Genomic DNA, 288,358 nt, shown 5'->3' on the forward strand with positions numbered 1-288,358 from the left:
ATCCTGCTCTAAGACATCATTTTGGAACATTTGACCTTGATTTTGATAGACTTTTAGGGACTTTATTTCTAAAGATTCTATATAGAGGCCTTTGACATTCTTGGATTTAATGCTTACCATCTCCTCATATTGCAGACTTTTTTTGGCTTGAGAGCCTCTGAATTTCTTTCCTGTGTTTGTGAAATTGGTGGGAAACAGAATTCACCTCCTATAGAAGCTGAAAAAGGGCTAATATTCACTCTTGCAGCCTTGCTTGCAGCTGGAGCCTAAGCACTCAAACTCGGTGTGGCCCATCAGATACACGCATCTGGAACTTAGAATCAGAAGCTAATTAGGCAAAGAAGTGGGGATCATGGATTATCCATTCTGGTGATGGCAGTAAAGACAGCAACAACATCCAGTCTGTAGGGGCAGCCATGGCCTTGGTGCCTCCAGCAGGGTCCTGTGCCCAGCAGCAGGGCAGCAGTGTCCACAGTAGACAACTGCTGTGGCATTGATCTTGGCTGAGGACTGGCTGCCCAGCTCTACGTTGCCCCAGCTGATTTTCTCAACCTGGTTCTCCAGCCTTCTCCGAGTATTCAGTAATGTCCCTGGTGCCCTTTTTTATTTAAGTTGCACACAGTTGGAAACCATGAATGATGCACCCTCAAAGTGTTCATGATGGGCAGCAATTTATTTTTTTCTTGCAGCACAAATTTAAAATTTGTAATCTGGAAGGCTAACATGTAAGATCTAATTGCTTCACTGGTGAGTGAGCCTAACTGACTCCCAGTATCCACGACTCAACACAACTGTAATCTTTCCTTGTGAAATGGTAACACACGACTTGTTTTTTTGGGGGGGAAGCCAGGAGTGGTGGCACAGCTGGTCAACTGAAGTTGTGATAGAAGTGTGGAGAAAGGAAGAGATGGTTCCTACCCAGAAAATAGCTTTATAAATGACTTAACTCCTGTGCATAAAATATAACCATAGACCTGATGGGATCACTTATATCAATGTTTCTCCTATCGTCTAGAGGAAATTATATTCTTAGTGATCATGTGACTATTTGGTTTATCATAATGCCAGGATGGTATTGACAGTGAAAGGAGATGCTATTAATGGGAATGCTGAGACAACAGACGCAATGGTCACCCTAAGTAGTAGAGTGGAGACTTAGAGATTCTAGAAGGTCTTGGGGTCCAACAGGCACTGAGATATCTGTGGTGGTGCCTACCCTACAGCACTCCTTCTGTCTTCCTCAACCACATTCTAATTCTTTTTCTCCAGGTCCAAAGCTGGAGACTGACAAGTGTCAACATGCCTGCCACTTGCACACACATCCTGCCATGCATGCATCTGGCAATACCTTTTGCATCTGCACATGTTCTTACAGGGGTGATTTCCATAGCAACAGTAGGAATGTAAAAAAGGCACCCGAGGATGCTTTAAAGATAAATCACCCTCTTTAAGACGTCCTCCATCTAGGGAATTACAGGCTATTGCCGCTTAGAGTTTCTTAGCTTCCTGTCACATACATACATTTCTAACTCAGCTCACTGTCTTCCAGTTTAACTAATTACAAACATTTTAGCCTCCCTTTTAGGCCAGAAGATTAAGAGAGATCCTTGCTGGACAGCTGGGGTTCAAGAGTGTTTTATGAACCAAGAAGGACAGAGGAAAAAAAACTTGCATGTTTTGAGTGCCTACTAGGCACATAGCACTTTTACTTGTTTTATCTCATTTTCATAGAAACCCAGGCAAAACAAGGACACTTCCGCAGCGCAGGCTGAGCCTCGTGCGAAAGTGGGCAAATTTTACATCCAACATTCTATTTCTATGTCTCATCACCAAGAATGCCAGCGAAGAAAGAGCGGGAAGTGGTTAAAAAGGGTGGGTCTGCATGTGATGTGGGTGGAAGTGTGAGGGGTGGGGGACACTGAGGTCAGTGGGAGAGCCAAAAACACAGGGCTCCCACTGGCTGTCCTGTTTCCAAATCCTTCGCCTCGTTAGAGCAGGGGGACAGAGCGGGGAAGGAATGCTATTGATTTATTTTCAGATCTGAGGGGTGCTGCCCTGCAAGCAAAGGGTATTATCTAACTGGGATTTGCTCTCTTGAAACCTACCTGTGAACCTCAATGAGTTCTCTTCTTCTTTTTTAATATAAAGAAATTTGTACACAGTGCTATATTTTTAAATAAAACCTCAGTAATTTTTCAGTTTCCTACAAGAATCTTTCCATTTTCTTGAGAATGTGCCACCATTTCTTTTTTCTTTTTTTTTTACTTTTGCCCTTTGGAAGAGATATGAAAAAGGTTTGTCTCACCTGTACTTGAAAATTCCATTCATTCATTTGTTCATTCATTCATTCACACAAGTATTTCTGTCTCCTCCTTTGTATCAGTCATGGTGCTTTAGTTTGGGAAATGCAAATAGACATGGGCCTTACCCTCTCAGAGCTTGTCATCTAATTGAAAGAAAGAAATTAATCAGTTAATTATACAATTATGTAATTACATATTGTGATAAGGGCAATTAGAAAAGAGTACATGATAACGTTAGAAGTGCTAGGGCATGGCCCTTGTTCCTCCAACATCCTACCATTAATAAGATTTACCCATTTGAAGAGTGGATGAGTTAACACGTTAAGTCATCCACCCCATAGCATGAATAAGTTCAATCACACTGTTTTCCTCTAAACAGATGCATGAGATCAGTGTTCTGATGAAGTAGGAGGATTCATGGAGTCAATGGAGAATAAAGGAATAATTGGGAACACTGGACATTGTTTGGTGGGCAAACCTGGTCAGGGAGCTCCAGAAACCCTATTTGCAGCACAAAGGCACCAGATGCCAGAGAGACAGGGAGAAGGATGTAGAATGAGAAGCTAAGAGCACAGAAAACAGATCTGTCCTAAGGAGGGCCTTACCCAACATTGCGCATATCTAGAGAAAGGATGAATATCAGGTAAAGGTAGCGATATTAAATTCACTTGTCATTAGTACCTGAGCTATTCAAAGCTGATTTTCAATGACTTCATGATTAATAACAGACACAGGTGTCTGGCATTCTCTCTGAAACCAAGTGGCATCTTTTTATTAGAGGTTTTCCAGATGGTTGCATTTGATTCTGCCAACTGTGCCAGATGGGAAGTGTTCCCTTACCTGGACTGGATCTGCACATCCCTCTAGTTGTTACCTGTCAAGCTTGGGCTCCTGAATGAGATAACACAGGACATGGTTGTGTTAAATGAACATTCTTTATTCCTAGTTACCGACTTTATCCCTCGTTATGATTTATTCCTGGTTATGTCCTTAATCCCTCTTTGCTTCCTTATCTTAGTGAATTAGATCAAACAACATATCAACTCAAAGTCTCTCCTCCTTTTCCTTCATTTTAGTCTGAAGCCTAAGCCAGAACTAATTATGAGAAATCAGCCCCTGTTAAGCTTTCCCCTGGGCTTCCCCCTGGCCCTGCACATCCCTCTGCATAAAACACCTCCTAAAATGAAGGCTCAGCCAACACTGTTTTCCCATTCTGAAGGCAGAAATGAAAAGAGAGAGTTTCCCCAGGGTTATTTGTCATTCATTCACCCTTTCCACCAGGGTCTCCATTGCCAAGTCTTGAGAAGGGTGTGTGGACCCTCTGCTGAGCCCGTGTAAAACTCCTCCCTGAGTGTGGAGTTTGGGGAGAGATCATGCAAACACTTTTCCAATTTAGGGTCAGTTGGATCAGTTCATGCAAGGGCTGTTATCTTCCAGAAAGAGCTAATGTGGGTTTCCTCTGGTATTTCCTCTTCTCTTAACTCAAGCGAGATTCTGAACTTCTCTTAGAGTCTGAATCTCAATGGGATTTTGTTTTATGTAGTTTGGAACCTTTATATGTTTTTCAACTTCGTTTTAATTTAAGACATGTCAATGAGCTCGTTCTAGGTGCCTAGGATTGAGTGATCTTGGGAGTGTGTCTTATAACATTTCTTCTACCGTGTGGCTTGCTGATAGCCTTTGCAAAATAAAAGTTGAATTAATTATCATTTATGGATAAGGCAACTTCTTTGCTTTCAAGAAATTTATAATCTAGTGAGAGAGATAAAGGCATGCACACATAAAAAAGATATATAAAGTAGTGTGGTACAATGGGAAGTGTTCTAAGCTAGAAATCAAGAGCCTATGTCAGGGTGGTGGTTCTGCCCTTTATAGATGGTGATCTGACATTACTTCTCTGAAGCCCAATTTCCTCATCTGGAATGTGAAGGAGTTGGACTAAATGAGATCAGATGACTCCCTATAAACTCTATCCGTAGACCATATTCCAAATCTATTCTCTTGCCTCCATGTCCACTACTCCGGTCCAAACTACTACCATCTTGTTCCTCTACAATTGTAAAAGCTCCTGGTCTCCCTGCTTCCAGTCTTGTCAGCCTAGAATTCATCGTCACAGCCAGAGTAATCTTCTGAAAACACAAATCATATCTTGTCACGTGTCCCTCTCTTACTACTTAAAATCCTCCAACGGCTCCCAACTGCATTTAGAATAAAACATAAACCACATAGCACGTCTTCCATGACTTCCGTAGCCTGACCTCTGATTATCTCTCTGAACTTACCTTCTTGTGGTCTCCTCCTCATCCACTATGCCGTTACCACCTTCTTTGCCCAAACCAGGCCCATACTAATTCTGTCTTATACTTCCATCTAGAACCGGGAATTCCCTGTTCCCAATGGACTCATTGCTTTTGGGCTTTTTGCCCCATGCAGACCTTTTTTTCTCTCTCTCCTTCAAAGTAGAACCAGGGGCCAATGAGATAAGCAGCAGAAATCAAGATTGGATTCTAATTCAATTGAGAAATTAAGTGGAGAATAACATCAAGCTTTCTAATTTGGAAGACTAGTGGACGCAGGAGAAAAGAAGAGGAAGCACAGGGTTGGGACATGTTAAAGGAACCTCCAGTGGATAGTTGATTAAACGCTTGCCCTTCTTTAGATCCCTTTCCCTTACCTAGGATACAGAAGCTTCTTTTTCATGAAGAAGATGCTAAGCATAGTCAGGCTAAGCTGGGTGCCATGTTTAGTGTCTGGTCAGTGCCTGGTTCTGATTGGTCAGTGCCCAGCTGATCCAGTGTTAGCATTTTTTAATACCATAACTGCTAGTGATCTCTCAAGTGCCCCACTCCCTTCTCTGAACCATTCCTGTTCTATAGTAGAATGCCATCCCCAGTCAGAGCTTCTCAAAGTCTTCCTCTCAGGGACCCCTAAAAGCAGAAATTCCTAGATTTGAGGCTGTGGGGCCACTCAAGAAACAGGCCAAATTTATGTGCAGACTCTTCTCTTTAAGTCTCACACTTCATCAAATTTTGCATTGTGCTTCATAAGAAATCTGTGTTTGTTTTAATATAAAAATAATGTTTCAAAGTACTATCAGGCTTCGCAGTTTAGAGAATGGGCTTTGAAGTCAAACTCTAAGAGTCTGGATCACTGTTCTGCCACTCACTAGTTGTATGACCTTGAGCGAGTTACTTGACCTCTCTGAGCCTCCATACTCCTCACAGTGTTGTTGAGCACACAGTAAATATTCTATGGATCGTGAGCACTCTGAGGGCCAGAGTCTGTGTTTTCTTCACCTTTGTATTCCTCACAGAGACTAGAAGAGTGTCCTATCCACAGAAGTCACTTTATATGTGTTCATTCCTCTACATCAGACATATGTGCACTTATGGTTATCCTGTTTTTACCACTAGGTGGAGAACATGTATCCTAGGATTTTTAATCCATTAGTAAGTGAGAGAGCAAACATTTGTCTGTAGCATCTTTACCAAATTAACTTATTTATTAATGACAATATCATTATAACTAACCCTCAAAAATGCAATTGTAAGATAACCTTCAGAATTATTTATTCTTAAAATAATTAAAAGGCAAAAGCAAGGAAGAAATACTAACATCAGGATAGTGGTTACCTCTGGGGGTGGATAATTTGAAATTGGGTGGGAGTGGGGAGCTCTAAATGCATCTAACCGCTGATTTGTTCTTTAAAAATAGATATGAAGCAAATATGTCCAAAAAGGTTAACCTTGGATGAATTCTGGGTGGTAGTGGTGAATACTTAGCGGTATTTGTGTTTGAAATTTTTCACAATTGCAAATTTTTTCAAAAAGTGGGGACAAAGACTCAAAGGTGACATTTATGCATACTGTTTTCATCTCTATACATACTGCCTAACAAGCTTTTTAATGTTCTCCTCAGAGAGCTGCAATTTGCAACTAAAACTATGACAGAGGAAAAACCATACAGTGCCTCTCCCTTGGGCTATTGCACTGCCATCCTGCTACTGAACCTTACGTTTTACCCTGAAGCTAAGTCCTTTAGGGCCAGCTAAGTCCTTTAAGGGCTGTAGCTTAAACTCAGTTGGCTAATTTGTTCTTGCCTCAGAATTGGATGGTTTTCAACTAATCTGAAAGATGAAGAAAAACTGCTTCAACACATCTGTTCTGGTTACTATTGCTACATAACAAACAACCCCAAACTTTAGTGTCATAAAAAAATCGTTTTATTTAATGCTCATGGATTCTGTGGAACAAGTGGTTAGGCAGGGCACAGTGGATGTACCGTGTCTCTGCTCCATGATATCTGAGGCTGATACTGAACCAAGTGGGCTCGCCTCTTGGTGAGTTAAATAAGACTACACTAGTGGAAGTTGTCTCACCAAGTACAGTGTATTTGCAGCAAATAGGAGGCCATGAGGAATCACTTCCAAAGTTGTGGCGTCCCCGAACAAAGGAAAGCAGGAACTTTTATTTGGTTGGGGAATGAATATTCAAAAGGGAGAGGCGGGTATTCGCTTGCACAGGCTCAGTTGGAGAACATGCTTCCACATAATGGGGGCTAAGCTCCTCCTGGAGAGATATTTGCATAAATAAGTCAGAGGGAGAAGGTCAAATACCGTATGATTTCCTCCATTAAGTAGTAGATAATAACAACAATAAACAAACACATAGGGACAGAGATTGGATTGGTGGTTACCCAGAGGGGAAGGGGGGAGGGAGGAGGGTGAAAGGGATAATTCGATACATGTGTGTGGTGATGGGTTGTAATTAGTATTTTGGTGGTGAACATGATGTAATCTATGCAGAAATAGAAGTATAATGATGTACACCTGAAATTTTTACAATGTTATAAACCAATGTTACTTCAATAAACAAAAAATTTTTTAAAAAAAGTAAGGCAAAGTAAGACATAGCTTGTGTGGTGAGGCTTGGTCAGTTTCAGGATGGCTGGTTGTTACATCTCCTTAACATACAAAAGGAAAAGAAACAACTTGGTAAAACAGTTAATTGCTTCCAAACCCACCTTTCAGTTTCTCGAGGCCCCTAGTCGGTGACAAGGCCTCAAATTGGAAGAATCAAGCTGGCGGTGACCTGACAATTGGCAGTGACTTGATGATTGGGGGCAGAAATCGTTGGGAGGTGTCTTCACTCCTGCTTCTGGTAGTTGCTAGTGGCTATTGGCTGAGACTTCAGCTGGGACTATCAACCGGGCCATCTACTGATTATAAGCAATTCACTGTGATTGGCCCAGATTCCACGGGAGGGGACTCCCCACACTTGATGGGAAGGGTGTCAAAGAATTTGTAGGCATACTGTAAAACATCACAATATCCCCTTAACTCTGCTACTGCAATGAAGTGGAATTAATAAACTTAGACTCTCACTTCCTCTTTGCCCACTCCAGTGATCCAAATGGAGGAGCATTTGAGTGTGTCCACTAAGCTGTCTAGGAACATGTCTGGTCAAGTTCAGGCAGCTTAAGTATAAACTAATATGGTAATTTATTTTATCAGCCCTATTCCTTTTGAAAGCTGACTAGTTATTTTTTATGACCATTAAACACAAAGATATACATCATAAATAACACATATAATAAAATTTTCACTACAAATGAAATATTCTCCAAGGGAGACTTTATTAATTACCTATTGTTGCATAACAAATTACTCTTAAAGTTAGTGGCTTAAAACAACAAGCATTTGCTATCTCACAGCTTCTGTGGGTCAAGAATTTGCGAACAGCTCAGCTCAGCGGCTCTGGCTTAGGGTCTCTCAGGGGGTTGCAGTCAAGACGTTGCCCAGGGCTATGTCCCTGAAGACTTAACTGGGGCTGAAGAATCTGTTTCCAGCATGGCTCACTCACATGGCTGTTGGCAAGAGGCCACAGTTTCCCATTGGCTGTTGGCAGATGACCTCATCTCCTCAACATGTGGGCCCCTCCGTAGGACTGTTGAAGTGTTCTCATGACGTGACAGCTGGCTTCTTCCAGAGTGAGTGACCCGAGAGAGAGCGAGGAGGAAGCCACAGTACCTTTTATGCTCAAGTCTCTGTAAGTGACACAAGGTCACATCTGCCATAGTCTATTCATGAGAAGTGAGTTACTAAGTCCAGCTCACACTCAAGGGGAGGAGAACTAAGCCCCACCTCTTGAAGGGAGACATATCAAAAAACTTGTGATTATATATTAAGGTTACCACAGGGACTCTTTATTTTTTTGCTGAGGAAGATTTGCCCTGAGCTAACATCCACTGCCAATCTTCCTCTTTTTTTGCTTAAGGAAGATTAGCCCTGAGCAGACATCTGTGCCAGTCTTCCTCTATTTTGTATGTGGGTTGCCCCCACAGCATGGCTGATGAGTGGTGTAGGTCTGCACTCTGGATCTGAACCTGCGAACCTGGGCCCCCGAAGTAGAGCATGCTGAACTTAACCACTACACCACGAGGCGGGATTTTGAAGGAGAGTTTTCTCTCACTGTATCCTGAAGGGATCTGCCTCAGGATGCCTGTCCTTATTTATGCATACGACCTGGGGAAACAAGTAGTTTCTATATGGAAAATTAGAAATCAACTTCCACTTTGTCATTCTGATGGAAAATTACCGAAATGCCTCTCTTCTACTCTGCTCCTATCTTTAGAGGATGGGAACTAGGATTCTTGCCAGTAAAAGCTTGGGGGATTCTTTAAAACATTGTGTATTTTATCTTTACACATAATTGTGGTACTATTAGGGAGGTGTGGGCATTCCAGTGCCTGTCCCAACCACCTCATTGACACTAGGGGTAATTTGGCCACCCAACTTGCCTGGACAGGTGTGTACTTCCTTGTACTCCATTCTATTACATATCTTCCAAAACCCCAAACTTGAATGGTCAGGATGATAGATGAGGCTGTGTTTCAGACCAAGATAGATCATAAGATACAGAAAAATTGCCATGTTCAAAAAGCAAAACCCAGTGAAGTAAAGTGCAATCCTAAGTAACTGTTTCTCATCCTCAGTAAGATATAGCAGAAAAGAGGCAATGACTCATTTATCTGAGAAAAGGGAACTTTAATGGCACCCAATTCAGATATCTAAAAGGAAGATCTGCTATGATTCCTAACTTGAGAAATGCCAGTCCTTAGGATGGGGTAACCAGGTCCCTGATGGGGAGGTGGGGGTAACTCCCTTCAAAGAAAAAGAGTCGAATTGTATCTGCTTCTGGATCTAGTTCGACTTGACTACTTAGCAGTAAAGATAAATCGAACCCACAGAGAAAACGGAAAATAGCATTTTCCTGGCATGTCCTTCAATGGACTTAGTGTGTTTAGATTTATGAGGGGGTGAACGACCTTCTCTGCCTTGGTTTTTCACATTTTCGTTTTTTCAGGACTGATTTTCCATCTGGCTTAACCAGAGTCTGAAGTTGCTGAATCAAACAGAGCCAATAGGTCTGACTCGAGCTGGCTGGAACATGCACAGAACTGGGAAAGACAAATAGGCTCCTTTCTGAAAGGCCTATCAAGCAGAAGCCTACTCCTCCCTCCACCCTCCCTGTCTCAGATGACAGCCCCGAAAGAGAACACATCCTGTTCTTCCAACTCCAGAGACAACACTGCCGATGGAGCAATAGCAGGCCTGGGGGTATTTCCACCCCAGAAGCTGGCTGTGTAGAGAGGAAGGATGGGTTTATCAAGTGCAAGGACATTGTCATACAGACCTGTTCCCATGCTAGCATCCTGAGACGCAAAGGCCAGAGAAGGCTGGGGTGGTCTACTCATCTCCAGCAGCTGCAGCGAAAATGTGGGAGAGCAGTGGGAGTTTCCACTAATTTGAGAAGGATTCAGGAGTAGTGGAGCGCTGATTGACCCTTGGGAGTATCTGGCAGAAGTGACAGAGGGACACTGAGGCAGAAAGCAGCAGGACCAAGTGGGATCCCTCAAGTGGGACACTCCTGGAACGTCAGTAACCAGAGGTGAGATACAGCTCAGGAGAGGCAGCCCTTGCCAGGATCCCATGTAGGTTCCCATACGAGGGGGGAAGGAAGACAATAGAGAAAATCCAGAATTGACTGGACTTTAAGATGAAAAAACTGAGAAAACACAGAGGTTTGGTAGAAATGATTACGATTGTATGTTCTGACATTAAGCGCGTTGTTTCATTACAGAAAATAACGTTATATTTCTCGCACACCCAAGTTTGCGGCTTAAGAAAATACAAACCTGCTTATAAATGTGCCGTTCTCTGTCTCTTCCTATACCTTTCCCTGTTCTGCACGCCACACAGAGGGAAGCTGGGGTTAGCGCGTCTCTCGGCAAGTTGAGAGACGACTACAGCCATGCAGTGTGAAGTGACAGCACCAAAAAATCTTCCAGACCAGACGTCAGAAAATATTTTCTTTAAAAGGCCAGGTAATAAATATTTCAGGCTTTGCAGACTATACAGTCTCTGTTGCAACCCTCCAACTCTGCCACTGTAGCACAAAAGCAGCCGCAGACAATATGGAAATGAAGGGGCGTGGCTGTGTGACAATAAAACTTTATTATGGACACTGAAAACGGAATTTCATATAGTTATCGCGTGTCACAATATATTGTTCTTTTGATTCCTTTCAAGCATTTAAAAATGTGAAAACTATTCTTAGCTCACAAGCCATACAAACACAGGCTATGGCCTGGATTTGGCCCACCGGTAGTAATTCACCAACCCTTATTTTAGACTAGCCACTGCTCTCCACACCATAGAAAGGATTAATTTATTCAAGTTCATGGCTCTGGGTAAAAAAAATCCCTGGGTAAAAAGATTCAACTCCTTAGGAAAATATCCAAGAGATAAAGTCTCCTTGGGAATCACAGAATCTTTTCCCAGGGATTTCCCTGGGAATCACCCTTTTTACATGGCTTCAAGGCAAGTGACAAGCTTTACACCTGACTTAGAAAGGCCACAACTCACATTCAAATTGCTACTGTGTTAGCAGAAGGTATCAGCTGGGTTCTAAGCTGGGAGACAGGGCCTGCCTCTGTTTTCCCCATGACGACATTGCTAGGGTCTAATGTAGTATCGGATACAGAGTAGGTATTAAATAAATGTTTTTTAATTGAATGATTGAGTGATTGAAAACCTCTTTTCAGCACTTTTCAAAGCTGTTTTTTTGCTCTGTCTTACATGAGTTCCACAACTCTCACTTTAAAAATGCCTGTAACAGTGATTTAGCATTCAGAAGAATCATCATGCATAAATAAAAGATTTTCTTCAAAAGTTGGACCAAAATTCCATGTCAGTGGAACCTGCAAAACCGTCAACTCTGTTTACGTGGGGACATGTTGGCACCAAACAGCTAAGGAAAAGTAACTGCAAATATCAGAGACTGTCCTTGGTAAGGAAGGTGCCACCCTGGGCCTCTCTCCTGACACTAATTTTGACCTATGGAGGTGGCCTCCACTGTCACGCCCATGACATGGAAAAGCTACCTGGGTAACTTACCAGAGACCGTGACATGGGAGGAGCCAACACTGAAAATCCCTCTGCTCTGTGCTAAATTGGCAGTTCTCTTCCCATTAAGCCACACAACATCTAGGCAAAAGAGAACAAACTCAGAGAAAACCACACAGCTTTTGGCTACCGTAATTCAGCATTGAATATGAATAAGCTTCTTAGCTCTCCTTTTAAAGTTTTCTTTTTTAAATCCCAAGTAAATTTGCAAAGGGAATCCTGAGAATGTGGGAGACTTTGGGATGATAACTAACGTGTGGTACCAAGAAGAGGCAAAGAAAAAGATCAAAGATTAGTTTCTCTAAGCTGGGTGGCACCTTGGCACCAAATCCTGGGAACAGATGCTGGCTGATTTGAATAAAAAAAGAGCAGAAGTAGCCAAAGATGAGAAATAATTGGCTAAAAGATACAAAGCTGTACTTTTGATTGGGGACAATAAAGTTTTCCAAGCTGACATTAGAATAACTGACTTTAAAAACAACCTCAGGGAGAACTAGGAAAAGAGAAGGAAGCATTGCTAAATATTTTTCCCCAAAGTTTGAATTAAGACATGGTCAGAGAAGAGACCCTTTCCAAAGCCTCAGCAGGATAAATCAATCTAGTGGAAGCCTTTGTGTTCCTGAAGAATGATGTCAGAACCCATCCCAGGAAGAAGAAAGAAATGTTTGCACTAAAGGTCACTTGAGAACTCTAAAGATAAATGCTATTTGTAATGACTTAAAAAGCCTCCCAGGAAGGAGAGGAGTCAACTCACTGTTTTAGAATCAATGGAAAAGGAAAAACTCTCCTGACTGAAAACTCTCAGAGAGTCTTTTAGACATTCTAGAAAGTCTGTGAAACTTTGAAGGGAAAGAACCCAAGAATATGACTATAGAAAAACTATGTTGTATTGTTTAACTGTTAAAAGTACGTTGTGCATTTACGTGTGTATTGGTCGTAAAAAAAATAATTGAAAAGGTTTCTGACAGCAAGCAGAAGGCGGGGACTAACAATCCCTCCACGCTGTTAATTGACCCTGAGAATCCTTAGGTTAACCAGACATTCATGGCACATGTACGTATTCAGGGTAAAGAAGAAAGAAGACTAGCCTGTGATTCAGAAGACCTGGGTTCACAGTTCAGCTCCATCACCTTCTAACCTGAGAAGTGCTACTCATCATTTAACCTCTCAAAGCCTTAGTCTCCTTATCAGTTAAGTGAAGACAATGAGTGTTCCTTGTAAGGTTATTATAAATGAAGTCCCTACATAGAGTGGCACATAGTAGGGCTCAGTGATGGCCTTGAGTCTGTTGCATTTGAGTCAACTTAGTAGCTAACTACATCAAGCACTTGCTCTGTGTAAGTACTTTATTCACACTGTCTTGATCTTTCCAAAAGCCCTATGACCAGCAGAGAATTGTTATTCCCTTTATACAGATGAGGAACCTGAGGCTCAGAAAGGTTAAGAAAGTTGCTCATGGGGGGCTGGCCCGGTGGCATAGCGGTTAAGTGCTCACACTCTGCTTCGGCGGCCCGGGGTTCCCAGGTTCGGATCCTGGGCACGCACCGACGCATCGCTTGTCAAGCCATGCCGTGGTGGCATCCCATATAAACAAAAAACGTAGAGGAAGATGGGCACAGATGTTAACCCAGGGCCAATCTTCCTCAGCAAAAAGAGGAGGACTGGCACTGGGTGTTAGCTCAGAGCTAACCTGCCTCACAAAAAAAGAAGAAACTTACTCATGGTACAAGCTCATGAGTAGTCAAGTCCGGCAGCCTGGCTCCAAGCTGCTGCTCTGACCCGACCTAATGTGGGCGGGAGAGAAGGTGACTGAACTTATATCATCTTCTTCCTCTTCATTCCTATTATGACACACGGAACAAGATGAGGAGGTTTTCCTCTCTCAGTAGCATAAATAGCTGCCGAGCTCATTCCAATAACAAAAGTTAAAGACCTTGACTATAAAAGATACAGCAGTAGCTAACACTCTATGGTCCAGACAGTTGCTTTATTATATGGATTCATTAATTTTTCAACAACCTTATGAGTAGGTGCCGCCATCTTCTCCACTCTGTGAAAGCTCTAAGCAAACATGTTGGAGAGCTTGGCTTTGGACCAGCCATTGGTGCTCCAAGGCCACACTCAGCCATTTCTCTGTACATAGCCTCTCAACTTCGGGTTCACAGCAGCAAGCCAACAAGCAATTATTGGTACTGCCCTGACTAGGTATTGGGAGTGGGAGGAGTACTGTAGCTTCAGAGAGAACTGTAAATTGGAGTTTGAAGAAATATAATATTTATTGACAGCTTATAATTTAAGTGAGAAGGGACACTTTAAGTTAATAACGTCCTACCTAGGGTTTCAAGTCCTTTGGACTTCACCAAAGATAATAACAGGGGTCTGTGAGCTATTTTTAATATTTCAAAATGCTTATTAGTATGTCACTAATCATATAAAACATAGTCTTTGTTTACGGTAACAAAGGCTTAAACAAGAAAACTTTCAGGGAAAAATTTCATTTCTAGACTGAGCAAGATTTCAAGGATTCCTGACTCTGGAAATGAGTGAATTTTTATCCTGTTAGAGATGAAATAACCCTTATAGATGTCAGATTTTCCCTAATAGAGAAGATACCCCCTTATCAAAAACAATTCAACAAGACTTAAAAACTTCAAGAAAGAAGTTGCCAACAGACATGAAAGGCAATTTTAGCCATTTACTTCCAATTGCCAGTCACTGTAGGAGCAGAAGAGGCATTTTTCTGCCAACTGGTTGAAGCTTGTGCCAGAATAATCCTGCTGTTTCTTAATTGTCCTAAAAGCTTGTAGCCAGCAATTTCCCTGCCAAGCCTGACCTCACTTTTGTGTTTTTATAATATGCGGATCACGAAGTGTCCCGTTCAGAGTGGGAAAACAAGAAATTACTTCCTTGCCCTTATTCTCTTTGTAACTCATCACCTCATCTGTATAATGTCTTTCTGTAAAATAATACATCAGCGGCCATCTCAAAACCTTGGGTACCATTTTTCTTAATCCTTGAGTGCTTTTTAGTGTATGATTAATTTTTATGGCAAAATTATAAGATACGTGAGGGAAAAGCAGTGTTGCTCCCATTTTTGAGTGATAAGCTAACAGAATTATGACTGATGGGCATAAAAACCTACAGGTGAAGTATAAAGTTGCAAATTGCAAGTGAAATATAGAGTATGCTCTCACTTTTATAAAAAAGAAAAGCCACATAACTGTGTGGGCACACACATCTATATCTGTGTGTGTGTGTGGCTGTAAAAGCGTAGCAAAAAATCTTGCAGCATACATTCTAGTATCACGAATGGTTATCTCTTCAGGTGGGAGTGAGCGAAAGGGTCTGAATGACAATGTTCACTTCTATATCTATGTGCATTTGTATTGTTTTAATGTTTTACAATAAACAAATATTATTTTTGTAAACTCAAAAACAATTTTAAAAAAGAAAAAACGTGTGAAGTAGATGATAAATGTCCCACACAATGGACAGCATTATCTAGTTTATTTTGTTGGATTCATATTTTCAGAGTGATTTCCAAGAGACGTTAGAAAAACCTGTCCCATCTCTGCAAGAATATAGTTGTGTGACATCTGAGTCTTGTGAAAAAGTGATCTTCTGCTCCATCCTTCTTGGAGGCCTTTGCTTCTGAATGGAATGGAAACTGAGTTGGGATGACCAAAAGCTTCCATTGACCATTTCTATGGCTCCATGGAGTTCTTTGAGGAGCAAAATAAAGATTTCTAAAAGTGGAATATAGTCTTCATGATTTATTTAGATTTTTGTAAAAGCCTTTGATAGGATTCCATAATAAAGACAATTTGGGGATGAATAGTTCACATGGCAAAGTTCTTCCATCCCAGAAGGAATGTGACCAAGGAACTGTGGTTTAGTAGAAAGAGCAAAAATTTGGACTTTGACAGACTTGCATTCAAATCCTAGCTGCTGCTTAAGATCAGTTTGACCTTGAACAACCTGCTAAACTTCTGTGAAACTCTATTTCCTCTACTACAAAATGGAATAATACAGGGGTGAGGGGTTACATGTAAAGGGCATTGCACACGACCTGGGTCATAGTAGGTGTTCAAGAAATTCTAAACTCTCTAATAATAACAATAATAAAAGTATAAATGGGCTTTAATCTATATTGATACTTACAGTGAACAAATAAAGGAACTTAGAATGTGAAGACCATTTTGACAGCCCCTAGGAAGATTGGCAGGAAATGGCAATGATTCTGTCCATGGTCTAGTTTCCTGTCTGTCCATTATGTTTCCTATCTCACCCAATTAATCCATCACACTGTGCAAAAACTACTTGGAACATATGTCTTACCAAGGAAGGGTCAACAGTGTCAACTCTGATATGAAACCACCAACATGCAAAAAGCAGAAAGTGACCCATTTGTAGACTTATTTGCAATTGGGTTCTGTTTGCAGTTGGAGGTATCTAGCTCTGCCATCTTCTCCAACATTCTGCATCAAATAGAGATGGCAAAGCCCATTAAATTTCTCAGGGACATTTCTCCGATGACTAGACTTGGCCTTGGAGGGTGAAAACCAAGCAAAGGAAAATCTGTTGGTACTTACTGGATAAGAGGCAAATAGATGACTGAGGTGTTTCAACATGATAAATCCAAAGAAAGCACTTGGGAAGAGCTACACCAAACTGTATCTGTAGGATAATTGGTTGTAGGTTCTCCAATACAACCTTGGAAAGGCACCTGATTGTCACTCATTCAACTCATATTTGTAAGCAAGATGCCACATTAGGCCCTATGGGAGATTCAAAGACGGATAAGCATGGGTCTTGCCCTCTAAGAACTCATAGTCTTGTAAAATTGCAGAAGATAATGACTCACTAGATCGTCTAAGATTAAAATGTACTGATTTTTATCTTCTTCAGATAGCTTCCTTGGAGAGTGTTCTCTGCGATGCTTCTACCGTTAGCTGACATGTGGTGCTTTCACGTGGAAGAAAGCTCCAAATCTTGTGACAAACAACCAGAAAGATGCAAAAGAAGAACATAATGACCCTCTGTGAGACCACTATCCTGGGGCTGCAGCCCTTGCTTATTTTCCATCTCCCATCCTACAAGTTGACTGCTTGAAGCATTACACTCAGGTCATTGATTTGAGGAAGAAGTGACTTTACAACAGTGTGAGGAGTATTGGCACATTTTTCAAGGAAGCTTGGGTGAAGACAAAGGGAGTTTTAGAGTCCAGCCCTTTCTAGCCCAAATCTTTTTTTTTGGTCTGGCTCCTTGAGTGTGAATTTCTCTTCCTAATCTCACTTGCTGCTACACCTCTCCAAAAGCTGAAGACTTTCTCTCAGCTCTCCTTGCCTGAGGTGGTAACACCATCTGATCTGCCCTTCAGAAACCACTCCTACATCCTGGGAAAGTGGGGATCCTGGGTACCTTGGGAGCCACTGGGTGGATGTCGACGCTTCCTAGTCAGCACACCCCCAAATTCTCCCCTGACCCAGCTTCTCGCAGGCATCATCTTCCATCCTTTCTCTTGCTTTTCATAACTCTCTTTTCTCTTGTAACAGCTGCCAGCACCCAAAGCCTGCACTCTATCTCAAAGCTTTTGCCTGCCCAGTTTGAGTTTAGATTACAATTTATTTACGTGGACTGATAATCAGGTTGTTTGTGTTCTAATGCTGTCTCTGTGGCCACAGGTGAGTCACTTCACCTCTGCAAGCTTCAGGTGACTGGACAGGGAAAATTCCATCATTGGCCAAGGCGTGTTCACCAGGCACTCACATGCAAACACACACATTTACACATATTTTCTGAATGAGTTCTGAAGGTGGTTTGAATTCCATCTTCACCGTTTACTAGCGTGTATAATCTTGGGCAAGGTAGTTCTTTGAGTCTCAGTGTCCTTATCTGTGAAGTGGAGAAAATAACTCCTCCCTGAAGGGGTTCTGTAAAGAATGAATGGCATCATCTAGGCAAAGCCCTTAGGCAGAGGAGCCTGGTAGAGGAAGAACTTAGTAAATGTCAGAGCCTCTCATGGCCCCTCTCTCATTCCCAGGATCTTGCGAGTGTGCACACATGCTCTCCCAAGGCTCCCTCCCCCTGCTCTTCTTTCCTTCTTCTTTTCTATCATCTTAACTGAATGTTTCTTCAGTTTTCCCTTCTTTTTTTCCAATTGCACTGAAAGTGGTAGAGAACTGGGAATAGAGTGGATTTGCATCCTTTAAAAGTGCCAACTTGCACTAATTAAGGAATGACAGCAGCTGTACTTACAGTTTTCCAGCCTTGGTGGCCAAAAGGGACGATATGATTAAACTGCAGAACTGGTCCTGAGGTTAACTGAGACTAACCATTGAAATCACAGCTTCATGAAAATGTTTTATTGCCATCATATCATATTCTTGGAAGGAAAAGCCAATATCAACATTAGATGATTTCCTAAAAGTATTTTCTCAAACATTTTTCTTAAATGAAAATTACACTATAGGAAAAAATGTGGAGTAGCATAATTTTAATATTCCTTTTATTTATTTTTTCTTAAAATTTATTTTTATTTGGTTTTCCTGACTATATATTTATTCTAGAAAATTAGAAATTACAGAAAAATATTTGGAGGAAATTAAAATTAAAATTATCCATAATTACACCACCTCAAAACAAATACTATTGGTTTTTTGTATTGTCCTCTTTGTAAATGCTTTTATTTTTAAATTTAAGAACATATTTGTGTATGTAGTTTTGTGTCCTGTGAACATTTTATGATGCCAACAAAAAATTTTTTGTAAACAGAAATTTTCTAGATATGCCATTGCCTCCAGATTTAACCAATTACCAATTGTGAGACATTTTGGTTGTTTGCAATTTTGTTGGTTTTGTCTGCCCTTCATTGCCCTATATTTGTCTGTTCCTTGTCCTTTTACCTCTGATTATTAGTGATGCTAAATATTTTTACATGTTTATTCACCATCAATATTTGTGACTTGTCAGTTCTGACCATTTTTCTCGTGATGGTGGTGTTCACCATCATGGTCCTCATCGTAGCATTTGTGGCCAAGAATGGTCCAGGCCAAGTCAGCTCAGAAACTTGGGTAGAGAAGAGAACTGCAAACTAGAACAGACTTTGTCTCATTCCCAGCATTTGTCTTCCTGATACCGGCATTCCCTGGGACCAGGTAGTATTGAAAAGGGTTATTTTTATTGCCAAGAAATCTATCAGAAGGTGGGTTTGCAAGGACATCCTGGCCTGGTGGGGGCCTGAAGCTGAACGGGAAGCTACCAAGTCATGGGATCTCTCAAGATAGCTTCATGCTCAGGTAAGGGAATGAAATCCTAGGAAGAATAATGAATGGAAAAAAAAAACAACCATGGAATCATTCTTATCTGTAAACAGAAAAACTGTTCCTCCAGGGAGGAATTAATTCTCTCCTAAATAGTTCCCTTTTTGACTGAACCTTTACCTCTAGGCTCAGCTCAACTCTACTTGGAAATCTACAGAAGGCAGAGAATGGGAAATAGACACCCATGCTCCAAATCTGGGATTGTACACATACCAGGGCCTTTCCAAGGCCACCTACGTGCCAAGCTCACTGATTACCAGAAGGGGCAGGTCAGGGAAGGCAATTGTAGCTCTAAGACAATTAAGAATGTTTGTTCCTTTTCCAGGGATAAAAACCAGTTATTTCGCCTGTCACCCTAGGAAGACTGGGCTTTCCTCCAGCATGCTTCCTGGCCTTGATGCTTGATGACCTCCACGACTTTGGAGCGTAAGAATACAGTCTCATCCGCTCAATCCACCTCTTGAAGTCAGAGGTGAAATCTTCAACTTCTTTGGAATTCTTATCACACAGAAGCTGCCCAAAGCTGTCAGACTAGGAGGAGTCATCCAGAAGGTGTATTGCTTTGCTAGATGCCAGGTCCTTGGAGGGCTGGATGTCATTGCCTGAAGGGGATGAAGTGGACTGGAGCACAGTCAGGGGCTAAGGATACCATCCAACATAAATCAGCTCATACCACTCCCCACTCAACACCTTCATCCCGCCCCAAATCACTTTGAGTGGAAGCCAGTGTTCTCACGATGGCCACCAAGGCCCTCCATGATTTGGCCCACAATCCCTCCCTGACCTCTTTCTTCTCCTTTTCCTGTTACTGTTCAATCCACACTATGCATAGTCCCATAGAAGGGGGACAATGCTGTCACCTTGCCTAGACGAGCAAGCTTAAAATCTTAAAAGCGAGGGCAAATCCTGACGGCACTAACAGCTGGATGCTCTCAGATAACTGCACTCCAGGAGCTGAACAGCAAGTTCTTTCTTAAGGGGAAATCCAAGTGGTTTATTCCATGGCTGCCACTCTCCCCAAAGTAATTTTTTTCAGGAGGGTTTCCCCATCACCACCTCCCAAGCTTCCAACCATGTCTGGACGGGATGTCCCAAAGACGTGCTCTCACAGCATCCTGTACTCCTGCATCACCGCACATTCACACAGCGCAATTGCTTGCTCACTGGTCTCTATCTCCCACTGGACTGAGAACAGGGGCTGTGTAATTTTATTCACCATTGTATCCTCAACCCTAACCAGAGCTTGGCACATGGAAGACATGCAGCAGATGGCTGTTGAATGAAAATATAAATGAATAAATGATTACCAGCTGCCTCCATTCCCTTAACCTGCTACAGAATTAATAAAATAATCTTGAACCTAGTGAATATATGAAAATAAAAGTATCATTGAGGACTATCAGGCCAGCCTTTCTGTACTGGTTGCTACATTCTGCTTTTTGATTTATGCTAATAATTACTGCCACTTTTCCTTTGGATTTGGGGTGTTAGTTGGAAATTTCTCAAATTTCTAAGCATGGTGACTCTGCTGAGGATATGAAACTTCAAAGGACTCAGAAGAAATTTGTCACATGTACACACACACACGCACCACTTTGTAAACATCTAGCAGACTGCATCTAGTAGAAAAATTCCATACTGAAATTTTTATCTCAAACTGATCAGCCCCAGACCTTCCAACCCGATGGCTGAGCCCAAGACGATACAACATCTTTGTAAATATCTGAAGGAAAATATGAGAAGGACTCATAGTTTCCCTCTAGACTAGGGTGTGTTTCTAAACCTTGGCTGCGCAATAGAATCACCCGGTAGGCTTTTAAAATTGCCACTGCTCAGGCCATACCTAAGACCAATTACCTCAGAATTTCTGGGGGTTGGGAGCCAGAGAATGACATTTTTCAAATGCCCCACGTGCTTCCAATGTGCAGCCAGAGTTAAGAACCACGGTTCTGAATTCTTCCTTTCGTTGAACTCCCTCACTGAGCCCTACCGTGTCAGGCATTGTGTGAGGCACTATCTTTTCCCTTAATTTGTTGATATAAAAAGGTATGTCAGGGGCCAGCCCCGGGGCGTAGCGGTTAAGGGTGTGCTCTCCGCTGCTGGCGGCCCGGGTTCGGATCCTGGGTGCACACTGATGCACCGCTTGTCGAGCCATGCTGTGGCGGTGTCCTATATAAAGTAGAGGAAGATGGGCATGGATATTAGCTCAAGGCCAGTCTTCCTCAGCAAAAAGAGGAGGATTGGCATGGATGTTAGCTCAGGGCTGATCTTCCTCACACACACACACACACACACAAAAAAAAAAAACACTAAAAAGAAAAAAATGGTATGTCATCCATTTTACGTGGACTGACTTGCACCCTGGAAGGGAACAAATTTTTTAAGCTCTCATTATTTGTTCTGTACTGTCAGAGCACAGAAAGACTAAGAAACAAATTTGTGTATACTTGCTTAAGCTAGCCCCTTAATATCTAGAGAATCCTTTAGCTCAATTCTTTAAAAGAACATTGGGGGGCCAGCCCCGTGGCTTAGCGGTTAAGTGCGTGAACTCCGCTACTGGCGGGCCAGGCTCCGATCCTGGGCGCGCACCGACGCACCGCTTGTCCGGCCATGCTGAGGCCGCATCCCACATACAGCAACTAGAAGGATGTGCAACTATGACATACAACTATCTACTGGGGCTTTGGGGAGAAAAAGGGGGAAAAAAAGGTGGAGGATTGTCAATAGATGTTAGCTCAGGGCCCGTCCTCCTCAGCAAAAAGAGGAGGATTGGCATGGATGTTAGCTCAGGGCTGATCTTCCTCAAAAAAAGAAGAAAAAAGAACATTGGAACTAAAGCCATCCTATAGACGAACGCTATAGTGTTTAATTTATACACTTCAGTTTACATGTGATGGGATAAAAATTATTAATGTTTGGGAGTTCATAGCATTCTCTCTCCACCTTTGCCCACTCAGCTCTTTATTCTTCCCTCACTTTCTATGAAAAAAAAGAAAAAATCAGACTCATGAGAAAAGTGATTAGTATAGAACATCCCTCAACCCTCAGGGTGCGTTGTGGGACTAGGGGGCGTCACTCATCTGGAGACTGTGTAGAACTACATGTGGATAGAGAAGAGAGGGGACCAAGGGACCAGGGTGGCAGAGACAGGGTAGAAGAAAGAAACTCCACAGAATTTAGGAGTGCTAAAGAGAGAAGAAGACAAGAGATTTTAATGAATTTCTAAGGACTACATTTTTGGATCTGCTTAAATCCTTGTGAGAGAGCAAAGTGTAAAAACGAAAACTTCCATGTGGGCCGTGCAACCAAACTCTAACCTCCATCTGGGCAGGACGGCAGGGGTCACGCCTTTATGCGAGTTACGTGGATATGCTGTGCGTGCAGGTCCACAACGCGGACTCCGACTCCTCACTGCCATCTCTTCACTGGACATCGAGGACACATATCAGGAGCGACTGCGGATAATCTCTGCTCTGCTTCCCAGGGAATTCTCTTCTTTACCTGTCATTCTGATTTTCCATCTTCTTATCTTCCCCTTCCTGACCCTCACTGTTCGCTTCTGCTTCTCATGCACACTGGCTGCCCCCTGGAATCAGCATCACGTACACACAGAGCTGCCCCAACATATATTGTAGCTATAGGTGCAGCTTCATATACTCCCATCTTCTAAGCTATGAGCAAACCCGGCATTTATTTCTCCAACACTACGTCACTAAGTGCCAGCTGCATGTCTGGTGCTGGAGAAATGAAGCAGGATAGACATAGTCACACATCTCTGGCCTCACAGAGCCTACACTGTAGCAGGGAATTGGCAAGCAATAGTTTTTTCAAGTATTACTTTCAATATAGGGCAAGAATAGGGTACACACTGCAGGGCCTCCCAGTCAGGGAGGACTTCTTGAGGAAGTGACATTTAAGCTGAGAACAGGAGACAGGTGACAAGAAGGGAGGAAAGGGTATTCTAGCAAGGGGGAAGGGTATGCTGGAAACCTGGAAAGGCGAGTGAAGAATATTCAAGGAACTAAAAGAAGTTCAGCATGTTTGGAGAATAGTGCTCGAGGGGAGGCACAGCAAGAGACGAGGACAGCGGTCAGGAGGGGCCAGGTCTGGATCTTGTAAGCTGTAGTAAAGAATCTGGGCTGCAGCCTGAGGGAAAAAGAAGCCCCTGCAGCAGTGCTATCCAGCAGAATTTTGGGGGATAGTGGAAATGTTCTGTATCTGCTCTGTTTAATATGGTAGCCACTAGCCTCATGTGGCCATTGAGCAGTTACAATGTGGCTAGTTCAACGGAGGTACTAAAGTTTTTATCTTATTTAATTTTAAGTTAATTTGAAAAGGCAATTGTGGGTAATGGCTACCATATTGGACAGTGCAGCCCTACAGTGTTGTAATCACAGGACGCTTACACACATGTCCATTTCTTGACACATGCATGGACACCTAACTACATAAATGGTTTTGTATTTGCACATAATTATATGCTCTCATACCTCAAGAATGTACATATAGATACAACTAGACACAATTGCATTAAACAGACCCTTACCAATCCCCATAGAAGGATAAGAACAACGAAAATTGAAACTGGAAATAGTGCATGGATCAGTATAGGGAGATTTGACACAAGAGAATTGGAGCAAGAAGGATATGGATGTGTTGGAAAACAAAGTGAATTTGGGGTAATACCTTTTTTTTTTTTTTTTTTTTTTTGCTGAGAAAGATTCGCCCTGAGCTAACAACCATTACCAATCTTCCTCTTTACTTTTTGCTTAAGGAAGATAGCCCTGAGCTAACATCTGTGCCAATCTTCCTCTACTTTTTATGTGGGTCACCACTACAGCATGGCTGATGAATGGGGTAGGTCCGCGAGAGTAGGTCCATGCCCGGGATCCGAACCTGAGAACCAGGGCCACCAAAGTGGAGCACGCAGAACTTTAACCACTCGGCCGCAGGGCTGGGCCCTGGGGTGATACTTTTTATCTGAAAAAAAAAAAAGGAAAGAAAATCCAATGAGACCACCAGTGGTTTGGAAATCCAAACTTTGTTTCCTTTGATGTTTTAATCTCTCAGCAAAACACTTTCACAGATGACACACATCCTTCTAACGCAGACTCCAACTGTAAGGATGGCCCTGACAACAGGGAAGAATTCCGACAGACATAGACAGAAAAGGGGAAGAAAGCACTTCTTAACGAGGATGACCTAATTCTCTAACTGACATTCATCCACCAAGAAAATTTTAGGCACTCTGGTTTGCAGAAGTATTTATTTCAAAGTTATTAAAATTGCATTAGATGGAATAGATGGAGTTGCAGCTATCAGAATTATTAGTTTACTAAAAGCTTTACTATCCCATGGACTAGAATATTGACTTTTCCATTGTTGAAAAGGTAATTATATACATGAACTCAATAATAACTCCTCCATCCAGTATGCAGTATAATTGTTACCAGCTAGGAATGTGATGATTTGCTTTCCAGTGCTCATTTCACCCATCTAAGCCTCTTGATGGATGCTGTTTACCTATACCAGCCTTGCAGTTCTCTCAATATGCTGTGTTCCTGCCTGCCTCTGAGTCTTTGCACATGCTGTTCCCTCTACATGCAACACTCTTCCCAATCTCTTGCCAAGTTAGCTCATGCACATCCTTCAGGTTTCAACTTATACACCACTTCCTTGGGAATGTCGTCTCCAACCCACCCCACTTATCCCAGATTAGATCGATTCTTCTTGTTTCGTGTTTTCATAGCAGCCTGTTCCTCTCTTTCACAGCACTTTTCACGGTTATAATTACTTAATTATTTGTGTCGTTGTTTAATTTTATCGTGTCCTCTGGTTTGTTAGCTCCTTGAGGTTAGATATCGTCATCTGCCTGTTCATCATTTACTTTGTCTGCAGGATTTAGTACAGGTCCCGGCAAATAGTAGATACTCAATAAATATTAATTAAATGTTCAATAAGCGAATGAAGGTATTTAATTTTTTTCACTTTAGATTTATTTATTTAATTCCTCCCTTCCTTCCATCTTGCTGTGTCGTAAGCTACACTATTACACAGTTCTATACAATGGTAAACAGCTCAAAAGAAACCCTAAGCCCTGTACATAGTTGATTAACTCTACTTGTTCAGTTCCCCTTAAGAGCTGAAAGACCGTCTGGTGGTAAATCATTAAGTCACAGCAGCTATAAACATGTTCAGACCCAGCATGAACCTGGCCTGACATCTAACCGGTCTTCTGGCTGTTGCAGAAATGCCTCCATCCATTGCAGAAATGTGCTTACTACAGAAATATGATGCTCAGTCTGCTATATTTATGAGATACTGAATTTCCAGGATGCCTTCAATCAATAGAAAACAGACATCATATTCTTACTTGAAGGCAATGGTGATGTGCCTGGCTGTGAATTTGGGAGTGAAGAAATAAGATGGCTCTCAGAGAATTATTTTAATACAGAGATGTGCTAATTTAATTTAGAGAAAATGGCTTGCAGAACAATTAGGCTCAATTATAACAAGAATTATGGAAAAACTTGAAATATATGTTGTCTAAAGGGGATTAATCAGCAATGGAGAAATAGAAGGGAAGCAACAAACACCAGCGAAGGAGGTCACAGACAAGGGACCTTGGGGAGCGATGGGCACGTTGGTAGACCCTTTTCTCCCTTGTGAGAGAGTTGAGGGGGCCATCTGCCTCTATTGAGATTTAACATCCATTTCATTAACCCCCTGTTTTGACTCTATGCTCACCAATCTACCTTTGATTATAATTTGGTCTCTTACATGAGTCTGTCTACTGGAGAGAGTATGTTAATCTTGCCAATATGCACATCCTTTTTGGCCTAATGGTTCTGTTTCTCATTGGAAAGACATACATTGGCACATCAGTCTTGGGAATTTGGTTAACCCTGGTCCTCCCCCCGACTCCAAGAGGTCACCCACCACCCCCCCAGGCAGGTGTGGAGAATCAGGTGACAGCACGGGTCCGGCTGAGGGCAGCCCTGAAGCCGGGTGCATCCACCCAGCAGGCTGCCCCGGTCAGCTTCCCCAGGAGTCTCCTGCCCTCCCCCTTCTCCCGGCAAAGTCCCAGCCTTGCTCGACAGTTTCTTTCCAAATTTAAAATGAAGACCGAGGGAGGTGAAATGTCTGTTAAAACTAGTCACACTCTCCTAGAGATCCTTCAGAAGATCTCTGTTATGAGACTTGAAATTCAAGTCATATTGTGGTGATGAAAATTAACGCCTCAGGAAAGACAACGGAAATTGGGAGGAGGACAATTCCTGGAAGGAAGGAGTAAGGGGCTAATTCTGGGAGGACCTGAGGAGACAGAAGATATTGTATTGAAGAATCAGATATAAATGTGGTAGACTATAACTAAGTTACATGAATAATCAATAAAGGAACTAAAAATAGTTATAGTAACTACATTGTAACAGATAGATACATGGATGAAGAAAGAACTAAAAATAGTAAGTAACTATATTGTAAAAGATAGATACATGGATGAAGAAAAGTGGCACTGCGGCTGGATCCCATCCAGCTCTATCATTGCTGGGGGGGGGGGGGGACGGCGGGGGGTCAAAAGATAATGTGGGTAGAAGCATGTTATTTAGAGATCTAGCTGTAAACTAACAGAAACCATAACTGAAAAAGTTCTAAGTGGTGACCTCTGGAAGTGTGACTGAGTAAGAAGGGTTGGGGCAAAGAAGATTTTTTTATAAGTTCTTTATTATTATTATTATTATTTGATTTTTGATCATGTGCATTTTGATTCATTCATTCATTCCACAAATATTTATTAAGTGCCAACCATGTGCAAAGCAGAGCCCAGGCCCTGGAGACATAGCACTGATCGTAACAGATAAAAATCCTGCCCTCAAGAAGATAGTAGAGGAGACAGAAAAACTAGTAAAATATACAATAAGCCAGACTGCGTGAGGTGCAATCGAGAAAAATAAAGCTCTTTTATATCAAGTGAGAGATTTGAACAGTCTTGAAGGAGGTGAGGGAAGGAGCCATGTGGATTCCTGAGGGAAGAGTATTCCAGGCAGAGGAAACAGCTAGTGCAAATGCCCTGTGGTGGGAGTGCCTAGTGAGTTTGAGGAACAGCAAGAGGCCAATGTGGCTGGAATGGAGTGAGTTGAGGAGATACAATCGGAGATGGTAGTGGTGGTGGGAGGAGTGGGAACAGATTGTATAAGGCTTTGTAACTAGAGCTAGATTTTGGCTTTTACTCTGAGTGAGGTGGGAGGTCCATTGACGGTAACATCTAACAAGTTTTTTTTTTTTTTTTAATATTCTGAGTTTTTTGAGAATAGACTTTTTCTGAGATGGTCAGGAGAAGGAGCAGAGAGACCAACCAGGAGGGAGAACAGTTGATAAAATTTTTTAAATTATAAAGAAAGTAAAAGAAAATGGACTCTCCTCCTAATTTATCATGAAATAAAAGGGTATGCTTTCTTGTTTTAACATCTAAATATCTGTGTGCTACCTATCTTTCATGGCAGAGTGGAGGAAATTTCTACAGTTGCCCTTGGAGTTTCTTTTAACATGATTGTTCTCAATGATAGTCTATCTGCCAACTAGCATGACTGGGAATGGCATTTCTAGAATTTGGAGGCTTGAGCAGCTCCTCAGATATCCCAGCTTCCTCCCTTGATTCTGAGTCATAGGTATTTCTGTCTCCATTGTTCCCGTATCAGTAGGTTCCCAAACCTGGCTGATCATTGGAATCACATGGGAGAGCTTTCTATAAATATAGACTCTGGGCCCCTCCCCCCAAGAGATTCTGAATATTTTGATTTGAGCTGGGATCTGGGCAGTGACGTGCCAAGGCAGGTGCAAGCAGTAAGTGGGTGCATTGTCTTTAGAGAATTTAAAGAACAATAATAGTACCAACTAAAAGTCAGCCAGCTTTGTATTATGACCACATGCTGGCAGTTCTAAACATGTCAGGGATAAAATACTGCTTCTCCTCCCAAAAGGTCTAAGTTCTAAGCAGTGCTGAGTTTAAGTTTATTTATATATGTACAAGCAAGCTTCAAATTGCACATTTTTGTTACTTAGTTTTTATTAGACGTTATAGTCTACATGGAAGTTAATTTGGCAAACTCTCAGTAATACAGTCAGTCCCCAACACACAGTCTCACCTACACATGGCCATTTCCAGAAAAAGTTTTTAACAGTTGGAGTCTGAGGCTTTCTTTGGGCTCAATGTGTGTCTTCACCACCTGTAGTACTACATTTTCCTGCATTCTAAACAAATAAGAATAAAACGGTAACAGTCTTAGTAAAGACTAGGAAACAGAACTTGTTACATCAATTTTGTCATTCTACGTAATCACCTGGCATTTTTATTAGTGTTTCACATTTAAAAGGTAAAATGGAATCTAAATTATGAAGCGTAACATTATATTTTGGAAAGGGCAAATTTTATTCCATGTATGAACTATTTTCTGAATAATATTTTTAACTGAAAGTTGTTCTTTCATTTTAATTAACAATTTATAAAATAAAAATGAGTCAAGAAAATAATGTTATTACATATAACATTATTTGTTATTTTATTATATGTATGATGTATAACATATTATACATATATTACATATAACATGATTTTAATATATTTTATATAATATAATCAGTTATTACTGGTTACTGAATAACGACTATTATAACAATTTTGTCACATAGAAGAGGAAGATGTTTGTCTGCTGCAAGTGTCAAATGTGCTAGGTGCTTCACTGGATCTAGAAGTCTTTATCCTTTTTGAAGTTCCCCAGGTAACTCTCATGGGCAGCCAGAAGCAGGAGTCACTGTCTGTAGAATCTTTACCATTTGCTCTAACTCTATTTCTATATTCCAGTCTTCCCTCCCTACACCCACTCTACACCCAGTTTTCACATTAGGTCTACCAAGGTCCCTGGAGTGGGTGAAGAGGTGCTAATTAAAACCCTTGTTACTTCTAGGCAGTGGTGTGCCGGGAAATACTTAACAACCACTCTCTGGGGGATTGATAGCGTTTACAGATTTCCGTAGTGTAAAATACTCCCAGCCACCAACGTGATGTCAACCTGCTTGAGAAGTTCTTGCCAATTGAACAATAGCTCTCACAAGCTTGTAGAGTCAGCTCAGCACCCCACTGCTCCCAGGGGTTCCCAAGACATTCTGCTAAAGAATAATGGATTCCCGTGGAAGAGTTTTGCTCATTTTCTAGAAACAAAAGTTCAGTTTTCTGGATTATTTCTTAAATTTGTGAGTTTATCTTTAAAATTTAGACTACTCTTACATACACTCTCCCAACAAGGGACAGGAAAAACAACCCTCCACGTTTCTTTCTTTATCCACTTTATATAACACACACGAGCCCCATATTCAGAAATGTTTTTGGATGAAAAGTTGACTTGCTAACAAACCATGTATAAACACACACCTACAAACTCTTCTTTCTCCTCTTAAGTTTGTTGGTGGAATGTACTGGAGAGAATTTATGCTGCTTCCTCCAGTCTCCAGCAAACCTGCTCCCCCATTTAACTCAAGTCTTTCTTCGTTCTTTCCTCTCAGAAGGAGGTGCTAAGTGATGAGGCAGGTTCCCATCCTAACATTGAAGCTTGAGCCGTAAGCCAAACAGACCTAGGTTCAAGTCCCAGCTCTTACCCATGGGAGACCATTTGCCCGCTTTGAGCCCCAGGAATGGTTGCCGCCTCACAAAGTTGTTGTGACGTTTAAATGGGAAAATACTAGCAAAGTGTGTTGCCTGTGCTTGAAACATGGTTAGCCTCAGCATGTGCTATTACTATTCTAATGACCTTGGTAAGTATTAAGGTGATTACTCCCCTAGACTTTCCAGTTACCGTGCAGTGAATAGCTGAGGTGCTGATGTTCACTGAGATACGCTCAGCAGGACTGAAAACAATTGAAGGATCTTTTCATATTGCTCGGTCCTTTCTCTTATAATTACTTGCAAAGCATTGTTTAAAAGCAAACCTAATATATAATTTCTCCGTATTGCTTTGTATAAACAAAGCCTCAATACTTAAGAAGGATCTTATTACTTAACTGTTCACTTATTGTGCTTTGTTTTCTTAACTATTGTGTGAAAACACAGGAGCCATGTCTTATTCATCAGTGAGTTCTTTCACAGCACTGAGCAGAAAGCCTGGTATGAAGCGGGTGTTCAGTAAATGTTTGATTGATTACATTGTTTACAGAAAAGGTTTGCACTCTACTTTTGTTTGCTTGCTTTGGTGCTGTAAATCTGTAATATTTTCTTATTCTTGATTCCCAGGGATTAAAGACTGTGGACAAAGCAAAGCACCTCTTTCCCCTCCCCCAACAGAAATGTACATTATTTATATTAATACAAAGTAGATATGGATATGGATATGTTCAGTTAATAAAAATGACACAGATAATATCGTTTATCATCAAAATGATAATAATACATTAAGGCTCCTCAGACCAGTTGCATTTCTCTGCACCTCTGTTAGAAACTCCGTAGCCCTCAAAGGGCACTTTGGGAGCCGACCATGGCTGTGCCCATGACTGTGCCCTGCCTGCCTCAAGACAGATCTTGCCATACTGTTTTATAGTGGAACCAGGGGGCAAGAAGCCTAAAGAAATTCTGGAACCTTGGCACCAGCTGCATGGACATGACTAGACATAAGAGACAGCACTTGTTAAACTTTTAGTTGTAGAGGGCAAAGGATAAGGAGAGTCAGGTGTCTGACTTGAACCATGGGGAGAATGCAATGCACTGAGTTGGAAAACTCCAGCAGAGAAATAAGTTTCAGAGGGAAGAAAATAGTCTGGTTTTGGAAACAGCAAGTTAGAGATGCAAATAAGTCATCTAAGTGCAGATGTCAGGGAGGAAATTAGACCTAAGAGATGAGAGCCCTAAAGAGTAGTCTGGGCAGAATACATAATTCAGGGGGTCATGAACACATGGGTGGCATTGAAAACAGGAATGGATAAATTCACCTGGGAAGAGAAATGAGAAACTTCTATTTAGAAAAGGCAGAGAGAAGAGTAGAAGCCTGAAAAGAAGCAGATATGCACCGACAGAGAAGTGGGAGAAAGATCAGGAAAAAGTCGACTCACAGAAGCCAAAGGAGGAGCATTTGAAGAGCGAGGTGTCTCAGGCTGGTTTCCTCAGGAAGCAGACTCTGAGACAAAATTCAGCATCTAAGGGGTCTCTTTGGGTTCACATCCATGGAGAGGAAAGGAAGGAGACAGGAGTGGATAGAAAGGGAAGTTGACCTGCAGTGCAGGACCAGAGGCACCTTGGCACCTCCCCCCCCAGGTTGCTCCAGAGCTCGAATGGCTGTCCAGGGTTCGGCTGGGGTAGCCGGGCCTTTATCCTCCCCCACACTGGGCGTATTAGACACAGGCCATCTAAGAACAACTGCGATCGTGGCTGAGGGGCCGTCTGCAGCTGAGCTTGTCCTTGAACAGGCTCACAGCTGAAGGCTCTGCCTTCATCACTCCCAGCAGCTGGGGCAACAAGTCCCTCCCGGAAGGAGGTTCTGGGTGGAGCATCATCAGCAGTGCTGGAGGTTCAGGTAGGTTAAGGCTGGGAAAATGTACATTGCAGTTGACAATGTTTTAGTTTGGTGGCATTATGGGTTAGAATTTGGTTTTCAAAGGGTTAGAGAATTACTGAAAGTGAGTTAATGCAGAATTACTGAAAGTGAGTTAATGCTGGAAAATGTGCAGACAATTCAAGCATTTGAAAGAGAGCTCAAAAATGGGGTAGAGACTAAAGAATGGAATATGAGATAAGAGAACGATTTTCGTGTTGTTGGTCCTTTTAATATGGAAGATTTTCTCACTCCCAATGACCCGACTGTTTTCCCATCCTTGGATTCCATGAGACACTCCAATCTCCTTAAAATAAATTACCATTTATATTCTTAGGCTATGTGAAGGTGATTTCTTACTACTTGCAACCAAAGTGTCAGGATTTGATCAGAGAAGTACTACTATGGGTGCTGCAGGATAAAGGATTTATTAAAGGATTTAGACCTTATATAATGGTGGGCTGTGTTGGAGAAGTCTATGTAAGGCTGTTGCCTCTGCCTCTGACATTGGACCTGAGCCACTGCAGATCAGCCAGGCTGGTGGGAAGGAAGGAAGCAAGAGGGGAGGGGAGGGAAGGAGGGAGGGAGGAAGGAAGGGAGGGTGGAAGGAAGGAAGGAAGGAAGGAAGAAAGAGGAAGGGAGGAAGGGAAGGAGGGAGGAAGAGAGGAGGGAAAGCTGTATAGGAAATGCGGGAGAGCAAGGACAAGGTAGAACCCCTGAAGACAAATGGAACCCATGAGGACAAACTGTCTCAACCTTGATGACATGAATGACCTTCGAGAAAAGCTGGTATTCTTCACCATGGAGCAGCACACACACCTGACCCAGGCCTCAGAGCAGCTGAAGGAGAAAATCCAGGGGGAGGTGGAGGAGCTGGGAGGCTGGGTGCTGCCCCATGCCGACAAGCGAAGCCAGCAGAGCAGTGACAACGTGCAGGAGCTGCCACCTTGCTTGGTGTAGCAATGGCGGCTGCTTCACTTGTCTTCGAAATCTCATCCAAATTTCTCTTGGGGTCAACCCTAATCCTAAATCCTACAGAGAAGTAATTTCACTTCTCTAAATGTACACAGTGAAAAACGACCACAGAGCCCCGGATAACACAAGGGCTATCATTTCCTCGCAGAATAATTGTAAAGGACTGGAGATAACACATGTAAACCTGACAGAGTGACAGGCACATAACTGGTCCTCAATAATGAGAGGGGAATGGTATGCTGTTGATGAAGATAATGAGATAATTTGTTAAAATGTTAATTTATGGTTTCTTTTCCTTATATTTTCCCTTATATTTTAAGTGGATAGCCCTAATTGTTCGTGATATATATTCTCTCCTTCTCCTTGGTACTAGAATTCCCTCCAGTACTGCATTTCTTTTGCAGCCAGGTGTGGTCTGATGAATTAGTTCAGTCAATGGTTTGGGAATAAAAGTGATATGAGGACTTCTAGATCATCTTCCTAACGACAAGTTACAGATTCTGGGCTTCCTCTCTTTCCTCTTTTTGTGGACTGTGTCACAGACATGAGGTGACCCAGCTTTGGCCATGCAGAGGACAACACCCTGGGGACTAGTGGAAGGAGAAGATGGAAGGAGCCTCCATTCCCGCAAGACCACATGGAGGAGATAAGCGCTAGCTGCCCTGACTGCTCACCTCCAGGCTGCTATTCAAGTCATTGTACTTTTGGGTCTCTTGTCATAGCAACTGAGTCCGTGCCCTAACTAAAACACATGCTATTTCCTGGCATCCAGGCTTTTTTTCTGATGACCTAAAGCAGAAACTGCTTGAAGTCTCTACTAGTTTTAAGTACCTAAACTCATTGAATAAATGTTCCTGGGAGAGGAAGAGTGAGTGACAAATGACTTGAGCACAAGAGGAAAGAGAGCTTCCTTCCAGACAGAGAAGAGGATTATGGTCTTCAGGACCCATGGACAATGGGAACCCTCACTTGACTCTCTGGCAGAGTCCCAGGAGGTGTCAAGTATTAGGGAGGACAACAGCACTGTGCTCCAGGCAGTCTGGATCTTGGCACACTGGCTCCAAGTCTCATCACAGACTACCATGGCTGAGGCAACAGAGATGCCAGACACGAAGGACCATTTGGACTGGGACAAAGAAAGTCTCAGCAGTAACTAGTCAATCAATTAGCAAAGGGGTCATGCTAATGCTCAGCCATTGGAAGACTCAGGAACATTTTACCCAACAGCAATCAGGATGGAGCCTCAGTAATATCTAAGATGGATTCCCAATTAGCTTGGCAGGATGGGGACTCTGAGATAGATTTAATATTATTTTAAAGAAGATACAGAAATGTGATATTTCTGACACTTCTGAGTTTGTGGATGTGGATTCAATTGGCTACATCATCGTTTTTAATTATTATCCGAGAGTCACACTAGATTTTGTATCTACACCAGGGTAATCCCTGCCTTGGCTCAGGGACTAACTAAGGCTGATCCGCAGAGTGAAGGTGTTAGTATCCACCGTGAGAAGGACGAGGGTGGGCAGGGCTGGAGGCACCCTCATGGTCTTATTAAAAACAAGATAACAGGCCCCAAATGGAGTTGCCTTTGCTGAGCCTCACTTCACCAAACCAAAATGTAAATACAATTTCAGCTCTCCTAGCAATGGAATCTTAAACCACCCAATCAGGAATCTTCTGATCCGCATGAGTTAGGTAATTAGCCTGATATTACTGATCCCCTAAAGGAAAGTAACCTTGCGATAACCAATCCACTTTTTTCCTAGTACAACGTCCTTGTTCCTGCTCCCTTCTGTCTATAAAATCTCTTCCCTTGTATAGCTTTTCAAAGCTCTTTTCTAGCTTCTAAATTAGATGCTACTCAATTCATGAATGAGTGGACAAAGCCAATGAGATCTTTGAAATTCATTCAGTTGAATTTTGTTTTTTAACAGCCTCAATGGACTGTGGCTCTAGGGCTGTGTAGTCTATTCCTTAGTTCTTGTGCCTCTGACATCCACCAGGTTATCCTTCTCTCTCTCCAAAATGTTGAGCTTGACCAAAACAAATGGGCCACTTGGGGACAGTGGTTACTCAGAGTGTCCTCCATCTCAAGATCTTCTTGGAGCAGTGAGTTCCTGGGTATCAGCATAACCGGGGGGTAGGGGTGATCAGAGCCCTCCTTAGAATTACAGAAGAGCAACAGCCAGGAAAGAATCTAGAGATCCTACAGCACCACCTTTCTGTTACCCAGATGAGCAAACCAGGGCCCAGAGAAGAGAGACTTGACCACCTCTACACAGCTGGTTGGAGGCAGAAATAAGACAGGGACCAAGCTCTTGATTCTCAGACTAGTCCCTAGTGTACTACAGATAGGAAGATCCTAGAGAGATTTTTTTCCATTGATTTCGTTGTGGGCAATTTAAAAGGGGATGAAATGCCCATATTCCCCTTCCATAATCCTGCCGAGGTGCTGCAAACTTTCGGTATTCATTTCAACCCTTGAAGCCTTAAGCCCATAAGCTCTTATGTTGACGTAAGTAGGAACAGAGCTCCATGTGAATGTAGAAGGGGATGTGGAAGCCAAAAATGCTGACAAGTGAGCTTCCAGAGGACTCGCAGGGGAGCTGTCTTCCAGTGCCTCACTCTCTCTCTCTCTCTCTCACCCTCATACACATACACACCATGCCCAGCTAGGGAAAGGTACAAGAGGGGCTAGGAGTGACAAGGATCAGAAGGCCAGCTCAGAGGGTAGAGGTCCCTTCCAAGGTAAAATACTGATTTTTTCTAGCAGCCAGTGCCACCTGGAAACCTTTGAGATGCGTTGTAAGTTACAAACAGTTAACATATTTGGAGATGCTCACCATAAGGGCCTGAGATTTTATAGCCTCAAAGCAGATGCAACAAACAGCTGGAGAAGACAAACAAAGCTGCTTCTTGGCAGCCAGGTGCTCTGGTCATGGGAAGCGGGATGGCCAGCCCAGTTGTCTGTTCTCAAACCCCTTCTTTCTTTCCTTCCCTCTTTCCTTCCTTCCTTCCTTGCTTCCTTCCTTCCTTCCTTCCTTCCATCCATTACTCATTAATTCAAAAAATGTATTTGAGTTCCTTCTATGTGCCAGGAACCATGCTTAGACACTATGGTTACAAGGACAACCTTTAGTCTCTACCCTAGAGGACATTGCACAATTTTTATACATTATTCATTCATTTATTCATCCATTCAACAAAAAAGAGTTGCTGGGTTAGGAAAAATACAGTCCCCTGGGCCTGGAGCTTACATGGCTACATGCCCTATACAACTAGCAACTCCCTTCTACGGAACATGCAGAGGAAAGACACAGTTCTTCTAGACACTGATTACAGAATCATCTATCTTTCCCTTTCTCTATCCCTTTCTCAACTCCTAAATGTACTCTTCTAGGCCTGCCTCCACTAATTTTTCTTCCCAAAAAGGAAAATAGTTTGTGCCTGAAACTCTAAACTCCCTGATTTCAGACAAGGCCTGGGAGAGTATAAATAAGCATATGAATATTTAGCAAAAATGACTGCTATGCAAAGCTCGAAGCCCTGTTGTCATAATGCTGAGCCGCTTTAATCGCAGCCACAGGGAAAGCATTTGTCGCTGTCTTATCACACAGGAATGATTTTTCCCATTGGCAATGGCAGCCTGCCAGCTGGCTGTGGAGCCAGTGCCTTCTTGGTCCTTCAGGTCACGATATCAGTTGGCATGCTCCACCACCGCCAGGCACTCACATTTCTATTTTTGCAGGAGGCGCCAGGTCAGGAAATAAAACTGCAGAATCACAGACTACTTCTTATTTACATTGAACGTGAATTTCATTTTGGCTCAGAAGCCTATGAATTTCCAACCCTTGTAGTTCAATATATCAGAGATGACTTGGAGCGTTGCTGATCAAAGTCGGCTGATAATCTTTGGATCTTATCGTTTCCTTTAAATTCCCAAGGTGGGTGGTAGAGAGTGTCCCTGTAAATCTACAGTAATTTGTGATTTCTATATAAAATGGAAGCTCAGGTGGGGTACCACTTTCATCCAAACCCAGCTCAGGATGAGTACAACAGAGTAATGGCTTGTATGGAGAAACTGAGACCTCTGGGAGAAGGGTTTGGAACCATCATTAATTGTCTCCCCCAAAGAATGCTGCCAAGGGCTCCTTCAGGCCTTTACCTGAGACTGTTCATAACCACATAGACTCCATGATAACAGTGTCTCAGAAATATTTTAACATTAGATTGACATTTCTGATTCTAGCCAAGATGGAGTATCAGGGACCTGATTTGCTCTCTCATATAAAACAAAAACTAGACAAAATATATGAAATAATAGTTTTCAAGACATTGAACACCAGGCAGTAAAGGATCCCTGACGGTTGGGAAACAAACAAGATGAATGCTATGATTGTCTCAGCTTACTGATTTGAGAGATATCACAGGTTGCAGTTCAGGGGTGAGGAAAAGACAGGTAGTGTGCAATGGACTCCCTGAGTTGAGGGATGGGGCTGAGAGTCTGAGAGACCAAGGCAGTTAGAGTTTGCAGGACAGAATACTGGGGAGGAGAAAGCAGCATGCAGAGAGTACTCTGAACATCTCAAGAGTACTCAGCAGAGTAATGACCAATGCATGCATGTGAAAAAGCTACATGATGCTGGGGAAAGAAACACCCAAAACATTAGAGAGAACAGTTCCCAACAATCACATACAGCTAGGAATAGTACCTGTTTCCATGAGCCAGACTGGAAAACCTCATGATTTATGGAGCATTGGGTAAGGTACACAAAATAGTCTTACTTCTGTAGTGGGGGGAAATTAACCTTCAACTGAGCACAGCTCCAGTCCTGCCAAATCTTAAAAGCAAGACCCAAAAAGATCAAAGTATTTCTAAATAACTTAACTGGATCCCAGGAAAAAAAGCACAAGAATATGTATAGGAATACAAAAATATCCAGCACTCAACAAAGTAAAATTCAGTGTCTGGCCTCCAATCAAAAATTACCAAGCATGAAAAGAAGCAAGAAAATACAACTCATAATGAGGAGAAAAACCAATCAATTAAAATCAACCTAGAGCTCACACAGGTGTTAGAATTAGCAGACAAGGACATTAAAATAGCTATTATAACTACATGGCATATGTTCAAAGAGTTAAGTAGAGACACACAAGTTTTTTTTCAAAAACCTCAATTCAACTTCTAGAGATGAAAACTACAATATGTGAGATGAAAAATACTTTGGATGGGATTAGTGGCAGAACAAGATTGCAGAAGAAAAGATTAGTGAGTTTGAAGACAGAACAATGGAAACTATTTAAAATGAAACACAGAGAAAAAAGAGAATTTTAAAAATTAACAGAGGGGCCGCCCCAGTGGCGTAGTGGCTGGGTGCACGTGCTCCGCTGCTGGCGGCCCGGGTTCGGATCCCGGGCGTGCACCGATGTGCCGCTTGTCAGGCCATGCTGTGGCGGCATCCCACATGGGGTGGAGGAGGATGGGCACAGATGCTGGCTCAGGGCTGGTCTACCTCAGCAAGAGGAGGAGGATTGGCATGGATGTTAGCTCAGGACTGATCTTCTTCACACACACAAAAAAATAATAATAATAATAAAATAAAATAAAATACCTTTCTTCAACAAATAAAAAAATAAAATAAAAAAATAAAGTAGGTTTCTAAAAAAAAAATTAACAGAGCATCAGTGACCTGTGAGGCACTTCAAATAGCTTAATATAAGTGTAATTGGAATCCCCAAAGGAGGGGAGGGACAGAAAAATATTTAAACAAATAATGACCAAATTTTTTTAAATTTGATGAAACTATAAACTCACAAATTCAAGGAGGTCAACAAACCCTAAGCACAAGAAATATTTTTTAAAAGTCCACCAAGGGTCACCATGATCAAATTGCTCAAAATTAGTGATTCAGAGAAAATCAGGGGAACAAAGAAAAGGGTAAAAGCAGATTGCTCATCAGAAACAATGTGAGTGAGAAGACAATGGAGCAACATCTTTAAATTACAGAGAAAACTTTTGAACTAAAATTCTATACCCAGAGAAAATATCTTTCAAAAACAAAGGTGAACTAAAACCTTTTTCAGAAATAGACAAGCTGAAAGAATTAATCACCTGCACATGCACACTGCAAGAAAAATTAAGGAAAATATATCAGATCAAAATATGGATGTACACAAAGGAGAGCTTCAAAAATGGTAACTATGTGGCCAAATACATAAGACTTTTTTCTTATTATTTAAGTCTTTTTTAATTTATTTTTTATTTTAGTTTTTTTTTTTTTTGGTGAGGAATATTGACCCTGAGCTAACATCCATTGCCAATCTTCCTCTTTTTGCTTGAGGAAGATTGTCCTTGACCTAACATCTGCGCTAATCTTCCTCTATTTTGTATGTGAGATGGCACCACAGCACGGCTTGATGAGCAGTGTGTAGGTCCGCACCTGGGATCCGAACCCACACGCCACCAAAACGGAGTGCGCGAACTTAACCACTACACCACCAGGCTGGCCTGTTATTTAAATCTCTTTTAAAGGATAATTGTTTAAGCAAAAAGTATAACAATGTCGTATGGGATTTATAATGTGTGTATATGTGTGTGGAAGCAGGTGGGTAAAATGTTTGACAACTATATCATAAAGTCTGGGAGGGGGGAAATAAAAGTATATTATTGTAAGGTTCTTATACCACACATGAAGTGGCATAATGTCACTTGAATGTAGACTGTGATGAGTTAAAGATGAATTCTATAAACCCTAAAACAATCACTAAAATAATGAAACAAAAGTCTATAACTAATAAGCCAATGAAGAAGATAAAACAAAACCATAAAAAATTCAATTACTCTCCAAAAATATTGTCTAAGATACTAAAAACAAATCCTGTTGAAATTTGAGGCAGCAATTTGCCAAACATAAGAAGTGGCAGAGGAGTGGAGGATGAGAAGGAGTGGAATTAACTGAGAGAGGGGAGTGGATGCTGGAGAGAATGGGAGGGTAAAGAAGGGTTGTAGGAAGAAAGCAAGAGAAATTGGGGGGACAGAGGTCAAGAATGAGGGAGTTACTGGAGACATCTACACCAGCATTTAAAGTGATAAAGCCTTTCATCTTTCCCCACCCTTGGATTCTACAAAAAAAAACCAAATTAGTCTCTACATCTTTCCTCACTTCTCAATACTCCTCCACTCCTATATTCAGCTGATGACTTTATCTCATTCTACATTGAGAAAAAAGAAAATATTGAGTGGGAACTCTCTGATTTTCCCAAGATCAATTCTACCATCCCACTGCCTCTGCCCCTAACTGCTGTTTCCTGCCTGCTGGTTCAAATGAAAAAATATCCACTCTCTTTCCCCTTCTTCTCTTCTTACCTACAACTTGGCTCTTGCTTTTGCATCACTGTCTCTGCCTGACTACCAGATCATTCTTTGTGGTATAGATGTCTGCTCTACTATCCCTGTGAACCCTGCTTCCCACAATATGACCACTGGGTTAAACCTCCTCCTCACTCCTGCCGGGATGACCTAAGTTTGTGGCCAATCTTGGGTCTTGGTTTCTTGCTGTGAGCTTCAGTTCTGCACCTTAACCACTGGCAATTTTGACTATAGCTCTGAATCTTGTCTATATCACACACATTCTCTCCACAACCAAGCTCCTCTTCCTTGTCCCCTATAATATGTAATTATATTAAAATGATCCTATGATATATGCAAATAAAATAATAATATCCAATTTATAGATAACAAAACTGAGTGAGATTGGATGATTTACCCAAGGTCACATAGTAAGTGGAAGAGCTGGGACTTAAGCACAAGTGTTCTGATTACAAATCATTACACCAAAGCAGTTGAGATAATGGGAATCAATGGCCACTGTTTTGGGTGAGCTTTGAAATTTTGACCCCTCTTCAGACTGTACCTGATCTGGGAAATTTCTGGAAGGCTGATTCCCTTTAACAATTAGGACAGTTCTCCTGTACCCTCTGCTATTCTTCTGACCCTCCAACTCTCAGAAGTCAAACCCATGGGTAAGGAGAAATCCCTCTTGTCTTTGGCTGTAGGTTATTTTGATCAGGAATAGGGAAGTGACGTACAAAAATCAATAGAGACAAAGTTCCTGCAAAATGTCTTAATCTACATGAACTCACAGAACCATTACACCAATCTTGTGAGAAGGGGCTCAGGATACCTCTTATGTATGTATGTATGTATCTATCTATCTACCTACCTATCACTTGAACTAGGATGTCATTCACCAGATATTTAATAAAAAAATTAAAAGAATACAGCAAGTTGAAGGACTTACATTACCAGACATCAAAACTTATTAAGTTAATCAAAACCAATTGGAAATAACACAAAGATAGACAAATAGAGCAAAACAAAGAAAACACAAATCATACAGTGCAAGATTTTATTTAAGCTCTAAAAACAAAAAGCATATGGTTATTATTATTCCTACCACATATAATATAAAACAATATGAAGGATCTAATTTCTAACATATCAGTCATATCAACAATTGTAAATGGGTTAAAATCATCTACTAAAAGATAAGACTATATTCAGTTTTACAAAATGAAAAGAGCTATGGAGATGGATGGTGGTGACGGCTGCACAACATTATGAATGTATTTAATACCACCAAATGGTACACTTGAAAATGGTTAAGATTGTAAATTTTACGTTATATGTATTTTACCATAATAAAAAATAATTTAATAAAAGATAAGTCTAACTATATATTGTTTTTAAGAAATATATTATGGAGCACACAAAGGAAGACTTGCACAAATGGAGAAGCATGCTTTGTTCTCTGGTAGGAAACCTCAGGTCATAAAAATGTCAATTCTCCCAAAGTTGACCTATATTTTGAAACACTATCCAATAAAATGGTCAATAGGAATTATCTTAAACTACATAAACTAGTTCTAAAGTTTATACTGGAAAAAAAAATCAAAAATAGCCAAATATATTCTGAAAAAAGCAAAGTAATAGGAGTGAATATTGATACATACTATGAAACTGCAATAATTTAGGCAGTATAGTACATGAATTAATAGATAAGTGGATCAGAATAGAAGGCCAGATAGAGATCCAAATAAATTGGGAAATTTAGTAAATTGTTGAAGGGACACTTCAAATTTGTAGTAAAAAAATATTATTCAACAAATAATGTTCAGACAAATGAGTGGCCAGCTGGTAAAAAATAAAATTGAATCCATGGATCTCATATCATAAACCAAAATAAATTCCAGATAGATCAAAGATTTAAATGAGAAAGTGAACCCATGAAACTACTAGAAAAAGAGACCTCTCTAAGTTTGACACAAAATTCAGCCATAAAAGAGTAGGTTGATAAATTTAACTCTTTAGAAACATGCATGTGCACACATACATGTGCATTTACATGTCAAGAGACATCACCATAAAGCCAAAATATAAATGACAAAGAGGGGGAGGAATATCATATTTCAACAAAGGCTTAATGTAATAATAGCAAGTACAAATCAAAAAAGGGCCAACAATAGAAAAATGGGCAAAGTTTTATTTTTTAGACATACGTTTTTAAATCTTCCGATGAAAGGTAGTTTTCTTTCATTTCACAGTCTTCTATCCTTCTAACACCTCTAAAATAATCATTGTTATGCTTTATTGAAACTTTGCTCATTTTCCAGATGATGTTTCTTTTGTATCTTCTCTGTTTATTCATTTAGCCATCCTGAAATACCAAGTACTCCATATAAATTTACCATCACTGGCTTCCCTGATAATCCTCATCTTAGTCCATTTGGGATGCTATAACAAAATACCACAGACCAGGTGGCTTATAAACAACAGACATTAATTGCTCATAGTTCTGGTGGCTGGGAAGTCCAAGACCAAGGCACCAGCATAGTTGAATTCTGATGAGGGCTTTCTTCCTGGTGCATGGCCAGCACCTTCTCACTGTGTCCTCACTTGGTGGAGGGGGCAAGCATGCTTTCTGGGGCCTCTTTTATAAGGGCACTAATCCCATTCATGAGAGCTCCAACCTCATGACCTAAGCACCTCCCAAAGGCCCACCTTCTAATAATACCATCACGTCGAGCATTAGGATATTGACATATGAATTTTGAAAGGAACACAGACATTTAGACCACAGCATTGTTTAAGGACAAGTCTAGAGTTGAGCAGTAAATTCAAGTCGACTTTCTGCTACCTTTACAGGCTACCCAGGGACACCATATTTCTTGAACCCAGGTCTTTTTAACACCTCAACCTGGGTTCATCTCATTTCCTATCAGTGGGTCTGGTGGATGCGTCATAAGTACCTGCCACATCTCCTAATATATCTCTTTGGTAGACATCACTAATTGATCACATCTCCTTTTCATGTTGAGCCCATAAAGCTTCACTCTTCTTCCAGACAGACTGCAGGCACTTCAAAGAGATGGCGTCATTCACGATCCCAGCCCTGGGTGGATCTAGGTTGGCTTCCACCCTGGGTGGGTGGCATTTACCATGGAGTTCAAGGCTTTCGTTCACCCCTCCCCTGAACGTTCCAGTTGCACTGACAATGCCAGTGCTCCAACTGGTGACCTTCTGAGTTCACTGCTCTTCCAGTGTTGATGGAAAGCAGCAAGTGACATATTTTTATTTTATTTTATTTTTGTTTGACTTCTAACCCAGAGAAATCCCTAAACTCTCCTACTTACAGGACCCCCATTAGGTTTCCATGTTTGTAGGTATTTCTCCTGAGCCAAAGTCAGCCTGGATTTATATTTGAAATTTTCTAAAATGTCGAGAAGAGGAAGAGGAAGGAAAAGGATTTTATTGTTGTTGAATGCCTATCCACTGAGAACAGCAAAAGGATCATTTTTGGTTTTGCCAAAATTAGCATTGCTAGATAAATTGAGAGGCTTATATCCTCCCAGTTGCCAGGGGAGCATGCCAGCTAATTTTAGCCCGCTGTGTAAATATAACCAGCACTGGTATGCGCTGGCCTTTAACACTAACAGGGGCCAAGACATCCCGTAGCAGCCAAAGAGGTGCCCGTGCTGCCCTGGTATTGACCAGACTTCCTGGGCCCTTAGGACACTGTTCCTCCCAAACACATTGATTTTCCACTTGGAAATGATCTTGGAGATCTCTTGGCCTGACTCCCTGCGCCAAGAGTGGCCTCCTCCACTTCTCTGAGCAGAAAATTGTCCCAGCAAAGGCAATTTTAATAAGGCAAAATCCTTAATGAGTTAATAGTTAAATAAATTAATATGTGTAAAGTCTATAGAAGAGTTCCTGGAAGATGATAAATGCTTAACAAATGTTAACTGTTGTTTTATTGTTGTTGTATGGATTGAAATCACAGCTCTTGGTTTACCAGTTGGATGACCTTAGGCAAGACAACCTAAGCCTTGATTTCCTCATCTGTAAAATGGGCATAAGAAAAAGCTCTACCCGATAGGGTTGCTGTTAGCATCAAATGAGTTGAAACATACAAAGATCCTGGCCTCTGCCTGGCACCGCGTGTGCCCAGGATTTGGAAGCTGCTTTTGTTGTTTCTTCCAGCACTCGAGAGTCTTTTCAGTCAGCAGTCACACTGATTCAACTAGATCGTTCCAGAAACAATTTCCAAGTGGCTAAAGAAGTTTAGCAGAAGATGTATATGTGTTCATTTTCTATATTTTTTTTCTTTGTGGCTGCTGATATTAAGATAATGATAAAGACAAAATGGTTTTAAATTATGTCAATATATAAAATATGTAAAAATAATCATAGAACAGGATTCAGGGTTCAAGAAAGAAAACATTTCTGGGTTGTTTTTTTTTCTTTATCTTGTTGTTTCTAGGTGGGTTTTGTTTTGTTTTGCTGGTTTTTGCCTCAAAGTTAATTACAAGAATAAGAGTACGATAGAGTTGTTAATCACAGTGGACCAGCCACGCTGCTATTCTACTCCAAAGATCCTTGACAGACACAGATGATTTCTGAGATGAGTCAAAATGGCCTATTACTTCCCGGTAGATTATGTGTACCTGGAGAAAGCCCTGAAGGGGCTAATATAAACTGGCAGATAATCCTCCAAGTTTTCCTCATTCATTTAGTATGCATCATGTTATTTCTTTTTAGCAACCAGTTAATCCTGCTAGCTACGTTTTTGCTTAGGCTAATATTAGTTAGTTTGTCTTTCCTGAGCCAGCCAAGCGATTGGTGTAAGACAGTGACACCGGGAGGGAGTTGGCTTCGAGTTTGAAAACTGGCAGCAAAACAACTGTAAAGCAAGTAATTCGGTATTGCCATGTGGACTATTGCTAGGTCCTTTTCTTTTCATGGAGAAGCTTTTCTTTTAGGTACAACTATTTCTAGTATTAAAAAAAGTGTACTCCCAAGAGTTTTCCCTCATTTGTAGTTTCTTTTAGAGGTAGAGATTTAATTGTCGTGATAGAATTCCTATGCATGGTCCTTGGCAAACACCTCTCACTGTCGCTCTCTCCCCCCTGCCAGTGATGCTCAGGGGAGCTGTGGTCAAACGGCACTCCTGTGTAATAACAGGTTGTGACAAGTAGGGAGACATTTCTCCTCTCCACCTGGAACCCCAGTAAGACGAGACTTATCTTGATGGCTCTTTGAAAAGAGCACAGGCCCAGAAATTACACAGACTGTGTTTAAAACCCCACTCTAAAATTAGCAAGCTGTGTGACCTACAGCGAGTTACTTCACCTCTCGGAACCTCTAAACAGGAACAGTGGTCCCTGCTTTGTATGTTTGCTTTCAGCTCAACAAATGTTAGTGCTTTGCATGCATAGTTCTGTGTAAGACTCACAACACCTCTGTGAGGTGGGTATTTTATTATTAGTCATATTTTATAGATGAAAAAACCAAAGCTAGTAAGTGATTCAAGAGTCATGCCATGCAACTTACTTGCATAGTGCCACTAGTGAACAGTGCACGTGGCAGAGTGAATTGCCCTCACTGAGAGGATAGTGACATGCGTGGAAGTCTGGTTCAAATACTCCAAACACTGCACCCGTTACTTGCCACTAGTGGGAGGTAGAAGGGAGAAGATGAACGAACACAGCATCCCAGCCTTTGTCCTTCTTTCTGTCTGTCTCCCTCCCTTTTTCCCACTCTGTCGACAACAGTTTTTCTGAACTGCAGGCAACTTAGTTGACTAGAGTAGCTATTTCTTTTAAAATAACAAGAGTTTCATCTCATTTCTGCTGTTGACAGACCTTGCTGCTCACTCCCACCACCCCGCCGCCCCACATGCACTCACGTGCACACAGGCAGGCACACGCACGCACTACTCATCACTCAGTTCTGTCTCCCCGCATTCACACTCTGCCATGGCCACAGGGGTGGGCACAAGGCTTTTCTTTGAATGATGCTAAATTGAGCCTTCTGTGGGCCCGGCTCGACAGCTTGGAATAGGCCTGTCTGCAGTGGGAGATTAAAGACCAACACGAAAAGATGCAGAGACCAGCAGAAATGAAAGATGCACAGATGGCAACTCAGGCCAAGTCAGCCAACGGCACCTGCTAAGGGAAAGGCCATCAAGTCCCTGGGTCTGAGATCTCTGGCATCTCTGGGTCCTGCCCTCATGAAACCTGGTTGTTCATCTCTTTCTTCAATTCTGTGGGCTTCTCAGTATCTCTTCCTCCCAGCTGCCTGAGCCAGTCTGAGAAAGCAAATTTGAGTTGGGTATTTGCAGCCAAACGAGCTCTATTTTAGTATACCCAAGTCATCCATCAGAAAATTGAAGAAAAAGAGAATCCTAAATGTAAATATACTTTTCATTTTTCTGAGGATGACTCTATACTCTTTTATTCGAAAAACTTTTATTGAATGCCAACTACATGCCAGGCACTGTGCTGAGGGCTGGCAATCCAAGGATGAATAAGACATGGTCCCTGCCCTAAAGGAGCTTACAGTCTAGAAGGGGAAGACAGACACTGAGTTAAAATGCAATAATATGTCACCAGTGTTTTGATAAAGGTCATTGGCAACCGTAGGTACAGAAATAAAAAGTAGTCAATTTTTCCTGGAAGGCTCAGGAAAGGCTTAAGAGAGATGATAATTCTTTGCTGACATTTGAAAGGCAAGTGTGGTCCAGGCCTTTGCTATTCAAAGTGTGGTCCATGGACCAGCAGCCTCAGCCCTGAGAAATACAGAATCTGGGGCCCTGCTCCAGACCTAACAAATCAGCATCTGAATTTTAACACAATCCTCAGGTGATTGATGCCACATGAATGTTTGAGACGTGCTGGTCTAGGCAACAGGAAGGGTAGAGGACAAGTAATTTCAGGGAGAGGGACCAGTTAGAACAAAGACTGGCAAATATGACAGAGTGTGATGTGTTCATGAGACTAAGCCACAGCAGAGAGTGTGAGGGAGAATATGGCATGAATGAAGGCAGGTCCAGCCCACAAAGGGCTTTGTAATCCATACAGACAGAGCTGGACTTCATCCTATCTCCAATGGGGAGTCAATAAAGTATGTAAAGTAAGAGTTTACATCATCAGATTGCACACTTAAAAGCAGAATCAGAAACCTTTCTGGCAAGCAGAGTAATAGATGAAGTTTGGACATGATCCCAAAAGGAGGGGAGCCACTGAGAGATTTAAGGAAAGAGAATAACATGAGTTGATTGATTTGATGTGATGCAATTTATTTTAAAGTCTTAAAGCTAAATGCCTGACAGTAGTGGAAGATGGATCGGAGAGAGGGTAACACCAAAGGCGAGGAGGCCAACTCCCATACATTTATCCTGGTGGGAGAGGATGAAGATCTAAACCACAAAAGGAGCAGAGCGGATGGAAAGGAAGAGATGGCTTTCAGAGAGAAAAGCAGGTGGAAGCTGCAAAACTTACTCAATGGTTGGAAACTGCATACCAGAGTTGGGTGAGGTAGGATTTCTGGCTTATATGATAGAGACACGGTGGAAGAGTCAGTACTGGAATGAAAGATACTAAGTTTTGTTCAATGTCTGTTAAGTTTGGGTCCTCCTTGGGACATATAAATGGAGATAGACATGACACATTAGCGCCAAATACCAACCTTCATCTACAAGGTCTCTCTTGAATTTCCTCAATTAGAACTTCCCTTACTTACTTAGAAAGCGTTTAATTAATTCCATAAATAATTAGCTTCAATGTAGAATTCAGTGGCTGTGAACTCAGACTCTACAGCTTCAAGCCGATCTTCCACCTGTTACCTCTGTTTGCTGCACACACAGCATGGAAAGCCATTGAAGGGTCAGCTGAACTCAGAGTGCGATTCTGGGGACAGAACAAGAGGACTTCTCTCTGTCCTCCCTAAATGCCCTCAGATCCCTGAAGCCTTAAGTACAATTCAATTGAACAGGGAATAAGCATCTACCATGAACCAAGCACAGCGTTTGGCACTGAGGATACAATAACCGGGGGGATGGTTTTCTCACCTTCACAGGCTTCCATCTAGCAAGGGAGACAACAATTAAGCTGAAAAGAAAGGTGGCAGGTGCAGAGGTCTTCTGCACAGTTCTCCCTTCAAGAAAGGACTTGCTGCCCAGCTGTCAGGAGTGTGGTTAGCTGACAGCCTCCAGCACTTAGCACCTTCGGGTCTACCTCACCTTTCAAGCCAAGATCACACTATTCTCCAGGCAGCTCCCAGATAATGGCTAAGCAAAGTGGTAGCAGCTGAGAGCATGCACTTCTTGGGGTGACCCCCAGCTAGAGTTGCCAGATTTTGCAAATAAAAACACAGAACACCCAGCTAAATTTGCATTTCAGATATACAATGAACATTTTTTAGTGTGTGTCCCATATATTGCATGAGATATACTTCTATTTTAAAAAAATTGTTTATCTGCAATGCAAATTTAACTGAACATCCTACATTTGCTCTGGCAGTCTTATTCCCCAGCCAATGACTAAGCAAGGCATTGGTACAAAGGCTTTCCCATTTCCACTCAACCTCAGACTGTATTAACAGGCAATCTTTGCCCCAGAGCTTTATTGAGTTGGCAAAGACTTTGTCATGTCTTTATCCTAGTCTGATAGCTCTCTACACAATCCTAATTTGTCCCCCTTTCTTTTCACAAGTATTACTCCCCAATAAATATTTTGCATTTCTAACTCCATTTCAGCATCTACTTCCCAGAGAACTCAACTTGCAAGAGTTGGTGCCAAGAATGATCAGAGAAAGTAAGTGGCAAGATAAAAGTTTGGGGACTGAATCACTTACCGCCCAGCTGGTTATGAGGACTCCCCCATCCTTGGTGGTAGGTGGTATGCAGACAGCCGTTAGCAAGAGATGGTGGTCTAGTTGTTAAAAGTTTCACCAATGGTGAGCTGGGATGGCATGTAGGCAGAAGAGAAGGCACTGATTTAAGCATTTGAAATGTACATTGGGATTTGTAAGTATAAAGATAATGGAATTGGATGAGTATCACTAAGTTGCATTGATGCCCTTGAGGAGGACAGTGAAAAGCTGAGAACAGTTAACAATTGAAACTAAGTGTGGAAGGAGTCTCTACACAGAAGCCCTCTCTCTTACTGTGGGTGAGCACAAAAGCTGAAGATGAAGCCCAGGATTGAATAAAGTTACTGGACTTCAAAGACAAATGCTCAACCAAAGCAGGGCTGTTATGCCAAAGGCAGGGACCTGGGACCATGACATATGGGACTGGAACATTTGGGTGGGTGTTCCCTAGACTCCTCTGAGCCTTCTGAGCATGCAGGGTGGCTCACCACTCTCAGTTAAGAGCTAGCACATTCTTTGTGCAGGAAGACAGTACAGAGGGCTTCCACCCAAAAGGCAACAGGTGGCTCCCTCTTCTTCCCCTGGACATCATGCTTATAATCAGGGTTAAGTCATAACATAACCCAGCCAGGGATATGCTGGGCCTGATAAGAGAAGAAAGTGGCCATAACCCTAGAGGAGCTGCGAGGTAGGAACAGGGTGATTGATCAAGGGGGCTGGAGCATAAATATGGATCAGGGAGAGTTTTGAGATATAGAAAACAATACAAACTTGCTGCTAGGGTGGTTTCTAGAAGCTTGGAGAAAGCAATGGCCTATGCTGAAAGGTTAAAATGCCTGATTGCCATAGCAGATATAAGGGAAGAAATTAAAAGGCTCAGGGAAGTGGGCTTGCAGGAATGGGTGTATTAGTGAGGCCAGAAGACCAATTTGAGGACACACCATTTCCCAAGGCCACTGAGGATGTGCTGGCAAAAGGAGCATGACCAGTGTCACTAAGTGGTTCAGTAGTGGCTCTCCTCTGGAGCCAGGGTGGACAACAGAAAAGTCTATCACAGCACTTGGCTCACTGATGGCAATGAGGATGTTTCCTCCCTCTAGTGGGCTGAACAGTGGCCCCCAAGTATATATGTCCACCCCCTAATTCCTGGACTCTGTGAATATTACCTTATTTGGAAAAAGAGTCTTTGCCGATGTGAATAAGCTAAGGATCTTGAGATGAGGCAACCATTCTGGATTATCTGGATGGGCCCCAAATGTGATCACATGTATCCTGATAAGAGAGACACACAGAGGAGAGAGACACAGAGAAGGCAGTGTGAACATGGAGGCAGAGATTGGAGTTATGCAGCCACAAGCCCAGGATGTCTGGAGCCCCCAGAAGCTGGAAGAGGAAAGGAACGGATTCTCCCCTAGGACCTTCAGAGGGAATGCAGCCCTGCTGACACTTTGATTTTGGACTTCTGTCCTCTAGAACTATGAGAGAAAAAATTTCTGTTGTTTTAAGGCACCCAGTTTGTGGTGATTTGTTATGGCAGCCCTAGGAAACCAATACACTCCCTTTTTGGTTTCATAGATGTCACTCTCCAATCTTTTCCACTCCTAACTACAATTCTGTATCTGCTTCCTGGAGAAGCCAACCTGCAACAGCATGATATAATACAATTAAATTGTATGATGGGGAAGAGTACATAGGAAGGGTACTTGGCCCAGGCTTGGGGGAGTGGGAGGGGAGAGGAGCAGGGAGGGCTTTCTAGAGGAAGTGACATCTCAAGTGGCCTGAAGGATGAATAGAAGTCAGCCAAATAAAGACATGCCATAGAGAGTGTAACAAACTCAAGGAACCAAAAAATATTCAGTATGGAGGAAAGGACTAGCTGAGAGAGATATGGGCTGTGAGGCAAGCATAGGCCAGATCACTCTGGGCTTTGTAAGTGATCTTAGGTCTTTGTACTCAATCCTAAAAGGATTTTAAACAGAGGGTGCCATGATCAGCATGTCACTAATAAAGATTAATTCTTTTGGCTTAAAAGAATTGCCAGAATACCACTATTCCTGAGAAAGATACTGCAATAAAACCTTGCGTGTTGATGCCTTCGTGTGACCAGCTGTATCCAATCCTATCCCAAGAATGTTTCCACTGGGGAGATGGAGACATTATGATGGCTTCAGGCAGCCCTCTCTTCAAAATTTGATAAGGACAATTTATAGTCTTTTCTCAGTCTTGATATAAAGTGCTATGCAAAGGCAGTTTCAAGTCCCACCTTCCCTCCACCCTGATGGGCAACCCTAAATCCCTTCTAAATAGACATTCTGAAGCTGTTTTTGGCCATGGCCTTCAGGACAAGAAGGATTTTCAACCCACGGAGGAGTAGAAGTAACGCAGAAAACGTCACAGCCATCTGCAACCTTGGAACACTCCCCGGGGACTGACTGCCTGGGGACCGCGTGGGGTCGTTATCTCAGGAGCAAGCAAGCTGTGAGATATGACTGGCCCCAGGAGGCAGAGAGGTCAGCACCCACTCTAGGAAGGCCCAGCCTCCACAGGAAATTGTTATCTTACCTCCCTTGCGGAACAAAGAGGAAGCTTTATTTGATGCAGACATCAAAAACAAGTGGCCTTAGGGCCACATGTGTATTTTCTCTGGTCCTCCGGTGCTGCTGTTGTTGTTGTGTGTAACTGAACCAATATTCAAATATAAGAAGAGGTTCTCTTGTCAAATCAGGATCCCGGGCTTCAATTCACCCTCATTCCTGCAGCGACCAGAGTCCAGTGGGGGTCAATGGCCACCCCCTTCGCAAGGGACAAGCCTGCTTCCGTCTACACTGCCCTGCACTCTCCTGACTTTCTCCTTAACACAGAAACCAAGTGTTTTGTTTTTCTAACATGAGTACAGGAAATATTTATCTGTAGCCTTATTCCTACCAAAAGTGGGAACATGAATGACTGGTTGAGAGGGCCGGAAAATCCAGGCAAGCAGGAAAGACTACACAGTATTTTTCCTCTGATACTAGCCAATCTCCTTCATTTAATTTACATGCCCTGATTTAAATGTTGTTAGGGCCTCAGCCCCTCACCCTCTTGGTCCAGTGGTCTGTTCTGCCTACAGCATCTCCTCTCCTCCTCCAGAACTGAGCCTCCAGGCCTTGCTGCCATCCCAGTAGCCGAGCTTCACTGCCAAGTGTAACCATGCCAGACATACCACGAAGTCAGAGACCGTTCCTGGGAACCTGGGGAACTCCAAACTTCTGGGAAGAAGCCACAGACGGAAATACCGGGGAAACTACAAGGAGAACTTTGGCAGAAAGGCTCTGATCAAAAAGGAGATTATTTTGTTTCAGGTACCTCTTCCTTCCCCTTCCCTAACTGGTTAACACACCTGCACACCCGATCTAGACCAAGTCTCACTGTTAAAGATACTAAGAAATGGAACTGGAGTCTGCTCATGAATTACTCTTCCTTCTTGTTCAAAATCACCGGGTGAAAATGATAATCCACCGGAGGAGTTTTGCAGGGACGGACGGCCCAGTGGTGGGAGAGGTGGTTTCCTCTCTACACTCCAAAGAGCAAGCAGCAGATCTATAGGGTAGAGGCGAGGAGCTGGGGGTGGCAGTTTGCTTTGCTAATTCTCCAGGCCAGAGTATACTACTGGGTAGGGTGGGGGCAGGACACGGTGTGGAGGCAGAGCAGATCTCCCTAGCAGGGAAGAGTATTTTATCACTGATACTGTTTAGAATTGCCGGCACAATTCAGTACTTGCTAATTCAGTGCTGGCAACAATGCTTTTCATTTTGTTTTATTATTGCTTTGAAATTCCCCGTAGAAAGGGCACTTTCTTATTGCCTGCACCCAGAGCAGCCACACCCACGGCCCAGGCCCCCTTGATGTGCCATTGCTCAGGTCCCTCCACTGCCATTCAGCTCCAAGGCCAGCCCAGAGGTATACAGAGCCTATTAAACGTGACCTCACTAATTTGCATGTCTTATCTGATTGAATCCTCCCAACAACCCTATGAGGTTGTGTAATCCTGCTCATTTTTCAATTGTGGGATTGAGGTTTAGGGATGGGAGTTGCCTTTCCCAAAGTCACAACTAGGAAGTGCTAAAGGACATGAATCCACATTCACAGGACTTCAAGTTCTTGGGCTGTGCTGATCTGCACACCCACTTAGTTTCTGCCTGGGCAGGCTCCTAATCTTGCCCACTTCTGGGCTGGCCTCTACAGTCTCTGTTTCAGCCTCAGCTCGCCCATTGGACAGAGCATCCAGGTACCTCTTCTCCAACTCAGACCTTTGCTTTGCTTCTCAACCAAATTTAGGATTCTACCTCTTTCCATACTGCCGCTAGATTTCCCAAGGAAAATCCCCCACTGAATCCCACCTGGCCAGAAGGAGGTCTCATATCTTGATACATTTGAACGTCTTCTATGAATAGGATTTGAACAACATGGATATGCGTGTGTGTGTGTGTGTGTGTGTGTGTACACGTGGAGGTCGTGGAGGTGTGGAGTGGCATGGAGATGATGGGGTGAGCCTGTCCTTTTGGGACAGAGTAGGTAGGTAGAGATACAGGGAGAAACGTAGGAATGACAGACCTGATGGCTGCCCCTGCACAGATTATAAAGACTGCTTCCACATAGATGTCCTGCCTGGAAGACCATTCCTGTGTTTGCCTCTCCTTTTCCTGCCTGACACTCTTCAGGAACAATTCCTTGGTTTTGCTTCTTGAGCGTTCTGTCAGTGCTCAAGCCAGCAATGCAATTAGAGTAATAAAGATGCACTCCTCCTTGGTCCTTCACTAGATCCTCTCTCCCTTGTCTCTCAGACCCAGCACCTTAGGAGATGGGCCTGGGCACCTGCCAATCCTGTGCTGTCATGGAGGGAGGACGGCTGCTAGGGCACCAGGAGCGCCAATGTGCTAATGTGACAGAAGGAACTAGAATAAAGGTGTATTTTAAATGAACAATGTCATTTAAGTGCTACAGAATGGTTTTAGAAATGAATTTTAATTTCATAAGTAATACGTATTTGTCAAAGAAAAATTAGAAAATCTATTTATGCAAAGTGATAAAATCTCACCACACATATGGGGAACCACTGATAATCTCTGATTGCACATTCTCTAAAACTTCCTATTAATGTGAATGTGTATGTGTATGTGTGTGTTTTTATAACAAGCATGAGAAGTACGTGCAGTTTTATCACCTGCTTTTCTAAGGAATTGATTATTATGGCTTTGATATAGTTCAATAATTTTCCATAAATGCAGGTTTCCCTATATTACATTATCTAACTTTTTGTAATTTAATGCACCATTTACCAAACAAGTGACTATCAGTGAGCCAGGGGCAAGAAGAATTAATTTTTTTTAATCATGTTTCTGACCTAAAGTCAGCCTATTATGTGCTGGATGCTTACATTAAGTTGATTTTATCACTTTTATTGTATAGATAAGGAAACCTGGGCTTAGAGAGGTTAATTAACCCTCCCGAGGTCACACAGCTGGGAATCAGCAGATCCACTCAGGTCTCTGTGACATCAAAATCAAGCTCTTTCCAAATTACTGATCTGTCAATGAATTAGAACTCGACTTGGTGCTGGCAGAAGTGCATAGCAATACCGATCACGTGACATAGACTGTAAGAGAAAGCATCCACCAGCACTATGGGGCCCATTACCAGTATTTAGTGTGAAAGTCTTTGATGGAGACCCACACAGAAGGTCAATCTCAGTCTCTACTGATGAACCTTCTTTTAAGCATACCAGGGAAACTGAGGCAGCTGGGCAGGCTAACCAAGAGGTGGACCATCTCTTGGTATAGAGAAAAGTAGGCAGTTGTTGCCATCAACTGGGGCTCAGCTGACTGGAGTTGACTGGAACCTGTGCCAGCCCTAAAGTGGGCTCTGGGGAATCCTGGCCAAGCACACTCAGGGTTTATTAAATTCAACTTCTCTTTTGGAAAAGGATCGCCAAAGGATCCTGTTCCTTGTGAAAATCCAGGATAAAACAGGTGAATTTCCCAGTGGTTGCCCCTAGAAATTGGCTGACTGCATTCTGAAAGAGCAGGGCAAACAATTACTCCATATTAGCAATCCTTTTTCTTCAAGAGATGAAACCCAAGAATATACATGCCCACTTACAGATTTTGGTATTTCTGCTATAAAGGTGGAGGATTAACACTCTATAGCTTTACCTTTTGCTTGCAAGGGAAGTAGTTATTTGCTAGAACAACAGTCATTCGTTTCCTTCAATGCTACAGTCATAACTCTAAACTATTTTAACTTCTTTGAAGAGAATTAATTAGCTCTTCCGTTGATACTTCTAAAGCACTTTAATGCAGGTCTGGTTTTTACTCAGCCTTTAAAAGAATTTCTGTGGCAGCCATTTAACAGATAACAGTCTTTTCTGGAAATTCCCAGTGCTTTGGAGCATTTGAAAGGAATCATGTTTGATGGACATGTGTGCAATTAAGAAATATAATTACTCATTGACAAAAGTGTACTGTTGATGAAAATTCCTTTAAAAATGAAAGATATGTCTTATAATTGATTTTTTTCTTAGTTGGAAAATAATGCCATGACCAATTTCTTTAATTACAAGGAAACTTTAAAGTATAGGGCAGTATTGCCAGGAAAATCATAAATTATTTAAAATCTCCAGAGTGAAATTCATTATTTCTCCTGGTGGCATGTCCTATGCCTGACAGACATTTTCATTCCAAATGAAAATCTTCTTAGTTTATCCTTAAATCAGATTTATTGAAAGTCATTGAGCACCTGCTGTGTGCCAGGTTAATTTGGCAATCGTTATTTTAAATAATACTCAAAATCAATTCCACACAACAGATAATAGTAAAGTAGCAAAACACCCCCATTTTCCAGATGATAAAATTAAGATTTAGGAAAATCAATTGACATGGTTAAAGTCACATAACTCTCAGGGCCAGAACCAGACTTTGAATACAGATCTTCTGCCTTCAGTGCCCATCAAGCCACACTTGCTTTGCTAAGTGGCTGCTGTGGAAATGTAATCCACTGCAGTCACCTGCACGCCTGTCCCTTCTCTTGTCCTTGTCCCCAGGCCAGGGCTCAGGGGCCAGTTCCCACACATACTGATTGGGACCCTTGGCTTGGACTCTGAGCATCTGTATTTTTTTCAGCTTTCCAAGTCATTTTCAGAAACCAAGTCATTTGAGAAACCTGCTTAAAATCTAGGAATCCAACTCCTTTGGCCTCTGCTCACAGATCTCGTTTTCTGCCAGCCTTCTTCATTTTTCCGTGGCTCCCTTTGGGACTCATCCCTCATAATTAACGTGGAGTAGCCCTGTAAGAGACTGCCAGCTCCAGGAGACAGAGTGATAGAACTTGTGGCCTGTTTCCTTCCTGTCAAACCTCCTCAAGATCTTCTCACTCATTCAACATTTAGGTAAAAAATTCAATGACTTTTTTCAAAAGCTAAGAGAGGTCTGTAGGTGTGGATGTGGAGGCAAAACTTATCAGAATAATTGAAAGAACATGAAAATTCCACAGACTTTCCTTCAAATCCTTGTGATGTGATTTTGGTGAAGTCATTTACTCTCTCAGAACCTATGAGATAGGGATAATCATAGGTACCTCTTGGAGCTGCTGTGAGACCCTCCGTGGGTCTCGAATAAAACTGGTCCTTCTTCTTCCCACCCTGCCTAGCCAGGGCGTCATGCTCAAAGGAGATGGAAATCAATTCCAAAATATCTTGAAAGCAGTGCATATCTGTAGGGAAGTCTCTTTAAAGATGACAGTTGGGTTTACAAACAGCAGTACATGTATGATTAGGCCGTGGACTTGAAAGCCGGACTGCCTAAATTCCAATTCTGACTCTCTCACTTCTTGGTTTTGTGTCCTTGGGCAGGTTATTGAGGTCATCTCTACGCTCCAGTCTCTTCAACTGTAGCATGGAGGTAATAATAGCATCTACCAACAGGACTAGAAACTACAAGAGGTAGAACAGCTGAGATAGAATGAATCTTTTTGAGGCCTGCTGCCTTGTTTCTTGGAAACCCATCTTGATTATGAGTAGGCTAGAAGTTGCAGAATCTAGACGCAGGGCTTGCGTCTGTCCCCTTCCTCGTTCCTACCATCCTGACTACCACCTTCACCTCTGCCCTAGTACCCAGTTCCAATGGTCTTGAACCTCCAGGGGCAGCTTCTCCTGCAACCAAGGCCTAGAGGCTCAGGATGAAAGTATTACTACATGTAAAGAACAGTGCCTGGGAGATAGTCTAGAAAGTGTTTGCCGTGATCCTTATTATTGCAGCATGTAATAGAGCAAAACATCCTCAAAATCCTTGACCCAAGTAAGTCCCCAAGGTCCCACGTTGTGTGGCAGCTGCCCCAGTCTCTAGTCTCTTTCTCTCCCTGATGGTCCTGAGTCCCTTGCTAGTGCCTTCCACCTGCTTCCCAGACATCCTCTCACATTCCCTGTCCACGGAGGCTCAAGCTCTTGCGTAGGTAATGTGGTGTACTCCTTCCTCTACTTCTCTTGTTTCTTCAATCCAGCATCCCCAACCTTTACTCCTATCAGCCTAACATGTTGTCAAGGGCCTAGGGAGGCAGAAGGTTGCAGGATGTTTTTGTCACACACACACGTAATATATTCATGATGCTTGGCACCTGGTAGGCACTGAATAAATAAGAGTTTCCTTCTCACTTTAATGTTAATTACAGAACAACAAAGGCAAAGCAACCCATTTCAGATGTTTGTGGAAAATCTGATAACACCAATTCCTTCTGGTTCACGGTGTGTTAATACACCTAATTGATGACTTTGCTTCTGAAAACCAGGAACATAAACTGATCCACAGGCTTGAGGCATATGCAATCTGAGCATCTAGAGTCATGCTGACTAACGTGGTAGCCACCAGCCACGTGAGCCTATTTCAACTTAATTGCAATTAAATAAAAGTAAAAATTCAGCTCCTCAGCCACTCTAGCCACCTTTTAAGCACTCAATCATGAGATATGACTAGTAGCTACTACATTGGACAGCAGGGCCATGGAACATTTCCAACACAGCAGGCACTTCTATTGGACAGCCCTGGTCTCTAGAGACACAAGCAGAGCATGACTTGGGTACTCACAGAACCTCATTTCAGCCCCTCCTGAGCCTGTAGGCCTCAGCTATAGGAGAAGCTGAGCCCCCAGAGGTTCAAGATACTTGGGACTGGATGTTAGGGCAGAAACAAGGGTGGTGGTCGGATGGTAGGAAGCGGGAAGGGGACAGGCACAGGCCCTGCATCTAAATTCTGCAACCTCTAGTCTGCTGAAGATCAAGACAGGTTTCCATGAAGCAAGGCAGCAGTCCTTGGAAGGATTCATTCTACCTCAACCAGTCCATCTCTTGTAACTGAACAGCTTGGCAAAGGAACTCTTTAAAGTGAAGTGGAAATTAGGAGCAATTATCAGGACACTTCAAAGAGAAATATGTCTGAAATGAGTTATCAGCAAGATTGATGCAAAAGTAAGTTTTCTGCCCTGAATTATCCAGATTATTGCTTTGATTCTTGTGTAGACACAGTCTGAGAATTTGTTGCCCACACTTGATTGTGATTTCTTCCCACTGTGAAGTGAGAGTCATAGGAGGTGCGAATGGCAAAGACAGTAAGGAAAATGGGCTGGCATATGTGGCTCAGGCGGTGACAGAGCATGCTGAAGAGGATCCTGGTTATCCATCGGTTGTTTAGAGGTTTGCAAGGCTGTGGAAACTCTGATTCTGAAGGCATACTTTCCTTTCCAGGAAAGGCCCCTGCCTATGGGCCTTTCCTTGCTGCTGTCTCTGGGAGGTTTCCACATGTAGAGTTGATGAGTGGGGATTTCCAGCCTTTTTTACAAGGTGTTTTTCATCAAAGACTTGTACTCAGGGAGGATCAGAGCTCATGCTCGATGGGCATAGGAGATATCTCAGGGCACTTCTAAGTTGAGATAGCAGCTGTCAAAATTAGTCCTGTGTCTGAGAAAGGGTAGTGCCTACAACCTCCAGGCAGGACTGTGAGTGCACACAGCAGGCCAGCAGCCTTGTTGGCACCTGGCAGCTTAGGGAGACTTCTAAAGCACCCTGCCTTAGTCTCCCTCCTTTTTCTGTCCCTTTTCCAACTGCCCCACAGGACCACACATGGAGACACATGCTGACACTTATACGATATGTGAGGCCTTCTTTAGGAAAAAGGGTAAAAAATTGTGAACACAAATTAGGTAGAAAAGCAAATATTTATTTAGACTTCAAATTCCTGGAATCAAAGAAATTCAGGGGCCTTTCCTCTGAGATCTCTTCAGGCAATTTACCAGAAATGCTGACGTAGAAATGCTTCCTGATGGCAATCTGGCTTTTCCTCTCTTAGAACATTCTATAGTGCCCTGCAACATCATCACTCACAGGAGACAGACAGATGGGGTCTCTGAAGCCCAGGCTTTCTTAACATCACAGTAAAGCCACCTCTGACCATAGATCATATGATTGCGGATGTGGGTATAGTGTGACCTCAGGTATTCGAGCCTACCATTTTTTCTTTTACAAATAAGAAAATGATCACAGAAAAGTAAACTAGTTTCCCCACTATCTCATTGTTTTTAACATTAGGAGTGAGTACCAAGTCTCCTGCTTCCCAGCCTGTGTCCTGGCCTCTAAACCACTTTGTCTGATAAGATGTTGCATCATGAAGCAGTTAGAGCTTAGAGCTTAGTCAGAAGATTGGACTTAAAAATCCTTGACCTGCATCTCACTAGCAGTGAGATCTTGGGCAAATCGCACAGCTTCTCTGAATCTTAGTTTCTTCATCTATATGAGCCTCTTGAGTTTGTTGTGTGCATTAAGTGAAATAATGTGTTGAAAATGTATAAAACGTGGTAGGTACTTAATAAACATTGATTGCCTCATTGTCTCTAATGCCACTCCTTGGATTCTGTCTTTCTACAGGACGTTGTGTGTTTGGAGCAAGAGAATGTGAAATTAAATGATGTAACTAAAATTTTTTAAATTGTTTTTTGCAAGTCTAAATGAAAAGCAACCCAACATCCTTATATCATTTTTGCAATTTAAACAACCCAGGTGTCGGGTTCCCAGAGTAAAAACTGGCTATAAAATTAGCTCTAACCATCTAGGAAAATAAAGTACAGAAGTAATTTACAATTAATATATTCTCCATTCTGCTTATGGTATTTTCATGGCTAGTTTAATGCATTTAAAAATATGAATTCAAACCAATATTTAAAACATGGGGTATTGATTCTCTTCCCTATTTTACCTCATGACAAAAGAGATTTCATGCTGTCATATACACATTCAAGCAGAAAGCCATTTTGCTTTTTCCATTTGTTTTCATTACTTTTTTTCTATATTTGTTCTTTGACACTGTTTGTATTGAAACCAGGGTTTGCCTTCTTTTCACTTTATCTCTCCATGGCAACAGATAGATTGCAATGCCACACACAAAAATGCAGAATTACAACCTCCCTGCCAGATCAAGCAGAAAGAACTGTATACAGTATAACCAGCAATGGAAATTTGGGATTGTTAATGAGTAAGCCAAATCTTTCTTTTTCAGATAGAATATAAATGACAATTCCTTTATGTATCTTCTCTTTTATCCCTAGGCAAGGTTTCTACAAGGCACTCAAATATTTGAGGAATGAACGACTGACTATCACCATTTTCTTTTCCAAGTGCTTACCAGTCATCTGATTAATAATATATTTGAGAAATTTTAATTATAATTATTATACTTTATTAAATGCTTTCCATCCACTGTACACTGTACTGAGCGCTTTACATACATGAATTCATGACCTCATCACCACAGGCCTATGAAGTGGTCATTATCGTCTCCTGTTTGCAGGTGAAGAATGTGAGGTTCAGAGAGGTTAAGTGACGTGTTCACAACTAGAAAGTAGAGGAACTGAGATTTGCTCCTCTAGAGTCTGTCTGATGCTAGAGTTTGGGTTCTTAACCTCTCTGCTGACATGCTCGCCCAGGATTTTGCTCGGAGATCAATGTCAATCCTATAGATCTATTATTTCCATGAGCTACTGCCCTCACCTCTATTTTAAAAGGGGGTACATTCACTCATCTTTGTGTTCCCCGTGCTTTCTCAGGGGTTTCTGACAGTGGCTCTTCATTACAAATGCAGTCTCCTTCAGCGTCTAGGATTTGTTCAATACAGACACCTGAACTGATCTGAAAATAGCTACCTGCCCTCTTTCTTTATAATGTTTGCTATAGTCTTTCCAGTTTCAATTCCAAGTTCTTTGCAGATTATTCTGTTTGATGATTCTTTCTCCTTGGAGTACTTACAAGATATTGGCATGAGCACATGCTTTGAGCTCCTGGGGTTGAATCCTGTGTGAATTTAGTCAGGTTGTTTAGCCTCCCTAGCCTCAGTTTTCCTCTTCTGTAAAATGGGAATTAGTAATATAGTATAAACCTCCTGGTATTCTTCAGTGCTCAACAAATGTTACCTCCCTCTTTTTCCTCTTAGGACAGAAAATAAGAAATTAGGCTCATCCTTCATTCTCATTTTATATATCACCTAAATGGAAAGTGTCACCTCCCCACTTGCTCTAAGTAAAAACCTGGCCCCTTGTTATTCTCTGTCACTCCACATTATTTTTCCCTTGACAGTGCTTGGCTGCAACTTGTCTATTTGTGTTACTTATTATCTTTCTCTTTTCCTGGACCAAGCTCCATGAGGATGGGAAACAAAATCCGTTTTATTCACCACCTAGTAGAGTGACTAGCGCGTAGTATTTGCCAGTTAAATACTTGTCAAATGGATTTAAAAGTGAATGAATGAATGAATATTCTTGACTTTCCACCAGTTCCTTATCAAAGTCAGCACAATGCCACCGTGATCTTAAGTCACCAAGCTCAGAACTCAGGTGTCATATTTGCTCTTCCTTCAGTACTTACTCCAAAGTCCTGTTGATTTCTTCTCTGCACCCTCGCTCAGACCTGCTCGCTCTTTTCCAATTCTACAGCCTCTCTCAAGTCAAGACACATTTACATCACCCCTAAATTATTGCAATAGCCCCTTGAACATCTTGCTTTAAGATCTCTACCCCACCCAGTTCTCCTGCTAAAGCATTTGGGATTCCTCTGTGTAGGTATTTACTGCAGTTTTATATCTCTTCAAGGATAGGTTCCAAATCCCTGCACTGGCCTTGAACTAACTCATTTTCTCATTCTTCCCAAGATCAGACCTAGACTAGCAAATCTATAGGTCTCTAACCTAGGGCTTACTCTTTTCTGCCTCTACACTTCCCCTGCACCACTCTGCCAACTGAGACTTCCTCTCCACTCCTTTCTGTCAAAATGTACCCTTTCCCCATAAATCCCTGGTTTGAAGTTTATGTCCATGATTACAGAGACCTAGTTTCTCTCTCAGCTCTCTGTCATTAACTAGTTATGGATCACGCATAAACCACTTAAATTTCTGTCTTTTTAGGCAATTAACTAGAAATGCTTACATAGAAATGCTCCCCAAAAGATTGGCTGTCCTGGGCTTCATGGTGCCCTCATTAATTAAGGCTTCCCTTTGGCTTGGTGCCCAGGAGGTTTTATGCCTTGGGGCAGGGCACCAAAGTAAGATTTTAGATGAACAAGGACCATGTCTTCCTTCTGTAAAGTGGGAAAATGAGCCAATTCTCAGGGAGATCAAATTTAATAAAAAGATCAAGTTTAATAATAATAATATAGAAGTTAAGGATCTGAAAATAGATTCTCTTCAAATATCTATACTTAAGTACCCCTTGAAAAATCTTGCCATTCTCGTAGAAATACAACTACTCCAGACAGAAAATTGCTGGGACTAGAGGATATTTGAAGTATTTTCCAATGATGATGTTCCGTATAATTTGCATTTAAGCTTCTATCTGAGCACCCTGTGAAGTGCAGACCCTGGAGCCAGTTGATTGACATTCAGATCCCAGTGTATTCTATCACTTACTACCTATGTGACCTTGGCCATGTTACACATCCATTCCTTGACTAAATCAAAATAATAATAGTACCTCTCTCATAGAGATGTTCTGAAGAGTAAATGATTTAGTGCCAGAAAAGCACTTAGAACAGTGTCTGGCACGTGCATTAAGTGTTTAATAATGAATATTAACTACTACTACTACTATAACTAGAGGGATGCCCTAGCAAGAGTTGGAGAAGTCAGTCTTATCCGTATGGTTGAGGAGGTATCTGCACATAGGTCGTAATGTAAACTATGTGCAATGATGATTCTAAGGAAATTCTTTCGTTCAACAAATGCCTACTGATCACCGACCAGCTCTGTGCTAGCTATTGAAGAACAGATAAGTCAAAGCCCTTGCCCTCTGGGAGCTAACAGCTTGGAAGAGAAAGCTAAGTCCAATGCATGCCGTCATGCAATTACGGGGCAAAATGATTGGTAGATCACACTTGCGACAGGAAGTCTGAAAAGGGGACAACAGCCCTATGGAACTGACTATGATCTCAAGGAGGATTTGGTTTAGACAAATATGGAGGGATTTGAGCATTTCACCCATGGCCAGAGCATCAGAGGAAGAAGAAGAGTTAGTACGGGAGACTAGGTTGGTGAGAGAGAAGAAAGGAGCTCAGTCAGCCAACACTGAATCTTAATGAGAAAGGGACAATGGTCCCAAGCCAACAAGATGGCAATGGATGGTGATAAAGGCAAAATCCTGTGTTCATGTCCAAAATGTCACTGCACAAGTTCAGGAGTAGGTAACTCTAAACTGACAGTAGTTCGTGTGAAGAATCCAACAAGAGAAAAATTAGGGACCAATTGATTGATTGTAAGCTCAATGTGAATGAGAACTTTTCAGCTTGGGCTGAATTCCTAACCAGTCCAGGGGGTGATGACAACATCAGAGGAGATCTTTATTCAATGTGAGGTTTTCTTTTTGCCCTTGAAGTGACTTTTGAAAAGACTCTTAGGGGGTTGATTTTGGTTTTAAATTTTAATATACAATGCTTTAAGACACATATTTTTAAAATCTAGTTCTTAAGCTTTTAAGTTAAACTTACAAAACCTATCATTCCATTCTAGTAAATTTAACAATCATTTTTAAAGGGGCTTTGAATAACACTTGGCCCTAATTATAAATTTAAAGATCTTAAACCATTTAAACTATGTTTATAAATTGAATATGGTCTGTTGTATTTTTAAAAATTTCTTTAATTTCTGACCTAGTAGAAGACGAAACTTTCCAAGTAATTAAGTAATTATTATAAAAACAATAAACTATGTTTATAAATATGATGACTTAATGTTCCAATACTATATGTTCCAATACTATATACACACTTAGTAAGATATTCACTTAAAATCATAAGTCTAAATCACATCCTCGATTACACATTTTAAATTGTAGTAATAAGGTTGCCCCTCAAAAATATTCTAATTATTTTAAATATACAAAATACTAAATATATGTCAATTCCTTGATATAAAAATATTAATATCCTGAGTTTGATTTTCTTAAAACGTGTTACTCAATTCTAAAAGTTGAATTGAGTTCCAAGGTTGGAATGGGTTTAACCCTTAACTTAACTATTTTATTATTCTGCACAATTTTGGGGGTTACCTTCTCTTGTAATGCGGGGAATGGCCTTCTCTGCATGAGATTAGAAAATGATCAGAGATTTTAGTGGGAGGCTGTCCACATTTTCTTCTTTGGAAAATTTGATGGAATGCTTTGAACCCAATTAGTTTTTATAGAAATGACTCCATAACTTCAAAATGTTTATAGGATAGCAGAAGGGGCAGAAGGGAGGATAAGTAACCCATTTCCATGAACTCAAGTTTTATACATTACCTAGTTTTTATTCTTCTCACAGATGTCTGCAATTCCTACCCAAATTGATCATTTGACTGGATTTTGCATTTGTTTGGTTCTTAAGAGAAGTGGTTTTTTCTTCTAACTCTAAAAACCCTTGTACCTAATGGAATATTCCAATTTTTTTCATGTATTTGTGATTGCTTTAGGATCACACAACTCTTGCAAGTAGTAATAAGATATGTGATTTGATTCTGGATGTCTCTCTAGGTTTTACTTTATTTTTTATCCCAACCTGCAAGGCCATGCTGACAGTCCAAATCCACCATATTCGGTGCTGGGCAGACCATGTCAGGTGTCTTCTGTCTAGTGCTGCTCCAGGCGATAAAAAAGATCACAACCATGTAATGAGTGCCTTCCAAGGACAGCCATCTGGATTGCAATGGGAACTGGAATCCAACATTCATGCAGAAGAGTGGAAGGGAGGGTTTAGGGAGACATGATGACTATCTGCAAATATCTGAATGACCATCCCATGGAAGGAATCGACTTCTTTTATTTGACTCCTGCCCCCACTGAATAGATGAAACAGAATAGCAAACTCAATTCAGCATACGGAAGTACTTTCTAACAATAGAGTTTCTCACAAGGGAATAATTGCCTTGGGAGATAGTTAGCCCCTAGTCACTGAAATTATCCAAGTGAACCTGGGTACCCATCTGTCAAGGATGTACTAGGAGAGATTCGAACCATAGTCACAGGTTGGCTTAAATGATTTATAATCTCTCTTCCACCTTTAAGAATCTCTGATTATAGAAAACAGAGTTCACAAAGCTAGATGGCTCATAAAAGGCATCTAAATGTCAAAAACTTAATGGTGTCATGATATTGCCCCACTTACTGCAGCATGGGCAAGTCAAAACTCCTGATGCTGAAAGCCTTCCTTTTTCCTGGACAGAAAGCCTTTTGAGTTTTACAGAAAGGTTAGAAATGAGATGGATCAGGGAAGGGATGGAAGGAGGTGGGAGAGAAGGAGTTGCAGCAACAGCTAGAAGAAATTAGATCCACAATAGAAATCAAAAGGAACAAATACCCATAAAGGAGAGAGCAAACAGTACCACTCTGTAGTTTGGGAGGGGGAAATGGCGGAAAAAGCTTTACCTCAAGATAAAGCCCTTGAATATATAGATACACATATAGCCCTTGAAGATATAGGTACGCATATTTATCTATATGTTTGTGTGTGTGTGTGTGTGTGAAACAGGCAATGAGAATTTGACCTAAGGATAAGTAACAAATTACAGTTTATCAGGTGTGGGACAAAATAAGTCATTCGGACACTTCGTTACTAATCATTATATTTTTAGAATAATGTTAGCTAGGGTTTATTGAACGGCTGCTAGGTGATAGGGGCTATCCCAGGCATTTTTCATGTTCTTTCCTGTTCTACACCAGCTGCCAGTTTAGCATGATACCATGATCAGAGAAGACAAGGAAGCCTCAAGAACGTTGTAGAAAGATGTCTGTTGACCACTCTTCAGATCACACAATTAAACTTTCGGATTCTCTGCTCTGATACTTTGGCTTTGAAACTCAGCTCTACCATTTTACCAGGTACGGAAAACTTAACTTCTTAAAACCTCAGTTTTCCTAGATGTAAAATGTGGATAAACGATATATCCACTATTTCATAGTGTTAAAAACGACAGGCCTAAAATGGAGTCACTTATGCTGGACCCCACATGACCAAACCAAGACTTAACTTAATTACAGTTTCGCCTCTCTCAGAAATGGAATCTTAAACCAATCAATCAGAAATTGCCTGATGAGCACTAGTTAGATAATCTGCATGATAGACCTCTGCCATCCCTTAGAGGAAGTAACCTTACAATAACCAACCCGCTTTTTGCCTAGTATAATTTCCTTGTTTCTGTTCTCTCTGCCTATAAAAGTCTTTCATTTTGTACGGCTCCTCAGAGCTCCTTTCTATCTGTTAGATTGGATCCTGCCCAGCTCGAAGCAATTTTTGCTCAAATAAACTCTTAACAATTTTAAATATGCCTCAGTTTATCCTTTAACAATAAGAGTTGTGAAAATCAAATGAGAAAATGCATGTAAAATTATTTCTATAGTACTTGGCACATAGTACGTGTTCCAGAAATGGAAGCTACTCTTCTCTCTCAGGGGTAGGCAAACTTTTTCTGTGAAGGGCCGGATAATAAATATTTTAGGCTTCGTGGGCCATACGGTCTCTGTCACAACTACTCAACTGCGCAATTACTTTATTTACAGATGCTGAAATTTGAATGTCATAAAACTTTCACATATCATGGAATAATCTTCTTCTCCTATTTTTTCGACTATTTAAAAATACAAAAACCATTCTTCGCTCACAGTGTGTGGGCCGTAGTTTGCAGACCTCTGGTCCAGCATTCAGAAAACCTTTGCTTCCATTCCACAGTAGCCATGAGCGAGGCTGCTCAGGCCTCAGACTGCGTCACCAAAAGAATACTCTTCCCTCTCAAATATCACATCATTTCTTCTCCTCAGCTACAAAATGAAAAAAAAAAAAAACTTTGCTAAGTATCCCCACTGTGCTAAATGTTGCAAGGGAAACGGACTGCCCTTTGGTCCTTCCAACTCTGATAGAGAGGCAAAGAGTAAATTCATGGAAAGCTGATGACCGCTGCCTCCTTACTCTCCCAATGTATCCATCAAAACCTGTCTGCCTCCTTGCAGGGGCATCTTCACACTCCATTTCTTTCTTCCTAGTGCCACAGATTCCCTCCCCAACCTAGATCCCATGGCAACTACTTGAAGCTGATCTTTCAAGCCACTTGGTCTCCATTAAAGTTTTTAAAAAATGTACACAGATCAATATAGGGAAACACACAGCCTGACCAAGCCCCTTTTGTGGGCTCTCATTACCACCTTTTTATCAGAATCATGTTAACGAATGCCCTCTTAAATAAATTAACATTTCTATCCTAATGCAAATTGAAAGGGGCTGTCAGCAAGGCATTTTACAATGCATGAAGATGCACATAAAGCTTTCCTGGAGAGTAACTTGGCAATATCTGTCAAGATATTTAATGTTGCCCATCCTTTTGACTAGGTAATTGACCTTCTTGGAATGTGCCCTAAGGAAATAATCATATACATACACGAAAATTTATGAAGAAGATGTTCATCACAGCATGTGTCTCTCAGACTAAATTCTTGAGAGAGACTAATTAATTGCTGTAGTTGGACCTATGGCTTTCCCCCTTGTGTCAGATGCCTACCTCTGGTCCAATCAGCTATGACTAAAACGGTTGAGAGGTGAGCAGGGTCAGGTGGTAATCAGGGCTGTCCCTTCCAGGGACTGTGGATAGGAAGACAGTACTTCTCACACAAGATTTAACGACAGGAAAACAGTCACATGTAATGGCAAGTGAAAAGAGCAGGATATAAATTGCACATATGATAGATCTTAATTTTTAAAATGCAAAATTATTCAAAAAGAAATGGGTACTTACAAAAATGAATTATTCAATAACTAAGTTATATATGAACATATAATCAAAACCTATGTGTGAAGAAACTCTTAAAGTCATTTCTCTACTCTTACAAATGTTTAATGTGTGCCCCTCATGCCACACTGCACCCATCAATTCTACAGTCTAATTCATTGTAGCAAATCACCATCGACAGGTAAAGTGACAATCGGGATTTGTCCCTTCATTTCCTTAAGGCTACCAAGAAAAGTGGTACAAACATAAGATTTTTGACCTATGCCTACAAGTTGCATGGTATAATGAATATTGTAATTTGTTCAATTATTTTTAATCAATCTGCAGATATATAACACATACACACTTTTGCACATGCACACACATACACACACTCAGAAAACAACACTAGAAGGATGTACACCAAAATGCAAATGGTTATTATCTCTGGGTGATAGGATTACCACTGTGGTTTGTTTCCTTCTTTATATCTTTCCGTATTTGGTAGATTTTCTGCAACAAGCATGTATTTCTTTTATAACAATGAACGAGAAACATTATTTTTTAAAAGATAAAAAAAAAACAACTATTGAAGGGTGGCACAATATACAACCCCAAAATATGACTGTGGGAGTTCAGGACATGCTACCCCAAAATATGATGCTTTGGTATAATGATTATTTTAAGCTGTAGGCACTTAAAAAATAGCAAATTCGGGGAAAGGCTTTCTCTGAACTCACCTTATCTACCTAAAGACAGATCCTCCAAAAGGAACTCAATTGTCTGTCATAAATTCTCTCCCCAGGAGTTTTATCGACCAGGGAAGATTGACTCTTATCACAGGAGAGGAGATTAGAAGTGGACACCATACCCACACAAAATTTGCCACAAACTATCATCCCTCCCATCTAGTCTAAGGGCCCATTCATCTTTCCTAAAAATCATTTACTCTCCAAGAGGCCTACATTCCCCCCGCTCCTTTCTCTATTAAGATGGTATTTAAGACTGAATTCTAAGCCACCTCAAGGAGTTAACTCTTTTTTCTCTATCTCTCATGTATACATGAGGTATACATGTTAATAAACTTCTATTTGTTTTTCTCTTGTTAATTTGTCTTTTATCACAAGGGTCACACCTAAGCACTCAGAAGGGTAGAGGGAAATTTAGTTTTCCTCCACTACAGTATTCTTTTACAAAAAAATAAATGATGACCACACCAGGCACCTGAGCCACAACCCCCCATCTTTCCTCTGTTCGTATATGGGAGAGGTGGAGCCCCACTGTTGGAGGAAGATGCAAAGCCATATTGATCAGCCTAGAAATGTACTCTGTGCTGGTATCTCTGTTTGCTTCTCCAGATCCACTCTCTTCTCTTCTCCACTCTGCTCTGTGCCCCTGTAGCCTAATCTGTGCAGATCTGCATTAACCAGACTCCTTTGCCCTCCAGCATCAGTTGGATTGGGCCAACCCCAAGGCAAAGTGTGTACTAACAGGGAAATTGAGGGCCACAGTGTCTGCCAAAACCTACATCCCCCCAGCTGCTGTCCGGCAGCCCTCTCTGTTACTTCTCTCTCTGTAAGTTCTGGTAATTGGTTTCTCACCCTGTCCCTTCAGGCCTGGTAATGATAAACGCTCACCACTATTAAGGCTCCAGAGTCCTGCACCATTCCTTGTCACATTCCCTAAAAGGTTGAAATCAATCTTTTATTAAACTCTCCTTAATTACCCAACTTGAGTGTGCCCTCTGTTTCCTGCTGAGTCGCTGACTGACAAATACTCGCATTGCTCTACACATCCTACACATGCCCCATAGTACCCAGCACCTGTTTACATTCATCCTACTGACTGTCCAGGGCTCTCCCACAGTGAGGTCCTCACCACGTTCATAGCTGGATCCTGGGATTCCTCAGGCCTCACAGACTCACTTCCCCCTCACTTCTCTCCCCCAGAGATCAGGAATCAGCGGATGAGGCATCTCACAGTTCACGGAAATAATGCTTCTGGGCAGTCTGTCCCTTAGTGCTGCCCTGCTATGGGCCCACTGTCCAGACTGCTGTGACACCCCAGATATTCCACCATGCACTTGTCTCCCTTTCATTTCATGATATATTGTCCGCCTTTACTTTTAATCCTCAAATCCAACCTTTGCCACACACACACACATACAAACACACACATACACACACAGGCTTTGCATATGGTATTCAGCTATCAGTGAAACTAAAAAGAAAAGAAAAATAATTATATACGTACTCCAGATACTGTCCTTTGTTAGTTAAATATATTGAAAATACCTCCCAGTTAACTCATCTTTTTACACTTGCCATCTTAAGTTTCCTTAAAATCACCCTGGTATACCTCTATCTATATTCAAAATGAATACAAATTTGACCTCAATCTCTTTTCCTTGAACCCAGTGTGTCCACCTCAACTCTTTCTTGAGAAAAATTCCTTTCCATCTTACTAGAAACACTCATGTAAATAGATTCCCGGTAGGCTCACCCATTCCCAAACACGCATGGAAAGATAAGAATCCTAGTTCTTAGACAAGACCCTTAATTCCAAGTTGTGCCGCCATGAATGGGCCAAATAAGCCACTCATGGAGTTAGCGAATAGTCAGCCAACAGGGTGAGAGGCCTTCCGACTTCACAGATGGGGTAATTAGAAGATACACAAGCTGCAGAGAGCTGGCAGGATGGAGTAAAAGTTTGGATTCCATTTTGGTTTTGTACATACACTGGAAAACCACCTCTCTCTTTCACACTCAGCCTCAGTCGCTTTTCCTGCTTTCTCGTCCTCCTCCCTCTCTACTTCTGCCCTCATATCCTTTCTTCTCTTCCCATTAGGGTGGTCCTGTTTACAGTCCATGGGAAACTCAGGACAGCCTCCCAGGGCAGCCTGCCTAAGACATTTTATCATCACATTGACAAATCAACCAAGTGCTCAACTAAAACTTTGGTGAGAACTTTTAATCAGATTTTGACATACTTGCTGTTCCACAGCATGAAGATCTGCCCTGACTTAGACCTTTTCAAAGCATTCCACTTGCAAAAGTACCTGTCTGTAAACTTGTTTTATTTATTTTCTCCTTTGTCTTCAAGACTAGGAGCATTAGACTATATATCCTCTGAACCTTCCCAGTTGAGCTTCAGGGTCCCCTTAGAGTAATCTTGGGTTCTTTGCCTCTAACTCTAAAAGCTCATCAACTCTTTGTGAACCTAAGATATTTTAGAAAGCAATATGGGGATTGCCATCTAGGTAGAGGACATAGTATAGGCACTGTGGAGTATGCAGAGTATTAAAAGAGAGCTTTCCAGCTAGTTGTAATAAAAAAAAAAAAAAAAAAAAAGACATGCATAGTGAGAAAGTTAAATAACAGAATTTAGAAACAGTTCAAGAAGGTCCTTGGAGCAAGAACTATGCCCTTGTTGCTAGGGCTCTCTCTACACAGTGCCTGGCACATAGTGGTAGCTACATAAATGTTAGTCACTTAAAAGCACAAGGAAGCCTCCTGAGGTGCCCCACAGCAGCCCGCTTGGAGTCCTACCACTTCCCTGGCTCTTCCTCACCCACTTTAGCCCCATCTCCATCTTCAGTAATCACTTCCTCTCACCTGCTTTGGCTTCTTCCTTCCCCACCAGTCTTAGTCCATTTGGGCTGCTACAACAGATACCATAGGCTGGGTGGCTTAAAAAGCAAACACCTATTTCTTATATTCTGGAGGCTAAGAAGTCCAAGATCAAGGTACCAGCAGATTCAGTGTCTGGTGAGAGCCTGCATTCCTGTTCATAGATATTATCTTTCCACTGCGTCCTCACATGCCAGAATAGAGCTCTGCCAAGGGAGCTCTCTGGGATACCTTTTATAAGGGCACTAATCCCATTCAAGAGGGCTCCACCCTCATGACCTAATCACCTCCCAAAGGCTCCACCTCCAAATGCTATCACATTGGGATTAAGTTTCCATATATAAATTTTAGGGAGACACAGACATTCAATCTATAGCACCATCCATGCCATTGGCATAATCCTCTCAATTTAAATGTTCAGGCTTTCACCAGAGCAAGGAAAAGAATGTCACCTCAAGCAGCTTATGAAATACAGCCTGCAAATACCCTAGAGTCTGAGAACATCAAAGAAAACAGCAGGAACAAATGCTATTTAAGAGCTCCATAAAGTACTCTGCCGTACCAGTCAAGAAAAGCTCCTTCCATCCAGCTGGACTGAGATCTCACTGGTGGCAGGACTGGGGGAGTGGGGCTGGGGGTGGGCTTTTGGTGGTAGGACAGTGGGATACAGCTCAATGCTAGGACTGATGAGATACACCCAACACTTCAGAGCCATGACCATTTGCCCATTTAGCTTTGCATCACATGTTACCTCGTGGTGATTCTGATATTATTGTCCTGTATCTCCATTTAGTTCTTGAATTCTCATTTCCCTTATTACGGTTATATATCCTGCCTTGTCAAGTACACTTTAGTTCTTATAAGAGCAGGGACCTGGATATACACCTCTTTATATGACACATAGAACTCTATAGGTGCTTGATAAATGCCAATCAAATTAAATCAGGCCTTTTAAAACTTTAGACAAATCCCCTCTCTTTCCAAAGTAAGATCCTAATTATTTTAGTCTTTCTTCTCTTATAGGTGGTTCCTCCAATCCTGAATAATTATAGTTACTAGTCTCCACATAATCTTCCTTGTGTGCAAAGAAAAGTGTTTCAGCTACAGAAGTCACATTTTTAGAGAAGCAGATATTTAATTTTTTATGAGATATTTTGTATTTAATTTCCAATACTAGGCTGATGAGACAGAGCATTTTCTTAGCTATCTAAGGCGAGGCAATGTATTCAGGGATCAGCCTAAGAATGGGGTTCTCAAAGTGTGGTCCACAAGCCCTGGTGTCCCTGAGACCCTCTCAGAGGGTCAGCAAAGTAAAAACTATTTTCATAATAATACTGAGAAATTATTCGCATGTGTTACTTTGCTGGATTAGCATTGACGATGCAAAAGCAATGGTGGTAAAATTGCTGGCCCCTTAACTCTAGTGATCATTGTATTCTTCACCACCATACACTCATAGTTTAAAAAAAAGCCAATTTCACTTAAGAATGTCCTAGATGAAGCAGTAAAAATTATTAATCTTATTAAGTTTTAATCCTTGAGAACACATCTTTTTAATATCCTGTATGACAAAATGAGAACTACATAAATAACTTCTGCTACATGATAAATATGAAGGCTGTCATGAGGAAAAGCACTCATGTAATTGAGTTATGAGCTACACTCTCTGCTTTTTTCACGGAACACCAGTTTCACTTGAAAGAATACCTGACAGAATATGGCTATAGTATTTGGCAAGAATTTTCTCCAAAATGAATGAAGTGAGCCTGTCACTTCAAAGAAATAAAACTGACGGTATTTGTTGCCAATGATAAAATTTTCATCTTCAAGCAAAAATTAGAACTTTGGAAAACTTGTATCACTCACTGTGAACTGGACAGCTTCTCAATGCCTAAAGACTTTTCTGATGAGATCCATGGTGATATTAATAAATACATATTTTTATATTGTAGAAGGAAACATCAACATTTGAAAGATCTGCAGAACTCAGTCAATCAATAATTTCCAAATGAATAATTCACTATGTTACACAAATTATGCACAGGTTTAAATTTTTAAGAAAATTCAAAGTGCAAGGTAAACCAATGGACTTTAATGTAACAGAACATGAAAAGATAATTAATGTAGTTTCAGATAATTAATATGGTTCCACGTTGCAAGTAACCTCTAGAAAAAGCCACCACTTGATGAGTTTTAGTGTAGTATCAGAGAAGAGTATCCACAATTATCTAAAAAAGGCTATGAAAATATATGCCTTGTCCAACTATAGATCTGTGTGAGGCCAGATTTTCTTCATCTGCTTCTATCAAAACAGCACTGTAACAGCTTGAATGCAGAAGCAACAATAATCATCCACTCTTTTCTCCTAGGTCATACATTAAAGAGACTTGCAAAAATAAAACAATTCCATTCTTCTCACTAATTTTTTTTTGTGTGTGTGTGAGGAAGATCAGCCCTGAGCTAACATCCATGCTAATCCTCCTCTTTTTGCTGAGGAAGACCGGCTCTGAGCTAACATCTATTGCCAATCCTCATCCCTTTTTTTTTTTCCCCAAAGCCCCAGTAGATAGTTGTATGTCATAGCTGCACATCCTGCTAGTTGCTGTATGTGGGATGCGGCCTCAGCACGGCTGGAGAAGCGGTGCGTCAGTGCGTGCCCGGGATTCGAACCCAGGGCGCCAGTAGTGGAGTGTGCGCACTTAACCGCTAAGCCACGGGGCCGGCCCCTTCACTAATTTTTTAATTTGGAAAGTATAGTTAACTGAAATTGTTTTATTTATAGTAACATGTAATGGGTTTACTGTAATTTTTAAATGAACTAATAAATAGCTCTTTGGAATCTTCAATAAATTTTAATTTTTTGGTTCTGGGACCAAAAGATTTGAGAACCGCTGGTCTAGGATAATTCAATTTGTAGGTCTTTTTCTTTGATCATATCTTACTAGCAGTGAGTAACGTCTTTAAAGCCTAAACCCAACATCTTTAAAGTATAAACCAGATTATTTTTTATCCGTGTGTCTTATCTGACCCTTGCCTACACTGAGGCTCCTGGGTGGTGTTTATGGTGGCTCACATGGCATGATTGAAGAGCATCTTGTATTTCACTGCTCAGAGGAGCTTAGTGTTATTTGAAATTTTGGAGGTTTTGCCTTTCCAGGTCATTCTCAAAGATGTTGAATAGGATTTCCCTATGTACTTATTACCCATAAAAGGCACCCATTTAGCTTTGCATGTTTTCTGTCTCAAAGACAACTATCCGCCCTTGATGAAACGTTGTCCTCAGTTTCACGAAATGTCAACATTAGGATCGTCTGTGGTGTTCAATCTAGTAAAAGGCTAATAATCAATATCGACCAAACCCATATATTCCCTTCTCTGTAGATACATGGAACCCCACGAAGATTCCTAGGGCATTTTTCAGGTGTGATTTCTCCTTACAGAACGATTTCCAAGTAGTTTATGCTGGATTCAGTATTCCTTGATCTTGCAGCTTGAGTGACTTATTCCATAGAGTCCTAGTCACTCAGAGATGGTTCATATTAAAATGGCATTCCCTGTTCTATTGGATCCTTGAATTTCTGCCTCATTTCTGAAATGAATTTGATCTGACAGAAGTTCTATGCTTTCTTGTTTCTGTCGTTTGTGGAATGTTTCCCTACTCCCATGAAACCCCTTTTCCTCCAGTGATTTCGTTTACTGCTCTAGTGAACAACACATGATTTTTCCTCCAAGGTCTAATTTGTAAAATTGGTGACATTCGTTTCTAAAGAAGGTATTTTTAAAGTCTTTGTATTATTTTTTTAAATGAACTACAGGTATTTATTTCAGTCTAGCAATTTAGTGTTATTTCCTTTTTAAAATTAAGCATCTTAATGGATTTTTTTCTTATTTTTCCTCTCCCTCTGGATTCCGAATTCAATCACGTTGTCACTGTCATGTAACAGTTCACCCACAGCTACTTTCCGTAGCTATTCCTAATCACCACTCAGGACAAAATACAATATATTTCTTTCCCCGTGGATTTGAAGACTAACTTTTTAAAGAAATAATTTGTATTATCCCAAACTCCTTATTTCTATATCTGGTCCTGATTCAAGTAGAACTGCTACGATTTGTATAAATCCTTGTTTGGGGGTAAGTCTAGTTTTGGTCTAATTTTGTAGCTTCTGTCGTTACAAAACATCAGTTCAGGCTCATCGTTCAATTCAATAAACGTGTTGAACACACACTGGAATAAGTGCGATGGGGACACAAATATGAAAGAATACAAAAGACTAGACACACTATGGTCTCCAACCTCCCAGGACTCCTTTCTAATGGAGGAGACAGAGGCTGACATGAGCAACTCCGATTGGCACTAACAAAGTGCTTTGGGAGTACAAAGGAGGGCGCAGGAATTCCTGTTACAATAACTGCATTGTTGATGGTGATTGTGCCTTAAGGTTCTCCACCACCCTAGTTCTTGTTCCTCTGAGCTATACTAGTCTTGGCATCTATGAGGCTCGGGTCATAAGTACAAGGGCATTAGTGTCCATCCACTAGTGTCAAATTTGACACCCTCTACTTCCCAGTGTACGCCCTTCTGGTGGGTTCTTTGGCTATTGTCATTCTGCACTGCTTCTTTTAACGTGTGCCTGGAACTCCACTGCACCCCAACACCGTGGCCATGCCTTCCAGTGCCTTTGGTGCTGGGCCTTACTACCCTTATTGCCATCACTGAAGAAGTTCTAGAAGCTTGGACAATATTTTTATCCAGTCTTTGAGGCCTGAGAAAGTGGTCACTTATAGTAATTTTTAAGCTGTTAGGATGGCCTGTCTCTTTAGCCTAGCCCCTTCAGAGGAGGGACTTGGTAAAAGCTGTGTAGAGTCGGGATGGAGGTGGAAGAGACGACTTAAGATTCACCACAATCCATGTATCAAGCACTTATAAATATATTTTTTCTCCTCAGAGTACATGCTCCACCTTCCTGGAGGCATACTGATCCCAGAGGTTGGGAAACTATTTATCTCCTCTCTGTTGAGCTATGACTCAAGTATCCTAGCATCTGACTATCAGCTTCAAAGTCCCTTCACAATTTATCCCAAGAATAGAGTCCTCCATGCAAATAAGAGTCTTGACGGATTGCCCGACTATCCCAGTATTTCTGAGGTGGGCATTGGGATTAGGCCCCCATCCTAATCACCGATCCTCTCGCTAGTGCTGTTCTAATAAGACTTTTCAATTATCAAAGCAATACATGTTCTTTTTCAAAAATCAAAATTGTACACAAAATATATATAAAGTAAAAAAGGTCCCATCATATCCTCCCACTCATCTCACTTCTCAGAGACAGTTACCATTTCAAATCTGGTGTTTTTTCCATATTCACACATGCACACACAATATATGTTCACATATAGATTTTTAACAAAATAATATACTACATATATTCTTATAAAACTTACTTTTTTCTGATAACAATATGTTACTGTCTTACCACATCAATCCATATCATTCTACTTTTTTCTTTTCATCTGATTCATGGTATTCCATAATATGGATGTATCATAACTTATATAATCATTTCCCTACTCACATATACTTATACTGTTTCCAATGTTTTGTTTTTTTCAAACAATACTATACTACAATTAATGTCTTATATGACCAATCGTGTAGATGCACTTTTTTTATAGATAATGCCAAAATAACAAGATTTTAAAATTCTTACTAATTATGTAGCTTCTCACATACAAAGCTTCACCCTCTTCTATATGTCCACCCCTGTCCTTCATCAAGAGTTTTTTCTAGCCTGTAGTTCTCTGTCCCTTTGTTTGCCCCAAATCTTAACTATGTATCCTCACTTTATCCCGAATTCCTAGCATAATGCCTGGCACATAATAGGTACCCTATAAGCACTCAGAAAGTAAGAAAGGAAGGAAAGATAGATGCCAAGCACTACAGTACATTTATTGTTTTATTAACTGCTATCTGCGTATCTTTGATAAAACTTTCCTGCCACTCTCCATACCAGTAGCTGCTTAAAGAGGTCTTAGTTTGGTCTAGTAGTCAGGCTATGGAGTGATGGAAAGTGATTGTAGGAAATTCTCAGTCCTTGGTGTTGGAAGCCCTAGAACCATCTCAGAATTAGGGAAGAGTCAAGATGTTAAAAGGGCCACCATAATTCCCATCCTTTGTGTTATCCTCTCATGTGTCTTTAGGCTTGGCCATGTAATTTGCTTTGGCCAACGGGACAATAGTAAATGTGACACAATCAGAGACTTGACAGTGTCTGTATATTTGGACTTCGTTTTTTTTGCTGCTCTTGGGAACCCTGAGACCACCATGTGAAAAAGTTTCAATTTGGGCTAGACTCTTGGAGGTTTAGAGACCACACGGAGCAGAGACAAGCCTTCCGAACTGAGGCTTCCTAAATCAACCATCCTGCCAAGCATCAGACATGTCAGTGTCACTATCTGAGATCATCCAGCTCCAGCCAAGCTGCCACCTGACTGAGCTCTGACCAGAAAAACCACCGACAGCTGACATAGACTCAAGTAAAATAAATTTTTGTATTTTAAGCAGTTAAGTTTTCAAGTGGGTTTTTTTTTTTAATGCAGCAAAAGCTAATTGATACACAAGAATCTACTGGAAAAGGACAGCATCAGCAAGAATAATTCAGCTTAATCTCATACCTTAACAAAAATGCAAAACCCTACATAAAACGTTAGCAAACTGAGCCCAACAATGTGCGTGCACATACATGGTATCACAGACAACTTGCGTTATTCCAAGAATATGTGGAATTTGTCACGTAAATCATCTTATTAACAGAATAAAGGGAAAGTGTTTCTAATTGTCTTAATGCAGAAAAAATACTCAATAAAATTCAACAGCAATTTCTAATAAAACTTTTAGCAAATAAGAACAGAAGGAAAATTTAACCTTATAATGGTTATCTTCCAAAAAACACATCAAATATCATAGTGATAAAATGTAGAATTTTCCCTTTAAAGTGAGGAAAAAGATTAGGCTGTCCACTGTCACTGCTTCTATTCAATAGCATTCTGGAAGTCCTAGTCAGTGCAATAAGATAAGAAAAATAAGATACAAAAGAATTAAAAAAAAAAAAATTGTCACAGACAATACAACCGTGTAATATAGAAAATCTAAGAGCATCTAAAATATATTACAAGTTTTAGAGAGTTAAACACATTGGCAGGATACAAAATCAATATATAGAAATCAATAGGACTTTCCTGCATAACAGCAGTAACCAATTAGAAAACAAAATTTTTAAAAATAGTAATCACCACCGTCAAAGCCAGGTCTACCCCACCTGCTCACTCACCTTGTTGTACTTCCATGTGATATGAATGGACTAGTTGCATGTTTCTAAGTTCCATGCAGGTAGGGACAGTGTGTGTTCTGCTCACCACTGAAACTCTAATGCCTGGCACACAGTGGGTACTCAATAAATATTTTTGCCTAACAAACATGATAGAGTGACCAATTGTCCTGGTTTGTCCAGGGCTGAGGGGCTTCCAAGGACATGGAACTTTCAGTGCTAAAACCAGACAGTCCTGAGCAAACTGGGACAGTTGGTCACCCTACCTGTCAGTAAACCCAAATGGAAGAGAAAATTTGAGTGTCCATGTGTATTGAAAAATTCAGTTCAGTCTACTTTCTTTGTAGGAAAAAACCCAGTTCTTCCTTACTGTGTGTTTCTTCCCTGTGAGTCTCCTTTACTACTCACACAGAATATTTCACTTCTGGCCACCAAATATGTGGAGGTTTTTCCCCACACCAAGAAATTCTCTCCATCCCTAGGTGGGTGTCCTACAATTTAACTTAATTCTGACACTATCTACCAGCTGATAACCCAGATCCCACAGGTTAATGGCTCAGTCCCGCAAGACAGCCCCCCCAACATACACACTTCGGATGCCAATCACAAGCACAGGTGATAACTTGAGCTTCTGACCCAACAGATATAGATGGGAGGTTCCAATGACCCATCTTTGGGTTCAATTAATTTGCTACAGTAGCTCACAGAACTCAGGGAAACATTTACTTAAGTTTACCAGTTTATTAAAGGATATGATAGAGGATACAGATGAACAGCCAGATGAAGAGATACATAGGGCAAGGTCTGGGAGGGTCCTGAGCACAGCAGCTTCTGTCCCCATAGAATTGGGGTGCATCACCCTTCCATGGTGGATATGTTCACCTACCTGGAAGCTCCCTGAACCCCATACTGTTGGGATTTCATGGAGGCTTCCTCACATAGGCATGATCAATTATTAACTCCATTTCCAGCCCCTCTCTCTTCTCTGGAGGATAGGAGGTGGAGCTGAAAATTCCAAGCTTCTAATCATGGCTTGGTCTTTCTGATAACCAGCCACCATTCAAGTGCCATCCAGGAACCCACCTAGAGTCATCTCAAACAAAAGATGCTTCTAGTGCTCTTATCACTTAGGAAATTACAAGGGTTTTATGAGCTCTGTACCAAGAACTGGGGGCAGAGACCAATATGTATTTCCTATTATCTCACACCGTGGTTAACCAAGGAATAAGCTGTTGCTTTCAGGGTTAAAAAAGAAAGTGAAAGAGTTTTCACTGAGTTTGTTTTGGTAGGTTATTAACTAAGTCAGGCTAAGTTAATGAAACAGTGCCTCTCCATAATACAAAGTATACAGTGATATTTTAGAATCTATGACAACATTAAAACCAAGAGTTTGTAGAACTTATAAATATAATATTCTCCTTACATCATGCCAACACAATCTAACAGCATCCCAAAGTGAGAAGCTATAAAAGAATTTTCTTCATTAAATTGCAAGTAACTGCAATGTCTTTTCTCTCAAAAGTAATCTGAAAAAATCAAAAGGCCTCATTGCTTTGGAAGTGAAATAATAGTGAGAGAATACTTGTCTGATGAGATAACTAGTTCTGGTGAGAAATACAAGTAATGCATTTGCGTTGCATTCAACACTTGACAATTAATTTTTCTAAAATACCCTGAACAGCCACACAGATTTTTTATTTCAAATTAATATTCATTACATTCAAAACGCAGGGGAGGGGAACAGCAGCATAGATATTCAATAAGTAAATAATATCATTTACCAAAAAGTATCCTATCATTTTCCACGATTTACCTGTCCACAAACGAACACAAATTCCTTCAGCATTCCTGTGTAACTTATCACTTCCAACAGAAATCCTAGTCTCATGTGTGGCTTCCATCTCATTCTTCCTCCACGTCAGACAAGTCTTGATGATTCTGCCTTGATGATACTTTTTGTTGTTGTTGTTGTTGTTTTGGTAAGGAAGATTGTCCCTGAGCTAACATCTGTTGACAATCTTCCTCTTTCTGCTTGAGGAAGATTGTCTCTGAGCTAACATCTGTGCCAATCTTCCTCTATTTTGTGTGTGGGATGCCACCACAGCATGGCTTGATGAGCGGTGTAGGTCCGTGCCTGGGATCTGAACCCATAAACCCAGGCTGCCATAGTGGAGCACGCGTACTTAACCACTACGCCACCGGGTTAGCCCTTGATGATACTTTTTTAGTTCTTTTCTTCTTCCCACATTGATCCTAGGTCTAACATAATGGGAATAAAAATGGGAAGTAGATCAATTTACGGTACTTTTGGATTGATTAGCCAAGCAGTGATGAAAAAAGGGAAAATAACATATACTGACTACCTACAATGTGCCAATAAATAAGTTGCCTCATTTAATCCTTAAAATAACACTGAGAGGTAAGTAATGTTATCCATTTACTGATAAGGAAACTGAGGCTCAGAAAGTTTGAATATACTGAACAAAGTCATTCAGCTACTGAGCTGTAGAATTCAGATTCCATTCCACTCTGTCTATTTCTTAAGGCTGTGCTCTCCCACTATATCTCATCTGGGTGAACATGCCCAGGTGGCTTGGGTAGTCTATGATAACTGAATAATTCAGACCCAGATAATTACAAAGTAAATTTTCCTGGTTTTAACTAATAAGAAATGTAAAAAAATTAACTTGTATAAATGTGTAATCCTACTTTCAAATTTTATTGTGGACATGATATTACAACTTCAAATTTGGTTAAGCTCAACTAATAAGCCATATATATAATAAATGTTTCCTGCCCCCCTCCCCAAATAATGAAACTCACCACTTTGTGGATAAACCTGTTCTCTTTTTTAAGCTTCAATGTATATTAGTAGTTTAAGTTGGAATTTTATATTATTTCAAAAGTTCATCTAATTTAGGATATCTCATTTTGGATCAAATTATCTGATACATGATGCAATGGATCATCCATAAAGCCATAATTGCTAAATATTATTTTTTTCATTCAAAACAAATTTAGCCTCAAATGCTTAGCTTTATTAAAACTTACTTTACCCTGTTCAAGCGGTATTGTATTCTTTGTTAGATTATTTAATAACACTAGTTTTATTTACTTTAACTTATTTTTAGATTATGAAATCTAAAATACATGTCATTATAACAAATTAAACAAGTAAGTTGCACATAAAGAGAAATGTAATAGAACAGCTGAGGTTAGAGAAACAGGCAGAAGTCAGCTTATGTAGGGTCTAGTTTATGTATAGGTCAGATAAAGAGTTTGGACTTTACTTACATTCAATAGGAAGCCAACGGAAGATTTTAAGCAAGAGAATAACATGATCTGATTTATGTTATAAGAAAAGCGCTCTGGTTGTTGTATGAAGAGTGGATCATAAAAGAGGGCAAGAGTGGAATCTGGAAGGCCAGTTGAGAGGTGTGGCCAACCAACGTTTGTGGGAAAGATAGTGGTAACTGGGAATGATGGGGAAACAATGGAAGTAGAAGGGTCATGTTTGGTATCTTACTGGTTGATTGGATTGGGGGTGGACTGGCTAGAGAAAGCAAAGAGTCAAAGATATCTCCTAGGTTTATGGACTGAGCTATGGATGGCAGCATCCTTTGAAATGGAGAATAAGAGAGAAGCAGGATCCTTCCCTTGTTGCAAGGTTTATACGTGCGTGTGTTTTGAGGATGGGTTGGCTCCTAGAATTTCACCCAACTCTACTGCTCACATACATTTTGTAATTTTCCAATTGTGGAAGATAGACTCTAGGGTGGTCCCCATGATCTCAACTTCCCGGTGCTCAAGCTTTGTATGGTCCCCTCCCCTTGAGTATTGCTGGGACCTATGATTTGCTTCTAACCAAAGGAATACAGCAAATGTGACAGGATGTACATGAATATATTATATAACATTGTAATCCAATTTGCTAGGAAACAGTCTTGCTGGCTTTGGAGAAGCCAACTGCCATATTGTGAGCTGGCCTGTGAAGAGAGCCAAGTGGCGAGCAAATGAGGGCACCCTCTGGTTAACAGCTAACAAGAAACTGCGGTTCTCGGTGTAACAACCTGAAATGAATTGAATGCTGCCAACAACCACATGATCTTGGAAGCAGATCCTTCCCCAGCCAAGCTTCAGATAAGACAGCAGCCCCAGTCAGCACCTTGATTGTAGCCTTTTTAATACCCTAAAGCAGCTAAGCTGTGCTTAGACTCCTGATCCACAGAAACTATGACATAATAAATGTGTTGTTTTAAGCCATATATCTATTTGCTAAGTAGAAATAGATAACTAACACACCAATTTTCTTAAACTATTTTCTGAAAAGAAATTATAGTTATAACAGGATTCAGGTTTGTCTCATACATAAATCTTTATTCTTGTTTCAAAAAAGTTGCTTTTTGTAAAGGTATAATATTTATGAATGTGTAAGTCTATATACTCTCTCCGGGAACATACGTATAAAAGTATTGCACATATCTGTCAATTTAACACATAGAATTTACAAGCTACAGGGAAATTTGGAGAGGTGAAGCAACTTGCCCAAGTTCCTACAGCTAGTTAGTGACAAATCCAGGAGCAAAGCTTACCACATTGAAATGTGATTTTAGCATACACATAACATATAACCACGAGGAAAGTCTTGACAATCTTTCATTTTGAAAGTGTATAGTATCAAAACCTTTCAAGAACTCCCAAAAGGCAAAAATTTTCTCACCTAGAAAGTGTACTGCCATATGAAAACTTCAGCATTATAAAACTCATCAGGGCTGAATAAAATGGTTTTTATTTGTATTTGACTCCTTACTTCACTCTAAATTATTAAATGATAAAGGAGAAAATGTTTTTTAGCTTTTATATTTAATTCAGGATCTTATTAAATACATATTCAGCCACAGTAGATGCTGAAAAAGAAGGAAAGCATAGCCTCTACTCTCATGAAGCTGCTAGTTTGAAGTGGCATAGATAGATTTGTCTTGGCTTAATGAAAGCCTGTCTTAAAATGTTTCATTTAGTCCTAATAAGAAAGCATTAAAGATAATGCATGCCCAGTGCCTGGCACAGAGTCAATGTACCTGTTACTGTTATTACTAGACAGAAAGAAAAAGGGAGGTACACAGGGACAGTGTGTACCAAACTGTAAGCAAGTGATGAAGCAAATCTCACCACCTTGTTACTTTGTAACTCCCCATAATTTTACTTTCAACAGTTTGTCATCCTATTTGATCAAGACCCTGGTAAAAAGAAAAGAGTGGGGCTGCCCCATAGCTTAGCGGTTAAGTGCGCGTGCTCTGCTACTGGTGGCCCGGGTTCGGGTCCCAGGCGCACACCGATGCACCGCTTCTCCAGCCATGCTGAGGCCGTGTCCCACATACAGCAACTAGAAGGATGTGCAGCTATGACATACAACTATCTACTGGGGCTTTGGGGGAAAAAAGGAGGAGGATTGGCAATAGATGTTAGCTCAGAGCCTGTCTTCCTCAGCAAAAAAGAGGAAGATTAGCATGGATGTTAGCTCAGGGCTGATCTTCCTCACAAAAAAAAAAAAAAGAGCATGTTGAGCAGCATGCTGAGAGGGATTGGAAATGATTCATCAAAGTGAACAATTGCCTAACCATTGCCAGGTGTAGAAAGTGGCAGAAAGTTGCACCAATGCAAACAAATACTTTTGGACTTATGCTATAAGCCTGAGAAATGTTAATAGGTAAACTGCAGGATTGAGCAGGCAAAACCTGATATTTCTTCCATTCGTTTTGGCAGACGTCTTTAGAGCACCTACGGTGGATCAGACAGTACTAGACACTGTAAACATGAATACAATACAGTCTTTGGCTTCAAGAGAAATAAATTGTAATAGGGGTCTAGAACACAAAAATATACAAGGCCACACAGAGGGATAAAGGATTAACTCTTGGAAGTCAGTGAAAGCTTCTTGGAGAAGGTACAGAGTTTCTTTGTGGGGTGATGGAAATGTTCTAAAAGTCATTGTGGTGATGGTTGCACAATGTTGTGAATATAGTAAAAACCATTGAATTGTACACTTTAAATAGGTGAACTGTATGGTGTGTGAATTACATCTCAATAAAACTGTTAGGGGAAAAAAGGCACAATAGATATAGGATTATTCAGTGCTCGAATGGCCTCAATTGTTCACACCTCTCTGTATCCATGCCCTTTGCCATGTGACTTTTCACTTCCTCTCACTAAAGAAGTAGTGTCATTTCCCCACCCATCAAATCTGGGTTGACCTTATGACTTGCTTTTTCTAATAGAATGCAGGGAAATGAGTTGGTGCCAGTTCTGGGACTCAAGAACATTTGCATGTTTCCGTTTGACCTTTGCTCCTCTGCCATTGCCATGAGAACATGACTGGATCAGCCTGATAGAGGATGAGAGACATGTGGTGCAGAGCAGATTCTCTTCGATTATCCCATCTGAGGTCATCCTAGATTAGCGAGAAGCCAGCCAATTCCCAGACACGAGCCCAGTCATGACCAGAAAAACCACCAAGTCAAACCCAGCCCTAATTGTCAACCTTCAAACTTATAAACTAGATGTTTTTTGTTTTAAGCCACTGTGTTTTGAGATTGTTTGCAGGATTTTTTTTTTTTTTTTTTTTTGGTGGAAATAGGTAACTGATACAGTGGGATAACAAAGCATTCAAGTGTCATCTCAAGAACTTGAAGGAAGAGGATAAAAAGAATAGTGAATGAAATTCAGAGCTTCCTGGTCACCTTCTCTTACAGAGAAGGGGTGCGAGGGTTAGAATACATATATTCAATTGTTTGTGTGTGTGTACGTGTGCACGTACATGCATAAAGATATAAAAATGCTGGTCCAGTACTACAAGATGGTTGGAAATTCCACAGTGCCATTTTAAAATATAGCATATACTATTTACTATCTAGCAGTGATTACACTGAAAAATTTGCCTTTATTTTTACAATATAAAAGCTTAGCCAAACAACATCACGTCTGTGGTATTTGTGCCGAAAGTATTTAAACTCAATCTATTCATGCAAAAATGTCAGAGTAATCCAAATTGTGGGATATTCTAGTAAAAAAAAACTGTCCAGTACCTTGAAAAGTGTCAAGATCATGAAAGATAAAAGAAAAAAAAAATTGAGACAGTTTCCCCGATTGGAGGAAATAAAGGAGACATGGTAATTAAATGAAATGTAGACCCCTTGGATTCTAGAAAAAGGACATTAGTGGAATGATTAGCAAATTTTAAATAAGACCTGTAGATTAGTTAATAGTAAAAAGTATTAAATCAATGTTAATTTTCAGGTTTCCATAATTGTACTATGTAAATAAGTTCTCAACATTTGTGGAAGCTGGGTGAAGGATTACATGGGAACTCTGTGTACTATTTTTGCAACTTTTTTGTAAGTCTAAAATTTATTTCAAGATAAAAGTTTTTAAATAAGAAAGTTAGGCCAAGGGTAATGTGATCACATTTATAATTTTTTTTAAAAAGAGAGAAGAGTATATAGAAAACTGTTAATAGCAGCAAATAATGCGCTGATGTGGCAGACACTATTCTAGATACTGGGGGTAGAGCAGTCCACAAGACAGAAAAATCCCTAGACTCTCTTGTAAGTAGACAGAAATATACAGGATAACTTCAGCTGGTGCTAAATACTATGCAGAAAATAAAACAGGGTAAGAGAGTAGAAACGGATTGTGGCATGTGGGGGGTGCTATTTTAGATTAGGTGGCCAGGAAAACTCTCTTCAAGGAAGTGTTATTTGAATGAGACCTGACTGATTTAAGGAGCTGACTTTGTGAAGATATGAAAGGGACATCCTAGGCGGGGAAGAGCAAAGCAAAGGCCCTGGGGCAGAAGTAAATATGAAGCATGGCAGGAAGAGAAAGGCTAGATTAGCCCAGGGTGGAATGTGACCAGCTCAGACTTGAGTGTAGGCATCGTCAAGAACAGGTAGGCCTGGGTAAGGAGTTTGTGTTTTATTTTATGTAAAAAAGGAAACTACTAGATGGTTTTAAGAGGGATGGGATATGATGTGACTGACATTCTTAAAAATGTCATTTCATTTTTTGTGGAAAATGACTTTCAGTAGAAGAAGAGTGGAAGGAGGGAGGCCTGTTAGGAGACAACTGCAATAGTCTAGAGAAGGAGGGAAGCCAGCCCTGGTGGTCTAGTGGTTAAGATCTGGTGCTATCACCAGCTGAGGCCTGGGTTCGCCTCCCAGTCAGGGAACCACACCTCCTGTCTGTTGGTTGTCACACTGTGGTAGCTATATGTTGCTGTGATGCTGAAAGCTATGCCACTGGTATTCCAAACACCAGCAAGGTCACCCATGGTGGACAGGTTTCAGCGGAGCTTCCAGACTAAGACGGACTAGGAAGAAGGACCTGGCCACCCACTTCCAAAAAAATTGGCCATGAAAATCCTATGAAGAGCAGCAGAGCATTGTCTGATACAGTGCCAGAAGATGAGAGGATGGCATAAAGACTGGGCAGGGTTCCACTCTGCCCTACACAGGATCGCTAGGAGTTGGAATCAACTGGACAGCACTAATAACAAAGAAAATGAGGGATGGTGGCTTGATTAGGATGGTCAGTGAAGGAAAGCAGTGAAAGATTCTGGATACATTTTGTTGGAGGTTGAGCTGACTGAATTTTGCAGACGGATTGGATGTGCGAGGTGAGGGAAAGCAAAGAATCTAGGATATTTCCTTGTTTTCTTGTGCAACTTGGGTGGATTTTGCTGACAATTACCAGGGAAGAGTGATGGAGGAACAGTTTTCTTGGAGAAAAAAATCAAGAATTCTGTTTTGGATATATTAAATTTGAGACGTTAGACTTTCATAATTTCCAGTTTTTGCAATGATTATGTTGTGTGTTTGTGTGTGTGTGTGTGTGTGTGTGTGTGTGTGTGTGTGTATAAGTATATTTTTTTAGGAGCTTACATTTTGAAAAAAATAATGAAGTAGGGTTAGGAACATTCAAAATATGTTAGGCCAACCAGGTACCTTAATTATTCAAATAAAGACAGGGAGCACATCTTACCTGGAAAAGTTAGTGAGATGACACTAATATATAGGACAAACGGCTCCATCCTAAAAAACAAGCAGTTAGAGAATTCACGAAGAAAAGCGATGTATTAAATTTGTTTCTGAGCATGAACAACGATGGGCACCCATGGGTGAACTTTTTACAATTATCACCCTTATAAATACAATGTCTTTCAAGAGAAAAACAAATGAAACAAGGCACGTGTCCTTTAGGTTTAGAAAAGGCAACTCTGACCAAATGTGCATATCGGAAGAGACATAATAGTAATTTCTTTTTCTTTCTTTTTGAAAGCAGCAGTACACAGGGAACCTGGAGACTATAGGAGGACAACTATCAGAGGGACTACGGTATAGTGGTCAAGGGGGTGGACTATGGAGGCCAACAGTCTGTGTTCTAATCCCGCCTCCCCCACTTACTGGTTGTATAACTTGGTTCAGTTATATCATCTGTAATACAGAGATAATACGTGGTAGACCCTGTAATGCCTGCCCCTGAGACCCTTTCCAAGATTCCCCTTCCCAGCTACCGGGAGTGTTACCAGAAGACGGCCTTCAGCTGTCAGCCATCTTTGGGGATTGCCTTGGCTGAGGAAATTGTCTCTCCCAAGGTCACATCTCTTTCCTGGGGCAGCCCACATCTGATGAATGGTCAACAAGGGGTATAAAGGCCTGAACCCCTCACTCCAATTCAGGGCAGCTAGAAGGGCCTTCCTAGCTCCAGAGCCCCATATGGGGTTGGCTGAGGACTTCACTGGGCTTCAACCTCAATGTCTCACTCTACCCATTCCGGCTTCCTTCTCCTCCCTTGCCCAGAAGGTGATCCCAAGACCACTGCCTGAGAAACATCTTATATGCTAATCTCCCTCTCAGAGGCTGCTTCCCAGGGAGCGCAACCTGTGACATAAGAGTACCCTCCCCATAGGGTGATGCTTAGGAATAAATAAGTCACTATATATTAAGCACTTAAAAGAGCGTGTGCACATAGTAAATGGAATGTAAGTGTTAGCTATTATTTTTGAAGTGTTTTCTTGCAAGGTTATCAATGCCTGCAACAGTCTTTTTTTCTCCCAGCCATAAAAGGCTCATGCAGTGGTTTGAGTTACTTTTCCATACATTGTATTACATACAAATAAAGTTAATTGGCTTGTTTTAGGTTATACGAAAGGAAAGAAATATATTTCTGGCCTATTTGTTGGTACTGGAAGCCCCTCATTCTTGATTCTCAGGGGGCCATCTCTGTGTTTGCAAACTGCCTATAAATACCTTCTCTATTTATATATTTGTTTTCGTTTAACTGAGAAAAGATAGGTGTGAATTGTATTTTTATTAGGCTGGGATTACATACATCTCCTTATAAAGACTTCTTCCTGACAGAAATTCACATTTGTAGGGTCTTCTGAGATGAGGGTCTCATCTTCTGAGATGAGAGGAAACAAATGTCGTGAGCTTAGTCCATTCTGTTCAGACAGAAACAGTTCTGATAACCAAAGAGTTGGATATTAAGCTCATTTTGTCACTGCATTTTTTTTCTGGTTCATAAGTACTTGATCCTTATGGACTAAAATAGAGATGGAACTTTTCCCATAAAACTGAAGGTTCTAAAAAATAAGAATAACCAGAGAGCTTCTGTACTTGAAAGCAATGAATACAAAACTATATAAAGCTAAATTTGAAAAACAAATGTTATCTAAAAAATCAGATTACACATTAGATAAGACCACAATCTAACATATCAGGAGAAAGAAAGAATTGACTAATGCAAGCTGGCTGAAAAATAGAGGCTATGGTTGGTAAGAAATTATCTTTGCTTTACTAACAATTATTCAAGGGCATTAATTGTATAATTTGGTTAAAGCCATGTATACAGCATATACAATAAGTGACTATATTCCTCTTCTTCTAATTGGAAAGCAAAAAAGTTTGTAATTCCGTTCCTCCATATTTGTCTACTGTTATTCCCTGATACAAAGCCTTCATACCGTGAACAGTTTTGAAAATAATCACCAAAAGAAGTAACCTCCCTGTCCAGTTCAGTGGGAGTTCTGAGCTATTTGCTTCTTATCTACCTCTGTTCATTTGAAGGCCTTTAGCTTACATAAGACTCCAAGCCACTATCCATGGCAATCAAGGTATGTGTCCTCACTGCAGTGGGCACATCGTTTCTCAGCCACAAGTTGAATAAATTGGGAGTGGCTGGCAGAAAGCTTGACTTTATCATTAATGTCCACCCATTTCTCTTTCTTCGCATCATTGCCAGCTTCCAGAGGAAGCTGTACACACTGGTCCATTACCTCACCTGTTTCACCTTGGTAGTTCATAGCCTCTGTCTCCATCCACGCATTATCTGTGTTCCAAGGATCATCCATGTAGCCTTGATAGACCACAAAATATTCCTGGGTGAATAGTTTGTGCAATTGTTTCTCCAACTTCTGTATTTGTGCTCTGGATTTCTGTAAGGAGTTCACGGTTTCCTCACCTCTCTTCACAGTACTAATCTCTCTTGGATCCACACCAGCCCTCCTGGGATGGCCCATTTTCAACAGCCCTTCCTTTTGATTGAAGGACGTTTCTCCCAGAAACAGGGAAGGTAACTTTATTTTCCTTGCTACCCTTGTCCCACCTGGTTAAAATGGGATCTGCAGCAAGACTGGGGATCCAATGCCCCCAAAGCCCTCAGGCAAACAGCCCTGTCCGACCTGCAGGATTTCTCGGTTTACTGTTTTCAACTTCATACAAACCATTCTGGCTCCTTCTCTCAACATTCCCATCCTTTTCGTTAAATTTAGGAGAGAAGTTCCTTTCGTGCAGCTGGGTGTCTGCCCACATGGGTCGGGCCAGGACAGAGCCAGCAGTGTACTAGACAGGCTTGAACTCTGGCCACTCAACCAGCCAGCTCACTTTCTCACTGGGGACCTGGTTTCACTCCACTTTAGAGCCAGGATGCAGAGATGTCATGGTCTTCTTGAGGGGTTCTCAGCAGAGCCATTCGACTCTGGCACGGTGAAGACTGGAGGAAACCCATTTGAGAAAAACAGGCTCCAGCAGGCCGAGCTGTTGGGGCAGCCGCTGGGCTTGACTGCCACAGAGGCCAGGGTCACTGAGAAAGACACTGTGGCTAAAACCTTGGCCGGGCAGTGTCCAGCCGTCCACTGCCCAGTAGCCAGCAGGGATCTCAGGCAGGGCGCTTCCAACCGCTACCTCGGGGCGCCAGGACGCACCTGGAGCCAACTGGTGCAGCGGGCTGCAAGGGGAGCACCACGATCCTGTCCAGTGCCCTCTCGGGGCCGTTGTTGCATTTTTATTTTACATTGAAAGATTTCAACGTCTGGAAGGGCTTCTAAACGCCGAGTGCTGGGGTTGAGAACATCATCCAAACACCACCAACAAAATTAGCACACAACAACACGAGTGCTTTCTTGCTTACTGGGGTATTAGCTATTACAGGCAGATTTAGTTCACTGGGTCTAAGACCGCTGCCTGTTTGTGAGAGGGCAAAATGAATGTGTTGGGGGTGAGAGGAGACAAAATTCCTTGTTAGGGATGCTCAAGAGCCCAGTGAAGGTGGCCTCAGAGGGGAAGGAGAGCTCACGCGGTATACTGAGCATAGTTCTGGTGAGAAATCCTTGAGGTGTGATGCGTGTGGTGTGGGAGACCGTTTTAAATCTTGGATTCATCATTTAGTGGCTGAATGGCTTGGGTAAATTGCTTACTCTGTCTTTTCAAAGGAGTATTGGCTACAGCATGCCACGTGCTATGTCAAGCACAGAAGATTGTACTGAGGTCTGGACCAGGTGGCCTCTCCTCTCAAAGGATTCTGGTTGGGGAGGCAGAACATACATTAAAAACTAGAACTAACACGAGAAGGACAGTGCTCGGTAATCCTTAAGAGTTGAACACAATCAGGTTCAATCCCAGCTTCCCTTCCTTAGCTGGGACCTTCTTGGGCAAAGTTACTTAAGCTGACTTTAGTTTCCCATGTGTCAACTGGAAATGGTAAATATCTACCTCATAGGGTTGTGGTGACAATTAAGTGAGATTTTACAATGTAAAGCTGTTAGCACAATATCTGGCCCACCACACACATTCAAAATGTTAGTTGTCATGACTATAGTTATTACTAACTTTTTGACCCCGCACCTCGAAAACCGTGTTAGAACAGGACAGTTGAAATGATTATGGGAATTGAGCAGCTCACATATGAGGTCAGAGTTAAACAACCTATGGTTTCTCTGTCTAGAGAAACTCAGGCTGAGAAATAACATCATCTAGGTCCTGAAATGATAAATAATGAGAAGAAGCACAGGCTAAGTCATTACATCTAAGAAAACAAACCCTAGGGAAAAGTATCTTAACATTTGAAATAGTTTTAGAACAAATGGGGTACTGTATACTCTAACTGAAACCCAAAGAATATTTAACATTTCCCAAAGTTTGTTCCATGTTTCACCATTCTCATGAGAAAGATGTTGAGGGAATAAATGATATTTGACGGTCAAATGTGTTTGGGAAATTCTACATATTTCACCAACCGTCCCTTAGAAATTCAGGATTCACATTAGTGTTTTAAAAATTCTGTGAATTCCAGTAAAAACAAAACAAATCAACCCTAAACTGTTTAATTCTGTTTCATGCAGCATTTTCCAAACACCTGACCAGAGAATGCTTCTTTTATGCAATAGCTGGTATTATTTTAGGAACACATTTCCTCAAGTTTAGAAAAGTTTTACAATGTGTGTGTGTGCTTGGGGGCAGATCTCTAAACATTTTGAGCTATCACCATCATCACTATGGAAGGCAGCTACTGAATACCCACCATCACCCTCATAAAGAACTCCACACTAAATGAGCCAGGCTTCCACAAGTCCTGAAACTCAGAAATGGCTGGGACTATATGGAACAAAATAGTAGAAAAGGACTGAGAGCAAAGGAATATGAGACCTGGTCATCATTAACCATCAACATCATCAACATTGTTGAGAATTTGCTGTGTGCACTGTGCAAAGTAGATAAGTACCACTAGAAAAGAAAGATGATCATTAAGGGACACAGTCCCAGCTCTGTAACTCGTGTATTATGGCTGCATTTTTTCAATCATGGAATTCCTATTCCTCTGAGCCTCCTTGAAATGTATTGGGGGAAACCACTGATATGAAAACTTAAACATTTTGGGAGAAGACACTTGTAAATTCCTCATATAAATGTTTTCAGGTATCATAATCTAACAAGAAGCAAATGAAGCAGAAGTCTTGGGTCTGTGTGTGTGTGTGTGTGTGTGTGTGTGTGTGTGTTCTAGCTTCCCCCATCATAGGCTGTGTAGCTTTCCTTCTGACACTTGACTTCTCTGCATCTTGGTTCCTCACTATAAAAGGAATTGGTTGGCCTCTGTCATCTACAAAAGTCCTTCTGGCTTTAACATTTTATGATTCTAGGATCTATGAAAATCTCATTATTGGAAGGCCAAGGTCATTTTTGCTATGAATCAAAAAGACCAGATGTTCAAATATAAACAACCAGATGCTCGGGCGACAACAGACACTTGAGGAAAGCAAAGAGGCAGGGAAGGCCTGGTGTGTCAAGCATGATGCAGAAACACAGTGGGCCAAAGAAGCTTCATGGAACACCTGGAAAGGGACATCAAAACCAGTAATGAAGGGTTTTGTTTTGTTTTTAGCATCATCAAAGGGAAGAGGACAGTTAAAACAGACCATTTGATGATCATAGTGCAAAAGGTGCCCTAAGGGAAGGAAATTAAATACTACAGTAGAGACCAAAAGAATTACTTGCTGGGAAGCCACTGGGGAGATTCTTTTTCCTAAATGATCATCTGAGGCAGAAATGTCTGAGGAAGAAAAATAAACAGAGCGAGGTGCAGAGAATGTTCTGGTCCCATCCATGAGAAAGCCCTAAAGGAACTGCAAGCACAATCAGAGAGCAAATCTTTGGCTTGTCACTACGAACGCTTCCTGGGTTAGAGATTGCCTGGGTGATTCCCATTCATCAAGAATATTATGGAGGGCAGAGTGGGGATGGGGAGGACCAGGGTGATTACAGAGCCCCAGCAGTGCAAGAACCCCTAACCATCCTTCCAGTCTCTCTTTGGGAAGCAGCAACAAGTGGTACCCAGCACGTTAGACTATCATGAATAATCTATCTCTTCCTAAGGTGACACTAAGGTTCAACTTCTGAAAGAAATCTGGAAGGAAAGCAGAGTAAAGGTTTTCTCCTCTCTTTAAGGTGATAATACTGATTATAAATAACAACAATAAAATAACTACCATTTACTAAGTGCTTTCTATGTACCAGTCTGTGGCATACAGGTTTGCTCAGGTTTGACTGGCCAATTTTGAATCCTGGTTCAGCCACTTCTTGGCTTGTTGATCTTAGGAAATTTTCTTAACTCCTTTAGTCTTCAGTTTTCTCATCTAGAAATAATAAGAAATCTATGTTACAGAGTTGATACGAGATAACTCATTTAAAGAGCTTAGAATAATGCCTGGTCCACAGTGAGACCTCAGCAAATATTAGCTATTACAGCTATTATTATTAATCATTTCACGTTTATTATTCCATCTAATTCTCAAACGACCCTATGAGTTAGGTACTTATGCTAATAATACTGCCAATTAACAGACTGAAGACATTGCAATTCACAGAAGTTAAATAACTTGCCCAAGGTCAGGCACTACTTACTGGTATATGTTTCAGAATTGGAAAGGCTTGACAATAATAAATTTGTATTTTATTGTTAGTCTAAATGCATGTTGAATTTGATTTCATATGGCAAAATGTCACCGTTTTATTACAACTTAAAAAATTTTGAGTTATATTAAGATGTTTCTGCTAGGTTCATTCTGTGTAAGAGGAAAAGGTTGGAGACAGACAATGAAACCATAAGCAACCTATTGTAGTAACACAGTCATAAAGAGAAAATGCACTAAACCCTGGGCCAGTTCAGACTAGAAAGACAAGTCAGAGAGACATCCTGAAGTGAAAGAGGAGGGTTGAAGAGAAGGAAGAGTCAAAGATCGCCCATTTTAATCCTAAAGACCCAAAAGATGGTGGTGACAGGCAGAAATAGGGGTCAGGAGGGCAGCTGACAATGGGGAGTTCACTGGTAGGTGGACAGAAGCATGGGATGGGTGCTTTGGGAACTCGAGAGTCTGTCACTGGCATCTCTGTGCCTCAGTTTCCCCTTCTATAAAATGAAGAGTTGGTCTAGAATTAATCCTTTGGATTCCTTCCAGCTTCCTAGAGCAAGCATGTAAACGAAATAGAGGAAGCAGAAGGAAGATTTCAGAGATTAAAGAGTCAGTGAATGATCAAGCTATTAGGTCATTAGTCTGGCTTTGAAGTAGAAGAGGAAAATGGAAAAATGATTGACTTTTTTAAGATTAAACAAAACTGTGCCTTTTAAGAAATGACTTAGGCAGGATAATTAATACAGCCATATGTAGAATGGAGGCCATTTACAAATTAATCTAAGAAATCTAAAGTAAAATGTGTAAAAATGAAAGTCAGCCTTTTTTTAAAGGAGAGAGAAGCTTCAGTTTGTATGGCGTGATGTGAAGGTGTTAGGAAAGTCCAGCTGCCCCCAAAATCTCTTCTTGACCCTCTTAAAATACCACCTGGATTTATACCACTAAAAGAAACCCCTTTGAATGTAGTTTGTATTGCACAACGCACGTTTACTTCACATTCAGCTGTTGTTCTGTTTTCCAGTGAATTAGTGTAGCAGGCTGACATCTAGCTAAAGACAGTCAACTGAGGAGACAAAGATTTAGAGGAGGAGGAGGAAGGGATCTTTCTGGCATGTATGGCATTGTTCAAGTAAGTCAGTTCAACATGTGGGCACCTGTTGTTCCCCAGATACTGAGCTAGGTGCTAGAAATAAAATGTAAGTAAATTGTGGCTCATTGCCTCCAGATGTTTACAGTCCAGAGAGTGGACTGCACGACGATCATGGGGCTGGAGGAGTTTTGAAAGTGGGACCAGGGACTCAGAAAGGAAAGGTGGAGGGACAAAGAAGATTCTCTTCCATCACAATTTTGTTGAAGGACTGGATACTCAATTAAACAACGGCTTTTTCTTGGTCCCAGTGAGTTCCCCTAAGGAACTACCAAAATTTAAGCTGGTAGGTTTGATACTCTGTAGGTTACAGAATGACAGATAATTCAAACCCCTTTAATTCAACGATTTTTTGGTCCTTTGAAATTTAAATTAGTAACATTTGACTATATTGGAACTTCTAAACCATATTGTTGACGATGAAATACACGTCCATTGCTCATTTTTCATGTCCCCTTCTTCGCCTGAAACTTCACATCATGCAGTACTGAATACTCAGTAGGATTGCTGAGGCTGGTGGCAGAGCAGGCAGCATGAAACGTAGAGGAATGGGAGCTAGAAGGATAACTGAGAACTTCTTTAAACAGCAGACCAGAGGAGCACCATATTTTCACAGATGGCATTCAACAAGCACCTTAAGACCTAACTTCTAGTAATGGAAAGGACACTCAATTATGGCTTAAAGACTCGGAGGATCAGTTCTGACTTTGGTATTTACTAGCTGAATAGCCATGGGAAATCATAATAATATTCACTTATATTTCCTGAAGACCGACTATATGCCAAGCACTGTGCTGCGTGTTTTACCTCTAAAAACATTCAATTCTCACAACAACCCACTGAGGTAGATTCTATCACTTTTCCTATTTTATAGATGAGGAAACTTAAACACAGATAAGTTCGAGGTCATATAATCTAACATTTGTCAAAGCAGGCATTTGAATACAGCTAGTCAAACTCTGATGCCCATGATAAACTACCGTGATACTCCAGTTACCTAAGTCTTTTAGCCTCAGTCTCCTGACTTAAAAATGGACATGTTGGACAAGACAACGTCTAGATTTCTTTCTGGCTTTAAAATGTTATGACTCTAATTATATGAATTATACCTACACTTAATATACCTAGGGTTAACCTGTGTTTCTGAGTAGACTGTCTTAGACAACTGAGATCTAAAGACAAATTTCTGAAATCTGGTCTTATTTCCTAGCCGTCCCTTGTGTTTCAGTCAAGTTGGATCATATTGTTCACTATTCCACCAAGAATGCCCTGCCTTGATCTCCATCTATTGAAATTCGACCCATCCTTCAATAGCCAGCTGAAATGCCACCCTCTGCCAAGTAGCCGTTCTCAGTCTTTGGAGATTTAGAGTGGCGATGTATTAGACTATTAGGGGTTGGGGTTTGGGAGAAATATCTGTGCTAATGAAAGGAAAAGATGTAGGATAAGAAGAAGAAAGGGTAGAGGGAGACACTTATAGATGAGGACTGTCAGCAGTGTTGATAGTAAGCTGCACTAGCCAAGCCTTCCCTGTGATGGGCAGTAGTGAAGCCACCAAAGTTACATTCAATGGTGCCCCACTAGTAGGTGTGAGGTGAAGACAAAATGAGATAACATATGTGAAATATCTAGCACAGTGTCTAGAGGGACAACAATATGATCATTCTGAATCCCAATACCTACCACAGGAAACTTGGTCACTCCTTCATGCTGAAGAAGGCTGCCAGCCTGCCCAGGAAGGAGTAGGATGAGCAGAGGTGAGAAGAGATTCAGTGGGGAAAAGAGAAGTCAGGAGGAGGTATATGGGAACACAAAGAGAAAATGAGAGCCAGAGATACAGAAGTAAGAGAGGAAAAGGGAACAAAAGGGAATCACGATAGAGACGAGGGCAGAAGGAGAAATGGAAGCAAAAGGGCAAAGAGGAAAAAGGAAGAGGAAGGGAGCTCTGGCACTCAGAAAGAAAAAGTCTGTGCTGCAGAATCTGACCTGGAGGAAGAGTCCCAGAGGTAACCAGGTGTAGCACCCAAGCCCCAGTGCCAGTCACAAGCCATAAAGCCAGGCTTTATGGCTCTCTCTGCTGTGGGAGGCATCTCCAGCATCTCCAGTGCTCCATCTGAGCACTTCCATCACTGCTCCAGCTCCCACTGGACTAGCCCTTCCTGGTTCTGGTAGCCTCCTCCCTTTGTCCCTGCAGCCCCAGGGGAGGAGATGCATCCAGCAACTGCTAATCCCAGGACTGCCTCACCTTCCCCTGGTTGCATGTCCAGTTCTTTCAACACCTTTGTAACTAATTCACTGCATGAAATTATCACTGTTGAATTATCTGGGAAAGAAAATACTTTCACTTGGACTCACCCTCAGAATTCAAAGACAGATTTCCTAGTGGGACCAGAAGCAGTGCATCTAGAGAGAGAAAGAAATCCAGCCATCCCAAGAGTCAGCAAGGGTCAGTGTCCACTTCTCCAGAGTTTGATTGGAGAGTGACAAATCCACACTAGCTGTCAGAGATGAGAGACTCTCAGCCTAGGAATTATCTGTAAAATGACTGGGTTCATGCAGAGGGAACTGTCTGGTGGTTACCAGGGGCAAGAGGGGTGGGGGGTGAGCACAAGGGGTGAAGGGATGCATTTATATGGTGACTGACAAATAATGTACAACAAAAATTTCACAATGAAGAAAAAAATTGACTGGGTTCATGGCCATTCGTGTCTATTCCTTCATGATTTACTATATTCACTTTGATTACCTTGAGCCTTAGCTTAAGGATCATCTGTTTTATTCCTCCAAGGGTTATTAAGTGCCCATTATGAGTACACAGGGCACTTAGCTAGGTGTGGTGGGGAGGAGACACAGGAGAAATGGAGGGCATTCTCAGTTTTGGAAAGTGTTTGCTTTTTGCAAGATGGGGTTTGTGGACCGTCTATCAGGAGACCCTCTTAGAGACTCTCTCGAGTTCTTCCAGTCCCAGCAGAGCTGCAGACACTCAGAGACAATTTTATTCTTACAGCGTTCATCTCTTCCATCCCCAGAGCCCTGTTAAAGCCAAGCTCCTGTTCTTAAGGAATCCACAGACGAGAGGGGTGGGAGCACAGAGTAGGCACACGACGCATCCTCAAGCCAGACTGATGCCAGACACAAGGGGGGATTCTGCAGAGGGTCGGGGAAGCTGCACAGAGACAGTGGGAGATGGTAGACAAGCTGAGTCTATGAGGGTTTGACAGGTGGAGGGAGCTATGGGGTTTTCTAGTTTTCTGACAGATAACAGAGCAGGATCTAAAACAATCGTTAAAGAACAGAGGCATCTGAGGTGTTGTCTACAGACAAGGGTTTTGGGGGTGAGCGTTGGGCGATGGAGACTGAAAGGTGGAGGCCCAGCTGTGGAGGACTGTGCGACTAAGGAATTGGGGCTTGAGGCCACGAGCCTCGGAGGATCTTCAGCATCCTGTGGCAAGGTCACTTCTGGGATGGCAACTTCAAATGCTGCGCGGAGAAGGATTACAAGCAGAGAAGCTGGAGGCAGGGGAAGGAACTGCGAGCTCCCAGTAGAGCTTATACAGCAAGCCTCGGCTTGACCATCGCCAAAGGGGCATATTACATTCGAGCTGCTTTTCTATCCATTCAAAGGCAGGCTTCCTCCCTCTGTGGGGGGTGGAAAAAGTGCCCCTTCTATGGCTGAATGATACGGAGTCTCCAGCCTCAGAAGTTTCGATTCTCCTTGCCAAGGTCGAGCCACTACAGGTGGGCGATTGCGAGCCCTGAGCCAACGTGTGGCTCCACGCCCGCCCCCGGCAGCCGCCGCGGCTCGTCCCCTCCAGGCCCGGGCGCCGCCGCGGGCCGTGCCGGGCAGAGCGCTCCGCGAGCTGCGCGGCGGCTGCTCGAGGAGGCCTGGCGGGCGGCGGCGAGAGGCTGTGCCCCAGTTTGTGTCCAATCAGGGAGTGCGGGCTGTGCCCCGAGCCGGGCAGCAATGCGTAAACAAACCCACGGCAACTCCTCCGCCCCCTCGGCGCGCTCGCCCCGCGCCCGCCGCCGCCGCCGCCGCCGGCTCCGCTCTCCTCGCGCCCGCCCGCCGGGCCGGCCCAGCCCCCAGCCCCACGCCGCCCGCACCCCCCGCTGCCCCGCCCCGCCCCCGCCGGCGCGGGCTCCCTCACCTACCGCCCCACGCGCGCGCGCTCGCGCACCACGCGCCCCGCGCGGCCCGCCCGGATCGTGGCCTCTCGAGAGCAAGGTAAGGGCGATGCGCCGGGACCCAGGCGGCGTCCCCGCCCGGCGTGGCCCGGGGAAGTTTCTGGCGTCGCTGTTTTCCGCTGGGCCGGGGGAAGGCCCCCGGCGCCGGGCGAGCCGGGCGGGCGGGAGGGGCGGCCCGGCGCCCGGGGGTCGCAAGTTGCCCAACCTGACAGTGGCGCGGGCTGGCGGGCTGCGCGGCGGGGCGGACGGCGCGCGGAGAGGGGCTGGAGCGCGGCGGGGCTGGGCGCGGTGCGGCCGAGGGGAGGGCCCTGAGGAACTTTCTCCTCCCCGGAGGGGCTCCTTCCAGCCCCGGCCGCGGCCCCGCCACGGGAGCAGCCGGCTCCCTGGCTGGAGGGAGACCATGAAATGTGTTTGAAGAAGCTGACGCAGTTTGTGACGCTCGCGGCTTCCTGACGGGGACCCGCCACAGCAGCGCCTTCTCCGAGGAGGGCCGAGCCGAGTCGGCGCTCGGGCCCTTCCCCCGCCCGGGAGCCGCGCGCCCCGGCGCCTAGTTCGGGGGCTGTGGGCTCGGGGCGCGAGCATCGAGTCCGGGCCGGGAGACGGGCCCCGGCAGCGCGCGTCGCTTCCGTTTTGATTAGCTCGGGTTATTATATAAGATGTCACGGAGAGGAAAGGGGCGAGCGGGAGGCGCGTTGGCGAGGGCGCGTCGGCCTGCCGCGAGGGGCGGGGAGGGGCAGGAGGCAGGGCCACGCGGGGACCCACCTGTGCGCCCTCCGCGCCCCCTGCGGGCGCCGCCCGCGCGCGTGCCAGGGGCAGGGGTGGGCGGGGGGGCGGACGGACTTGCCCGCCGCTCCCCTCCCGGCCCAGGGAACACCCGGGCAGCGGCCGAAACGGGCAGTTTCCTCCCCGCCGCCTCGCCTGGGTCTCCACGTTTCTGGCTCTAGGCGTTTGTACTTTGAAACATTTGTTTAATATTAAGGAAGCTGCGTGTGCGGCCGTGAGCTGCAGGGCGGTGAATGAATCATCGCCCCGCGGACCGGGCGCTGATGATTCACGCGGGGTACACACGCGCGCGTACTCGCCGTGTGCCTCTGACCCAGGGACAGCGGCCCTTCTGCAGCGATGATGCCTGGAGGGGTGGGGGAGAGTAATGCAAAGGGTGGTAGTTTATTTATTTTTTTACCACCTCCACAATTTAGGGGAATCCTGGGGGTGTCAGGTTCCCCAGATTTCCCAAGGCTTGTTTCACGTTCTTGGAAAGGTTACAAGATTTCACCTGGCTGCATTAATGAGTCGGTGGAGGAGCGCTGATTCGCTGCAGGGCTGGATCCTGTCTCATTCAGAATTTGGATGGTGTCAAGTGAGGTATTGGGCTCTGAAGGAATCCTTCTAGTAATTGCCTCTACTTAAATACCGCTAAAGTAATTAGCAAAAACTTTAAAAGTTAGTGGATCTTAAAAAAGAGAGTAAGTGGCTCCTAAGTAGAGGAGTCCTACTTAAAGATTTAGGTTTTATTTTTTTAAAGCCAAATCCTAAAAGGAATCTAGTTTGCCATTAATACAGTACTTTTGACCACTGTGACCACCCTTACAGACTAATTTGACTCATTCCCACCCCACCCTACACTTGTAGGTTTAAGAGTAAAGTTTTCTCATCATTTAGGGCTCACCTCCAATGGCATCTACTCAGCGAGGCCCTCTTGATCACCTTAAGTAGCTTTCCACCCCTAAACCCAGGAACCACCTCCTAGTCCTATTTTCTCATAGCACTTAATCACTATCTGAAATGATTTTGTTTAGGTCTTAACTCCTGTCTCTTGGCAGTAGAATGTAAGCTCCATTGTGGCAGGGACTTTTGCCTGTTTTGTCCACTGCTGTAACTCTAGCATCTAGAACAGTGCCTGGCATGTATAAGGAGGCACTCTGTTCACTAGTGAATAAATAAATTCCTTTTTCCTGATTTCTTGGTAGGACTATCTTTGACAGTTGAAATTCAGTGCCTTTTGTGAGCAAGGCACTAAGACGGTACAGTTCTCATTTTCTTTTTTTTTTCTTCCAATTATCTTTTGATTGATTCATTTCCTCCTCTGTGCTGTTAACTTATAGCACAAGATGAGTTTGAGCATCATATCCTAAGATGCTGAGTATGAAGAAAGATAAGGCATGTGGAGCCTTGTCAAAAGAAAGTGTGTTACTGTATAAGTCAGTGGATGATTAAAGATATTATGTCTGTACTAGTTGGAAAAAAAAGTGCAAGATGTTGAAATGGAATCAGCAAAGTCAAGTTCCCACAGTACTGTATATTTCCACTCACATTTGAAATACTACTGATATTTCTGTATTCCCCCCTCCCCACTGCCTGTGCACCAAGCTCAAATTTAGCTGTACTTTGGGAAGGTGCATAGTAGATAGCACTTAATAGGAAGTATTAATTTTAACTAAATGAATACAAGATTTACATCTCTGCAGGGGCCTTAACTCTGCTTTTTTGTTGTTAATGTCAATAACTTAATTCCACAAAGAGTAGAGTCAAGGAGTTATTTAAAGTTATATTTTAAACATCTTAAATGTATTGTAAAGAACTAAATTAAAGCTATAATAAGTCAATGAATAATAGAAGGATCTGAATGTAGTGCTTAACACTATCGCCTTAGAAGGTAAACTTTAATAAACTTTACATTATTATAAATAATAAACTTTGGAGGCCCGTTAGTCAGCTTTAATCTTGTAGCAGTGTTTTTAGAACTCAGTACTTCTGAAGCCACTGCTGAAGAAGAGGGGGCATCCAGCAGTTCCCTTTCCATGACAGTAGCTGTGATCGCTTTCAGAAGCATAATCTCAAGAGTGAGCTCAGAGATAATAAAAATTTAAAGCTAAAAGGGACTTGAAATTGCTTGGCACAGTTCATTTGTTTTTACCCATCTCTTTACCGGGGGAACTAAGGCACGGTGAGATGACCTGCCCAAGATGCGGGGCCAGGATTAGATCCAGGCATCCTGACTTCTTGTTGGAAGTCCCTGAATTAGCCAGAGCTCCTATAGGTGGGGGAGGAGTGGTTCCTACCGTTAGTCAATTGTCTGCCTCTTGCTGTGAACTCGCAGAGAGTAAAACTATGTCCTAGTCAACTCTGTACCCTCCCATGTGCCCTGGACATCCAGGAGCTCAACAAGTACTTGTTGAATGTGGTTGGGCAAATGTATTTTAAATTGAAAATATACTTGAGAATTGAAATGGTAGGAAAACACGTCTCTTTTCCAGATTGAAGAAGTTTTCTGACAAGAAAGTCAGAATGCTGGTGGTAATTAACTTTAAAACTTGTACAGTAACGAAGCTACTGTTTAATTTTAGTGCCTCCAAGGTTTCAAATAAAATGGCTTACAATTTATAAGTGTGCATGCTTGCTTAGTTGAGATAATTATTCACTGGAGAAACAGTAGGAGACAGGAGTCAGGGCATCTGGTAGGTCTTGCCTCTGCCATAGTGTCCAATTAGAAAAGCCTAGACTTTACAGCCAGGCAGAATTGGGGCTGAAGCTTATCTCTGTCCCTAACAGGGAGGGCTCTCTGTAGCAAGTCACTTAACGTTTTTGAGCACTCTCTCATCTCTAAAGTGGGGGTAATACCGCTGACCTTGAAGGATTATTGTGGGACTAGGATAATGTATGTAAAATGCCCGGTGTACACTAGGCCCTTAATAAATGATAATGGCTATAGTTACGACTTCTGGTTTGTGTGACCATGGGAGCAGCTTAATCTCTCAAACTTTCAGTTTTCTCAACTGGGAATTGGTGATTGGGATGGAAGGAGAAGAGTTAAATGGTCTCTAAGATCTTGTCCAACTCTATACTTTAAGGAATCGATCAAGAATGCACAATTCTTGGGCCGGCGCTGTGGCGTAGCAGTTAAGTGCGCGCGCTCCGCTGCTGGTGGCCCGGGTTTGCATCCCGGGCGCGCACCGATGCACTGCTTGACAGGCCATGCTATGGCGGTGTCCCATATAAAGTAGAGGAAGATGGGCACGGATGTTAGCCCAGGGCCAGTCTTCCTCAGCAAAAAGAGGAGGATTGGCATGGATGTTAGCTCAGGGCCAATCCTCCTCACAAAAAAAAAAAAGAATGCACAATTCTCCTGCAATTTTAGTTTAAATAAAATGATTCATATATCCTTGATCTATCAAGAGCAACCACAAAAATGATTAATTTCAAGGCCTTCCTGAGAATTTGACATAATTAACTTTGATGATATTAAGTACATTTTCATTATTTTATGTGCTATATTATGGATACAGAGTTAAATTGAATATTTCAACCTCTCATTCGGCATACTCTAAATAAGGCATTTTAAGGAGTATATGGGTTAATCAGAGATAGGCACCCTTTCTTTGAGAGGCTGAGGAGTCATGTAGGGAGAATAACACAGATAACGAAAGGCTATATTATGTGGAAGAACGTTAGAGAGGCATGAAGAAAATGCTTTGTGATTTCAGAGAAGGAAAACACTATTTCTAGGCAGAAAAATTGGGGAAGAATTAATTAAGGAACCTGGAGCAAGGCCTTAAAGAATTGGTAGGACTTCAACTGGCAGAGATGTGGGCAATCAGCTTGTACTAAGACTTGAAGGAGAAGATATATGAACATATCTAGGAATGGAGAGGAATGTGGTTAAGCTGGAGAGTGAGGAGGCTGGAGGCAGGATAGTGGGACAGAAGGCTGCATGGCAAGGTGAGGACCATATTGTGAACATCTTGAGTGCTGGGCTAAGGAGCCTGTTTAATTGGCAGTAGATAACCATCAAAGATATTTAAGTGGGGGAATGATGTGATTAAAGCTATGGTTTAAGATTAATCTGCATTGGAGGAGCCACAGGTAGTCCCTAGTTAGGAAGCTATTAAAACAGTCTCCAGAAGAGAAGCAGTGAGAATGTAAATTAGGATGGGGGCAGATGGGTTGGGTGAGACACTGTAGAAGTAAATGCAACAGGACTTGTTGGCTAATTGGATGTGGGAGTTGAGGGAGAAGTCAAAGACGGAAGCTGAGTAGCTTTGGTTGGTGATGGCAGGAATTGATATAGTCAGGAAAGGCCACTAGTAAAGCACTTGCAAGTGGCGTGCAGTCAGTAAATATTTGTCTAATTAATTAAAGTAATTATAAGATTAGATTTGGATATGTGAACTTTTTTGTGCCTATGGACCATCCAGATGGATTGGAGCCATTAAAAATAGAGAAAGATTTGGGAGCATCCTTATGAAGGGGGATGGTGAAGCTGTGAGAAGGGTTCAGAGTGTGGATGAGAAGAATAAAAGGCCAGTGCAGAGCCTTGGAGAAACCAATATTTGTGGGCTTGGAGGGAGACAGAAAGAGGGTGACAGGGTGCTGAAAAGAAAGAAGCAGGAGGAGAATGAGGAAAAGATAGGGTAAAGCAAGGCGAGGAAGGAGAATTTGGAGGAGACTGATAGGGTGGAGGGGCTGAGGTTGAACACTGGGAAGAGGTCATTAGATTTGTCAGTGAGACCATTGTCAGTGGCCTTTGAGGAGCAGGGCCAGTTGGGCAGTGCCGACAGAAGTCAGCCAGGTTCCTGAGGGGTGCCTGAAGGGGAAGGCAATGGAGAGAGTAAGTGTAAACTGTGATTGGACTGTGAAAATCGGAGAGGACACTGACTTGAGGCAATGAGAGTGCCAGTGAAGCTTTCTTAAAAACAAAACCACAGAAGGGCCTGAGAGTGTTGTGGGTCGAGTGACTGTCAGTGGAGAGGAAGGGGCTGAAGATCAAGAGAGGGAGTGGGAGGGTAATTAACGCACCAGGCCCTCCTCAAGGAGGAGGGATGGGAGCAAGATAGGATGACCCTACATCTGGATTCCCCAGGACAGTCTCGGTACACATCTGTTATCAGTTAATTATGGGAAAATATTTGGACAAATATAAACATTTGGGCAAATAATGCCCACTTTTATTCTAAAAGAAAGTCCCTTTCTGCATAATGAATTATTTGATCACCCTGCTCATGACACAGGTAAAGCAGTTATTCATGGAAAAACAGATGTGACATGGAGGGAAAAAGGTTAAAAGAAGGCAAAAAGAAACTGAGACTTGGAGAGGAAAGTTGGAAGCTGGGAGGGAGGGTGGCTGCATTTGAAATGAGTTGGTTCCTTTCTGTTGGGAAAAAAAAAACAGGGGAGGCCAGTTGATTTGCTGAAAGTAAGCTGGGAGTGAGGGGTGAAGTTGGGAGGTGGAGGAGAGTGGGAAAAGTTTGGAGTAGCTATGGATCTGAGGGTGACGGAGAGCCAGAGGTGATGAGGGCCTTACAAGTTGCTAAAAGGCCTTAGCTTTGTCATACAATGAATCTTCCCTGTCTTTATGACTTTCTGCAGCAATGCTCAGAAAATTGGAAGTGGAGATGGTGTGAGTATCATCGAAACTGCTAACTCCATATGGGTCCTCAGTTGAGTAGGAAGGCAAGTGAAACTAAAGTGTTGATGGGCTGGAAGTTTGAGCAGGAGATGTGAGATTGGAGTGTTTTAGTGGCTGGTTCAGCAAGAACAAAGGAAAGGGAGAAATGGGAATGTGGAGGCGGCAGTTCTGGGGCTAGTGGCAAAGGAGATGAGGAGCTTTCAGAGTATCCTATTGTTATGGAGGGATCAGTTATGAGCGATGCTGTAAATTCAAAGTGTGGCTGAGCTTGAGGATGGTGAAGTGACACAGGCATGAGGTAGGAGGTCACGGATCTTCAGGAACTACGAGGCCAAGATGTCAAATGATTATATATCATTGTTCATGTCTGTTTTTAAAATTCTGGAATTCTTTTATTAAAGCCTTTCCGAGCTTTTAGTCCACAGAGTTGGCAGGTACATTAAAGATAGGGAAATTATTCCTTCATTTGAAAGATGAGGAAGCTAAAGTCCTATAAAGACTTTCTAGAAAGATTGCTACTTGCCCAGGTCATAGACATGTGTGGCAGAGCTGGCTCTGGAAAGAACCAGAATCTCAGTTCCGTTTTGCCCTCTGGGACAGAAGTACTTAAAGTATCCACTGAACAAAATCTTAGAAAGCTTCCTCAGCATATGGCTTGCCTACTGCTTTTAGAACACAAGTGTTTGTGGGCAAGGAGTTCCCCTGGGGAGAGCTGTGGAATGGAGTCCACGTGCTCTAACTTCTATCCAAAAGGCAAGTCATGGTGTCTTTGAGGAGGACCCATGAAAAGCGCCAGTTCTCCCCCACTAATTAAAAAAAAGATGAGAATCGGCAGATAGACAAAATATTAACTTCATTATTGATGAAGGCTAGATTGGAAAACTTAGCTTGGTGTGAAGCCCAGAATGGTCTAGTTAACCCCTACGCCCTAGTCAAGACTTTGGAACAACCTACTGGATGGAAAGTTTGAGGCTGCAGAGCAGAAATACCCAGGTTTCTGCCTTTTACTGTCCAGGTATAAAGAAAGAGAAAGAGGCCGAATCTCTCAGCCATAATATTTTTGATAGAAAAACTCCATCCATTTGAGAATTGAGAAACAGACTCATGGCTGTCACACACCAACCAAATAAATTGCTCCACCTCTGTGGGAAAGAATATGGTGTAGGGCAGGAGGACAGGAGTGGAGAGGGACTATCCCTGCTTTGAAACTTGTGAGTGGAAAAGACGTGTTTGTTCCCCTTGAACATAAGGTTATTGACCACTCGTAACTTTGTTTGCATTTGGGTTAAACTAACTTCTGAGGCAGGAGCTGCATTTTTATGTTAACTAGAAGTGAGAGAAATGACTCAGAACGCTTTGAGCATGGGTCCTTGGTTAATCAGTTGAACAGCCATACCTAGTGGATCTCTCCTTCCTCCCTGGGACTCTGAGGAAACTCACAGACCTCATAGCAGGGACCACCGGCTTTGATAGAATTCAGAACTTTGGAGAAGTGTGAAGGTCTTTCTCCTTATAAAATGGTTAAGGAGCCCTTAATTGGACATATAGCACTTGGAATTAGTCCTGATTCTGTCACTGTTATTGACCTTACTAATTATTAAGTGCCTCAGTTTTCTCATCTGTAGCATGGGAGAAAATAATACCTGCTCTGTTTCCCAGGTATTTGCTGTGAAAGCTCTTTGCAAATAAATAGCGTTAAGCAAATGTAATCAGTATTACTGTATGGGATGCAAGGCAAACTATGAAGTTTAAGAAATTTTTTTTAAATGAAGTGTTTTAAATAGGACAACTAAGATGACTACTGAAATTTGGTGGGACTCTAGGTTAGGCACTTAAGGTAAATCATGATGACTTTTCTCTCTTTATCCATGTCAGTCAGGATATATAAGAATTCTGGCCAAGTGAGGTTAAAGCAGTGCATTTCATGACAAATTAAATTTCTACCTTTTTCTCTTTTAACTGTTAAAAAAGCCTTTTTTATTGTAAAATATAACACATATATAACTTTTGAAATGTAAATGAACAGTTAAAAGGATTATTAAAAAGTGAACATCTATGTAACCACCACCCAGCTCAAGAAATAGAACAATTTAATTTTTTTTCCCTCACAGGAATCTTTTTTCTTCTGTTGGACGCTTGGTTTTCTTTTCAGGGAGGTCATGAGTAGTAGCAGGAGATAATAAAAAGTATTGAGAGGTCCAAAATATGTGCTCCTTTTGAGTGGAATTAGATCAAAGGTGTAATATTGGTGTTTTACTCTGTAGTTATTTCTTATTTCTGTAACTATGAATTTAGTGTTTAGGACAAGTCCTTGGTTTTCAGCCTTAAAGATTAACATCTTCAGGCTAAGCGTCTTCAGATTTGTGTCTTTTGGATGGGGGTGAAAAAGTTGTGATCCTTTGGATGTGAGAAAGTCCTCATGCTTAATTATTTTTTTAAACACTCTGATCATCCCTCCTTTGCCTGTCTTTAGAAGCAGAACAGCTAAGACTGCAGTATTTTTTTTTTTTGTGTGAGGAAGATCAGCCCTGAGCTAACATCCATGCCAATCCTCCTCTTTTTGCTGAGGAAGACCAGCCCTGAGCTAATATCTATTGCCAGTCCTCCTCCTTTTTTTCCCTTTTTCTCCCTAAAGCCCCAGTAGGTAGTTGTACGTCATAGTTGCACATCGTTCTAGTTGCTGTATGTGGGATGCGGCCTCAGCATGGCCCGGGAAGCGGTGCGTCGGTGCGCGCCCGGGATCCGAACCCGGGCCGCCAGTAGCGGAGCGCATGCACTTAACCACTAAGCCACAGGGCCAGCCCCAAGACTCCAGTATTGATGATGGTTTTGTGCAGTAGCCAAAGGTCTTCCTGGAGAATACTAGAGCAGTTATCAAGGCAAATGCCTTTCAGCTCAGGCCACCATAGGCTAGATTCGAAGTGGCAAGAAGCAGTCAGTCAAAACAGCTTTATTACATGAAAAATCTGTGTTTTCTTTGCTTAATTACAGTCTGTTGTTCTAAATCCTACCATCTTTTAAGACTAAATTAATGAGTCAATAAATCAAAAGTCTTTTGTGGTATCTGCAAAAGGATTCTCTTGAATAAGTTTTTTTTTTATGATTAAAAAAGAAAATGATAAACATTAAGATAATTGGGAAATATCTTAGCAAATCAGGTGTGTCTATAAGGATAGGAAAGCTATGACTGTTAAAAATCGATAAAGAGAGGCTGGCCCGGTGGCGCAGGGGTTAAGGGCGTAGGCTCCGCTTCTGTGGCCCAGCGTTCGCAGGTTCGGACCCGGTTACGGACCGACGCACCGCTTGTCAAGCCATGCTGTGGCGGTGTCCCATATAAAGTAGAGGAAGATGGGCGCGGATGTTAGCCCAGGGCCAATCTTCTTCAGCAAAAAGAGGAGGATTGGCAAGGGATGTTAGCTCAGGGCTAATCTTCCTCACCAAAAGAAAAAAAAATTTGATAAAGGCTCATTTTGGGGGGCAGTTTCTATGGTTGTAAGATTTGGTTATTGGGACTTCAGATTAGAATTTAGTGGACAAACATGTGTTTACTGTCATTCCCTCCTGAAACACTACTGTAGTGATGGTAATATGAGAAGAGGCAACATCAGATGGGAGATACCAACACGTTTTTGGAGGTTGAAAAGCAGACAGACCTGTGACAACTGACTTAGTGTAGTGGAGAAAGTTGATACTTAAGTGCCCTTAAAGGAGATTGGGAATAGACACTGGGAAGAAACAGCCAGTGTATCCCCCAGAATCCCAGAAAGGCTCTAGAATTAGAGGCTGTGGAGCAGGGCATGGGGCTGAAAATAAGGGATTGATTGAACGTCTGTAAAAGGAACCAGACCCATCCCATACAGCAAGATGAAGTTCTTGTCAGACACTGGACATTTTTTCTCTGGAGAAATTGAAGTAAGTTAATGGTTCTGGATGGCAAAAAAGAGGGTAAGGGTGAAATGCTCAACTGAAAACAGAGGAATTTAGTGAAATTATGCATACTAACAGTGAGACCCTATGCTCTTTTCCCCAACCCCAATCCTAAGATAGTCAGGTAATGACCAACCCAGGCAGGATATTGAAGGTCTCTTCTCTGGGTGAAATGAATAGCTCTAGAGAAAAGACCTGCAGATACTGACATTTGAGGTCCCACAATGAAAAAACTGACTTACTACCCCTTCTTCCTACAGTGAACCCACTAGTCGACAGCTCTACTCCCTCCACTCATGAGCATGGAACTTGCAATCAGTTTTTTAGTGCCTTACTCTTAAATACAAATAGCCAATGAATCTGAGACAATTGAAGAAAACTTTCAACAAAAAAAGGCAGAAACCAGAACAAATGAGAACAAAAACCATGGAGGAAACAGAAATGCAAGGAGAAGAAGAAAAGTGAAAATAATCAAAACCACCGCACCTGTCATTAATAACGTGAGAATCAGGCTGTAAAAGAGTAATAATGAGAGAATCAAATATAGATCTTGGGAATTAAAAATAAAATAGCTAAAAGAACATCATTGGAAGGACCAGAAGATAAAGTAGAAACAAAAGCAAAAAATATAGAAAGAGGAGAGAAGGAATAGAATTGGAGAATCAGTTCAGCAGGTATTATATCATGCTAATAAGAATTCCAGAAAGAGTCCACTGAGAAAAGGAAAGGAAAGGAGATTACCGAAGAAGTAATATAAGACATTTTCCCAGAACTGGAAGACATACATTTGTAGATTAAAAGGGTCCACAAAATAGCCAGGAGAATGAATGAAAAAGGACCCACACAGTCGATGTACAAGACATATCACTGTACAATTTCAAAGTAGTGAGCAAAATGGGAGTATCCTAAATCCTGTGAGGGGCAGAAGAAGAGAACAGGTCACATGCAAAAAGATTGGAACTTGTAGTGGCACCAGATTTCTCAACAACAACTGTGGAACCTAAAGGACAATGGATTAATTCTTTCAGAATTCTGAGGAGATGTATTTTCAGTCTAGAATTTCCAACACAAACTATCAAGCAAGAGATAGAATAAAGACATTTTGAGGGCATGAAAGGTCTCAAAAATTTATTCTCTATGCATCATTTTACAGGAAGCTACTAGATGGTATATTTTATCAACATGTGGGCATAAACCAAGAAAGAAGAATATTTGGGATTCTGGAACAGGAAGTCACATGCAGGAGAAAGGCAAAAGAAAATTCTAGGATGACAGTGAAGAGAAATTTCAAGATGACAGTAGTGCAGCAGACCTAGAGAGAGGCCAGTCCAGATCAGAATAGGAGGAAGATCCGCTCCAGGAGGGAGTTTTCGAATGAAAACAAAAACAACACTGATAGATGATCTGATGTATTTGACCAAATGTAAAATATTCTTCAAGGGAGCCTTCCAGTCCCTGGGGAGCACTTGGGTTGAATTATTCATTAAAAAGCCTAGTAAATGAAATAAAAGGGCAACTATAAACTCCATAAAAATAAGTATCTGTGCAAGAAAAGACACATGGAGTGAAGTTGGCTCAGTAGATAATATTTACGTAGGTCCTAATAATATGAATTACTGGTGCAGTAGAGTGTAAGACTAAGCTGCTATAATACAGACTCCACAGGAATGTGACTTAAAGAACAAAGAAATTTATTTTTCCCTCGTGACAGTTCAAGGATGAGCATTTCAAGTGGGTTGATGTCTCTGCTCCATGCAGCTATTCAGGAACCCAGATTCCTTCCATCTTGTTGCTCTGCCTTCCTCTAAGGCATTGTCCTGATCTGCATGGTTAAAACCTGGACGCAGCATGTCTATGTTCCAGCTCACAAGAAGGGGAAAGAGCAGTGAGGGTCAAAGGTTTAAAGCCAAGCCGTAAGTGGCACACTTCACTTTCACTGGTATTCCAGTGCAAAAATTGAATCACAAGGTCACACCTAGGGACAGTATTCAAAATGTTTAACAACTAGTAGCCCAGACGCTGACCCATCAGAACCTAGGTCTGCTGTAGAGTGGGAGCTGCTCTGGAAGTTTCTTCTGTATCAGGTGTTAGCCCTTTGTTTGCTGGATTTGGGAAAGTAGGGGCAAGGGAGTGTCCCTAGGAGGGCTTGAGAGAAGCTTAGGTAGCAGCCATTTACCAGTCAGTGTGGAAGTATTTTGGTAATGATTGGTACAGCTATACTAAAACATACAGACTAAATATCAACTCTGACTGTACACGACTGCAAGAGAGGCTGGGGAAAATGTTGACATAACTACATAGCAGATGAAGAGGAAAAGCTAGTGCGTAATAGGACATCTATCATTATATGAATTACTAAATGAAAATCAAAAATTAATAAATCAAGAAATATCAGTATATACACATTGTTTAGGAGTATAAAATTAAATATCAGAAGAGAAAGCTAAAAGTTTTTAAAGTAGTTTGCCTTTGGGAAGTGGGAGGTGAGACACGTTACTGCTGTGTTTTCATTTTAAGCCTGGTAGTACTATTTGAGTTTTTAAATAATTTGCATGGGTTATGTTGATAAAAATAAAATTAGTAGGAAAAGAAGTAATGCAGTGCTAGTAAGTGGGTTAGGGGATGATTTACATGGGTCCAGAGCTTTAAAAAATATATACTAAATATTAAGAAACACTGTTTTGATGTTAGACTCCTCCCTCACAGCTGTGATTCCAGCCCTCACTCTGTCTCAGAACCATTTAAAAAAATTCAAATGTCTCCCTCTGTCCCAAGATTCTGACTTATTTGGCTTTGGGTGGGCCCCAGGGAATCTACTTTTTAAGAGAACCCCAGCTGTTTCTGACGTATGGCTGGGACTAACACCTAGCCAAGTAGTTTCAACACCTTTGTTTCTGCTTCTTAAACGTTTCTTGTGTTCTTCCTGTCCTCTCAGCTTCAAGTCAGATCTTCGCTCTCTCTCAGTTCTGAACTAATGTGGTCTATTTTGAGTCAGAAGAGTCCGAGGAGAGAAAGGGAGAGACAGGGAGAGGTCATTTGGGTGATTGTGAATAATGAGAGTGGCTGTACAGAGAGCCAGTATTTGTTTCCTTTTGTTTCGCAGAAACTACTTAAATTGATGACCTTATCTTGAATTTCCTATGAAGTAATTTTAGAGCTCAAGTTCAAGTAAATTTGAACTTAATAACGTTTTATTGTTTTTTTACCTTCAGTGTTGCCTCTTGGGGCTGACTCAGCTGCACCTTCACGTTGCCCTCAAGTTCTTTTTTTCTCTCCCTGGATTTTGCCCCTGACTCTCCCGACTGTGGTCTACCAGATGTTCACCAAAGGCAGCATTTCCACTTTGCACTGGGGATCAACAGCAGTTTTCATAGCTCCCTAGTTTTCTGTGAGTGAATTCTTAAAAAGGTTGCTAGCAAGCAAGAGATGAAGCAATATAAGAATTATATAGTTTCCCAAGATTAGAGGTCTTGTTGCATTGGCCTTTGACTAGAGAGATTTTGTATACCTAAAGGCAGAAATGTTTGTTGTGTGGATGAGAAACATTTCAGACTTAAGGGAAAACTTCTTTTAAATATCAGTAATTACAGGCAGAGTTAAAGTTTCCTTTGTGCCTTTCCTCATTCCCATCCCCTGCCTCCCAAGATTCAGCTGCTCTTGTGAATCGGGTGTGTCAGTGATCCACTTGGAACTGTTTCACATCAAGCCAGTGTCCTGCTCCATACAGTGATAGGACTTACCTCTTGCATTCTGTCTAGTATATAGGGAGCTGTCTCGGCTGGTTTCTGAAGGATTACTTTACGTTTAATACATTTATACAGCTGGGCCAAAATGTGAGCTTTAAGGTGAGGAAGTGATTCATCTCATCAATAAGTCTTATTTAGAGCTTGCCCACTTAGTGCAAGACTCTTCTAGCCCAGTGCTTCTCACACTTTAATGTGCACACGAGTCACTAGGATGGCCTTACTTTGCAGCTTCTAATTCAGCTGATCTCAGGTGGAGCCTGAGATTCTGCATTTCTAAAAAGCTCCCAGGGGATGCAGCTGGTCACAGACCACACCTAGAGAAGCAGGGTTCTGGCTAGTGGTTTCCAACCCCGGCTGCTCTTTAGAATCATCTGGGGGCTTCTAGGACCTATCTCTAGTGATTCTGACATAATTGGTCTAGGGTAGGACCCAGACATGATATATATATATATATGTGTGTGTGTGTGTGTGTGTGTATGTATACGTATATATTTTTTAACTCCCCAAGTGACGCTACTGTGCAAATAGAGTTGAGTACCACTGTTACAAGCTCTTCACACTTTTGCTATGACTCATAGGTAAAGATCTTCACGTGTGGATTTTGTAGCAACCTAGGAAGCACCTTATATAGCCTTTATGACATGAATCTGCCTGCTTTATGCATACAGTCCATGGAGAAGGGATTCCTTTTGGTTGCTAGGTTCCCAGGGACAGAGGGGGTATACCTAAGAAGAAAAAACGGCCTTTTCATTAAATCCTAGATGTCGCCTGATACAGGAAGGAGATTTGAAGTGATGAACAAATACAAAATTGTTGTCTCTTCATTCAGGAGACCCTTCTCTTTTCTACATCCTTTCAGTAAGAAATCATGGAAAAAGTATGTTATACATTTTTATGCTTTGTGTTTTCTCCAGAGAAGTCTGTAAATTTACTTCTTACTATCTCTATGTATATGTTTGTCTATAAATATATGTACTTGCAGGACCGGCCCCGTGGCTTAGCGGTTAAGTGCGCGCACTCCGCTGTTGGCCGCCCCGGTTCAGATCCCGGGCGCGCACCGACGCACCACTTCTCCCGCCATGCTGAGGCCGCGTCCCACATACAGCAACTAGAAGGCTGTGCAGCTATGACATACAACTATCCACTGGGGCTTTGGGGGGAAAAAAATATATATGTACTTGCAAAGTTTCTGCATAGCCAGAATTCTAGTATTTGTATTTTTCCTTTGCCAATTATTTAGAAAAATTTAGAGTATTTTCTGTGCATTTACTTCTGGGTCTTAACTTGTCCTAAAAATTGAGTGACTTAGCATCCTGATGAAGGGACTGTTGTTATTCTCAGGAGCTTCGAATGCTAATGGCAGATTGATGATTCCATTTGCTGAAAAGTCATAGACCTTAGCTCAATTCAAATGTTAATTGTTTTATTATTATTATGAGGATGATTCTAGATGCAGATAATACAATTTTATGTATACTAAAACTATATTATTTGCAATTTCTTGGAAACAATAAACTTTAAAACCAGTGGATTAAAATTAAATATAATTGTGCTGCTAAGAAATTGGAATCCTCTCCTCTACCTCTCTACCATTCAATCATAAAATAGGCCTTTTATTTTATTTCCTTAACATTATCTTGTCTACTTCATGGCCACTGACTTCAGTCAGATTCTCATTACTTTTTCTTTACGTTAATTTCCTCATTGACCCTCGCTCCCTTCAGTCTTGCCCCTTACAGTGCTCCTGCCAGAGTCCTCTCTTATGGAGGTAAATCTCTGACCCTCCCTTGTCTGAGGATAAAGTCCACATCTCCAGAGTGTCATGTAGAGCCTCTGACCTGGCCCTAGCTTTTCTCCACCCTCATCACTTGTCGCTTCCCTAGAGAGCAGTGTATTCATTCCTTAGCTGAGATTGAGGATCGAGGATGAAATATTAGAGGCTTGAAGAGAAAGGTAAAGGCATGAAGGTGGTGTAGGAGAGTAGAGAGCAGTCGGGACATGGGGTGTGACTGCCGGGCAGCAGTGAGAGTCTCCTGAGGTAGGTGATGATGGATATAAAGTGAGACCAGCTGGCGCTGGCCACAGGGGTACAGGTGTGCAGGAGATGGAGGCTTGAATTCTGCTGGTTGTCTGACTAACCTGTTCCACTTCTTGTCTCTACTTTTGCACATGCTAGGTCCTCCATCTAAAACACTTCCTTTCTCTTCTTTGCCTGGAAAAATCTTTCTTTTCCTTGAAGAAACCCTGATTGATAATTTTATCCTTTTTCCAGACATTCTCCCTTCACCCGCATGATATTTGGTCATCTCCCGCCATTCTGTTCCCAATGTTCCATTAATCAGCCGCTGTTATTGCACTTACCAGGCCATGACAAGTGTCTGTTCATACCTGTCTCTACTAGACTGTGAACTCAGCAAGGGCAAGGATGTGATCTTTTGATATCCCAGTTCATAACACAGTGCCTGGCGTGTGGTAGACAAGTATAATAAATGCTGGATGGATTAATACAAAGTTTCTCTCTAAAGTGTTAAGCACTTGCTCTTGCTGGATTGGGGGTGATTTTAAAAATGAATTCCACTAGTAGTATATGACATGAAAAATTTTATTGCTTTCATTTTTAGTCTGATCTGTCCTTACCATGTATCCAAGTTAATAGATCTTTCCAAGTATACACATATATGTACATGTATGTATATATGTGTCTACATACATGCATACATATCTACATGAAAGTGAAGGAAATTTAAAGAGATCAAAGAGTATGAATAAATATTAAGTATCTGGGATAACAAACTTCATAGATGCCTGCATGATGCACATGGCTTATCGGTTCTCTTTCAGATGGGCCTCCTTAGCTACTAGGAAACAGGTTAAAACCCTAAGAAGTATATGAGCCAGTATTGAACACATCTATATTTCCAAGTTGAATTGAAGTTATGATTATAAAAATGTAGTCTTGAAAAGGTTTTTTCCAGTCATGTAGAAACATCTGGAGATTTTAAGTGCCAAAACAATTTCATATAGTTTACAAATGAGTAAAACCCAGAGAGAAATTAAGGGGTACCTTTTTTCTGAGGTAATGATTTTACATTTTTCCTTAGGACTGAGGGGACTTGAGTTCTGTTGTGATGTGTCATTGAAGGACTGTGGTGCCAGACAATCTTCCCCACCTTCTAAACTTTAGTTTCCCCATGTATAAAATATGAGATTTGGTCTGAATTATTACCAAGGTCGTTTTGAATCATCTGTGATTCTGGAAAGTTATGAAACACGGCCTGTAACCATGGTGAGGAAAGTTGATTGGTGACTCCAAAAATAGACCTATTTTCTCCTTCTGCATAACATTGTTGCTCTCCCATTGATTAAGTTACTTTGTGTATATTGCCTTAATAAACCAATTTCTTGAATTTTTTTTCTTAATTCTGAGTGCTCAAAAGTGAATGAAAGATTGTCTTAAATAACAAACAAACAAGTTCTTGTCTCTTGTTTTAAATATAGATCTGAATTATTGTGCTCTTTTGCATTCCTGTTGTAGGTATTCAGAAAGCAGAAGGTGGTGATTTGGTAAATTTAGAAACTATTTCGCATCAGTTCCTGCTGTCTTTTGTGTTTGTATGAGAACCCCATTCAAAATATGTCTTATTTATTCTTCCCTCAAAATATGCTTTCCTTCATTTTTTGCCTTTCAGCTGGCAACAAGTCCATATTTATAAATACTTAACAGATTTTGTCAAGATCCTTAGCAGTTATTTTTCTCTATTAATGTATAGGTAATCTAGGCAGACATCAGTACATTTTGTTCCTAAGCCCTTTGATTTCTTGATGTGTTGCATCATAAGCCTGTCCTCGGTGCAGTGGTGTCCTATGGGGTCCTTCTTGAATCACTCGGAGGTTGCAAGGTCTGTGACCATGCCGTGCCCCTCAGGGACTGTCCTCTGTGTGGAGCACTCCACCTGAAATGAGGTATCCTGACCTAGTTGGGCCAAGTACAGTGCTGGTAGGCAGAGTCTCCCTGTCTGTTAGCATCCGTGCTGGATCCAGCCCTTTGAAACAGGTTATCAGCTCATTTAAATGACTAGAGAATTAACAGAAATTTAATTTTCCCTCTCTATTCTGTAATAATGTATATCCAAAGTATCATGTCACAGACTAGCTGTGTAAGATTAGACAAGTCACTTACCTTCTCTTAGCCTCAGTTTCATCCTCTATAAAGTTCAGATTTCATTTCTAAAATGCCTTTGGGGGGCCGGCCCCGTGGCTTAGCGGTTAAGTGCGCGTGCTCTGCTGCTGGCTGCCTGGTTCGGATCCCAGGTGCGCACCGATGCACCGCTTCTCCGGCCATGCTGAGGCCGCGTGCCACATACAGCAACTAGAAGGATGTGCAGCTATGACATACAACTATCTACTGGGGCTTTGGGGAGAAAAAGGGAAAAAAAGGAGGAGGATTGGCAATAGATGTTAGCTTAGCGCTGGTCTTCCTCAGCAAAAAGAGGAGGATTGGCATAGATGTTAGCTCAGGGCTGATCTTCCTCACAAAAATAAATAAATAAATAAAATAAAATGCCCTTGGCTCCAAAATTCTTTTATTTTTTTCTTTATAGCTTTGTCATCCTCTCTCCAGCCCTAAACTGACTGATGGCAATCAGTAGTCTTAAACTTCAGCAAGTCTCAGTCCTTTCTCATGGTACTTCCTCAAACCAGTATGGTTTATTTTTCTACCCTACAGGAATTTGTAGAGATTTTAAAAAAGCATTTATGATGATTTTAGTCCATTTATTTTTCTGTACGTTTTGAGACCAGATTTAACTCAACAACTCAGTTTGTTTTTGCTTGTGTACCTGGACAATAGCCTAAAAATAATGCATACTTATTTTTGTAGAAATAATCATTAAACGTTTTTTTCAGGAAGCATTGTTGTGAGTCTTTATTAATGAGAACTAAGCTAATTAGATACTATTGACCTCAGCTATGGGGCAATATTAAGAGAGCAGTTCTTTAATATTTACTCATTACTCATCATCAGTCAAGAATCTTTGTTCTAATCAGTGTTTTCAAACTGTTGAAACTAAAAACAATCTTTGGAAACAGAGTTAGAGAAAGTTCTAGAATAGGATGTTTATTCATTCAAGAAATACTTATTGAGTGCCTACCAGGTAGCCTTTGGATTATCAGTGACCAAAACAAAAATCCTTGACATAATGGAGTTTATTTTCTATCAAGGAAAGACAGTAATCAATAAGCATAATAAATATTTGTTATATAATTTGTAATAAGGTGGTAAGAACTGTGGAAAAATGAAAAAGTTGGGTAGGAAAAGGGTGGTGGAGAGTGGAGATCTGGGTTGCAGTGTAAATACCATGATTAGGAAAGGAGGTATCGTGGGCAGAATGACCCCCAAAGATGTCCATGCCCTAATCCCTAGAACCTATAAATAGGTTAAGGTACATGGCAAAAAGGACTTTCCAGCTTTGGTTAAAGTTACAGATCTTAAAATATGGAAATTATCCTGGATTATGCAAGTGATCCAATCTAATCCATAAGCCCTTAAAAGTAGAGTAGTAGTTAGAGTCAGAGAGATGTGGCTGAAGTTGGAGTGATTCAAAATGTGAGAGACTCAATCCACCAATGCTAGAGGGGTGCCACGTGGAAAGCATGAGAAGAAAGGAGGGCATCCTCGAGGAGCAAGGACCAGCATCCAACTGATAGCCAGCAAGGAAAAGGGATCTCTCTTACAGCTGCAAGAGACTGAATGCAGCCAACAACCTGATTGATCCTAGATGCAAATTTATCCCCACAGCCTCCAAAAAAAAAAAGTGCAGCCCTGCTAACACCTTGATTTTGGCCTAGTAAGACTCCCAGCAGTGGACCCAGCTGAGCCGTGCTGTGCTCAGACTTCTGACCCACAGAACTATGAGATTATAAATGGGTATTGATTTAAGCCACTGAATCTGTAGTAATCGCTCACAGCAGCAATAGAAAACTCAAATACAGGGGATGAGAAAGTTAGCTGAGTGTATCAAGGAAAGAGTATTCCAGGCAGAGAGAACAAGAAGAGCCAAATCCTAAAGTGAGTTCCACATGCAGTGTTCGAGTAAGAGCGGGTGGCCACTGTGGCTGGAGTGGAGAGAGCAAAGGGATGAGTAGTAGGAGATGAAGTCAGAAAGGCACCTGGGGTAGAGGGTAGAGATCATGAAGGGCTTTGGCTTTTATTCTGAGTGAGCGAGGGAGTCACTGCAGCATTTTGATCAGAGAAGCAATATGATTGGACTTACTTTCTAAAAGGATCATGCTGGCTGCTCTGAAAATAGACCCTAATGAAGAAGCCGGGAGACCAGTTAGGAAAGGATAATAGAAATCCTGACACAAGATGGTGGTGGCTTAGACCAGTGCTAGTAGAGATAGTGAGAAACGGTTGGATTTTAGATATATTTTGAAGATAAAGTCTACTTCTTTGTGACTTAGATGTGGGGTATGAGAGAGAGAGAGAGAGAGAATAGTCAAAGATAATTCTGTAGTTTGGGGCCTGAACAACAGGAAAGGTGAAGTTGCTGTCAGTTAAGATGTGGAAAGCTGTGGGTGGAGGAGATCTGGGGTGGAGGGGAGAACTGGAGTTCAGTTTGGACATACCGAGGATGAGATGTCTGTTAGACATCCAATTGGAGATGCATAGTGTGGTAGGCAGAATAATGGCCCCCAAAGAGGTCCATATCCTAATCCCCAGAACCTGTGAATATGTCACTTTAGATAGCAAGAGAAACTTTGCAAGTGTGGTTAAGTTAAGGACCTTGAGATGGAGAGATTATCCTGTATTATCCAGGTGGGCCAACCTAATAACGTGAGTCCTTAAAAATGGAGAACTTTCTGGTAGTGGTCAGAGGGAGATGTGACTCTGGAATAACAGTCAGAGAGATGCAATGTTGCTGGTTTTGAAGATAGAGAAAGGGGCCATGGGCCAAGGAATGTAAGTGGCCTCTAGAAGCTGGAAGTGGCAAGGAAATGAATTCTCCCCTAGGGCCTCAAGAAAGGAACACAGCCCTGCCAACATCTTGATTTTAGCCCAGTGCGACCTATATCTGACCCACAGAACTATAAGATAATAAATTTGTGTTGTCTTAAGTCGCTAAATTTGTGGTAGTTTGTTACAACAGCCATATAAAACTAATACACCAAGTAAGCAGTTGGATATGAGTCTGCAGGTGAGGAGAGAGGTCTGGATGTTGAAAGCATGGAGATGGTATTTAAAGCCATGGGACTGAATGAGAGATCACCAAAAGAATGAGTTGAGATAGAGAAGAGAAGCGAACAAAGCATTGAACAGTTGACACTCAACATCAAGAGGTCAGGGAGAAAGAAGGAAATAGTAAAGCATACTGAGAATGATCAACCAAGGAGGTAGGGGCAAACGAAGAGAGGGTGCTGTCCTGGAAGGCAAGTAAAGAAAGCATATCAAGGAAAAGGGAGTGATCGCTGTGACAAATGCTGCTGATGGGTTAAGTAAGATGAAGAGGGAGGCAATGTTAATGACAAGTTTTGCTGCAAAGGAGAGCAAAGAAAAGGGGTGGTAACTGTCAGGAAAAGTGGTGTCAAGAGAACTTTCTTTTTAGTTTTTAAAGATAGCATTAAGGGCATGTTTTTATGCTGATGGGAACCATCCACTCGAGAGCAACAGTTGTGATAACAGAGAAAGGGAAGAATTGCTGGGGAAATGTCTTCAAGTAGGCAATAAGGATGGTACGTGGGGCATGAGTTGGGTGCCTCCTTTGATAGGAGAATGGCGAGTTCATTATGGTGCCCGTGGAGAAGGCAGAGAGTGTAGGGTGGGTTAATGTGGTGGGAGTGTGTGGCAGTTCTCTTCTGATGCTTCTGTTTTCTCAGAGAAATAGGAAGCAGATGAGAATGAGGATGGGGAAGGTGGTGTGGGGGATTTAATAGACTAGGGACACATAGTAGGATTGCCTGGCAGCATTAAAAGCCCATTAGAAGTCTGTGGTCATGAATTTAAAGGAGTAAATGCCACCGCGCACCTTTGAGAAAAGTGCTTCCTAATAGTAGATACCTCCTTCCTCCATTAAAAAAAAAAAAGCCAAATATTAAAGGAAAATGTGAGGTGGAATTATAAGGGAAGCCCAGTATTTCCTTATTTCTTATCATTTTGATCACTGCCTAGATTCCTAGAAGATAGCTTGCCTTATAGGGTTATTAATATTCCTAAATTGTTTAATGTAAATCATATTTTGCTAAATCAAATTTAAGTGCCGTTCTAGTGTGGGTTCCTCTAACAGAACCTGGAGAAGGGTTTATGGACAATTAGTTTATTTTGAGGAGTAATCCCAAAGAAGAGGATTGGGCCTGGGAAGAGTTAACAGAGAAGGAAGGAAACTCAGTCCAAGGTTTGTTCAGCAGCTTGGTTACCACTGTGGCAGCTGGGACTTGATCCCACAGGGGACTCTCCAAGAATGTGCCTTAGAATTGTCTAATGGAGAGACAGAATGCGGAGTAATTCATTTTTCATTCACTTACTCCCATCCCCTGCTGGTCATGTGGGGTGTTAAGTCCATCACAGGACTGTGCATGTGTCGGAATGCTCAGTGGTTCTTACATGAGATGAGGGTGCAGCTAAAACCCCTTAAGGGTGGCTTGACCACGATATTCCCAGTACCACATGCAAGGAGCTAAGCCTGTCCTTGCTGAATACATGATTTTCATAATTCATCTTCCTGCTCACTGTTTTCCATCCTGTGTGGCTCATTTCATCCAGTGAAGCTGCTTATTAAATGAGGTAAGGCTTTGGGAATTCACTGGTGGATAAGATGCAGTCCCTGCCCTCAAGTCTCACAGTCTGTTAAGGAGCTTCCAGATTCTTTTTATTCTGTGCATAATGTGGAGCCCAATTCGAATCCTTTTTATTTATTTTTATTATTATTTTTTTTGTGAGGAAGATTAGCCCTGGGCTAACATCTGTTGTCAATCCTCCTCTTTTTGCTGAAGAAGATTGGCCCTGGGCTAACATCTGTGCCCATCTTCCTTTACTTTATATGGGACGCCGCCACAGCATGGCTGGACAAGTGGTGCGTCGGTGCGTGCCCGGGATCCGAACCTGCGAACCCTGGGCCGCCACAGCAGAGCACGCACACTTAACCACTACACCACTGGGCTGGCCCCTCGAATCCTTTTTAAACAAAAGAATAACGTGATATGGTTTCTATGTTAGAAGTGGACAAAGGAGTCAATTAATGGCAATATTCTGGTTATCTAATGCTGAATGACAAGCCACCCCAAAACTTAATGATTTAAAACAACAATCACCTGTTCCTCTCACAGTTCCTGTGAGTAGGAATTTAGAATCTGGTCAGCTGTATGACCTATCTCCATCCCACTCAGCATCAGGAGGGAAGGCTCAAAGGCTGGGGACTGGAATCATCTTAAGGCTTGCTCACATGGTGCCTGGTCTGGGACACCTGGGCTCCTCGGACGCATCCTCTCTCCGTGTGACCTCTCCATGTGGTCTGTCCAGCATGGAGGCATCAAGGGAGCCAGACTTGTTACATGGCAGCTCGAATCTCCCAAGCTCGTGTGTCCCAAGTGAGAAAGATCCAGAGGAAAGCTATATTGCCTTTTATCCCTTAGCCTTGGACGTCATATAAAGTCACTTCTGCCTGGTCGCAGGCCTGCCCAGATTCAAGAGGAGGGATCATAGACCCACCTCTCGATCAAGGAGTGTTAGCATCACACTGTAAGAAGACATGTGGAATGGGAGATATATGTTGGTGTGGCCATTTTGGGAAAATAAAATCTCACAGGCAGTGTTATCGTCACAATGACTGCTGTCATTTATTGAGGGCTTACTGAGGTCCAGGCATGGTGCTAAGTGCTGAATGTATTATATTATCTCACCACTGGCAGATGGAATTTGTAAGGTAGCCCCCTTTTACAATGAAACAATGAGACTCAGCAAGGTTTAGTGATTGGTGTAAGCTCACAATGGATTTCTAAATTTAGTGGTAAAAGGGCAAATAGTGGTGAGGAGTAGGTGGGAGCCTTACTTCCAGAGGGAAAACAGAACCATGGGTCCCTTGACTGACTCCTTCAGCAGCTGCTGGGCAGTCTTCCCCCGCCCCCATTCCCTCTTCCTTCTTCCCTACAGGATCAGTATGCTTTCATTTTGTTCAATTAAATTTCAGTGATGTTTTCCTACACCATGTTCCCCCTCTGTGCATGTAAATCATTTTAGTTATGTTTTGAGTCTATGGATTGATCTGGAAACATAAGTATTATGAAAAGTCACCCAAACTGATTTTTTTAAAAAGTTTTGGATCATAAACTATTGGTATGCTGGAAACTTTTGTATGTAAAAAGGACACATTTCCTTATACTAGTGACTCAAACTTTTGTGCAGCCAGAAGGCACCCCTGAGAATCACCTAGGTCAGTGATTTTCAAAGGGGATTTTCCATCCTAATAGGGAGGGGACTACTGTAGTTTGTAAATGCTCCCTCCCTGACATTTCTTCCCTCCTGACCTGAGAATGGCTGGGCTCTAGCACCCAGAAAGGCGATAGCTCTGAAATCCTGTTCTTTTTAAACCCCATTATTGAGCATCTCGTAGGCACTGTTGCTCAATGTGGGTTTAACGAGTGAATTCCGTAAGTGTAAAACCTCCAAACTATTGATGCTTTTCCGGTTTTCCCCTGCATCTAGGCATCCAGTTTTTAGAAATTAGAAGCATATTTGATTTTAAGGCCTCGCCCAGGTGCCTAAAAGAACTAATAAATAATTATTTGTTGTTTTGGCCTCACAGCACTGATTCAAATACAGACCTTCCAAGGAAGTAGAAACATTATTCTCTTTGTCTGAGTTCATATTGCCATTTAGAAAAGAGTTCTTCAGGTTCTTCTCAAGATGATCCATTCATTCATTCAATAAATTTTGATTATCTACTAAGTGCCAGACACTGGGGAGTCTAGAGCAGTGAACCAAACAGACAGAAAATGTCTGCCCTCATGGAGTTTACATTCTGATGGCTTGAGATAGTTAATAAATATATAACATGTGTAACTTGTCAGATGGTGTGACATGCTATGGAGAAAAGTCCTCTGGGGAAAGTGTGAGAGTATGTCACTTTACCGATTTATGTTCCCATGGTGTCCTGTCTTCTCTAAGTAGAAGCCAGAGTCCTTACAGTGGCCTGGAAGGCCCTGCGTGATCTGACCACTCATCTCCCTGACCTCAGCGCCCTCTCAGTTCTCAGCCACACTGGCCTCCTTGCCGTTCCTCTTTGCCACTCCTTGGGCATCAGCATCGTTCCTGCTCGTGACACTTTCGTTTCCCTCTACATAGCCACTCTTCCTTCAGATAACCCTAAGACGAACTCTTCATCTCTTTTTGGTCTTTGCCTAAATGTCACCTTCTCAATGGTGCCTTTCCTGACCACCTTATTTTGAATTTCACTCACCCTCCTTACCCACCACTAGCACTCGTGACTCTCTAGGAGGTCACAGCCCAGCACAGGAGGTGACCAGGTGCCACCAGTTGGGCACAACCATTGGCAGAGCAGCATCCCTGGCTTTCTCTCCATGGGGGAGGCCTGCCTGTGGGTTGGAGAGCCATCTCTGTCTTTCAGTATTGTTGGAGAGTTCTCAGTAGAGGCCCTGCCTAGTGGCAGCACCATAGGAATCTCCCTGGCCTCTTCAGAAGCATGATCCAGCTCTAAGCTTAATTAGTGGGAATTCCTGGGATGGCATCTGCCTTTGTCACACCATGGGATAATACTTCATATGGATTAGAAGTAGTATCCTGAAATAGAGGGCCCTCTTTCAGATGGATTATTTCTACCCCATGATTTTTGACTGGGTGTGTTTGGTATGTTTAGTCTGCTTCTCCTCCTTGGCAAGGCCGTTCTTGTTTTCCTTCTCTGGGAGATATTTCTCTCTTTCATCACCCTCTGTGACTGCCTCGTCTGAGTTCTCAGCTTTCAGTTTCATTGACTATGCTGACCTTTCGTATATTTCTTGTTTTTGTTCAGAAACCGAAACTGCATCTCCTACATAGCTGGTTTATATCTGCCTCATTCCTAGTTTATTAAAAACTTAGCTTTTTCCCCTTGTCTGGACCATTTCCTCGTCTTACAGCATTAAAAGGAACATCCGTACTTCCACAGGCAAGGTTCCAGAGTCTATGATTTTTGTGACATAATAAACAAAATTTAAAATGTAATTGTTTCAGGTTGAATTCCCCAGGAAGCAGAATGTGGAGTTTCGCGTTCAGGATGTTTGTTAGGAAGTGTTCTTCGAAGAGTGGGAAGGAAGCGAGGAGGCAGAAGGAGAAGTTGAGTGGTGGTGTAGGCCCTACGAGAGCCTTGGTAGACCCCACAGGGAGCTCTGGAGCTAGAATGGCTCCTAAGACTGTCTTGGCTTGGGCTGAGATGGCCAGGCCTTTATACTCCAGCGTCACTTGTTGCGTGTTGGCCGCCTTGGGAAGGTGTGTGACCTTGGACAAAGAGGATCTCTGCAGCCGAGGCCATCCTTGCAGAGGCCAACAGCACCCCCCAGCAAGTGCTCCAAGAAGACCTCACTGAAGGGGGCTCTGGGCTGCACCTCCTAGGTTCTTCCACATTCGTGTAGGTGCAGTTCAGCTACCGCTCCAAGATATGATGCAGTGTTTTAATTAAGAAGTCATCTCTGTTGTCAGTTTGATATTGAAATTTGCTTTATTTCCTTGAAAGTATAGGATGTTAGAGCCTGAAGAGGCCATAGAGATCCTCTGTCCAACCCTCTTGTTTAACAGATGAAGAAATGGAATGTTAAAGCAGAGGAAATCTCGGTTTGGTTTCCCCAGAAACAGACCCCAAGAGAAGGATTTGAGAGTAAGCAGGTTGTTTGAGAAGTCCTCCCCAGAAATGTCAGCAGGGAAGTAGACAAGAGGGCAGACCAGAGAAGGAAGCCAATAAAGGTGCATTTTCAAGAGAATTACTGCTGTGGGCACCTGGAACTCAGTCCCTTGAGGAAACTCAGGGCAACAGTCCACACACTTGAGAGTTATCCTACCCAAAGGGCAACGAAGCTGGGATATTTGCCCAGCAGCTTACCCCATCCATCCTTGACTGAAGGCATTTCCTGAAGGCATTAGCTTCCCTGCATTCCAAGCTCACTCTGTGAGTGGGCCCAGACTGTTCCCAGAGCCACAGTAAAAGCCACAGGGGTTCACAGAAAGCTGCCTGCAGCATGCGGAGGTGAGCCTTGAGGACACAGGAGGGAGGGGAGACAATGACGTATCTTCTACAGGGCATTGCCTAAAAGTGGACCAGAACTCAGGTGTCCTGACTATCGGCCACGGCTCTTTACGCTGATTATTGAGCATCTTCTCAGACAGTGCCCAAACCTGTTCTAAGTAATCTAGTGAGGAGAGTGAGGATGTAGAAAGAGCAAGGGATATAGTCCCTCTTTTGAGAAACAATCTAATTGGAGGGCCAAGCACACATACATGTCCAAAAGAACACAAGAGAAGATTTCATAAGCATTCACTCAACGTGCGTGGATGATATTGTATTGAAAGCTGTGCGTTGCATACATCAGTGCTGAGGTGCTGCTATAAAGGGCTGCTCCAGAAGGAAAGGTATTTTTCGTTTTTAAGAGATTGAGTCTGGAACAGAGTCTCCGTGGAAATTTTCCACATGGATTGCTGTGGACTGAGAGGCAGAATAGGATACTGCTTAAGAGTTGGGGGGCCTTTGGAGTGGGCCATCTAGTTTTTCTTCCTACTTCCATCACTCAGTGGTCTTTGGACAGTGGGCAGATTAAGCCTTGGTTTTCTCCTCTGTAAAATAGGGCCAGCAATAGAACCTGATTCATAGGGCTATTGCATACAAGCAGTGAAGTAATTGACGTAAGAACATTTCACTGAGAGCCAGCCATGTAGAAGTTTGATAAACATTAGCAGTGGTCATGATGTTTGTTGACAGAGGAGAATGGTGAGGGAAGGTCAAGTGGGAGAATGGTTAGGGCATGAGATTTGAGAAGCAAGAGGAGAAATACTGTGAAGTACAACTTCTGGGATGCTGGGGAAATGATGGGGAAGGCTTTGCAAAGTTGAGAAGGGCTGCCCACTCAGACCGAGTTCTCATGGGAGCCTGTGTCCCATCAAAGCGAAAGTTTATGGGGAAACCCAATATGTAAAAAAGATAAACAGAGCTACTCATGTGAAGGGGGAGTGGGGAACCAGGGTCCTATCTTCTCCCCTCCTCCCTCAACCACCCACAGCCCCTGAGGGAATTCTGAGAAACCCCAAAGCTGCAAGAACAAAAACGGTTTCTGTAGAAGGATTGTAAAAAGCTGCTGTAACACCTCATTTGTTCTATATTGAGTTCATTTTCCAGAAAAACAGTTTTTCAGAAACTCATCTTGGATGAAATTTTGCTTAAGTGTGTTACTTTTTTGCCTTCTTAACAAGGCTGAATGAAAACCTTTTAATCTGTTCTTGATGATTTTTGATTATAGTAATGAACATTTAGTTATGGTTCTGTGCTTTAATGTGGTAATTTCCAACCTCAGAGGTTCTGAAGAGTTAGGACTGTTTACTTGTGCTGCGCTTTTTAAATTGCTACAAGAAGTAGCATGGCATCAGGGGAAGGTTCTGGACTTGGGAGCCAGACTGTCCAGGTCTGTATCCCAGTCTTGCATCTTATTAGCATTGTGACCTTGGGCAAGTACTTAACCTCTCTTTGTCTCCATTTCTTCTTCTGTAAATTGAGAATAGTATACTTACCCCATAGGGTTATCGTGAGAAATAAATAAGTTTTTGTATGTTCATTGCTTAGAATAGCACCTGCACATAAAAAGTGCCATACAAGTGCTGTTATTATTATTAATTGTATGTTTTTATAATTCTTCTGTCTTCTTCTTTGATGTAGCATGGTGGTTAAGCCCATGGGCTCCGAAGCTAAATAACCTGGATTTGAATCCCAGCACCATTGTGATCTTGGGAAAGTTAGTTTAGTTCTCTGTGATTCAGTTTATTCATCTGAAAAATGGGGCTAATATTACAAACTAGTTCACAGGATTGTTGTCAGGATTAAATAGGATAAAATTTGTAAAGCCCTTAGCACAGTATCTGGCACATTGTATCATAGTTATCGTTATTATTAATTATTAAGGCTCTAAATGAGGGCTGCTGTAACTGTAATGTATAGAGCTGGGAATTTTTCGTATATTGACCCCTTAGAAATCTTTAGGAAGTTCCTTCTTGTTACTTAATTGGTTTCCAGTTAGTAGACGTTGTTAACTTATTGATCTTAAGTACTAAACATTTTCAATATGCTTCTTAATATTGGAACAAGGGGTGGATGGGCGGAGGGATTGACCATTTGTGCTGCATAATATGATGCTTATTATCAAACTCTGACTCAGAACTTTTAGATGTATTTATCTTGGAGTTAGATATTTTTTGGTTGAAAGGTCGACATGATTAGCATTCATACAAGGGGCTAGTTTCAAAGGAAGAAAAACAGTAAAGAAATGTGTTGGTGGAAATGACTAGAAGCAGCACAGGGTAGGCAGCAAATTTTCTGATATAGAAGAATAGAGGCCAAATATGTGATAAAAAGCAAGCAAGCAAACGATGAGTGATTTTTGCAGCCTCGGTGGGAGGGATGTTCGGCCACCAGCCACCTGTGTACTGCTTGATACTAAGCATTTTAAGGGCTAATTTAGGTCTCTGGAGCATGCCACTATCCAGACTAATCCATGCATGAGGGTTTTGTGTAATCAAAGTTTTATTGCATGTTAAAGTGTTAAGAAAAATTATCCAGTGCCTGGGAATGAGGCACAAGTGTGATTATATGCCCTCCAGTGTTATACTGGAGTATTGTCAGACACGCCGAGCCAAAGATCACGTAATTCTCTAGGGAAATGTACCTTTTATTTAACTTACTGTTCACTATTGATTAGGACCCACATTCTCTGAAGTTAGATGTTAATTGTAGATTGGTAACTTACAAATGGTTTCTGTCTCATAGAGAAGGTAACCCCCAAAGTTTATAGTTTTATTGACCTATAGGTCATTAACCAGTTTTATATCTAAATTATTATCTTATTTCAGTATTCTTTTACTGACTATATATACTTCAGTGTTTCTTGTCCTCCGCTCAACCAGATGTATCATCCTGCTGGGTTCTCGTTAATTGACTTGAATAAATTTTTGACAGGTGCTCAATTTATATTTGTATAGAAGTCACATTTTTAACTTCTTGAAAACTGTATCCCAACAAACCAACTACTTATTCATGGAAATTTCTTTTCTTACTGTTTTCTACTTTCTCTAACATTTTTGTTTGCTTTCCATGGTAATTTCAAAACTGAAATATATTTTATAGATATTTTATTCTTTTAATGTAGGAATTCTGTGAAGAACAGAAGCAAGTATAGGTAGTTAAAAGTTTTAAACCTGATTGTGTTAGGTTAAGTTTAATTATTGTGAACCTAATTATTTCAGTAAGAGTCACATTTCAGAAACAAATGTTATATCAGTGTAAGCTAATGTAACACTCTTACACAGTTTTCATAATGTGATTGTACAACTGGTTGCTATGTATTGTGGTTTGTGGAGGATGACGTCAAAAATTGTAAAAATGTTCCGTTTCATGTAACCAGAACTACAAATGAGATACTGATAAAATTTAGAGAACATGTTTTTGAATAGCTATTTGCTTTTATCACAAAATTTTTTGGAATTATGAATATAGGGTTTAATTTGTATACATTTCTGTCCGTTCTTTACTCTTCATAAAATATTCCAACAAGCCTTGTAATAGGGATGAAAGCTATTTGTTAGGAATGTCTTAGACAAGATCCCAGCATCAGATACTAAATAGAATATATGACCTTTAAGGTCACTTGGATTGTTAAAGTTCTGTGATCCTAAAGTTTTCATGAAAAACTTTTTATATTAGTCCTTTCTCCGTTTGTTAAAAGTTTGCTCGCAACTGTTTTAGGTACTCTTAATTAATTTACTTGATAGATATTTGTTTAATTAATACGTAATTCTTCTAGAATATAAGCTCCGTGAGTGCAGCATAGTGTCTGCCTAATTCACCACTGTGTTCCAGGCATCTGGCACAGCACCCAGTATGTGGTAGGCCCTCAACGAAATATTTCTGGGGTGGTTGAATGACTACATGCCCACTTTCACTCCATTACAAAACAAAAGTGCATTTAGAACTTGATAATAGACAGATGATTGCAAATGCTGAGCCGCGGTTAGATGTTTAATCCAGGGCTTTGCCAAGCTGTGAGAATCAGAGTGACAGCATATCCTTTAAGTACTCTTATTAGTCATCTGTATTAAACTCTTCCATTCTCTGTTTTTTTGTTTTTGTTTTTAATTAGCCTATTTGGAAATTACCAAAACGGAATAAATTGATATGAAATGAAATTTTCTATCCAAACCCTTGGTTCTCAGAAGTCTTGGAAGATGATTAAAATGAGGACTCAGAAAATGCTAAGAGGGATAGCCCACAGAATAAAACCAATTCGTTGTACATAGCCGAGGGTCCCTCCCTCCCAATTCATTGTTGCTCTGTCCTTTTTCTCTCTCTTTCTCAGACTCTTTCCCTTTAACTGCCTCAGTTTCTTTTCTGAAGATGAGTACTTTTGGTATTGATTTGATACTGTGTAGGTCACCAAGTTCAAGAAATGTAATAAACTGCCTTTTTCTGGACACAATGTTGAAGTTTCCTTGGTGTTTTGGTGTTCAGGTTTTAGCTTCTTTCTCATAAAATGCTCAAAATTAAGATTTTCTTAAAATTCAGAGTGTGTATTCAGAGTGTATTTAAATTGAATATACACATGAAAATTATCTAGTAAATTTGTAACTTTTAACTATATAAGCAACTTTTAAAAATTTTATGGGTAAACCAAATTATATGTAATACAGGTTTAGGATCCTAGTTTTCCAGTCCAGTGAGATTAGATCTATAAGTATAACTATTTTTAAAGCATCGAATATATTTCTCTCTCTCTCTCTCTCAGTAGAGTCACTAAATTGGGCAAAATCTTCATTTCTTTGGTTCTCCATGTCATCCAGCATTGAGCACAGTTGTTCCCAAATATTTTGAAAGGATCTTATTGAATTAATTTCCTTTTTTCTGAGTTTCTAAATTATAGAAACTTTTAATCTCTGTATACTCGGCTCAGCTCAGCTAACATGGAGCAAATATTTGCGACCCGTCCCCAAATCAGTCCTGGTACTCTAATCCCACTCACAGTCTGTGAGTTTATAAAAGCATACCTGCAGTCCCAGATATCAGTATTACAGCTGACAAGGTTGTATTCCAGAGTTCACTGATAAACTAATTGTTATGAACTGAGCTCAAGGTACATTTTTTCCTCTAGAAACAATGTTATAAATATTATAAATGATGGGTTTCACAGACCAGCCCACACAACTCCTACCTGAGCTGCAGGTGGTCATCCATCTGACCATTCCTCCATCCATCAGATACCACAATGCCCTGCATCAGACTGCATCTGTGTCATGCATGGTATACTTACAGTTTATAGAGATAAAGGCATGGTATATTAACATTTTGGCAACTCCCATCAGCTTAACAAAAATTGGCTTTTTAATCTTTTAGCTATAAATTAATCCCACAAATATTTATTGAGGGACTACTATTTGCCAGGCTCTGTGTTTGTCACCAGGAATAAAAGAGTGAACAGGATGGCCCCTGCCTTCAAGTTGCTTAATAGCAGAACTTGAAAAAAAGCAGGTTTGATTAAAGGAGAATGAAGAGGTAGGTACAGATGTTTTCTGAAGCATTTTCTGGGCATTTTTAAAGACTTTTTTATGCTAACGGCAGTAATGGCTTATTGTGCCTCAATCCCCTTCAAAACTTAACGCCCAGGAAAGGATGATGAATTCTGTGAAAACCAGCACTGGATGTTATAAATATAACTCTTAAGCTTATCATCTATGAAGGGGCTCATATTTTTAACCTCCCAAACCAAAGAGAACATTTTTGATTACTTCATATGGAGGTTAAATGAGAGTGGAAGGGAGAAAAGAGTTAGGCAGAGGGTGTTTCCTAGAATGCGGGAGAAATAACCTGTGATGGAACTAGCAGAGAGGGGAAGCCTGCACAGAGCCTCACACTGAGCAGAGCAAACTTGGCTCTTCTCTCACTGTGGTCTCTTCATTATGGGACTGTGTGGTTGGCTGTCCAGAGCAAGTCTGACAGTGGACAGATGGAAAAGGTGGGAGGCAGCAACCAGCTTATCAGAGTAAACAAGAAAGTCTTGATAATGGGCCAGGAAGGACTACATGACCTCTGACCTCTCTCCTCCTTACTTTCTTCCTCTGTAGCCTGAGTGCACAATCCTGCCTCTGGGCCTTTGCACATGCTGTGCCCTCTGCCTGGTATACTCTTCCCCCAGTTACCTGCACAGTTTAGTCCCTCAACTCATTCTGGTCTCTGCTCAGTGTCACCTGACTAGAGTCCTTCTCTGACCACCCTTTTTTAAATGACATTCCCGGCAGTACCTCTCAGCTTTGTTTTTCTTTATGATACGTTATTACTACCTGACAATGTTTATTTTTTTATTGTCTGTTTCCTTCTCCTAGAATGTAAGCTCCATGAGAACAAGATCTTTGTCTGCTTCACTGCTCTATTTCCTGTGCCAAGAACACTCTCTGGCACATTTTAGAAGGAATCAGGAGGTGTACTTTCAAAGAAGGGACTTTTAGCCTAGAAAGTGCTTTTTCCTAAAAATCTTTTAAAGAGGAATTTTTTCAGGGCCGGCCCCGTGGCTTGGTGGTTAAGTGCGTGCGCTCCGATGCTTGTGGCCCGGGTTCGGATCCCGGGTGTGCACCGAGGCACCACTTCTCCATCCATCCTGAGGCCGAGTCCCACATACAGCAACTAGAAGGATGTGCAGCTATGACATACAACTATCTACTGGGGCTTTGGGGGGAAAAAATAAATAAATAAAATCTTAAAAAAAAAAAAAAAAAAGGAATTTTTTCAGCCTGTCATTTACTTGTATTCAATTTCAAGACCACTTTGGGTGGGGGGAGGGTGCAGTTGGTAATAGTATTCTGTACTATGTTCTACTGGGAAGTTGTGGGGTGAGGGCCATTTGTACTTGCATTGCTTTTTGATCTTTCACTGCTTTTGTTTTTCTTCTGTTTCCAACTTTTTATTTTGACAGATTCAAAATCTACAGAAAGTTGCTGGAATAGTTCACTGAACACCCATACACCTTTCACTTAGATTCACCATTTGTTAACATTTTGCCACATTTGCTTTGTCTCTCTCTCTGTACATATTATTACAGTTCTCACTGAACTATTTAAGAATATGTTGCAGATATGACCCTTCACCTCTAAATACTTCAGTTTGTATCACCTACAAAGGAGATACAATTACCATATTCAGGAAATGTAACACTGATACAATAGCATTATCTAATGTGCAGACCTGCCTCAATGACATCCTTTATGGCAATAATATACTTTTAACAATAGGAAGGAAATCTCAATCCAGGGAACAGTCCAGGATTGCACATTCCATTTACTTATCAAGCCTCTTTAATCTTTCTTAGTTTTTCTTTGTCTTTCGTGACATTAACGTTTTTTAAAAGTACAGGCCATTTGTCTTGTAAAATGTCCCTCAGTGTGAGCTTATTTTATGTTTCCTCATGATTAGAGTTACGCGTTTTGACAGTAATATTACATAGGTGATATTGCATCCTCCTAAGTGCATCACCTCAGCAGGTACATGATGCCAGGTGGTCCCATTACTAGTGATATTAAATTTGATTGCTTGATTTAAGTAGAGTCCAACAGATTTCTCCACTGTAAAGGTACTTTTTTCCCTTTGTAATTCATAAATAATCTGTGGAGAGATACTGCAAAACTATGTACATATCCTGCTCCCCAACAAATTCTTACCTAATGGTTTTAGGATCCCTGGAATTCTTGCCTGAATCCATTATAACAATGGTGGTTGCAAAATGGTGATTTTCTAACTCTTTTGTTCCTTATATATTTATAAGTTGGCATTCTATTGTAAGGAAGAGCCTCTGCTTTCCGCATTTGTTTATTTGCTTGTTATACATATGGACTCATGGATTCTTTTCTTTAAATTCCATGTGTTATAATCCATCACTATCTTTCATTTTCATGCTCAGATTGTCCTAGAGTTGGCCTTTCTAACTGCACTGATGCTTAGCATCTGGGGAGAGAAATACCTAATCCCAGGAGTAGGAAATATTTTTAGTACATTTACAGTGCTTCTGAAATTTTAATTGCGTACAAATCACCTGGGGCCCCAGATTCTGCTTTCCCAGCAGGCTCCCTGGTGCTGCTGATGCTGATGGTCTGTGGACTGACTGCAGTGAAGTAACGAAGGTGCCTCCAGGCTGATCCGGAAGACTTAAAATACTTCTTGCTCTCCCTGTATTAGTATGAAAAATTCACCTCATTAGCGTGGAAGAGACTGATCTTTTGAAGTGTATGAGCTCTGGTAGGCACAGGGGAAAGAAGAGCTACACCCCAGCTACTTGATTCCGAGAATTACGATAATGAGGAACCCTGTATTCCCCTCGCTCATGCTTACTTTTGCATTTCCCTAGAAATTCTGACCTTTCGGGGAGCTACTTCAGCTCCCAATACCTGGTATCAGGGGAAATAGTGACAACGTTAGTGGAGGATGTATCTTTACCTGCGTTCTCCGTTACTCAGACCCAACTTTATTGATACCAAGAGAAATTAGGCAGTTTGAACTCTCCTCATCAAAAAACAAATATTCATGTTTTTTGCTCTGCAAGAGTTATGAGTTTCCTGTCATTGGCAGATTTCAGTAGGTTTTGGTCAAATAATTTCCTTTTTCTCTTTTAAAGCCATTTCTAGACAGATTGTTATTGGTGCTGTGGCCATCTGCAGTTTGTTTTCGACCACTGCATTCATGGAAATTCCAAATGTATATGGTATTTTGTATTGCTTAGTAATCTTGTTTAATTTATTTACATTTTTATCAGTAATCCTTTTTTTTTCCTGACATAATTTCATTTACCCATCTGTCATCTGACTTTTATATTTCCCCTTACTTCATTCTATTAAGAATGGATGGGATCTTCCTTATAGAAGAAGAGAACTTTATAAGTGAGGGCATCCCTCTGTGGAGGTCTTAGCGGATGCCTCAGAAATCAGAGGACACCTAATGTTATGGCCTGAATGTTTGTGTCCCCCCAAATTCATATGTGGAAATCCAGCCTCCCAGTACGATGGTATTTGGAGGTGGGCCTTCAGGAGGTGATTAGGATTAGATGAGGTCATGAGTGTGGAGTCCACATGAAAGGGATTAGTGCCCTTAGAATCAGGAGCTTACTTCCTCTACCCTGTGCCATGTGAGGATATGAGTAGTCTGCTGTCTGCAACCCCGAAGAGGGCTCTCACCAGAACCCAACTGTGCTGACACCCTGATTTCAGACTTCCAGCCTTCAGAATTATAAGAAATAAATTTCTGTTGTTTATATAAGTCACCCAGGTTATGGTATTTTGTTATAGAAGCCTGAACTAAGATGCCTGTTGATATAAAATCATATAGTCATCCTAGTGGCTACTAATAAGCATTGGGGAATGAGTGAGTGTGGAGCGGATGTGCACATACCAACTCATTTAACAGAATTTGGAAGAGTTCCAAAATGAAAGTGTTCCCAAATGAAAGTTTTGTTTTTGTTTGTTTGTTTTAATCTCTACCGTTTGAATCTTTTGCTGTTTCTGGCATTTACCTAGACAGCTGCTAATAGTATTAGACTTGAGTCAAGCTTGGGCACTTGCTGACTTATGAATGATTCACAACGTCATATGTCCCAGTCCTCTCTCTTAGCTCCCCCTTCTTTCCAGAAGCTTCCCCCACCTCTCTGCTGAGGGTGCTAGACACTGTCACCCTTATTGCAAAGAATCTACCTGCTCCTAGAGCCCCCTTCTCTGCCGTAACTGCTGTCACTCTTGTGATCCCTTTCTTGGTCACAGCACGTACTTACACGCTCATTGAACTATGTGGAGTTAGTAGGGGATTTATTCTTCCTCTCTGAGTAATTATGTGTTTCAGAAGGGTGTTTAATATAGCCACACTATGAAAACATTATTTCTAAAAGCTAACCTGGAAATCTTCTAGTAAGATGCATAAACAAATAGATACCTTTTAAGTTTTCTTTTTTGTTATTGTTGTTGTTGTTTATTGCAGTAACACTGGTTTATAACATTGTATAGATTTCAAGTATACATCATTATACTTCTGTTTCTGCATGGATTACATCATTTTAAGTTTTCTTTCTTAGAAGATGCCGCCTGAAGATCTCTAATATCAGACTGTATAATTGGCTTAGCCTGGTAAGAGGTGATTGTCCTCCAGAGGCTCACTGGTTGCTATAGAAGCGTAGGGCCCACAGAACCTGTGGTCTGTGTGGGCCGCTATCAGTATTCAGGGCCGTGGCCGTGGCTGGGTGCCAAGGCCCTGTGGAAGGCAGAAAGGCTGTCTCAGTGCCTCTAGTGCTAGACACCTGGTACCAATTCGACCACACCTGCTTTCTGCTGTTTGGTCTCCCCCTGTCTGTCTCCTGTAAGCTACTCTTAAAAAAAAAATGACTGAAAACCAGAAATGTTTCAGATTCTAACTCAGATCTCTGTGTATCTTAATAAGCTCTTAAAACTGTGTGTGAATTCTGGTGATACTAGTAAGTAGGAAAGCAAGTCTCACCTCTTCTGTCGTTCAAATGTGGAAGAATATCTCATTCTGACATTGAAAAATTCTCAGGCAGGTGTGCTGCTTCACAAAAACCCCAGTAGGACTAGGCAGCATCCTTCACAGTGCCCCAAGCAGTGTTTGACATGTAGGTACTAGGAAGTGTTTCTTAAATAAATGATCCAAAGCAAAAAGGAATGGCAACTGAGTGCATTTTATTTTCATTTCCCATCTTATCAGCTTTTTAAAAACATTTTGATTCCAACAAACTTGGATCCCTCATTATATTTCCAATGCTGTGTTTGAACATTGCTCGAATGTCAGTCCCTGGCTGTTTATGCATGCACATATGCTGAGACTGACTTGCTGTATCCAAACACAGAAATACCTGCTTAGTTGACGTGATTAGCTGGGGGAATTGGTTGTTAGGTTGAAGAATACGCTGGAAGTTGTGTGCGCCTTGAATTTTACCCAAGAAGTCTTGGGATGATTGCTTAGAGTGTTACTTCATGACAGTGTGCTGCGTTAATTTTACTGACTATATTGCTTTAGGGGTTATTATAAATTCAGCCAGCATTTATTGAGCATCTCCTAGGTTCACAGACCTGTCCTGGGCCCTATCTCCCCCTGCCTTTAGGTTGTTTACCATCTGACCTGACAGACTGCATGAACACGAAACATCAGTACCAATGGTAAACTAGTTAAATATCAGGTGCATGGGTCTCCAGCAGTTCTCAGAAGAGAGAGACTCAAATGAGGTGGCAAGGTGGAAGAAGGAACGGTTTGGGAAGATGCAGAATTGCAGCCGGCCTTGATGGAGGTGAAGAGAAGGAGGGAGAGTATTCCATTTACTGGGGAGGAGTATAAGCAAAGGCTGGAGGTTGGCGTTTACCTTGTGCTTGAGGGACAGTGAGAAGCCTGGTCCAGCTATGGAGCAGAGGTTTTACGTTGGAAAGAGTGGAGATAAAGGTGATAAAGCTTGCCTGGTGCCAGGCCCCAGAGGCATTACGCTGCCACAGAGCAACGTGGTCTGGAAGGTGGTGGAGCGGCCCCAGGACCGTCCTGGAGCAGCACTGCTGGGTTCCACCCCGGGCTGCATCTGTCATGAGCTGTGTGATCCTGGTTGTCATGCAAACTCTCTGTGCCACGGTTTCGTTTGTAAAATGAGGACAGTGATTTTGTCTGTCCCACAGGGTTACCGTAAGGAATAAGAGGAACAATCACATAAAGCACAGTGCTGACTACTTGGTAGAGCTCATTACATCAGTAGTTATGAGGCGGGGGAGAGCCGTAGTGGCAGCGAGGCTTTAGAAGGCTGACTTGGATGCGCAGGGCAGGCTGAGTGAAGCCTGTGGAGTTACCTTTGGCCTGGGTGGAGTTGAAGACAGGCTTTTAGAGGCGTCGTCACAATTTCCAGCCTCCATGGGAAAGCACAGGCAAGTGTACAGGATTACGTGTTGAGTGAAGCCGTTGTTTTTTCACTACATCTCTATTTCACAGATTTTAGGAATGATCATGCCTGACAGTCATTCAGAAATGATTTGATCGGAGTAATTGGCAGTTTCCCTTAATAGCCGTAAAGAACTCTGATGCTGGTCAGTTAGAGGAAGTGAATTATTGGGCCAGAAGTAACTGAAAGTTTGTGTTTGCTGGCTTTTTTTTTTCTTGGTTAATATTTTATATTGTGTATGCCGAGGCAGCTGTGCTGACAGGGATGAGGTAGAGAATTGAATCTGGGTAAATCAAAATGGAAAACAACTATGAATATCCCTACAAGAATTCTAGTGCCTAACTTAGGTAACTCATGCATGCGAATTCTGTTTGTTGTAATCACACTTTGGGTGGATAAGAAAATGGAATGGAACTCTCTATATAAAAACAGAAATTCTGTTTCATACCTTTCCTTGAAGCTTGTCTTTCTTTTAACTATAAGATTTTTTAGCTGAAAGGAAGTTTAATTCATTCAGTAGCAAGTTTGAATTTTTACTAAGCTTGATGTCTTCTGTCTTTGGAAAGATATGAATAATTTGCACTTTAGTCTTATCTTCATGGTAGAAACTGTATGAAAAATTTTATAGCATGAGCATCACACTACACAAAGAAACAGCATCTTTAAAGCATAACATTACAAAACACTCACGTTTTTGTTTATCACAATAGGCTTTACTTCCTGAGTGCTAGTTGTCTGTATTTTGATTCTGAATGTTATAGATGTTTCCACATATAGTATGGAGTGTTCTTATGTGCAATTTAAGTGGTTTCAAGGGTCAAAACTTATAAATGCAAGTAGTTCTGGTATAGCACTCCAGATGTAATGCCATGCATTTATTGTTGTTGATTAGTCTGGATGATATTTGTATCTTATAAAACATAAAAGAGATAATCAGTTAAAAGTGAGTATAACTGTAATGTTTGAAGAAATACATCTCTCTAGTTCTTAATCCGTGCAGTGTTTAAAACATACCATGGATATGTGTGTGTACATATATGTACATATTTATATGTTTATGTGTGTGTATATATATATGTATCAAGTAATCTCTGTAACTATTTGGCTATATGTAGCACAAATTAGTTCTATGCCAGATATTATAAGTATTAATCTATATCAAATTCCTTTGAACTGATCTAAAAGAATATCTAGAATTAAGTACAGTATAAATTGATTTTAAAATGACCATATTCTGGCTTATACACTTGGAAATTACATTAATGTGAATGGGGATTCACTACTCCTCCCTTTCTATTTAGTTCAATCAACTGCCCTCTGAAAGCCCACCTACTCTAGTATGACCTCATTTGTACTATGATTCAATACTGACCTTGATTATACCTTCAAAGACGTTATCTCCAAGTAAGGTCACTGGGACCTAGGACTAAAAGCCCAACTACTCTAGTGTGACCTCATTTGTACTAAGGTTCAATACTGACCTTGATTATACCTTCAAAGACCTTACCTTCAAATAATGTTGCATTCACAGGTTCCAGGGGTTAGGATTTCAACATATCTTTTGAGGGGACACAATTCAACCCATAACAGGCATTTAGAATAAATTGGTGCATATTTAACATGTAATACTTAACACTTAATGTTAAATATTAAAATAATGAAGTTAATGAAGAAAGTACAGAAGTGTGAAATGTTCACGTTGTTGAGTATGGGTTTGATAAATGTCAACTTTAAAAGGCTAAATTCCAATTATTTGGTTTTATCAATGACTAGTTTATTGTTGGATATTTCTACAGTGAATTATTTTATCTGACATAAAGACTTCATATAAGCACTCATGCCTATGGTTATAAGTTCAGCTTCTAATTACAGAAATTCTTTCCCTTTCCAGTAGAAGTGAGTACTCCACTTAAAACTTCAGACTTCATTGGTAAAAAGGATTAATGAATAAATCATTCAGGAAATACGGTAAAGGAAAGGGTGGTCTACTAATTTATAATCATCAAGTTCCAATTAACTTCCTTGTCAGTATTTGTGATAAGTGTCATCCTTCTAAAATTTTAGGAAGTGATATATCATTGGAAGTTGTTCGAATCAAGAACAACAATTCTTGACAAAACTTACCTTTTAAAAGCATAAGTGAATACATGTAATTACTTCTCGTCCTTGGATTTTTCTGCAGGTTTCTTAATTTACTAAATTAAAATATCAGTATTCAAATGATCTAATATCAAAGCCTCCTCTTTTGTAATTCAACCGTATAGGTAGTGAATGGACCTCAGTCTTGATGACTTGTGTGAAAAGTACTTTGAAACTCTTTTCCCCTGTTCACAGATTCTTCTTGATTTGCATGTAACAGTCATCTAAAAAGATAGAAGGGGAGCATATCACCAGTATCTGTCAGCTGCATCAATTTCTTTGTTTAGCATCATAGAGATAGAAGCATCCCTCCTTCTCCTTAGGCTATCAGGCCAGGTCTAGTCCCCACAGCTGCAATGTCCTTATTTCAAATGTGTCATCTCTTGTTGTAGCCACTGTCCTTCAAAGGAGATGGGATGGTGAACTCTCACCACCCTGTCATTTGTGCTACTTCTCAGACCAGGATCTAGGCTGCTGAAGCTGGCCCCAGTGAGGCTGGAGTTGACATATACACACACTTCTCCAGGTCAGGCCAGCTTGCGGCACTATGTGAAAGTATGTAAGTAGATAGCTTACCCCTTGAAGCCCTGTGTTTTCTCTTAGATGAGCACTATAGAATCCCAGGTAGAATGGGAAAATACTTTCTCTTTGAATGCCACTAGGACTATTTGGTGTCTTGAAGTCAGAGGTGAGAGACTAAGCCTGCCCTTGGGCAAATTCAAAAGAATGTTTTTGTTTAATATACCTTTTCTCATTGTTGGTAGACTTTCTCCATTGTGACATAGGAGAAAGACCAGATTATACAACCCTTTACAAAGAAGAATAAAAGATAGTTTCTAACTCTCTGAGCTGTTTGATGATGATGATGATGATGGTGATGATGATGATGATGATGATATCATCACCACCTTTTGGTAGTTAAGCCGCTATATTCTACTCATTGCCTAGAAAATAGAAATCATAAAGTTAGATTTAAGACATTGAAACTGTCATCAAGAGCTTATTGGAATTGTAGAAGTTATCAACTCTGAGATACAGGAAAAATTTTAATTGCTGCCATCTCTACATGTTCACAGAGATATTCTCAAGGTCAGGAGTTGGCAAATTATAGCTCAAGGGCCAAATATGGCTCACTGCCTGTTTCTTAAAGTTTTCTTGGAACACAGCTATATCCATTTGTTTACGTATTGTTTTTGGCATCTTTTTCCATATATGAGCAGAGTTGGGTAGTTGCAGCAGAAGTCATATGGCCCACAAAGCCTAAAATTTTACCATCTGACCCATTACAGGTAAAATTTGCTGACCCCTGCTCTAGGTGATGCTTCCAAATTGTACAGCCGTATAATTGAAGATCTTCAAGGCCCATTAGACATTAGGTATCCCAAGTCTAAAGTGATTTATAGGTGGGCAGATCAGGGCTCATGAAGTGATTTGCCAAGGGTCTTGCTGTTTGCTGGTGATGTTCTTTTTTAAAAAAGAAAGTTCTTTTTCCCAGAACTTTTTTTTTCTCTTTTTTTTTTTATTGTGAAATTTTTGTTGTACATTATTGTTTGTCAGTCACCATATAAATGCATCCCTCCACACCTTGTGTCCACCCCCCCACCGCCCTTGCCCCTGGTAACCACCAAATAGTTCTATGTGTCCATGTGTTGGTTTATCTTCCACATGTGAGTGAAATCATGCAGTGTTTGTCTTTCTGGCTTATTTTGCTTAACATAATACCCTCCAGGTCCATCCACATTGTTGCAAATGGGGCGATTTTGTCTTTTTTATGGCTGAGTAGTATTCCATGGTATATATATACCACATCTTCTTTATCCAATCATCAGTCGAGGGACACTTGGGTTGTTTCCATCTCTTGGCTATAGTGAATAATGCTGCGGTGAACATAGAGGGGCATAAGCCTCTTTGGATTGTTGATTTCAGGTTCATTGGGAAGATACCCAGTAGTGGGATAGCTGGATCATAAGGTATTTCTATTTTTAATTTTTTGAGGAATCTCCATACTGTTTTCCATAGAGGCTGCACCAGTTTGCATTCCCACCAGCAGTGGATTAGGGTTCTCATTTCTCCACAGCCTCTCCAGCATTTGTTGTTTTTTGTCTTGGTGATTATAGCCATTCTAACGGGTATAAGGTGATATCTTAGTGTGATTTTGATTTGCATTTCCCTGATGATTAGTGATGTTGAGCATCTTTTCATGTGCCTATTGGCAATCTGTATATCTTCTTTGGAGAAGTGTCTATTCCTTTCCTCTGCCCGTTTTTTGATTGGGTTGTGTGTTTTTTTCTTGTTCAGTTGTATGAATTCTTTATATATTATGGTGATTAATCCCTTGTCAGATATATGGTTTGCAAATATTTTTTCCCAGCTGGTGGGCTGCCTATTCATTTTGATCCTGGTTTCATTTGCCTTGTAGAAGCTCTTTAATCTGATGAAGTCTCACTTGTTTATTTTTTCTTTTGTTTCCCTTGTCTGAGTAGACATGGAATTCGAGAAGATCCCTTTATGGGTGATGACAAATAGTGTACTACCTATATTTTCCTCCAGGAGTTTTATAGTTTCGGGTCTCACCTTCAAATCTTTGATCCATTTTGAGTTAATTTTTGTGTATGGCGAAAGAAGACGGTCTACTTTCATTCCTTTGCAAGTGGCTGTCCAGTTTTCCCAGCACCATTTATTGAAGAGACTTTCCCTTCTCCATTGTATGTTCTTAGCTCCTTTGTCAAAGGAAAGGAGCTAAGTGGAAATATGGAAAAAGACGCCAAAAACAATTAGCTGCCCAGAGATGTGAGGTTTTATTTCTGGGCTTTCAGTTCTGTTCCAGTGATCTGTGTGTCTGTTTTTGTACCGGTACCGTGCTGTTTTAATTACTATCACTTTGTAGTATGTTTTGAGGTCAGGGATTGTGATGCCTCCAGCTTTGTTCTTTATTCTCAGGATTGCTTTAGCTACTTGGGGTCTTTTGTTGCCCCATGTGAATTTTAGTATTCTTTGTTCTATTTCTGTGAAGAATGTCCTTGGGATTCTCATTGAGATTGCACTGAATCTGTAGATTGCTTTAGGTAGTGTGGACATTTTAACTATGTTTATTCTTCCAATCCAAGTGTGTGGAATATTTTTCCGTTTCTTTATATCATCCTTGATTTCACTCAATAATGTCTTATAATTTTCATTGTATAGGTCTTTCACTTCTTTGGTTAAATTTATTCCCAGATATTTTATTCTTTTTGTTGCAATTGTAAATGGGATTGTCTTCTTGAGTTCTCTTTCTTAGTTCGTTGTTGGTGTATAGAAATGCAGCTGATTTCTGTTTAAGTTGATTTTGTACCCTGCAACTTTGCTGTAGTTCTTGATTATTTCTAATAGTTTTCCAGTGGATTCTTTAGGGTTTTCTATATATAAGATCATGTCATCTGCAAACAGCGAGAGTTTCACTTCTTCATTGCCTATTTGGATTCCTTTTATTCCTTTTTCTTGCCTAATTGCTCTGTACAGAACCTCCAGTACTGTGTTGAATAAGAGTGGTGAGAGTGGGCACCCTTGTCTTGTTCCTGTTTTTGAAGGGATGGCTTTCAGTTTTTCCCCATTGAGTATGATGTTGGCTGTGGGTTTGTCATATATGGCCTTTATTATGTTAAGGTACTTTCCTTCTATACCCATTTTGTTGAGAGTTTTTATCATAAATGCAGGTTGGATCTTGTCAAATGCCTTCTCTGCATCTATTGAGATGATCATGTGGTTTTTATTCCTCGTTTTGTTAATGTGGTGTATCACATTGATTGATTTGTGGATGTTGAACCATCCCTGTGTCCCTGGTATAAATCCCACTTGATCATGGTGTATGATCTTTTTAATGTATTGCTGTATTCGGTTTGCCAATATTTTGTTGAGGATTTTTGCATCTATGTTCATCAGAGATATTGGTCTGTAGTTTTCCTTCTTAGTATTGTCTTTGTCTGGCTTTGGTATCAGGGTGATGTTGGCCTCATAGAATGTGTTGGGAAGTGTTCCATCTTCTTCTATTTTTTGGAATAGTTTGAGAAGGATAGGTATTAAATCTTCTTTGAATGTTTGGTAAAATTCTCCAGAGAAGCCATCTGGTCCAGGACTTTTATTTTTTGTGAAGTTTTTGATTATTGTTTCAATCTCTTTACCTGTGATTGGTCTATTCAGGTTCTCTATTTCTTCTTGATTCAGTTTTGGGAGGTTGTATGAGTCTAAGAATTTATCCATTTCTTCTAGATTGTCCAATTTGTTGGCATATAGTTTTTCATAGTATTCTCCTATAATCTTTTGTATGTCTGTGGTATCTGTTGTAATTTCTCCTTTTTCAATTCTAATTTTATTTATTTGAGCCTTCTCTCTTTTTTTCTTGGTGAGTCTGGCTAAGGGTTTGTCAATTTTGTTTATCTTCTCAAAGACCCAGCTCTTTGTTTCATTGATCCTTTCTACTGTTTTTTTTTTATTTCAATTTCATTTATTTCTTCTCTGATTTTTATTATTTCCCTTCTTCTGCTGACTTTAGGCTTTGTTTGTTCTTCCTTTTATAATTCTGTTAGGTGGAGTTTGAGCTTGCTTATTTGGGCTTTTTCTTGTTTGTTAAGGTCGCCGTGTATTGCTATGAGTTTCCCTCTCAGGACCGCTTTTGCTGCATCCCATATGAGTTGGTACGGTGTAGTTCCGTCTTCATTTGTTTCCCAATATGATTTAATTCCTCCTTTAATTTCATCAATGATCCATTGGTTGGTTAGTAGCATGTTGTTGACTCTCCATAGCTTTGCCGCTTTCCCAGTTTTTTTCTTGTAGTTGGTTTATAGCTTCATGGTGTTATGGTCAGAGAATATGCTTGTTATGATTTCAATCTTCTTAAATTTATATAAGCATGCCTTGTTTCCCAACATATGGTCTATTCTTGAGAATGTTCCATGTGTGCTTGAGAAGAATGTGTAATCTGCTGTGTTTGGATGGAGTGCTCTATATATATCTGTTAGGTCCATCTCATCAAGTTTTTCATTTAAGTCCATTATTTCCTTATTGATTTTCTGTCTGGATGATCTATCCATTGATGAAAGTGGGGTGTTAATGTCCCCTACTATTATTATGTTGTTATTATATCCTTTTAGGTTTGTTAATAGCTGCTTTATATACCTTGGTACTCCTCTGTTGGGTGCATTTATATTTAAAAGTGATATGTCTTCTTGGTGGAGTGTCCCTTTTATCATTATATATTGCCCCTCTTTGTCTCTCATTACCTGTATTATCTTGAAGTCAACTTTGTCTGATATAAGTATGGCAACACCTGTTTTCTTTTGTTTGCCATTAGCTTGGAGTATTGTCTTTCATCCTTTCACTCGGAGCCTGTGTTTGTCTTTAGAGCTGAGATGTGTTTCCTGGAGGCAGCATACTGTTGGGTCTTGTTTTTTAATCCATCCCACTACTCTGTGTCTTTTGATTGGAGAGTTCAGTCCATTTACGTTTAGAGTAATTATTGATATATGAGGGCTTATTATTGCTATTTTATCACTCTTTTTCCTGTTCTTTTGCATTTCTTTTGCTTCTTATCCCATGTGTTTCGAACTACCAATTCGGTTTGGTAGTTCTCTGTGGGGGTTCTCTTAGTTTTCTCTGTCTTGATCCTGTGTGATTCTGTTCTGGTTATTTGGTTAGTGGTTACCATAACGTTTTTATAAAAAATCTTGTGGATGTGATAGTCCATTTTTTGATGGCCTCTTATTCTCTTAGACTAAGTCAATTCGATCGCTTTCCTCTTCCCTTCTAAGTTGTTGTCACATCTTATTCCTTCTTGTGTTGTGAGTTTGTGTTTAACATGATGAGGTTATATTTATTTTTCATGCTTAGCTCCCCTTGATCTTTGGTTTTATAATTAAGTGTTTGCTAATCTATTGTGATAGAGAGCTGCAATTTTTCTGGTTTTGTCGACCTATTTTCCTCCTTGTTCAAAACTTTGAATCCCCTTTCTCTTTATTTTCTCAGGCATGAGGGCCTTCTTGAGCACTTCTTACAGTGGGGGTCTTGTGGCAATGAACTCCCTTAGCTTTTGTTTATCTGGGATAGTTATTATTTCTCCATCATATCTGAAGGATATTTTTGCGGGATAGAGTATTCTTGGCTGAAAGTTTTTGTCCTTCAGAATTTTGAATATATTGTTCCACTCTCTCCTAGCCCGTAAAGTTTCTGTCGAGATATCAGCTGAGAGCCTGATAGGAAATCCTTTGTATGTTATTTTTTTTTTTTGTCTAGCTGCCCTTAATATTTTTTCTTTGTCGTTGACTTTTGCCAGCTTTACTACTATATGCCTTGGAGAGGGTCTTTTCGTGTTGATAGATTTAGGAGATCTATTTATTTCATTCACTGATATTTCCAGCTCCTTCCCCAGGTTTGGGAATTTCTCAGCTATCATTTATTTGAACAAGTTCTCTGCTCCTTATACCCTCTCGTCTCCCCTCTGGAATACCTATAATCCTTATGTTGTATTTCCTAATTGAATTGGATATTTCTCGGAGAGTTTCTTCATTTCTTTTTAGTCTTAGCTCTTTCCTCCTCCATCTGGAGCATTTCTGCATTGCTGTCCTCAATATTGCTAATTCTTTCCTCCATATTGTCAGCCCTGATGCTTAAGGCTTCCAGATTTGTCTTTATCTCCTCTATTGTGTTTTTCATCTCTAAGATTTCTGATTGGTTTTTCTTTATAGTTTCAATCTCTTTTGTGAAGAAACTCCTGATTTCATTGAATTGGCTATCTGTGTTTTCTTGTATTTCATTAAGCTTTTTTATGATGGCTATTTTGAATTCTCTGTCATTAATGCATTAATACATTTCTGTGCTTTCCGGGTTGACTTCTGGGCACTTGTCATTTTCCTTTTGGTCTGGAGATTTAATATATTTTTGCATAGTGCCTGTTGATGTTGGCTTATTTTTCCTCATACTGAAACTATATGATTTCAGTTTTCTCTTCCTGCTGCTGGGTGGGGGTCAAGGGCTGTGTATTCTGGCCCACCTCAATCCACAGGCCCTCTGGTCAGTCCCTGGCTGAGCTGAGATGTGGCTGAGCTGAAGCACGGTTGATCTGAAGGGTGGCTGAGTGGAGGCTGCTGGAGGCAAAGCATGGGAACAGCTGGAGCTGGAGTGTGGGAACAGCTGGGACTGGAGCACAGCTAGGCTGAAGCAGCTGGGGCTCGTGCAGGTGGGTTGAAGCAGCTGCAGCTGAAGTGTGGCTGTGCTGAAGAAGCAGAAGCTGGAGCGCCACTGGGCCAAAGAAGTTGGAATTGGAGCACCGCTGGGCCAAAGTTGCTGGTGCCAAGTCAGCTGGAGCCTGAGCACGGCCAAGCCAAAGCAGCTGGAGCCAGGGGGCAGTTGAGGTGAAGGAGCTGGAAGCGGGACACAGTCGAGCCAAAGGAGCTGGGGCTGTGTCGCGGTGGAGCCGGGCCATGTCGCGATCCAGCTGGAGCAGCTGGGGCTGTGGCACAGTGGGGCCTGAGCTGCCACTGCCTCTGGTGGGGCCCGGCACCTGGGGGCCGCTGCCTCTGGGGTCGGGGCACGGGCACGCTGCACCACTAGTGGGGCCCAGTCCCCTGGGGGCTGCTGCCTCTGGGGGCGGGGCCAGGTCATGCTGTTGCTGCTAGTGGGGCCAGGTTGCCTGGGGGCCACTGCCTCTTGGAGTGGGGCACCGTCGCCCTACCACTGCTGATGGGCCCCGGGTGCCTAGGGGCCGCTGCCTCTGGGGGCAGGGCCAAGCTGAAGCCTGCTGTGCTGAAGCACTGGGTGGGCGGGCGGGCTGGGTTGGGGGGGCTTAATTTTGCCTCCCCTATCTCAGAACTCTCTTGCCTTGCTGTTGCTCTCTGCTCTCCTGGGGGACTAGCTTGTCAAAAGTATCCTCGCAACAGTTCTACTCCCTCTGTACGGGAATTCCCCACGGGCTGTGAGGGGTCTTGGAGAGCGCTGGTTTTCCCACGGAGAGCCGCCCCTCCCCACCTCTGAGAGCCACATGGTCTCAGTCTCAAGGTCACAGTCCTTGGGGAAGGAAGGGAGCTCCTCTTACCTCCTTCCAGTTACTCTGAGGATTCTAGCACCTCAGTCCTCGGGTGTATGGCTGCCTGGGTGCCTCAGACATCCCCTGTGTTGTGTGAATAGCGTCTGTTGGAATATGAATGTCCTTTTCGTTGTGTCTTAGAGGGGGACAGTTCAATGGGGGAAGCTCAGTCTGCCATGATGCTGATGTCACTCTGTCCCCAGAACTTTTTTTTTTTCACTGAGGAAGATTCGCCCTGAGCTAACATCTGTTGCTAACATGATGCTAACATGCTAACACGATGTTGCTAACATCAGTCTTCCTCTATTTTGTATGGGGGTCACCACCACAGCATGGCCACTGACAGATGAGTGGTATAGGTCTATACCTGGGAACCGAACCCAGGCCACTGAAGCAGAGAGCGCCGAACTTAACCACTAGGCCACTGGGGCCAGCTCCCTCATAATATTTTTTTGTGTGTGATAAAATATACATAACTTAAATTTTACCATTTAACCATTCTTAAGTATACAGTTCAGTGGCATTAAGTACATTCATATTGTTGTATAATCATCACCACCATCCATCTCCAGACTTTTTCATCTTTCCAAACTGAAACTCTGTATCCATTAAACAATGACTCTCCACCCACCCTCTTCTTAACCCCTGGCAACCACCATTCTACTTTTTGTCTTTGTGAATTTGACTACCCTAGGTACCTCATGTAAGTGGAATCATACAATATTTGTCATTTTGTGACTAGCTTATCCATAACCTTCTTAATTGAAGGAAATAGACTTTACAGAAACAGGAAAATTCTAGCCTTGTTCCTGACTGATTCACTACTTGGGTTGGCCCAGGGTAAACTGATCAATTTGTCTTAATTTTCTCAGCTCTAAAATGGCGCGTTTTAGTATCTTTCTCTGAAGAATACAACACAATGTCATGATATTAGTCAATTAAAGTAAAAAAGGAAGATCTTAAAATTTACAGTGGGAATTTGTAGTTGTTAGTGCCATTGAGTCAATTCCGACTCCAGGTGACCCTATGTACAGCAGAGCAGAATCCCGCCTGGTCCTTTTGCACCATCCTCTCATCATCCAGCGCTATACCAGACAATGCTCAGCTGCTATTCATAGGGTTTTCATGGCCAGTTTTTTCGGAAGTGGGTGACCAGGTCCTTCTTTGTAGTCTGTCTTAGTCTGGAAGCTCTGCTGAAACTGTCCACCGTGAATGACTCTACTGGTATTTGAAATACCAGTGGCATAGCTTTCAGCATCACACCAACATGCAGCCGCCACAGTATGACAACCAACAGACAGGTGGTGTGGTTCCCTGACCAGGAAGCAGACACAGGCCTCGGTAGTGAAAGTGCCAGATCTTAACCACTAGACCACTAGGGCTGGCTTTACAGTGGAATAGTCACAAAATATTAATTTTGCAGTTTAGGTATTTGCTTCCAGTATTTCAGTACAAGAGAACACAAATTAATACTCAAAAAGTTACTTTGTGGGCATTGGAATCAGAGCCTAAGACAAAGGATGATAATTCAGGTCTCATTATCACTCCTGGTAGGATCAGAGCACACTTCTCAGGTGACTAGTTCAGATTTGCCCAATTCAGTGTCTCCCTGCCCTAGACAATGTTGTCTACACACTGCCCACATCTTGCCCTTGGCACTTCCCTTTTTTGTGTTCCTTGCTCATTCTTTTCCTCTTTACATAAAGTTATTCCAGACAAGGTAGAATATAATTAATTATGTTTTACTTTACTAAATATGTCACATTTCAGTCCTGCCTCCCTAAGATTATACCCAGGTCACTCAACTGGAGTTTTGAATGTTCATAAAACTCTTTTGACTTCTATGTACATCCTAGTTCATAATTTCATCTTGAGATGAGTAATTTAAGCCATGATTTTCATATTTTACTCATTTACCACTTAGAGAGTAACCTTATTTTAAAATTCTTGTGGGGGGAGGAAGGGCACCTGGTAGAGAAGTTGGGTGACTAACTGCTGCCTCCATGTACATCCTGAAAGCAAATAAATTGTTCTAAGGCATTTGTTCTAAGTATTTGTCATCAGGTTTTAAATTACGTCCTATGTTTCATTGTTGTTTTGTCCATATAACAGGGAAGGGTATAAATATGAAATTCTTAAAATTAATTCAGCAAGCATTTGTTTGCTTACTGGGTACTAAGTGCATTACTCGTATTATCTCATGTAATCCTCTTGACAACTCCTATGAGACGTGTACTTTTATTATATCCATTTAAGTGATGAGAAAACTGAGACACAGAATAGTTCTTTGCCCTAGGACACATAGTGGGTAAGAGATTGTGCCAGAATTTGAATGTGGGCAGTCCCGACAGCAAAGTCAGATTTCATTTATATGTTTGTTCATTCATTCATTCATTCATTCACTCAACAAATACTTAATGGGAGCCTATTATGTTTTAGACTTGATTCAAGGGATACAGCAGTAATGATAAAAGCCATGCCCTCATGGGGCTTATGCTCTGTTAACCACCTTGCTATGCAGCCATCTTGTATTCTCATTAGTCATCTAATCCAAGATGCTTTGATGCTGGTGCTTTTTTCAGCTTCTTATCAAGAAGATATCAAAGGAAGCTTTGATAACTGGCAGGACCTTTTCCAGTCAGCTAGGATAACGCCTTCAACAGACAGTGAAGACAAATACTGTTTCTTTTTTCTTAAACATTAAGGACGTTGTCACAGCTTCTGAGACTGTTGTAGGGTTTATCATGTTGAAGGTCAAGAATTAAGAATGACCATCTTATATTATAGCTAGTGCCCCCCCCCCCACTTTAACGTAGGCCAATTTTCTCTTAGCTTTTCTGCAAACCTAAACAAAAATGAATCAGTATCGGGGCCGGCCCTGTGGCTTAGCGGTTAAGTGCACGCACTCCACTACTGGCGGCCCCGGGATCTCAGGCGTGCACTGACACACCGCTTGTCTGGCCATGCTGAGGCAGCATCCCACATACAGCAACTAGCAGGATGTGCGACTATAACATACAACTATCTACTGGGGCTTTGGGGAGAAAAAGGGGGAAAAAAAAAGGAGGAGGATTGGCAATAGATGTTAGCTCAGGGCTGGTCTTCCGCAGCAAAAAGAGGAGGATTGGCATGGATGTTAGCTCAGGGCTGATCTTCCTCACAAAAAAAAAAAAAAAAAGAATCAGTATCTTAGTCATTAATTCTTTGAAGAGTTGAAGACAATATGAACACACGAATTTTCCTTTTGTTTTCAAGAGTTTTTTTGTTTTTGTTTCTGGTTCAAGATGGAATTGTGAAGTACAAGAGAGAAGGTCATCTCTGGTGGTTTGCCATCTCCTCTTTCAGATATGCTTTGCTTCCTCATGCTGGCTCCCCAGCCTCCCAGCCAGCAAAGTGTTACGGTTAATGCCCTGCTAACGTGTTAACTCATAACTTAAGCCTTGTGCCCTTCCTTGGCCTTTCTCCCTTCCCATGGACTAAGTCTACTAATCCTGGTGAGCTGGGAACCAATAGCTCAAGAGATGGCTCATAAGGGCTTGCTTATGACCCCTCCTGGAGAATTTTCATTTTAATGGAAAACATTTCTGCTACCCGTTCATTCAAGTGGAGTGAATAAAGATATCACACACCACTTCTGCAATGTTGAACTAACCCATATTATTAAACATATTCGGGGAACTAGTTTTCTTTATACGACTTTGAATTACATAGTGAAATATTTAGGTTTCCCCATCTCATTTTTAAAAATTGGATGTGATGGATATTGAATTCAGAGGAAGGAGTGCTTTCTGACCACTGCATGCCTTACTGTATGCTGTGTCCTAGATCCATTGCCCTGCCTGGAGTGTCTCCTTCATCCTACAAACATTTTTTGGATAGATCTTAGTTATCAGGACCTCTGCTGGGTGGTACAAGATTACTAGGTACTATTGAACTCCTGGTGGTCCACAAAACTACTACTTATACTTTATATTTTTACAGTTCTTTACACTTTATAATTTAAAAAACATTTCTCACCTGTTTCATTTAATCTTCTATGTGCTCGTTATAACAACTCACAAGTATATAAGGAAAATCGTCCCTGTAGACCAGTGATTAAGATGATAGTATTAACTTCAATTTTCATAGGAAGAAGAAGGAGCCAAGGGAAGTTGAGAGACTTGCCCTGACTAAAAATCAGGTTCTCTTGATTCTGGGTCCAGTGTCCTTTCTTCTAAACCATAGCTACATGGAAAATCAGGATTTTTTCAATTCATATGCCTAGTCTCCTTTGATATTTGAGTGTTTGTCACTAAATTTCTATATTGCATTTGCTCCAATTGAATTTCATATCTTTTTTTGGTAGGACATTTTTTTCTAACTTTTCTACAATCACTCCTAATTTAGAATCATCTACATTCAGATTTGATAGAATATTCTTAGTTTCTGCATTTAAGTCACTTGTCCATTTATGATCCTCAGGGATTTATTCTGACCTCCCAGAACAACAGTTGTGGTTCTATAATGATGTTTTGAAATACAATAGCCCTGATAATTGTAGTAAATCCAGTTTTTCCTTATAGTCTGTTCCTATTTTAGTTACATTCTCTGTTCTTCCAGTATAACTAGAACTTGTTCCAGCCAACTGTGGACACTACAGTAAAGAACATACAGCTAGATTTTTCTGCCTATCAAAGGAGAAAAAATATTTTGTTGATCTCTCTCTTTAGCATACTGTATTTAAAGCACTTTAAAATATTTATTTAGCTAGTTGCACAGTCTTTCACAGACTAAACTTGTCCCTATACCTAATGCTATTTATCTGTATTCACTTTTAGTGTAATGACTTAATTTCTCTTTTTTTTCTGGCTTTCTCATTTATTTTTCATAGCCATAGCTTTTGGTATTTTGCCTTGCTGTCTTGTAACTGGCAGAGTCTTAAGCATGTGGGACTAATTTCTTGATCACCCATAGCACTCCTTCTTTCAACTGGAGTTTTTGTCATTTGATCATGTTCCATTTAACACTTTATTAATAAATTTGGTGTACTGCTTCATAATTATTTCTTGTGGATAAGTCTCTATTCCCTGGTGTGACTTGAGTTAGTAGTCCTAGAGGGCAGGGTTTATGCCTTAACACATCCTTTGTAAAGACCCCTCCAAGAAGAAACCAAAGAAAGAATACACAGAATATGTCTGAGATTGTGTGCAGATATTCACCTTTTCAGTCAATATTTATTTGAATGCTTACCGTTTGCCATCCACTCTGCTAGGGATGCACAGTCAAGCGATGGATCCACTGGGCTTACACACTAGTAGGAGGTTCAGACAAGTAAACCAGATAATCAAAGACAGTGTGATATGGCATTTGAGAGGATAAGTATGAGTTGTGATGTATGTATGTGGTATATGTATATCCAGGAGGCTCCTCAGCAGCCTTGAGGTGTCTGGGAAGGTGGCCTTTGAGATCATCTGATAACTAAAGGATAAATAAGAGTTGGCCAGATTTAGCAAGGGTGGGGAGGAATAAGGGGATTGGGACAGGGTGCTCACTTGAAAGAAGACCCGTCTCTCTAGCTAGAGGGTAAAAAGGTTCATTATGGCTGCAGCATAGAGTTCAAGGGAGAGGGATCCCAGATGGGCTTATTAAGTGTTTGGGCTTTATCCTAAGAACAAGGGTATTTTAAGCCAGGGAGCAGCATGATCAAATTTGTAGTTAGAAAGTCCTCTGGCTGTGTGGTGGAGAGTGGTGGTTTGGCAGAGAAGAGCTGTAGGGAGACTGCTTAAGAGTTCAATGAAGTAATAGAGGGTAGAGATGCTAGTGATCTGAACTAGGGTAGGTTAAGTGGAAGGATTCAAGAGACATTTAGCAGCCAGAGTCCTTGAGAATTATTGATTGTAGGGGAGGGGTGCATTCTCTTGAGAGACAGAGACATGGTCAAGGGTTATTGGAAGTCCTTCAGTTCTCTGTTCCCCTCCCCCTCCTCCATCATTGATTTTAGGCAACCATAGATTTTGAGCTGCAGTGTCCATGGCCATAAAATAAATACGTTTGGGCCCAGTAGGACACTTTAAATTTTAATGTTTTCTGAAATCTCTGTAGGAAGACTTAGAGTACAGGAGGTAGTTTTATGTTGGAGATAGTCTATGTGAAAGGATTGAAAGGATTAAATAGCATTCTTAGGTATATAAAATAATTTATGATAATGAAAAAGTCATCTTATTTACTATTTCAGGGAAATGGTAAAGATATAACCCTATTTTTAAAATGTTATGCCATTAAACATCAACTCATTGATGATATTATTTAGGCAAGGAAGGAATATGAACTTTTCAGTATGGAATTACCCATCCATTGCCGAGCCTTAACTGAAAGAAAAATCTAGACATAAAATACAAAGTAATGAAAATATTTGTTAGGTATACAGATAGCTCCTGGTAGTTCCAAGGGTTATCAAGAGCCATTAATGGCTCCCTGGAAGAGTCTGGATCAATGATCAAATGAAACAAGTTATCGCTTTGGGCTTATGCTTCTTTGATAGGAAATCACCAGTGGCCAGTTCACTTATAATACCATCTAGGCAGTTCTTTCCCTCCCTCCCTTCACCCATTCTTCTCTCCTTTTGTTCTTTTATTTTCTTTTAAGTTAATTTGTTTCTTACCAGACCTTCCTTAAATTCTTGGCTTGAGAAGTTCTCTGGAGAGGTGTAAAGAATATGGAACTGGCACCTTTGTTTTGGTCTTGGCTCTACCAAAATCAGCTCAGAGATTATGAATTTGCCACTTCTCAGGATCTTGGTTTCTACATCTGTAAAATGAGACTGCTGAAGTAGATTAGTGATAAGGGGACTCCCAGCTGATTCTTCTGTCTACCATTTCTTCTTCCTGGTCCTGTGTATCCAGTTACTTCCAGGCCTTTGTTTACTTGAGGGTCCCACTGGTACTTGAGATTGGTTATCGGAGCCACCCCTCATATTGAGGCTTCTGTGGTTTGTTCCAGCTCCCACTGTCAGAACCAGGGGACTGAGGGGTGAGTTACTGGGAAGCAGTCCCAGGCGAGATGGAGAGGCCATGCAGCAGCTGAAAGTCGTGTGTTTAAATGACCTATACGTAGGTCAGGAAACTTGCCCCTTCGTAACATTCCCGCTTGCCGTTTCTTTTATTATTTTTTAAGCAGACAAATGTTTGAATTTTTTGTTTGTTTTTCTTTTGTGTGTGTGTGCATTTTTTTTCTTGGAATGGGAAAGGTGGCGTGGTTGCTAAAGAGGTAAAAGGAGAAACCACCGAACATTTTGCTATAAACCGTGCTGCCTCCAGGGACACAAAGCACCGATTTCCTTACAAAGGTAGTAATACTCTCCTCCACCCCCAAGTCCACCATTGCAGTTTCAGTTAGGGCAGCCCCACCTCCACATCTCTCTTCAGGTTCTGCTCTCTAGCATATTGTAACCCCTCCTCCATTGCTGATGTAAGTCCTCCAAATATCCAGCCTCGAATTCATTTCCTCAGGGAATGCTGATTAACCCCACTTAATGCTGATCACCAATCACATTTAAGCCCCCTAGGCTTCAAGTGTTATTCTTTAAAAATATATTTAACATAGGTTCGGATGGAAAATAGGAAAATACCAAGTCATATTGCATATGTTTTAGTATATACAGTAATATCTTCCCTTACATATATTTTAAATATATTAGAGATAGGATGACTTTTCCCGTATTGATCTTAAAGTTTAGTCTCCGAGATGAAAGACCTGAAGAGTAATCCTTCAGCTATAAAGACGTTTGACCTGACTTGTTTTCTGTGCTTCTTGTGATTGCTGTGACTTATTGAAGCTGATCGCAGCTTGGAAATTGGCATGTGTACTTTTGCAAAATGGTTCTCATAAGGACTATGAAAATGTGGTCATTGAAAGCCATTTCAGAAAATGTATTGCTCCTGCTACGGTATTAAAAAATGGTAATTTTTTAAATGTTATGTCCACTCTACATAAGTTTAATTATAAATTGGATATTTTTAAAAGCTGGTTTGGTCTACTTCTTGGTGTATTTTAACTTTTAAATGGATCTTTGAACACCTGTACAGTTGCTGGGCCAGTTTGTTGGTTTGCCACGGGAGCTATCACCACATATCATTCTGGTAATAAGGAAGGTGTCTCAGTCAATTGGAGATAAAGAAAATACTTTGCATTAATCACTATCCCCCCTTACTGTCAACTACCTGGCCGTCACTGCTCAGGCCATCACAGAAGCAAAGATGATGCAATTCTAACACCTTTTCTCCTTTCTAATACACAAGATTGAAGCTGCCCTTTGCTAATTCCCTTTGGGATGTCCGTTTTAACTTATGTTTTATCGGTGGAGACCTCACTGATTTGCCTGCTACCCTAGGATTACTAGATTGCAGTCTTCTGAGAAGCAAAGAACCGGGTCTAATTTATGTTTAGCAAAATAGCGGTTGTAGTAGAAATTTGTAAGTTTGTGGAATGCAGTAGAATAGGATTGAATGACTTTGAGGAATCCTTTAATGCATGCTTTTCAACAATCTTTTTTTTTGCAATGAATGGTCTCTTGTAGATCTCAAAGTCCACTAAAAGAGAACTGGGGAGTTTTGTTTGTTTTGTTTTGAACCTTGCAAACAGTAATAACTCTTTACCTTTCCACTAACACCCCCACCCCCACCAAGCTCCCCTTTGCTTACGGTTGTCAAATGTCATGATCTCTAGACCCACCCCACAGTAACAAGTTCGTTAGTGATTTTTAAATACGGTGCAAATCAAGGGATGTCCGCCTCGCCGCGGTCCAGATGGGACTGGCTTGGGGAAGATGCAGCCGAGTAGACAATTTCGCAGGGTGACTCATTCTCAACACTGACCGTTGTTTTTACACCCGCCAGGGAAAGTATACCAGACATTGTTATGATGAAAACAACCGGGAGAGGTTGGTGCTGAGGAGAAGAACCGAGATAGAATTTGGCCAAAGCTACGTGTCGCGCCGGAGCCACGGCGGCAGGGCGGGCGGGGCGTCCGCGGCACCTGTGAGGCGCGCGGGCAGGCGGGCGTGGCCGGGGGCGTGGCGCGGGGGGCGTGTCCAGGGGCGTGGCCGGCCGGCGGCGCCGGCGGTTGGAAGGGGGTGGAGTTGCCCTTGGAGGCGGCACCGGCACTGGGCCCCGAGGCCCGCCGCGCCCTATCGGGCCCGAGCCGAGTGGCCCCGCGGAGCCGGCGCGCTCCCGCCTGCAGGGGGAGGGCGGACGGGGCGCGGGGACCGGCCAGGCCGCGGCGGGCGCTGTTTCTCTTTCACTTTCCTTCCCTCTGAGGCCGGCGCGCTGGCGGGCGAGAAGCGGCGGCGGCGGCCGCGGGGTAGGTACTGGGCGGGCTCGAGAGCGGCCGAGGGGCCGGACCCCGGTCGCCCCCGCGGTCCCCGCCCAAGTTTGCGGCCGGAGCGGGAGCGGCACCTTCTGGCACCTGCCGCGGTCGGCCCCGCCGGGAGCCCGGAGAGCCCCGCGGGGGCGAGGGTGGCCGGGCGGAGTCTGGGGGCTTCGGAGCCGTGCTCTCCCCTCAGGGGCGGAGAGGGCGGCGGGCGGCGGGCGCCCGGCCCCGGGGGAGGCGGCGTGTCCTCCCCGGCGCAGCCCCGGCCCGTCCCGACCGGCGCGTCCGCCGGGCCCGGACACCTGCCGGCGGGCGGGGCGGACTTGTGTTGGACCGCCCAGGGCCTGCCGCCGGGTCCCGCCGGGGGACGCGGAAAAGTTCCCTCCCGCCCCGCCCCGCCCCGCCCCTGCAAGGACTCGCTTCCTTCAACTGTCTTGCTGACAGGGCTCCAGGGCTTACGGTCTGACCACCACCCCTGCTCGGGACCCTGCATTTCCTCTTTCAGAGGACTTTCCCCTACTTCCTGGCAAACCGGTGGGAAAGGCAGGGCCGTTAAACCCAGTGTATAGAGGAGGAAGCCGAGACCCAGGCACCGATGTTCAGTGCCTTGCTGAAGGTCTTACAGGGCTAAGGACCGGAACCCAGACCCCTGTCTGTTGATTATGCTCTCTTTCTCTTACACCCTCGACACGCTTTCCCGAGCGGATAGGATGGTTACACGCAGAACCTATTCTGTGCACGTTCTCAATGGCGATGTGTCGATGGAATGATGCCTTTTACCTTTCTGGTTGCTTTAGGCTTACCTATGAGTTAACAGCTAGGATAGGAGAAAAGTTCCTGTTTCTAGAATTAACTTAGGAAATCAACACCTTCTTTCATGTTGTGTTTTCTAAGAGGACACATTTGTTGTAAGAAACTTTTTAAACTTTTTTTAGTAATCTATGTACAAGCCAACTATGCTGAACGTTTCTGGAAAAAGGTTAATGATATTCACTTTTTACTATGTGTTAGCTTTATGCATATTGTGTCATTTAATCCTTACCACTCTAGGAAGCTGGCACCCTTGTTTTCATTTTACAGTTAAAACAACTGAGACTTAGAGAGCATAAGTAACATTGCCCAGGTTATACATTTACTAAATGTGACTAGTTTCTATCAAAGATTTTGCAGTCTAATGGAGGAGATAATGAATGTAACTATAAATCAAAATAAAAGGAAAATGTAACAACAGAGAAATAAGGGTTAAAAAGGGAGAGATTACATTGAGGATAGTTTTGGAGAAGGGTTTTGAAGGGTAGGTAGGATCTAGACAGAGGAGAGGGAGGACTTATTGGATAGAAGATATAGAGTCTGCAGAATGGACTGTGGGAAAGAATAATCCTCTCAGTTTATCTGAAGAACGGTGTGAAAGGTAATGTTAAGGTCAGCCTGTAGAGGGTCTTATATTACAAGCTAGGAAATATAAACATTTTTCTGTTTGTCAAGAGGAGACACTGACATTCTTTGAAGAGGACTCAAACGTGATAGAATAAAATAAGCCTGGTGGACTGCAGTTGGAGAGGTAATATTCAGGTGGGTGTCTGTGGATGGAATGGAAAAGGACATCAACTTGATTTGACTACTGACTGGATGTGGGGTACAAAATGAAACTAGGGAGCATTTTGATAGGGAGGATAATGACTTCAGTTTTGAATCTTTTAACTTGTATTGGCAGGAATTCCTAATAGAGCAGTCAAGCAGATAGTTAAAATGCATTACTGGAGAGTTGAAGAAATCAAGACTGGGGTTAATAGCCTTGGGTGTCATTTGTACAGAGGTGATAGTTGAGGCCCCAGGATTGGATGACTTTGTCATTATTCTGAATTAAATCATAACAGGTTTACAAGTTAATGTTACAGTGAGGGAAATGTTCTGTTTACCTGTTCACTCAATTTGGAACATGTAACACTTGCTGCTAATATGATAATAATACAATATAAGGAATTTGACACCTTTTTCTCTCATCTTTTTAAAATTATTGTGGAAACAGATATGGGAAAGCAGAACCACCAGAAGGAGTGATGACCAGCGATCTCATGATAAATCTGGATGTTAGTTCTCATGCCTCAGGACATCCAGTTGGGAACTCCACACCAGCTCCTGGGATCAGACTTTCATCCACTTAATACCCCTCTTTGCCTGAACTACTAAAGCCAGTCCTAGCTAACCACGAATGGCTACCCAAAGGAAACACTTGGTGAAAGATTTCAATCCGTACATCACCTGCTATATCTGTAAAGGGTATCTGATCAAGCCAACTACAGTGACAGAATGCCTCCATACCTGTAAGTATCCTTTTATGTCACCTACCCATCAAAAGTTATGGGTTACACTTTCTCTTTTAAAACTACGTATTTTGGGGGCCGGCCTAGTGGCGCAAGCGGTTAAGTGCGCGTGCTCCGCTGCGGCGGCCCCGGGGTTTCGCCAGTTCGGATCCCGGGAGCGCACCGACGCACCGCTTGTCAGGCCACGCTGTGGCAGTGTCCCGTATAAAGTGGAGGAAGATAGGCACGGATGCTAGCCCAGGGCCAGTCTTCCTCAGCAAAAAGAGGAGGATTGGCAGATGTTAGCTCAGGGCTCATCTTCCTCACACACAAAAAGATAAAACTACACATTTTGTTTTTATCTAGATTTTAACTTTAAAAACAATGAGTATTCTAAGAATTATCTTAATTTTAAATTTATTTTCAGGATGGAATTTCTTTGTCATTGGGATACCAGTGGCATGAAATTTTTCTTGTATTCTTTAAATCGTAGTGGTTGAGTTTTATCTGATTTTAAAATGTTCTAAAAATCATAAACATATTATTGGTTATGGTTTTTTGAAAAGTGAACTACTTGGGGTTTTGTGTGTTTTTTTTTGAAGAAGATTGGCCATGTTGCCAACTTTCCTCCTTTTTTCCTTTTTCTCCCCAAAGCCCCAGTAGATAGTTGTGTGTCATAGTTGTACATGCTTCTAGTTGCTCTATGTGGGACGCCACCTCAGCGTGGCTTGATGAGCAGTGCATAGGTCCGGCCCAGGATCCGAACCAGTTAACCCCGGGCCATCGAAGCAGAGTGGACAAATTTAACTGTTACACCACCGGGCCAGCCCCTATTTTGGGTTTTTGATTTTAAAAAATTATAGTGAAGGAATTAATCTTCTCAGAGGTTTTGTTAGAATATGCATACTTTAATTCTTTGGTATTTTTTTAAAACCACTTTATTAAGATATGGTTGACATACAAAAAGCTGTACATATTTAAGGATACAACTTGAGTTTCACGATAAATATATGACTGTGAAACCATTACTGCATCTATGCCATAAATCTGTCCAGCACCTCCAAAAGTTTCCTCCCACCCTCTTATTATTATTTTTGTGATAAAAACACTTAACGTAAAATCTACTCTCTCAGCAAATTTTAAGTTTACAACATAGCATTGTTAACTATAGGTACTATGCTGTACAATAGATCTCTAGAACTTATTCCTCTGGTATAACCGAAACTTCATACCCTTTGACTAGTAACCAACAGCCTCAGCATCACCTGGGAACTTGTTAGAAATGCAAATTATCAGGCCCCACCCCAGAATTACTGAATCAGAAACTCTGGGAGTAGGCCCACCAATCTGTATTTAACAAGCTCTCTAGGTGACTCTGAAGCACACTCAAGTTTGAGAATCACTGTTCTAATATGATCATATCTGTGGAACTCCTAACAACTTTCTTTCTCACCTGTCCCATCAGTAGAGGAAGAAACATTTTGATAGCCACTTATGCCAGGATTTCACATACCTTTTGTGTTTCTGCCAATATGAATTTATATTCTTATTTCAGTGAAAGTAATTCCAGTGAGTTCTACTTTAATGCCTATTTTGTGCACCAAAGTAGATAATATACTTGATTTCTTTTTAGCTTTATAGTAACTTTGAAGCAGTTTGGAGTGGATGTGGGGAGAGAGAGAGGGTATAGAGATTATCTTCATTTTGTGGGTGTGGAAACTGAGAGTTAAGTAATTTTGTCAGTCTTACAGTTAATGAGTGGTAGACATGTATTCAACTCCAAGACCCATGCTCTTTCTAAGATAACATAGTGCCTTTTTTTTTTAATCTTCTCTTTCAGCTATTCTCTCTCTGTTGAACTGACATAATGTTATACCAGTAGTTTTAAACAGGGGTACAAAGTAGAATGACCTGGAAATGGTTAAAATGGCAAACTTTATGTTATGTATATTTTACCATAATAAAGAAGAATAGAATCACCTAGGAAGCTGTTTAAACATACACATGCTCAGAAACTCCACCTGGAGAGATTTGGTGCATGTTGTGGTAAGGTCTGGGCATATGTTTTTTGGAAAACCTCTCCAAATGATGCTGATACATAGTCCTTTTGGGTATTACTGGCCAATGCAATTGAACTAGCAATTAACTATGAATTTCAATTAACTTGAAATATTAATTTACTGTTTCCCTGTATCATTATTTAACTCAAACAATTTTCAGTTAAATATCATCGAACAGATATTTATTGAATACCCACTGTGTGCCAGGCACTATTCTAGAAACAGAGGATGTTAACAAGATTGTCAAAAATCTCTACTCTCAAGAAGTTTACATTCCAGTACGGGAAGCTAATAGTAAATATGTGCCATGTTAGATAGTGTTAAATGCTATGAAGAGGAACAAGGAAGGATTGTAGATAGGAGAGATGGGGTTATTGTATAGCTTATCAGGGTCTCCTTCTTTGATATGATGACATTTGAACAGAAACCTGAAGGGATTGAGCTCTGGGGATATATGGGAAGAACATTCTAGACAGAGGGAAAAACAAGTACAAGGCTTGAGGTGGGAACGTCCTTGGCAGGTTCAAGCAACAGCAAATCAGTTAGAAGGCTATAGCTGAAGGTCAGCTGAAAGATTATGGGACCTTCTGCTAGGGTAATGAGGTGTGAGATGGAGGCGGGGAGGAGTGTTTGGACTGTAGATGTATTTTGGAGGAAGAGCCAATAGGATATGGCTACTCTAGAGTGGGGACTTTATCTTATACTTCCATGTTTCCCACTACACCAAGCATGGTACCTGGACATGGTCCACTGTGTGTTTTGTTTTGTTTCTTCTAACATTTGTGCATTGTTTTTATATTTGGATTTCTCCAGCCAAAACTGCCAACTCTATTTTGCAACATGAGAAGAAAGCACAAATTCTCCAATTTCTGCCTATATAATATAGATTTTATATCTGTTCTTCTGTAAGAAAATTTTCTTTGGGACATAATGAAATCCCAATTTAAATGTCACTGTTTCAGAGGAAAAACAAAAGATTCTAGAAGTATGAACAATCCGTTTATAAGCAAGGGTTATGTTTATGTTTGCAACAGCAGTTTAAGGTCGAAAGGGGTAAAGTGACAGTTTAACTGCACAAGTCATTCTGTCCTGAAAAGTCCCTTGGCAGTCATCAAGCCCCATTACTGAGAGAGAATGAGCATGGCAGAAGTGTGATTAAAAGAGAGTGGTAAATTGCAAATGTGGCCTTTATCATCAACAGAGAACACAGAACAGTAGAGTAAATGATGGAGGAGTCGGATACACAATCCTGTGTCTGAGGAGACCTGAGGACTCTGTATGCTAATCTTTATGTACTTTCCCATCCTTGAATTTCTGTGCATTTTTTTTTGGTTGTATTTATATTGGGGCTTATAGGCAAAAACCATCCCATTTGCAAAGTATCCTCTTATTTGTATTGATCAGATAAATAGAACCGCAAAGCAGTGTTCTTGAATTGTTGTTGGGTGTTTGATGTTACCTGGTTTTCTTATGTATAATGTGGGACAGATACAGTGGTACTGTGATTTGGGATCAGTATAGAAAATAGAAAAGTAAGATGGCTAAATGGAACAGGAGGAAAGTGGGAAGTGTTAAGTGACATTGTGGTACCCCCTAATTTTTATCTTTACTTAAGCATATAAAAAGACTTATTAAAATAACTATATGCAAAGACTACAATTTTATGATACCATAAGTAAAGAATGGGTAAACCATAGTTCTTATCATGAAAACTCATAATAAGATACAGAGATTTTGGTTGAAGTTCAAGTGTTCAAGTTCAAATATGTTATATGAAATACATAAATGGAGCTTTATTACTGGTGAGCAAAACGAGACTTGGAATTTGCCCTTCTGAACTTTCTGGTTAAGGGAAGAAAGATTAATCAAGAAATGTACAAAATAAATTTGGATGCTGATAGGTCCGATGAAAATAATGAAACAGAATGATATAACAGCACATATATGTCAGGATATTGCAGCAGAATGGAATGCAAGAGAGGGAACTAGAGTGTTTTCTGAAATTTCTAAAGCCGTAAGCCCTAGTCCTTCTCAGGCGAGACATTAGCACTTGGGCCTGGCTGCAGTAGAAGTGCGTTGGGGTGGGAGGTAGGGAACATGAGTGGCTCTTCCCACTTTGATATAGATGAATGAGGTTACTTTACTCTTCTTTCAAAATACTCTGCAAACACATTTCAGCTCTTTCTCTCTCCTCCTCAAATCAGATAGGTTGTTGCTCTTCCATTCTCCCATTGAGAAATTCTGGAGCTAACGCTTGGTGGCTTCCCTATGAGTGTAGAAAGAAGGGCGAAAAGGACCAGTAGGATGGCTGACTGCAGCAGCACTTACTGTTCTTAGTGCTCCAGCTGTGTGGAAGAAAGAGCAAGAGGCAAGCCGATCAGAAGGAAGGGAGAGGCGGAGATGGCCGGGCAGACTGTGTCTCAGGCTCCTGGCAAGGAGTTGCAAAAAAAAGACTTATAGAAGCCCCATCTTTAAGTAGGCCTATATCTTACCTACTAACACCACTTCCCTTCAGCAGGCCAAGGACGTTCCATAAAAGGATAAAATTTTAAAATGAAGTAAAAGTTTAAAACCACAAATGGGTTTTAGCTTTAAATGGTCACTTAATGCTAAATGAACCAAATCTACATTAACCATGGTTACATGTCTATGAGATAATTTTAATAACCCAACAAATCTCAGGAAATAAACATGTTCACACAAATAATTATTGAATTCTTTAAAATAAATAATTAGATATCAGGCACTTTGCCAGCCACTGGGGCAAGAGTGGTAAAAAAGATAAATTTGGGACTTAAACTCTATCAAGCAAAACTTTTCATAAGCCAAGAAGAAATTTCTACATGTATATTGGGATCTATCTTTTTCTTTTCCATGTGAACTCATCTACTCGGAGACTTCAACTACCTATGCTGTTGTCTCCTAGATCTTTATTTCTGGATAGTTCTTTCTTCTGATCTTCAGAATCCTATTGGATGTCCACTTGCATATCCTAAAGCCGCTTGGAACTCAGCATATAATTGGGATTTCCAAGCAAGAAATATACTCCACATTGAATGTATGAATGAATGAATGAATGAGATGTTAAAGCAAGAAATATACTTCACACTTGAGTCTCTTTACCTTCACTAACAAAACAGGGACAAACTCTTATCTGGTCTTTTTCTTTAATATCTCTCAAATTTGTCCCTTCACTTCCATCCCCCTGTGACTCTTCTTGTTCAGGCCCTCATTACTTCTCACCTCAGTCACTGCAGCCCACTCATAACCCATGTCAGAGTGGTGATCATTTAAAACAGCTTCCTAACTTCATCACTCACTCTTCAGCCTACTCAAAATTTCCTAAAGACACCCTACTGCCCTCAGGATAAATTAAAGCTATTTAGCTATGCCCATTTTCTGCCTGCCTCTTCCTCCCCCACCACCTAACACACGCACATGCACATACTTGGTTCAGTGCTTTGCTTGGAATTCACTTCACCTGTGTGCCTGGCTAGCAGTTACCCATCCTTTAAAACTGGTCTCCTCCGAGATATGCCACCCACCTGATACCACAGACATATTTGGGTTAAGTATATCCTTAGTACCTGATACTTGAGTGCTCAATAAAAGCTTAAATGAATAAATAAATGGCTAATCAGTTGATTATTTTATTGTATTTTTTCCTTTTAAAGATTCAAATGCAGTGATATGTAGCTTGAAAGGCATGTAGGCAGTGTTGGTTAGGAATTATGAATTTTGAAAAACTGTCTTCTAGAATATAGCTGGGAGCCTTGTGAGTCTTAGGGTGGGAGATGCTGGATTAGGGATTAGAGATTGGTGGTTCAAGATTAGACGATGTTCTGTCTCTTGTACCAGGGTCCTGAGAAAGTTTTTGAGGTTGCTTAGAGAGTATTTCCTGGTGGCTGTATAGGTTGTTGACTTAAAATGAAATTTTTTCACTTAAACTAAGAACAAAGGAGCTTTGTTCCTGCAGCTAAAATGTGACTAATACAATGCATTGGTTCTTAACTCTTTGGTGGTTAGAGGCCCCTTTAAGAATCTAATGATTCTTTCCTCAGAAAAAAGGGAAGGTTATAGACATGGAATTCTGTGGTACAGGAAAGGAGAGCTTTCTTCTTTTTGCCCTTTCAGAGATTATGGCAGTAAACCTTTAACTAAGAATGAATTCTTTAGAAAAACATATTGTTGTACTTAGTTTTTAACTTATGCAAAGAGAAGGGTTAATAGATAATTAAATATAGTTGATGTGACAATTAAGGGACTTGGTGATTTTATGTGGTATTATGTAAGAATGAAGGAATAACTTAATCGTAAGATGGTAAAATTTAAGTACTACCAACCATTTATTGTTTTTGAACAAGTATCATGAGTACACAAGTATGTAAGCTGCAGAGAACTCTTGATACGTTGATACTTCCATGTTTAAAAATCTTATGTTACATACACTTGCAATTCAAAGTGCAGTCTCCAGACTAGCAGCATCCACCAACAGCAGCATCTAGGAACTTGTTAGAAGTGCAAATTCTTGGGCCTTGCCGTAGACCTACTGACTCGGAATCGCTGGGGAAAAGGCCAGGAATCTGTGTAATAACAAACTCTTGAGGTGATTCTGTGGTGCACTAAAGTTTGAGGAGCACTGCTCTGGACCAGGCATTTATAATACTGGCATCTCTTGAACTAGGTAGTTTGTACTTTTAATCATACAGTAATTAAAATAAATGCTAATAAAAGATTAAAGAAATAGTTGTTATTTATTGGATGTTTGTCATATTTGTGGTCATGAGCTTTACATTCATTATCTTATTTAATCTTGCCAAGAACCTTTCTAGTTAGGTGGTATTATTTAATCATTCAGCAAATGTTTATTCGCAGCTGCATTGTGCCAGTCATTATTCTGGCCAGTGGGAACACAGCAGTGAACAAGGCAGGCATAGTCTGTGACCTCTTAGAACTTATGTTCTGATAGGACAGACAGACAGTAAGCAAGTAAATAATATAAATTCAGATGCTATATGTAACAAATGCTGTGAGGAAAAATAAAACAGGAAGGTCTTTCTTGGGAGTTACCATGTGAGCAGAGACCAAAATAATAGGAAGGAGCAAGCTATGAGAAGGTTTGAGGGAAGAGTATTTCAGATTCTTATTCCAGTGTTTTTCACAGAGAGAAGACTCAGAGAGGTTAAGTAACACAGCTAATAAGTGCTAGAGCTGAGTTCTGAATCCTGGATATCTGCCTCAGGCACATCTTCATACTAAATTATGGCATTGCCTTAGTTTTTTTTTTCTGTCTGCTTGACATTGGTATTTTCTAAAATTTCTTTAAGCAACATGTGAATTTAAGAAATATATATAATAAGCCTCTTCTAACTATGTTTTCATGACTGTATACCTGTCATTATATACCAAATCAGGATCTGAATTTATTATTAATTCTGAATAAATAGCCATTATAATGAAGAAAAGATATAAATTAACTTTTAATAATGTATTCTTTATAAAATTTGATTTTTAGAGTCAAGACTTGTTTTTAGAATAAAAATCAAAAGCCTAAATAAAAATCAAAGGCCTAAATATAAATTATAAAGTCTCAGTAGGTGCAAATATAATGTTTTAGAGTTGTACTGGAAAAGAGATCACTGGTGTACTGATGTTATATGTTTCAAACAGTATTTTGGCAAAAACTAGTCAATCATGAAAGTGATTATAGTGTTCATTTTGATGATTGTTTTTAAATAAGAAAGAATAATTATAGGTCTTAAACAATCTAGGTGTCATCTATTATTAGTAATAATGTTAAAGCAGAATTATATTTTAAGATATATGGTTCTTTTAGCTGTTGAAACTATGTGTTAGATAGTAAAGAATGTTTCAACAGTTGAGCAAAGTATCATAGGGGACACTAAAAGACAAAACTAGGGGATAACAAATAAACAAATGAAATTGTCTTCTCTATTGGCTTCTGAGAATAAATTATGTCTAGGCCAGAATGAGTTGGAACTATACCAATGATGTATTGAGGAAAAATATGTAACCTAAAATATAAACATATGCAGAGTTAGACATCATGGTTGGTGTACAGGTATGTTTAACAGTGTAGCATAAAGGTTGAATGTAAACATTAAGAACAAGTACAGTCCAACCTTGTAGAAAAGATAGAAGATAATTTCCTTATGGATACTTTGAAGACTTTTCATAACTACTGATGTTTTATAACTTAGTGGCTTTTACCAGACTACTGTGTTGTATCAAAAATTTAAAAACCAGTGAACAAAGCTATATTCTTTCAGAATGCTCAACCACTGACATTTCTTTACTCAGTTAACAGAAAATGATCATTTTATTTTAGAAAACTAAAATAGATTTTAATTTATATTGAATTAACTGATTTTAATTGTCAAAAAAATTACTAGTAAACTCAGAATCTCTTCCCTCGCTTTAGTTGAAAATGTAGGCTGATTTCTGATTTGACTATAATAGTACATTTATAGGCCCTAGAATCTTGGCTCCCTTTACTATTCCTAACCCTTGTGTCCTCATTTATTCCACAAATGTTTACTGAGCATCTCCTCCTCCAGGTACTATTCTGGGCACCTGGGACACATCAGACAACACAGTAGGCAGTAAGTAAATCATAGTGTATATTAGAAGGTGATAAATGCTACAGAAAAAGGGACAGTCAAGCTGAGTAAGGGAAATTGAGCAGTCAGTGGGAAGGTGTTACAATTTAAAATAAGCCTGTGTTCAGGGTGAAACTCATTAAGAAGGTGACATTTGAACAGACTTAAGAGAGTAAAGGAGTTAGCCAGTCAGACATCTGAGGGAAGAGTATTTCAGGTGGAGGGAATAGCAACAGCAAAGGCTTCAAGGTGGGAATGTGCCCGGCATGTTGAGAAGTGGTCAGGAGGCCAATGTGGCTGGACAGCAGTGAGTGAAGGAGAGTTCAAAGAGGTGATGAGGGTGGACGTGGGTCATAGGTACAGTGCACAGTTCTTGTATGGCCATTTTAAGGATTTTGGCTTTTACTCTGAAAAAAATGAAGACCCATTTCAGGCAGAGTTTTGAGTAGAGGAGTGACATGATCTGATTTATGTTTAAAAGCATCACTCAGACTACTATTGAAAATAGACCTGTTAGGCTATTACAGTAATCCAGGCAAGAGGTGGGGATGGCTTGCACCAAGGTGGTGGTGCTCGTAAAAGTGGTCAGATTCTGGTTATATTTTGAAGGTAGAGACAAATTTGCTAATGAACTGTATGTGGATCATAAAAGAAAAAGGAGTCAAGGATATTTTCAAGATGTATGACCTGAGAAACTCAAAGGATAAAGATGTCATCAAATCTTAAAGGAAAGGCTGAGGGTGGAAGTTCAGGAGGTTATTTTTTGGAAATTGAATGTAAGCTGTGAGGCATCCAAATGGAGATGTCCAGTTGGGAGTTAGACTTCCGAGTCTGGAGATCTAGCATATAGATCATATTTAAATGAAGAGAGCACCGAGGGAATGAGTGTAGATAGAGAAGAGGACCAAGGACTGAGCATTGGGGGCTGAGAGGAGGAGTCAGTGAATAGGAGGAAAACAGGAAGTGTGGGATCCTGGGAGGCAAAGTAAACACATGGTGTCAAGGAGGAGGAGGGGTCACCTGAGTCAAATATGTTGACTAAATTGAGACCAAGAATAGCTAGACTTAGCAACACGAAGGTCACAGATAATCTTGTCAAGCAGTTTCAGCAGTGGAGTGGTAAGGAATGAAAGTCTGGATGGATGTGAGGGGATGGAAATTCTTTAATTTCCTGGTTTCGATAATTGTACCAGGATTATGTAAATATTTCACCTTAATGAAGGTAAAGAAAGGATGAAAAAAAGAATAGGAACATAGGAATTGGAGAGAGTGAATATAGGTAGCTCTGAAATGGAGTGGTAGCTGACAGGGGAAGTAGAGTCAACAGAAGTTTTTTGTTTTTTTTTTTTTAAAGATAGGGAAATAATGTTTGAATGTTGGTGGTAATCTTCAGTAGATAGCAAAAGACATATGTAGGTGAAAGGGGAGAAGTACTGGAGCAATGTTCTTAGGTCATTGGGAGGGGATGTAGTGCACACAGTGGAGATTGGCTTTAGATAGGCCCATGAAAGTTCTGGAAACAGGCAAGAGTACAATGTGTGGATGCTAGTAAGTGAGTAGGTGTGGTAGTATGTTTCAGGGTTTTTTTTCTTTTTTCCTTTTGTTTTCAGTAAAATAGGAAGCAAGGTCATCAGTGGAGAGTGAGATTAGGGGAGGATATGTTGAGGGTTTAAGGAGAGAGGAGAAGGTATGAAGTACTGCTGAGGAGCATGATGGGCTTGGGGTGTTGAGTATGACTGGCAGATAAAGGACCCATTTGAGGTTCCTGGTCATGAATTTAAGGGGAGAGACCAATCTGCATGGTGCATGTTTTTCTCCCACAGTGTTCAGCTGTAATCTTGTAGAAGCAGATTATGTAGAGAGTTGGATTCAGCCAAGGTTAATAGTTTGAGTAAGTATGATGAAAGAAGAGAGAGACGAAGTAGTTAAAGTAGAGAAGAGCAGAGCTGTCAAGAGTATGTGTAAGTGATTGTTCTGATTGATCACGGAGTTTATATTGATATGAGAGGAATGAGGGCCTCACTGCACTCGCTGAGCTGCCAGACTCTACCCTTATCTTGCAGTCCCACTTGACGCTGTAAGCCTGTTTGTGGAAGTAGAGTAACCATTCCAGCCTTCCTGGACCTTTTGGTCTCCTGACCTACTTGGTCTAAGAGCCCCCCTTGCAATACTTAAATCCCAGGACTCTGTCCTGACCTGTTCAACAGGCTCTGCTTTGCTGCTTGTTCCTTTGTCCTGGCAAAACAAAAATAGAGCATTTTACTTAGTAGAAGGTAATGCTATCCTTAGTATTCTCCCTGAAATTGCAACTCATGTAGGCCTTTGAAAGAAATGGGCCATGTATAACATAAGAGAAATAAGGACATTCGTTAGTTCTCTATGTAAGTAAAACCAGGAGATACTGTCTGATATAAGCAAATTACAACTATTCTGGAAAATTTTAAAAAAAAATAACGTCAGTTTCACACGTAAGAATATGTATCAAAAGCAGGAAACTGATGCCTCTTGTCTTTGCAGATGACCACAGTTTACTTATGAACTGTTAGCAGATCATAGATAAATTTTTCAAAGGCAAACTATGTCAAATGAATGTTATCAAGAAGGGCATATAAAGAAAGTGAAGTGCTTAAGGAAGGAAGAAAAAATATGCTTCTATGTTTACAGATAAAACCAACACCTTCAGGTGATTTTAACAAAGGAAGTCAGCATTTGATCACTTTTCATAAACAGAGCCTTACTAATCAATGGCAGCTCCAAGGACATGAGAGAAAAGACTATTATTGTTTTATTTCAGTGATAACAGAATTAGTGCTCGAGAACTTTGTGTAGATGACTTTGTGTCATCAAAGCTGAGAACCTAGCTCTCTGATACATAAGAGAGATGTGGGGTGTACCATACATCCAAGATAGCAACAACAAATGGTCCTTGTACCTGTTGTGAAGACTCTTCTCCCCAAGAACTTGAAGATAAGGAAGTAGGATAGCCCTTTAATAGTTAAAACTATGAAATCAACATATAATAGTGCTTCAGAGCAGGTATATGCAAAGTGATCAGAAAGAGACAGAAGAAGGTAGCTCCTTGACCAGTGGGGCTGTGCTGGAGTTGTATTAAACATATAAAGTTAAGGAAGGAATGTATAATGGAGAAGTGTTGGTTAATCTTGGACCCTCCACCCCATAAAAAGAAGTACCATACATGCAAGGTAGGCAGTTCCCATTCTGGTGACACAATGTGTTGTAAATATCATACTGGAGTTTCAACGCTGGCTCTAGAGTGGCCATGGCTGCAGAGGATTAATACCAATACCTGATAGACATTTCAGATTCCATTAGCAAGATCATCTTTTATTTCAGATGGATGCATCAGACTAATCATAGTTTGATGCCATTTAATATTTGATTACTCTGATTCTCCTTGTTATGATTTTATGCTCACCCAGCGATCTAATTTATAGTCATAGCCCATATTTATTGAATATTTACAAGTTACCAGACACTCGTTTACACATTTTATATGTATTATCTCATTTAATCCTCACAAGAACTCTGTGAGATAGTACCCTTGTTCTCTCCCTTGTACATGGACCCGCAAAGTAAGTAATTTGCCTAACAGCAGAACTTGGATTCCTTGGATTCAAATCCAGGCAGTCGGCCTCAAGATTACCTTTTATCTAGAACAGCTGTGCTGTACTCCCTTGGCTTCTCATATAAATCTGCATTATAGGGAGAGAGGGCGTTAATCACATATTCTTTTGGTTGTTTTGTCCTGTGACAGTGATTTCCTAATGGTGGATAATGAAGTGACTTCTGATTATGAATTGGCAGAGGACCAAATCTTGGAATGAGGCAACCTAACAGAGGTACTAGTCAGTAAAGATTTTGTGGCCAGCTCCTGGCCTCCCTTGGCCAGGATTTCCCATGTATCTTTTTACTGCCTCATTGAGAGAACTTTGCCAAGTTAGAGTCCTGGTGCTAATCTCCCAGAGATTCTGATTTAATTGATCTGGGATGGGGCCCATGAATCTGTTCTTTAAAGAAATCTCATTGGTGATTGTGGCGCCCATCTAAATTTGAGAACCACTGCTTTAGATGACACAATGACTATTTCTCTATTAGTTTGTACCACATCCTAGTTCAAATCTAAGAAATGGTAAAAGGAAGGATTCACTTAGTAAACTTTAGGCAGAAGTTTAATGATGTTTGTGATGAGCTAAATATAAAGATCAGTTAAAAATATGAAATCTTGATGCCAAGGACCAAATGTTACTGACTTTAAGATATATTGCATAGCGGTTGAGATTTTAGACCTGGAGCTGCACATGCCATCTCTGCTACACAGCTGGGCAGCTGTAGGTAGCCTGCTCAGGCTCTCCAAGACTGCATTCCTCATTTTCCAAAGGGAGGTGGTAACAGTCCATACTATAACCTATACAAAGCCCTGAACCCAGAGCCTGATATTTGGTTAGTTCTCAGTAAGTGTTAGCAGTTGTTGCTATTTAAGTGTTTTTCCAACCGGAGATATCTTTGGTGAGCCTAACTCTCTCTCTGACCTGGGTATTTCTTGTGGCTATAGCATCTGTCTATAGAGTGGCTGGTGAGAATAAAGACTCTAGTGGGTCTCCATATACAGTCTTAACCTCGGACATTTTAACATTATTCTTAGACCAGTTGAGTTAACCAGTACGGCACTTAAGCAATTGGAGAGCTTGGCATTAAATCTTTAAGATATTTTTAAAATGTATTTTACAGCTAGTATAAACCAAATTATAAACAAAGAATCAAAGGTTTTGTAGTGATGAGAAGTTTTAAGCATCTAAGGGAAAGCAAATCCTCATTTTTCTCTTTTCATTTTCAGTGAACTTCTGGCTTGGATTTCCTCAGGTTCTAATTTGTATAAGGTTGTGCTTTATTTAACAGCTTTTAAAAGCATGTGAAAGATGTGTTTTCTAGAGATTTTTTTTTTTTAAAGAATAAATAAGCTACTTTTTTTAAAGGGCTATTTTGTGCAAAATATTCAGTTTGAAAGGAGGTCTAATTCTACAAGTAGATATATTTAAGGCTTCTAAAATAAGGAGTAAGACATGCTTTTTCTATATATTGTAGACCTATAGAAATAGAAGAAAAATGTATCATATAGGCATGCATTATTTAAGAAAATAGACCCTGGATTCAAATCCTGGCTTTAACCACTTACTAGCTCCGTGATTTTAGGCAAATTGCTGACGTTTTCTACTCAGTTTCTTCATCTGAATAGGCCTAATAATATTACCTAATTAATAGAGTTGTAATGAGGGTTAAATTATTAAATTGTGTTGAATTAAATATTTGCGGAAGCATTTAGGGTGGGGCCTGCTACGTAAACTCTTTAATAATTATGATGACATTTATGACAACCACTACCAAATCATCTGAACAAATAGGAAAACTAGAGTAAAAGTACTGTATTTATACATCTTAAATTTTTCTCTTTCTAAAATTATCTGAAAAAAATTTTTAATTAAAAATAATTTTTGGCCTTGGCCTCTGAAAAAAATTTTTCTTTTAATGTAATGCTTAACTTTATGTAATGAGGTTAATTCCTATGCCCCATGGGATGGCTTGTCTCATGTTTACTTGGTGGTCAGTCTTAATAGAGATGCTGCAGGTGTTGGGGGGATGGTATTTCTACATAACATTCTTTTCCTTTGTAGATTTTAAAAAAGTCTTAAAAATTTGACATAAAGTTTGTGATTTCTTATCAGAAAACCTGGATTCAAGTCTCTCTGCTGCTTATTCATCAGAGTAGACAGGTTACCTGGCCTCTGGGAACCTCTTCTCCTTCATCTGCAAAAGTAGAATAAGATATTGTATCTCAAATGTTGGTGTGAAAAATAAATTCACCTCTTCATGAGGCTCTATATGTATAATAAGATTGTTCAGTAGAAATAAAATCTGAGTCACCGGTGTAATTTTATTTTATTTTATTTTTTGTTTTTGTGAGGAAGATCAGCCCTGAGCTAACATCCATGCCAATCCTCCTCTTTTTTTTTTGCTGAGGAAGACTGGCCCTGGGCTAACATCTGTGCCCACCTTCCTCCACTTTATATGGGATGCCGCCACAGCATGGCCTAACAAGCGGTGCCTTGGTGTGCACCCGGGATCCGAACCCGGGCCACCAGCAGCGGAACGTGCGCACTTAACCCCTACGCCACGGGGCCGGCCCCATCCAGTGTTAATTTTAAATTTTCTAGTATCCACATTTAAAAAAAGAAACAAGTGAAATTAATTTTAATGTATTTTATTTAACCCAATAAGTCTAAAATATCATTTCAGTATGTAATTGATGTAAAAATTATCAATGAGATTATTTTTTCATGCCAAGTCCTTGAAATCTGGTGTGTATTTTACACTTACAGCATGTCTCAACTTGAACTAACGACATTTCAAGTGCTCGGTAGCCCCATGTGGCTGGTAGCTACCATATTGGATAGTCCAGATCTAGAATATAGATTAATATTCCCCATCAGCATCCTTGGGCACTGGTGTTGCCTTGGCCTTAAGCAGTTAACACAGAGTTATTCTTGAAACTGTGTGCACTTCTGGATGGATGAGCCTTACATTTCTTTCTTCACCAACCTAGATTAGTATCTTTGCCCCCACGAGGACAGGGTCCTACCCTTAGCCTTCTGGCTGATGCAGGTGAAGACTTGCTCTGGGCGTGTCATGTGCCTCTCTATTTGGCCAAGGCTGGTATACAACCGGGAATTCCTGAACCACTTGAGTTTGATAAACCTTTTGAACCACAAGGATACAGAGATCCAGGGCAGGATCAGCGCTTCAGGATAGGATCGCGCTTTATAATATCCCTTCATTCTTGCTCTTATCTGTCCTTTTTTGCCTTCTTTCCCAAATTTCAGAGACTTATCTGGTGTCACTAGGAAAAGAGCAAATATCAGCAATCTTCTAAAGGAATTCAGCTTCTCTGTCCTCTGCTTCAGTATGGCTTAACAAGGCTGACCCTCTCTTCCTAAACATTATTTTGACTTTTTAAAAGACATTTAGAACTTTTTGGGAGCCAGGAGATTTGGGGGATGGAGGAGGTATTCATATCTAAACTTTATTTTTTAAGGTTTTCTGATACTAGCTTTCATCCAAATTTTGGGAGAATTGTAGTTAAGGAGTGTTACCGTAATAGCTGTATGTAATGGTAAAAAGAGGTAGAGAAGATGGGATTCAGGTACTCATCCAACAAAAAAATCTGCTCAATGTCACCTTCTCAGAAAGTCCTACCCTGATCACTCTATCTAAAATAGCTGCCAGCCTCCAGCACTCTCTCTCTCTCTTTTTTTTTCTGTAAATATCTTCTTGCTAACTAAAATTCTTTGTTTGCCTTCCCAAATAGAATATAAGCTCCATAAGGGTATGGACTTTTTTTTGTTTACCCTTGCATCCCCACCTCCTAGTTCAATGCCTGGCACTCAATAAATGCCTATTGAATCAATGAATAAATAAGTGAAAAGTAATACCAAGATATTATTCTCTATATGTACTAATGGTTTTTAAATTAGATACCTAGTAGACTTCTTCCCTAACTGTTGTTGCTCTATCTAGTATATGTGATATGCTTGAATATTCAGACCTAATCACAGTGGTAGGTATCCTAGTGTTTACTCTTAAGACAGACTTTTACTTCTTTTAGATAGTGTCGGCCATGAGGAGAGGGGAAAGAAATAGTTTGTAATGGAGTTGTAAAAGGGAGGAAGGGGAGCTGATCTATACTAGGCGAAAATTTCAGATTATGCAGGATAATAAAATGGACGAGGTAATATTGGGATAGGGAATGATTGGAAATGTTTTATAGTTCAGGTGCTGTAAATACATCTAAGATTTTTCAGCAAGACTGTGGCATAGCAGGTAATAGAAGCTTAGGGAAAAAGTGAGAGGGGTGCATAGCAGAGAGATTAGCATTATTTGGAGGAAATGTGGACTATATAAGGCTTGTGGCCAAAAGCCACAAATTATATTTCCATTGTCTTTGTTTAGAATCTTTATTTAAAATCTTGTTTACCCCTGTCAGTTTCTCAGTCATTCTTCCAGTTTACCTCTTGTGCCTTTGTATCAACTTGATGCCACTACCCATACCTTGTGCTCCATGGAATTATGCGACCTGTGAGCACAGATTCATCATACTCTACAATGGCCAGAAGTTCCATTATAACTTCCAGTTTGTTCCGGAAGCACCCTGCCAATAAAAAGTAATCTGAACATGCTGAAAACTGAACTGTTATTAAGATTTATGTTGCATTCAAGTAAATATTTAGCAAAAGAAGTAAATGCGGACTTATCAATTTTTACCTTTCTTTATTCTGCTTCTTTAAATGAGAAAACCTATTGTTTTATGTAAATGTGCCAGCTCTTTTATAGTAGGTAGTATGAATACGTTATTTGGTTTGTGAATATATTTAAGAAAAACAATAAGCAAAATAATGTATACTTTTTTTATTAAGGTAAAATTGGTATATAACATTATGTAAGTTTCAGGGGTACAGCATTATAATTCGACATCTGTATAGACCTACAAAGTGATCACCACGAAAGGTCTGGTTACCATCCATCGCCATACAATTGACCTCTTTCAACCCATTTCACCCACCCTCCAATCTCCTTCCCCTCTGGTAACCACCAGTCTGTTCTCTGTATCTATGAGTTTTTGTTTTTGTTTTGTTTGTTTTGTTTTCTTAGATTCCAAATATGAGTGACATTAAATGTTACTTGTCTTTCTCCATCTTACTTATTTCACTTACCATAATAACCTCAAGATCCATCCATGTTGTCGCTAAGTCTCCATTGACGGGTGAATGGATAAAGATGTATATACATACAGTGGAATACTACTCAGTATATACTTTTAATACTGTGGCAGTAGGCTTTAATTTCACTTGGGGTTTTTTTTTTTTCCCCCCACAATGTTAGGATTTTAAGGTTTTATAAAGTTTGATTAAAGACTAGTACTCTACTTGTAGTAGGTGATTTTTAAGGACTATTTCTAATTACATTTAGTTTAACTTTAAATGATAGTTCAGATGTTGCATTTTAACCTAACATCTTCTTTCTTCTTAGTCTGTAAGACTTGTATTGTCCAACACTTTGAAGATAGCAATGATTGTCCAAGGTGTGGCAACCAGGTTCATGAGACAAATCCATTAGAAATGTTGAGGTAAGTAAATGTATTTTATAGCTCATCTGATTTAAATAAATTATATAAATTCTTAATAAGTTTTATTATACATCATAATATTTTCATGACTCAATTAATACAGGTTTTATGAATTTTCTAATTTTCATTTTAAAGCATTTTATTTCATTTTAAAGTATTTTATTAAAAAGAATTCAAAAATAGGCTGTACATCTTAAGTATTAATAAGAAATACATTTCCAAGTTAAAAATTATAGTTTTATCTCAGGCTGTCAGAATTACTTTAGTTATAGTTATTTTCAGTATTTCAGTACTGTACTTTTGTTGAGCTACATGGTAGTGGAAAGAAAGCAGACCTAACAGTCAGGAAAACTAATCTTTTTGCTATTCATTTTTTAAAGTTTATCATATATTCAAAAAAGAGTATACAAATATTTATGCAAAACGTAAAGAAATTTTTTAAATGACTACCGTTTACTTAAGAAATATAATCATATATTTTTAAAGCTGGAAGTGGTCTATAAGATCCTAATCCAAACCTTCTTTTCCAGATTAGGAAATTGAAATTTATAGAAAGGACACGAGTTTGCTTAAGGTCTCAGCACACTCAAATATCACTTCCCAGCTACAAGCCAGGCGTCCTCACCACCTACCCGTTTTCTTTCCACTGTGCCTACCATAGCTCTATCACAGATCAACTGTGTGATTTTAGGGAAGTAAACATGTAAAACCAGAACTGGACATTCCCTAGATAGCCTTTTATAATGCTTATATCTGTGTGATGTTGCCATCATACTATAAATCTGGATTTGCAAGTCTTACATTTCAGACTTTTTTTTCCTATTTTAGTGCCTGTAGTTGGAGTAATTTGTCTATAGGTAAATGTCCAGCCAGGTGGTTTTCAAAGTCTGGTCCCCAAACCAATAGTATCTTGTTAGAAATGACAATTGTCAGACCCCACCTCAGACCTGCTGAATCAGAAACTCTGCGAGTAGAGCCCATCTTAGTTTAGCAAGTGCTCCGGGTGATTCTGATATGTGGTAACATTTCAGAACCATTGGTCTGCTGTAGTCTGCAGTCCTGAGTGAGGCTTATGCTAGTTGGATTTATATCGGTGCTTTTCAGCCAGGGGTGATTTTTCCCCCTAGGTTACATTTAGCAATGTCTGGAGTCATTTTGATTGTCAGGTCCAGGTGGGTGCTACTGGCATCTGGTGGGTAGAGGATAGGGATGCTGGATGCTACTGAGCATCCTACAGTTCACAGGACAGTCCCCCCAAAATGATGCAGCCCAAAATGTCAATAATGCTGAGGTCAAGAAACCCTGATTTAAATCATTCAGAGGAGAACTTTCCCTCTCAAATAAATTATTTCCTAATTTTTTATGAAAAATTATGAAAATTTTTATGAAGAATTATGAAAAATTTTTATGAAAAACTCCAACAGTTAATAATTATTACCTATTCCATTTGAAAGTGCTGTGTTGTAAGAAAAATTTTCTTAACTTTTGATTTTGACCATTAGATACTTGAAGGAATCCAGTCACTGTTTAATCAGTTCTAATCCCTTGGCTAAAGTATGGATATCATATATTTTTTTAACTTTTTATTTGGAAATAATTTAAAACTTAACAAAAGTTGCAAAAATAAAAGTAGTACAAGAAACGCTTGTATTCTCTTTACCCACATTGTCTATTGTAAACATTTTATCTCATTTGCTTTATCACGTAACACATATGCTTTCTCTCTCTATTTTTTCTGAACCATTTGAGGGTACGTTATGCACATCATGACCCTTTACCTGTATATACTTCCATGTGTATTTCCTAAGAATAGAGATATTACCTTATATAGCCACAGTACAATTACTTTGGTATAATACTTTAATCTACCCTCCATATTCCTGTTTCGTCGGTTTATCTAATGGTATCTTTTATAGAATGTTTTTTTCCATCCTATTTCACTAAAATTACTACAAAGGGATGCTTTTTTAAGACATAAACTCACAGAGATAATAAAAACAAAAACTTCAGTATTCTTGGCAGGAAGGACAACTCCTGTAACATAACAGGTTCCCAGTAAATACATGAAAGGATGAGAAGCAATGGAAGCAACAATGGGAAACCAGAGAGCAGATTGACGGTAGAGATGGCTGAGCAGACCCAGGTACCTAACTGTACTGGGAAGTGTCAGGGGGAAGATCTTTACCAAAGGTTCCCCCAATAGCTTTCTCTTCTTGGCCCAAACTAGTTCACATGCCAGCCCCTAGGTAAAGGGTTGGTGTGGGGCTTTGAGATGCCTTAGCAAGTCATGATTTATCCCTAAGGCTAGACACAATGCTCCAGAACTTAATCCGATTTTGTTAGCAAGAAATAAGAGGGATTAACCCTTTAATAGGTAGCAGTGTCTGCTACACAAGTATCAACAAATTTATCTCCTAAGTACACTTTCTCGGGAGCTATTGGAGGATGTGCTGGAGCATAAACCAAGGAAGAGGAAGGGAATCTAACATAGTAGAGAGGTGAAGGAGTATGGCGGTTGTGCAGCAGACCCTGAAAACAAGCAGTCTGTGTCTCTGCTGTCCAGTGTGGTAGTCGTTAGCCACGTGTGGCTGTTGAGCACTTGCAATGTTGCTGGTGAACCTGAGGAATGGAATTTTTATTTAATTTAAATTAAAATCTGAAATAGTATAAATAGTTTCCCATTAAATCAAACTATTGTTAAATAAATAAAAATTACTAATGAAATATACTACTAAATATATTTTAATACATAAACAAAACATTATTAAAATTAATTTTACATAAAACATGTAAAATACTTTTATTAATGTGCCTACCAGAAAATTTAAAATTACATATTTGACTCCCATTATATTTCTGTTGGACATCACTGATATAGATGGTAGGAGGAGGATGGAGAACTCTATGAGGGAATCATTCATTCAACAAATATTTACTGAACACCTACTATGTCCAGGCATCATTCTGGGTGCTTGAGGTCCATTAATGGGCAAAATAGATAAAAGTTTTTGCCCTTGTAGAGTTAATATATTTGTAGGGAGGAACAAGCAGTAAACAACTTATATGAAATGTTAGAAAGTGAAAAGTGCAAAGGGAAAAAAGGAGAAAGTGCTGCAGGTGAGGGGGGATCAGGAGTGTGAAGGAGGGGACAGACTGCAATTTTAAATAAAATGGTGAGGATTAGCCTCGTTGAAAGGTGAGATTTGAGCAAAGAATCGATGGCTGTGAGGGAGTTAGCCATGTTTAAATCTGGGGAAAGCACGCCTGTTCCAGGTAAAAGGAACAGCCAGTGCAAAGGGCCTAAGTCAAGCATGTACCTGCAACTTGTTTGAGGAACAGCAAGAAGACCAGTGTGGCCGGGGAACAGGGAGAGAGGGAGAGAGCAGTGGGCGATGTGGTCAGAGAGACAATAGGAGTCCAGGGGCCTTGTAGGCCACTATAAAAACTTTGTCTTGGGGCCGGCCCGGTGGCGCAGTGGTTAAGTGCGCATGCTCCGCTGCGGTGGCCTGGGATTCGCAGGTTCAGATCCCGGGCGCACACTGATGCACCACTTGTCAAGCCATGCTGTGGAGGCGTCCCATGTAAAGTAGAGGAAGATGGGCACGGATGTTAGCCCAGGGCCAGTCTTCATCAGCAGAAAGAGAGGAGGATTGGCAACGGATGTTAGCTCAGGGCTGATCTTCCTCACAAAAAAAAAAAAACAACTTTGTCTTTTACCCTGAGTGAAATGGGGAGCCACTGCAAGGTTTTGATTAGAGAATTGACATAACCTGGCTTAGTTTTAAAAGGATCATTTTAATGACTGTGTTGAGAATACACTGCACATAGCAAGGCAAGGGTAGAAGCAGGGACAACAGTTGGAAGGTAATTTGAGTGGTCCAGGTAGGAGATGGTAGCAGTAGAGGGGGCAAGAAATGGTTATATCCCAGATATATTTTGAAGGAAGATCCGGCAAGATTTGCTGATGGATTGGGTATAGGGTGTGAGTTAAAGAGTAGAACATAACTCTAAGATTTCTGATCTGAGCAACTGGAAGAATGGAGTTGTCATTAATTGAGAGAGGGAAGACTAAGGATCGAGCAGGTTTGCAGGGAGGGGTAGATTGGGAGTTTTAGTTTTGGACATGTTGAGTCTGTTAGTCATTTTAGAGAAGACAGAAAGTTGACAGATGGATATACAAGTCTGTGATTCAAGGGGAGAAGTCTGGGCTGGAGATAAATGTTTGGTAGTCTTCAGCATATCGAAGGTATTTAAAGCTGTGAGACAGGATGAGATCACTTAAGGGAGAGAGAAGAGTAAAGGACCAAGGATTGAAGGCTGGAGCACCCCAACGTTGAGAGATCAGGGAGAAGAGAAGGAATCAGCAAAGGAAACTAAGAAGGCACAATCAGTAAAGTAGAAGGAAAATCCAGGAGTATGTGGCTTGGAAGCCAAGTAAAGAAAGTGTATCAAAGAAGAGAGAGTGATCAGTGTCAGATGTTCTTCATGGGTCAAGTAAGGTGAAGGCTGAGAATTGATGGTTGGATTTAGCAACACGAAGGTCATCAGCCTTGACAAGAGCACTTTCAGTAGAGCTGTGAGGCAAGAACCTAATTGGATTGTTTCAAGAGACAAGGGGAGGAAGAAGAATTGGAAATAGTGAATATAGACAGCTCTTTCAAGTTTTGCTACAACTGAGAGCAAAGAAATGGGACGGTAGCTGTTAGGGGAGGTACAGTCAAGGTTTCTGTTTTGTTTTGAGATGGGAGAAATAATGGTGTGTTTGAAGGGAATGATCCAGTAGAGAGCAGAAAGTTAATGTAGGAGAATAGGGTGGAGGAAGGATTGCTGAAGAAATGTTCATGAGTAAGTGAGAGGGAATGGAATTCAATAGCATAAGAGAAGAGATTGGCTTTATATAGGAGCGTTGATAGATCATCCATAGCAACAGGCAGAAAGGCAGAGTACCCGAGCGCAGATGCTGGAGGTAGATATGATGGTCAGAGTCTGTGGAAGTTCTTCATTGAGGAGAAAATATTTATCAGCCAAAAGTAAGTATGGAGAAAGGGGATGTCAGGGCTTAATGAAAGAAAAAAGTGTGTTATCCAGGAAAGAGAGAATAAATGGACTGGGGAAGTGTAGTATGATTCCTGGCAGCCTTAAAAGCATATTGGGTTGTAGTTATGAATTTGAAGGGGTGTGGTGGTGTTTTTCTTCAGCCCTGGGTGCAAGCATAGTTGGATTTAACTGAAGTTGTGGTTGTACCACATAATTTCGTGCAAGTGAGAGAGGGACAAGGGAATCGAAGGTACATGCAGAGGTGTGGCTTTAATGACTGACTGTAGATTAAATCAATGCTAAAGTGTATTAGGAGGACAGAAGGGACGTCAAGTTAGTGAGAGATGTCTCAGAGGTACAGGAATGAAACTCGTTGATTCCTGATATGTTTGTACATAGTGAGAAGAGATTCTTATAGAGAATCTGGAAATAGGTACATAGAAAATGAAGAAAAGAAAGCAATTAACTAACTCCAGGAAGAAAAAATAGTCGAGTGAGGGGATATCTATAATCAGAGTACACTGTGAATATTTATATAATCATAACCATGTAAACACTGATTATTAAACAAAAGATGGCACTAAGACATCAGGAAGATGAGAGTAGGGGAAAAGTGTATGTTGGGAGGAAAGGATGTGGCAGGGTGATATCAGAGAACTAAACCTTTATCTTCCATAAAAGGAAGTCAGAAAAATCTAGACAGCAGAAAAAGCATGGCTTTGTAGGAAAGGCTAGGAATAGGTGTACTCCACACGCAGAGGAGTTTGCTATAGTAGATGTGCTAAAATTGTATATGTTCTATATTTTGTAATACATGTAAGATACAGATCTCAAACTGTTTACCTATTGGATTTTGATGTCTTCATTGTTAGTATATTCTCTTTTTTCCTCTTTGAAAGGTTGGATAATACATTAGAGGAAATTATATTTAAGCTGGTCCCTGGACTACGAGAACGTAAGTTGCTCCTTGGCTTCTTGCAGATTTTTGTGTTTTATGAAATCAGTATTTCTATTAAAGATTTCATGATTGTTTCTATTATTTTTATACTTCTTTTTTCTCTTTTAAATTAGAAGAACTTGAGCGTGAATCTGAATTTTGGAAGAAAAATAAGCCTCAAGAGAATGGACAAGGTGACTTTTTCTTCTGTATCTGATAGAATCTCTCAAAATGGTCAGCTTTTTGTAGCTTTGGTGGGCTAGTATCTCTCAAACTCCAATTTCTCCTGTATGAAATTCATGTACCCGTTTATTTACATTTATGAACCTTTCTCTCATTATGAACCTTTTGTATAAAATCATGAGATTTTATATAAATGTATGTAAATCTGGAGTCACTCCAGTTGTTGGTAATTGGAAATAGGGGAAATTGGACTTCTAGAAGAGAAAAGGAGATAAAACAGAAAACTGATCACTGATTATAACAATATTTGCTGGAGAGTTAAAGGAAAATTAAGTAAGAAATACCCATAGCCTGCAACTACACAGTGAGAGGTTTTCTGTTTTGTTTTATTTATTTTATTTTGTATGTTTGTTTTAATAGAAGAGGAAACCAAGATGTGGCTGAGAGACAGATCAGGGGATCTTGCTATGCTTTGATAATCTGGAGTGAAGTTTTTATGGGTGGAGCTCAGATGATACAAATTTATGTATTCTGGGATTTGAAAAATATTTCTAGGTGCTTATGGGAACTTTCCCCATGACCTATGCTAAGTGTCCAGATTTCTCTTTTGGGTTCCAGGAGACTCAGCAATCATTAATTTTTACTGTTTGCCAGCAAAGTGGCAAACATTACTGGGCAGAGAAAAGGCTTTTAGTATTTATATAAATTCACACAAAGGGGAAAAGAAGTACAATATATCTGAAATTCTAAGGAAGTAGTTATCGTTTCCCATTGTTATTTAATATGAGATTTGTTTCAGGATGACCTAAATACCATTAAATCTTTCAAGGATGTATGTTTCTTTTTATAGGCTCGTTTGTGAGCTTAATCTCCCACCCCTGGTTTTTCCATAAGATTATGGGATTGTCGATTATACATAATTAAGATGGAGAAGAAAATGCTGTCTTTCTCTTTTCATCTGTAAAATGGAGATCGTACTTTTATTAGTTCAACTTAGCTGTGCGGAGCTGGCTTCCTATAGCAGCAGAGCTTTGAGAGTGGTTTTGAATGACTGGAATAAGGTAGCAAGGGGTTATTTTTGAGCTATAACAACAAAATGGGCAAAGAAGAAAAGCCTGACAAAAAATGACTTAACTAAAGGCTTGTTTTATCCAAGTGTGAATTACAATTTAGACAGTTGTGTTGTAATAAAAATAGATAATATAAAGTTGACTAAATGTTCCAATTTTTGACTACCTTTTCAAGAAGACAGGAGCCCAGGGAATCGTCATCAGAAGCTATATGGTAGGTTTAGTCCATGACTGTGTGTATTTTATAGACTGACTTGTGAAGGACCACAGCCTACTTTGTGTTTATCTCCCTTTTCCCATTATTTCTCCCTTTTTAAAGTATTTTGTGATATTTGGTCTTTAGTTTGGGTAGAATGTTTGGATCTTTTCTTGGACCTGGAAGTTTGGTTCATAAAAGACAGCTTCTGTTATGTGGGTTCCATATAAATATGTAGAAGAAAGAATGCAGAAGGAGAACCCACCTGCCCTTTATGATACACCTGTAATGCTTTTACTACAGTCATTAAAGAGGAGCTAACCTGTCATTTTTTTTTAAATACTGTAATGCTTGCCTGGCTTATTCTTTCAAGTTTCAACTTAGAGATATATTATCTGGAAATCTTTCGTGAATCTCTGCTTCACCCCAAAGTTTGGGTTTATTACCTCTGTTATATGTACCCACATACTCTATTTTACCTCGTCCATGCAAGTCCTTATCACACTTCTCCATCTCCCTGTTTTCTTTTCTTGCCTGTATCCCCTCCTACACACTGACCACTATGAGAGTGAGGATGGTAACAGCCTAGTTTGAATATTGTTTCCTCAGGCCTAGCACAATGCATGTCTGAAATAAGTTAAAGGCACTCAATAAATGAATGAATCAACAAATATAGTTGCATTATACGTAGGCTGCAGGAATTTCATAGGTTAAATACATTTGTATATAATATAAAGTATGCTATTCAGATTTCTTTAATGGAGTTTTAACATGTTACATAGCTATTTACATGTTAAAAAAGCTAATTCATTCTACTCATACTTCACTAGCTGATGAAATTTTAAGAACGTAGAGAATATTTTATCGTTTGGAAAGAGTACTTTGTTTTAAATTTGAATATATAGAGAATTTGGAAGTATTTTTATAGTCTGTCTACTTTTTAAGTGGTCTAATCAACTAATTGCAATCATTTTTGTGACCAAATATAGCTAGTTCTGCATCTTTCATTTAGATGTCCCAGTGAGCCTACAAATCTTAGGCTCGTTAATAAGTCACTGATGGTTTTTTAAAAATATTTCCAATGTTCAGTTGGTTGGAACATTTTAAAGGTATTAAAATTTTCAGTTATTCTTCATCAAAAACTGTTAAGAAATGTTTTTTAAAGTTGATTTTTGTTTTGATGATTAATATATTGTTACTTAACTTTACAGTAAACTTTGAGTTCTTTCTAACTTAGTTTTGTTTAAATTATACAGATGATACTTCAAAAGTTGACAAACCTAAAGTAGATGAAGAAGGTGATGAAAATCAAGATGATAAAGACTATCACAGAAGTGACCCACAAATTGCTATATGTCTAGATTGTTTACGAAATAATGGACAATCAGGGGACAATGTAGTCAAGGTGAGTGACAAGTACAGTTGTGTTTTTTTATAACCGTTTTATAGTACGCCTTTGATAATTTGATGAATTTTCCTAATGTTTTAAAGTGCTTGCTTTCAAAGTTTATATTAACAAGATCAAGTAGAATGCCATTCTCTGACAGTCCCATACCTACAAATATCCAAGCAATTGCTTACTCCAGGCACCTGCTTTCCAACCGTCACAACTGAAATGTCCTGGGCCAGTGCCACCACCTAGTGGCTAACGTGGAGAATCACACCTGTATTTCTCCTCTTTCCACCTCCTTTTATACCTTTGTTGGGAGTTCGTATACACTGTTTCTCCCTTTGTAAGTGGTGGTAACCAACTCATACTCAGGTCATTTCATGTCAGGCAGTGTCTCCAACCCTTTTATTCATCCTCTAATAATTTTCTTCATTTTTATTTGCAACTCAGAAAGCTAGTCATCATGGCTAATACATTTTATGAATAATATAATTAATTGGTTTTGAAGTAAAATTGGATGTCATAAAGTGCCTGTGAACTTTTAAAGTCCTTGAAGGCTCCCAGATATTTCCTATAGAATCTCCATTTCTAATGCTGTTTCCCTCTGTACTTTTTGTAAAGGATCTCTATACTAGAGAGGTTAAAACACCCTACTCACCTTCGACTTTATTATTTAAATAACGCCATTTAAAAAACAAAGAATTTCTGCTTTTTTATTGCAAGCAACTTTCATTTTCATTATAAATGCTCACTACGTACGTTAGCTCTCAAATAGATTTTTGTCACTTCGTCCAAGCAAATGTCAGCCATTGAGAACATTGTTTCTCTTTGTATTCCAGGTTTTTTTCAAATACCTATATATTCACTGTCTTTTATTTTCTTTTACTTCCTCTGTGTAATCTGTAGGCCAGTGGGTTGAATTTTTTACTAATACGTTTAATGACATTTTTCTGTTAGGAAATTAAAAACATAATTTTTCAACTCAGGTTGTTTTCCCAGCATCTTGCAACAAAGATTATGAGCATAGTGATTCAATGGGTATTTATTCACTGTGTGGATATTCGGCAGTGAAGATACAAGTAATAGGAAAATTTTTTCACTCAAGGAACTTTGGTTAGGTCTTAAACATACAAACAAACAATTGTAATGCAATAAGATAATTGATTTAGTTAAGAGGGGTTGATTGGACAAGGCATGTAATAATGCACGGCAGTCTTTAGAGAAGTGGCTGCTGTGCCTATTTACCCTTCCAGTCTTCTCTTCTCTAAGTGCAGCACCCTTTCCTTTTTGTAAGTCTTTCATCAGGGTTTTTAATAATCTTACATTTCTCTCTGATTGCCAATCATTTCTAGAATCTCCTTTTTGGGAGATTCTTCTTAATAGAGATTGTGATCATCCTTTAGCTCTCTAATACATGAGTTATTATCATGTAGTAAAAATTAAGTCCATAGAAAGTCTGAATATCTTTTCTTCTCTGCAGGATTTCTAGTATGAAAGTTATAATTCATTAAATTTTAGAAATTCATCTGAAAAATTAACTACTCCCCACCTCGATGTTCTCTTCTTTTTGGCATCTTTGATGCTTCACCATTCCAGTTGACCTTTTATCCGTTCACTCTTTCCTTTATAGACTTTTCTTCATCCTTGTGCCTTCATTCTTAAAACAACTTTCATAGCTTATATGACTTCTGCTCTTCTACCCTGATTCTGACCTTTTTTCTCTGGCTATTCCTACATTGTCTCCACTGGCTCTACTTCTTCCTGTCTTCTGCTTGATATATGTGAGTATATCCTAATACCTAGTCCTCCACTCAATTATTCTTTCTCTGTATTCATCCTAGGAGGTCAGTTCCATTTTTTGTGGCTCCAACTGTGCAAAGAACTTTTAAATCCCCATTCCCATCCCTCCCAAGTTGAAGTATTATATCTCTAACTACTTTTAAGTATCCCAGTTAGGAGTTTCACTAACACCTGAACCTTAACATGTTTAAAGACAAATTCGTTATACTTTCACCTGACTTTACTCCAAACATGCAATTTTAGTTATCACTACTATCTTTGAACCAATCATACAATTTCAAAATTGAAGTCATCTTTGACCATTTATCCTTTCCCTTCAACCAGTCATAGAATCTGCAAAATTCCCCTCAGTCTAGTGCTGCTCACCTTATATCTAGGTTTTTTAAAGCTGTCTCTTCAGTGTTCTCTGTACCTTTAATTTCTCTTTTGTTATTGTGTGCAAGGCAGAGGGTGAGGGCCAGAGTCATGGCCAATATCAGGGTCAGATAGTAAATATTTTAGGCTCTGTGGGCATATAGTCTCTGTTGCAACTACTCAACTTACTCATTGTAGCACTAAAGCAGCTATAGACGATAGTAAATGAACTAGCATGGTTGTGTTCCAATAAAATTTTACTTAAAAAATAGGTGGCCAGCCAGATTTGGCTTTAGGGCCTTAACCATAGTTTTCCACCTTCTGGTTATAGAATCAAGTCTTAATTCCTTATATTAGCATTCAAGGCCTTTCTCGAGCTCCTATGTTGATAAGTTGATCTCCCATTATACCCATCAATGAACCTTCCTCTCAAGACAAAGGATTATTGCTTTATATATGAGTATTACCATATATGTTGGCACTTACATCTGACAAAGGATTTGCATCCAGAATATATAAAGGCGTGTATTAAGAATATTTAAAACCCTCTAAAACTGAAAAATTGTTCCTTATTAGCATGTTCATTTCTCTTCTCACGACTGTCCTATGCTTTTCTCAAGACCCTAGCAGAGACCTCTGTTCTTTGTGATGCTTTTCCCACCCTAGGAAATCCCTTCTCTAAAATTATGTAGAACTTGCATTTATCATTCAATTAGGGCTAATTTGTTATTCATTGAGTCAGTATTTATTGTGTTCCTAAAAGTACCAGGCACTGATATTGTCTTTTATTTTTTTTGGTGTGTGTTTTGTCCTTGAAACTAGATTATAAACTCTTTGAAGGCAGAGAAACAATGTCTATGTTCTTTTATAGTCTTCTCGGCCATCTCATTCCTCTGTAGTAGGATATGATTCTCAAATGTGGTGGTGGAGTAGTTGCATGTATAGTTTATACAGTAGACCTACTGCTTTTGTAATTCAAAAGTCAAAGTCAAGAGCAAGAAGGCACTGAAAATAGTAAAGACCTCCAAAAATTTGCTCCTCCATAAAAGCAATGAAAAAACTGGCAAAAACTTTCAGAATTAACTTTTACAGAAATCTGATAATTAACCAAAGGCTTGCAGAAATCCCTGGAGCATTTAATGAAGAAAAACGGCTGACTCTTGGTGAGAACAGTCAGCTTCGTGGCATTTTAACTTGCCTTAGTCCCATCCCCCACTCTCCAGCTCTGGAGTAGCGTTCAAAAATAACAACCCACTTGCCCATGGCAGCCTCTCAGGCACCAAAGGGACAGAACAGAGGTGGAATTCTTTCAAAACCTGATTGCCAAATAATTGTCATTATTTGACATGTGTGGTGGTTCCTGGAATACCCCACTTTACAAGGCTGTCTATATTAGACCTGACTTGGAGCTTCCCCAGTGGAAAAAAAACCTTCTCTGTGGGCTGGGGAGGAGGTCAGATGACCATTTGTCAAAACCAGTTACAGACAAATGTTTTAACTTCATGGCTGCCTGAAGTATAGATAACATTTGGAGTAAACAATAGACTTAACCAAAAAGCTTAAGAGGAGAAGCTGGAGAATGAGATATCTGTAAATATCAAAGTCTATAGGGGCTTTGAAAAGCTATAACTTATTCCTGGGAATCTAGAAGCTCAAGCATGTACATAGGACTGTGTTACATACTCAGGAAAGACATAAGTAGGTCCTAAGCTCTCACCTCTCACCTTGAGGCTCTATACAAGCAGGAAGTGAAACTAAGGCAGTGTTGTCAACAACCTGGTTGAGTGTTGGAAGTGTGCCCCAAAACACATACAGAGTCCTTCAGCAGAGACTGGGAGACTTATTGTTCCAAGTGTATAAGGAAATCTCTGTTGAATCGTTAGCCAATCACTAGACAGAAACTTCAGTGGCCACATACTGTAAAGAATACAGACTTTACAGAATTAGTTTAGGAAAGTCATTAAACGAAGAGAAACAACGAGAAACAGCCACAATGACAAACCCTGAGGGGCAGGCAGGAATCTGATTTCCAGTGTTGCTGAATTAAATTATTTAAAATGCCCAGTTTTCAACAAAAAATCATGAGATAAGTAGAAACAAGAAAGTATAGCCCATATACAGAAAAAGAAACAGTTAATAGAAACTGTCCCTGAAGAAGCCCAGACATTGGACTTATTAGATATAGATTTTAAATCATCCATTTTAAATATATGCAAAGAACTAAAAGAAAGCATGTCTAAACATCTAAATGAAAGTGTAAGAACAGTCTCACCAAATATAGAATATTAATAAAGAAATAGAAATTATTTTTTAAAATATTCTGGAGTTGCAAAAGTACCATAACTGAAATGAAAAATTCACTGGAGAGGTTCAGTAGCAGATTTGATTCAGAGAAAAAGAACCCAAAAACTTGAAGACAGATTAAATTGGAGATTATGTGGTTTGAGGAATAGAAAGAAAAGGAATGAAGAAAAATGAACAGATTCTCAGAGACCTGTAGATCCCAAAGGAAGAAAAAGAGAGAGAAAGGGGCAGAAAGTATATTTGAAGAAATGGCCAAAAATTTCCCAAATTTGATGAAAAACATTAAACATCTAAGAAGCTCAACAAACTCTGGGTATGATAAACTCAAAGAAATTCATAGGTGAACACATCATAATCAAACTATTAAAAGACAAAGTGAGAATCTTAAAGCAACAATAAACAAGTGACTCATCCCTTACAAGGGATCATCAATAAGATTAGCAGCTGATTTCACATCAGCAGCTAAAGAGGCCAGAAGGCAATAGGGTGACGTATGCAAAGTGCTGAAAAAAAAAATACCTGTCAACCAGGAATTCTTTGTCCATCAAAAATCTATATCCTTCCAAAAGGAAAGGAAAATTAAGATATTCTCAGAAAAACAAAAACTAAGAGATCGTGTCACTACCAGATCCTCTCTGCAAAAAATAATGAAGGGATTCCTTTAGGCATAAATGAAAGGACGCCAGACAGTAATTCAAATTCACATTAATAAATAAAGACCACTGGTGAAGGTAACTACACAGGTAAATATAAAAGACAAAATAAATGTATTTTTTGTTTGTAACTTTTTCTTCTATCTAATTTAAAAGACAACTGCATAAAGCAATAACTAAATTTGTGTTGATGGGCACACAAGTATAAAGATGTAATTTGTGACTATAACAGTATAAAGGGTGGAGGGGAACAAAACTATATAGGAGCAAATTTTTGTATACTGTTGAAATTAGAATAGTATTAATTCAAACTAGATTGTTAAAAATTTAGATGATAACTGTAATCAAGGAAATCACAAAGAAAGTAACTTCAAAATATATAGTGAAAGAAATGACAAGACAATTAAAATGATATGCTAGAAAATATCTCTTTACCACAAAATAAAGCAGTAATTGAGAAATAGGGGAACAAAAAGACCTAAGAGATACAGAAAAAAAAATAGCAAAATGGCAGCTATAAACCCTACCCTATCAGTAATTACATTAAATGGAAATGGATTAAACTCTCTAGTTAAAGGCAGAGATTGGCAGAATGGATAAAAATACTTGATACAACTATGTGCTATCCACAAGAGACATATATTGGTTTCAAAGACACAAATAGGTTGAAAGTAAGAGATTGGAAAAAGAAATACCATGCAACCAGTAACCAAAAGAGCAGGAGTGGCTATAGTAATATCACATAAAATAGACTTTCAGGCAAAAATTATTATTAGAGACAAAAAAGGACATTTTATAATGATAAAAGTGTTAATCCATCAAAAAAATAAAACAATTACAAACATAAATGCACCTAACAACAGTGTCCCAAAATATATGAAACAAAAACGGACATAACTGAAGGGAGAAATAGACAATTCAACAATAATAGTTGAGGACTTCAATACCACACTTTCAATAATGGGTAGAACAACTAGACAAAAACATTAATAAGGAAATAGAAGGTTTGAACAGCACTAAAACTAACAAGACCTAACAGACATCTATAGAATGCTCTACCCAAAAACAGCAGAACACACATTTTTCTCAAGTGGATATGGAACATTGTTGAGGATAGACCATATGTTAGGCTCCAAAATAAGTTACAATAAATTTAAGAGGACTGAAATCATACAAAGTATATTCTCCAACCACAAGGGAATAAATTTAGAAATCAGTAACAGTAGGAAAACTTGGCAAAATTCACAAATGTATGGAAATTAAGCAACATGCGCCTAAATAAGCAATGTGTCAAAGAAGAAATCACAAGGAAAATTAGAAAATACTTAGAGATGAACGAAAATGAAAACACAACATACCAAAACTTATGGACTATAGCAAAAGCAGTGTTTAGAGGGAAACTTATACTTATAAATACCTACATTAAAACAGAAGAAACAAACATCTTAAACTAACAACCTAATCTTCCACCTTAAACTAGAAAAAAGAACTAAAAGCAAGCAGAATTAAGGAATTAATGAAGATTAGATTGGGGAAAAAATGAAATGAGAATAAAGGGAAGGTTAATGAAACCAAAAGTTTTTTCTTTGAGAAGATCAACAAAATTGGCAGATCTTTTCTAGACAGGCTAAGGAAAAAAGAGAGAACTTACTAAAATTAGGAATGAAAGAAAGGATAGTACTACCAACCTTACAAAAATAGAAAGGTTCATAAGGGAATGCTATGAACAGTTGTATGCCATCAAGTTAGATAACCTAGATGAAATGGAAAATTCCTAGAAAGACACCAACTACCAAAACTGACTCAAGAAAAAAATAGAAAATCTGAATAGACCTAGAACAAGCAAAGAGATGAACTTAGTAATTAAAAAAAAAGTTCCCACAAAGAAGATCCCAAATGTTTAAGGAAAAATGAATACCAATCTTTCATAAAATCTTCCAAAAGATAAAAGAGAAGAGAACACTTCCCAACTCATTCTGTGAGGCCAGTATTACTGATACCAAAACCAAAGACATGACAATAAAAGAACTTTTATTTATCAAAGGACACAATCAACAGAGTGAAAAGGCAACCTACAGAATGGGAGAAAATATTTACAAATCATATATCTGATAAGCAGTTAATATCCAGAATATATAAAGAACTCTACAACTCAACAACAACAGTAATCAAATAATTAAAAATTGGGCAAGGGAGTTAAATGGACATTTCTCCAAAGATGACATACAAATGACCATAAAGCATATGAAAAGATGTTCAACATCACTAATCATCAGAGAAATGCAAATCAAAACCACAGTAACATATCACCTCACACCTGTTAGGATGGCTACTATCAAAAACAAGACAAAACAGAAAATAGCAAGTGTTGGTGAGGATGTAGAGACATTGGAACTCTTATGCACCATTGGTAAAATTATAAAATGGTTCATTCTCTGTGGAAAACAGTATGGAGGTTCCTCAGAAAATTAAAAACAGAACTACCTTATGATCTAGTAATCTCATTTCTAGTTGTATATCCAAAAGAATTGAAAGCAGAGTCTTTGAGAGATATTTAGATACCCATGTTCATAGCTGCACTATTCACAGTAGCCAGGAGGTGAAAGCAATCCAAATGTCCATCAACAGGTAAATGGATAAACAAAATGTGGTATATACAATGGAATATTTTTCAGCCATAAAAGGAAGGAGATCCTGGCATATCCTACAGCGTGGATGAACTTAAGGACATTATACTAAGTGAAATAAACCAGTCACAAAAAGACAAATACTGTGTGATTCCACTTGAGGTACTTAGTCAAATTCATAGAAACAGAAAGTAGAATGGTGGTTACTAGGCACTGGGGGGAGGGGGAAAAAAGGAGTTGTTATTTAATTGGTATAGAGTTTCAGTTTGTCACAATGAAAAAATTCTGAAGATCTGTTTCACAGCAGTGTGAATATACGTAATAGTACTGAACTGTACACTTAAAAATGGTTAAGATGGTAAATTTTATGTTATTTTTGCCACAATAAAAATTAAAAAAAAGAGTTTAAAAACTATTACCAATTTTCTTCATGAATGCAGATGCAAAAATTCTCAACAAAATGCTGGTAAACTGGATCCAGGAGCATGTAAAAAGTATTATATACACTGACCAAGGTTGGTTCAACATATGAAAATTAATCAATGATAATTAATCATATTAATAAAATAAAGGGGTGAAAAACCACATTATCATCTCAGTAGATGAAGAGAAAGCATTTGACAAAATCCAACATTCTTTTTTTGGTAAAAACACTTAACAAACTAGGAATAGAAGGGAACTTCCTCAACCTGATAAAAGGCATCTAAAAAACATCCACAGCTATCATCATAATTAGTGGTGAAGGACTGAAAGCTTTTCCCCTAAGATCAAGACAAGACAATGATGTCTGCTGTCACCACTTCTTGTCTGGAGGTTCTAGCTAGAGCAATTAGACAAGAAAAAGAAATTAAAATTATCCAGACTGGAAAAGAAGTAAAACTGTCTGTTTGCGGATGGCATGATCTTGTATATAAAGAATCCTTAGAAATCCACAGAAGAACTGTTATAGCTAATAAACATGCTTATTAACGTTGCAGGATACAAGATTCAGGAGTAAACTTGGAAGGAACAATCCAAAAATGAAATTAAGAAAGTAATTTCATTTGCAATAGCATCAAAAAGGATAAAATACTTACGAATATACTTAACCAAGAAAGCATTACATTTGTACACAGAAAACTACAAAACATTGAAAGAAATTAAGAAGGCCTAAATAAATAAGGAGGTATCCCATGTAAATAGATTGAAACACAATATTGTTAAAATGGCATCCTACCCAAATTGTTGTTCAGATTCAATGAAAACCCTAACCAAAATTCTAACTGCCTTTTTTTGTAGGAGTTGACAAACTGACCCTAAAAGTCATATAGCAATCCTAAGAACCTGGAATAGTCAAAACAATCTTGAGAAAGAACAACAAAGTTGGAAGACTCAAAGTCCCAATTTCAAAACTTGCTTCAAAGCTACAGTAATCAAGACATTGTGATACTGGCATAAGGGTAGACATATAGACCAGTGAAAGAGAATTGCGAATCATAAATAAACCCATACATCTATGATGAATTTATTTTTGACATGGGGGCCAGGGTAATTCAAGGGGAAAGAATAGTCTTTTCAACAAATGGTGCTGGAACAACTGAATATCCACATGCAGAAAATGAAGTTGTATCCCTGCCTCATGGTATATACAAAAATTAACTCAAAACTGATCAAATACCTAAATGTAACAGCTGAAACTATAAAACTCTTAGAAGAGAGCATAGGTATAAAGTTTCATGACCTTGGATTTGGCAGTAGATTCTTAGAAATAACACCATCAGCACAAGCAACAAAAGAAAAAAAATAGATAAATGTGATTTCATCAAAATTAAAAACTTTTGTACATCAAACAACACTATCAAGAAAGTGAAAAAGCCCACCGAGTGGGTGAAAATATTTTCAAATCACATATCTAATAAGCCTTTGGTAAGAATAGATAAAGAACTTTTAGAATCAACAGCAAAAAGATAACTCATTTTTTAAAGTGGGCAAAGGATTTGGATAGACATTTCTCTAAAGAAGATATACAAATGACCAATGAGTACATGAAAAGATGCTAAACGTCATTGGTCATTACAGCTATGTGAATCAAAATCACAGTGAGAGGGGCTAGCCCAGTGGTGTAGTGGTTAAGTTTGCTCACTCTGCTTGAGCGGTCTGGGGTTCACAGGTTCAGATCCCGGGTGCGGACCTATGCACCACTTACCAAGCCATGCTGTGGCAGGCATCCCACATATAAAGTAGAGGAAGATGGGCACGGGTGTTAGCCCAGGGCCAATCTTCCTTAGCAAAAAGAGGAGGATTGGCAACAGATGTTAGCTCAGAGCTAAACTTCCTCACCAAAAAACAAATCACAATGAGCTACCACTTAATACCCACTAGGATGGCTATAATTTAAGGAAAAAAAAAAAGAAAAGAAATGTTGGGTAGGTTGTGGGGTTGGAACCCTCATACATTGCTGGTGGGAAGGTAAAGTGGTGCAGCCACTGTGGAAAACAGTTTGGCAGTTCCCCGAAAGGTAAACATAGAATTACCATACGACCCCACACTTCCACTCCTAAATATATATAACCAAGAGAATTGAAAACATGTTTACACAATATCTTGTACATAAATGTTCGTAAAAACATTATTCATAAAAGCCAAGAAGTGAAAACAACCCAAATGTCCGTCAACCAATGAATGGATAAACAACATGTGATAAATCTACCCATTGGAATATTATCCAGCTATAAACTAGAATGAAATACTGATACGTACTACAACATGTACAACATGAATGAACCTTGAAAACACGCTGAGTGAAAGAAGCCAGACACAAAAGGCCACAATATGATTCCATTTATATGAAATGTCCAGAATAGGCAAGTCCGTAGACACAAAGTAGATTAGTGGTTGTCGGGCTGGGGAGAGGGCAGAATGAGTAATGACTGCTAATAAGTATGGAGTTTCTGAATGGGGTGATGAAAACATCCTGGAATTAGATAGTGGTAATGGTTGTACAACCTCATAAACATACTAAAAACTACTGAGTTGTGTACTTTAAATGGTAACTCTTGTGGTATTTGAATTATATTTCAAGTTAAAAAAAAGTCAGTCAAGCTTAACAATTGCTTTAGCTGGTGGAGATACTACCATACCATTCTGAGGATGAGAGAAAAGACATCGTAGGGTTTGGGTTTAAAAAAAACCCAAACAAAAACAAAAACCTCAGTAAGAACTAGAATTTGTTGAATTGTATCCTACAACTGGAAGCCCATCTAACTTGTGATATGGACCCTATCTGATTTCAAATCTAGTTTTTAACTCTTCTAAAACAAAGGGATAATGAGTAGAAAAGCCTCTAGGGTTGCCATCTTAGAAGCAGAAAGGAGCCTTTTTTTGAAAGAAGCCTCTTCTGGCCTGAATTGGAAGGAACGGGTTAGAAGGTAAGGGAATTGTGCCATGAAAGGGAACGGTAACATACTTGAAACACAAAACAAATCTTCCATATCTTTCTTCAAATATCCAGGTGTGCCTGAAATGTCGATTCCCGCCCGCAGGGCAGCTGGGCAGAGGCTGGGCTACACTACACATCTGCCCCAGGCCACAGTCGTCTTGTGCCTCCTTGTGTGTAGCACAAGTGTTTCCGTTTTCTGTGTGTTATGAAATGAAATGGGAAGGAAGCACTGCTCTTAGGGTCATCTCTTTAAGGTTCTTTCCACCATCCTCCTCATCTTCTACTGAGCACTCTTAATTGTCATTGCCCCTCTTAAAATGTGTCAGTTACTTTTCAGAGATCTGTATAAAAATTCCCAGGTGTACCTAACTAGGAAACAACAAGGTTAATTTGGTATAATTATAAAGTTTCTATAGAGAGAGAATGCATAATTGTTATATTTTTATTTTCTAAGTACTTACAAACCAAATATTAAATAATCTAGGCTACGATTTTGTTAGAGATTGATGTCAAACTTTACTGAATTATAAATTCCAGAAACAAGCTTTTTCTTAGTTTTAAAAATCTTCTCTTAACTCTTTTGCCATCTCTATAATTATTAATAATTTCTGAAGGATTATGAGTAATGATGCCATGATCATTTCTGCAGGTTCTTTCAACAACCCGAGATTTCTCTGCAGATGAGAATACATTTAGAGGGTCTTCAGTTAACCTCACATTACTCTCTAACTTAACTGGGACCTATAAAATGTGCTAATGTGGGGCTGGCCCAGTGGCGTAGTGGTTAAGTTCACACGCTCCGCTTTGGCAACCCAGGGTTCCTGGGTTTGGATCCTGGGCGCAGACCTACACACTGCTCCCCTAAGCCATACTGTGGCAGTGTCCTGCATACAAAATAGAGGAAGATGGGCACAGATGTTAGCTCAGGGACAATCTTCCTCAAGCAAAAGGAGGAAGAGTGGCAACAGCTCAGGGCCAATCTTCCTCACCAAAAAAATAAATAAAAATTAAAAAATAAAATGTGCTAACAATTCTTTACAAGCTGTTTGGAGCAAGAAAATAGACAGGAAACCTTGGTGTAGTTGAGATTATGTGAACAGAGAGATCTACATGTATTTTTATCCCTTTGTTTTCATGCTGTCTGGAATATCAGTCTTCCCATTTGAAATGGATAGAGTATGTTTTGCTTTAGATGTAACTTTTAACTTCTGTTTTCTTTTAATGGATACCTTACCATCTGAATTGTGACCAAGTATCGTTTGTAGATTTGTTTCTGTCGGTCTTTGCTGGGAAATATATTTTGCTAGGAATACAGGTGCTAGGAAATACATATTGACTGGATAGTTCTACTTTTGACTTAATGAATTTAAGAACATTTCCAAATTATTGACCTAATTTCTTATACATGTAAGTAGAAGTAATACTTTATATGTTTAAAAGATTAAATTACTGGTTTTTGTTTTAGTATTGATAACTTGTAAGGTTTGGGGATGTAATTTTGTTTCACAATTGGTTCATGTTTATCATATCTACAACCTCATTTTGATTCATTTTCAGTTTGGGTGTCCATTCTGGATTGGTTCTTGTATTTTAGTGATGTTCAGGCTTAAACTGTGAATTAGTACTGCTAGTGAAATGAGAAAAATCAAGGCAGAAAGAGTATTGTCTTGCCAGTACAGTGTTGCCACAACCCATTAGACATTGGGTGTATTTCTTCCCAACCGAGAGTCCCTGTACATGACTTTTAGTTGCTGGGGATCTTGTGGCCTAACTGGCCTCTCTCTGTTGAACCCTAGGGCCCCTTAGAGCCTTATTTGAAATTACTGCTATATTTTAATGTCTCTAATGCTTTCAGAAGTAACATTATATAATAAAATATTTTATATGCTTTTTGTGACCTTTTTGTATTTTCTGTTAAACTCATGTGTTCTTAACAGAAATGTCTAGAGGTATGCAGATTGCGTTTGGCGGGATTTTCCTAGTACATTCTTTTTTTTTTTTTTTTAAAGATTTTATTTATTTATTTTTTCCCCCCAAAGCCCCAGTAGACAGTTGTATGTCATAGCTGCACATCCTTCTAGTTGCTGTATGTGGGACTCGGCCCCAGGATGGACGGAGAAGTGGTGCCCTCGGTGCGCGCCCGGGATCCAAACCCGGGCCACCAGCATCGGAGCGCGTGCACTTAACCACCAAGCCATGGGGCCGGCCCCCTAGTACATTGTTGAAGAACATGGTGTAAGTATCCAAGAATTAGGAACATTTTTACTCACAAGTTACTAAAGAGCTGTAAATGGACACATTTTCAGAATACATTTTGAAAATACTCAACAGGATAGTGGAAGTGACACCTATGGTTTTATTAAAAGCAAGGTAGAATATTTTAATTAATAATCTTTATTTCCTTTAGGGTTTAATGAAGAAATTCATTCGATGTTCTACACGTGTAACTGTGGGAACTATTAAAAAATTTCTAAGTTTAAAACTAAAACTTCCAAGTTCGTATGAGGTAAGTTAATAAACTAACCTTGATCATTTTTATAATTCTCATCTGAAGTAAAATTCTAACAAAAGAAGTAAAAATTAACTGAGAACACATTTAAATTAATTTTTGTGGAAACTGGTTATTTTCATGTTAAAAATTTAATTTTTAGAATGTAATTTTTTTTATGTAATCTGTATTTTCAAATTTAACTTCTTGACTAAAACATGATACTAATACATTTAGTGTTTTATAATTAGAGGAGATATTTAGATAACTTAAGTATTCTCAAAATAAGTATCCCAGCTAAGTGGATTTTTTTTTTTTTTCAACGCCAACATGCTATAGGGTGTGCCTTTTTTTGTTTTATCTGAGACCTTTGAGATCCATTTTTACCAATTCTTTATAGACTTCTTTTTCAGTGTAAAACATTGTCTTTTTATCAAAAAAAATTTTGTAAATAATGTTCCTTTAGTTCTGTGATATGCAAAAGTGATATTGTTTAGTACTAGGTAAAGCAACATATTGTATCTGCATAAATACAATTTACCAGTTTCTTTACAGGAGAGGCAAATTGCCCTGATGCTGATCACAACACAGCTTGTAATGTGTTCAATGTTTAGAGAATGTTTATGATCCTAGGAATATGGCTATGACATAATAAGGAAACACGGCTACCATTTCTCACTTGCCCAAATGGTAGTCTTACAACTAACTTATATTAATTTCTTTTTCCTCCCCTTTGGGTTCTGATAATAGCATCTAAAAAAACTAAAGACCAAGACTAGTTTCCTGTGTAAAGGAAGACATCACAGGCAGCATAGTTTTTCAGGCTTATGTCCAGTAATATTAATATGAACAGTTATCATAGCAGAAATAAAATAGGATTTGAACATAGACATTGACAGGTTATTAAGTCTGTATTTTGAGAAAGCTTCTGATCTTGAACTTATTTAAAAATTTTTCTCAGATGACTAACCCATGGATTGAGAAATAATTCTTATTATGGTTTGGTCCTGCAAATATAAAAAAAATTTCCAGAGGTATCAGCTTTTATATTAGGAAAAAAATTGTGAAAGTTAAAGCCCTATATACTTGGTAAAAGTAAAGGATAATAACAAATTTGTAGATTTAACAACAGTGAAAATGGAAGGTGAAATTGTTCTTATGATTTAGTTTTGCACTTTATTCTCTTCTTGCAAAATACCACACCAGTTTTATTTCCTTACTTTTAAGTGTGATTCCTTGAGTTATTTTCTAATTTTCAGGAAGTTATTAGAGCTGAGAGAACTGTTACTCTCCTACAGTCTTACTGCTGGCCCGTATTCTATTTCTCTACAGAAAAGGATGGAAGGGGAAGGGTCTCAATCCCCTGACAGCTCCTTATCTATCCCAATGCAAAGGACTTTTCCTATGATGTTGAGTAGTAATTACTGATTGCCTATTATTTTGCTGTCCAATATGTAGTGGGGTGATTTACTGAAATGCTTGACACCTGAGGCTTCTGTAACAGCTTTGCTAATTGGGGCGGGATAGTTCAGTTTTTAAATGACAATAATAGAAGCGGTGTACCTGATTAGGAATTGCATCCTAAGTTAAGTCCCTTTACTTCTTTGCTTATGAATTTATTTTACAGGCAAGATAAAGAAAATAAAATTATCTATTTTGTGCTTTTAAAAATAAAATGTCTGAAAAACACATTGAGGTCCATATAAATCATCAAAAAAATCAATATAATTTAGCTAATAATTTGTCTAGTGTAATTGGAACTATACTCATTTTAGACTTAAAGTTCAAAACTCAGGTCTCTGCTTAGCCATACACAGAATTATTTAAAGCCCATTCTTCTTCCCCCTTTCTACACTTTAAATTAAATCCTATCAGTTTGCTTTTAATAGCTAGAGAATCAAAATGTTTTATTTATGGAGCTCTATTATAAACATTTGTTTAATTATGCTTTGTTGAATTTGTAAATCATAGCCACAGTTCCTGTGGCCTTCTTAAGAATTTGGGGGGGTTGTTTGGTTCCTGCAACTCTAGAGCAAAGGTCAGCATTGATAAGTACAATCCTTTTTTAAAGTTCCATGCAAGGTGAGAAGAGGGTCCTATAAGTATTATGCAAGTTACCAATCAAGCAAAGCAAAGAGGCCGGAGATCCCTAGGAGACACAGGCCTGCGGCATGGTCGTAACTGTTCTGTCAGCTTAGCTATCTGTAATTACCAGAAATTCTCATAGGCTTCAAAGCCCCTCTCATTCATTTGTCCCTCTTTGAATACAAACTAATGAGGAGAAAGCAACTCTTTCAAACCTTGGGAAGGTGAAAGGATTCTGAGAGGTGTATTCATAAGGCAAAGGTGCTGTGAAGCACTGTGCGGTTTCCACAGTTTCTTCTCATTCAGTAAGAGGCAGTCACAGAAATACGTCTGAAACCTCAAAGGTTGCACAGAGACATGGCTAGGAAAGTTTACATTGCATTTCAAAATTATGTGTATGAACTTGAGATACAGGTATGTGGGACAAGACAAAAAGGGCTTCATGTTACTTATAGCTGAATTGTTAATACTTATGGGACAGACCAGTGCTTTAAATAAAAATATTCAGTATTCTTTTTAAATAATGGATAATACTTCTATTTTGCTATAACTATTTGAATCTTTTTTGAAATTTGAAAAAAATGTGTAAAGCACTTATGAATTCAAAATTACTTATGTTAATGGATCTGTAACTATTTTTTTTAAAGTTGGATGTGCTGTGCAATGGTGAAATTATGGGGAAGGATCATACTATGGAATTCATCTACATGACAAGATGGCGACTAAGAGGCGAAAACGTAAATTGCTTTTATATTTACCTCTGTGTATATTTAGTGATATACCATTATGTTAATCAAATATAACAGTATTACTTAGAAACTAAAAAAACAAACTGGCTTGGGAAAGAGAAGAAACTGGTTTCTCTTATTGTTTCTCCCTGCTACTCCATGATAACTGGTCCCAAGTACAAGACCAAGGTCTGTGTTAAATGTGGTTTTGTATATTTAAGGTGAGTTTAAAACCCCATCTAAATATGTTCAGAACTCTACTAACCTCAAGACAGAAGATGGCACTTACGTTTTTTTTAAGCACCAAAAAAAAATGGGAACTTTTAAGTAGATGGAGTGGAGGTGGGGAGACTAAGTTCTCCCGTGATTAGTACATTTAATGGTTGATAAGATATTATTCTTTGGTTGTGGTAGAGGGGGCAGTTAGGGTAGGGTAGAATCTAGATAATCTTTTTTTCAGGTACCTCTTTACACTGAAAATATAAAATCGGACTGAAGGGTAAGTGAGTTTGCAGTGGTTTCTGATGCCAGAATTAGATTATTGTGCCTTAGGCCCTAGACAATATGGGAGAAATGATTAAAATGAAAAAACCTAAGAAAATACAAAAACCCCAAAAGGAGAATTTTGTATTTCAAACTGTATCTTTGATTAGAGTTAATTAGAAGATTCAAGCATATCTTATCTGAGTTATATGTAACATTAGTATTAGGGAAATTTGAGGGGCTAGGGATTATAAGGCTGATATATAGCAGTAAGGAGTACAGTAGTAATACTACCAGAAATTCTCTTCATAATCTGATTACGTGAATAAACATTAATTAAGACTGACTAGAAAGTTGGACTAGATGACCTCCAAGGTCCTTTCAGACATTTAGATTCTGTGGTGTTTGTGGTACAATATGTCATACTTTTAAACTCTATGTAATTTTAATCTCTCTAAGCTATATTTTATTACATGTTCTCATGAAAATGTAAATTAATTTTTAAAAACCCACAAAATTAAGAAACGTAACCTCACACAAGGATAGATAGAGTGGTTCAAAAACATATTCAGTGTAAACATCTATGAAACTGCTATAAAACAAACCTCAAAAAATCATTTTTTGTGTGTGCTATTCAATGGGTAGGATATTTGGCTATTTTTCAGAAGAAATGTCTTGATATGATATAATGATAAATGAGGCACCTAACTTCTTAGTCAGAATTTTTTTTTCTACTTGAGTCCCACTTGGGTAAAGCCTTCCTGGGGAAGCTGAATTCTCATGACCAGGAAGAAAAAATCATGCTCTAGTACTGGTTACCAACTAGTTGTATGCCCTTGAAGAACTCATTAAACCTCTTTAGGGTTCATTTGAAAAAAAAAATCTGATTGTCTTTGTATTTGGTAAATTACTGCTTGCCTTTCTTGGACAATTTATAGTTTTCTAATTGGTTATACATACATCACCCTCATTTGATCCTTCCAACCAAAATGTTTCAGGCACCAGGTGCAGATTACAGAGACAGTCAGTTCTCTCTTACCCTGCACTGTTGGGGCCTAGATATTGTGATTTTACACATAATACTAATATCTTACTGATATAATTTTAGCTTTCTTGGACAGTTCATTGGGCATTTCAGTATGTTAATGCTTGAAATTATCGTTATGAGTAGGTTTGTCTTAAGGTTGAAGAGATGTAAAGAGTCATCCACTGCAAGAACTCTACTAGCACGTCCTTCACAAGATCCCTTCCCAAAGGTCACCCACACTACCAGTTACTTTAATGTCAAAGCATGAAAGAGCTAGTTCATAGAAATTGTTATTAATAGGGCTATCAGTTAAATCAGTCTTGACTACAATTGTGTTTCTGATTACACATTTCTGAATAGTTTAAGTTCCTTGGTTGTTAAAGGCATAATTTAACAAAAGTTGGTTTAAAAAATGGCTCAGTACCTTATGATTTTTTTTTTATTTCATTCAGGTGAAAACTAAACCAATAAATAGGAAAATTACCTATTTTATATTTAGTGCAACAGTAATGTAGTATATTAGCCTGTTTCATTTTTTCATCATGACAAACCTGTTTTTTGTTTGTTTTCCTCTTCCAAACCTGTTTCTCCCTCAGTCTTCACAATCTCAATAGTTCCAAGATTAGTAGTTCCATTTTTCTTGTTTCTCAGAACAAAATCTCTGAAGTCAGTCCTGGTGAGTTTCTTTTTCTTGAATCCATCCTTAGCAGACTCTTTGGCCTCTACCATCAACGTGCTGTAATCAGAATCCAGTTATGTCTTCACACCTCCACTTCTCCCTCTCTGGTCAGGCCGCGGTCACCGTTCTCCAGAATTTCTGTGCAAGTCTCCTACTGGGCTCTGCTTCCACTCTTGCCGCCACCCTCCCCCTCCCATCCTCGCCCAGCACAGAGGCCGGAGTGATCCTCTTAAGACAAGTTAGAATGTCGCTTCTCTGCTCTGAACTCTCCAGTAACATATCATTTAGATAAAAACCCAAGTCCTTCCAGGGACCTCTAGATACAGACCCCACACAGCTCTCCCCAGACGCCTCTCTCATTTTACCCTTGACTCGCCCTCTGGCTTGCTGCGCTCTGGCCTCACTGGCCTCTGTGTTTCCTCTGACGTGCCAGGCTTGCTCTTACCTCCCCAAGTATCCACCTAACTTGCTCTCTTTACCCCCTTCACTCAAAGAATTTGCTTCTATATCACCTTCTCAGTGAGGCCTCTGACTCCCTCTCCCAATCTGGCACTCTTAATCCCTTTTCATGCTTGTTTTCATGCCCTGTTCATATAGTTTTCCATAGTATTTCATACCATCTGACATACTGTGCCTCTTATTTATGTTTATTGTTTGTCCCCCAACTAAAATGTGCCCTGAGGGATTATTATTTGTTCACTGCTGAGTTTCCAGCACCTAGAGCGGTGCCTAATACAGATGCTCAATAAATATTTGTTTGAAGGGTAAATTGAATGAAAGTTGTCTTTTGTAAGGTAATAGTTATGCAAACTGTATCCTAAAGACTGTTCCATTTATTTGAATCTCAGTTTGTTTTCTGTAAAACAAATTTAAAATTTTTGCTCGTTTCAATTAATTATGAATTATTATAATATTAATTGGTGAATTCTGACAGTTGGAGTGAATGGGCAAATCAGCAATAAAACAATCATTTTTTGATTAAGCCACTACTAGCATGTTTGTTGCAATCACATCCCTTCCCATCTCTACCCTCCGTTGCCAGCAAGATGCCAGGATGTCTGAAAGCTCACATCCCTCCACCTCTGGGCACTGTTAACTGGTCAGCTTATCTCCTAAACTAGTGACCTCCTTGTGGTTCTTCCACTTGCCTCTAGTACTTTTACTTTTTTTATATTAAACATTTTAATCCACTGGGGATTTGTTTATTTACACACACATACCTACAGTAACACTAAGACTCTAACTTATTCTAAGATTTTTTGCCAGAAATACAGTTTATTGAATAATCCATACTTTACCTCATTGTTTTGAGATGTTACTATTATCTATGCATATGTATCTGTACATATATGTACACACATAGATGTGTATATATATATGTTCCTGGACATTCTATTTTGTTCTTCTGAGCAGGTCTTATCCCTACACCAGCATTACATTTTATATAGCTTTTAAAATCTGATCCCATAACACTCGTATCTGAAACCCTTCGATTGTCCATTTTCTTTGGGATAAGTTTGAATAAAGTGCAAACTAACTTATAAGGCAAATAGCTGGGCCTTCTAGATTGCTTTATGATGTGTATTAGTATCCATTAGGGCAACTTATTATTATTCTTTTTAAAATTGTGTTGGCTAGTTTTACCTGTTTATTTTTCCAGATGAGCTTGAGAATGAGATTGTGATTGTCGTTGGATTCAATTGCTAAGTTGGTTTGGCTGGAACTGGCATCTTAGCAGTTTTTGATTCTATTCAGTGTTGTGAGGTGTCTCCTCATATGTTCTACACTCTTCGTCTGTGCCTCTGAGTAAAGTCTATGGTTTTCTTCCCTCTTCATGTTGGATGCCACCTCTGCCGCTCTGGGTCTTTTGCCTCTGGCAAGGCTGCTCCATATTTAGATCACCTCTTTACCTTGTCCTATTTCTAGACTTCTAGGAAGAATCTCAGGGAAATCAGTTTTGTCCCTGTTTATCAAGAGCAGTGACATTATCTTCCTGTACCATACAGCATCTATGCCACTCTTTTCCTTTATTCTGGGGCAGTTCCACTTCAGGCTCAGCCTGTTTTCTGTGGTCTCTGCTCTTTCTGGATCCTTGTCTTCATTGTGATGCATTTTTGAAAGATTTTTATCTTTAGGAATCAAATAATCTGGTCAAACTTAGCTAATTTAGAAATTTTTCAGTTCTTACAATATTGCCACCTCAAGACTGTTATACTCAAGATTGGCATTCATCTTTTGCTTATTAATAGGAGAAAATATACCTTTTTTTTTTTTTTTGGTGAGGAGATCAACCCTGTGCTAACATCTGCCAATCCTCCTCTTTTTTTGCTGAGGAAGACTGGCCCTGGGGTAACATCCGTGCCCATCTTCCTCCACTTTATATGGGACGCCGCCACAGCATGGCTTGCCAAGCGTTGGTGCACGCCCGGGATCCCAACCGGCCAACCCCGGGCTGCCGCAGCGGAGCGTGCGCACTTAACTGCTTGCGCCACGGGGCCAGCCCCTGTACCTTTGTTTTTAAACCAGTGCTTCTCAAACTTTAATTCTAATACAAATCACCTGGGGATCTTGGTAAACTACAGATTGTGACTCATTAGGTCTGGGTTGGAGCCCAAGATTCTGCATTTCTAACAAGCTCTCAGGGGATGCCAATGCATCTGACCTTTGGACCATCCTTTGAGTAACAGGGTTTTAGGAGACGTGATCCATGACCACTGGCTTGCCCTGTGGCTTCCACATCTATAAATTGAGGGTGCAGAATTACAGGATTAGATGTCAGTTTGGAAGAGACTTAGTTATCTAGACTAACCACCAAACTAGTACATGAATGCTGTCTATAATATCCACGCAGTGTTCATCACATTTTTTGAAACATAAGTGGAATCATATGTATTGTTCTGCAACCCATTTTTCTCATTTGATAATATGTCTTGTGGAGAATGAGTAGACTTTGGAATAATTCTTTGTAACAAGTTGATAGTATTCCATTTGTGTGACTGTAACATAATCTGATTAACATACTCCTTTGGTGGACATTCAGATTTTTTTCAACTTTATTGACGTTACATCAGTGCTATATTCTAGTACATATATCTTTTTGCACATGTGCAAGCATATTCATTGGCTAGATTCCAGATGTGGATTTACCACAGAGTATGCATGTTTTATATTTTGGTAGATGCTGACAAATTGTCCTCTAAAAAGGTTTTAGAAATTTATAATCACACCGATAATGTATGAGAGTGGCCATTTTCTGACATCCTCACCAACACTGTGTATTATCAGTTTTATATTTCTTCTGTGAAGTTTCTTTTCATATCCATGGCCTTGGTTTTTTTTTTAGTTGTGATGTTTGTCTTTTTTTATTGACTTCTAGGAGCTCTTCTGGATTCTGGGTATTAATCTTTTGTTATATATGTTACAGCTATTTCCTCCCAGTTGTCCTGCTTCCTAGTTTTACATCAGTTTTTTGATCCTTAAAATTTGGGTAACAATACCTATCTTGAAAATTTTTAGTAAGAATTAATGAAATATTATGTAAGAGTACTTAGCAGAGTGTCTGACATAATAAATGTTAGTTATTTTATTAATAGCTCGTGTATGTTAGCTTTTATTATTATTATAATTCTCTCCTCCTACGCTAAGTCTCATCCCTGAGAGTTTACTGTTAATCTCTTTCTGTGCAGCCTCAGCTTCTGTCACGAACTCATGTTCTTCCTGCTCACCTTTTCTTGGGTAGGCTGAGTACCCACTCTCAGTACTGCCCCTCGTTCCCAGATGGTCCTGGTTGGTTTTATCTCTTCCAGCAGCCCCTGCCAGTCCATACCTAAAGTTACTGCACCACATTTGTCTTGTTTTGCTTTTTTTTGCATCATCAAGCAATTTTAGGAAAAGCAAACATCTATCTTGACTGATAACAAAGAGATTAATAGGAAAGAAAAATAATCACGTAGTGAAATTTCCTCTTTCCACCTTAACCCTTTACTCTTGTTGAATGCTATACTGGGGACTTGCATAGTTAGGCAAAGTCTCACAGGCCAGTGCTTGGAACCTCTTGAGAGAGAAGGGGAAGGGTGCAAGGATAGCAGTGCTGGGCTTGTCTTACAGCACGTTGATGAGCCCTGTACAGAAATTCAGAGGCTAACTTGTAGGGAAAAAATTGCGAGTCTTTTGGGGAAGTGGAGAATTTCTAAAATTTTATTTAAAAGGCTATCAATATGTTTGTTTCAATCATTGCTTACTTAAATATTGTTTCGAAGTATATCTTTTAGAAAGCTGCTCTGGGATGTTAGATTTATCCTGGTTAATTTACACCTCACATAATTTTTATGTATTTTTTTCCATTTTGAAGAGGCATGCAATGTTGAATTCTTATATGCAAAGTTCTAAAGTATATATTTTGTGTTTTATAATCCCATTGCAATTAAAATAATTTTATGGTTAATAAGCTAGTATTGAAAGATCAAGATTTGGAAGTGATTTTTTTTTTAATATGAATGGTTACACTATTAAAAATTAGTGAGTTTACAAATGAATATACTCAGTAGTTTTAAAATATATTCATTCATTGATTTACTCATAAGCATTTTTTGAGTGGCTGCTATGTACCAGTTCTGGGTCTTAGCTATTAAGACTGAAAATATGAATAAGATATAGACTCAGGGAGCTCACAATCTAATGCTATTTAAGCAGATACAGAGACTAAGAATCTAATCTGAGCAATATAAAGAACCTAATCTAAAACAGAAAATGGATCCCTTACAGGTTGAGACAGATTGCATGCCCCTCTCAGAGCTCGGAGATCCTTAAAAGTATTACTTTTGGGGGTAGTTGAAGAGGAGATCTAGGAGAGATTAATCACAGGAAGGGATGGAAGAAAGAGGGTGCCCCTCCTGGATTGAAGAGGTGAGCGGTTTCCCAGGAATTAGTATTTGAAGAGGAGATGGAAAGGATAGGCCACTATTTTAGCAAATATTTGCAGAATATTAACAAACTCATATACTAAAATTATTTCAAGCTAAATTTTCAGTCACTAAGTTATTAAAATCTTTTTTTTCCCCAAAAACAACTACCATATTTTGGAAAGTGTTTACTTAAAATGAATCATGTTGACTCGTATTTGACGTTAAAATATTTTAAATAATCAGTTTTAAATATGTATCCAGTTGTGGATGCCTCTTATCTGATGAGTTCATCTCCTCCGCAGTTTCGGTGTCTGAACTGCTCAGCTTCGCAAGTCTGCTCTCAGGATGGCCCTTTGTATCAGGTAAGAGGCACTCACGACTGTACATATGACCTTGATGATACCTACTCCGATGGTGATTGCTTTCATCCCAAACTCAGGTTCCTAAGACATGTAACTTTGCCAAACTAATATTTATTTGAGTTACAAAACTTCATCTTTTCTTGTCCCCAAAGTTTCCCACTATTTTAGTTCTCTTGAATTATCTATTTAATTTTACTGAACTAAAAATGAAATTATTAATGTTCAGGCCATTATTTATGAGTTAGGAATTGTTAATTACCAGGTTCTGCCCTTGAGAAATTTCTGCTCCATACTTAAGACTTCTTTGTGTGTTTTTTTTTAATTAATCATTCACCCACAAGTGAAAGGTAAAATGCCAGACTAGATGAAGCTAACTAATAGCAACAGCTCAATGTAATTGTGCGCTTGCTCACTAGGCCCTGCCCTACATACTTTACTGGGGTTGCCTCTCTTAATACAGAAATGATAGTGAACTAACTTAATAATGCACTGAGAAAACATGAACATGGATCTGAGGAAAGTTTATCTAATAAAAATACATTGTAAAAACTTGGAAAACAAGAAGAGATTAACTATAGTATAGTAAGGATTACTGTTGAGGACAGAGATGATCTATGATCAACCTTAATCCATATATTAAACATAGCATTTCTTAAAAATATGCGTTGGTCTCTTATCCCAGAAATTAGTCTTCATCCTTATTTCCTTGGAGCCAAGAAAAGAAAGTTGTAATCATAAAACCAATAACTAGCAAACTTACTCTGATGTTGCAGTTTTAGGGTTGGGATGAACACACAAATGAGTGTGTGCTGAGTGTTAAAAGAACCACTTCAAATCACTAATCAAAAATGTTAAATTAGCAGTTATCCAGAATTTCCCTCAGTCTTATTGTCGGTGCTGTGATATGGACATCCCATGCCCATCATTAAAATGCGTGCTTTTTAATACACACTGGTTAAATCCTGGTTTTTTAGCAATGGAGTAAGCAAATTTAACAACTATGAAAGCCAAGAGAAAATAATTTAGGGGAAAAAAGTCATCTTTTTCTTTATATTATGCAGTTAAGGGTGAGGAGTGAGTAAATAATTTAACTGAGCTGGTGAGATTTGTATGTATCTGAAGTGTTTGGATGTTTCAGCTGCTTTTAGCCTCACAGCTGGTTTGGGGATGATGAATTGTAGTCATGCTCTTGCCTTTAGCTGTAACTCATACATACATGGCTTTTTGCTTTTACTCTTGGCGCTGATGTCTACTTATTTCCTTAGAAATGAAGATGTTCTTAAACTCTGATCTAAAGAATTAGAGAACAACTGGAATAAGACCAAATTTTCAAAAATCCACACAAATTTTCTTTTCTTTCTTAAACACTTCATTATAGAGTTTAGTCCCATCAGAAAGTTGAACTTGTAATGAATAAGATGCACCTTTAGCCAAAAATCAGCTAGAAAATTTCAAGGAAAAAATTATCACTTTTTTATTACAAGAAAATACTATGTGTACAGCTTTATATTATTAAATTTTTAAATTTTAAACTTTAAAATTCCCTGAAATGGACAATTTCCTAGGAAAATACCAGTGGAACAAAATTTACCCAAGAAGAAATAAAACTTAAATCACTAAGTCATGAAAGACATAAAAAAAATCACTCAAGAATTACTTCCCTTTTTCAAAGGATACCTAAATAGTTCTATGGTCACATTCTCTCAAATTTTCAAGGAATAGATCATTGCTATTCTGAATTGTTTTAATTCTTTGAAAAAGATGGAATTCTTCCAAATTCATATAAAGGTAACATAATCATGATAGCAAAAACTGACAGAGAACCCGCAATTAGAAAACTAGTATTAAATCTCACTTTGAATATAAATACAAAGATGATAAATAATATACTAAAAGAATAATAAACCAAGACCAAATAGTGTTTTTATCAGAAATGAAAGAATGGCTTAATACTATGGGGAGGGAAATTATATATATATATGTTATATATTAGAAACATTTTATACATACACACACACTAGGTCAAATAAAAATCATCAGTAGATGCTGAAAGGGCATTTGATAAAATTCAACATAAACTCCTAATTTTTTCTTATTTTGAAAATTTTCAAAACAAAAAAATTTGAAAGAATAATACAAAGGAAGGTTTTTTACTTTTAGTTAAATTTACCAATTAACATTTTGCTGCATCTTCTGTCCCCTCTTTCCCTCTCTTCCTCTTCTCCTCTCCTTATCTTATTAATCTCTGTGTAAATGTATCTGTTGTTTCTTTGTGGAACTATTTGAAAGTAAATTGCAAGAGTCAGGACAATTGACCACTAAGTACATCAGTATATATTTCCTAAGATCAAAGACCTTCTCATATATAACCAAAACACCACTTTACACACAAGAAGTTTAAAGAGTATATTAAATATTATGAAGATGTCAGTTCTCTCTGTAGTTAAATTATGAAGTTTAACATAGTTGCAAATACACTTTTACCATATTCTTACTCAACTATACCAAGTCAGTCACTTTAAAGTTCATCAGGAAATATAAACCCGTGCTTCTGGTCAGTCACATTTTTAAATGAGTAATCCGGGGCACGAGCACTGCCACATATGGAAATGTATTTTAAAGCTGAAGTAACTAAAATAGGGTTCTAACTTAAACATAGACATATGAATAAAAAGAATAGCTCAGAAACAGACTCTAGTATGTGTGAATCTATAAAGACAGTATTTCAAATTAGTGGAGGGAAGAAAGATTCATTTAACATATATCTGTTGAGCACTTAGCTATGTACTGGGCACTCTTTCAGGCCCTGGGGACATGGAGGTAAAAATGAACAAAATTCTTTTCCCTCATGGAGCTTAAACTCTAATGATGGTGACAGGAGAAAAATAAACAAGTAAAATTTGTAGTGTTAGAAGAAAAATTAAAGTAGATAAATAGAGTATTTTAGATAAGATAGCTAGCCAAGGAAAGGTCTCTTTGAGGTGGTGATTTTTGATTAAAAAGAAGTAGGAGAAATAGCCTGTGTATATCTGGAGTAGGGCAGTCCAGGCCAAGGGGACACAGTGCAAAGATCCCAGGAAGGGTCGTGTCTGGTTGTTTGAGAGTTGCCAGAGCAGAGACAGTAGTTAGCAGGGGTAGCTGGTGAACTTGGAGTATAGACGTTGGGGGTGGTTGTGACCTAGTAGGTTTGTTTTCAGTGAACTGTACTGAGACTACTGGTGGTAGTGTTGAGGGGATTCAGTCCATACCTCACATTATATGAGTTTCTCACAATGGTAAATATTAAAAATGATACCATCAAAGATCAAGAAGAAAATATAGTTGAATAATCTCGAAGTGGGGATGGCCTTTCTCATTTTACATGTTAAAAGGAAAAAAAACACCCGAGTTGATCATTAATATTGAAAAGTACATGGCAAAAATACTGTAATTAAGGAAATATTTGCAATATATGACAGAACAGTTTAATGTGCTTAATGCATAAAGAATTCATACAAATCTGTAAGACCAAGTTCAGCTTTCCATAGAAAAATGAACAAAAGACATGATTAGGCAAGTCACAAAAGAAGGAAACAAAACTGGCTAATAAGCACACAAAAATGATTAACCTCTTTAGAAGTCAAGAAATGAAAGAAGAAATAAAATACTATTTTATGCTTATTAAACTGCTATATTAAGAGGGAGGAAATGATAGTACTCATTATTGATGAGGCTGTTGAAGAATGAGCATTTATATTTCTTTTGGAGTGAAAACAGAACAGCTTTCTTAAAGTCCCATGTGACAGTACTTATCAAAAAGTCTTTTGAAATGTGTATGCTGTTTGAACCAGCAGTTCCCCTTCTATGAACCAACACTGGTGGGGGGTGGATAGCGTGGGGAGTGGAGAATAGATCATTGGGTGAAGATTAATTTATAATAGCAAAAAAAAAAAAAAAGGAAGACACTAAAATGTACTGCAAAAGGAGATTTATTAATAACTTCTAGTTCATTTCTTAAAGGCATTATATGCAGCCTTTAAAAATGATCATGCAGGGCTGGCCCCGTGGCTTAGCGGTTAAGTGCGCGCACTCCGCTGCTGGCGGCCCAGGTTCGGATCCCGGGCACACACCGACGCACCGCTTCTCCGGCCATGCTGAGGCCATGTCCCACATACAGCAACTAGAAGGATGTGCAGCTATGACATACAACTATCTACTGGGGCTTTGGGGGGAAAAATAAAAAAAAAAAAAAGATCATGTAGGACCATATTAAATAGTATAGAAATAAATTTATGAAATTTTTAAATGGACAAAATTATTTACCAAGCAATATGTGTAGCATGATTCCACTTTTGAAAAAAAAAATACAGAGACAAAAAGGCTAGAAGGATATACAGTAAAATGATTATGGTGGTTAACTTTGGATGGTGGGATTTAAGTGATTTTTCTTTTTTCCTTGTGCTTTTCTGTATTTTCCAAATCTACAGTAGAACTAACTTTTTAAGAAAAACTGTACATCAGTCAGTCAGTTTTACCATTTTCAAAAGTTATCACATTTGAAATATATACTTTAGAAATATCTTTTCTTTATTTTAGTACATGATGAGGCTGAGGACTAGGAGCTCTACAAAATGTGGGTCCGTTCAGCACAATCACTCAACACTAAGAGGAGTGGTAGGCCATATTGCGTTATAGTAAGTGCAGTGCCATGTTATTTCAGAAAGCAGGCTGAAACACAAATAGAACTTAAAGTTATCTTAACAACCTCCAGTATTGTAACACATTTCAATAAAATTATTAAACTTCATATGTTGTCATAGAACAAACACAAATGATTACTTGGAGGGGAAAACAAAACCATTTTCAGCCAAAAACTGAGAAAATCGTGACTAGTGACAACCAAGTCATTTTACTTCCCTCACTACCTTCGTCCTAGTAGAAGTAGTGATGGATTCTTCTATATACTTAACTATGAATGGATTCTAGAACGAGTAACTTAATTATTTGCAGAAAGTGTGCAGATTTAACAGTCGGGAATGAAAAGCAATGCTAGACAGATTGTTGTAATGAAGAGCAAGCTGTGGGCTGGGGTTAGGTAGACAGGGAATTAGTGAAATCAGGTAGGGTATCTAGTAGCAGTCTCGAAATCTGGCCAAGCTTCAGAAAACCCGGGGAGTTTTGTAAAAATGCAGATTTTTGTGCCCCATTCCCAGATACTCTGATTCAGAGGGAACAGAATAAAGTCTAAAATAAAAACAAGTAAACAAAATTTTAACCACCATAGATTTAGACCATGGAAACCCTGAGAGCCTGTCTGAGACTTTTAATCCAGCCCTTAGAAAACTGGTAGTGGCATCACCTACTTCTTCAACTGCAAGAGCAAGACCTGGGGATTTGCGTTCCTACCCTCTAGTCGCTTCCTCAGCTGAAGGAAGAGAGACTCCTTCAGTCTGTAAGGAGTCTCCTCAGTATGTAATATGTAACATAGCTGTGATGAGTAAGGAAACGGTCGTTTTCAGTCTATCCTCCTTGTCTATAGGAAAGAATACACAGTTCTCTGTACTAGATTTTTGCATTCACCTACACTAAGATGAAGGGGAAACAGTCAGTGGCCACCTCAGCCCTTTCTTGGTTTCATGAAAGTAACCAAAATTTCATTTTAAAAAGGGGAATCTGCAGCTTTAAGAAAAGGAAAACCATTAGTTCTCCAGACCCTCTCTGACTTTGTGATGTTTGGGTTCTATATAATATGATACAATAGAAGGTAAAAACAGACGCAGAAGTAGCAGTGTGGCATGTGCCTTTTATCCGCAGAAGCTGTTTCCTCTCCAGTACTCTTTGTTGATGTATGATACCTTTTCTGCATAGAGCAACATGAAGGACAATCTGAACCGTTCAATTATATAATAGTCAAATCAAATATTTAATAGTATCAACTAACTATTGAAAGGAGGCAGTAACCTACATGTTTCATATAACAATTGGCTGCTTGCTTTTCAACCTTTTTTTTTTTTTTTTTTTTTGCTGTGGAAGATTCACCCTGAGCTAACATCCGTTGCTGGTCTTCCTCTATTTTGCATGTGGGTCACTGCCACAGCATGGCTGACAAGTGCTGTAGGTCTGCACCCAGGATCCGAACCCGCAAACCTGGGCCACCAAAGCGGAGCACGCCAAACTTAACCACTATGCTGCTATGGGGCCGGCCCCCTTGCTTTTCAACATTTTTTAAGTGGCCATTAAAATAAATTTTAGATGCTACAAAGAAGAAAAGTGTCAAACTTACTAAAAAATGTGGTTTGTGAAAACTACTCCAGTTTCATAGATTTGTAGCAGGAGGTCTCTTTGTTAATTTGTGACTCACTGGGCCCTCACAAACAGCAGCTCTCGTGGAATCCAGCCTGCAGACCTGTCTTCTTCAGCCCCACAAGGTTAATGATTGAATGCCTTCAAGCATTCAGTCCTCCACAGGCCCTAAGTATTACATTAGTACTCTTCACATATGCAACCAGTAGGACATGCTTAGGCCTTTGAACTTGACCTTTGTTGCATAGAATGGAAAACTTGACTGATTCTAGAAAAATAATGGCAATTTAAAAATATAGGGTTTTAATGATAATTACAATCTTAATTGTCATAATCACTAGTACCAGGAAATATTGTAAGTTATAATCCCAGATTCTTAAAATCTTTTATATATGTTATCTATATTGTTTTCTATAAACGCAGTCTTATTCATCATCTGTTTTTATTTTATAGTCATACCCCATGGTATTGCAGTATCGACCAAGAATTGATTTCGGTTAGACCAAGGGCCCTAGATCCCACTGAGATGAATCCTGCACTATTTGTTTACTCATCGACAGATTGCACAGTGAACGGTGTGTGGACTAAAGGGACACAACCAGATTTTCAGCATGCAAATAAGGCCATTGTCTGTCTCTGAAGTGTCAGTTGCATTTATGTTGTTTCTATTAAGAGCAAACCAAGTGCCATTCTGCTACTGAACCATCTGCATAAGGTGTTTGTGCTGCTCACAGTGTACAATACAAGTCGCAGTTGAAATCAGTTAGCTGTGCAGCCACACGATTCAGCCTTCAGAATATTTTGCTTGCCTGTTCCAAGATTGTTCTGATGTTTAATTACACTAGTAATATGGCTCAATCTTTGTGGTGTTGCAGTTTTCACATACTATTTTATTAATTCTTGTTTAAATAGAGTACTGTACAAGAAACTAATAATTATTATATCTTGAAATTATTTTGTATGGGAAATGTACTTAGAAAAGTGGTTTTTGAGCCACTGTCCTGTTCTCGGTAAGCTTTTTGTGTGCAAAATAGTTCACTCCTGAGTGTGCAAGTCCTTTTGGGAAGAATTCCGATTATTCTTTAACATTAGAGCACATTTTAATCATAGACATTTTAAGTCATCTGTCTGTGTAGTCTACCAATTGCACAAGGAAGGCATGTTAGCCCTCCAGATTGAAACTGTATGTGACTTCGTAGAGAACTGAAGTTCGATTCACAACCATTCGAAATGTTGGCAGCTCATCACATTTACTTCTAACGAAATTAATGTGTAAGTAAGGTTAATCTTCTTTCATGATGCCTTATGACAGTGGGTGCAGCTTCATGAAATGTCATTGTATAGCCCATTTTATGTATGCATCGTTTTATTGTTGCTCTCATTTAGTGAGTACCTGGTTTCTCTTTTTAAGTTGGCCTTAGGTGTATGGCGTTGTGGCATGCAGAAGGTTATGATGATTTTAAATATTAGGATTTTTAGAGCAGATAACATTAGCTATTTTATGGATTTCAAAAGTCGCAAAGCAATTGTAGATTAAAACTGTTACCTATCACATTTCCAAACCATATATGCATAAAATAGAATAAATGCAGTGTAGTAGATAAATGTGATAACCAAAATTAATGGTTTGAGGATATTTCATTTTAGATCCTGTAGTAATCAGGGGGAAGTGGAATTATTCTTTTATACATAAATTCATTAAGGTCCGAGCCATGATGATGTACTTGATTTTGCAGTTTTGTTAAGTCTTCCATTCATTTTGAGATTAGTCTGTAAGTCAAAGAAAGTCTTATTACCTTAAATTATATGAAGAACTTTGTTCTAAACCTTTTAAAATTTATGGTTGTTTTCAAAAAACTTCTTTGAAAATTTTTATTAATTGCTTCAAAATGTTAACCTCTGAAACTTAGGAAAAAATCTTGAAAGTTAGGAAAAATATTTGTTTTAGAAATCTGACATGAGCACAATCTGTGTGTTACACACATAGTTTTTATACTGTATACATGTAGATGTGCTACATTTTCCAGTAAAATGTATCACAAATTAATGCCTTCTGAATCTCAAAATGCTTCTTAGAAATAAAACATTGTACAACTCTAAGAAACACATACAAAATACAGCTAAATCTTGATGCATTTCATAATATAAAAGGCTGAAACTTCGTAATTATCTTTTCCATCTATCTTTGTTTCAAGTAAAAAAGTCTATATTAAAGTTTTCTGTTGTTTTTTCCTGACTTTTGTGAAAAAGGTTATGGCAATACTTTCTTATTTCATTTTGTTAGATTGTGTTTGTGCTTGGAAGGGCTCACAAGCAGAATTTAAAAGGCAGTTTTTTGTTAACTCTTTAAATGGTTGGAACAGACGATTACACTCAACCAAAAACTGAATTTACTCTCTAGCTACAGAAATTATTTTGCTATGCTGTGAAATCCAATTCCCTAGCATCCCTAAGAAACTTAAAAATTTATTATAAATTTGTCACATCGAGGTCAGTGATTAAAATAATAGTGTTTTACATAATAATTTTAGCTAACTTAACTCAGAATGAATTGAGAGTGCATTTTAAAAACCACAGATGAGACCTGGATGTTTTTGGGTCCCCAGCCAAAACTTACAGCCTTAACGAGTTTTATATACAAGATCTCTTTAAATTTGGCCTATTGCCTCGTCATACGTAATTTCACTATTTTCCAAGGAAATATATAGGAAGCAGTTATGAAATTGAGAATAGTTTTATATAAAATTCCTTTATTAATGTTAATGTATTAACATTTTTATTGAAATGCGATGGAATATGTGCCAAAATGTGAAAACCTTACATAAAGAAGGGCATCAGTTGTCATTTGGGGGAAGGTACACATTTTATGATGGTCCTGAGTAATACGGTATTACTATAAGAACCACAGACTTCTTCAACCGACCTCTTTTGGTATATTCAACTATGATTTTCTAAGTATGGGACTACTTTCATGTCGAGTAATACACTAAATCCCTAAGTTTATTATTATTATTCCCTAAGTCAGGTTGTAGAATTTGTAAGAAACCAGGTATAGAAAAAATAGACAGGCAACTTTTGTGGTTAGCTTTATAAATTTAGGGTGCTAATAAAACAAATAACCTATAGGAATGATCCTCTGAATCTGCAAAATTAGAGAATAAATAAAACTAAATTAACTTTTTCTTTAGCCTGTTGTTTCTTAAGCAGTAAGCTCTTAGAAAGAACTTTACTTCCATAAAAGATTTTGTAGTCTGTTTTCTCCTCCTTAGATATCATAGGTGTAAATGGATCGAGGAACTTGGGATCTATAGAAGGCCTGTGGTTTATAGACATCCCTTTAACTGAAGTTATCACATCAGTCACTAGAAAAGTCAGAATATGGCCTTTTCTCTAGATTAGCAAAAAACTTCTAAGAAGTGTAAAAAAATAAACCGAAAGGCTCATTGATGAGGCAATAATCAGGTCATTCATTCTGGGGTTCAGGTACCTTGGGTAATATCTTTTAACTACTTTTAGAAAAGTATATTCTTTCTTTATTCATTGAAAATCTGTCCCATACTAATATGCAACATTTTATAAATGTAATGAATTTGCTTAATTGTCACACAAATGTAATCTAAATTTAAATGATTCTTTAAAGGGAAAAAAGTGTGTTATATAATATTGTGAACTGTTTAGCTTTATTGAAATATTTAAGAGAAAGTGCCTCATTGCTAAAGTGCATTTCTGGTTTAGATTTATTGCATAAATTTTGAGTTATCTGTACCTGTCTCTTATGAATGGTTTCGTATCTAAATAGGCACTCATAAGAGTAATCTCTTTTTGAAAGATTTTCATAAGAAAATAGATATCACCAAAGATATTTTACTGTTAATTAATAACCATGTTGGAGAGACAGTTTTAACAGTTGGGAAGTTGGAAATTTTTAGATTGCAATTTAATTTTGTATAGTTAGGCAATAACCTTGATTAATAGCAAAATTATCACCAAAGAAAGGCTTTACACTGAATTTTCATGGTGAAATCAGTCAAATGCAGGTTTTTCTTGCAATAATCAGAGCACAATTCCTTTCAAATATGTTCCTTGTTTTTCAGCACCATCTGACAGATTTTAGGAAAAATCCTCAAAGGTGAGAAACAGATAAACACAACAGATAGCCTCCCTCTGGATGAAAAGTGAGAGAAATACATGTTTTGAAAAGAAAATTGAAATTGAGATTTTAAATTCTAATTTGAGAAGCTTTTTATTCCATGGAGGCAGTATAAACTAAAATTATGCTTATTTAATTCCTGAGTTCTTTGTAATATGGGAAATTTTATTAAAGACAGACTGTGGTAAAAGTGCTGACATGCTTACTTGTATAGAAAATAGTACATTCTATTGGACTTACTGTAAGTGCTTTTTCTGTAATTAAAAGCAAAATTTTCATGAAGCCTGTTTTTTTTTCCTTGAAAAGTAACTCTTTGTCTTGTTTCTCAATGATTACTTTATTGTTATTAGAATTTAGCCATATGGCCAAATTTGGCAAAATGGGTCCCAGATCAAGAGCATATACATCAAGTTAAGCACTCTCCTCACACCATTCTCTTTGGGAGCTCCTGCGGTGGGCACCTTAAAGGTAAAGCTCACATTATGAAGTCTTTATGATAGACCACTAGGTAAACCTCCTTGGATAGGATTAAACTCTGTGACATACTCTGGTTTATCATAAGGAATTTTCCAGCAGGCTAAATTTTATACCAGTAAGATGTTAGTTGGTTGTAGGAATTACAAAAATGAGTGAGTTTGCCATAACTTTAATTTTCTGGATTAGAAACACAAAAACGTGAAATGCTGTTATTTAGGATCTATATCCCTACAATATGGAACATAATGTGTCTCAGATCTAGTTTATGAAAAATTGAAAAATATACTAAAGACTCAGAAACGCTTTCAAAGCACAAAATAACCAACTATTTCTGGATTTACTTGATAGGCTTCATTCAGTAGTATTTTGATGGAAAAACATCAGATTGAAAATTCATTAAAATGTACTTAATATACATTACAGAGTTTTCATAGTTTTCTTTTTCTTAAAGCAATGGTATTTCCCCAATAATTTAAAGTGATTCTCTTCCCATGGAATGTAGTTTTCACAAATAGTGTGTTTACTTGCCATCCTTACTATATTTTCAAATAGAATTAAAATGCTTGAGCACTTCCTTTTCAGAAAGGTATGAAATTAAACTTAAAAATAATTATTTTAAATGCTCATTAAAATGTGTCTGTGTACTCATTATGCCCCTTTTTCTTGGATTCAAAACTGAGACATTGTTCAGAAATGCTTTTTAATTTTAATTATCCTTAAATCTAGAATCAAGTGAAACAGATACATGTTAAATACCAAATCTCATTTTCTTCCATCTTTCAGAGCTTCATGGAATAAGCAACTAATCTAGTACAAATGAATATTAAATATTTCTGGGCAATGTAGAGGTAGTAAACAGATTATTTAGCCTTAGACCTCCCATCAGTCCACAGGCACAGGAGTTCTACACGTGAAAAATGTAATGGGATCAGCCTAACATTGTTTGGGGTCAGTTTTCTTTTGCTGTAGTTTTTAGAATGGGGATGGGGGCCTAAGTGTCCTTATGAAGCTGTGGTCCATGACAAGAGCTTGTGGGGGGAGCACCAGTGTTCTGCTGCGTTCCTGCATCTGGCAACACAACAGCAAGCATCCGTTTTCAATAGAGTAGCCCTCACATTAAATAAAACCATCATAGAATATATTGTACAGTTATGTTGCTAATTTTCCTTTGAAATATAAAATATTTTAAGCTTTTTTTGTCAAAAGTGGTAACATCTTAATACAAATAAAAACCTTTTTGTGGTTGTAAGATTTAGCTTATAAATCATTCAAATTGAAGTGAAAGAATTACCAGGTCATTGTTAATGACTTAGTCTATTAAGAATATATGTATTTTTGTAAAGGAAAAGCACTTGTAGATATTTAATCAGTACAAGATATATGTCTGTTTTGCAGAAATAAAATGCTGCTTAGAGATTCTCTTTAAATATTTTTTATTTTTGTGCTCAGATGTATTTTCTGTTGATCTATGGAATGTTCTGTACAAAGCTGTATGGTTGTACTGTTGGGCTAGATACTTTGGTTTTTTAAAATCTAGACTTAGCCAAGTATATTTGACCATGTTAAAAATAGTATCTTTGTTATTAAAAATTTGATTGCATAATTTATTGTCTTCTGTGATCCTTAATATTAATAGTTATAGATTGCAACCTCCATTAAAAAGTCTCCATTAAGTACTGCTGTAACAGATTTTATTGAAGTTTGTTGAGTGTTTGAGATCATAAACATTTTCTAAAGATTCTTGAGCTGTGTAGTTAAGATGGCAGACTGCCCCTCAAATAATACCCCTAAATAACACATACATATACTTTAGAACAATTTCTTATTTTGTTAATCAAATCCAAATAAGCTTGAAATTAATTGGGTGTCAAAGAAAGGTCCAAGTGAATTGAAAGAAAGATTGCTTCCTTCAGCCAGTTAGATAACAGCTTTGTGTTGCTAATACTTTTCATGGACACTTGCCTCAGGAATTCTAGTTAAGCTAAAGTATGACCTTCAAGTCAGGGAGGCTGCAATGATTCCTGTCTCTACCCCATTGTTACTTTGATGGCTGAAGTTTTGTCTTATGTTAGTGATACCGTGAAGGTGGCTAGAAACTGCAGGCACTCAGTGAGATATGGAAAGCAGCATTTCTGAGCAAGATTTGACTCCCTCCATCTTTCAGCTTCATCCTCTTCAAAGCTGCTGCAGAATGGGAAAGAACATGGAGGTATGTGCATGGGTAGTGCTCAGAAATGTAGCACACGTTACTGTTGTCACATGTCATTGGCCAGAACTCACTCACATGGCCTCACCTACCTGAGGTGAAGGCCTCAGGGAAGGCTGGGGGACATAGTCAAGGCATACCCTAAGGGGAAGAGAAATGGTTTTGTGACCTGCTAATCAGTCTCTGTCACACCTCCACTCCAGAAAATGGGTCAGTTTACCCAGTTCTTAGAAGTGTTTTTTCAACACAGGCTCAGCTCTGATCTTTTCCCTAGTTGAGAAAGGTATGGGAGAGTCACACTCCAGCTAGGCCTGAGAAGCTGAGGAGATGGCCTCTGCTTTTTATGTGGCTGGGGAATTTACAGGCAATATTTTGCTGGAAGCTACATAGAACCGTGCTTGACCCCCAAACCCCAGCCATGGGATTTGGGGTGCCAGAATTGACACCGTGAGAATGAAATGAAGAATCATGCCCAGAAAGGACAAATAGGCAGCAAATGGTCACCACCAGCTCCCACCAGCCGAAGCCCCTGCCTCCTAAAAAGCCCAATTCAGATCCCATCAACTCAAGCAGGCTTATCCAGACTTGCTCCCTCTTCTGTAACACTTAGCACTTTTATCACAACCACAGTGATTGATGTTTGCTTGTCCTCCCATTAGCTTATGAACTTTGAGAGGATTGTTGACAGTCATTGTGGCATAGCCCCACCCTCACACAACATATTTACGCAGTAACTGGCACCCATAAAACCGTAGTGAAGAATCCAGATTTCAGAAAGCAGAGGTAATGCTGACAATAGTCTCCAGCTGTTTCCTCAACAGTCTCCTGGTCTCATTCCTGTTATTATAAGGACATCAGTGATATTGGATTAGGGCCCCACTCTTATAATCTCATTTAACCTTAATTACCTCTTTAAAAGCCCTATCTCAAAGACAGTCACATTCTAAGATACTGGGGTTTGGGAGGATATTACTCAGTTCATAACAGAGAGCCATGTTGTTACTGAGCAATGGGCTCACTCTGCTCCCCATGATCAGAGTCAATCACAATGAGTTAGGGATCGAGAAACAAAGTTTCAATTTGATTAGCCGGCATAACCAGGAAGATAGTAGAGTAATGTCTCAAAAAACCATCTTCACAGATTACAGAATCTTGAGGGAGTTATGTAGGGAAAATGGGCAGTAAAGAGGGGGTCCAGGGATCTTGGTCTCCAGGTGTGACGGGCTCCAGGCATCACGTTGTTCCATTCTTCTGTCAGCTGTGATGGATACGTTGTAGGTGTGTTTCCCACCTGTGGTCAGCCTGTTCCTAGAGAGAAACTCATAGAACAAAGTTTTTAATTTATCAAGCCATTGGGGAGTACATACATAAGCGGAGGCGAGTATATGAATTTTTTGGAGTACGTGCAGAGGGGTGAGTAGTCACACAGAGGAGAGGCTGGGGCCATTTAGTGTAACAAGATGGCCTGACTTATGCTCACCTACAATGTGGTACCCCATAGTCCTGGGCTCATATACAGGGTCATTCTGTTGTATAATTTTGGGAAATCTACTTTACCTGGCTGAGTCTCAATTTCCTCACTGGTAAAGCAGGAACATTAATAATTTATAGGTTTGTGGAGGAAGGAGATTCCAAAGAAAGTATTCAAAGCAAGAAAAGAAGAAACAGTAAAGGACAGTGTGGTTGTTTTCCATCTCTATCTGATCATCTGCAGATTGCAACTCAATATAACATCAATGTTCTGACTTGCTGCAAGCTAAAATACTGTCAGATAACTGAAATCTTGCTTACTTAGAGCTATTCCAATCACATGGTAGGTCGTAAAACTCATTCCCACTGAATGTGCTTGAAGCCAGGTACCTGGGGATTACTGTGAATATTCAGTAAGAACATGGTTATCCTTTGACCTTGTTCCCCACACAGCCACAGATGAAAAGAAGTTAATCCACACATCACTGTAAATTTATTAATTTGCTGTTTTCTTGTCTAACCTGAGGGGCAACTGAAGGATTATAAGGATTTATGAGCCGTATTTTGCAGAAGAAAAAGAATGCCTTTAAGGAAGTTATGACCACCAGATAACCAGCCCCCAGCTGCCACTGATGCCCAGAAGTCTGGTTGCCCAAGGGCTTATCTGGAGTGAAAGAAACATGGACTTTCCCTTCCTTCTCTGAAACTCCTCCTCCCAAGCCCCTTAGCTCTATAAAGAACGCCTGCTTTGTTCTTTCATTAAGGTGGATTTGAGAGAACTTATCTTCCCACCTTCTCTTTTGGCCAATTCGCATAAACCTTTCTCTACCTCCAGGCACTGGTGTCTCAGTGATTGGCTTTCTGCGCATGGGGCACATGAGCTTGAGATTAAGAGGTTCAGAATCATGCTAATACATAAAGGACCCAGCACAGAGTCTAGCACATAGTAGGCACTTTACAAATGTCTTCCCTTTCTCTCACACTCATTTAATCATCAGAACAGACCTATGAGGTAGGCATTCTTAACCCACTTTTAATGATGTGAAAGTGAATCTAAATAACTCTCAATCATTAAAGATGTATTTGAGTCTTCAACACAGGCCTTTCTTTTTCCCAGGGCGATTCTGTTCTCAGGGGCACTGGCTTTGGGTCTGAGAGCTGAGAGATCTAGAGAAGATTGCACTCAGGCCCTCCTGGTTGCTCCAGGATGGGTCGCATAGAGGATAAACACTTGGCAGCCAGTGTGTGCCTAAGCTGACACAACATGTATGTCCTTCCTGTAGCCAACACATTCTTTTGAGCACCCACTGTATACCAGGCGCTCTGCTAGTCTCTGGGGATACAGGTGGTGAGCCAAACAGATTCCACCCTTACAATAATGGAGCTTCCAGGATGGGGAAGAGATAGATATTAACACACAATAAATACATAGTGAGAGTGGTAAGCATTCTGAAGAACATAAATTCTACGATAAACGATGGCAGGTCTAAACCTTTCTGAGAAAATGACGTTTAAGTGAAGGCCTGAAAGATAAGCTGGAGCTAGCCAGGCAAAGAGCAGGGGAAAGAACATTCCTGAGAAACAGTAGGAGCAATTGGAGCTAGGTGCAGCCCAGCGACGTGCAGAAAGGCAGTGCAGCCAGGGCGGGGGCTGGGGGATGAGAAGAAGGAGGGCGATGGGAGAGGATTCTGGAGAAGAAAGCAGGGGCCGGAGCACGTAGACACTTTTAGGCCCTGTTTAAAAGCTTGTATTTTGTTCTGAGCACAATAGAAACATTTTAAATGGGAGAGTGACATCAACTTGTTTATGTTTTTAAGTTATCTCTCTGGGAGCTGTGTGGAGAATAGATTGTAAGGGATTAGGGTCTCGAATAGAAATGGGAGCAGGTGGAAAGCCTAGAGCAGTAGTTCAGGTAAGAAAAAAAGAAGAGTCCCAGGCAGTGTTGGTGGTACTCATGATGAACACAAGCAGCAGTGGAGAAAAGTGGGTTTCTTTGCACATATCAGCCGCCATTCCAGCTGCAATGTGCTTGAATTCAGTGTAGCCTCAGTTTTTAGGTCATGGGTGAAGTTGTAGATGGGGGTAGAGGATTCAGCACAAGAGGGTGGGATGAAGCCAGGGAACCATGGGACCGGAGAGTAGCAGCCGCACCCAAACTCCCACCACTTCCTTAGGAAACTCAGAGTGGGAGGGTGGCTGGAGCAGGGGGAGGGAGGTGAATTCTATTTGGAGAGGGTGAGAGAAAGGATCCTGAAAAGCCTTCTCTACCAGGCCTGTCCTGGTAACCAGGGATCCCAGAACCTGCTGCCCTGCTGCTTGGAGCACCGGGCCTTGCCCAGCAAGGCCCCTAGTCACCCCTTGAGGCCCAGCCCCCAGCACCTGCTCGGGGGGGGGGGGCCTTCTCCAGGAGCTGCCCGCTCTCCTTCCTCTCCAGAGGTGGTCTCTGCCTGCTTTTCTCCATAGCCCTTTACACAGCCCAGTCCTGTCACAGGCGTTGGAGCCATACAGGCCCGGATTCCAGTCTGCGTTCCACCACCGATTAACTGAAGGATGGATAAATTACACAATCTCTCCTCAATGGTGAATGAGACACTACTGTAAATGTGACAGAAACTAGCAGAACTCACGAGATGTAATTACAACACCTACTTATTTAATTCGTGTCTCTCACAGTCCCCTTCTGCTGGATGAAAGCATCAGCAGTCCCAGGCCTTTCTCAGCACACTAAATCACAAACCACGGTGTCAGGTCAGAAACTAGAATGTCCAGTTCAGAATATTAATCAGCGCTTCAATATTATATAAAATACAATATACATAATATATATATTTATATATGTGTGTGTATATATATACATTATAAAATATATATATAATATATAAGATGAAATACAATATTATATTGCAAAGTTACACTTCTTCCCTAACTGGGGGCCTGGTAAAGGGTCACCTTCCTTCCAAAAATAGAGGGTGGTCAGTTTTCCTCCCTCCGCTCCCCGGTTCGGGTACACAGTCGGGAGGAGGGGAAATGGAGTACAGCAGAGCAGGTTGTAAGCGGCTCCACGAAATCTGGACCTGACTCATGTGGAATGTTCCCGCTCTCTGGGCAATCTCTCTGGGTTCCTTGGAGGATGCGCTTGCAGATGCTTCAACCACCACTCACCTGATAGGAGCCCTGCCTCTATTTCAGTGGGCTGCTCCTGGTGACCCTCACCTTCTATTCCAGCGGTATAGCCCACAGCCTCTTACTGTAGTAAGCGTTCTCTCTTCCCACAGCCTGCTGTCTTGTACAGGATCCCTTTTAAGTGGCTCCTAGCTGATATCCTTACTGCAGGTCCCTCCTGGTGTCGCCAGAGAGTCATGCGACATCGACCCACTGTCAAAGACAAGTCTATGTCTCCTATCAGCCCAGCAGCAACTCTCTCTCCCTCTGCCTGCCCTGATGCCTTGGCTGAGAGGCACAACCTCTGGCCTTTAGATTCCTCTGGGTGTGTCAACTCCAGGCAACATGTCCCCATAGCCGCAGTAACACATATCAAGCCCTCCTGAGGGGCTGTTGAAGCCCCACCCCCACTAGACTTGGGTGGAGGGGGCAGCAGCCTCTACCTTCTGGCCTTGAGAGATGGTGTTCACAGCCCAGCTCACTCCACAGAAAGCCTCTGCATAAATCCTCCCTCCTTAATTCCTGCAGTATTTCTTTGAAAATGTGAAAGAGCCCAGCCCATAACCAGAAGCCTTGGGCAATTTATGACACTGGGTATGAGCAGATTCCTCCCTCTGCCTTCCCTCCACCTTCATGTCACACAGAACAGAGGCTGTCCAGGCTCCCAAGAAAACATAGCTCTCTCCACGGTCACCTTGTCCAGAGGCAAGATGACGTGCGGCCTGTCAGCCACAATACAGCTCCTGAGGGCACTAGCAGAAGACAAGAGACCTGCCTGTGCCCTGCCATGCAGAGTCCGGACCAAATTGAGGGACTGAGGCCCTGGTGCCTGGCCAAACTCTTTCAAAACAGCTGCCCCCTGAGCTCCAAGGCCTGGACTAAAGGGAGGGAAAGCGAAGTCCTTTCTGAACCACCAGAGTCCAAGACGGCCGCTGACCCTCAGGCACTCTGAGCAAGAGCGGGACCCACCCAGGAGCTGGGAAGGAATAAGCAAGACCAGCAGTAGGTTTTGTAGATCCCTACAGCACGGAGGGCTCTGCTCCCTGACTATGGAGTTGGTGCCAGCTGTTCTAGGCTGGTCAGTACAACCTACTGGCATCAAACTGCCTTTATTTCTCAGGCTCCCTGTATAGAAGCAGTTGGGTGAGCAGCTGATGGAGGGGACGGGGTGTTCTGGGAAGTTTTCCCATTTGGGCTGACCAAGAAGTGAGATGGAAACGGCCCAAGGACAGCGTCTCTTTCTGGTTCTTAAAAATGTGCTCACTGAAGAGCATCTCAGAGCTGCCACAGGGGTTTCCATCCGAGACAGCCCCGGAGCTCTGGGGTTGAGTAGGTTGGTGACGGGAAAATCAGCAGGGACCCAGGAGTCCTGCCTCGGAAACTTCACCCTGTCCCTCCCTTCCAGTAACATTCATCTCATCTGTAACTCGTTGGGTAGCATCTGTCTTCCCAGCCAGGCTGCAAGCTCCCTGAGCACACAGCCAGTCTGTGTAGTTCAGCCCTCTGATCCATCCCCTAGCCCAGGGCCTGGCCGTGGTCGTGCTCAAGAAAAATAAGAAGAACCTGAGTGAATAATATGAGCGGTGACTCTCCTATACTCTGAACTCACAGATGCTGTTCTGTTTTTTGTTTTGTTTTGTTTTGAGGAAGATCAGCCCTGAGCTAACATCTGTTGCCAATCCTCCTCTTTTTGCTGAGGAAGATTGGCCCTGGGCTAACATCTGTGCCCATCTTCCTCTATTTTATATGGGACACTGCCACAGCATGGCCTGATAAGCAGTGCGTAGGTCTGTGCCCAGGATCTGAACCTGCGAACCCCGGGCAGCCGAAGCAGAGCACGTGAACTTAACCGCTATGCCACCAGGCTGGCCCCACAGATGCTGTTCCTAATGGAAAAATGGTTGCACTGCCACCACCACCCCTAGACTGGAGCCAGAGGGGACCCTGCCCTGGGCCCGCCTTTTAGAGTCTCTTGCATGCCACAAGTACCACAAGATTTCCTTTTTTTCCTTTTTGGTCTTTTAAGAAACTTTTTCAAAAGTTCAATAACCAGTTGAGTGAACAAGAATTATAGGAGAGGAACATGGCATCTAATTGGGGCCCTCGGGCCACAGGATGTTGGGGAGAGGGGAAATGGAGGGCCATGGTCTCTGTCCCGGGAAACTACAGAAGGGGGTGCTGCTTGGTTAAAGTCCATACCCAGATCACCCCAAGTGAGTGTCTAGGTAGACAAAAAGCTGCAGCCCACCCCCCTCACCTCTGCTTGGGTGGCTTAGTTTTGGGAGGCCCTGGCTCCTGGGGATCTTAACAAGTCAGTCTCCACCCTGGGTTCAGGTGGTTCCAGTGGGTACAGATAACCTGGGATCCTGGGCCAATGCCCAGCTTCTGCCTCCCCTGCTGTAGCATGCCCATGAAACACTCAAGCTCACAGGCAGAAGCGCTGCCCAGAAGAAGAATGCCACTCTTCTGTCCTCTGCGGATTACACTGCAGGGCCCTGGGTGAGAATAGCAGGTGGCTGTGGCTTTCTATCTAAGTATTTCACCACATTCTATGTGGCCTCCATTTGTATTTTGCTTCAAGCCCTGCAAATTTAGGGATGTGTCTGCATGATTGCTCAATGCTCAGGCTTAATTAGTGGTGAGCTATCATTCCTTTATGCCTTTGATAAACCTTTTTTTAAAGCTCCTGCTATGTGCTAGATATTGTGCTGGTACTAGGTCCTTCAAGGGTCTCATTGTCTAGTGAAGTTGATAGACACATGGACAAGTAAATTATAATGCTGTGTGCTCAGAGCAATGAGAGAGACACGTACAGGCTATTTGGGGAGCACAGGGAAAGCTGTCTAATGCAGCAAGGGATCAGGTTATTTTAGACTTAAGTGCCTCCTTCACCCACAGATCGAGGACAAATTAGACTTCCAAGCTAGAATCCAAGGCTTCCTGGAAAAACTAGAAGAATCCAACAGAAAATCTAATAAAAACAACAGCAGCAGCAGAAACTGTTGCTGTGATTCTTAACTGTTTAATATTTGCCAGGGACTTTGCTAAACCCCTTACATGTATTATCTTATAATCCTCATAACAACCTTGTGAGGTTTGATTATGGTCCTCATTTTGCAGATGGGGAAACTATGGCTCAGAGAGGTTAAGTAATTTGCCTAAAGTCACATAGCTAGTGACTGTCAGAGCTGGGATTTGAACCCAGGTCTGTCAGATTCCAGAGCCTGTGCCTTTATCCACTATGGCTTCTAATAAACAATAATTGTGCCCCTTCTATGTGCCCAGCACTGTTCTGGGTCATGCATGCCAAATGATCTTCCTGGCATTCATTATTCTGAAAAGGAGAGACCTACACATATCACAGACTTCTCAGCTACTAAGATCAAGCAAATTCAACAGTGGTAGGAGGCTATTTGTGACAAATTAAATGAAGAGCCCCTCTCAGGAAAGGAAAGAGAAAATGACCACGGTGTGAGGCTGGTTGGAGGATGCTCTAGGAGGAGGGATGCAGGCAGTCAGATGCTCAGGCTCGAATATGAAGGAAAAGAAAGGCAGGGACGAATCTATAGAGTAGCGAAAGGCCAAGATGAGGTGCTCTTCAACATATCCATCTCTCCATCTCCCACAGGACACAGACAAATACAAACACTTTTTTCACCACCCAACTTATCTGTCCCCTAGCAGAATTCAGCAATGGCAGCCATTGCTTCCTTCTTGAAAAATTTCTCTTCTCTTGGTGTTCATGATGCAACTCTCTCCTGATTCTCATTTTTCCTCTCTGGCCAGCAGGGAAGGGACTAGGTGGAGGCAAGTCTAGGGTGCAAAATTTAAGGAGGCATTTACTCTCTGGGTCATACAAATACCTCCCTCTTCTGCTGGGTCTTTAATTGTGGACAGTCCTCCAGGCTTGGCCCTGGGTTCTCTCCTCTTCTCACCCTATACTCTCTTCTCAGGCCCAGAGCTTCAGTGACCACATCTATTCAAATGACCTGCAGATTGATCTCTCTAAACCCCTTCACTCCTCTCAGCTCCTGAGCCAAATATCCAACAGCCACTCAGAAGCCCCTCTTGGCTGTTGTCAAAGACATCTCAAACTATTCTCAAAGCAGAATTTAAGATCTTCTCTCCCCAAATCTTTTCACAGTACTCCTAGCTTCAGTGAATGGTTCCACCATCTACCCAGTTCCCCATACCTGAAACTGATACTGAACCTCTTAATCGCAAGTTCGTGTGCCCAATGAGCAATAAGACAATCACTGAGACATCGGTGCTTGGAGATGGAGAAAGCTGTGTTCAAATTGGCCAAAATGAGAAGGTGGGAGGATAGGTTCTCTCAAATACATCTTAACAGAAGAAGAAAGAAGGGAGTCTTTATAGAGCTAAGAGGCTTGGGAGGAGGAGTTTTGGAGAAACAAAGGGGAAGTCTGTGTTTCTTTCACTCCAGATAAGCCCTTGGCAATCAGACTTCTGGGCCTTGAGGCACCTGGAAGCTGGTTATCTGGTGGTTGTAACTTCCTTCAAGGCATTCTTTTCTTCTGCAAAGCAAGCTCATAAATCCTTGTGAGCCTTGAGTCACCCCTCAGGTTAAACAAGAAAACAGCAAATTAACAAGATTAACTTCTTTTCATCTGTGTCTGTGCTAGGAACAAGGTCAAAGGGTAATGATGTTCTTCTTGAATATTTACAGTAACCCTCAGGCACCTGGCTTCAAAACCTTGGAGTCATCCTTGACTCAATCCTCTTCCTAACCCTCCATCCAATCCACCAAGCACTGTCTGTCTACTCCTTAATATCTCTTCATGTGGCCTACATCTAGTCTACCACCACCCTAGTCTAATCTTCCATGTTCTCTTGACTGGATGGCTGTAAAAGCCTTTTATCTGGTCCTCCATATGGGCTCTCACCAACCCCCCCTTATGCCTACTCTCTGTTTCCAGAACAATATTTTCAAATTGCTAATCTGATTATGTCACTCCATCCTCTATCCCCTTCCCCCAGTCCTCTTGCCCAGAACCTTTTAAAGGCTTCCCATTGCTCTTAGAATAGATCAAAATCCTTAACATGGCCTATGAGGACCTTCATGTTCTGGGCTCTGCCCACCTCTCCACCCTCATCTTGCCTCATGCTTGGTCATTATCAATTCTGTAACCAATTCCAATGTGTATTTGTTTGGAGGTGGGCTCCCCACATCAACAAATTCTCTGTGACACCAGCTGGGTGCCATACAATTCAACTGAACTGTGACACTATCTACCTGGAGATAGTGTCAGATCCCACAGGTTAAGGGCTCAGTCCTACAAGACTGCCCCCACCCCTTCAGATGCCAATCAAAAGTCCAGGTCACCTGTGCTTCTGATCCACCAGCTTTAGATTGGAGATTCCCATGATTCCCTCCTTGGGTTTGATTAATATGCTAGAGCAACTCACAGGACTCAGAGAAAGATTTTACTTACTAGATTACTGGTTTATTGTAAAAGGACATAACTCAGGAACAGCCAGATGGAAGAGATGCATAGGGCAAGGTATGGTGAAAGCATGTGGAGCTTCCACACCCTCTCCAAGCACGCCACATTCCCTGAATTTCCACATTCACCAACCCCAAAGCTCTCTGAACCCCACCCTACTGGGTTTTTACGGAGGCTTCATTACATAGGCATGATTGATTAAATCATTGGCCATTGGTGATCAATTCAACCTCCAGACCCTCCCCCCTCCCTGGAGGTCAGAGGGCTGGGACTGAAAGTTCCAACCCTCCAATCACACGGTTGGTTCCCCTGGCAACCAGCCCCCATCCTTAGGTGCTTTCCAAAAGTCACCTCATTAACATAATCTCAGCTGTGGTTGAAAGGGGTATTTTATGAATATCAAGACACCTTTATGGCTCTCATCACTTGGGAAATTCCAAGGGTTGGTAGGAGCTCTGTGCCAGAAACAAGGAGGAAGACCAAATATATATTTCTTAGTGTAAATCACAATATCACAGTCATGATCTACAAGTTCCATATAGACCTATCTGACTTGCTTGTGCCCCTTATCCTGGCTAGTTTCTCCCCTTTACTGGGGCTTTGCTCATGCCTCTCCTCCTCTTTACCCACGTAACTCTAAACAACACTTCACTCACCTTAGTCATCATCACCTAATGAACTAACTCTTCCCAACTCAACTCAGGAGACCCTTCTTCAGGGAAATCTTTCCTGACCTCCACGACTGGGTTAAGCCTCCCATTAGAGGCTCTGGTAGGTATCGTATACCTTATCGTGTCACAGTGGCACCTTGATGTTTAGGGGTTGGATTAATAGCTATCTCTCATTCTAGCCTGTTGAGATTGATGGTGTCCACTGGATTCACTGCTGGATCTCCAGGGCCCAGCAAAGTGCCCAACACACAGCAGGCACTCAAGGAATATTTACTGAATGATTGAATGAAATAAATTCGATGTAATGTATGGAAGAATTCAATACATATTTGATTTGATTTGAATTTGACAATGCTTATTGGCCTTCCATAAAGCATATGGTCTGAGTGCAGGCAAACAGCACCAAATAACTGTTGGATACTAATTTCATGGCACTCAGATCAGATAACCTTGTCCAACTGTGGAATTTATGGGGAATATGAGAGGCTGGCAAAGAGATTGGACAATTACATCCTGTGGTCAATTATATTCCCATCTTGTTCCGTTTGCACTCCTCACTAAGAGCTAATTTTCTTGATATTTTGTTTTTATGACTCTTCACCCATCCTTCTCTTTTTTCTCTCCTGTGTGACTTTCAAATGACTTCACCATCGGAAAAATCAATCTAATATGCATGCCCTTTGATCCAGACATCCCAACTGAAGGATTCTAGCTTATAGAATTACTGTTATCATTGCAAATGATATAATACTGCAGCATTGCTTGTAATGGTGAGAAAATGAAACAGTATAAATGTCCACCAATAGAGGAGTGCATTAATAAATCCATACTATGGCATTGTGAAGAATGCAGTAGATTTATATGTTCTGATGAGGAGAGTTATATATAATATCTTGTTAACGAAGAAAAAAGCAAGTTGCAGTGCAATATGTACATTGTGATTCCTCTCTACAATAAATATGTGTATAGGTTTGTATAAGCGTGGTAAAAACCTGGAAGGATACACATTAAATTGTGTGTAGGAAGGAGCTTGGAAAGGTGACCTCATTTCTTGCTTAAACTCCTCTGTATTTCTGAACTTGTGACAAAAGCAAGTTATATTTTTAACTTGAAAACTCCAACACTATAGGTAGTATATTTACTTGTTTATTTACTATCTGTCTCCCCTCCCTAGGATGTAAACTACATGTGGTCAGGTACTTTGTCCATCTTCTCTCACTGCTGTACCCCCAGTACCTAGAAGAGGGCCTGACACACAGTAAGTGCTCCATGCATATTTTTTATGAATGGCGAATCTATTTTTTAAAAAGAAAATGCCATTTTAACAAAATCTGTCTTCCACATCTCCTCCTGCTGCATGTCCCGATCTGTGAAATTGATTGGGTGCTGAGGAATCTGAAATTCTCTGCATCTGCATGGTAGGCCCTGAATCAAGGTGGGCCTCTTCCCTACATCATTGGTTCTCATGGGAAATGAGTTGAAAATCCACAAGGTGTCCCACATACCAGTGTGGAAAAGCCTGACACGCTCCAAGTTCACAAGTGATAAAACTTCAAGTAACAAAGAGAGAGTGGTTTCAAGAGAAACCTTGATATTGGAATAAAGTTCATTCATTCAAAAAATAGAAGCTAAAAAAGAGCACAAGAAAGAATGTGCTGCGTGTTCAATCATGAAAGATTGCAACTGTTTAACCGCCAAATACTTTAAGCTAGTTGGAAGAACTGAACAAAACCACAAAAGTATAATAGATTATAGGTTAGAAAAGATCTTCAAAAATATGCACTGAACTGTATTCCACGGTTACTGTTTCTTTTTGACTTTCACTTTGCTTTGCTGCAGAACCATCACACAACAGTGCAAAAGAGACACGTGACCTCAAGGACATGTTTGTGAGCCATCTGCCCTTTTCTTTGTGGAGATGCTCCTCAAGTCTGGGGGCCACGGTGCTGAGAGAGAAATCGGTCAGGCCAAAGAACCCCAAAACTTAGGGGTTTCCACCTTTTGGGAAAGCAGGCAAGGGAAGAAGGGAGTGTATTTATCCATATTGCCGGGACCCACGGTTCTGGGTTTGGGGATCTTCATTTCTTGCATGTCACAGTTACATAATCTCTGACATCTGTGTTTTTGGTTTTTTCCTTACCGCATCAACAGGCTACTGGAGAGGTCAGTGCGTAGTCTGGCCATGGCCAACCAGGAAGAAACTCAATGATTTCTTAATGGGAGAAGCAGGCACACTTGATTCCTACTTAGAGCTACGGAAAAACGTAATTTGCTAATTTAACTTCTAGAAGCTAACAGAAATAAAATGCTACCAGCCTAAAGAATTTCCAACCCAATCTCTGATTATTTTATACCTATGATCCTTATTTGTAAAAGAGAAATCTGTTGTCTTTCCCTTGTCTTTTCCTGTGAAGGCAGCTTGTTGTGATCTTATCCAATGTGAGTGAAAGTTAAATATTCTTTTTGTGTGTGTGTGTGAGGAAGATTGGCCCTTGAGCTAACATCCGTTGCCAATCTTCCTCTTTCTGCTGAGGAAGATTAGCCCTGAGCTAACAGCTGTGCCCATCTTCCTCTATTTTGTCTGTGGGACACCACCACAGCACAGGTTGATGAGCCATGCGTAGGTCCACGCCCTAGGATCCGAACCTGTAAACCCCGGGCCACCAAAGCAGAGCATGAGAACTTAACCACTACACCAGCGGGCCGGGCCCTTAAATATTCTTTAAAAAATAAGCTCATAAAAGTAAGTCTTAGGGGCCGGCCCAGTGGTGCAGCAGTTAAGGGCACACGCTCCACTTCTAGGGCCCGGGGTTCGCAGGTTGGGATCCTGGGTGCGCACCCACGCACCGTTTGTCAAGCCATGCTGTGGCAGCATCCCACATAAGGTGGAGGAAGATGGGCACGGATGTTAGCCCAGGGCCAATCTTCCTCAGCAAAAAAGAGGAGGATTGGCATCGGATGTTAGCTCAGGGCTGATCTTCCTCACAAAAAAAAAAAAGAAGAAGCCTTAGAAGAAGAAAAGGATGATTGAATTTTATTTTAAGGGGAATATTTATAGAAAAATTAAATGAGGCGTGTGATTTGAGGTAAGGAAGAAGAGAGAGAAATTTTCACTTTTAGCTTCATTCTGTTCTGTATTCAAATTGGTGTCAAGAATCAGGAAATATACAACAAACAAAAAGGGATGAAAAATGAGTTCAGAAAGGATAAAATCTATAGTTTTTTCCAAGTGCTATAGCTGACATTGCCCCGTAAGGCGCTCAGGGTCTTTCTCAGGAAGTCATGTCCCTGCTGCCACAGGACCAGCCAGCACTTGTGGTTTCTCTCCAATGGTCCCCCATAAACATCAGCTCAAGGTGACTGCAGTTCAAGTCTGATCTCTCCTGGAAGACGGGGAAATCTACAGGGGACATTTGCACTTTATCAGACAACAAAATTCTAAGCCATAGGAAAGAAAGTGGAGGGGGATGAATTGTAGGCTATGGAAAAATTATTGGGATGGGAGTGGGAAGGGATGTTTATAAAATTTCAAGCAATGTGTTATTTTGATAAGTAAGAGATCATATGCAAAACAAATCAAATATGCTTGGTTAAGAACATAGGCTTTGTGCTCAGAGAAATTGGGGTGCAAATGTTTCTCTGCCAGCTGCTTTGGGCAAGTTATCCGCCTCTCTAAGACTCAGTTTTCTTATCTATCAATTGAGTATAATAAAAAGACAATGTTCTTCTGAGGAGTACATGAAAGTGCTCGGTAGAAGGGAGCCATTAACCCAAAGCAATCTATAGATTCAATGCAATCCCTATCAAAATTCCAATGGCATCTTTTCACAGAAATAGAACAAACAATCCTAAAATTTTTATGGAACCACAAAAGATCCCAAATAGCCAAAGTAATCTTGAGAAAGAAGAACAAAGCTGGAGGCATCACACTTCCTAATTTCAAACTATATTACAAAGCTATAGTAATCAAAACAGTATGGTATTGGCATAAAAACAGACACATAGACCAATGGAACAGAATCAACCTCCCAAAAATAAACTCACACATATATGATCAATTACTTGATGACAAAAAATACACAATGAATATACCGTGGGGATTGTATATTTGAGAATATACAATTACAAGCCAAGAATATACAATGGGGAAAGGACAGTCTCTTCAACAAATGGTATTGGGAAAACTAGACAGACAGTTTCATGCAAAAGAATGAAACTGGACCACTATCTTACAACACACACGAAAATTAACTCAAAATTGATTAAAGACTTAAATGTAAGACCTGAAACCATAAAACTCTTACAAGAAAACATAAGTGGTAAGCTCCTTGACATTGGTCTTGCCAATGATTTTTTGGATTTGACGCCAAAAGCAAAAACAAACAAGAAGAACTACATCAAAGCTTCTGCACAGCAAAGGAAACCATCAACAAAATGAAAAGGTAACTTACTGAACGGGAGAAAATATTTGCAAATCATATATCTGATAAGGGGTTAATATCCAAAATATACAAAGAACTTATACAACTCAATAGCAAAAAAACACATGAGTAAAAAATGGGCAGAGGATCTGAATAGGCATTTTTCCAAAGAAGACTTACAGATGGCCAACAGTGCTCAACATCACTTCTCATCAGAGAAATGCAAATCAAACCACAATGAGCTATCACCTCACACATATTAGAACTGCTATTATCAAAATGACAAGAAATAAAAAATGCTGGTGAAGATGTGGAGGAAAGGGAACACTTGTGCACTGCTGAATGTAAATTGGCACAGCCACTATGGAAAGCAATATGGAGGTTCCTCGAAAAATTAAAAATAGAACTGCCATATGATCCAGCAATTCCACTTCTGGGTATTTATCCAAAGAAAATGAAAACACTAACCCCCATGTTCATTGCAGCATTATTTATAAATTTACAATAGCCAAGACGTGGGAACAACCTCAGTGTCCATTGATGAATGAATGGACAAAGAAAATGTGGTATACATATACAATAGAATATTATTCAGCCATAAAAAAGAAGGAAATCTTGCCATTTGCGACAACATGGATGGACCTTGAGAGCATTATGCTAAGTGAAATAATTCACACAGAGAAAGACAAATACCATATGATCTCGCTTATATATGGAATCTAAAAAGAAAAAAACCGAACTCATAGATACAGAGACCAGATTGGCGGTTGCCAGAGGCAGGGGGTGGGGAGTGGGCAAAATGGGTGAAGGGGGTCAAAAGGTACAAACTTCCAGTTATAAAATAAATACGTCCTGGGGATGTAACGCACAGCATGGTGACTACAGTTAATAATACTATATTGTATATTTGAAAGTTGCTGAGAGTAAATCTTAAAAGTTCTTATTGCAAGATAAAAAATGTGTATCTATGTGGGGTGATGGATGTTAACTACACTTAGTGTGGTGATCATTTTGCAGTATACACAAATATCGATGTATTATGTTGTACACCTGAAACTAATGTTATATGTCAATTACATCTCAATTTAAAAAAAGGTAACCATTACTTTTTAGCTTTTATGAGATGCATAAGCTATTTAGAGTAATAAGAAATTACACAAAACATACATAAACAAAAATTGTTAATGTTTCTTTGACAAAAATTCTAGATTGATTGTTATGTTATTTAAGGAATTTTACTATGAGTGATGAAAAAACGGAATCAATACTAGGCCAGCATTAAATCTAACTCAGTGTATTGTATACATCTTCCTAAATGCCCCTGAGAGCATGGGTGTCTCCCAAATGCCTGTAACCTGTAAGGCTTGCTTATTTTCTTTTTTCCTTCCTCTCTCAGAGCTCTCCTACTTCTGATTGCGTGGAGGAGAAAGCCCTGGACTGCCACCAAGTCCTGGGAGGAGGGTGATCAATTGTCTCAGGTTTCTGGGAGCTGTCCCAGTTTTCGAACTTAAAGTCCCACGTCCAAGGAAATCTCAGTCCTATGCACAGAGACGGTTGTTCACTCTGCCTGGGAGCCTGGCACCCAGATCAGGCCCTACGGGATTATCTTGTCTGCACTCAATTTTACTTCAAAGCTGATGCCATTTCCTTCCCTTAGTAGAGTTATTTCACTCACGTTCCTATAAGTCTTGTCAGATGTAATTAGAGTCAAATTTGGGCAACAGAAATGGAATAAAAACAGGGAGATGGAATTATTTTTTCCCTGCAATAACTGGTTAAAAGTTGAGATGATTTAAGGAGTTAAAGAGGGGCACGCCCGCCTCTGGGTGCACACGTATGTGAAGGGATGTGTGTGTGTGTAATATACTCCGGGACAGACAGAACAGGCAGGGAATTTGATCTGGGCAGTAGCCCCTGGAAGGTGGGGGGAAGGCCATGGTGGTTGCCACGACGAGTCACACAGTTCCCCACACTGGCCTCCAGGGGGTGCCATCACCCCGCAATAGTTCTGTTGCCTTTTGGGGGCAAGTCAGGGGGAAGCAGATGGACCTTGAGGGTGAAGACTGAGAGAATGCAACCCACCACCCTGAGGGGCAGGGCGTGCAAGAATGAGGTGTGTACTAGCCAGAGGAGGGCCGAATTTCCTTCTCATGAACCCTAGCTGAGACAAGCGCCTCCGCCTCCTGAGACTGACGCTTGTTCATTCCTGCTTTCACTATGCTGGCCTCCTTCACTTTGGAAAGAATGAGAAACCTCATCCCAGCAATCTCTCTGGGATCTGTACCCTCAAGAGAAAGAACTCTGAACGGCTGTTTACAGCAGGAAAAGATGAGGCCAGGCCTCTCACACGGTGTCCATCCCCCAGCTGCTTTTGCAGGCCACGGGGACCCTGGGTCATCAGCTCGCATGAATAGGTAGCTGATTGCCACTCCACACTGACTGATGTATGTTTATCCCACCTGAAATGTTCTAAGAAAAGAACTGTTACTTAAAAGGAGAGATTTATGTGAGCACAGTGAACATTAGGGCAAGATTCCAAAACCACTAGGGGATCAGCCTTCTTTCTATGCAAGAATGTGCCACATAAGGCAGAAGAGGGGTTTCCAGAGTCCTCTGGTAATCTACAAACACCTGTGAGAAAGGATTGATATCATCACCTTGTCTCAAACCCATTGGAGGGAATTGTTAAAAACAAGACAACAGGCCCAAAATGGAGTTGCTTATGCTAAGTCCCATGTCACCAAACCAAGACAACTCAATTAGTTTTGGCTTTCCCAGAAATGGAATCTTAAACCAATCAATCAGGAATCGCCTGACAGCACTAGTTAGGTAATCTGCCTGACAGACATACCCTAAAGGAAAGTAACCCTGCAATAACCAACCTGCTTTTTGCCTAGTATAACTCCCTTGTTCCTGCTCCCTCTGCCTGTAAAAGTCTTTCATTTTGTACAGCTCCTCAGAGCTCCTTTCTATATGCTAGATTGGATGCTGCCTGATGTGAATCAATTTTGCTGAAATAAACCCAAAGTTTTTAATATGCCTCAGTTTATCTTTTAATAGAATCAAACAGTATAGAAGCCAGCCCAGTGCTAGTTCTGGTGTTGCCCTTTGTGTCACCTCTTGGCAAGCCACGTGAAATCTGGACCCCAGTTTCCTCATCTCTAAAATGATGGAGCTGGGCTGGATGGTACCCAAAGTTCCTCCAGGTTGACACTTCAAGAGGGTGATGTCATTCACCATAAAGGCAGTACTGGTTCTCAAACTTTTTGCTCTTGGGACCCCATCACAACTTGTAAAATTATGAGAACTCCAAGGAGCTTTTGCTTATGTGGGTTATATCTATGAATATTTATCATATTAGAAATTAAAACTGAGAAAGCTTTAAAACACAAGTATACATACAGAATGATGATCTCACCACCCATCATATATTCTCTGGAAAATTCCTCTGTGAGAAAGAGAGTGAAATGTAATAACATCTTAGTCTTATCATGACATAGTTTTGATCTTGTAGACCCCTCAATAAGGGTCTTAAGACCCCAGGGGTCCCCAGGCCACACCACCCCCAGCAGTGGCCACTCCTGGTGTGGTGAAAGCCCCTGCAGCCAGAACCCGTGTTTGCACCCTGGTTTTGCTACTCGCTGCCTACAGGACCTTGGGCATGTTACTTAACCACTTCGTGCTTCAATTTCCTGGAAAACTGCATTAATGAGAGTACCTCATTCACAGGCTTTTAGAAGAGTTAAGTAAAATAATGCATGAAAAGGACTTCAACAAACATAAGTGCTCCATAAATGTAGTTTATTATTAATCGACTAATTAGATTCATTTTCATCAAAGAAGTACATTTGGAAACTTATCAACAGAAAAAGAAAAAAAAAATCTACCAAGCAACAAAAGTGCCATGTTTTCAGACAGAGTCTAGAAAACCAGGCTTGCACAGGGACTTTACACCAATATTTTGAGTCTCTGTGCTCAAGCTGCCCCCGCTTCAGCAGAGTCCAGAATGAGTGCAGCGGAGACAGCCAGAGGTCTGTCTTCATTGACCTTCAACGCTAACTGCAGCCGACACAGGGGCTGCCCACCTGTGCTGAAGTGTCTTCACTGGTTGCCTCCTCCACAGCCGCCGCCTAATTGAACAATTTCTTTGCTTTCAACACCTGAGCCCTCTTAGATTTGTGGGGGCTTCTTTTGCTATTTGGCAGTCAGTACTGATCATGACTGACTGACATACAGGAATTTTGGGTTAAAATCTGTAGGTCTAATGTTCTCTCCAAGCCCCTTATCTCTGCCTCCTAATTTTTTCATTTTTCTTGGTTGATGTATGGTAATGGTTGTGAACTCTGGAAGCACGTTGGAATCAGCTGGAGAGCTGAAACCCAGCCTGGGGCCCACCCCCCAGAGATTCTGATTTGTCTCTGCTGGGACTCCCAGGTAATTCTAATGTGGAGCCAGGCTTGAGCAGCACTGTCTGAAAGCAGGGTCCCGGGCCAGCAGCATCAGCATCACCTGGAAACTTGTTAGAAAAGCCAAGTCTCAGGCCCGCCCCAGACTTACTGAACTGGGGCCCAGGAATCTGCATTTTACCAAACCCTCTAGGTGATTCTAATACACGCTAAAGTTTGAGACCCAGTGCTCTTGACTGCCACACCTCCACGACTTCCAACTTCCACCATCACCATCACCTCCAGCAACCAGGTAAGCCCGTGAAAAGAAAGTTTCAGATTCTTGTCTTGCAAGGTACAGACACCTGTGTGGCCTGAGGTGGAAGGGCTTGGGTGACTCTGACATCATTTTCATGCAAAGTCCTTCTACAGGGCTGCTGGGTTCTGGAGAGGATGAACCAAAGATCACTAAATGTCATACACACACATATTCAATTCAGCAAACATTTATTGCACAAATGTTTATCGAGGCATCAGGTACTGCTGAGGGAATTAGAAAGATGTGCAAATCTCAGCCCTGCCCTAAGGAGCACATAGTCCAATAGGCACAAAGCACGTATACAAACAAGAAAGCAGGATACCAGGGCCTTCAGAGAGTAGAGTTACACCAACGCTAAGGTCATGTGATAGCTAATATTGATGGAGCACTTCCTACGGGCCAGGCCACAGTTGCTTTGTCCAAGAGTTGACACCCAATCCAGGGTGGGCTATTGACTTCTTTGCTTGGGGTGTTTTGGATTGGACACTGAGAGTCTCTCTCTGGCGACTGAAGCTGGAAGGTACACAGCGCAAAGTTTGGGGGACATGTTTCTGGCCACGTGGAGTGATCTAGTCTGCAAAGAAAGAGAAGATAGCTGACAACACATAGACAGAGCAGGAGAGACGAGGGAGAGGGTCCTCATGCTCTTTGAGAACCTGGCTGTGGTTATTCCTGAGACCCATCCACATCCCCACTCTTTCCCAGGCTTGGTTTTTCAATATTTCCTTAGATTTTGTGACTCAACCAATTCCTCTGTGAGATGAAGCTCATGGTAATTCTGGTTCTGTCGCTTGTGACCACAGCCCTGACCAAAACAGGTGTTTGAACAGCTTTAGGGTGATTAAAATGAATACAAAAGAGAAACCAAGCAATAGCTCTAACTTCTCATTTTCTGCCACCTCAAGTGTTTCTTAAACACGTGAATTTCAGTAGATATCCTCAAAGGGTTAGTTTTGTAATTTTTTGAGCAAACTTTTTATTGAATTATAATATAGCAAAAAACCCCCGAACACTGAGCACTCGTGACTTTTCAGAAAATACACACACCTGTGTAACCTGCACCCAGATCAGGAATCAGAGCATTTCCAGCAATCCAGAGGCTCCTTTGTGCCCTGCTGCCAGCGGTGCGGTATTTCCCCACCTCAAGGTAACCACTCTCCTGGCTTCTGACATCTGAGATTAGTTTTGCCTGTTTTTATACTTTAAAGAATCATATGACATGTTCTTTTTTGTGTCTGGCTTCTTTCTCATTTGTGAGATGTATCCATCTTGTTGTTCATTCTCGTCCATCATGTAGTTCATTCTCTTTGTGAGTAGACCCCCAGCTTTGTATTTTAAATCTTATTTTTACTTACGTCAAGTAGGCTGGAAATCAGTACTGGAGACCTAGTAGAAGTAGCTGTCTGTTCTCCTGATGATGTATTGATCGTGATGGTGAAAGATCTAAGTCAGACAAGCTGCCTGGAACTTGGCAGCAGAGAGAAATTGCTCTTAAGTTGGAAGTTTTTTTAAGATTATTATACTGCTCGCCTCAAGTGAGCACACAGGCTGCTTCCTTCTTATGAAGGAGGAAAAACAACAAATGACCTGCCTCCTGTTCTTGTTCAGAATAGAGCTTCTAGAAGAAAAACATGGCACAGCTCTCCTCAAAAATGACCCTTCCAAAAACCTAATCAGACCGCATAGTGTTGATTTCAGGAAATAGCATTCAGTGACTCTAAAGACAAATAACCCTTTACTGCAATTTGTATCATAATTTCTAGAAGACAACAGCATTCTAATTTTTACCAAACAAGCAAACAGTAATTTATCCACAGCTTTCTTCTGTCAGACCTTTCCTCACCAGCCCTGAGATATAGATTCTCAGTATAATTTCCATCAAAACCTGTAGTTTTCCTTCTTTATGCTCCAGGGGATTTAGAGTGAAAATAATTACAAGTCCCAATTCATCTGGTGTGAAAAATAAGGAAAATGTATGATTTTCCATCACAAGAAGTATGGGCCTGGGTAAAATTGGTTCAATGACACCAACATGGTCCTGAGTTCTTTCTGTATCAGACTGTCCACAGGAGAGCACCCTATAGATCCAAGGAGACTGAGGCTGTTCCAGGAGTCATATCCAGAAATAACTTCCAGCAGCAAAAGAATCTGTGCCTTCCCTTTCCCTCTGTCTCTGAGGAAAACTTCCTCAGAAACCCACCACTCTTCATCAGCCAGAATTAAGTGCATACCCACTGGTAAAAGCAACCAATGGCAGAGGGAATGGGATTACCATACTTAGCACATAACAGCAGTGTTTATAACTAAAATCAGGAATAGAGTCTCCTTGCCTGAGTCACTTTCAAACAAAATAATGGTTCTGCTGGCAAGGAAGAAAAGAAGAATGACCACTGGGCTGAAAACTACCCAGCTATTGTCTTCCACAGTCTATCTCTTTGGCTTTCCAACATCCATACATGCCCCATGTTCCATACATTGTTCAAAACATGCTCCTACTTCCACAAAATACACATAGTCCCTCCATGAGTGAAAATAACCTAAAGTCTCATCAAGAAGAAACAAGATAAACCCAATAACAACTCCTGTTCAGAAAAGTGACCGTCGTCACCGGTTCCTATCGCACATATTATTTCCTGCAGGACAGGAATAGCAAGTACTATTCCCATGACCCGGCCAATCTGGCCATCCCTGGTTCTGCTCTCCTGGAGGACCTCCCTTGCCTCCTGGCCTCCTGGTCTTCATGGCCACCTCTGAGGTAAGCAGTGAAGAAGATGGCCTCCAGGAGGGCAGCCCACTTCCTGCAGGTGCAAATTCTATGGCCTCAGAACCACCTTAAGGCATGAATGTCCCTTAAGGTGGGACATGAATGTGGCATGAAAGGCATGAAACTTGACTTTCATCAGTCGAGTTTGGAATTCACTTCTGGTCAATTCCAGGGACCAACAACGGGCAACGATCTTGTTTGAATGAGGTCTACGAGTCCCACAATCCCTGTCTCCTCACCGTGCTTCTCTCTGCTCTGCCCACCCTCAAGCCCAAAGTTTAATGGTCTGCACCTTGAGGCCTTTGATATAAAGCCATGTGGTGGAAGAGGGAGCAGAGCAGAGGAGGAGAGGTGCCACCTGGAATCTCAGCCTTCCAGACACGTCTAAGCTAGATTGTGCCTCCTGTCTTGTGAAGAACGTTTGATGAGAGATATTAAGGGGAGATGTGGGGAATCAGATTGGTTTTTGTCCCAATTCTATCAGTCTTACCTCCTGCTAAATTTCTTTCTTCCCTCCCTAGTTTTTTTTTGAATCAATTTTGAACAAAATTGGGATTTCTAACCTTGAAAATCTCCAAATTATGGGACTTTAAGCCAACTTAGATTTCAGGTTACAGGCAGAAAGAGTCTGTATTAGCAAAGCAAAACTCTATTTTCTTCCCTTTCTGGATTCAGGCATGCCACTTTTCATCTAAACTTGCCTCTTAGACTATCCCTTTCTGGAAGTCCAACACGTGCCAACATCCCCAGTTTTCCTACCACTATCTCTACGCCTACAGTCTCTGCAGGCACATGATCAGGGGCCTGAGGCCCAAGTGACAATTTGACCAAAAGCCTCAGGCTCAGAAATTTTGAAATATGGCTTTTGCCATTACAAAATATAGAAGAGCTGCATACAGAAAGAAATGAAGGAGTTGACCATCAGCGGAAGCCACGAACTACCATGCCTTCGTTTTAAAACACCAGTTTTACATTTTCTCTTTATACGTGAGTGAACTCCAGTTTCCCCCGCTCCCTCCACCTTCCCAGAGACTGTTGTAGAATCTACAGGGAAGGGAAGCTCTTTTACTCACAAGTAAACACACGTTTGTTTTTTGTTTTGTGTGTGTGTGTGTGTGTGTGTGTGTGTGTGTGAGGATGATCAGCCCTGAGCTAACATCCATGCCAATCCTCCTGTTTTTCCTGAGGAAGACTGGCCCTGAGCTAACATCTGTGCCCATCTTCCTCCACTTTATATGGGACGCTGCCACAGCATGGCCTGACAAGCGGTGCGTCGGTGCGCGCCCGGGATCCAAACCCGGACTGCCAGTAGCAGAGCGCGCGCACTTAACTGCTGCGCCATGGGGCCAACCCCTAAACACACATTTGAAAAGGGATTTGAATACACACTTTGGAAACAAGGTGAGTCATAGCAAACAACATAAAATATGCATCTGAAACTAGACGAAGATATACTTCCTACAAGAGGAGAGGGAATCGTATTATCTTGATCAGAAGCACAAAGGGTAGTGTAACATGGAAAATTTCATCGTTCACTGAGATTTTTCACTTTTAGAAAACATGACACAAAGTTCTGTCCATCAGGGACAGTCTCAGTTAACTTTTGTTTTAAGAAGGAGGCTTGTCTTCCTCAGTGCTCTCCTAATGGCCAATTGATTTTCCTCCATGACCCCTGGGAGAAAGGTTAGCGCTGGTGCACCCTTGAGCCTTCTGATCTCTGCACTCTTATCCAAAGTCAATCTTCTAACCTGGCTACATGCTGCACAAACAAGGGATTCACACTGAATCCCACGGGACTGGGAAGTTTCAGCGGCCCCAGCACTAACCCCAGCATCCTGGGACTCACCACATGGTTCTGGGGGTATAATTTTCACCATTCGTGGGTTTGACATTTTTTGACGTTGTTTAAACCAAATCAAATTCCCTTCCAGAAGTGAATACTCCTATTTGGTTTTGAGTTGAATGTTAATCAGTTCTCCTACTTTACACAAGTTCAGCACATTTGACCAAAATAGAACCACGTTCCAAAAACAAAGTTGCTACAGTATATCGTGTTCACCAAGTCATCCGTTATGGTTAGCATGTTCCTGGCACATGGTGAGGGCTCAATAAATACTTACTGTGTAGATGAATAAATGAAGAGAGACGTGCCCACTCAGTAGCTTCGACAGCCTTGGCTTTGAACGTTTCACCGGTCACATTGAGTCGTTGGCAGTTTACTAACAATGCAGGGAGGAGCCAGGCATGGAGGAGCCAGATTTTTGTATGTTTGAAAGAGTTGACAGTTCCATTAGACTTTGAGTCTTGTTTTTCGTGTCAAATAGTGTCTATTGACATCCATTCCCTCCCAGGTAGATCTCCAGGCAGAGAGCAGAAAGTTAAGAATTCCAGAATGAATCTCTCTACATTTTTCTTCCGCCACCCCAAATACCTGATTCCGAGCCAGGAGGCTGTGAGGTCCAGCCCCGAAACTGCCGCGATGATTGGCCCCAGTGAGGCTCCTTAAACTCTGCCTCTCCTTCCTTATTCCTCCAATCTCAGAAATAACTGCTGCTTTCCAGTTCCTGTAACATTGTTCTGACCACTGGTAGAGTCATTATTATTGCAAGTTGCATACACATGAATGCAAAATTACTGAAAACACATGGCTCCCTTTCTTGCTTTGCCACATCATGGGTTCCTTGAGGGCGGGCACCCATTTGCAGTCCTAGCTTCTCATACAGTGCCAAGTACATAATACACATTTGTCAAATAAATGAATAAATAGAGATACAGAGATACACTTTTTTCTCCTCTGTGAACTGAGAATTTAAAGGAAAACTGGATAAAATTTCTTTCCTTAGTATAGGGCAAAGAAGGAAAAATTCAGTATTTAATTAGCTAGAAAATCAATGAAGGGGAGAAGTTGTCTAATTCTCTTTGGGCTGTCATTCTAGAGAACGTGTGTAGTATGTGACAATTTCTTGACACTCTTCTCATCAAGACATGGGGGTCTATGGCCCTTCCCCTTGACTCTGGGCCTATCTTAATGACTCAGTTATAACCAATAGAATGCAGTGGAAGTGATGTAGCATAACCTGAGGCTAAGTCAGAAAAAGTCATGCTGCTTCCACCTGGTTCTCTTAAGATGCTCCCTCTGGAGAAGCCTTCCCCTGCCACTATGTAAGAAGTCTGACTACCTGGGACCACCATGCTGGAGAAGCCACATGTAGGCCTCTGATCAGTCCCAGCAGAGTTCCCAGTCAACAGCCAGTGTCAACTGCCAGCCATGTGCGTGAGCCACCTGGGCCATCCAGCTCAGTCAAGCCCTTTGATGACCGCAGTCCCAGCTAACATCTGACAGCACTGCTTGAGAGACCTCAACGAGAATTGCCAAACTCTTTCTAAATCTGACTCATAAAATCACGAGCAAAAAAAAAGTGGTTGTTTTAAACCACTAAATTTTGTGGCAATTCATTACACAATAATAACTGGACAAATTGCCTCTGGGGATTACTACTTTAGAAATCTTCTGAATTTTTCTCCCATATTCCTGAAAGGGGCAGTTGAGCCCTCCATCAGTTTTCAGACCAAGTACACACGAGGACATACAAGCACATGATTTATCAGTGAGTGTCTTAGTCCATAAATAAAAACACTGTCAGAGCTTACGCACGTAGAATCCATCAAAATGTAGATTAAAATCATAAAGAACATCTGGCATGGAAGCAGTCTTTTCTTAACTAAGGCAAGAAATGCAAAACCTATATAAGATGAGAGCCGTATTAGAGACTTCTACAAAGTGACATTTCTTAGTTGCTGAACAAAGACTTTGTTACTAGAAAGGCTCAGAAATTATTCTCCTCTGAAGGGAAACGAGGAGAAAAAAACATTCACAGAAACATCTTGTGATTGAAGCCAGCTCTGCCCCCAGGTAGGGGTACGATGCTGACTTCATCACCTACAACATCCCATGACTAATCTCTGACAATTAGCCCAAATTTACAAATATTCGCTCCAGCCCAGGCAGTAGTAGGAAACCTTTCCATATGGCTAAAGCTTTCTATAGTCAGCAGGGTTTACAGGATTTGTAAATTAGACCTTTCACTTGCACAAAAGGAAAGAATGGCACACGTGACTGGTTGTTCTTCCTCACTTTGTTCCCCTTCCCATCAGAAACACGCCCCATCCAAGTGTGAGCCACTAGGAGGAGGCTTCTTGAGGCTGTGCCCTTCCTCACAGACTCTGCCCTTTTCGGTTCAGCCCCTCGGCACTCCCCACATCTGGGAAGGATTGGCCCAGGCTGGCCTGAGGGTCAGTTAGAAGAGAGCTGAGCTGTCGTCACAGGTCTGTCCTCTCAGGACCAAGGCGGCCCAAGAAGAAGAGCACAAGAGGCAGGGGTTTGGTTCCCGGGAATGACTTCTTGGTAGCCCCCACACTTGAGCACCCTCATTGCAAAGATCCCTTAGCAATCCGGAGAGGCAGTGGCTTGCAAATTGTACTCTGAAAAGCCACCCTGGGGGCCGGCCCGGTGGCGCAAGCGGTTAAGTGCGCGCGCTCCGCTGCGGCGGCCCGGGGTTCGCTGGTTCGGATCCCGGGCGCGCACCGACGCACTGCTTGGTAAGCCATGCTGTGGCGGCGTCCCATATAAAGTGGAGGAAGATAGGCACAGATGTTAGCCCAGGGCCGTCTTCCTCAGCAAAAAAAGAGGAGGATTGGCGGATGTTAGCTCAGGGCTGATCTCCTCACAAAAAAAAAAAAAAAAGCCACCCTGGACACATCCAGGGGTCACCACAGAGAATGGAGGGTGGGGGAATGAGATGAGTGGAGCTCTGAGCACCCCCACCCACATGACAACCAGAGGGTCTCATCTTTTTTCTGTTTCACATACATGACAACCAGAGGGTCTCATCTTTTTTCTGTTTCACATATTTGGCTTGAAACATTTCATTTTTGGAAAAAAGTACTGCCCCTAAAAATTATTTGGAAACCATTTTAGAGTAGAAAGAGGATGAACTCTGGAATCAGAAGGCTACAGGCTTAAAATCCAGCTCTATCCCTTATGGACAATCATGGAATGTCTCTGGCCTCAATTCTTCCATAAAATGGGGACACAAGGCCAAACTCCCAGGCACTGGGAGGATTGAATGAGACGATGTGATTGTAGAGCCTGGCATGTCGTAGTTGCTCCAATAAATGATGAAGGTTGGAGCTTTACAGGGTCAGTAAGTTTTATTCTCTTTTTCTCTGCCTAAGTTCAGAATCTTGAGAAAAAGACTCAAGACTCAGATAAAGGCCAAAAGGAGCAAGGTGTTTGGAGAATGAGGTTTAGCTCTGTGGCAATTAAGGGCTTTCTAATACTGTATTCCAGAATTAAACTTACCTGTTCAATCACAGGTAGAGCTGGAAATCTGCAGGCCTCCAGGGGATGGAGGGGTCCCTTGCATGATTTACAGCATAAAGGGTCTCTCTGCAGAAAGACAGATCCCAAATAAGTAAGTAAGAGGAAAGGGCTGAGTTACACATACTCAGTTGTCTCAAACTCTGTAACAGATAAATCACCCAGGGCCATCATGTGCAACTGCACATGTTGTTCACTGCACAATCATGGATGATACCATTTATTATGTGTTTTGATTTACCTTCTAACAATAAATCCAGAAGTTTACATAGGTCACAGCCAACAATTCCACTGATTTCTCAAAATTTTGTAAGACAGAAAGTGAAAGAGCCAAGTATCCACTGGAAAAGTATCTGAAGAGAAAATTCACCAGATCTAATCTTGGCCACCTCTTGACAAGCAGGTTTTGTGAAATGATGGATGGATTAATCCCATTATAGTCAAAATGAATAACACTACTCACTGCCTGAGAAATGTGAATATATAAGAACTGCAGGTTACCACTGGTTTCTTCACCTGGGATGATTGCCCCAGGACTTGACAGACTTTACACACCTGCTGGGCCATATGACACAAGCCCTGTTACATATTTGTTGTCTGGGTAACCTTTGGGGTAATTTTCCAGGGGTGCTTATTAGTTATTGTTAGTGATATTAGTTGGTGCATTTAACTTCTGTGGCCATACAAAGACTTGCTCTCTGCCCCCCCCATTCAGAGTATTTCTATCTACCCCCAGGGTGTATCTTGCCTGGAATCTATGCAAATAAAAAAAGGCTTTTACAATAACTCCTCAGCTTCTTTTCACCCAAAGGCTAATCTTGGGAGAGCACCAACAGCTCACCCTAATGTCACAGTGTATAACGTGTATATACCCTGCCGAGATGAAAATTTCAACTCAGTGTGAAGATAAGCATTTCCCTGCATCTCTCTGAATACACTCAGTTTAACTAGTATTAACGCTAGTCTTGAGTTGCCAGAAATACTTGGAAAGGAGACAAAGGTTGTTTAGTTTATTTTGGTCTCGTTCCCTTGCACCCCCTCTTCTGAGCTTTCTGCTGGAGGGGTTTTCCCATATTTGGTTACAAGAAATGGAGAAGGGGATGGTCTTATTTGTGGGAGAAAAAAAAAAGTGCAAATTATTTGGTAAAATAGTAATGCCTTAACAGAAATACTCGTATTTCTGAGGGCAGAAGTTTAAAAGATTTGGTGGTGATTCTCTGCAAGTGCAGAATTTCTCTGAACTTCATCTCGAAAATCTCCATGGATTTGAACAAGAAGCCAGACAGTGAAAACAACAATAGCGACCATTTGTTGAATTTTCACTGAGTGCCATGCAGTATGCTAAGTGCTGTACTTTCATTATTTCTTTTAATCCTTACCACACCTCGGGAGGTGTGGTGTTCCAGAGAGCTGGTAAGTTCCAGATACATACTTGGTTTCAGGCAGCCTGACTCCTGAGGTTGTGAGAATATGTAGAAAGTATTGTTGCTCTTGAAAAGATTCAAACAAATATAACTTGTGTTGATTTTTCTATAGAAAAGCCATTCTGGTTTCAACTGGAGTTGAGGGGTTTAACCAACGATAGAACTCTATGGAAAATTCTCTTCTGTATTACTAGAAGCAGAGTCCTCCCTGATTTATAGAATAAACCTGATTAGAAAGGTATGTCCAGGCAAGGAGCTCTCTTAAAGAAAATTGCTCCTGTGTAGGGGGCATATAATGGATTATGAACAACAGCAAAATGGACTCCCCACTACTGTGCTGAAAACAGCCCGCTCCTGAGCTGCTTCTCCATTCCACATTGGGAAGATATTTTCCATAGTCAGGGTTGGGGTAAACCCCTGGTCTCAATTAAAAATGCAAAACACCTGAGGGCGTGGAGCTATAACTCAATTCCTAATAGTCTTTACACTGATATAATGAAGGATCTGAGAATAAAAGAATAGAATAAAACTTTGGGTAAATTTATATGAAAATAGACTAAGAATGAAGAATACTCTTGAAAAGTTCGAGATAAAAGTCTTAATGCATTTTTATTAGGGCTGTGGATTTTCTAAAGGAACTGGAATGCTGTGGCGAGAAAGCCTCTTGGAATTATTTTAAATTGCATTGTATTGTATTGCATTGATTTTCTGGTTCAGTTTTAAAGGCAACAATACACTTTAAAAATCAAACAAGATTTGGACCCCTCATTATCCAAGGGTTCAACTGGTCGGCAGCTTTTATTTCTCTGGATACAAAGCTTTCTAAAAATCCTCAAGTGTTTGGAAATTGCCTATTACTCCATCAGAAACAATCTTCCCGTATGACATTGGGGGACGATGGAAGATTGGCACTGGAGACAATGTAGGAAGTGTTTCATGGGGAGCTCAAACCCATGGCTCTGCATCGTGTCCCATTAGAATAGAAAACAATACTAAGGCTAAAAGGAACTCAGGAAAGATTCTCTCTGTTTGACTCAACTAGAATTGAGCTTGGACCATCCAAGGGCTACCTAAGGAGCTGATTCTATGTATTACGTGTCAATGCCAGTCATCAGCATTATCATTCAAAACTCACTGAACTGTTGAGCATAATGCTAGGGAGTGGGGGTGTAAAGATGAACACATTTGCTCCTATGACAAGGAGCTCACAGTAAAATTGAGAAGACAGTGCACATCCATATCAAGATAGATCATGATTCAAACCAGCATTTGACTGTTGATATATAATGGTCCAGAAAAAAAAATACTTTGGTGATTTAGATGAGTGAACTCCTGAGGGCTGGGGAGGCAACTAGGTTTCTAAGAGGAGGTAGGGATTCCAGGGAAGGTGGGAGAAAAAAAGACTTTCAAAGTCTGGATGCTCCATCTTAAATCTGGTTAAAACATTAACATAGTTTTGTGTGTGTGTGTGCGTGAGGAAGGTTGGCCGTGAGCTAACATTTGTTGCCAATCTTCCTCTTTTTGCTGAGGAAGATTGGCCCTAAGCTAACATCTGTGCCCATCTTCCTCTATTTTGTAAATGGGACACCTCCACAGCATGGCTTGATGAGCGGTGCGTCAGGCCACCCCCAGGATCCAAACCTGTGAACCCCCGGGCCGCAGAAGCGGAACACGCAAACTTAACAAACCTAACTGCTACGCCACCGGGCCAGCCCCAATATAGTTTTAATTAACATAAACTCAAGAATTCATTCGTGAGAATTTATTGAGCTGAATACTAATGATCTGCGCACTTTTCTGCATATATGTTATACTGCAATACAAACTTTAATTTAAAAATGTTTTTTTAAACTTTCATTTAAAAAATTTTAAAGGAATACATACTTGTTGTAAGATAGTTGAGTAGCACAGAAAATTTTAAAATAGAAAATAAAAGCTTCCCAGATAATTCTCGCTCTCTCTCTCTCTCTCTGGCTCAGGCTCACATTGTTCTTCCCCTTCTCCACAGCTGGAAACTCACCTGCCCTCAGGCCAATGTGCAATCAGTGGCTCTCTTACCTCTACCAGGGCTTCAGCTGATAACTGAGACATGCTCTGAGAACCTTCCCAGTGGCCCACAACATGAATGGGGAAGACTCTCCTGTTCCTTGCAGTCCTAGAACTTGCATTGTTTGTGGGCAAAGTTGCAAGATATAGCAAAAACAAACAAACACAAACCGGAATTCTGTTTTATTTGAACTACGGATAAATAACTAATCAATTTTTAGTATGACTATATCCCATTCAATATGTGGGACATACTTATACTAAAATATTATTTGCTTTTATCTGAAATTCAATTCTAACTGGGGATCCCATATTTTACCTGGAAACCCTATGTTTGGGACACATGGATCTACAGCTGTCCCTCCAGGGTTTAGAGTTTGCTCCCTACCCTCAAGTTACATAGAAAGAGAAACAATGTTTATAAAGTTCTAGAACTTGGCCAAAATTTATTTTATGTTAATAATATGTTTTTATTCACTTTATTTGATGTATTATTTGTTTATATTTTAAAATTTATACATGCTTATGGATTAAAAAAATAATTTTAAACAGTACAGAGGACAACATCAGCAGCAATGGTAGAGTCAGAACCTCCAAAGATCTGCTTCTCCATAAAAGCAACAAGAACACCAGCAAAAATTGTCAAAATCAACATTTTCCAAAACTCTGGAAATTAACCAAAGACTGGCAACAATCCAAGGAGTGTTCATTCAAGATAAATGGCTGAATCTCAGTAAAAACAGTAAGATTTGTGGTGGTTTAATTTGTCCTGTTCCCATCTCCCTCTGCCAAGCTCCATAGATTTCTTGAAGGGGAAGAGCCCCCCACACACAGTGAAAACCAGTAGCTTGGCAACTCCTGGAGGGGGCAGAACGGGTTAGGAGCTCCCCAAAACACCTTTCTTAGAGAATTGTCATTATTTGACCTGCCTGGCAGTTTCCTAGAATTGCCCAATTGCAAGGCTTGTCTTTGTCTGACATGACTCAGACCTCTCTCATGACAATCAGCCTTTTCCCTGGGAGTGTGTTTTTTGAGAACAATCAGTCATAATTGTTTAGTATCACAGTTACCGGAGGCAGTAGTAGCAGTTGGAGCTAACAAGAAGCTGATCAAAAAAGTTAAGAGGAAAAGGTAGGAAATGAGCTGTCCACAGGCGGCTTTGAAAAGCTCCAACACATCCTTGGAAATGAAGAAAACTATGCACTTGTATAAAGATGCACACGTGCAAGGGCCGTGTATAAGCCCAGGAAAGACCTGAGAAGGCCCCATCCTAAGCTTTCCCCACTAGCTGATTGTGAGGCTGTACATAAGCAGGAAGTGAAGACCAAGGCAGAGTTGCAAACTGCCTGCTGGAGTGCTAAAAGTGTTCTTCAAAATACACACAGACCCCACTGGCAAAAGCTGGGAGACCAATTAGTTCCAGCCATTTACAGACATACCTTGTTTTATTGTGATTTGCTTTACTGCACTCTGCAGACATTGTGTGTTTCATGTATTGAAGGTTTCTGGCAACCCTGCATCAAGCAGGTCTATCAGTACAATTTTTCCAATAACATTTGCTCACTTCGTGTCTCTGTGTCACATTTTGGTAGTTCTCACAATATTTCCAACTGTTTTATTATTATGGATAAGCAAAGAAAGTGGTTTCTTGAGATGGAAACTATTCCTCTTGAAGATGCTGTGAAGATTGTTGAAACAACAACAAAAAATTAAGAATATTACATAAACTTAATTGACAAAGCAGCAGCACGGTTTGAGAGGATTGACTCCAATTTTGAAAGTTTTACTGTGGGTAAAACACTATCAAAGAGCATTGCATGCTACAGAGAAATTGTTTGAGAAAGGAAGAGTCAATTAATGTGGCAAACTTCACTATTGTCTTATTTGAAGAAATTGCCACAGCCCCCTCAGCCTTCAGCAACCACCACCCTGATCAGTCAACGGCCACCAACATCGAGGCAGGACCCTCCACCAGCAAAAAGATTACGACTCGCTGAAGGCTCAGATAATAGTTAGCATTTTTTAGCAATGAAGTATTTTTAAATTAAGGTATATATATTGTTTTTTTAGGCATAATGCTATTGCATGCTTAATAGACTGCGATATAGTGTAAACATATATATCTGCACTGGGAAAGCAAAAAATTTGTGTGACTTGCTTTATTGTGATATTCACTTTATTGTGGTGGTCTGGAACTGAACCAGCACTATCTTTGAGGTATGCCTATAAATAAATGTCTGTTTAATCATTAGCTAACCAAGGAGAGACTTCACTGGCTAAAGATGACAAAGAATATAGACTTTACAGAATTAGTTCAGGAAAGTTACTAAAGAAACAAGCAGAAACAGCAAACAGCTACAACAACAAACCCTAGGGAAAGGGGAAAATGATTTCAAGAGTTGCCACGTTATATTATTTAAAACGTCCAGTTTTAGACGGAAAAGTCACCAGACATGCAAAGAAATAACATAGTTTGGTCCATCCACAGGAACAAAAGCATTCAACAAAAACTGTTGCTCAACAGGCCCAGGTGTTGGAACCAGTAGACAAAATTTAAATCAGCTGTTTAAAATACATTTAAAAATTAAAATAAATCATGTTTAAAGAACTAAAGGAAAGCAATAGAAAGATGTCTTACTAAATATCAATAAAGATCTAGAGATTATAAAAATAAACACACAGATATTCTGGCATTGGAAAGTATGATAACTGAAATGAAAAACTCATTAAAGAGGCTTAACAGATTTGAGCTGTCAGAAGAAAGAATCAGCAAACTTGAAACTAGGACTATTTGAATAATCTAGTCTCAGGAACAGAAAGAAAAGAATGAGAAAAAAAAACAAACCCAAGATCCTCAGAGCCTGTGTGACATCATCAAGTACACCAACATATGTATAACGAAAGTCCCAGAAGGCAAGGAGAGACAGAAAAGGGCAGAAAGAATATTTGAAAGAAAACTTCCTAAATTCAATGAAAAATATTAATCTATATACCCAAAAAGCTACACAAACTACAAATAGGATAAACTCAAATGTATCTATATCTAGACATCGTAATCAAACAGTCAAAAGGCAAAGACAAAGAGAATCTTGAAAGCAGCAAGAGGGAAGTGACTCAACACATACAAGGGATCCCCAATAAGACCTCTGAAGCTGATTTCTCATCAGAAACCATGGAGGTCAGAAGGCAGTGGCATGACATTTTCAAAGTGCTGAAAAAGTTCTGTCAACCAAGAATTCTGTACCCAAAAAAATGATCCTTCAAAAATGAAGGAGAATATAAAATGGTTCACCTGCTTTGGAAAATAGTTTGGCAGTTCCTCAAAGAGTTCACCATGGAGTTATCATACAACTCAGCAATTCCATTCCTAGACACATACCCAAGAGAAGTGAAAATGTATGTCCACACAAAAACTTGTACGCAAATGTTCATAGCAGCATTATTTACAACAAACAAAGAGTGGAAACAATGCAAACGTCTACTGATGAATAAATAAATAAAATGTGGCATACATTATTCAGCCATAAAAAAAGAATAAACTGCTGATAAAACTACAATATCAATGAACTTGGAAAATGTGCTAAGTGAAAGAAGCCAGACACAAAAGGCCACATATTGTATGATCCCATTTATATGAAATGTCTAGAATATGCAAATCCTTAGAGACAAAAAATGAATCAGTGGTTGCCAGGATTGGAGAGATGGGGGAATGGGGAGTGAGTGCTAATGGGTATGGGTTCTCTTTTTAGAGTGATGAAAATGTTCTGGAATTAAACAAGTGGTAATGGTTTCACAATCCTGTGAATATACTAAACCCAACTGAACTGTACACTGTAAATGTGTGAATTTTATTGTACATAAAATAAGAAGAAAAAAAGTAAAAAGAAAAAACAAACACTCTAGAAATATTTAAAATGGAAAGTCAATGCACCCTGACCACTACTCCTTCTACCACCCGGTGGTAACCATTATTAAGTTTCTTTTCTATTTCTACAGAAATGTTCTATGTGTATGTAAATGAATACTTTCAAAATTTACCCAAACAGGAAGACACTACACATGCTGTTCCATTATGTGCTTTTTCACTTTGAATATATCTTAGATTTTTCCCTTTTGATACAGAGATAATTGTCTTTGCTTTTCAGAAATTGCTGTAAAGCATTCTACTCCATGGATGTGCCATAATTTAATGATTCTTCTACTGAAGGATATCTGGGTTGCTTTTAATTTTTTTCATTAAAAATATGCTGCAGCAAATATCCGTCTAGATATGTCTTTGTGCACTTGTGGTGCTGTATGGTTCAATTCCTAGTAGTAGAATTGCACACAAACATTTTAAAGTGCAACAATAGGGGGAGTGTAGTGGAAAGAGATGAACTCGGTGGTCAACTGGACCTTGATTTTTCATTCTGCCACTTATTAAATGTATGATCTTGGCCAAATTATTTAACATTTCTAAGCCTCATTTTTCTCGTCTATAAAATTGACCTATGTTTGGGAAATACTTCCCACTCTTGAGGTTTCCATTCTAGTTGGAGGAGCTCAAATAGGGATGTGTTCCTGGCCTTTCTCCACCCCTTTTAATCATTCTGTCCCAGGGGGTGTGAAGTGACTTATCTGATTGGTAAATTTGGTAAGAACCAATGGAGTGTTCTTAACTCAGATTCTCCATTTTCCTTCTTGAAAGTGAACTCCTCTTTTATGTTGTAAGTCTTCCTTGGACAGCTCTAATGTTGAGAAATTTGCACTGGTCCTGAATTCAAGTGACTAGATGTGTTCAGTGGAGGAGGCGTGCAGGTCTCCTGCTAATCTAAATAATCTGACTTAGCCTTTTTCAGTAAGAAAAGTGATATTTTGCCTCTATCTTCTTTTTTGTCTTATTTCTCAGGTTATTTAGAACTTAGGTGAAGAAGAAGAACAGCACCGTTCTTCACCTCTCAAGATCCTAACCAACTATTGCTACCTTCCTTAAAGTATGGTTTTGAGGATTGAAAGAGATCTAATGTTTGTAAAGTATCTGGCATATCTAGGTGCTCAAAAAAGTGATACCTATTAATATTATTTCTGAAAATAAACAAAAAATAAAAAACATGGTTTGCTTTACCTCTAACTCTCTATTATGTGTATCCCCACTAGCCAAGATCTTTTATTTTTTTATTTTTATTTTTTTGTGACGAAGATTAGCCCTGAGCTAATATCTGTCGCCAATCCTCCTCTTTTTGCTGAGGAAGACTGGCCCTGGGCTAGCATCCATGCCCATCTTCCTCCACTTTATATGGGATGCCGCCACAGCATGGCTTGACAAGCGGTGCGGCGGTGCAGATGGTGCACGCCCGGGATCCGAACCCCGGGCCGCTGCAGCAGAGTGTGAGCACTTAACCACTATGCCACCAGGCTGGACCCACCAAGATCTTTTATTTTATATTTACTTTTTGTGTTTCATATTACAAAATAATGTCATATACTGAATATACTATTTCAAATTAGATGTGCCTTTTTTACACTCTTGCCAAGATACTTTTTTCCCTCTATATTGGTCAGATTCTTTCACGTGCAAGGGGCAGAAACAAAATTCAAACTATTTTTCACAGAAGAGAAAATCTCATGACCTTATGTAAATGGGAAAGGCAAAATGGATGTGATCTCAAGTAGGACTGGATCTAAGATCTCAGTGAATGTCGCCTGGACTTTCTTTATTCATCATCAAGTATGCTTTTCTCTGCTTGTTCACCACTGTATTCTCAACCTCTAGACCAGTAACTGATACATACTAAGGATGCAATAAAATATATATACAATAAGATAAATGACTGTGTAAGTTCCTCCCTAATGTCCTCACGCTTCCTCCGTACAGCTACTCACAGTCAAATCTTGGATTACAAAGCAAAACTACTGATCCCAGAGACAAGGGGATCAGTATAGAGACAAGGAGATCTCTATATCTCTGTGTATCCATATCCACATCTATATATAAATCTCCTAGGAAAGGGCTTTTACTGCCTGAGTCTTGTACCAACCTCTTTGACCAACGGCCATGGAAGGTGATAGGGCACCATGACAAGCCAATTTGGGTCACATGACCCCTATGGCTAAGGCAACATGATTGGCGGTATTACCACAAACATATGGATGAGTAACTGCAAAGAGAAAGATTCCCCAAAGGAGGAGGGGATGCTGTTAACTGAAAAAGGGAAGAAGGGACATTGGGAAGCTAAAGACAATTGAGATTCACTACATCATTCCATCCCAAGGGTCTGTGTCCTGTTGAAAATTACTGCAGCCTATATTGAATTCTATAATTGGGAGTTTATAGATTCAATAAAAAGAATTGATCCCAATAACTAGCCTTGTGACACTTGCAAAGGTCTAGTATTTCTACAAATGCTATGACATTTTTAACAGCTTTATTGAGGTATAATTGATATACAACAAACTACACATTTAAAATGTACAATTTAATAAATTTTTAACTATGTATACTGTGAGACCATCACCTCAATCAAGAGAATAGATATATCCATCACTCTCCAAATGTTTCCCCATGCCCTTTTGTCATCACTTTCCACTCTCCCCATCATCCAAAGGCAGATGCCCCATCCATAAGCAGCTTGTCAATTTGTACCAAAAAAAAAAAACTGCTGAGATTTTTATTTCGATTGCATTGAATCTCCAGATCAATTTGGGGAGAACTGAAACCTTATCAATATTGTCTTCCAACCCTTGAACATGGTATATCTCTCAATTTATTTAGATCTTCTTTAATTTCTCTCAAGACGTTTTTGTGGTTTTTATTATATAGGTCTCATGTATTTTTCATCAGACATTTTTGTATTTTGATGTTATTGTAAATGGTATTGTTTTCTCATTTCAATTTCCAATTGTTTGTTGCTGGTGTATAGAAATACAATTGATTTTTGTATGTTGATTTTGCTGAACTCACTTATTCTACTATCATTTTTGTATATTCCATTGGATTTTATACAGAGCCAATAATGTCCTCTGAGAAGAAAGTTTTATTTCTTCCTTTCCAATCCGGATGCCTTTTATATACTGTCATTGTCTTACTGCACTGGCTAGAACCTGTTAATCTTTGCTTCATGGATTTTTGAAGCTCTGTTACAGATTCATAAACATATCATGTCCTCTTGATAAATTAACCCTTTTATCATTATGAAATGACTCTCTTTATCCCTGGTAATACTTTTTTGCTCTAAAATCTACTCTGTCTGACATAAATATAACTAACCACTCTAGCTTTCTTTTGATTGTTAGCATTATACATCTTTTTTCATCATTTTATTTTTAACTTAATCAGGTGTTTATATTTAAAGTGGGTTTCTTGCAGGTAGCATTTAGTTAGGTTTTGCATTTTTATACAATCTGATATTTTTTGCCTTTTAATTGGGTTATTAAGGCATTTACATTTAATGTGATTGTTGATGTGGAAGAGTTTAAACCTACCATCTTGTTATTTGTTTTTTATTTTTCCTATGGTTTTTTTCTGACTTTTTCTTCTTTTCCTATCTTCCTTTCAGATTATTTGAGTATTTTAGAACTATTATTTGAGAACTCTTTCTTGGCTTATTAGCTATAATTCTTTGTTGTGTTTTTAGTGGTTGCTTTGGGTTTATAGTATACATAGTTAACTTATTAAGTCTATCTTCAAGTGATATTATACTACTTCATGTATCATATAAGAACTTTACAACATTTTACTTTCTCCCCTCCTAGTCTTGGTGCTATTATTTTCTTGCATTTTACTTCTACATATGTTGTAAACTCCACAATATATTGTTATTATTTTTGCTTTAAACAGTAGATTTTTTAAAGATTTTAAATAATAAAAATTCTTTAAATTTACCAATGTAGTTATTGCCAGTGCTTTTTGTTCCTTTTTGCAGATCCAGATTTCTAGCTGATATAATGTCCCTTCTGCCTAAAGGACTACCTTTAACATTTCTTATAGTGCAGTTCTGTTGGTGATGAATTCTTTCTACTTTTCTGAAAAGTTGTGATTTTGCCTTCATGGAATGTATTTTCAGTGAGTAAAAAATTTTACTTTTAAAGCTTTTTTTCTTTCAGTATTTGAAGATATTTCTCCACTGTTGTTGTTTTTTTTAAAATTTTTTTAAGGTAACATTGGTTGGTAACATTATATAAATTTCAGGTGTACATCATTGCATTTTGATTTTCGTGAAGCCTACATTGTGTTCACCAGGCCAAGTCTAATTGCCATACATCACCATACACACATGCCCTTTTACCCTCCCCCTACTCCCTTTCCCTCTGGTAATCACCAGTCTATTCTCTGTGTCTATGTGTTTGTTCATTGTTGTTGTTTGTTTGTTTATCTTCCACATATGAGTGAAATCATACAGTATTTGGCTTTCTCCATATGACTTATTTTGCTCAGCATAATGCCCTCAAAGTCCATCCATGTTGTTGAAAACGGTAACGTTCCGTCTTTTTTATGGCTCAGTAGTATTCCATTGTGTATATACATACACCATATCTTCTTTATCCATTCATCTGTTGATGGGCACTTAGATTGTTTCTAAGTCTTAGCTATTATGGATAATGCTGCAATGAAATTAGGGGTGCATATATCTTTTCAAATTAGGGTTTTTGTGTTCTTTGAAAAAATATCCAGAAGTGATACAGCTGGATCATATGGTAGTTCTATTCTTGATTTTTTGAAGAATCTCCATACTGTTTTCCACAGTGGCTGCACCAGTTTACATCCCCACCAGTAGTGTATCAGTGTTCCCTTTTCTGTACAATCTCTCCAACACTTGTTATTATTCTTATTATTATTATTTGTGAGGAAGATCAGACCTGAGCTAACATCCATGCCAATCCTCCTCTTTTTTTGCTGAGGAAGACCGACCCTGAGCTAACATCTATTGCCAATCCTCCTCTTTTTTTGTTTTCCCCTTTTTCTCCCCAAAGCCCCAGTAGATAGTTGTATATCATAGTTGAACATCCTTCCAGTTGCTGTATGTGGGATGCCACCTCAGCATGGCCAGACAAGCGGTGCGTCAGTGCGCGCCCAGGATCCGAACCCAGGCTGCCAGTAGCGGAGCGAGCGCACTTAACCACTAAGCCATGGGGCTGGCCCCCTTACTTTTTTTTTTTTAATAATAGCCATTCTGATGGGTGTGAAGTGATATCTCATTGTAGTTTTGATTTGCATTTCCCTAATAATTAGTGATGTTGAACATCTTTTCATGTGCCTGTTGGCCATCTGTATATCTTCTTTGGAAAAAATGTCTATTCAGACCCTCTGCCCATTTTTTAACTGGGTTGTTTGTTTTTTTCTTGTTGAGTTGTACGAGTTCTTTATATATTTTGAATATTAACCCCTTATCAAATATATGATTTGCAAATATATTCTCCCAATTGTTATGTTGTCTTTTTGTTTTGTTGATGGTTTCCTTTGCTGTGCAGAAGCTTTTTAGATTGATGTAGTCCCATTTGTTTATTTTCTCTTTTGTTTCCCTTGCCTGAGGAGACATGATATTCAAAAAGATACTGCTAGGGCCAATTTCAAAGAGCATACTGCCTATGTTTTCTTCTAGGAGTTTTATGATTTCAGGTCTTACATTCAAGCCTTTAATCCATTTTGAGTTAATTTTTGTGTATGGTGTAAGATAATGGTCTACTTCCTTTTTTTTTTTTTTTTTTTGCATGTGGCTGTCCAGTTTTTCCAACACCATTATTAAAGAGACTTTCCTTTCTCCATTGATGTTCTTGGCTTCTTTGTTGAAGATTAGCTGTCCATAGATGTGTGGGTTATTTCTGGGCTCTCCATTCTGTTCCATTTATCAGTGTGTCTGTTTTTGTGCCAGTACCATGCTATTTTTGTTACTATAGCTTTGTAGAATATTTTGAAGTCAGGGAGTGGGATGCCTCCAGCTTTGTTCTTTTTTATCAGGATTGCTGTGGCTATTCAGGGACTTTTGTAGTTCCATATAAGTGTTAGAATTCTTTGATCTATTTCCATGAAAAATGTCATTGAGACTTTTATAGGGATTGCACTGAATCTGTAGATTGCTTTAGGAAGTTGGGACACTTTAACTATGTTAATTCTTCCAATCCATGAGCACAGATTATCTTTTCATTTCTTTCTGTCTTTTTCAATTTCTTTCAACAGATAAATTTCTATTTACATAGGTTATTATATATGAACCTCATGGTAACCACAAACTAAAAACACAAAAAAATAAAGAAAAAGGAACCCAAATATAACACTAAAGATAGCCATAAAACCACAAGGGAAGAGAGCAAGGGAAGAAGAAAGGAACATAGAAGAACTACAAAAACATCCAGAAATAAAGTAACAAAATGGCAATAAGTACATACTTATCAATAGTTACTTTAAATGTAAATGCTCCAATCAAAGACATGGAGTGGCTGAATGGATAAAAAAAAAGACCCATATATATCCTGCATACAAGAGACACACTTCAGACCTAAATACACTCACAAACTCAAAGTGAAGGGATAGAAAAAGATATTCCATGCAAATGGAAATGAAATGAAAGCTGGGGTAGCAATACTTATATCAGACAAAATAGACTTTAAAACTAAAACTGTAACAAGAGATGAAGAAGGGCTTCACATAATGTAAAGAGAACAATCCAACAAAAGGACATAATACTTATAAATATCTATGTGCTCAACATAGGAGCACCTAAATACATAAAGCAAATATTAACAGACATAAAAGGAGAAACAAACAGTAACACAATAATAGTAGAGAACTTTAATATTCTGCTTACATCAATGAATAGATCAACCAGACAGAAAATCAATAAGGAAACATTGGCCTTAAATGACACATTAGACCAGATGGACTTAGTAGATATATACAGAACATTACATCCCCAAACTGCAGAATAGACATTCTTTTCCAATGAACATGGAACATTCTCCAGGATAGATCACACATTATGCCACAAAACAAGTCTCAATAAATTTAAGGAGATTGAAATAACACCAAGCATCTTTTCTGACCACAATGGTATAAAACTAGAAATAAACTACAAGAAGAAAAGTGGAAAAGTCACAAATATGTGGAGATTAAACAAAACTCTACTGAACAACTATTGGGTCAATGAAGAAATCAAAGGAGAAATCAAAAAATACCTAGAAAGAAATGAAAATGAAAATACAACATACCCAAATCTATGGGATACAGCAAAAGCAGTACTAAGAGAGAAGTTTATAGTAATACAGGCCTACCTCGAGAAAGCAGAAAACAAGCTAACAATCTAACAAATAAACAATCTAACAATACACCTAAAGGAACTAGAAAAAGAAGAAAAAATGAAGCCCCAAATCAATAGAAGGAAGGAAATAATAAAAATCAGAGTGGAAATAAATGAAATAGAGACTTAAAAGACAATAGAAAAGATCAATGAAACGAAGAGCTTTTCTTTGAAAAGATAAACATAATTGACAAACCTTTAGCTAAGCTCACCAATAAAAAAAGAGAAAGCTCAAATAAATAAAATCAGAAACGAAAGAGGAGAAATTACAACAGACACAACAGAAATACAAAGGATTATAAGAGAATACTATGAAAAACTATATGCCAACAAATTGGATAATCTGAAAGAAATGGATAAATTCTTAGAATCATACCACCTTCCAAAACTGAATCAATAAGAAATAGAGAATCTGAATAGTTTGATCACTAGTAAGGAAACTGAAACAGTAATCAAAAACCTTCCAAAAAAACAAAAGCCTGGGACCAAATGGCTTCCCTGGTGAATTCTACCAAACATTCAATAAAGACTTAGTACCTATACTTCTCAAACTCTTCCAAAAAATTAAAGAGTAGGGGAAGCTTCCTAACTCATTCTATGAGGCCGACATTACCCTGATAGCAAAACCAGATAAGGACAACACAAAAAAGAAAATTACAGGCCGATATCACTGATGAATATCAATACAAAAATCCTCAACAAAATATTAGCAAATTGCGTATAACAATACATTAAAAGGATCATACACCATGATCAAGTGGGACTTATTCCAGGGACGCAAGGATGGTTCAACATCCAAAAATCAGTCAATATGATACACCACATTGACAAAATGAAGAATAAAAATCATATCGATAGACACAGATAAAGCATTCAACAAGGTACAGCATCCCTTTATAATAAAAACTCTGAATTAAATGGGTATAGAAGGAAAGTGCATAATAAAGGCCGTATATGACAAACTCTCAGTAACATCATACTTAATGGTGAAAAACTGAAATCTATCCCTCTAAGAACAGGAACTAAAACGAGGATGCCCACTTCAGCCACTTTTATTTAACATAGTTTTGAAAATTCAAGCCAGAGCTTTGGCAGCCCAGGTTCAGTTCCCAGGTGCAGAACCACACCACTCATCTGTCAGTAGCCGTGCTGTGGTGGTGGCTCACATAGAAGAACTATAAGAACCTACAACTGGAATATACAACTATGTACTGGGGCTTTGGGGAAGAAAAAAAAGAGAGAGGAAGAGTGGCAACAGATGTTAGCTCACGGTGAATCTTTCCCAGAAACAAAAAAAAATCCAAGCCAGAGCAATCAGGCAAGAAAAAGAAATAAAAAGGATTCAAAATTGGAAAGGAAGAGGTAAAACTGTCACTATTTGCAGATGATGTGATTTTACATATAGAAAACCTTAAAGAATCCACTAAAAAATGATTAGAAATAATCAATGATTACAGTAAAGTTGCAGGGTACAAAATCAACAAACAAAAATCAGTTTCTATACACTAACATTGAAATAGCAGAAACAGAAATCAAGAATACAACCTCATTTACAATTGCAACGAAAAGAATAAAATACCTAGGAATAAATTTAACCAAGGAGGTGAAAGATCTGTACACTGAAAACTGTAAAACATTGTTGCTCCACTGTTTTATTGCATGCATTTTTCCAGCAAGAAATCCATTGTCATCCTTATCTTTGTTCCTTTGCATGTGATGTATGTTTTTTTCTTTCCCTGACTGCTTTTAAGATTTTTTTTCTTTATCACTGGTTTTAAGCAATTTGATTCTAATGTGTTTTTGGTGTAATTTTCTTCATGTTTCTTGTACTTGGGGTTTTTTGAGCTTCGTGGACCTAAGGGTTTATAATTTCATCAAATTTGGAAAATTTTCAGCCATTATTTCTTCAAATATATTTCTTGCCTTCCCTCCTTCAGAGAATGCAATTACACAAACATTTGGCTGCTTGATTTTGTCCCACAGTTCACTCATTTTTATAAGTCTATCTCTTTCTATTTCATTTTGGGTATTTCTATTGCTCATCTTCAGATCCACTAATCTATGTCTAACCTGCCATTATTAACACGTAGTGCATTTTTCACCTCAGAAATTATAATTTTCACATTTAAAATTTTGATTTGGGCATCTTTTATATCTTCCATTTTTCTCCTTATGTTCATTCAATATTTCCTCTAATTTCTTAAACATTTGGATTACAGTTATAAGTGTTTTAATGTCCTCACCTACTAATTCTATTGTGTGTGCCATTTCTATGTCATTTCTGAGTGCCTACATTACCTTAAAGTTTAGCTGCAAATCCAGGCTAGCCTGAATTTTCTAAAAGGAACCTGCCTTTGACCTCTGCTGGAAGCCTCAGGAAGAAATCCTACTGGAGATGGTACCTGGGCTCATTAAACCGGCAGCCTCAATGGAGACACAAGTAGGATGGAGAAAAGATTTACTCAGAGCCTCTGAAAACTGACTAGTTGAATGCATGTTGTTTCCTCTTTGATAAAGCAGAATTCATATACCTGAGTTGAGTCCTGTAATATGTATATACATATTTGGAACAACATCAAAAAACATCTACGGATTCTGCAAACCAAGGGTTGGCAAACTATGACCTGTGAGCCATGTCCAGTCATGCCCATTTGTTTAAGTATCATCTATGGCTGTTTTCATGCTATAATGGCAGGGTAGAGTGGTTGTGACAAAGATGATATGGTACCCAAAGCCAAAAATATTTACTATATGGCTCTTAGAAAAATTTTGCTGACCTCTGATCTAGATCAGTGGTTTTCCCTACTTTGCTCTTTAAAGTTGGAGCAGTTCTATAAAGAAGCTCTTGGGTTTCCATGGGAAGTGAGAGGAGAGGATAGCACCCACCACTACCAAAACCACAACATCTACTTGGAAACAGCAGCTCTCTTTTTATCTATAGAGTTGCCTTTTAAAATTTCTTTGGAAGACGGCATCTTAGAGAGTTTAAATCTACTATTCTATTTCAAATCTTTTTTTTTTTTGGATGTGAAAATGAAGATTGGAGAGGAAAAGTGAATTTCTTATTCAATATTACATAGCCTTTTATAACCCAAATGTCATGATTCCCAGATCTAAGAATCTATCCTTAGTTACACTATCCTTACACTATCCTTAATTAAAACCAGTTAGGAGAAGGCTCTCCCGGAGAACCTCTAACCCCCCCCCAAAAAAAAATAAAAAGCAGAGTGAAGGGGACAGCACCCAGACTATGACTGGAGAAAGTCCACCTTCAGCTAGAATTCCCAGGAGCACATCATCCACCTCTTGGCAGTCCTGCCCCTGGATTTATGGGACTGTTGTGGAGCTGTCCCACTCATGGAAAGAGTTGTTATTTATTCAGCCCAATGTGCAGGATGTCAGGGAGGAGTACTATGAATATGAAAGAGTTGAGAGACCCAGAAATAGAGATCAGAGGGTGATAAAAACTAGAAGAGAAAAGTAACTATGGACATAATGAAAAGATTAGCTGGGAACACAGGGCAGGGCCTGTGCCAGGAGAAATTTACCATCCAAACATGCCTGATGGAAACGTGTGGATTCTCCAGACAGGCTAAAAAAACTTGGTGCCACTTCAAACTCTACTTTCGTTTAGAAAGAAGGCTGAGTGAAATATGGGAGAAAGGCAGAGAAAGACGACCGGGGTAACTCTTCATCCCTCTTCAGCTCTGGCTCCAAACTACAAACTCCACTCAACAAAACAAAATATCCACCCTCCTTAAAAGGCAGTTTAGCATCTATTTATTCTTCCTCAAGCATGAACTTTGGGGTTTCATATTCCCCACTCCAAGTGGCATATCATTATAGACTGAATGTATATATCTCCCCAAAACTCATATGTCCAAGCCCTAACCCCCAATATCATGGTATTAGGAGGTGGAGCCTTTGGGAAATAATTAGGTTTAGATGAAGTCATGAGGGTGGAGCCCCCATGATGGGATTAGTGCCCTTATAAGGAGTGGAAGAGACTTCGGAGTTTCCTCTCTCACTGTGTGATGATACAGGGAGGAGGCAGCTGTCTACAAGCCATGAAGGGGGCCCTCACCAAGAACTGAATCAGCCAGCACCTTGATCTTGGACTTCCCAGCCTCCAGAACTGTCCTTTATTTAAGCCACCCAGGCTATGGTATTTTATTATAGCAGCTAGAGCTGACTAAGTCAGACATCAATGTATTTCTTTCAACGTCCCCCTCACAATACCTCTCTTTATATATTGGCACCCCAAGCTTCAGTTGAGGAACTTATTTGCTTTTATCTCTTAGTCACTATGAAATGTGTAACCAAGTATGTTTCCTTCTTTGAATTGGCTGTTGGAAAGCTCTGAGACAGATTTAAGTCCCTTCCAAAGCAAGTGTGTGAGAACTTCTTTGTCTGCATTCTTGTGAAAACCTCATTCCTAGCCCCATTTTGTGTCCTTGACTTTTTTTTTCCTTCACTGTTTTAAGTGAAGGGTGTATGTCCACACGTGGCCCACAGAGATGCATGAGGACTGCAGCCACTTGCTAAGCCAGCATAGCGGTAGCAATAGTAACCAGTAAAGGCAAGGAGACTCTCTTGGGACTTTAATTATAAGGTTCAAATTACTCTCCATATGGAGATTCTTCCTCCACTGCTTAACGTTAGAAAATTTGAGTTTGCTCTCACCACTGCTGACTACAACTGGGTCAGCATCTCCCAAAACCCAGCTAATAGAAGAGGACTTTATAACAGAAAGTTATAAAATCAAAGTTGGAAATTAAGGTTTGTCTGCATGATACATTCCCATATGTTGATAACAGAAGAAGTGTGGAAGTTTTATAGAGATCCATGGGAGACTACTTGAGAATTAAGCCTTACAGTAACAGAGCTGAGTTTTGTTTGTTTGTTTGTTTTTATTGAGAGATCATTTTAAAATCCTATGTGTGTAGGAGGCTCACATAAAGAGGCAACTAGAACCATGCCTCTAGCAAAAAAAAGCTGAGAATTTTAAAAGCTATCCCATCCAAGAAAATGGGGCTAGACTCCCCCTGTGCCCCCCCAAACCACTAGCCTGGGAAAGTGTCAATAGATCTTGAAGATAACAGGGTCCTGGGTTGAAAAAATCTACATAACTCATGAGAAATCAAAGCCCACATCACATAAGGATATAAATTTTCCAAGGGTCCAAATTTTCACTACCCTTATATTGCAGGAAAGCAAAGTGATAAATTAACATTAAAATTGGTCCAGGATTTGTGAAACTACCAGGACTGAAGGAGAAGCAAATTCAAAATAGTTCTGTAGGAATACTTCTACAATTCAGAGCATACAGGAATCAACACCTCAGAAAAAAACGCTAAGATAACTTCACAATAAGAACATTACAAACTATACAAGGAAACAATCTACCATGAGGGAGAATTGGCAGATGCAACAAACAAAAGACGTAGCATTTTCAAGGTCTGGAGAAAGTAGACTATAAGACTAAAGTAGAAGTACATTTAAAATAATGAAAGACATCATAGTGAAAGAACACAAAATAAGATGTAAAAAGAATGGGCAGAGAGAGAGAGAATAAATAGAACTCTTGGAAATGACAATCTGTTTGAATATTAGATTAGGCAATGAATAGAGAATTAGTGAATGAGGGGATAGATTGGAACAAATTACTTGCAATGCAGCACAGAGAGATAAAGAGGTGGAAATTATGAAATAGAAGTAGAAATGTGGATAAAAAAGTAAGAAGGTTAATCCTCCATGTATTTAATGTATCAAAAACAAACTGAACCAGAAAATTAAGGAGATGATTTTAAACAGACTCTTGCAATAGATGAAAGTTCTTTGATGAGGAATGTCTCAGTGAAAAGGAAAGGAACCTGGGGTGTCATAGAGGCAGGTAAGCACGAGCATCATGGAGAATCTTATGGGAGTCATGAGGAAGGACGGAGGTGGTTCTTAGGAGGATACAAGGGCAGGGTGGTCCTTTGAGGTTAGCTGCTTCCAGAACACAAAAGAATTGGGAGGATTTCTTAACCATCCCTTCTTTCTAGAAACACAGATCTCAGATAAGTTCAACATTGCCAAACAGGAGTTCCAGAAGGATCAAGTAGAGAGAACGAAGATAATAGAGGGAGTTTGAAAAAGATAAAGACTGAGAAATTTTCAGGATTAAAGAAAGACATAAATCCTCAGTATTATGAAGCACATTGGGTCCCAAGTAAGGATAAACAAAACAAAAGCCATACTGAAACATATGGTAGCAAAACTGCAAATATAAAGAAATATTGTTAATTAGGAACATTTTTCTTGCTCTTTATTCTTTTCACCTTCCCACATTTCAGGTTTTACTGGTTTTATACAGTGAAAATTATACTTTTTATTCATTGTTTTCTGAAATTGAGAACTTAAGCAAAAGCAAAATCAATTATTAAAATAAAAAGACTTGGAGCACCCCTAGACCGGATTGCCCTTCTCTGTCACGGGGATCTCCTCCATAGGACTTAGCGGGCCGCCATGTTGGGCCTTTCTCCTTCTCTTCTTACATTCTCTTTTTTCACTGATCTGAACCATTTGCCTTCCCTCTCCTAGATTGCCCCTGAGAAAGCTCACAATTTCCTTATTTTATTTTGCAGAGAAATCCAGCCTTCTCTCTCTCTGTATCTCTCTCTCTTTTTCTCCCACCTTTCAGACCAAATCCTCTCCCAAAGAGGGCTTCAATACATTTCCCTAAACAAAATATCTTCCCTGATATGAATTATGTCACTACCGAGGTATATAGTAGTTGCTGCTGTTGGTTTTTTTATACTAAATAGCAATTCTTTTTTTTCCAGCAACAATGATTTCTCCCCTTAATTATCAAGATCTATATGTAGTAGATATCACTGGCTTTTAATTCATCTTTTACCCCTAACTTTCCATGCTGGGATAGGCTTGGAGTGGGACATAGGAATGGGATAAGGATTGCCATACACATTGCTTTAAAACTTTTTTTTAAAAAAAGGTCACAAGTGTAAAGGATTTGTTATTTGTTTAGGCCGCATGAAAATGGCTAAGCCAAAGGAGCTACATCAAAACTATTTCATCAAAATGTCATGTACATATATCATATTAATGTTCCTATCTTACAGATAAGTAACTGAAGCTCCAAGCATACATAGCTAGTAAGTGGTTTAGCTGGGCCTTCAACCCAACATCTTCTGATTCAAAACACCATTCTCTTTTAGTGATACATTACCGCCTGTAGAGTTTCCTTCTCAATTTAAAGTTTCATTTTAGCCTAAGGAAAAAAATTGAAGGTTATTGCAACTACATATACTTTATCTTTCTTCCTAAGTGTCACAATTGAGTACGACTGGGAATTCAATTCCTCTTTACAATGGAACTTCCCAGAGGGTAAACAGCAAAAGAAAGTACACAATTCTTCAAGCAGAGCTTTATTTTTTTCCTTATAGATCAGCATGCAAAATCCCATAGCAATATTGTGACTTTAACACTTACGGAAATCAGATTGGCCTCCTCCACTACAAATAAAGTGGGTATCCTGATGGCCTGTATTATTTCCTGCATACAGTGTTCCAGCTATATTGTCAGCCAACAGCACCACCTTATTAGGACCAAAGAGTGTCTTTCTAAAAGCATTGCCTAAAAGCTGCTGCTGCTAGACCCACCATCCTCCAAATCATCAGCCTTCTAATGTGCCCTGCAGACCTTGGGCAAAGAGACAAAGAAACATTGTCTTTTAGACTTCAGTTCAGCTGGAGATCAGAAGTTGTATGGAGCCATTGAGTGGAGTCATTCGTGTGTTCATCCAACAAATATTTGAAAACCTATTATGTGCCAACATTGTGCTAGGCACTGGGGATATGCTAACAAGAGACACAATTCCTATCCTCATGCAGCTCCTAGATTAGGCAGGGAAACAGGCATTAAGCAAATACTGTAATTACACAAGTAACTCAAATGTCACTCTCCCCGCAGGCAGCCTCTCTTTTGGTCTTCTGCTAAGCTTGATGCTGGACATAGCATCTCTCTTCTTTCCAATAAATAAGTAAACAATCTGCTTTGCAACAAAAGCATTAATGGGCAAAATAGGTGTTGACCAAGATTTTGTATAGGAGACGGATGGAGGGGCTTGGTTTCCATTGTTACACACCTCAGTGAAATACGCCAAATTCTCTTAGGAAGTCTCTGATCTCCAACCTGGATTCTTATCTTCCCTTTGCCAAAGCAGTTCTGGAACTTGTCTTGTGTCTCCTCTTCCTGTATTTTCCCCCTGGAACTTTAGTTTTTCTGTCCCCCACCCCCTCCTGCCTCATGGTGAGCAATTCAGTTCTGTTTCTGAATCTGCCTCCAGCCTCGCTTGCTGGCAGCATCTCAGAGTTCAGCAAAGAAAATGCCCTCCAGTGGCTGGATCCCACCTCCTCAGAAGATGTCATGAGTATTGGGATGGGGTGGATATAATATCAAAAACTGGTTGTGCTACACGTAAATAGGTAGTAATTATAATAGTGATAATTTTCTAAAGGGAGAAATACAGATGCTAGGAGACTGAGTAAGAGGCCAGCCTGATGTGGTGGCCGAGAACAGCTGCGCTCAGCTTTCCCGCCAAGTCAGGTCCCAGCCTCCTGAGTCAGCCTGCATCTAATTAGGAGCAGCCACAATCGCTGTCTGAATAATTCTCTGGAATAGACTTTCTTCCTGAATGACTCGATTCACATGGGATGAAAAATTGTCTCTCTCCACTAGGAAGCGGAATAAAACAACTGACTCACATTTCACGCTTCCATTTCTGCCAAGCATAGATGATACTGTCTGTTACTCAGATGTGAGCTGGAACTGAATCTGCTCTGTGTAACTGACTGATTTGGCTAGGAAGTTAAAATCCAGGTACCAGGCAGTCAAGGGAGGCATACTGAGTTAAGTTCCTGGGTCTTACATTCCAGTCAAGTTCTAGAGTATGGCGATTCCTTGGTGTGGTGATATGGACTCATCCTGGAAGATCTAAGGTGATCCTGTTGATTCAGATGTTTCCTCCCACTAAGCTTCATCCTCCCTGGATGTCTCCTGAGAGAGTTACAAATCCCAGACACCCTTTGAACACGTCCGACGCCTGGACCTGGAGCATGGAGCATGAGGCTTCCTGGGTCAATGGTAGATACCACTTGTTGACACTAGGGAAGTCAGTGTTGAAAATATACAGCAGAGACCAAGCTCAGGGACTGAGCTGGGAGCAAACCTGAGCACCGTGGTCAAAAGTAAGACTAGTCCCCAGATCTAGAATATTGGACAGATACCAGGTCTACAGGCCCAGTGCCCAAGGGTTGCAGTATATTGGGAGGGAAACAGGGGTTCCGACCTGAATTTATGTGCCCCCTAATTACTGATAGCAACTAAGGGAGTCAGCCAGTAGAACCCTTTTTTTCTTTTAACATTATTTTCTGAACATTTCCCCATGTCATTACATTTTGGAGATATGGTAATTCTACCAATTATTTCAAAAAAAGACCTGTGATTTATATGCACATAATTATGCCTTAGCGTATTGCTCACTGTGTTCTAGGATGTGTCCTTGCAGTATATAACATCACAGTGAGTACATTGCACTATGCCAAGGTGACAAATTTTCTTCAGCTGTACCATCATCACCACGAGGGAGTTCACACATTCTCCCCACCCACATGGTTGCAAGACATGATCCTGTTGTTTTAAAGACTACCTTGCCAATTAAAAAGCAATCACTTTTGACTCTTTCTTTTGATACTCACAAAACTAAGAATTGATAAATTCAATGCTTTATTGGATAGACTCTGTAAACTTACAGTCAGCTGACACTTACTGAGCTTGGCACACACAATAAATCCTCACAACCACCATGTAATATAAGCACCTTTATTACCCCTATTTCATAGAGAAGGAAACTAAATCTTACAAAGGTTAAGCAGGACCAGCCCCAGTGGCCTGGTGGTTAAGTTCAGCATGCTCTGCTTTGGTGGCCCGGGTTTGGTTCCCAGGCATGGACCCACACCACTCGTCTGTCAGTGGCCATACTGGGCAGTGGCTCACATACAAAAGGAGGAAGATTGGCAGTGGATGTTAGCTCAGGATGAATCTTCCTCAGCAAAAAACAAACAAACAAACAAAAAGGTTAAGTAGCTTAGCCAGAGTTGTTCAATAAATAAATTATTGAAAGTCATTCAATAAACAGTCATTCAATAAGTCAGGACTCAAACCAAAGTCCATCTAATGCCAAGTCCCTGTGCATAACCACTCTGCTCTTTTTGGAAATGCACGTCAGATACCTTTACGAACCTTTTCTGAAGTCCGTTGGGTTCACAGTGCATTGATACTGCACCTTGGCTCTCCTCTCCTCTGCAGAATGCTGTAAGCATAACAATTCATCCCAGAGTTGAGAGATTCTTCATCAGTCTGATTTTATCATGACCTCTCTCTTCCCTGACCCTTCTTCCCTTGATCAAGTCAAGTTAGATTACCAAATAGTGATTTCTGATTTTAAATTTTTCGTCTCCAACAAATAGAAAACTACCACTCAGTTTAGATGATCCTTTAGAAAACTCAGTTCTGCCCAAGGCTAACACAACCTGAACCTGAGTTAGATGGAAGTGCAGGTCAGGCAGCTTCCTGAGGCAGCAATCACTCAGAGTCACTAAGACATCACTAGAACGGAGCAGAAGTCTGTGTCAGTAACTCAGCTTTCCCAGTGAAGTCAAAAGTGCTCTCATGCAGAAAAAAGAAAAACATTTACCAAACAAGAGGCCCATCTGTGTTGGTTACCTTAGTGATATTCTCTGGAACTTGAATAATCATAGCTATGCCACCAACCCTGGGATCTGCTGATGATAATACCTGTAGGTCAGCTAAAATCCTTTACACTAAAGAGTGGTTTATTTTACTGTTTACATTGTAAATCTTTTATATATATTCCAATAAGTTGTCTCTTACCCCCCAAAATAATCACAAAATAAAAGTGAAAATAACATTATAGAAAAGTGGGAAATGTTTTGGCAACCTGAAAGTCGAAAACAGAACCTTTAAACATAATTTGAACAGTATAATTATCATATGCATATAAATTCTCTCTCTTCATGGGGACAGTGAATGACTTATGACACTGAGTTGTAAGTGATGGGAAAATAGTGACACAAAAGACCATCTCAAATAGGTTAAAATGTCATATTAGATCATGGAAGCCAGATTTCTCAATGTTTGAAGAAGGAAGTGAAAAAATGGAAATAGAGAAGGCTGGAATCAACACTAGAAGGCTAGAAGGTGGTTCACGAGGTTGAGAAGATAATCTCAAAGTATCCCTCCTACAAATTACTTATTAATTACACATGGGGGAATAGTCACTGTACAGAGGATTAACATCATCAATAATGGCTCAAGCTGACTTTGTGTGTCTCTTGATGTGATGCACAGAGTGGAACACAATATCACACCTCTGGAGTTTCTGTCAAATTGCATACACGAAATGAATCATGAGAGAACTTCAGGCAAGCGAAATTGAAAAATATCCTGTAAAATAGCTAGCCTGTACTCTTCACAATTGTCAAAAACACGAGAGATAAGGGAAGATGAAGAAACTGTTCCAGATTACAGGAGACTAAAGAGATGTGACAACTAACTGCAATGCATGCTCCTGGGTTGGATCTTGGACCAGGGAAACTAATAACTATAAAAAGCATTACCGGGAGCCAGCTCTGATGGCCTAGCCTTTAAAGTTTGGCATGCTCTACTTCGACAGCCAGGGTTCGGTTCCTGGGTACAGAACCACAGCACTCATCTGCCAGTAGCCATGCTCTGGTGGCGGCTCACATAGAAGAACCAGAAGAACTGACAACTATACGCAACTATGTACTAGGGCTTTGTGGGGGCGGGGGGCGATGGGAAGGAAGGAAAAAAAAGACGTGCTTTCATTCTAAAAAAAAAAAATTACTGGGACCATTGGAGCAATTTAAATATGAGTTTTAGGTTAAAGAATTATATCAAAGTTACAGTTTATGATTTTGAATCATTGTAATGTGGTTATGTAAAAGGAGTCCCTGCTTTTAGGAAATGCACACTAAAGAATTATGGGTAGAGGATCATAATGTCTGCAAGGTACTTTAAAATGGTTTTAAAAAAATAGAGAGAGAGAGTGAGAGCAAATGATAGAGCAAATGGAGCAAAATATTAACAATTGATGAATCTGGGTAAAGAGAATACAGATGTTTCTTATACTTTTCTTTTGACTTCTATGAAAGTTTGAAATCGTCTCAAAATAAAAATGTTTAAATGTCATATTACATTTAAAGTATTCAATAAATCTTTTTAAAAACAGAGATAAACACTATATTACTTTCCTATTGCTGCTGTAACAAATTACCACAAACGTAGTGGCTTAAAACAACACAGATTTGTTATCTTACATGCCATTTCTAGCGGCTGCCTGCATTCCTTGGCTCATGGCCCCTTCTTTGTACCACTCTGATCTCTGTTTCCATCATGTCTCCTTTCCTGATGCTGACTTCCCTGCCGTCTTCCTACAAGGACCTTTGTGACTACATTGGACCCCCCTAGATAGGCCAGGGTAATCTCCCCAGCTCACGCCCTTAATTAAATCTCATCTGCAAAATCTCTTTTGTCACAAGTCCCAGGGGTTAGGATCAAACATCTTTGGGGAGCCATTATTCTACCACAAAGTAATTATAAAGAATAATTGTAAACAGAAAAAATTTTATCCCCCTCCCAAATAAATATTAAACAATATTCAAAGAATTTGGGTTTGAAGGGGCACCCTCAGGTCTAGGAAGGGGAGATGCCATCATGGACGAAAACACAGGGCATCAAAGTTACTATAATCTTCTAAATCTTACTTTGGGGACTGGATATAAGAGTGTCTGTTTTATTATTCTTAAGCTGTACTTACACATTAGTCTGTTATAGGATTTAGTTCACAACTGGTTTTAAAAACACATGGAATTACATACAATGATAGAATGTTCTATGCTGATAAGGCTTACTTTTCTTAAGGCCTGGAGTATTCTGAAAACTCTTCTACTTAAATGTGCTTGAAAAAAATTTTTTAAGTAGTTTATCTTCTCATTAGGGTTAATTACATGGATACATGATCTTAGTTAGCAGACCTAGCAACTAATATCTTGAATCTATTTAGGAGAGAGTAATCATTACATTGTCAATCAATCCTACTGAACAAATAGAAGATTATCATCATTAAAAATTATGCCGGAATAGATCAGTGGTTGTCAGGGGTTATGGGTAGGAGGAAGAGGACAAGTATAAAGAAACACCGTGAGAAAGTGTTTTGAGTGAGAGACAGTTCTGTGTCCTGATTATAGTGGTGGCCACATGAATCTATACATGTGTTAAAATTCACAGAACTGTACACCAAAATAAGAAAGTCAATTTTACTTTATGATAATGTAAAAAGTAAAAGTTTACTTATGATAATGTACAGTAACTTTTTAAAATTATGCTAATCTATTTTGACCTAACAGTTTTAAATCTAGGAATTTAGCCCCCTGTGAAACATATCCATACACAAACACTCACATGTTCCCCCAAATAGTAAGAATATGTTCATTGAAGCAATAGCAAGAACATGGGCCCTACCCAAATGTTTATCAGTAGAGTAGTAGTTAAACAAATTATGTTTTCATATTATGCAAATTATAGCCTTTAAGTAAACTGCCTTGTAGTAGAATGTTGTTCCAGAATTGGCTCGAGATCAAGGTGATAAGCAACACACATTCTAAAAGGAGCCTAAAGCAACTGGGGGCCAGGTACCTCTTCAGGGCAGGTGTGAATCAGCTGGATTGGCTCAGCTACCTAGTTGACAGTACATCATTCCCTCCAATCTATACATCTGTATGCAGACCACTTTGGGAAACAAAGTTTAAGGAGAATTTTCAGTCTTAAGATGTCAGCCATGTGGGGAGTGCTATGGTTTCCCTTTCTTTCCTCATGAAAGTAATATCCCTCAAAAGAATTAAGTAAGAGGAAACATGCCCAGATTAGAGGTGCAGGCAAGAAAGGGTCCTCACATTTTATTCCCTACTTGGATATTGCTTCTTCAGTGGAACTGCTTATCTGTCCTCGGTGTCTGTTTGAGCAGGGAGTCAAAGGAGACAGCTGGGCAAAGAGGCCATAGCCTGGAGCAGTCCGCCCGCCCACTCTTGGATGTGACAAGGTTATGTGGGCTTCCTGAGACTGAAATAATCCTGGGAATGTAGCTGGACTTGAGGCATCCTCCTAGGTACCCTACCGAAGAAGCTTGGTCACCAGGAGAGAGACCGCCAGGAACAAGGGAGTATAGGATGAACTGTCCTGGGTGGGAGATGAGAGGGGATTAGAAAAAGTCAAATTCTAACATATTTATCATGCCAAAGAACTGTGCCCTGAGAACTTTCTGTGAGCCCCCTGAAGAAGCCACAGAAGTGTCCCATGAACAAGGCAGCCTTTCGAGTACAATAAGCACCATTAACACACCCAACACTGGTCACTGCATTTGTTTGCTTGGGCTGCCACAACAATACCACAGAATGAGTGGCTTACACCACAGAAACGTATTTTCTCATGGTTTTGGAGGCTGGAAGTCCAAGATCAAGGCACCTACAGGGTTGGTTTCTTCTGAGGCAGCTCTCCTTGGCTTTATATGGTCGTCCCTCTGTGCACGTGAGCCCCTGGTGTCTCTTTGCGTGTCCAAATTTCCTCTTATAAGGACACCAGTCAGGTCGAATTAGGGCCCATTCTAATGGCCTCATTTTGACTGATTCACCTCTTTCACGGCTCTATCTCCAAATACAGTCACATTCTGAGGTACTGAGTGTTAGGGCCTCAACATATGAATTTGGCAGGGACACAATTCATCCAATAGCAATCACATAAATAAGAGACACTTGTCTCTCTAATTCTCCCTCCTTCTGGCCCCAACCAAAGAAGAGGGAGGGAGGAAAAGTGAAAAAGTCACCTACATCCTTCCCCACTGTGAAGTTTGTCCTGCACTGGCGGGTTTGAGGAAGACAATAAACATTAAATTGGATGTGAGAATTCATTTTAAACTACTCTAGATTGGACAGGACATTTTAATAACATAACGTGACCAAAAAGCTATAAGATCTGCCCAAGATATCATTAAGGGTCAGAAAGAGAGATTCCATGGAATATGGTTGAAAGAAGTGATTGGAAGGAAAACTGGAATAGTGTATATTTCTGTTCTATTGAGTGTAGATTGTTTAATAAACTGATCATAATATGTATTGATAGGGAAAGAAGTCCATGATATATAATTTACTGATTAAAACAAACTGGAGAACACTATGCATTTCATTATCCCACTTGGATTAAAAAAATGTGATAGATGCCAATTGTTCTTGGCTGCCCCCATCCTTTCCCTGCTTTCTCTAGTGACAGACACTTTCCCCAGCAATGGGTCGAACATGCGACTCCAGCTGAGCTTCTCTTAATAGCTCATGCCCCTGGCTTGAGTGATTAATCAACAGATTGAACCAATCAGAAACATGCTCTGGGGTTTTTCAAGCCAGAAGAATGATGCTCCTTTCCTCTCTGGTCACCAAGTTGTAAGGCTCAGAGCCGGGAACTGCTGGTGCTCATATCTCCTGACTCATGGAGAACCCAGTGTGGAAGAATGAAGCCAATATGCAGAGAGACCTAGAGATGAGAGAGAAAAAGAATGATTCCTGACAATGCTCTAGTCCCGGTTTCAATCATCTCAAAGGCCAATTCTACTCTTGTCCTTCCAAAATTTGGGGTATCTGAGCCAATTAAGTCTTTCTTTTTCCTCAAGCCAGCTTGCTTTTGTTTCTATCCCTTGAAACCAAAAAATCTCAAAAATAAATATGTATGTATTTATGTGGTATAATTGTATTTCATGGAAAATATCTGGAAAGATACATATAAAATTGTTAACAGTAATTAATTCTGGTAAATGACATACTTTTTCTTTATGCCTTCCTGTACTGTTTTAATATTTTATATCAATTTTTTGTTACTTTTATAATAAAACATGTTTAGGGAAAGGAGAACACAAAATAACATAGCACTGATGATAGCCAGGAAAAATGTAGGAATATACATTAAATAAGATTGGGAAGTGAATTTAGAATAACGGACATTTAGCTTAACATACTCTACGCCCCTTCTCCATGTAAAGTTACTTAAATTCTTAATACAGTTGTTAAAAGATAAACCTCAGCTCTACAAAGGGCTAAAGAGATAATTAATTCTAAGATGTTTGAATAAGTCACATATAGAGAAAGCACTAAATGTGTAGAGGATGACCAAGTGAGACATATGGGATGGACCTATGCAATGGATGTGAATGTGCAAAAAAAAATAGGAAAGAAAAGAACTGCCATAGAGATCTGAGGATCTGCCATGTGGGGCTCCCTCTGGGTTCTGCGTCCTTTGAGAGCAGAGACTCCATCTCACTCATCTGCTTCCCGATATATCACTTGATACATTATTGGTCCTGGTCTTAGTTATCTATTGCTACATAACAAACTATCACAAAACTTAGAAGCTTAAAAGAACAGCATTTAGTATCCCAGAGTGTCTGTGGGGCAGGAATCTGGGTATGGCTTAGTTGGGTGCCTCTGACTTTGGGTGAATCATAAGACTGCAATCAAAGTATCGCCCAGGGTTGTAGTCATCTCAAGGCTCAACTAGGGACGATCCTCTTCCAAGTTCACTCACTTGGCTGCCGGCTGGCCTCAGGTTCTTGCTGGGTATTTGCTGGAGACATTAGTTCCTTACCACCTGGGCTATTCATAACACGGCAGTTTGCTTTCCCAAAAGAGAGAGAGAGGGAGGGAGGAAGGGAAGGAGGGAAGGAGGGAAAAAGGAGAGCAAGATGAAAGTCACAGTCAACCAGGGGGGTGGGGTGCTACTGGCATCTGGTTTGTAGAGTCCAGGGTTGCTGCTGAGTATCCTACTATGCGCAGGACAGCCTCCTACAGCAAAGAATTATCTGGCCAAAATGTTAAAAGTGTTGAGGTCGAGAAACCCTGAACGTTTGTAAAGCATTTTAGCTACATTATCTCAATCCTCACACAACCCTATAAGATAAGAGTTATTATCTCTCCATTTTACTGCTGAGGAAACTGAGGCTTAGAGAAGTTCAATGATTTGCTCTAAACCACATAGCAAGCAAGTATGGAAGCTGGATATGAATCTCACTCCACTGCCAGGCTCCTGCACAGTGAAACAGCAGCAGTAAAAGGTAAAAAGGAGTCTGGGAGAGGAGAGGGGAGAAATGCCCTCTCTGCCAGGAAATGTTCCAGATGCCACTTTTGTCACCTCATTTGAAATTTGCAATGAGGTAAGAACATGAACCTGAGCAAACTGTTCTCTGGGAAAGGACAGGCTGGCAAGGTCCTGGTTTACGTCAGAGTTGAATTGTAGCTGTGGTTCTCTGTGGTGCCGGGAACCCACAGTGCTCACACTGACCGAAGTCTTTCCCTGCTGCTTGGGGCCCCAGCTGTGCCTCCAGATGAATCACAGTGACTGCTCAGAGAGCCACGCCTAAGCTCCCTGCCATTCTGCTCTCAGTATGGTAGGCCTGGCTTCTCTCATGCCCAGGGACGCACTATCGATTAGATCACATTGTGAAACCCTCTGATAAGTATAATTTACATTCCTTATAAATTCTGTCCAATTGTGTTCTCCATCCCACTCCCAATTTAAGACTTTGGGACTTATTTCTTCTTGACCCCCTCAGTCAGAATTTGAACCTTTCAGTTTCCAAATAGTCATGTCATCCTGAGATAGATTCTCCATCTTAATTGTACCCTCTCAAGGTGCCTTTCCATTTGAGGAGTGATCCCTTTATGCATTGTGGTCTTTATTTTAGTAGGACTTCTTATTCCTTCCGGATCAGAAGTGTGCAAATCCATTCTGCAGTGGCACTCAGACAACAGTGAGAGGCTGTTAGGGCCACAAACTTTTACAGGATTTGAATTAAAAATTTCCAGATTTATAGGCATTATGAAAGCTCATAGTTCTTATTTAAAGTTTTATAGAAGAGAAAAATTTGGCAAGAAGGAAATGTTTTCTCCAACCTGGGGCTACAAGAATAGATGAAACTTTTATCAACTGAGAATTTGTAGGTGTGTGCCTGCTGGGATTTCAAAGGGCACACGTTCCTTGGCCAACTATGGCCTTGGCATATAGCCAACCTTGTAGGAGCATTGGTTGTTGCAGCTTCAGTCTGCAGTTGAGTGACTAATGTCGTCTTATCTTTTTCTTACCATGACCTAAACTGAGGTAGGGGAAAAGGCAGAGTTTTTCATTTGGGCCCTTGGTGAACCAACTGCAAAGTTACACACACAGCCTTACTCATCCTCCTACTAATATCATACCAGCTGCACATAGAAACAGGCAAATTCCAGTCTGGAAATGGCAGTTACCAAGTAACAAAAATGCGTAGGGCCTTTAAAAATCAACAGAAAAACATAGTAAGAAAACCACACAAAAAGAACAACAAATCAGGTGACACCTAGGAGCCTGTTCTTCTGCCAGATTATTTCCGATTTCTGATTGGTTGGCATAGTTTAGCTTTAGTTCTCTGATTCGCATGAGCAGTTACTGGGATTTTGGTTGGAAGTACATTTTCATTGAGTTACCTTGTTTTTTTCCTCTTGAGTCTTTTTGTTATTTACATATCATATGCACAAATTTGTTATCTAGGGGTTTTCAAACTTTTTGGGCAATGACCACAGTAAGAAATTGATTTTTACGTTGTGACACAGCATGTACACATACATGCAAAACTAAAAGTTCTACGAAAAATATATTCACTTTCACTATGTATGATTTACTTTAATATTTTCATTCTATTCCACTCCATTCTAATCTAGTCTAGTCCATTAAAAACACTTTTTGCTGCCCATTAAATTAATTTCACAACTCACTAAGGGTACATGACCTGTTGTTTGAAAAATATCACATTACTTAAACTGGTTTAAAGAATGATGATTTACAGCATCCTGATGAAATACAAAATGTAACTAGAAAGTGAATTTAATTAGCATTTTCCAGGGTTTTTTTCTGTGGGATCAGTAATATTGCTCATCCAACTCTTTGGTGGAATTTTAATGTACCCATAATTTCACACTTTTCCAATTCTGATGATCTGTTGCAAAAACTGTATAATTATATCAGACTCTTTTCTACCTCCTCAAACAGACAAGTCTTTGGGAGTTCCTTTCAAAGTATTACACCCATGAAGCTTGGCAAGGTTGGGGGACGTGGTGTCACTTGGCTGGGGTCATGGTATCTGTAGACATAAAGGAGTCCATACTGGACACAGCAGGAAGTGCCAGGGCTTAACCAGATCCGCCACCAGGAGTCAGGACCAGAGAAAGAGAGGAAATGAGGTAGAAAGCCAAGTAAGATGGAAGCTGTGAAAGTCATGGACAGAAGAGAAAGAGAGCAGGGCATAAGGCAATTTCCGACCTAAGGAGTAAAAAGCTGTAGGGGTTCCTGATCCCATTCTTGTGGCCTTGGTTAGCAGTGTGCTTCATTCGCTTGAAGAGGAAGCTCCAAAGTTACCCAGAGACTCACACTAGAGTAAACTTTCAGATTCACCCATAGTAATTAATTCCACGAGCTATTTTCCTTTAATAATCTGATATTAAGTCAAAGTTGTATATCCCTTTTCACCCATATTATGTAGTGGCAAATGCCAGACATTTTATCATTTCATCCATAAATATGTCAGTATGTATATAAAAATATTTTTAAAAACAAAACCAAAATTCCATCATCACACTTAAAAATTTTTAATAATGATTTCTTATATCATTCAATATCCAACTCATATCCACATTTCCCTAATTGTCCCATAATTTTTTGTTTTGTTTTTACATTTTGTTTTTTCTAATTGGGGTCCAAACAATTAGGGCTACACATTTTAATTGGTTGATTTGTCTTATAATAAGATTCTTTTCATTTGTAAGTTTCCCCCCTTTTTTGGAGTGGTAACCAGGTAAAATTCAAGACCTCTTTAAATAATTGGGTCTTTCCAAGAAAATATAAATTGTTTATTTCAACCTGTTTGTTGGCTAAGAAAAATGGCCTCTGTGCAGGCCTCCTCAGCACAGAGTTGGGAAAAGTCTTGGTACCAAGAGTGATGAAAACTGGGCCTACCTCCCTGTCCTCCATCATTCCTGAAATCTCCTCCATTAGACTCATTCCTTTATACTTCCAGAAAGCCTAGTTTAAAACACTACTGCATTAAATTCCCTTGTATCTCACATTCTATAAACAGGAAATCTGTTTATCTCTGATACTAATCTCTCAGTTCTTTGCCAGCACAGTGTTTATAAATGATGGCCCAGGAGATGACAGACCTAGTGAGTCATCAAAGAGTCACCTCTATTCAACAGAGTTTTGGTGTTGAATGCACTTAGATGTCTTTTAGTTCTTAGAAAATTGATAATCCATGTAGTTCTTGCTTTTTGCATGGTGGTACATGCCAGGATTGGATGCTAGTTTTCTATTTCCAGAATGAGTTTTCTTACATTCACTTGAATAAACTAACTTTCTCATCACCATT

General features: G+C 40.2%; 1 protein-coding gene across 3 annotated transcripts; it reads left to right on the plus strand.

The window, feature by feature from the left end:
• Window positions 1-100,134: 100,134 nt before the first annotated feature.
• Window positions 100,135-221,358, plus strand: PCGF5 (polycomb group ring finger 5). 3 transcript variants are annotated; one of them, XM_058543522.1, is made up of 10 exons: window positions 100,135-100,211; window positions 161,002-161,296; window positions 179,055-179,151; window positions 185,088-185,143; window positions 185,260-185,319; window positions 187,831-187,979; window positions 201,528-201,626; window positions 204,341-204,430; window positions 211,817-211,876; window positions 218,612-221,358. In XM_058543522.1, the coding sequence occupies exons 2-10, from the start codon at window positions 161,185-161,187 to the stop codon at window positions 218,657-218,659; spliced, it is 771 nt and encodes a 256-aa protein (XP_058399505.1). In that variant the 5' UTR covers window positions 100,135-100,211; window positions 161,002-161,184; the 3' UTR covers window positions 218,660-221,358. The 3 variants fall into 3 exon arrangements, with proteins under 3 accessions (XP_058399505.1, XP_058399503.1, XP_058399506.1); XM_058543520.1 differs by lacking the exon at window positions 100,135-100,211 and adding an exon at window positions 158,865-158,963; XM_058543523.1 differs by lacking the exons at window positions 100,135-100,211; window positions 211,817-211,876 and adding an exon at window positions 158,865-158,963.
• The last annotated feature ends 67,000 nt before the right edge of the window (window positions 221,359-288,358 follow it).

This window comes from Diceros bicornis, chromosome 6 (genome assembly GCF_020826845.1).
Source record: "Diceros bicornis minor isolate mBicDic1 chromosome 6, mDicBic1.mat.cur, whole genome shotgun sequence".
Classification (NCBI taxonomy): Eukaryota; Metazoa; Chordata; class Mammalia; order Perissodactyla; family Rhinocerotidae; genus Diceros; species Diceros bicornis.

Bases quoted from the DNA above. Each gene is read 5' to 3' on its own strand.
- PCGF5 (XM_058543522.1), top strand. From the start codon at position 161,185: ATGGCTACCCAAAGGAAACACTTGGTGAAAGATTTCAATCCGTACATC. The intron at 185,144-185,259 runs GTAAGTTGCTCC...CTTTTAAATTAG, and splicing joins GGTCCCTGGACTACGAGAAC to AAGAACTTGAGCGTGAATCT. The intron at 204,431-211,816 runs GTAAATTGCTTT...TCTCCTCCGCAG, and splicing joins GGCGACTAAGAGGCGAAAAC to TTTCGGTGTCTGAACTGCTC.